General features: G+C 31.3%; 2 protein-coding genes and 1 long non-coding RNA gene across 6 annotated transcripts; 1 reads left to right on the plus strand and 2 right to left on the minus strand.

Annotated features, from left to right (window-relative positions):
* Positions 1 to 91,874: 91,874 nt before the first annotated feature.
* On the minus strand, positions 91,875 to 238,833 carry LOC148285007 (zwei Ig domain protein zig-8-like). Its single transcript, XM_088231344.1, has 5 exons — positions 238,700 to 238,833; positions 128,341 to 128,885; positions 110,083 to 110,299; positions 102,433 to 102,762; positions 91,875 to 93,329 (listed from the first exon to the last, which is right to left on the minus strand). Exons 1-5 carry the CDS (start codon positions 238,761 to 238,763, stop codon positions 93,214 to 93,216), a joined length of 1,272 nt encoding a protein of 423 aa, XP_088087470.1. The 5' UTR covers positions 238,764 to 238,833; the 3' UTR covers positions 91,875 to 93,213.
* On the plus strand, positions 230,133 to 233,362 carry LOC148285008 (uncharacterized). Of its 3 annotated transcripts, none has more exons than XM_088231303.1 (3): positions 230,228 to 230,589; positions 230,709 to 230,875; positions 232,520 to 233,362. In XM_088231303.1, the coding sequence occupies exon 3, from the start codon at positions 232,583 to 232,585 to the stop codon at positions 233,126 to 233,128; it is 546 nt and encodes a 181-aa protein (XP_088087429.1). In that variant the 5' UTR covers positions 230,228 to 230,589; positions 230,709 to 230,875; positions 232,520 to 232,582; the 3' UTR covers positions 233,129 to 233,362. The 3 variants fall into 2 exon arrangements, with proteins under 3 accessions (XP_088087437.1, XP_088087429.1, XP_088087448.1); XM_088231311.1 differs by lacking the exon at positions 232,520 to 233,362 and having other exon boundaries at positions 230,133 to 230,589; positions 230,709 to 231,123.
* On the minus strand, positions 233,518 to 238,134 carry LOC148285009 (uncharacterized). 2 transcript variants are annotated; one of them, XR_015823187.1, is made up of 4 exons: positions 237,812 to 238,134; positions 237,332 to 237,422; positions 236,653 to 236,685; positions 233,518 to 236,504 (listed from the first exon to the last, which is right to left on the minus strand). It is a non-coding gene; the product is annotated as an uncharacterized LOC148285009 (long non-coding RNA). The 2 variants fall into 2 exon arrangements; XR_015823185.1 differs by lacking the exon at positions 236,653 to 236,685 and having other exon boundaries at positions 237,812 to 238,129.
* Positions 238,834 to 288,358: the final 49,525 nt, after the last annotated feature.

A 288,358-nucleotide genomic window follows, 5' to 3' on the forward strand; every position in this document is an offset into this window, starting at 1 on the left:
TAAGATAGCAAGTTTAGTAAATAATACAAAGAAGTTAAAACATATCATAAAAAAAAATTAAATTAAACATTTACATACAGTAAGAAATAAATATCCGAGGAAAACGAAAAACTTAAAACTAAATTTCACCTCTCACGTACCTCCTCAAGGACTAATTTTTTTAATGAATATAGTCATTTTTTGGCGATCTATAGGACTCCGGTAGCCTGTTGTACTCACTACAAGCAAGGTACAGCAGAGACCTTAGACCATACCTTAATCGTACCATACCTTAACCGTAATCCAAGTACGTGAATATTTTGACTTTGTCACTTATTATACTGGTGGACGTCACGATTGAAGGTATAGCCAATATTAGTGAGGGAGTCTTTATTTACGCCCTACAGCGCTGTTTTAATACAATTATGAAGAATACGATATTAACTGAATTATTGTAAGTTTTTTTTTATTCTCTCCTCTTGTTCTCTTCTTTTGGAAAGCAACAGACACAACTTATGTCAAAACCCAATACAATAATTCCTGAAGGTACTAATGCAGTACCCTTTACCAAGTTAGATACGAAGATGTAAAGGAAGCACCCTTAAGAAATTATTTCACTTAAATGGCACATTATAAGTTATTTAATATGATAATTACAATATATTAATTGAATAAACAGAACGTTAGGTATACCGAATCAAAGCTTTTATTAACCTTATAACATTTCCTTATCCCCTTAAAAATAATACGATTTGACTCAATTTAAATATCCAACACAATGCAATAATCGGTACGATACACTACGAAAGTATCGCGAGCAGCTTTGGTAACTTTATTCTATTGATTTAATGAAGTAGGTATCGAAAATGCTCACTTTCGTCTACTTTAAGTTCCATTTTTAAAGCTTGTAATCAAATTGTCGATTTATTAATAGTCTGAGAACCATGAATTATTATTTGATTTATTTATTGATTCACAATATATGCATTATTTTTTTATTTTAAACATTTGGATGTCTCGTTCTAGGTGAGACATTTTTTTAAATTCTTTAATATGCCTTATTAAATATTATAAAATTATAACCTCAAATACACATTAAACCGGATAAAATCATATAAAACTAACACTATAAATAAATAGAGTTGTCTTCCTATTTGGCACGATCCTTTCATCAATTCATGCGCAAACCACCTCCATTTTCGATTTCTTTATTTTATTTTATTTGCTATTTTTTTTTTTTTTTAAGTTTGCTTATTTGCAATACATAGTGAATAAAATAATATTTTCATTTATTTTACTTACATATCTATTAACATCATTTTACATAATACAATTTTGAGATTCCGTTTTTTTATTAAATGGCAGCCTTATTTTATCCTTATTTCTAGTAATATATTTATGGAAATTTTTGTTAAGCACTATCTTATTAATAAAGTATTTGGGCATTTGATTGTTAAAAAATTTAAATATAAAAACAAGCATATTATATCTCAGTATCTTTTTTATTGTTATCCAATTAAGATCTTCTCTTATTTTTTCTGTTTTATTTTACCTACTTTTCTTTAGCACTATTCTTGTGGCTCTGTTTTAAAGTATTTACAATTTATATAGATTTCCGTCATTGGCTAAAAATAGTACTGTTGAGCCGTAATCTATATGTGGAATGATTATTGTTTTATATTTAGTAATTTTATAATGACAGTACTTACTTAATGTCCTTATGGACAGTGAAAGTAGGAGTTATATATACTTAATATACGTATATACTTACTTTAGTGAAGAATAAGACCAATATACTTTGACCAAAACTTGTGTCTGTGTTTAATTCCTTTTGCAGCATTATGGTGGAGCGTCTAGTAATTGTACTTTGTAAAATAGGAGGAAGTGAATACTTTTATATGCGTATATAAATAAAAAGTTTTCATAAATTTGTTCAACATACATAACAAAGGGGAGTTTGTTCCGACTTTAAAGGCTAAAGTTTAAAATAACCAAAATATTTTAAATAATTCCTTAAGAACAAGGTGTTACCAAATATTATTTTAAATTCGCAAAAAATATTTCAGGTCTCAAAAGGTTAAGGTATATGTCGAAAATAATTCCTGTGTTGTTATAGTAAAATTCAGTAATTATCTCAAATGATACTTAAAATATTATTGCTGAATTGATCGTTGTTATTCAGAAAGCAGCCAGCCATAGAAAAGTGGAACTGAGATAATAGCACATTTGTGAAAAAAGGCAATAATCAAATTTAATTAAAAGATAAAACGTTTTTACTTTTATAATTTTTAAAGTCTGGCTAACCACATAACCCAAAATGAGCATTTTGCAAAAAAAGAGCCAGATCTAATTTTAAATGATACCTCATTCAAACTTTGAATATGGTGACATTCTGTATTTAAATATATTTTTTACTATAGGTGTTTTTAGATGGCTGAATTTATAAACGTAAAATGTTTGTGTGTTTATCCATTTTATTTATTTAAGAGAACTGGATTGCTGGAGGAATTAATTTTCCCATCAGCATCTATGCTATAAGATTTTTCTAGTGATATGGGTGTTTTCTGCAAATTGAGAAATGCCGTTATTGTGATAAAAAAATATTTAACAGGTGATTTTTACAGTTTTTTGTACAAAAACAGTCAGGTTGTTTTTAACAAACAAAACACGGAATTAACCCTACTAAACCCGGTAACACCAATATCTCATTTTTTCAAAATTGCGGGTTGGCTGCTTTTTGCATAACTTCGTTCAATTTATCTGTGTGAAACGTTAAGATGTTGCATCGTTTCAAAAAAAAATAGTTGGGAAAATAGGAAAAATGCTTACACAAAAGTTCTTGTCTTTCATGTCAAAAAATAACAAGGCCTTTTGCATGATAAACTAAACAGATTCTTTTCACCCTTAAATCATAACGATGTTCCCGCTAACAAGCTACAGGGGCCAAACTGTCCATTGCCAAAAAAGAAAATAAGTTGTAAGAGTAACAGACTCTTGAACTTTGCCTCCGGGAATAACAAAATAACCGTAAATAATTTGTAGTTACGACTTTCATGTGAGGGGTTCTTACTTTTACGTTTATCTGATATAACCTACTTGGTACCCTGGTTTCGTGGTAACATTTTCTAGAAATTTCTTGAAGGCTTTTGAATCTTAGGTTCAATGGTGCAAGACTGCCTTTATTTTCGTAGTTTTATGATAAATATCTGTACCTCAGAGGCAGACGGGTGCAAATCCAAACGTCAAATGTTCAACAAGAGTCTAAAGAATCTTCTTTCTCTATGTGATTTCTAATTATTTATAGCATTTATTTGTTTTTTCAGTATATTAATACAATGTTTTTATTTTTTTATTACAAGACTTACATTTCTTCAAAATCAATAGACATCAATATGTTTCTTTTTTGGGTGATACCGTGTGTGTTGGATTCGTTCCAAAGTTTCGGCTACCATTGTAGGAGCCATCTTCAAGGTAAACTGAGTGTTTTGTAGAAAAAAGTTTGTGTTTAGATACAAGTAATTTGTACCGTGTCGCAGTCGGCAGTATGCACATTTCTATTCATTTTTGTAGTATGTAGTGCTGAGAACCATGTTGAGTTTGATTTAAGCCCGTCGTCTTTATTTATGTTATTTGGGTGTCTGTGTATTTCAATTGCCTCTTTTAGTATTCGTGCATTGTAGTAACTGGGTTTATGCAAAATTTTCGGTTTAAATGCGAAAAAATGTCCGGTGTCTATAAAATGTGCCTACTGCCGACTGCGACACGATAATAATTACTAGTAATTAAACACACACTTTTTTTAAAAAACACTCAGTTTCGGTCTTTTCTAGTTAAAATATGTAGGTGATCACGTTTTTTTATACATTTTATTAAATTGTCTGAGATCTAAGGTGTATTTTTTTTTGTTTGTGAGTAAGTTTTGATGTTTCAGAATTTTCATTTATTTGTGTATTGAGGATGTCCAAATAGTTTTTCATGGCTTCACTTGCTTTTTTTTTGAGTAAGGATGTTTGTCCATTTTTCCTCTTTCAGTTTTATTCTGTCATATTTTATTCGTACATATACTTTTCTAGTAGTGTCAGTCTCTTTTCCCTATTATTTCCAGAAATGTGATGTAATGATCTGTGACTGCAGATTTTATTACAGCTGTGTCTTCTCCTGTTGACGATTTAATTCGAATGTGGTCAAGGGAAGTTATAGTTTTTGGTGTGACTCTAATTGGAGCATCTATACCTATTTTTTACTACGCTCACCAGCTGTAATTTGCTACCATCTGGAATGTGTACAAGACATCAAATATTTAGGAATTTTTATTAACGCAATATATTGCTCACTTGTTTGTCCTCTTTTAGAATATGCATCTGTGATCTGGTCTCCCTTCTATGTAGGCCAGATAAACCATATCAAATCGGTGCAACATCGTTTGCTAAGAAAAGAAGCATGGAATATTGGCCTCGCGAGTGGAGACTACACTTCCGGAGAAATGGAGTCAATATTAAAAATCTCAAGTCTACAAAAACGTAGAAATAACATTGATTCCATATTTAAATTTAATTTACTAAATGGCTTAATTGATGTACCATCGTTACTGGAACAAGTGGCATTTAATGTTCCAATCCGCCAGTTGCTAAATAATAATGTGCTGTTCCTCGATCAACACAGCACAAACTATGGCTTGCATGCACGAATGTCCCGATTGTGTCGTATTGTTAACTCGAGACAAGATCTGGACTTTTTTGGTGTAAGTTTTCATAGATTTAAAAAATCACTAAGATAAACCGGATCATTAATTTTATTTAGTTGTATTTTATTTTATTATTGCCTGTGTTTATTATAAAAAAATGTATTAAAAATCGTTAGAATGGACTGCATAAGTCTGTCAAATAAATAAATAAACTAAGTGGTATCAGAAGAAGTATAAAAATTGAAAAACTGTTTTTAGGCTTTCAATTTACATTATTTCAACTGATTATGAACCGGTTTTGTGCCCTTGGGTGACGCGAGGCAAGTGGGATGCAAGGCTATTTCCTGCCTCTGGAAACATTCCGGCCAGGAAACCGGAAAGTGGGGGAGGTCGCAGGACGAGGCGTGCGACAGCGCTTTGTTATCAAACAATTGCGAGACAAAACGTACCGTGGATGTAATTTCCAGTACACATAAGTCCTTTTCAAGCTTATTCGTCATAATAATTATATCGTTATAAATAGACAAAGAGTCTTTTGATATTAAAAATGTTGAACTTTTTTCATTTATAGTGAAATAACCAAGTGACGCTAAAATTGTACAGACTTTCCATTTAAAAAAGATTGATATTTATGTTAACACTTTGAGTACTGGCCGAATACACAGAATTTTCCCTATGCCCGGCACATTTTTGTAAAATTTCATACTTTGTGAAGGGTTTCTCAAAAGTTTCATAATTATGAAAACACTGAATTAAATCAGTTGATACTTCTCATATTTATTTGAAACAATTTGTTCAGTCATTTTTTATGATAGTTTTTCCAACATTAGCCTTTAGGGATAGCCACATTGCAATATTCGCACATATGATGGGTCTCACTCTTTTTTTTGTGCTTTGTATCCCAGAGCCGTGTAAACACATAATTATAATAACCACGCCTTGTGTCCCGGTCCCGTGTTTTCCCGTTGTTTACCAGCAGCAAAAAAGTACAAATAAAAGCCACAAGAAGTCCATAAAATGCACTTTTTTAGACAGCTCGTAAACCACGTGAAAACATGTGACCTGGACACAACTCCTGGTTATAACATCACTACTCTCTCAGCTACTCTGTTTATACAGAATCTAATAAATGCACTTAGGGTATCAAAATCGGTTTTTTTCTGTCAACATCTAACTTTATAAGAGCTCACATGCATCATCTCCCATTACATACTTTTAATCTTCTATGTTCATACATATTTTCATGTACTCACGCCGATTATTTCCACCTTTTTTATATTCGAGTATTTGTTGGATTCGGTCATTCCATGTCTTTCTCGGTCTTCTTCGATTTCTAATACATCAACATTCACATCGTAAATCTTTTTCGCTGTCAATTCGCTCCATATACACCTCTCTCCCGCTTTCACTCCCACCAAATCTACTATATACTGTTGTGTCTTTCTACTTTCTTTTATAATATTTTTTTATGTATACATATGTCCTTGAAAATGCCATTGGGTGTTTTTATAAATAAAGAAATATGTCCTCACCAATGCAGAACTCTTTTCTAGATTCTATCCATAGTTTTTATCTCAGCCTCACATAATGCACGAATCTCAACATTTGGACATCATAGTTTTACAGCACATTAGCCTGAGAGACCGATTTTTGACAGCATTCTACATACTTTCATCCTAAAAAACATATGATTTAAATTCTTAAATAATGTACAGTTCTTGTCATTATCGCACCTGTTTGTCTAAAACACAAATTAAATAAAATCACAGAATAATATTTGTTCATTATAACTCTTAACATTTTCCGCAGAGCACTTATTATCTACGAAAAATACTTTAAGTTTTAGGAGAAAAAATTATCATTTCCATTTAAATAATGAAATAGAAATTCCATATCAACCCTCTAAATGCTTTTATTCTCTCTGTTTAAGTTTTACTTAAATGAAAAACACGTTTCCTAACTATTTCGTTTTAATTGAATTAAAATCACGTTGTAAGCATTTGTTTACTTTAGTTATTTGCGGTAGCTCATAGCCTCAAAAGTGTAACACGGCGCTGATAAATTGTTTTAGAAGTTTTTAGGTATCCTAACATCAGCCCCATAATGTTATGATAAGGACGAGATCCTTTGTCAATTTCACGTATAATCATTTATTCTTTCACGAGTTTTTCAGGTTCTGTGAGCATTCCATATTTTTTGAATAATGGTTATTTTTTTAAGGATTTATTTGTTTTAATTATAACATTTTTTCTCAGTATTTTGACAAAAAAGTCATGTTTTTTGAAGGAATCATATGAAATTATTTCATTCTACTAGGTGTGAAGGGAAACGTATATATTTTGCATTATGCGTTCTTCACAAAAATATTTTTAAAATTATAGTTTTTAGGTAGAAGGGTTATGCTATAACTATTTTTATAGGTAGGTTAACATCTCGGTATCTAAGTTTTCCTACGATCATAAGGTAAACTCTTGTCTGTTTATGTGTTAACCGTAGGAAAGGTAAAGTTGTGAGGAGTCTACCTATGTTATGTTTAAGGAAAATATTTGTTTAGTATAAGAAATGTCGATGTGTTCAAGCGGATGATGAAAAGGGAAATCAAATGGAGATAAGTCCGCCCATTAGTGCAATTTTTAGCGTCATCGCCCACCATTCTTGAGATATTAATTACCTGACTCCTTAAAACATTTAGTTTTGCTAAAGATGCGTTTATTTATTAATAAATATATTTTATATATTGCCAACCTATATCGATATGGCCAATCTACCATAATATTGCCAACTTATCACGATATTGCCAAGTTATCACGATATTGCCAATAAGATATTACGATATTTCCAACCTATCACGATATTACCATGTTGGTGGGCGTGTATTTTTTTAATTTGGTTTTTGTTGAGTTAAGCACATATAATAATTATTACGTTATATTATGTCATCGGTTGACGTGCATTACCGCCAATCTAATAAATCAAAGTGTCGCATTGTAACCTTTAGACAAGATCTGGACTTTTTTAGTGCAAGTTTTTATAGATTTAAAAAATCACTTAGATAGACCATATTTTGTCTCAAAGTAGTAATTATTATTTATTTTTTTGACCTGGCTTTGATTTTTATTAGTTGTATTTTATTTCAACTGTACCTGTATGTATTATAAGGAAATATGTTTGCTTTTGTTGAATGGAATGAATACGTCCGTAAATAAATCATAAATGAAACACATTATTTACTCCGATCCGTGGTACTGTTCTTTTTCAAAAAGCTCACCTACTATTGGCCCCAAGCGCATCGTGTGATTAGGGAACATCCAATTAATGTTTAAAATCCCCCATATGATAATTCTTTTTTCCCCCGATTGTAGATTGGCGGTAATGCACGTAGTAGCATTTGCTAGAAATATTTTTTTTTTTTAAATGCTATCACGATAATGCCAACCTTTTCCCTATAAACATAATTCTTGGGTTTTACTAAGTAATATAAAAAAACGGAAATATATTAAAAAATACTACTCACCAATCGAATCATATGTTTTTGTTGCGAAACTGCAACATTTAAAAATTTACATAAACTAAGTTTGGCATATATAGAAATACAAGTTTTCTCTTTTCGAGGGTCGAGTCGATCCCACAGATTTCCCCAGTGAATATTCCACACATAAGCATATTTCTCTTAAAAATAACCTTTTATATAAAAAATAATATCATGACGGAAGAATATTCTGATTTTGTCAATAACGTAAAAGGAACGTGGATTTTCTTTTCTGTAAAAAAGTATTATGTTCAATAAATATAATATGTTCATTCATGTATATTCTCATTGTGATCTCCGTCATCAGAAGATGGTGTAAATTGAAATTCGGAGAAACCGTGCCTTTTTCTACGTAGTTTTTCGCAAATTCCGTGATAAATATTTAATATTTTGTATAGAGACGAAGCTGTTGAAAATTTGGAAGTCTGGGCAATTTCAGTTCAGTTCAGTGCTAAAAATTGACGTTTATTATAGTAAATAACACAATATTATATTTGGAAAAGGTACAATTAAACAAAATTAAGTTTTATTTTATTTAATTATGTTAAATTAAATTACAAGCATTATAAGCACATATTAGACACTGTCTGTCCTCACTAGGTAGTTAATACCCATTCTGGAGAAAGAAGCATTCGCTCTTTTTTATATAATACAGCAAATTTGGTCTTAGTAGTATGAAAATATAACAAAAATTTAGAAACTCAAAAAAAACAACTGGAGAAGTGTATGAAACAGAAAATAACATATGGAAAAAAACTCAAAGAAGGTATAAACTGAGAGAAAAATAATTGAATCCAATGGAATATTTTATTAAATTTGACACAATAAGATTTTTGTAAATACGACACAGTGACAAAAAAATGTTAAATCAACTCTTGAATTGCTGCTCCAACTGCTGACTCTTCATAAAAGCCACTCTTTTATATGAATTTTAAATTGGTTTTCAGCTCAACATAATATATATTGTTGGAGCATATTGTATATACAAAGGCCTATAAAAATTTAATGCCTTTGGGCAAAATAAGTTTTCATCTGAGGAATGATTATTTTGAAATTAAGAGCTCATCTGCCATGAGAATATGGTATTTGTTTTTTATTTTAATAATCTAAAATTATGCTTTTCTACATAAATTGAGAGAAATTAAGCAAGTTACTCTGGAAGAGTAATCAAATAAATCAGTAAAATTTGCATCAAGACGCGAATCTTTTTAGAATATAATTTTTCTTTGAAATGCAAATATTCAACATCATAGAAATCTCTAAATACGTAGATAGTAGAGCAGACTATTTGGCGACTTCGACTTTAGAATTGTATTATTCAAAAAGCGAACGCGAGTTCCAAGTTTGAAAATCGGATGAAAAATTAATTCGTTTTCCATTCCATTTCCGATACTGTCAATTCTGATCATTTTAATTTATTTGCAAATCGGAGCTTTCATAAGCATTAAATTGTTAATATCATTAAATACTGTTCTTTTTTTTAATCAGATAGAGAATACACATTTGTTTCCTTAAAATAACGAGATTCTTGTCCGAGTGTTTTTCACTCGATGGTTGGGCTCAGATGAGATTAGTTCTCCTCGTATCACTTTTGTAATGGTTGGTGTGTTCATCTCACACTCAATTCTATTATTTGAAATAGAGATCAGTACTATACAAGTTCCTGGCGTCACTGCCACCTGTGAAGTCTTATTGTGACGGGTCCCCGTGAATCAGTTTTCGCCCTCCAAGCCAGGTTTTTAAAGAACCTGGCTACTGTGTGGAGTGCGAGAGTTCTCATTTTTCTAAATCTTCCCCTCTAAGCCCAGATAGGCGGCAAGTTTTTTAACATCATCAGGTTTAATTAGCTGTCTTCCCAAGATGCGGTTCTTTCAAAGCATCACATAAACAAAGAACGTGTATAGGTTTTTCAGAAGGATTCATTCTAGCAAAACGGTTGTTCATGTGAGGGTTTTTTTTATTTATTTTATTTATTTATCTATACATAAATTACATATTTAACAAAATGGTACAAAAAACACCCGGACAAATTTTGATTGTACTGGAAGTAGGCTTAGTATATGAACGTAGTTATGCAGAAAGCAGCCAGTCCACAATTTTGAAATAATGAGATATTCATGTTATTGGATGCAGCAAGGTTAATTCTAAGTTGTGTTTGCAAAAACAATTTGCAAAAAACACCCACAGCACTAGAAAAATCTTACGTTACTTTAAAAGTTATTAAAACTGGTAAATATTTAATTCGGTTCTTGTTTATAATATTTAAAAAAACAAATGTATTCATTGTTTATTATTTGTCAAAGTCTAAAAAATTCCAACTGTTGTGTAGATTTGATTGTTCACTATATTTACAAATGTGCTATTATCTCAGTTTCACTTTTTTATGGCTGATTGCTTTCTATATAACTACGTTTATATGAAGGGTTTATATAAATTTTCTCATTGCTTACTTTTAATGTATGTCAATCAAATCTTTTTCAATACTATTGATTGATTTGGTGTTTATTTTGTAGAACTCCATATTAAAACTTATAATTAGAAATGAAACACTGATTCGAGTCTACTGAACACTTTATTTTATTTTTTCAAATATAAACATTTAAAAATAAAAACTTCGTGACAAGACTTCGTGAGTAGACTCAAATCAGCGTTTGATGTCTAATTATAAGTTTATTTCAATACCGTTGGTTTATCATATTTCCAAACACACGGAATCAGGTAATGTTGTTTCGATCTGTTATATCGAAATGATTTTAGGAATTCTACTGTACGTGCAATCACCAAATTGTTTCTTATTGTACTGCTGGTTGAGTGCGCATGACTCACAATCATCTGAGTGCTCCTATTTTTGTGAATGTTGAGTAAATTTTTTTCAAGTGGATTGGTCTCAAATCTAGGACGTATAAGAATTTGAGAAGGTCTTCACTCGGATCGATACGGTTTTAAAAATAACCCTCACTTAATTTCGTCTGAGCTTTATTAGGTCGAATATAAACGTTTGCAAATACCCCTTTACCTGTTATTTACGTTCAGGAAATGCATAAATAACCTTTTGCACTGTCTTTAATACAATAATAGGTCAGGCGACAGAGAACGTTGGTTTCCGGCGAATCCCACAAATATAGGAATATAGGATAGGAAATGAACGAGATGTGCTGCGATTGGTCTTTCACTGCAGTGTTCTATAAACTATGGAGTTCTGGTAGGGATCTTCCCCTTCAGGGAGAGTTACCTTTCTTTTATTTCCTTCAATCTGTCAGTGCTTGAAATCTTCTTGGGTTTTACCTGATCAGTGAAATGCGCAGTTTTTATCAGCTCATGGTAAATTCAAAGAAAAAATATTGACTAAATGTTATTAATGTTTGTATCTAACTACTTACCGAATTCCCTTTGTCTACCGGTTTTGAGAAGTACCCGTCTCTTCGTCAGGACACCAATTTTTTTAATTTTTTTATATATATTTGGACCCCTGTATTTAGTAGCCTTACGTGTCATGTACAAGGCTAAGGTACTCGGAAAAAAATCGTTTTTGTTTGTCTTGGAAATGGGATGTTCGATCACTGATTTTGATTTATTACCTTTATGCGTCCAATCACCATTATTGCAGGACACCAATTAAACCAACGTGCAAAACCCACTATACACCTTCACAATAGTTGTTCCACAAAAATACAAAACCAACACGACATGCATTTTAATAAGAACAGACATGCACCTATTAGATTATAAAAATATTTTATGTTGTTTGAGAAATAGTTGAAAAAAAGGATAGGGGATAGAAGGAAGAGCTTAATACGTTAAGGGTGATCATTACAATGGAACATCGTATAACGGGCTATATTGAAAGGTTGTTTGATGATTGATCAAAGGAACATTATTTTTTAAAGCTCTCCTAGTGTAAAATATTTGTTTTTAATACTGTTGATTCCCTTTTGTGCTGCTGCGAATATCCTTTTTCTAAAATCCTGTTCACCACATATTGTGGTCTTGCTCTTTTTCCCCTCTCTATGATTATCAAATAGAGCTTTTTGCTACCATTTATGGCCATTTTATAGATCCTGTCATATATACAGATCTGGTGGCGTCCAAAGAAGAATTTTAAGGCTTTTAATTTCTTTTAAATAATTTCGTCGAATTGAACATGTCTAATCAATTTAATCTGAATTTATTAGTTTTTGGATAACTTTTTTAAAGCTTTAAGATGCTAAGGCTGCCAAATTACAGAAAACTCTGTCGGTAAGCTTTTGTGGGCATGACCAAGGAGACTTATTTCCTCAGATACGGTGTGTGGTATGTAGTCAGAAGCTGCTGGTAGGGATATGGTGGTGATAATTATTATTTTATTGAAAGTGTAACTGATTAAAGTCACGTGTAGCCGAGCTACTCGTATATCGCTTATAATTGGATGGGGATTCATTTGCCTGAACGATGCACGAAATGTAAGACAGGCCAACAAAGAGCGCTGCCGAAATTCTTTAAAACCACAAACCCTTGACAGACCGCTCTCATTTCCTCGTCGACAGCCTCCGGACAAATACGTGACATTTTAATCTCTTTAGCTCTTGATTATTAATTACTTTTGCTATTGTAAACTCGGTGAAAAACAAATCTTCATCGCGTATCATTATATAATCATTACCTACAAAACATTAAATCAGTGATACAGTTTAAAGAAGGTTTAAGTTCTGGGATTCGCATGGAAGGAACAAATTTACACATTCTTAAAAAATAAATAAACGCATTCTGCAAATAAATCATGTTTTCGTAATATCAGCATATGTTAATTTTTTTTTTTTTTTTTTCTTTTCTTTTCTTTTCTTTTCATGGTCATGTCATACCATATTTATATGACGTAAACTTTTTACCAATTAAAAAAATAATGGCCCACGTTCAGACGCTGAAGTCTTTATGGGCACTTTTTCCAATTTATATAAAAGCTCAATATTAAGATGTATTTTTCTCAAGTGTATTATTGTAATAATATTTATATGTAAATAATATATGTACGGAAAAATAAACAAACAAAAAAATTACAATAACTAATTAAATTATATCAAATAGGGATCAGATCCCAACAAAAGCGACATTATATATTTAAACGTTACACATATCAAATGTATAACTGACAATACCGAACATGTGTAAAAATAATGTCATCGTAAAAAAATCGATATCTTTATTCCGTGAACATTTCGTATTAATTTTATGTTTTACGTCCTACAAAAAGTCTGCACGATAAAAACTTTAATGTTCCTACACGAGAGTATAGAATACTAATATGATCTCATTATTATTTCATAATAATGTCTTAAGATAAAGGATTTCTCATATGCTACCGTTTACCGCATTTAGGCGTAAAAACTTTATGATACTTGATATTACTTTAAGGCCAAAAAAGTGTTTTAAATATAACGATGAAAATGATTTTTTTGCTTATTTTAAATGAAAACTTTGTACTAATGTTAAGAAACAAATACCGTTTTGATTATTCTTAAGGCCGCAAAATAGTCAAGCAAAGTTTATTCTGGGCGTAATAACTCCCACATGTAAAATGTTACTGCTAACAAGCTATTATTTCCATATGTAATACGTAACCACAATATCATATTTCAATATTGGCGAAAACGCTAAAAAATGGTTTACATGTAATCAACAAATTAAAACAGGGATGAAGAACATTTTAGTGAAGGTAATAGTCTAGGCCTATACAGTGCTATTGACCTAAATTTAAATTTACTGTCTTATATTTCACTGAAAGATTCTTCTCATCGTTTCTTTGAATCCCTTAAAATAAATATGTGTTTATGTTTTTCCTTTTTTAAAAAAAATGTTATTACTATTTTATTTTATTTTTACATCTGAGCATGTTTTTCATTCTTTATTTCCATTCTTAATTCTTAATAACTCTTACAAATTTTTTTCATTTTTAATATTATTTCCATTTGTAAATACTCACTTCAAACTACAAACCTTAAAATATATTTTTTTCACTTAAATTTAAATTTTTAAACAACTTTCATTTATGTTTTCTTTTTCCTTCTCTTTTTATACTTTCATAATTAACATTAGATTTAATTGCTTTTTAATATGGAAACTTCACTGGTCCATTAGAATTAAGTCCAATTGTGTAAAATATTAAACTTTGTAACTGTACTGTATGTTTCCTGAATAAAAGAAAATAAAAAAAATAAAAAATATCATTAGCTGGTTTAAATGGCAATTCAACACAATATGTAATATTCACCATTTTGCCTATGTTCGAACATCAATATTTCTTCAATTCTTCCATCTGTTGATTTGAGTAAAATTAAAGAGCTGAAACCTTAATTGCTGTCATTTGCCTAAAAACATTTGGACAATCTCAAAATATTGTGATTAACATTTAGGCAACATTTTAAGTCCTACAAACATTTCGACTGAAAAAACATTCCTCAATACTCAAGTTAATATAAAGAGCATTATGAAACCTGTAAAAAAAAAATTCATAAAAAAAACACAAACATTATTTATTATTAATGATTTCGTCATGAGTGATTTTTACATATACGAGTATTTGTATATAGTGAACCGACTAAATAATTGTATTCTACCGAAGGCAAATTGCCTTTTAAATCAAAGTCTGAGATAAGTAAAATTTGCGGACGGATGTCGCGTCACTTGAGGTATTTTTGATATATCTACCTACGAAAAATCTAACTCGCCGTGTCTTAAAAATCTAACTCGCTGCCTTTTCTTAAGAGGAAACGCGGTCTTATGTTTCTTCATACAAATGAAGTCCCATATTTTCTCGCTGGATTATGGCACTAGAGCATTGATTTTCTTAAACACTATAATATATACTTACCATTGGCGTGTCTCCATAGTTTCGCTTTTCTGACAATTTATTTCTTATGTTCATAACCTATTCATCAAAACTCTTACCTACCGCGTATCATCTTAATTTAACTTCAAAGTCGAATGATCTGTCCTATCATATATCACAAGTGCTTCGCCTACCTGCCTTTTGTAAGCCAATTAACAATTTAACAAATTTTAATGGTTTCTTTTTTCATGAATAATTTCAATGGTTTTTCTTCATTTATAACTTTTATATTTATTTATTTATTATATATATACGGCCTAAGCCAATAACAACAGTTATATGAAGAAACATAAATGCAAGAAACTGAACAAAAAGAACATAAAACTATTAAGCAAAGACAAACAAGGGCAAAACAATAATAGTATACAATATATTAAAAAAAACGAAAGATCAGAAACTTTGAGCCAAACCATGCCAATCCAACTTCATCCCATACTGTTTAGTCGCGAAGAGATCTACGAAAAGCCGGAAGATCTATCCCGAAAAATTCCAAGTCGTGTGATGAATTGACTAATCTACACATTCTGGACATTGGGGCATAAAAACCAAAGTTGCTCTTAGAAGATTTTATAAATAGCAGATTTTGACTTTTGGTGACACGGTTGGGAACATGAAAAGAAATTAATTGCAACAGAGATGGGACATCACTTAAAGCATTAAGTATTTTGAAAAACATCAGGTCCATCTCAGTTCTACGTCTCTCCAATGAAGACAGATTAAGAGATTGCTCTATTTCAAAATAAGAATAATTACCCCTTTGTAATCCGAGCAACCATGTCACTTTTCTTAAAAAACGGTGTTGGACAGATTTTATATATTTTCATTTCTCTTTTTCTTCTTATTTTCTACATGCGCTCTTAAATGAAGTATCTGAACATCACAGTTGCCTCCAGGAGACTCTATGACCAGTCAGCACTCTCGACTCCTCCAACGCCGGCGCCTCTTAGTTCCGCCGAATAAAGTCATTATCGATGGCTTTCCAGGATGGCGTGAGCCCGCAGGTTTATAGAAGAGGCAACTTGGGTACAGGTTCTTCTGGGGCATGCGCAGCACGCGTGTGTCCAATTCCGCCGCCGTACCCTCAAGACGATTGTTAAAGGAGGCTGCTGCGTTGGTTCTCGGTATTTAATGTTAGTTATAAAATGTAACCACCTTATACCTAATATTATCTTTAAGCACTTACACTAAAAATTCAGAAATTTAGTATTGAGTTTTGGTAAGGTGCCAAGATTTGCACCAGTATAATAAGAGTACTGGCATTGTTAAATAATCGGCATTCTATTTTGACCAATTAAAAACTAGAGTTCCAATCAACACGCATCATGTTAAAAGTTGCTCTAGTGGTCCCGAGCTCTTTGTGCATGCTTCCATCCTCAGTTATGTTAACTCCTAAGTATTTCAAGCTGTCAACTTTCTTGATCCATCCTTCGTTATATATAATAATTATAATTATGTGCTATTCCTTGTTTTTCAAGAGGTAAGGTGAGATTAAGTGATCAGTTTAGTTTTCAGGTGCTTGTCCAAAAAAAAAATATTGTGTTGATCTAACATAAAAACAAAAATCAATCAAACTTGGGCGTCAAGCACACTATGAGGTAGCCTTTTCCACCCTCTATTTCTTATTTATGAATTTCCACCGGAGAGTAGCTTTTTTTAATGGATTTTTTTTTTCCGTAGGAAGTTTTTTTTATTTCACATGCAGTTTTCTCCGAGACACGGAATAACAATGAATAATACTCAACATATTGTCGTTCAGGCAAAAGTCACTAACCCAAAAAACAACATTTTGAGATATCGCAATTTGAAAGTTTGGAGACCAAGAAAAAATCGGGTATTTGTTTTATGGAGATTACATGAATGCATCATTATTTATTTTTATCCTTTTTATAAGTTTCATTCTCAACTTTTTCATTCTGATATATTTTTCAATATCTGGAACATTTTCAATGAGGCAAGGTGGTTAAAATTTGAAAACCAAAGTCACTTTTGCTTGTTTATAATCTGGACAATGCAAGCTATAAGATTTAGCGAACATTAAGAATAATTATCGTGTGTTTAAAAAAATTGGCAATGTTTTTCAACTTCTTTTTTTAATATTTCAATATTTAATAATATGATGTCACGTGACAAAAAAAAATATTCATTGTATCTGCCAACAATGAGGAATTCCACTGTTTTCTAATATTTTTTTTTCTATTAGCATACTATTTAACTAAGCAAAAATATTTATTTTTTTTGTGCGTTATTTACAAAGATATGATTTTTTAAAGTTACATTTATCAAATTCCGCGCCAAATGACTGTAATGAGTGTGTCACTTTCCAGTAGTGACGTCATGAAACGGTTGGCGTTCTTACTTTCACTGACCTGACAAGAATCTATGGAATATTGCTTTGATTACTTCATTTAGTTGATCGTAATTTGCTCATTTCTATGTTATGGTTGTATTTACGAACGTTTCGATTTAGAAAAACCTAGAAAGTTGACATAATATCTGGTTGAAATGTCAAATTATACAAATTATACTCTTTTTTTTCTATGGTCAAAACTTTGCGGGGGCTTAAAGCGGAAACCGGAAATACTACACGTAGATATAAGGAGTGACGTCATTATTTACGATTTTAAAATGAATACTATTTTTAACAATTTTTATTTATTTTTGCGTGAATTTTTTATATATTTCATCCTACTCGAAATTTTTGAAATATTCACGTGTACACGAAAACATTTTTAAAATTTAATTCCGGCTTGGGCTGGAATTCCTCATTGGTAGAATTCCAAATTAAATTTGGTAATGTATGCAAAATAAAACAAATTTATTAGATAACAATTATTCTACTTTATTTTTTATAAAATATACAATTAAATATTTTATAAAAAATAAAGTAGAATTATAAAACATTGAACATGTTTTATTTTGGATACATTACCAAATAATTTTAAAAAAAATTATATTCGGATTTACACAACTTTTTTAACTCTGTTACCACTTTGATGATGACGTTTGCCACTTAAAGATCCTAGTTTTAAGCTTCTATTGGCATATTTAACACAAAACTGTCATTTTAAGGGTGAGGGATTTTTCGTTCTTTATATAAATATATATTTGAATACGCTTCTACAAAATAGTAAAACACATAGAAAAAAATAAATATAGTCTAAATGTTGTTAAATATTTGTATAAAACCACTTACTGACTTTTCTATGTCTACAGGTTTTAAAACGTACCCATATCTTCGTCAGGATACCAATTAAACCAACATGCAAACCAACATGCAAAACCCACTATACACCTTCACCATAATTGGTGCACAAAAATATGAAACCAACACGACATGCATTTTAATAAGCACATGCACTGATTAGGACAAACATGCACTTTATACTAAAAAAAAAAAATATTTTATAAGTGTGGAGGTCATAGTCTATTGATTGACAATACACGCGTGCAATAATTTTACCTTAAATAAAGAGCAACGACTGATAAAACTCAGTCATAATTGTATATTGTTGATGATCATTCAACTGGTTTGTGGTCCCGTAATAGTATTGTGGACTAACGGGCCAAGGATCCAAATCTCACACTTACACAACTCGATTTGAATTTTTCCACCTCAAGCTATTTACGTCTTTTAGAAAACGGTCTGAAAATCTAAATATTTTTGTAAATAATAAAGACTTCGTTTTTTCTCTTTTTTTTGGATTTTTTTTTAACACAATACAACATATGTCAGCCTCATAGTGTATTGGTAGGTGCATTTGCCTACCGCGCAAGAGTTCTCTGGTTCGATTCCTAACATGTTTGATATAAAACATCATTTAAAAGGGTGTTTTTACACTAGAATATTTTATCGTCCCTAGACTGGTACTGGAAGCGTAAGATTGATCACATTACCTTTATGTAGCAAAAATGATCAGGATACGCTGCGATTAGTGTACCAATGCAGTGTCCTGTGCACCATTAGTCACAGAAAGGGAATGATGATGATGATACAACATATTCAACGAGATTAACAGTATTGCACACAAAACGTCCGTTTGCATAAGAGCAACGTCCCTCAGTATATTCACTTCTTTATTAGCATAGAGACATGAAGATTAAAAGAATGCGGCCTATAACGAGACCACAGGGCGTGGTAACGTCAGTTAGCCTAAAGAGTCAGCCCAATAAAGTCAGTTCAACACCTCATTGCCGCTGTGCTCGCACCACTCAATAAAGTGCAGTATTTTATTCGCCTTCTAATAAAAATCACCTTGAAACACCAACCATGTGTCTTTTATCAATATCCAACTGGGGTAGGAGCCCCAACCCCCAACAACCTAAATCCCACATTATGATATGAAATTTTACAAACATACCGCCAGTTCGATAAATGCTGTCGAAATGTTGGACATGAAATGTTGAATAACGTTGTACCCACCGCAATGGTTTTTCTAAAAGGTCTTAACATCAATTCGCATATGGATTGCCAAGTACTTAGAAAGGGACATAATGATTTGTATACGCATTTAGATCCTTAAAGTTCGTATGCTTCTACCTTAATACGCACTGTGTCTTGTATATCCTGATGTTTTCCCTACGTATTGCGGATCTGGCGAATCTGCGAACGTAAATCTTTATTCAAATGTACGACGAACTTCTTCTGAGCAGGGTCGGAGCGGGCACATGGCCACCGATGACCAAAAGACTAAAATACTGGCGTGAAAAAATACTCAAATCAATTATTATTCATGTTTATCAAAAAAAAAATTGGTGGGTGTTCGTTGTATTGTTTTATAGAAATAAAAGATGGGTGATGTTTAAAATCTACAAATTTGTGGAAGTAGGCTGCGTGGTGTAATGATCAGTGCGTTTGCTTACTGCGCAAGAGGTTTCGGGGTTAAATCCCCGGAAAAATGTACATAAAAGAATAATTTAAAAAATCTTTTTTAATTTTTAAAAATCCCTGGACTGGCTCCTGAAGCGTAAGACTGATCATTTTACCTTCATGTAACAAAAAAAATATCAAGATATCGATTCATGTACCAACGCAGTGCCCTATGTATCAATAGGCGTGGAAAGGGATAATGATGATGTCTTAATTTAATAAATATATTAAAAATACTATCTACAATTAAAATTAAAATACTATCTACAATATTTTGAGTATGTCCAAATGTTTTAAAAAAATTACTCCCTTGTGAGTTTCATAAAATATTCACATTTTTAATAGAGATTCATAACATTTTTTATGAAATATAAAATTATAGGTATTTATTTCCTGTCCTGGGTTTAACTCCCGGCATGGTTGACATAAAATATTTATTTCAAAAGGTATTTTTACTTTAATTCATATTTCCTGGGCTGGGACCTGAAGCATAAGACTAATCATTGTACCTTCATGTAACAATAAATTGTCAAGATAAGCTGCGATTTATGTACTTTAACACCATTAGCTGTGGAAAGGGAATTAATAACCTTCCATTGGCTAGTATTGAAGTATTTTCAGGCATTGCAAGGTGGGTTAAATAATTTATCCAAAAAAATTTTACCTACATCAATCAAATTACTGTATTGAAAATAAACTTTATATCAAGGTTTTTAAATGTTATAAAATATCCTTCATAAAATTAGATGCAACTGTATAATTAATTAAAATATAATTAGAGAAGCAAACGAAATACTTGATTTGGAATTTTTTTTGGGCTCAAATTAACTTACAATAGTCATCTAGAAACGATAATGAACAAAGCATACAAAATGACTGGATTTATTATGCGGCCGTGTAAATGTTTTAAAAATTGAGAAACATGTATACATTACATACCTACGCCACCATCTTAAATATTGCACTGTTATCTGATAATCTGTTTATTTATTAAATCTTAACAGAATTGAGAGTGTTCAAAAAAAGTTCTTGAAACAAGTAGAACACAAATTTCATTTTCCAAATTACATAACTTCTCTAAAATTTCATTACCTTGATTCATAGACACACAGAAGATTCGATCAGATTCCGCTTAACAAAATTGTAAAAAATAAATCTGCCTCCCCAGAAATAATTAATCTACTTGCTAAACGTGTCCCCTCCAGACCAACTAGACTGTATGATATTTTCTATATTTCTAATATGAAAACTAATCATCGGAAACTTTCTACCATCTCTCTTATATGTAAAACATTAAAAATGAATTTCAATAGTCTAGATATATTAAACACATTTAATATAATATGTAAAAAGAGAACTAATGAGCTTGATTGAGAATAATAGAGAATATACGTTTTGTCGTTTTGTCGTTTTTTTCTCTTTATTTCTTGTCATCAAATCAAATGCGATTTTCCACTCCTACTTTTCTTCGTTCATCCTCCACCACGCCTAATTTGCCTTTTTTCTTTTACATTATCCCCTTGGTTTGTCCATATTTCTTTTATTTTAATTTATGGTGTATTTATTTTTTACATAGTTTAAACCATCGTCGCTTCATTAAGGTATAATTAATCGAATAAATGTAATCGGATTGCAGGCTCCTCTATTTGTGACATACATTTTTTAAAGTTTCTTGTTAGGCGCCGTGGCACAGTTAGTTAGACGGCCAACTGAGAAACTGGCGTTGCGGGCTTGATTCCCGCCAGTTGCAAGAAAAGAATTCAAAAAATATTTTTTTCTCAAGTGGTCAGGGTGTTATGGTGTATTTTTCATTACCTCTTTCCATATATCCTTTATCCCACCTGCTGACAAGCCTCAAAATAGAGGCTGAGCGATTTATTTAAAAAAACTTAACTTGTACATCTGTTTGTATTTTAAAAAATAAATAAATAAACACTGTTAATGCCTAGACTTCCATATTTTTTTTGTAATGTATTGTATTTTATGAGTAAATCTGTATTTAAAATAACAAAAATTACATTCACAATATTTTTTATTCAATATGGTTATTTTAAAAATATGCCCCTGACATCAGTATACTTTGTCCTGCTCTGCCTTATAAAGGCAGCTGAAAACGCGAACGAAACGTATTTGCGTGAAAATGTTCCTACATGCTCATACATAGCTCTAGGTAGACAGCGGAGAGAGCTTTTCGCCTCTAAACATGAGTACGGAATTCATTCGTAAAAATATAAAACGAAATGACGAAAATTACTGAATCTAGAAATTATGAATTCAAAGAAAACTTCGCCTCAGAGCTAGAAATAAAATCTTAAACAAACATCTTTTAATTGTACAATTAATAAATATCCCAGTACGTCTTGCAGCTACAGAGCGCATGGACGGTTGGGATTCTAGTTCCTCGTTTTCAATTAAGATCAATAAAATAAATTAAAAATCAATAAATTATAACAGATAGGAGCTAGATTACAGGACGTCTTGCAGCTACAGAGCGCATAGACAGTTAGAAATTTAGCCCCCATTTACACATTTTAAAAATTGACAAATAAATTTAGTGTATTAATGATACTAAAAAAAATAAAAATAATATGAATAATAAAAAGGAGTAAGATTACAACACGTCTTGCAGCTACTAAGCGCATAGACGATTGTAATTCTAATCCCCATTTATAAAATTTAGGTATTTTTAAGTTGGTATATGAAAGCTAGATAACCAATCATCGTGCAGCTACAAAGCGCCTGAACGAGTGGAATTCTAGCAAAGTTAGAATGATATCAATGAATTTACAAAAATAGAGCATAGTAGTGAGTTTGTCAAATGTTCAAGCCAAGAAGTAAGCAATAAAAAACTAAATAAATAAAGCACTGTATCAACTCCATGGTTAACAAAGGGAGATAGATGTCCGAAGAGAATCTTTTGTAGACAGTAGGTAGATACCGTCACCATGTGGTCCACTGGCTGCTGGAGAATTTCTGGAAACGCACGTGTGTAAACTGGGGGATTATGCGACGCAACATTCCTGTTCAATTCACTTTTTTACATGAATATTACACAAACGCGTGTATGAGCGGTTTGATTTATCATTTTTATGTTATTAGAAGGCAGATATTTGAAATATTATGTATTTATCTATAAATGTCAGTTCACTTTTAGTAGCACTGTTGTAATTTTTTAATTATGGGTGTAGTGTTCCAAACAGGAAAATTTAGGTACTTTCGCATCAAAAGCTGATGCATTCTTAAACGCTTTTAATGATTCACATAAAATTTTATGATTTAAAGGTTACAATTTTTTTTTTTAATTTTCCATTGTTCACTATTTGTCACATATTTTGTTAAGAATAAAGTATAAAACAATGGTATTAAATAAATAGTCTTCTATTTTCCACTGTTTCTCTAAAACATGACTATAATACTACACACTAACGACTTATAAACATCAACTCATTATTTTCTAACTTATAACAACTTATTTTTAAATTCATTATAAGATTATAAGCTACGGTTGGAGAGGAACTATATTTCACGCCCAGCCCGTACGGTGGTTGAGCGCAAAAGCGCGAAAATATTTCTCTTTATCATTTTTTTTTATCATCATATATTTTTATTTAAAAATATATACAATTTATCTTAGCATTAGTTTTAAATAATAATACAAATATTTTATTATTATTTTTGTCGTTAAGTAATATTCAAAATAGTTTTCTTAGTTTTTTTTTCCAACTCGTTCAAGTATTTATTCCAAATTATCGTTTTTCATCGATAATTCTATAACTGGTAATATTGGTTGTTCCATAGTTTATCTCTTTTAGACTTTCTTAATTTGTAAATGAACAATATTGTTTTAAATGCTCTGTATTACTTTAAATTATTATACTTACATGTTTGTACACATCTTAACTGTATTTGAAACTAATATGTAAAAGGCACTCAGTGCCGTTTATTTCAATAAAATAAAACACAATGCATTGAAATTGTGTTCACTCGTATTTGCATATTGGTGTAACATTATTTTATTTTTAAAAAAGTTTTGCCCCGTAAAATATAATACTTTAAAAGAATTTTTGCAAAGAGCGATATAATGAAGGTAATTTGTGAACAATTTCCCATGCAAAGCTTTCTTTCCCGAGAATTTTTTAAAAGGATAAAAACTTTGTTATAATACTGCAGCGATGCAGTTTTGAATTTTACTTGTGCAGAGAATAAACCCATTATACCTTCATTATGGAGTGTAATAAAACTTTAAAAGTTCCTTATTTTTTACTTATTTTAATTACTCATCCGGTCAACCTCGGCCGAAGAGTTACTAAACTCGATCAGCAAAAGAAGCTATCGAGATTTAAAAAGATTCCTACAATATAAGCAAAGATGATAGTTTGCGCTTAAAATTATCCTATATATACTATTCAGTAAAAAAAAATTACACACAAGTAATGATACAAGCTTTTATTTATTTATTTAAACACCTTATATGCAGTTTACATTAATATTTAAAGGGGCGGGTATATTGCCTTAAGGCAGTTTCTCCCTACCTACCCAAACCGTTCAATTTGAGAAAATCAGTGGTAATTAAATATTTTGTTGGTACATTATAATATGTTTAGTCTAAAACAAAATATTGATATATGTAAAATATTACTTTTTAAGAAATAAAAAAATACTTTTCAAGCGGGAAGGAAAGAAGGAGGAGAAAGGTAAAACTTAAATATTCTGGAAGTGACATTTCCTACGTGATTTAAATGTAAATAAGAAGGAGCGTCCCTGATATTAGTGAGGGGATAATTCCATAATCGAGCAGCTACTACTGTAAAAGAGGAGGCAAAAAAATTAAAGCGATGAATGGTTATTGAAAGTGTTTTCTCGTTACTAGAACGAAGAGATAGCCCATACTTTGACAGAAATTGTAGGAGTTCACTCAGATAAACAGGCAATTGGGATTATTAAAAATATTGTGAAGGAGTGATATAATGCGAATGTTCCTTTTATGTCTGATACCGAGCCAGTGTAGTTACGTGCGATATTCGATATTTGGTTTCATAATCTGCAAATAACGACGATTGTTGCGCGTTAAAAAACAAAATCTGTAAGTTAATTTTTATTTATCAAACTTTTATGTAATATTTTTCGGAGTGTTTTTTTTCACACTATTATATTCGGAAACAAACAAAAAAAAATACATTCTCATTAGTAAAATACCTGACTTAAAGGTGTTATCTAATTTCAATATGGTTAAAGAAATTTGTTCTCACGCTAAGGAAAAGTAAATCACTAAATTTACAAAGGATGTTTTGTAATTAATTAAAATGATAAACTACAGAATATAGTCTTAATTCTGACGAAACTACTCTTAACTATTATAATATCATTTCAAAGAAAATTTACGCAAAGGTAAGCGAAGTTTTGGTTTCTTACTATTAATCATTAACTTGATATTTAATGCGTTACTTTGGGGTTAATTAAAACTTTAAATCAAGTAATGAGAATGTTTCATGCTTGTGATTATTACCTTATAAATGATTTACATGTATGAAGGCAAAAACAAACATGAGATTTTTATTTAGGTAAAGTTTTCAGAATAATATTTTGATTTGAACTAATTAATTCTTTCTTGGGGTGCCTTGTCAGGTCCTCCCGACTTTGGCGATCTCTACAGCGAAAGCATCTTGGTCATGCGCTTCTCTTATATTCTGCAGCCAGGACAACTGTTGCTATTATTGGAAGGCGGTTTCCCGTTGCCTTTTCTGCTGAATTTTTCTGTTGGAGTTACATTCCCTTGCTGGTTGGTTCTATTTTGGAGACGCCAAAAACTCGCCTTTCATCCTCTCGTTATCTGCTGTGATCACAGAGTTGTGAGTGTCATTCCACTGCCCACGGTTTGCGGCGCAGATGCTTACGAGTTGGACTAATCTATAGTTCCATTGATGGGATGCAACTTTTGCAGCATTTTATAGAATCACACTCTCCTGCAAGATGTGACTCACTGCGACCCTTTTGACGAAATTTAAACTTAAAAATGAGCACTGTAATAATCTTAACTTATGTTTTTGTTCACTTCCAAGAATGGATGATTAATAAAAATTGAACGTAATTAAGAAAGGGTTGTTGCGTTGATTTGCGCTCACGTCGCACGCAGGAATAATAGTGGCACAATTATACAGAAGACAACGATCACACTCAACCAACTTGTCATTAAATTAATATAAACTGATAGCGCGTTAAACTATCAGTACACATAAGGGTTAGTTACTTAAAAAATGTGGTTTCAAATCGGATTATTGGTTTATATATTAATGTGCAACAACTATGGTGAAGGTTAATAGCGGGTTTCCTATGTTGGTTTAATTGGTGTTCTGACGAAGAGACGAGAAAGTCTCGAAACCGGTAGACATAGATAAGCCGGGAAGTTGTGATTAACAAGTTTATTACTACATTTAGTTTAATGTTTGACTACAAAGTAAATGCTTTAAATATTAATAATAATTTAATATTTATTCACAAAAACAATGGCATGACTTTGAGTTTACTGACTTGTGCCATTATATATTAAAATATTTTTTAAGAATAACAGTGGCCTAATAATCATTATGTCACTTTTATTTCTCAAATCAGAGAATGAAATAAAACATTAGCATACTTGCTTCAAGGCCGCATTAATAAATTTAAAATTATGTCGTGAATTAGGCAGATGACAAATATTATTTTAATTTGTATTTTCAAATCAAATTCGACGACATATTTACTTTTTCCATTCGTATCACTCGTGTACAGTGATAAACGGCAGAAAAAGTTTACGATGCGAATGTTGATGGTCCAGATGGATGAACAACACGACTTTATTTGTGAAATAGAACCAGAACATTGCACGAGTGTTTTTTACTCTCAGGTCAACTAATCCAGAATGAGAAAATCGAATAAAAAAGGCCGCATTACTGTGTTATGATTGGCGCGTTTACCTACCATTTTTGAGGTCTTGGGCTTGATTCTTAGTAGGGTAAACGATAAATATTGATTTTAAAGGTAGTTAAAACAACAATGTTTCATTGTTCCTCGACTGGGACCAAAAGCATAATACTGATCGTCGTAGCATCATGAAAAGATGATCTAAATGAGCTGCGTTGGTTTACAAATACATTGCTAAATGTTATTGAATATTTATATTTAACCACATACCGACTTTTCTATGTCTACTGGTTTCGAGACGTACCCGTCTCTTTGTCAGGACACCAATACAACCAACATGCACACCAACATGCAAAACCCACTATACACCTTCACCATAGCTATTGCACAAAAAATACATTGACTTATGCTGGATGCGGAAAAGGTATGATAATGATGGTGAGTGTTGATGGATGCGATACATAAGGAAAACCGAGAAAGACGTAGCTGAACCAAATGTGTCAAAAATCTTAATAATGGGCGTACCTGCATTATAAAATATTTTAATGTAGTTGAAAGGAGATCTTTATTTTAAAATATTGTATATTTTATCATCTCTGCTTACCCTAATTGGAAAACGGCGTGATTTTGTGTTTGTCGTTCATTGATTATAACCTCAAAATTTCACTACAGCACACCGCGCACCGCTAACCCGTCGAGGTTCCCTTTTCTAAAGGTCAACAAAAAATTCATTGTTCTAAGTATGTGCTTACAGTACGCATAGAAATGTCACAGAGGGAATTAACAAAAAGTGCCAAACAAAAGGAACGTGCGCTGGATATAAATGCCAATTACTTTCTGACACTTGACCCAATATATCATTGTGTCAAACCCCGAGCTTGGACAAAATTACAACTGCTCAAATATCAAATATAAAAAAATATATAAATAGTTTTTTTTCAAGCCTTACAAATAGATTCCACGTTAAACAATTTTCATTTAAAATCGAATTCAACTTTCAGCATTTGAATATTAGAGCCGATCGCGATTTTGTGAGTTACAAAGTTGTGACCAACAAACACCAGTATTCGAGAACGTTGGGTTAGGCACTTTAACTCCCTAAATAATCTGAACACCAAACAAAAAAAATGGACAGAAACGTTTTTAAGTATATTTGCTTATAATCGTTTATTCAAATTTAAAAACGTTTTTTTATATACCAGGTTAATGGGAATAAAATATTAAAATTATTGATTTCAATAACAGTTTATTCGATTAATTAAAGAGTATTACCCTAGTCAATTACAATAATTTCAAGGAATGTCATTATAAAAAATATGCTACTTAAATTATTGGTTTAAATAATCCGCGAAATACACATAATTAAAATTAAATTCAAATAAGTATAGGAATTGTGGTAGTTGCGGGTGTGGAGCTTCTACCCTCAGGGGTGAATCGTCAAAATAAGCGATTATGCACAACTTACCATTATATTTGACTTTCGAAAATAATGTTTTATAGTAAATATGTTTATGTAAAAATAATTAAAATCATGGTTATTTATTTTAAATCACCACCACAGTTTACATCTTCCTACAAAAAATATATATGAAATACGCCCACCGCCCAGCCCGTTCTCAGTAAACGATGAAACTAGCCGATTACCTCAGCTTATTTTTCTATAAAAAAAAGTGCACTTTTTTTTACATCTTACACCTAAGTCAGTTTTTTTTTATTAATAAAACAAGCTCGAAGGTTACAAATATCATTTTAAGATTCTCTATTTTGAAACCAATATTTCGAACATTATTTCCGAAGAACTAATTTTCACCAATAGGATATTATGTATCACATAGAACATGTGGCGTTCGCTGTGGCCATTTTTGTCATTCTTAATTTATTTCCGTGGTATATTGGTTACTGTTGTGGTACAAAAAAAATCGGTCAGTGCTCAGTGTTGAAAGTTACGGCTGAATGTCATTGTGGTATCCATCAAAATCCTGACAGACATAATGACGGACAACACATTTATGACACTAGGCAAAGACAAAAAACAATACTTCTGCTCCCAAAGAAAAAAACAAATTACGGACAAAGACATTATACTTTTTTGGCCCCTAAGCTAGACAACTTGTTAAGCAAGGACATATTAGTGGACAAAATGAAAAATAATATTTTCTAAGCTCGATTCCATAAATGGATTGCTTAAAATACTAGACAGGAAGCAAAGGAACATGTTTCATATATCAGAATATAATTTTAATTTTTTAAAATTCCATTCTCGTTTTATTGATGAAAGTATGTTTTAGAATCTTTTTTCATATTTCTTTGGAATTTTTACGCAACAATTGATGTGTAGGTATATACAGTTATGTACACAATAAATAATACACTGACACTCCGGGACGTGCCTGTGGGCCAGTGTAGTGGCTACATCCGTAAAAATTTATATTGGATTAAATAAATAAATAAAAAATATTTGTTAATAAACTTTTGTATTGTCATAAAGTAGTGTAGGATAAAGCTATGTTCATCGCGTGGTTAGTGATAATTGTTGTTTGAATTGATTTTAACAGAAACACAGAAAAAAATAAATCAATAATTATACTAGCGGACCTAACAGACATTGTCCTGCCAAAACATTGGCTTGCCTGCCATTAGCTGGTTCAGCAAACGTTTTTTCGATATTCCAATTTTCGATAAACTATATACTAAATGACATTTGACATTGAGTTTGACATTTCAAGATTTTTATTTCGTCATTGTGTGATTTGCTGTTGCCCAAAGCAAAACTAAAAAAAAAGTGCCAAACCTCGCTATCCTGCGCCGATTGGCTAAGGCCCGGTTGTATAAAAAAATTGTAGTAACAGTCCGAAATAGAAAAAAATATTTGTTTCATCTAAAGGTGGATTGTAAAACTCATATGTTGATATCCTAATATCATATGTTAATAACTTATATGTTAATATCCAAAAAGTGTTTTTTTTTTTTTTTTTTGTGATAATCAAGTGCCGAAATTTAACTATTTATTATAAAACAATTTCTGTATAATATTGCGCTACCTATCTATGTTCATTTAAAAATACAAATGATACGTTTTTTCTTTTTATCACGTAAAATTACTCCAATATCAAAAGCTATCACACAAAAGTTTATCTGACACCTTAATCAAAGTAAAATAATAATAATCAGAAAATTCAAGTGGAAAATAATGCGTATAATAATAACAAACAAAATTAACAAGCGGATAGATTCCTTGGTACCCACACTCTACACTACGCACACAGATGCGTTTCTACTATCATCTCCCAGGGAACAGCCAAATGTGAACCAAGTGTTTTTACAGATATTTACTAGGAAAAAGACAATAGATCCTGTTTACTGCATAAAGCTGTTTACTGCATAAAACAGGGACGAGTTTGAGTTTGAGTATCGTCTATTGTCTTGTTAACCTTAATAATAAGTTAAGGAATGCTATCATTGTTTGGTTTATATTTTACTTTTTGTGCTGTTACATGTTCACTTAATTGCCATACTAACTAGTTCTTTGCTCAATGTATTATTATTGCGTTTTTTTAAATTATTTTTTATTATTAACTTTTTAAAATCATTCTTATGTTGTTGAAATTCCATTTGTCGATGCGTTTTGAAGCTGCAAGACTTTTTGTGATGTTAACTATCGTATTATTTTGATCATATTATGTAAATGTTGTCAACTATCAAATATCTAAATTTAGTAAATGGGGTCTAGAATTTCAACCGTCCATGCGCTCAGTAGCTGCAAGACTTGTTGTTATCTAACTTCCAATTTTATAAACTTGCTTTTTATTTCGTTTTTAAAATATCACTTAAACTCTAAACTTCAATGTCAAATAAAAATTTTAAAAATTAAAATGTAAATAGGGGCTAGATTTCTTATTGTCCATGCGCTCTGTAGCTACAAGACGTTCTGTTATCTAGCTCATATATATCATAATTGTAATATATCATAATTGGAGAAGAGGAACTAGAATCCCAACCGTCCATGCGCTCTGTAGCTGCAAGACGTGTTGGGATATTTATTTATTGTACAGCGCCCTTGAGGTGATTTTCACAAAAATGGCGCTATTTAAATTATCCAAACATTATTATTATTATTATAAATATTTGTTTACAACCACACACCGACTTTTTTCGTATACCGTTTTCTTCAGGACACTAATTATTCACATAATACAACAGAGATGAAGAACATTTAAGAGAAGGTAATATAGAAATCCAGGCATCTACAGGGCTTATGACCTGTCAATGGCTGGTTTAAGTGGCCACTTTACACACTGTGTAACATTCACCATTCTGCCTATATTTGAACATCAACAGGTGAAAGAATTGAAGGAATATAGATGTTCAAATATAGGCAGAATGGTGAATGTTACACAGTGTGTAAAGTGGCCACTTAAACCAGCCATCGACAGGTCATAAGCCCTGTAGATGCCTGGATTTTTATATTACCTTCTCTTAAATGTTCTTCATCTCTGTTGTAATATGTTTATATAAACAGCTCTCCAGGGAGTTGAATCCAGTCCTTGTCTACAAAAATTTGGACAAACTCAAAATACTGTTCACTAATTATTATACTATAATACAAACCCCCTTTACACCTTTACCACAGTGGTTGAACGAAAATATAAAACCAACATGCAAATACAACACGTGGTATTAAAAGCTAAAACCAAAATACACTGATTGCTTTAAGAATATATATTTTTGCTTGTAGATGCACGTTAGTTTAACTAGTTTCCTTACAAAGAGACGTGTACGTCTCGAAACTGGTAAACGTATAAAAGACAAAAATTAGTTTGATACAAATATGTACGTACATTTATTGAAATGTGAGACCACCAAGTTAATGCATTTAATATCAAAAACATTTACAATGCGCGATTTTATTTAAAACATAATTATTATAACAATGTTTAAGTATGTTCAAATACTTGCAAACTGGCTAGATTTCCTCCAACAAATTTATTTCAAAAGAGAGAGAAAACATTCTTTAGAAGGGAATATGGAAGTCTAGGCAAACAAACATTGTTGAATTAACTACCTGGTAAAAGAAGAAGTATAAAAATTGCAAAATTGTTTTCAGGCGTTGCCTAGTAGGTGATTTGGTTCAGCCGGATGAATCTCTCCGACGTGATAAAGGTTTCAGCTCTTTTATTTTTATTAATTTTTTTTACATATTTATTACATCAATTTACAAGTAACTATTTATACAACAAATTAATTCAGTAGTAAAAATAAAAATACATATTTTTTATTTTTGCTGTTGGTTCATCTTAACTGCCTAACTAGAGATAGCTTCCCCGCTCTAAGGCAGTTAATTATGTTTTATATAATAATATTTAAAAGTAATTACAGTTTTATCATAATGCGTGCTTTTTCAGTTTTAAAAGTTAACAATGAATATCCAGAGAAAATATAAATAATACCAAAATCTCTATATCCTAAGTCCTAAGTCATTACTAGTAAAACAATCAACCTTTTACTTCACAGAAGTCAACATATGGAAGAGTTGAGAAATGTGGACAGAATGGTAAATGTTTCACAGTGTGTAATGTGGCCACTTAAACCAGCCAATGACAGGTCAAAAGCCCTGTAAATACCTAGACTTTCATATTCTTTTTTGAAGAATGTTTTTACAAAACAACGCTTTAGTTGGTTGGTGGATTCGCAAGAGCTTGTGACGTAGTTCATCTTAATTGAAATCATTTTTTTTTATACATTTTCGAGGATCTTTGCCGTCCAATTTAACGCTCTAATTTTTTCAGTTTGTAAGAAAACAATTTTATTTCCAATACCACTGAACTTCCTAATTATGCATTTTTTTGTGCAAGTATATTCAGGAAAATTACTGCATAATTGTACTTAACTAAAAAAATCGTCAATTTGGGATGTGTGCCATTATTATCATTCAGGTGTCAATTAGTGATCCAAAATTACATACACGTTTTAAGCATGTTTAATTCTGATTAGGCCTAATTTAGTGCAAACGTATAAAAGTTCATGTATTTCGAACACGGGTTTACTTTTATCCCGCGGTTTGGTTTAATATAATTAAGGTTTCACTGCGTTATTTGGGGTAGACCCAAGGTAAAGGTTTAACGGGGACTTAGTGGTTATTCTTTCACGCCTGAAATTGTGGCTGTTTCTGGTTATTTATTTTCAACCCAGCTATTACTAGACAAGGTATTTAACCAATTTTTAAAATAATAAATCTCTTCACTGCGTTTTAATTCTTAATAGTGTTTATTTATGCGTGTTAAAATAAAATATTTTGAAGTGCCTGTCTCAAGCACAACGTACAAAAAATAGTACAAGCACCAAGTTAAAGTTTTTACAAATGTAATAGCAAAACATGCAAGAAAAAATATAAAATATTAGACAAAAAATAAATGAAAAGCACCATAAGAAGGTAAGGAAGGCCAATCAAAGGTTGAAAAAATGTAGTGGGAGAGAGCAGGAGGTATTTTTATAATATAATGCACCAAATCGGAATTTAATTATGAGAAACAACACAGGCGTATTAAAAAGAACATTAATTGACTATACACAGATAAATATTTACTTTCAATTGGTAAGGGTAAGGGGTGCCATAAGAGATCGGACAACTCCGGTGACAACTGTTGTCCAGCAGAGGATTTACGGTTGGCTGGGCCATATACTGCGGATGCCTCCTGAGAGCCCAAACCACGCTTGCCTACTTCATCAGGTTCTCGACGTCCTGGACGTCCACTGCTGACTGTTCATCGGCAGTTTATGTCAGAACTTCGGGACGAGAACCTGACTTGAAAAGACGCAAAGGAGTTGGCAGCCGATAGAAATGCATGGGAGCCCTTTGTCGATACCATATGCTACAATTAGAGAGCGGACATGGAATTTCGGTGATAATGAGGGAGGAGATCCAGTCTGTCTACAAACATTGGAACATACTTAATACATTGCAGAAGTATTTTCTTATTCATATTTTAGACATGATACTGTTGGACTAAATTTGTTGCAACAAAGAGGAAAAATATTTTTGAGAAGAAATATGAGGGCTTACGAAAAGCTATTGTAATTCCTTTAAATTATTACGATACTTGAGAATTTCAAAAAAACATCTGGTTTTTAACAAAAAAAAATTTTAACAAGTCATTTTAGGGGCTTTTAAAATAACTTTGATATGAAACGTTGGAGGTTTTTATCCTTTGATAAAGCTCAAAAAGTGACATATTACTGCATATTTACCTTGTTTTTTCAAATGATGTCATTTAGAGGGTTTTATCACTAACAAAATATAAGATGCAGTTGGAAAGGCAGTAACGTGCCTATTAGTTAAAGGCCGTTAAATAGCATATTAAAATAAAATAAATTAATCAACTAAGATATAAATGAACACTTGGGGAAACGAAGGTCCTATTCCAAGAACACCGTTTAATCTTGCTAGTAAATTTATGGCATGATAATTTACAAAACAAGTGGTTGAGATTCGAGAAAGGTCAAACCCTTCCAATAAAGGTACTTTTTGCTGGAACATGAATCACAGTAAAGTACCGCCATTATTTTGAAAAATACTTAAGCAGTAGTACTTAGGGTAAGATTTTCCATGATTCAATAGTTGTAATTGCAGTCAATGGCGTATGATTGAACAGGCACGTTACAAGCGGCTTAAATATGCCATTTAAATTCGTGGGTAAAAGGATATTCTCACGTTTCTTAACTATTTTTTTTATAAATAGGCAAAATATCGCGATGATAACAATATTTATTTCCCTTCAACGTTAATTTTCTGCAATGCTTTTAAAAACACATATTTTAAATTCGCTGAAAAAGCTATGTTTGTTAGAAGCGCTCTCGGTGGGCAAGACGTTTGACGTCAAAGTAAAGTGACGTCAATTTTACTGCGAGCCGTTCAGTATAGGCTCGTTTTTTAACATTGATAGTTGTATCATTAGAATCGTAAAAATCCGATTTAAATATTTAATAGTTGTTTTCAGCGTTATTCCCGATTTGTGAAAATGCCCTACTGACTTTGCTGCTTTCTCTCCCGAACGAACTTTAATCGTATGAGGATGTGATTTAACACTTAAATTTTAAGATGTGAATGAATTAAATACTTGTACATAAAATCTCCGCATGCAAAAAAATGTGTTGCCTAATGTTATTACTTACTGCACAAATTGCTTACATGAGTTTATCTCTAACCTGTGTAATTGCAAACTTATAACATTTATAAAGGAGTATATATGATAATTATATCTGTTAATTTATTATTTTATTGATTTCGGTAATATTATTTCAGTTAGTATTTATATAAATCTCCATTAACAAGCCACAGAAAGAGGCTTAGTGGGATTTAAGTAACTGTACAAATAAACTTTTAAAAAATGTTAGAAGTGTTAAAATGTATATTAATGTAGATAAAATAAAAAATATTTTTAAAAAAATGAAATAATGCAACCGCATGTAACGAAAAAATGCTTTAATTACTTTATTTTAATTTATTGGGTAGGACACCCATGCTATAAAATATGCCCATAAACTAAAGGCAGTAATTCAAATTATGTGAAATATTACAAACGTACAAGATAAAAAGGAAAAAATATGTCTAAAATAGTCAAATAATTTAAATATCTGCTTCTTTTTTTTTACTTGACTTTTGACTTAAATTTTCGTTTTCTCGCATATTCTAGGTGTTTTAGATTATTTTAAATAGCTTGCTGACGCGTTGTCTGTGTAAAACTAAAGATTTTGTCTTGTCGGTCTAGATGTAATAGTGAAAAATCGTACATAATTTGCATGTCATTTTTGTAAAACATCACCAAACATAACCGCAAATGACACTACACCAATATAATTCTGTGTCCCTATAGTGGGAGCATATAATGTCCGCAAAGAGCCTCCAGGTATCTCTGTTAGCTGCCAGCTCCTATCTCCTATGCATCCTGCCAAGTCAGGCTTACGTTCCGTTACTTTGACATAAACTACCCGCAGCAGCGGACGTCCGGGACACTACTTATTAATAAAATGTAGGTCAATGAAATATATTCGTGTAAAACTACCCTTAAAAACAATCGTTTAACGTTAACTTTCTCAGAAATCAAATCCCGGACCTTAAACATGTAAGTCTGTTATATCTGTGATTAAATTCTATTAACATTGGAAACGAAAAACTGGAATTTGCGGCTGCAAGACGTGTTGGGATACTTATTGTGCATTTTACACTAATTATTTAGATCTGTATCTGCAAGAAGTTTTGAGCTACGTGTAGCGCCCTTGTAAAAATAATTTGCTATTTAAATTGTATTTTTTAATAATTATTACGTCTTGATTTTTTTCTAAAAATAGAATCCAAAGTAATTCATGACATAAAAATGTTTTATTTGTGATAGTTATTTTTTCATGTTTGTTTTTTACGTAGTGTCAAAAAAGTAAATGGTATTCTCATGTATTTATTTTTTTATTGTCAAATAATAAACATTAAATTATACATTTATCTAACTAGGGTTATTTACCTCGTCCTAAGCCAACCTAAAAAATATATATAAAAACAGTAATCAATACATAGAAAAATAAATAAAGGTATTAGTCATAGAGAAAAACATAGTAAAATACATAGACATAGTAAAATACAAAAACATAGTAAAACATAGTAAAAAAAAAAAATATAGTAAAAAAACATAGTAAAATACATAGACGTTTTAAAAAAACATAGTAAATAATGTCATAAAAACATAATAAAAATGTTTAAAAATAAGCTGTTATTTATTTTTTTAAATCCCAGTAAAATAAGGTGTAAAAAGAGAATACAAAGTAAGAATCATAGTAAAAGACATAGTAAAAACATATTTTAAAACCCAGTAAATACGTAGCAAAAAACAAAATTTATAGCAAGATACATCGTAAAAGGCATAGCAAAAAATTTACATTACAGCTTAACCAAACATAGATAAATTCTTTGGAATAAAAATAGCCACCATTAGAATAATTCACGAGCAAGTGACCCTTAAGGGAAATTATAAATACAGCGAGATCCGCACATTTTACGCTAGATAATGTCATAAAAACCAGTTAGTGTTCGCAACTAAACTCATTTCTGTTCGCCGGCCTACCTGGATGTAGTGAATGTGTAAGTGCTCCAAAAACGGCGCTTGGTATCCGCAAAATGTATTTACATATGTTTATTTAGAAAATGTGGTATACTTTTGAGCTTGGTTCGTAAGTGTAACATAACATGGTTGCTCGGATTGCAAAGAGGTAATTATTCCAATTTTGAAATAGAGCAATCTCTCAGCCTGTCTTCGTTGTAGAAACGTATATCTGAGATGGACCTTACGTGCATTTTCAAGCTAGTAATGCTATAAGTGATGTCCCATCTCTGTTACAATCAATTTATTTTCATGTTCCCTAACCATTTCACCAGAACGTCGCTTCAATTTGTTTTTGTTGAACAGACCAAAATATTAATTTGCTGAAAGAGCTTTGAAGTTTTTTTTACGTAATAGGTATAAATAATGAGAACAATTTGAGACAGAATTCGTTAGAAAACACCATTTACAATTTTAAAAACATTTTTTTCATTTGAATTTTATAAATAAAGTCCTTCTCGGAACAATTTCGTTAAAAATGGTCAGTTGGACAAAAACGAACTAAAGCGACGAGAAGTCAAAATTTGCTTTTTATCAAATCTTCTAAAAGTAACTTCTGTTTTTATACCCCAATGTCCAGAATATGTAAATAATTTCTCGTCACACAACTTGGAATCCTTTTTGTAGATCTTTTTCCATTAACATAGTGTGGAGTGAAGATATATTGGCATGGGTTAGCTTGAAGTTTCATTTGTTGATTGCATTTAAAAAAAATATCGTAAACCTTTATTTTACTGCCTTTGTTTGTAAAGGCTATATTTATTTATATTTACGCCCAATGGGCATTTTTAAAGACAATTTTATAAATAAAAAAGTATTGTAATGGAAAATAGAAAGACACGATGATATATAGTAGATTTGATGGGAGTGGAAGCGGGAGAGAGGTGTTTATAATTGAATTTGATTCAGTGATCGTTTGAAAGAAGACAACTCGTTATCAAAAAAATCAAGACTGGTGTGTTTATTTGCAGACTTAAAAATTCTGGACATAGGGGAATGAAAACCATAGTTCTATGAAAAACTATGTGTATCGGTATGAAAGAGTCTTTTTTTTTTAGGTTTCTAGTTGAGATATTTAATTTTATTGAGCTCAGTGGTCACGGGATAAGCCCAACCTTTATTGTTTTATGTTATTTTTGTTCAATTTCTTGTACTTATATTTATTCATATAACTGTTGTAATTGACTAAGGCATACGGCCTATATACAATAAGTATATACAATAAATAAATAAATAAGTTTTCCTGGGAGGACACAGTACATCAACTCTTATCTTTATTATTTTAGTATCAATAGCGTACTAAAACAAATTTATTTACAAAAATGTTTATTTATTAAAACTTCAAGTACGAAAATATTTGCTCTTTGGCGAGCTTACTGCTAAATCGATATTATCTTCCAGCCGACTAAAAAATGGACGAGTCAATAAAATATTGGTCCATAAAGAAATCGCTTATTTTATGACCTGCCGTTTGAGCGCAGTTTGTGTCCGGACACGAAGAAATAAACACATTTGTAATTTGTTTTTTTTAGCTTTGAACTTTTATTTGGCATTAAGTTATAAAATCTTAATTAATATTAAGTGTAAAATGTCTTAACCAGACATTAAATATGGATATGTCAGGCACTGTACGATATTTTTTTCAATCAAAGCTTGAATGCCAGCAAGAGAACATAATCCATTGAAGAAGTTTATGGAAAAGTGCTGACAGCATTTAGACATAAATTTTAATTTCAAAGGTTCAAATTGGGTAGCAGAAATTTTGAAGACACCTCAATCTGGACAGTCTTCAAAATTAATCATGACATATTAAAATCTCTAATCGAGTCTTATTCTCTTTTAACTATTGAGGATTTATTATCACCGAATGTCAAATACTCGTGGTTTGCCCAATATTTTGTATTTCACATTAAGATCACACAATATTGCTTCAACAAAACATACATAAACATTTTTCAAAATAATATTACGTATTTTAAAAACATGTAAAAGGAAATTAGTCGTCAAAAAAAATATATAAATCTCCTTTAAAAAATAATTACAATGTCGCTTAACAGATATTGCCACGACATATTGAATTTGTAGGCTTTCGCCCGTTTTCGAGGGTTGGAGCACTAACCTCAGTTGGAGGTGGACAGAAGACAAGAGTTTGACGAGTGTTTATTGCATGTTGCGTAAGTTACTACACTTTGTTATGAAGCCTCAGCGTAACAGCGATTATGATTTGAACTGATTGCACTTAGACTGCAGGCTAGGACTGATTTTCTGCACGACTGAGTTGGGCTGACTTAGCTGGGCTGACTCTTTGGGCTGACTTACTTGGGCGAACTCTTTATTATCACTCCCTGTTAGCTCTTTACAGGCTGTGTTCCTTTGTCCTTCGCGTCTTTATAGTAGAAACGAAGTCAATGTACAGAAGGACGTTTCTTTTGTGTAGACGGACGTTTTATATGCACTAAGGTCAGTCTTGAAGAATATTTCTATTTTATCCAATAAAAAAATATGATTTGCTTCATCGGTCGTTGCTCTTTATTTCTGGAGAAATCATTGCACGTGTGAGTGCCATCGATCAATGAACTATGAACCCCACATTTTTTCTAATTTTTAAGTCATCATCATCATTATTTTTCCGCGCCTAATGGTCCAAAAAGCGCTGCATCGGTACACCAATCACAGTGTATCTTGATCATTTTTGTTACATGAAGGTAAAAAAATCAGACTTACGTTTCAGGTACTAGTCCAGGGACTATGAAATCTTTTTGTGTAAAAATGCTTGTCTAAATAAAAACTTCATGTCAACCATGTCGGGAATCGAACTCGAGACCTCTTGCATAGTAGGCAAACGCGCTGGCCACTACATCCCAAGACCCACATTTAAAAAAAATATTTCAATAAAATAGCTAACGCGTTTTACAATTATCTCTATACTAACCCAAAATGTATATTAAAAAAATATTTTCATTATAATATCTATCTACTAAACTAGCATCGAAGGCGTAAGATCGATCAGCGTGTTTTTTGTGTCTTCAACCACCGTATCTTTGAAAACAGTAGACTTATGCTGTAATTAATTTGTTTCGTAAATTCATTCGTATTTGCGATTGCGTTAGAATGAGATAGATATATGACGAACAAATGAACTTACGAAACGAGATAGTGACAGAATAAACCTGCTGTGCCTCAATAAACAATCTTGAAATGTTTCTTACAGTGACCATGGAAAATACATTAACAGAAGTTTCTTATCTCAAAATACTTTCAAAAGTAAGCTTTATCTGCTCCGTTAAATAACAAAGCTGTTTCAGTCCCTTCGGAAGTGGCTTTTTTAACCTTTCTTACAAAAATATATGTGTAACTTTCACGTAAAATAACAAATATCAAAAGGATTCTTTGAATGAAAAAATCAATCTTGTGTATCTCGACCATCTGTTAGGGAAGAGTTAGGTGGTCAGTCCTACGCTTTCGCTACCAGTTCAGGAATAGTAAAATAGTGCATAAAAAGCTCCACCCACTTGCCCGGATCCGTTTAAAATGTCGTGTGGCCACTTTTCAGAACCGCATATTGCAAAAAAAAATATCTTTAATGTACAATTAACAATTCATCGGGTTGCCGTCCTGTGGCTAGTGTCTCGGACTCACGGACCAAAGGTCTGTAGTTCGAATCCCACTCTAACTCAACTTGATTCCATTTTCTAATAGTGAGTTATTTACAACTCGTTGAAAATGGCCCTCAAAATTAAATATTTGGGTAAATCATAAGAACGCAAATATTTATTCCTTTTAAAAAAATTGAAAAAACAGTTAATTATAATAATACAAATACGTTTATAGTTTTATTCCTATTTTATTTATAATTTTTTACCAGTGACCGGGTTTTGTCATGACCGGCATTGTCAGACTGGTGGAACACTAAACAAAAACCTACTTTATATACAAGTGCATCAATTTGTTTAGTCTCCCACCAGTCTGACGATGTTGGTCACGACGAAACCCGGTCATTGGTAAAAATTAATCAATAAAAGTGGAGTAAAACTATATACGTATTTTTATTATAATAATGAAAATGCAGTTCCACCAAGAAATGTTAGTAAAAAAACTCAATCTATTATAACTTACTATAATGTAAGTATTAATAGACTAGAAAGGGTCCAACATTTTTTTTAAAGCAAATCGACTACCAGTTAAACATCAACTTCTCTAGCCATGCTGAAAGTATGCAGTACCATGGAATAAACTCCCTTCAAAATTGAAGAATATTGTTAGGCCAGTTATTTTTATTCAAATGATTAAAAAAAAAATTGATTCTCCTAACCTGCTTGAAAGACCTTCGTTCTGTGTGCCATCTAGACCGATAAGACTAAGTCTTCTGTTTTAACCTAACCTAACCTAACCTAACCTAACCTAACCTAACCTAACCTAACCTAACCTAACCTAACCTAACCTAACCTAACCTAACCTAACCTAACCTAACCTAACCTAACCTAACCTAACCTAACCTAACCTAACCTAACCTAACCTAACCCAGTTGCAATCAAACCGTCGTCAAGGAAGGTCGCGCTCTGTGTGCTCCGTACGCTCAAATATTGAAAATCGCGATAAAACTAGTTTTTTCGAAGTTTTTGTGTTACTGTTACATATCATTTTCTTTGGATTTTTAGTGCGCTTTTGATGCTTGTTTTCATTTTTCTCCAAATTCATCAGTTTTATAAATATTTTTAAAAAAGTGGTTTTCTTTTACGTAAAAGTGCCGTTTAGCGAAACGCTGCCCTCTGGGTTCAGTTTTAATACATTCTGTTTACTATGTCTTGTGTGTTCTATTAAATTCTACAAAAAAGTCCGCCAGACATATAGTGTACCACCTACCGTTTTCGGAACAATCAGTTTTTTCCGTTTTACACGTGTTCCTGAAAATCTTCATCTCTTTTGTGATTTAGTGTTCATTCATATCAAATTACGTGAATTAAAGAGGCAAATACATGTACGTTTTTAGATTTTTGAAATTTTTAAGTTAAGTGACAGTTTTCAAAGAAAAACTGAAAACGACCCTTTTTCACGAACGCTCACCTTGTGGATATATATATATAGATATATATATTTTTAATTAACATCAAAAGACGCGGCTTCTAAAAACAATTAAATAAGACCTTTACACTATATTTTTATCTCTTACACGTGCCGAGTTATCTTGATTATTCCATTTTTCTTTTCTACGAGCGTACAAAAATATTTAATGTGTGTATGTGCTCGATGACAAAAAGGCTCAAGTGACTTTCGTGTAGACGTCTTGTTCTGTTCGTTCCTGTCCTGTTCTCCTATCGTGTACATTATCTATGAAAACTCTTCGTCTGCGGAAAACGCAAAGTGAAAAGTGAAAACTCGGAAAATTCATACGAATCATAGTTTGTCGGAAAAGCCCTGCAAAAGCCTGCACTTTGGCGTATTTTTTTTTTTTTTTTTTTTTTTTTTTTTTTTTTTTTTTTTTTTTTTTTCCTTTCTATAACATAACAATACTATTCTTTCATAATGTCCATCAAGCCAACACGCTCAAGTCTCGGGCCTAAGGTCCTTGCCAGCGGGTCGCGTTCAGTTCCTGGATCTAGGGACTCTTCTCCTATTGAGATGATATCCTCCGGAATAACCATTACAATGCCCGATAAGGTCCCACAAAGAATTTTATCTCCCACTGAGGAGTCTTTACGATTAATGGAAAAGGCTGTTGAAGCACTTAATAGTGCAGGAAACTTGAGGAAAGGTATCAAGCAAGAGGTGGTTGCCTCTCTAAAGGGCCTTGACAAAATCGTCAGGCAACTAGCTGCAGAGGAAAACAGTTCAACCGCTGCCAGTTTCTCCAGCCTTGAGAGGGCTGTCAAGGACCAAACGGCAATGATATCCGCCCTTCCAACCTTGCAGGCCCTGGAAAATTTTCTCAACAGCGCCAAAGTACCACCTTCTTCTGTTATGACGCCGCCGATGCCTAAGATGAGCTACGCTCTTATCGTCAAATCCAACGATCCTAATAAAAAAGGGGAGGAAATCGAGGGTATTGTGAAACGAAGCGTGAATGTTCGTACCACGGGCATAGGCGTTGCAGGGTTTAGGAAAATTAACAACCAGCAAGTTCTTATTAATTGCTCTTCTAAAAAGGACCAGGAAAAAATGATTCATGAAATAAAAAATAAAACATCGAACTTGCTAGTGGAAGAGGGAAAGAGGAAAAAACCACTTATAGTTTTTAAGGGCCTCATAAAAGACGTCACCCAGGAGGATATAAACGAGTCTATGAATACGCAAAATGGTGGCCTGAACGTTCCAAATGGGGACCTCACGATAAAATTCAAGAAAAGAAACAGGAATGCCCTTCTTTCAAATGTCGTCTGTGAAGTTAGTCCATCTACCTGGCGAGCTATTACTCAAGCCAAGAAAGTTAATATTGGTTACCAAAGAGTTGTGGTGGAGGACGAGAGTCCTTTAGTGCAGTGTTATAAATGTCTATCGTTTGGGCACGTACGAAAGTACTGCAACCGTGAGGAAATGTGCGCATATTGCACCCTTAACCACTCCACTAAGGACTGTCCTACCAAAGAGCAGGGTCATCCTATTTGTCACAATTGTACCGTTAAAAATACTGAAAATAACAGCCATTTCGCTACTAGCAAGCTGTGCCCATTACGATCCATCATGGATCAAAGGGCAAGAGAAAGGGTGGAATACCTCTGCTAAGGGCGGCCAGAATGTGATAAATAATAATGTAATTAAAATAGTTCAGTGGAATATGGGAAGATGTAAAGCGGCGCAGGAAGAAGCATTCTCTGAAGTCGATAAATTGCCTGACATATTTTTGATCCAAGAACCATACACAGGAAGTGATGGAAAGGTATCGATTCCTGGTTTTGTAGTTTTTCAAGCCTTAAACGAGCAAGAGAAAGTTTGTAAAGCGGCTATTGTGATTTGCAACAAAAAAATAAGTGGGTTGTTTCTTACAAAATACAGTACTACTAACGAGGTGTTCGTTGAAATAAATATCAATAGCGGAAATGTTACCACTACGAATGAGAACATCGTCATTGCGTCCGTATACGTAGAACCAACCACGGAAATAGAGAACATTACAGTTGTCTTGAAAAAACTAATAAACAAAAAAATGATCGTCGGAGGAGATTTCAATGCAAAAAATATATGGTGGGGCAGCAACAGAACTGACCGTCGGGGTGATGTGCTTGCTTCGTTTATGGCCGAAACAGATATGCATGTAAATAACATAGGTAACGATCCAACTTTTGAAACTTACAGATGTAATCGACATATATGTAGCACTATAGATATAACAATAACAACTTCAACAGCTTTGAATTTAGTCGAAAATTGGACAGTGATGAGGAATATGTATTACATGAGTGACCACAATCCAATATGTTTTAATATTATTACAAATCCTTTTCTTCCATGTCAAAATAAAACATCCATTTATTATACAAAAAAGGCAAACTGGGAAAAATTTGTAAAGACACTTAAGGAAGAATTTACCAAATCTAAAATAACTGTTGACATATTTGTAAATTTAAACGATAAACACGAACTCGAAAAAATAATAGACAAATTTCATGACTGTTTGACAAAATCATGCCAGAAACATATTCCGCTTAGAAAAGAATCCCAACATAGAAGTTGTCCATGGTGGAATTCAAACTTAAAGAATATAAAAATGGAATTAAGAAAAACAAAACATAAATTGGAAAACTCTAGTTTTAAAAACAGGCCAGCAATACTTATAAAATATCTTGATTTGAAGCAATCCTACAAAAAAGCCATAAGTAATGCAAAAACAGAATCATGGAGGCAATATTGTTCTATTCAAAACAAAGAAACAGCATGGACAGCAATCCATAGAGTATTAACAAAACAAAGAGTAAAACTGCCTACTGCCACTCTCAAAGACGGGAATGAACAATTGGAAACAGCAGAAAGAACCGCTCAGAGGCTAGTTGACAGATTCTTTCCTGATGATGTAGAAGAAGAAGATAATGATGAGCAATCAGAAATTAGAAGTTCAATAACAAACGAAATATTTTTAAATTATCAAGAAGATCCTCCATTTACAGATAGCGAAATACTAGAAATTTTTCAAAACTTGAATCCTAAGAAAGCCCCCGGACGTGATCACTTGACAGCAGATATTTGCCTTCATACTTATATGTCGAATCCTGATCTTATAAGAGAGATATACAATGCTTGTTTACGAATTAAACATTTTCCGACGCGGTGGAAAATTGCTTTTATAGTGGTTATCCCGAAACCAGGAAAAGACGACCATTCGGACGTAAGCTCATATCGCCCCATAGGACTTTTACCAGTTTTAGGCAAAATTATGGAAAGGCTTATGATAAATAGAATCAACTGGAATCTGCATAATACAAAACAACTCAGTGATCTCCAATACGGATTCACTCCACAAAAATCGACGGAAGATGCACTCAACGCATCAATAGAAACTTTGAAGAAAGCTTTAAGATGTAAAAAAGTAGCTGTAGCTATTTCACTGGACATCAAGGGTGCATTTGATAATGCGTGGTGGCCCTTTCTTCTTCTGCAGTTAAAAAATAAGAAATGTCCGGTGAATTTGTATATGCTTGTTAAAAGTTACTTGAAAAATAGAAAAATTCAACTCACCCATTATAATACTTACAATAGAGAAGAAAACTACAAAAGGATGTGTCCAGGGATCAGCGTGCGGCCCAAGTTTCTGGAATGTAATAATTGATGACATTCTACGAATAACGTTTGACGGCAATGTAGAAATCAGGGCATTTGCAGATGATATTTTCCTCATCATTGTTGCTGATAATGAAAATGAGTTGCAAACAAATGCGAATAAGGCATTAGAAAAAATAGTAGTATGGGAAAAGAAAACTAAATTGCACTTTTCACAAGAAAAAACCAACGCCATGTTTGTTACGCGAAAGAAAATTATACCTCCCATTATTCATATGAGAAATTGTGAAATTAAGTTTGTCGATTATTTTAAGATATTGGGAGTAACTATTGACAGAAACCTAAATTGGTCTAGGCATATAAATAACACTTGCAAAAAAATTGCAGCTTACACAAACAAATTAATCAGAGCAGCAAAACCAACTTGGGGCGCATCACCGGAAGTCATACAACAAATTTACCATGGAGCTATAGTTCCGTTGGCAACTTACGCATCTAGTATTTGGGTTGAAGCAGCGGAAAGAAAATGCAATGTTAAAAAACTAAATGCTGTACAAAGACAGATCGCAATCAGATGTTGCAAAGGTTACCGCTCGATATCTATGATTTCGGCACAAGTGCTTAGTATTTTCATGCCACTTGACATCAAGATTAAAGAACAGGCAGAATTATACAGTGTTAAACGCACGAAACAACTCAAATGCCTTCCGAATGACCGAAATTATCAAGGAGTAATTGACATTCATACACTTCCTCACCCAGCCACTCGAATAAATGCAAAATACATTTACTATGATGAAAAAATTCCAATACCAGGCCCAAATGAATTAACAATTTACACAGATGGAAGTCTATTGGATGGGAGGGTTGGCGCTGCTTTTGTTCCTTTTGAAGGAGAAAAAGAGCTACCGGCAAGGAAAATTAAGCTAGAAAATTACTGTTCTGTATTTCAAGCGGAACTTCTAGCTATAAATGAAGCAATTTTGTATGTGCTAAAGAAACCAAAAAATAGATGGGAAAATATAACAATATTGACTGACTGCAGATCAGGAGTAGACAGTTTAAGAGATAGAAAATCAACAAACCCTTTAATAGTGAGCATCAAACGCAAAGCAGAAGAACTAGATACAAGACAACAATCTCTTATAGTAGGATGGATAAGAGGACACAAAGGAATAAAAGGTAATGAAGCAGCGGATGGCAAAGCAAAAGAAGCAACAAAAAAGAAAACAGCTAGTGAATATGATAAATTTCCGATCAGCTTTGCTAAAAAGACAATAAGGCAGCGATCATTAGAAATGTGGAACGCGAGGTACATCAATTCAAGTAACGGAAAAATAACAAAATTATTTTTCAACTCTATATACGAAAGATTTAAATCTATTGGATTATTTAAACTAAATTTCGAACTAACACAAATTTTGACTGGACACGGGAGAATGAATCAGTACCTGCATAGATTTAAAATAAAAAATTCTGACACATGCCCATGTGATAATGTTTCGATCCAAGATGTTCCTCACCTGATAATTGAATGCCCGATCTTCAGTAAAGATAAACATGATTTGGAAACAATGCTGGGAGAAGATCTAAATATATCGAAATTAAATGAAGTCATTACGAATCCAGAAACTGCAGGAATATTTGTAGAATTTTTGAGAAAAATTGTAATAAAAATAAAATTCATAAATGAAAAGAGCGAAAGCCAATTTTGAAAAAGAAAAAAAAAAAAAAAAAAAAAAAAAAAAAAAAAATATTAATTTATAAAAATTTGAAAAAATGAACAAATAATAAACATGAAAATAAATAATAAAAGTGCCGAAGCCTTGTACATTACACGCAAGGCGGTAAACAATAAAACCAAAAAAAAAAAAAAAAAAAAAAAAAACCTAACCTAACCTAACCTAACCTGCTTGAAAGACCTTCGTTCTGTGTGCCATCTAGACCGATAAGACTAAGTCTTCTGTTTTAACCTAACCTAACCTAACCTAACCTAACCTAACCTAACCTAACCTAACCTAACCTAACCTAACCTAACCTAACCTAACCTAACCTAACCTAACCTAACCTAACCTAACCTAACCTAACCTAACCTAACCTAACCTAACCTAACCTAACCTAACCTAACCTAACCTAACCTAACCTGCTAAAAAAAAAAAAAAAAAAAAAAAAAAAAAAAAAAAAAAAAAAAAAAAAAAAAAAAAAAAAAAAAAAAAAAAAAAAAAATATTAATTAATAAAAATTTGAAAAAATGAACAAATAATAAACATGAAAATAAATAAAAAAAGTGCCGAAGCCTTGTACATTACACGCAAGGCGGTAAACAATAAAACCAGAAAAAAAAAAAAAAAAAAAAAAAAAAAAAACCTAACCTGCTTGAAAGACCTTCGTTCTGTGTGCCATCTAGACCGATAAGACTAAGTCTTCTGTTTTAACCTAACCTAACCTAACCTAACCTAACCTAACCTAACCTAACCTAACCTAACCTAACCTAACCTAACCTAACCTAACCTAACCTAACCTAACCTAACCTAACCTAACCTAACCTAACCTAACCTAACCTAACCTAACCTAACCTAACCTAACCTAACCTAACCTAACCTAACCTAACCTAACCTAACCTAACCTAACCTAACCTAACCTAACCTGCTTGAAAGACCTTCGTTCTGTGTGCCATCTAGACCGATAAGACTAAGTCTTCTGTTTTAACCTAACCTAACCTAACCTAACCTAACCTAACCTAACCTAACCTAACCTAACCTAACCTAACCTAACCTAACCTAACCTAACCTAACCTAACCTAACCTGCTTGAAAGACCTTCGTTCTGTGTGCCATCTAGACCGATAAGACTAAGTCTTCTGTTTTAACCTAACCTAACCTAACCTAACCTAACCTAACCTAACCTAACCTAACCTAACCTAACCTAACCTAACCTAACCTAACCTAACCTAACCTAACCTAACCTAACCTAACCTAACCTAACCTAACCTAACCTAACCTAACCTAACCTAACCTAACCTAACCTAACCTAACCTAACCTGCTTGAAAGACCTTCGTTCTGTGTGCCATCTAGACCGATAAGACTAAGTCTTCTGTTTTAACCTAACCTAACCTAACCTAACCTAACCTAACCTAACCTAACCTAACCTAACCTAACCTAACCTAACCTAACCTAACCTAACCTAACCTGCTTGAAAGACCTTCGTTCTGTGTGCCATCTAGACCGATAAGACTAAGTCTTCTGTTTTAACCTAACCTAACCTAACCTAACCTAACCTAACCTAACCTAACCTAACCTAACCTAACCTAACCTAACCTAACCTAACCTAACCTAACCTAACCTAACCTAACCTAACCTGCTTGAAAGACCTTCGTTCTGTGTGCCATCTAGACCGATAAGACTAAGTCTTCTGTTTTAACCTAACCTAACCTAACCTAACCTAACCTAACCTAACCTAACCTAACCTAACCTAACCTAACCTAACCTAACCTAACCTAACCTAACCTAACCTAACCTAACCTGCTTGAAAGACCTTCGTTCTGTGTGCCATCTAGACCGATAAGACTAAGTCTTCTGTTTTAACCTAACCTAACCTAACCTAACCTAACCTAACCTAACCTAACCTAACCTAACCTAACCTAACCTAACCTAACCTAACCTAACCTAACCTAACCTGCTTGAAAGACCTTCGTTCTGTGTGCCATCTAGACCGATAAGACTAAGTCTTCTGTTTTACACAGAAAACGCGTCAATAAAATATTTGAAACAATCCACAATTCCTAGAATATGCGACCAATATAACAATAGATTTAGATATTTTTTGTGACAATGGTAATAAATCGGAGAAATTTTGGGAGAAGCAGATACTTAAATTTATAATTATATACACATTTTTCATTTCGTTTCTTTTACATTTATTATATTTAACAAAATTTGAATTATAGTATTAAGTGTAAATTTTTTTTTGGGTGTGTGCATAAGTGTCCTTCGCTAATATATAAAGAAATTGACAATATTTATTTACATAATTTTTGTTTACCCAATAAAATAAATAAATAGAACGGTTCATTTTTTTTTCAAAAATTCTTTTTTTACAAAAGATTGGCGTTTTTTTTAAATTTTTTTTTTATTTTTTTATTTATTTATTTATACAAATAAATATTAAACTAAAAAAAAAATGCGCATGCTCAACTCTACGAGGCAACGGCGAGCCCTGTGGTATGTTACCATTTATTGCTTTTAATACCCCATCGCCGTTAGAGCAACCAAAATATGTATAGCCAATTTGCGACCCTCAATCTATTTTTTTCATTTCTGATGGCAATAAAGTATGTTTGTTAATAAGCTTATTAATACACTGGAAGAAACAAGTCCGTTCAGGAGAACCAGAACCATCACCACAAATCTAATAAGCCCAAAAGAAAATCATTGTTCATAAATCGTGTTCGGCATTTTGAGTCCTACTTTGGTTAATTTTACCGATGTCCTGTATTAACTTGGCCATGTAAAGTACCACCTCCCGTGTGAGTTCTTTACAAAGTATCGCCGATCCATCGTCACATAGATCTTCACCCAGATTTCTGTATCGTGGCTCCAGCTGTTGTCCCTGAAAGCTAGAAAAGGTGAAGGACATATTAAGGTATTTCATATCACATGGGCTGTTGATCTCGGTGATTTTGAAACGATGCAGGTTACTCATAAACCCACCCTTAACCCGTGAAAATTTGGATGAGCTCAAAACCAACATTCTGCATTCTCCTGAAATCAAAGACATAGTTTAAGGTAGTGAAAAACATTTTGGTAATTTGTCCAGAAGTTTCATAAAAAAACGGTCATTCCAGAGTTGAAAGGTCCAGTTTTTTATTGTCGTTTTGGCAAAACTGAACGAAAAATTGATAAAATCGAGAGCTGTCTTTTTAGGTGTAGCCTCCTGAGTCTTTTTGTTCCCTTTTTTGTTGCCAAAGATTCTGCAGTGTCCTTTTATCCAACCGATTGACACGCTCTGCTGTCAGTGCTTTCTATTGACAGAGCATCCTCACTCCGTTGTTTACTCGGCGGTTCACTCAAGTATTTTTTGTTTCTTTCGATATTCAATACCGGGCATCGTAAAGAACAAACTATTTATTTAAGTCTTAGATAAGTTACTGGAGAAATCATTTATTTTTTAATTTGTTGAAGTTGTTGGTTTTAAAATTTTGTTTTTAGAAAATCCAATATGAATGTGTTGAGACCAGCGAGCCTTGATAAAGTAATATCAATGACATTTTTAAAAAAAATAAGAAATAACTTTATAGTAGATCATTAAAATAAAATAAATACGCTTAATTTTAAATCACGGTACGGAGTTAGTGAAAGGGAGGTATTTTTTTCACATCCAATTTACTTAAAAGTAGAGCATATGATATAATTTTAACCTCCCTCGCCTCTTATTCCATACTTTCAAAAACACAAATCTAACATCATATAAATACTGAATTTATTACTTCCATATGTATCAAATTAAGGTTGTTACTTCAATTATAAGATAGGATTATACACCTTTTTTTAATCAATTCTTGATAAAAAAATACTTAGTACCTCGGGAATGGGTCGGTTATTAAATAAATAATGAACGGTTACATTAAGAGTGTTGTTATTTTTTTAATATTTAGGGTTTATAGTCTATGATCAATAACATACACACAAGCTAAATCGTTTCTCCTGAGATTATAAGAGAGACAACCAAGGTAGCAAGTCATCATTCAATGTTGAATACAATACAATAAGACCGACGTCCTTCAGTACATTCACGGCATAGAGATACGAACAAAGGAACGTGGCCTATAAGGAGACCACTAGGTGTGGTAAGACTCAGTCAGCCCGGAGAGTCAGCCCAAGCAAATCAACCCAGTCGTGCAGCAAATCAGTATGAGCATGCAGTCCAAGTGCAGCCAGTTCAACTAATTATCGGTATAACACTAGCGCTACATAATTTGCCATTTAATAAATACGCATTAAATAGCAACCTTGTGTCTTCTGTCGATGTCAAACTGGGGTAAGAGCTTCACAACTTTCAACCACAAAAATCATACAAATCAATGGTATAAAATATTTCTCAATATGTCAGTTTTAAATAATAAGGAAGATGGACTAAGATTTAGTCTTTACTTTATGCAAAAAAAAAGGTATTTTATCTGTCGAAATTTATAATTAACCAATTCGGAGAAGTTTTTTTTTTATCATATTATGTTTTTAATATGTTTTGTTTTTATAATTTATTTATCAGTAAATAACAACATGTGACGTTAGTGACTATTTGGTAAAAATGTATTCACAAAATTAAATGATATGAATTATTTCCACAATATGCTTTTTACTGCAGACCTATGAGACAATAAAAATATTAATTTCGCTTTCATGAATTAGTTTGAAAGTGTAACATCTGTAGTCTAAGGTCAAAAAAACATTGACGCCATGTGTGTACAGTTCTCAACATATTTCCATATAGAAAGCCCTTATTTTTTCTTTTACTACTCTGATACATACATATTAAAAGAAAATATTTGGCAAGCTTGTTTTCTAGACACATTTATAATTTAAAGCTTTTTTGTCCAAAGTAGCTCAAAAACAGAACAAAATATTTCAAAGTTAATGGTTTTGTTATGCTCATGAATATATATAATTATAATATAAGTCATGAAATTGCTCTATTATAAGTAATATTAAAAAATAATACCTAACCTTAGTACAATACTTTTTTACTAAATTTGTTTTTTATTTCATTTTTTTAAATTTCACTAAAACTCTAAACTTCATTGTCAATTAAAAAGTCAATTGATACACGCTACTTTTTATCCAGAAAAATACATCAATTGATCGTGAAAATTCTTATTGCTAAGCGACTAAACTAATTATTTATTTAATTTTTCCCTAGTACAACGTGAGCGAAGCCACAAATAAAAGCTAGTTAGTTTTTTAAAAAAATTACATCTCCAACAAAAATTAATCGTTCGGAAACATATTTTTTTATGCTTTTTTCATATGGAAGGCGAAATGTAAAAGATTATTCATTATTAAAAATATTTTTTCATGTCCATCTAAGTTTTTTTTCACAAAGAATGCATAATTTAAATACCTAAATTTAAATTTTTCGTGAAATTCGCGCAATGTTTGTTTTTTCCGTATATTTTTAAAACATAAATCATTTGATGAAATTACGGGCTCTCAAAGCGATAAAAAATAAATCCTGAGAACCGGAAGCAACTTGATAAACCGGATGTTAAAAATTGAAATATGTAAGTGTAAAATATGTATTTTTATACGTACTAAAGACAAATACTTACCCAATTTACGTTTGTTTTAAATACGCAGGAAATAAAAAGACATAAATTTGGAAGACTTTGTGTTTAAAGAATTCGTAATTCCTCCACTACTGAAGATAAATTTATATTTTTTATTAGACCAATATCATTTTCACGCTTTACATAACATAATAAAGGTTTTATTTAATTTTCTAACCTTTAAATACATTTATTACCCTTATGGTAAAATTATTTATTTTTTAAAATTTGCACCATAGAAGGCCAAGAGGTTTAATTGACCCTTTCAGCCTGGGTTTGTTATCAAAAATTCACGAGATTTACTCACGTACCTACCGATATTAAAAAGTGGCGTTTATATTTTCATATTACTGGACCAAGAAAAAAAACGCTGTCTTCATCGGAACATATCGAGCTCATACTAATGTCTACGCTCACTTAGAAGGTTTCAAAAATTCTTACCCATTAATACTAAATGCGCCCTTGTACAAGCATTACTAATAACCATTCTAGATTACGCTGATGTTTCCATGACTGATTTAAGCTGTGAGCAACTCGATAAACTTGAACGACTTCAGAATACATGCATAAGGTACATTTTTGGTCTTAGGAAATATGACCACATTTCTGATTATCGTAGGCAACTGAAATGGCTCAAAATTAGACAGCGGAGAGACTATCACTCCCTCTCACTTCTGTTTAATGTACTTCATAGTCCTAACGCTCCTAAATACCTGCGTGAAAAATTTCAATGCTTCTCAGTTTATGGTTTACTTTTTCGTTCTAATTCTCAAGGAACTCTTTTAATACCCATCCACCATTCCTCTTTCTTCTCTAACTCATATAGTGTCCATGCGCTCGACTGTGGAATCATCTCCCATCCACCATCAAAGATGTTACCACATTATCTCTGTTTAAATCACGTCTGAAGAAACATCTCCTTTCTCTTCTTAAATCTCTCCTCCTTTCTTTTTTCCTTTTTCCCATCGAGTAATAGTTTTGATTTAAGGTAATTTATAAACAAATACGTTTATTTCTATTTTTACAAATCTGAAGCTTTTTAATCTTTTTGTTTATTGAATATGTTCTGTAACTTAAATTATAAAAATAAGACTTTTATTTTATTGGTTGGTTGGAAGAAATTGCTGTTTGATAATAAACCCGCCAATGTACAAATAACATTATGTACAAAAAGTTAAATAAAAATAAATAAAATATCGAGACAGTATAAAGTAAAATCAACAGTTATATACGAAATGGTGATTATTTGTATGAAAATCAAAGTGTTTTCTTCGGTTACCTGTAAGTAAACATGTTTTAAACAAATACTTTGTAAACATCTTGTATTTTTCATTCAGAAGACTTAATTTTACTTTGAAGATAAAATTGAACTTCTCATTAGAGTACGGGCCCAGGACCTCGATTATGATGGGAAGATAAGGACATCATACCTTCACCATGATAAAAAACGCTATTTTTATTGGTACATATTGAGACGGTTAAAAGTAAAACAAATATTAATCTACGAAATTGTGTATATATGTCGGTAGTCAGATGGCAGAAGGGACCATCTGTATTTTTTTCTGTTTTTTAGTTTTCAAAAGTTTAATCAATATTTCAGTAAATACACATTTAAAAAAAAACACCATGATTGAGAATTGTAATTTATTATTGAAAACCAACACTAAAATATTTTAGTTTGGGCATTGACGTCTTGAAATTGAGTCGTATTTCAGATCACCTGAACTTTTTTGAAAATTACAGATGGTCCCTTCTGCCATCTGTGTCTTCGTCGGTAACCAGTAATTTATCATGTTTAAAAAATTTTTTGAAAGTAAAACTGTTTATTTTCTATTGTAATACGGTTCCTGGTATCCTAAATTGCGTGATTATTTTATTCTGCTCATGATGGAAGTCAGCATTACGCATGAAAGTTTGTTTTTTCGTTTAAACACTAATTTATGGCTAGTTTATCAATTTCGGAGCGATTTTTGTCGTCCTATTTATTGGTTTTTGGAGCAAGATTCTAATATCTTTCAAAAAAATAAACTAATTTGCATGAATAAACATTATATATTTTAAGTAAATACCTTTTCGTGAGCTTTGTCGTTTTCTTGTTAATTTAAGAACTAGTGTTAATTTAAAATTAACCTCAAATAAATTCTGAAGTACAAAATACAAAATTAAAAATGCAAAAAAAATCCAAGAGTTTTTTCAATACATTCAGAAAACGAAATATGTTTTATTTGTATTTGGTGTTCAATTCCAGTTCCCTTTGCACCGTCGGGTGCGGATATGGGTGTCATGAAGATAATTAAATGGTTTTATTCAACTGGCGCTAAAAAAAAAAAAAATTCCAAGGTAAATAATCTAGATTTTTCCACACTACAAATTTTCTCTTACTGATTTTCCGTCGTGCGTGTTTAAGCGCAGTATTCTCGAGAGAAAACCATTTCATTGCCTGTCTACTAAGGATTTCTCAATCTCGCCCCCACCCCTAGCCTAACTGAAATTTCAGTACTTGATCTATTTCTCTCCAAGGTTTTCTAAATAAACTAAAACCGAATAATCCATTAACAAAAAAATGATATTGATTGATTTGGTGTTTATTTTGTAGAACTCCATATTTAAACTTATAATTAGAAATCAAACACTGATTTGAGTCTACTGAACTCTTTATTTTTTTTTTTACAAATATAAACATATAAAAATAAAAACTTCGTGACAATTGTTTCGCCTTATTAGGGCATTTTCAAACGAATGTCAATTGAAAATGCCCTAATAAGGCGAAACAATTGTCACGAAGTTTTTATTTTTATATGTTTACATTTGTAAAAATAAAATAAAGTGTTCAGTAGACTCAAATCAGTGTTTGCTTTCTAATTATAAGTTTAAAAAAATGATATTTTATTCACTCTAAAACTGATTCCTTATGGTTCTATTTTATTTTATAATTTTGTGTAAAATCAGTTTCAATTATAAAAGTCAATACTAAAACAAACTGTATTTATTTATCATTTTTATTTATTTATTTATTTATTTGACACTTTATATACATATACAATAAATATACATATAATGGCGGGCATATTGCCTTAAGGCAATTTCTTCCTACCTACCCAAACCGTTAAGTTTGAGAAAATTATAAATACATGGACATATTGAATCTTACAATTTTATACAAAAATTAAAAGCAAAGATTAACAAAAATAAATATATACATTAAAATAACACTATACTATGAAGAGAGGAAAGGGGATGGGAAGGAAAGAAGAAGGATAAAGGAACAATTTAAATATTTAGATAGTGACATTTCAATCTTGACTTAATCTTTACATTTTTCGTATGTTTAAACATCTGTATTACTCAAATTATTTCATATTTTGATGTTTGTGAAGTTAAACAGTCAAAATCTTTATTGATTCATTGAAATATGGTCTACAGAGATATCTCACTGCTTTTAAAAAAAAAAAATATTTGCGTTCTTATGATTAACCCAAATATTTAATTTTGAGGGCCATTTTCAACGAGTAAATAACTCACTGTCAAAAAATGGAATCGAGTTGGGGTAGAGTGGGATTCGAACCACGGACCTTTGGTCTGTGTGTCCGAGACACTAGCCACGGGACCACAACCCGATATAATGTATATTTACCGTAAACTGCGCAAATACCTTGAGCAGCTTTACAAGCTTTATTCCCTCGATTGAACAGAACGAGGTGCTGAAAATGATCACTTTCGTCTACCTGATAATCCGTTTTGAAGGCTTTTTACAAAATAAAATCAAGTATTTCACGTAAAAACGAACAAATTATTATAAAACAGAAAATTTTCTTTCAAATGACGTATAATTTTTACCATTTTATTTTTCTTTTGGTGCTCATTTTAAAATTTGAAAAAAAATGGACACAGCTTTTGTTAAAACCTAATACTTCACCAAATGAAAGAAATATGGATGTTAAAACATATGCAGAATTGTAAATGTTTTTCAGTGTGTAAAGTTAATGACAGGACACGATCCATGTTATTTTAGAAAACAGATGTGAATGTTGATCGCTGAATAATAGATTGTTAGTTGTCGCGTCGCCGTCCTCACGAGATACCTCGTTTAGTCAACTATTGAAATCCCTGTCTATGTCACTACGCCGGAAAACAGTTACGTACTGCGCATGCTAACGCGCAATTATTAATCCAAGAAAATGCTCCCTGTAAATCAGCAAATAAATTGGCCCTAAATTCGCCAAAAAAAAAAAACTTTTAATATCTTATACCGTTTTCTGACCCATGTAACCGAGCTTAAGTTTCTAAAGTTCTGTAACATCTTGTACAATCGAATGGTCAAGTTTCCTCATGCTTGAGTATTTCGTCGTCCATCTTTCGAAACGGCGTATCTCGTCTTTTTTGTCAAAATCGAATTATTTTTAAATTTTATTTTATTTCATTTTATTTTATTTAATTATATTTATTTGTTTTTTTTTATTTTTTTTATTATTTTATTATTCTTTTATTTTTTTTCATTTCATTTCATTTTATTTCACTTCATTTCATTTTATTTCATTTTATTTTATTTTATTTTATTTTATTTTATTTCATTTCATTTTATTTTATTTTGTTTTAATTTATTTTATTTTACTAACGTAATACGGCTTAATTGCCTTATACAAAGCCAATAATGTAAGCTTATCAAATTTGGTTTATTACAATATTTGAATTTGCCCAAATGTTTGTAGGCAAAAGACTGGATTTCACTCCCTCATTACAACAGGGATGGATAATAACTTAAAGAAAGGAATATGGAAGTCTAGGCATTTATAGGGCCTATAACCTGTCACCGGCTGGTTTAAGTGGCCATTTTACACATTTTGCCTATGTTTGAACATCCATATTACTTCAATTCTTCCATTTGTTGATTTTAGTGAAGTTAAGGAGCTAAAACCTTTAGGCAAACGGTGAATGTTACACAGTGTGTAAAGTGGCTACTTAAACCAACCAACGACAGGTCATAATCCCTGTTAATGCCTAGACCTCCATATTCCCTTATTTTAGGTATTCTCCAACCCTGTTGTAACTTGTTCATATTTGGTTAAATTGAGTTATGAATATTGTAAAAATAGTTAAGTTATATTTATGGAATAAATGGACATCATACTATCTTAAAATGATAAAAACCCAGCAAAATACATTTATGTAAGATTATTTTTTCATTATTTTTAAAGAAAAAAAATTCCTAACGAATTCTTAAAAAGTTGTCTCAAAAATTAACAAATTTGAGATACGCCTTTTTGAAAGATGGACGACAATTTGTGAGTAGTTTGACCGCTAGGAAACGTAGAAATAACATTATTTTTATTAAAATTTGCCCTAGTTTTCTTAGTAATTTACCTACTTTCTTATCTAATTTCCTTGTCTCATGTAGCAGACAAGTTAAGAGTCACGTTGAGTGAATACAGACAGAAAGTTTGCTAGTTAGTGCGAGTAGGTTGTAGTTTACTGCTTACTCTAAACCCTTAGTGAGATACAGTATTCCAGCTACTTAGTAACAAAATATCGTCAGCGTGAAAAGTACACTAGTGGCCAAAAAAACAGATTTTATTTTTATTTTATTTTCCTATTAAAAAAATGTCGACAACAAACAAAACCATAATGTCGGCCTCGTGGTTTTAACGGTTGGCGTGATTGCCTACCATGCAAGAGGTCTCGGATTAAATTGCAAAAACATGCACTATCCTGGATTCAAACTAAAGACGTTATTTTTTTTAAACATTTTTCATTTCTTTTTTCAATGACTTTTAAAAAAAGTCATATTATCTTTTACGGAAAATTTTATTTTTTCTTTCTTATGTTACACAAAAATATTATCGCTGTCTATTATTTATTATAGGAGCAAAACTTCATTAACATTTTCTTGTATACCCACTAACAGGCTATGTCTTTGTGGAATTTTTTTGTTTACTATTTTTACTATTAATATGTATTTCATTGCTATGTAATTGTGCTTTATTTTTGAATACTTTGTTTTATCACTTATGTTTATTGTAAATAAAAAAAATAAATGAAAAAAAATCCCGGCATGGCTTTTCTAACTTTTTTAAAATTTTATTTATTTTAATTTTTTTCTTGCGTTTTACAAAAGGTATACATTAGTTACAAACACAAAAAAAAACTTTTACATTAATACAAAAATAAATATCCCTCAAAGGCATTGCCTGTGTGTGGGTAAGCATTTTATTTTTCATTGAAATAAAGGCTACTGGGAGAATACAATAGATATCAATAAGTTTAAAATTGAGTGCTGATATAAGAACAAAATTTTATATTATTTAATATGAGAAAATTATAGCAAAAGTTTATTCTATTAATTTAAAAAAGAAGGTATTTAAATTTGTTTTTTTATACATAATTTCAACAAAAATTTAATCGAAATACATATATTAAAATAATTAACAACTAACATACTGTCCATATGAAATGCATTAAACAGTTTTGGAGCTATAAAGTCTGGATTTACAATAAAAGATTTCAAGAAAACTATTCAATCTTTGACTCGATCTATTAAAATTTTTAGGAAATAAATGTTGGCACATAAAAATATATTTTAGACATTTTTGGCAATAGATTTCTCATATTGTTATTGACATGGAATATTTATTTAAAAGTGTGTTTTCACACTAGAATATTTCATAGTCCCTGGACTGGTATTTGAAGCGTAAGACTGATCACCTTGCCTTCATGTAACAAAAAATATCAAGATACTCTGCGATTCGTGTACTAATGCATCGCCCGATGTACCGTTAGAGATGGAAAAGGAATCATGATGACGATTTAAAAAAATATATTTGAGGAGTCATAGATCGATGACACTCACACGTGCAATGATTTCTCCTGAAACAAAGAACAACGACTGATGAAGCTAGTCAGCATTTTATTTTTGATAACATACAACATATTCAGCATGGTTGACATAAAATATTTATTTGAAGGGTTGTTTTTTTTTTGTTGTTTTTTTTAAGAATATTTAATGATCTCTGGACTGGTATCTGAAGCGTAAGACTGATCATCTTGCATCCATGTTAAAAATTCAAGATACGGTGCGATTGGTGAACCAATGCAGGTGCTTTATGAAAGGGAATGATGATGATAAAAAACAAAACACATTTTTAAATTTACACAATGGTTAAAATTCGTGGGTACAAATAAACATATAAAATATGAACAATGTTTTGAGTATGCCCAAATTTATTTATTTGTTTGGTTGGCAAACAATGAAAAATAATATATTATATACAGAAAAATTCGTTCTTTCGTTTAAAACTAATAAGGGCAATACTCATAAAATAATCATCGAAATAAAACAAGTAATGTAGCAATCAAAATTAAGTCGTTATTAAAATAAATATATTAATATAAAAACGCATCTTGTATAATATACTACTAAAACCTAAACAATCCAGTATCGAAAATGTCAATCTCTAGGTTTTCAATGCTGTTGTATTATCTGCACATTCTTGATATTGGATTGAAGAAAGACACATTATTCTTGATCGAATCTACGTAGAAGATTTTTTTGTTCCTGATGGTTTGACCATTAGGAACACTAATTTTTATATTATCGTGTTAAATGTTTGCAGACAGGCTGGATTTCCTCCCTAGAGAGTTATTTTTATTTATATTTTTGCCACAGAAAAGGAAAATATTTTTGAGAATAGAATATGGAAGTCAAGGCATTTACAAAGCTTATGACCTGTCATTGGCTGGTTTAAGTAGCCACTTTACACACTGTGTAACATTCACTATTCTGCTTATCTTTAAATATCTACAGTTCTTCAACTCTTTCATTCATAATGAATTGGTTTAGCACTTTATAAATTGTACAGCAATATTACAAGTCATTGGAAATTAAATAAAAGGCTGATTATTCTAATTATTTGTTTACGTCTAAATTCAAAAGGTCTTTTGTAAATTATCGACATCGGTTCCCATAATAATGTGCATTATTGGCATTTCTAGCAAATCCCTTTGATGTGGTTATTACTAACATCAATTTAAAAAAATGAATGAAATCTTTATATTTTTTTCTTTTTTTCATCCCCAATTTTGTGTGTGAAAAAAAACTAGAATTGTAGAAGAGAGTTTTTAACACAGTGGATTTCTTCTCTTATATAAAAATCCTGAAAAAAAAATACGTTGCAGAGTTTGTCTCATAATATTGTGTTTGAGATGTTTAACTACCACAAGTCCCAGATTTAATTCCTGGCAAGATTGATATGAAATATTAGTTTAAAAAGTTATTGGACACTGCAATATTTCAGTGTGCTTGTACGGGCACTTGAAGCATAAGACTAATCACCTTACCTGAATGTAACCTATTAAGAGTAGAGAGACCAATAAAACGACAAATGATTTGAACGTCTTTGCCAAAGAGACACTAATGTTGGATTAAAAATATGTAATATTATTCCAGAATCGTGTAAAATTTGGTAAGGCCTTAAGCTAAAGAGATTGATGGCCATTTTTCTCAGTAAAATTGGTCATAGCGAGCTGATAGATGACCAACACATGTTCCAGTTTTTTTTCTCTAAATAAATCCTTTTTTTATTATCTTTTTCATTATTTTTATTTCTTCTTTCCCATTACATTTTACACATTTTCTTATTACACAAGCAGTTTTCTTTTCGATTTAACAGTATATTTGAATAGTTGTATCACAAAACAAGGCATTTTAAAAAACATGTTATTATTGTGTGGTCCTCACAACGGACATGTTATTTAATTTCAAAATACGTTAGCACTAAATTTTACTTATAAAATTAATTTGTGAAAATTTGCCCTCAACTGTATCTTAAATCTCGCTAATGAACTGCTCAAGTTATGAAAGCGACTCTAGATTAGAGCGTCTTAGGTTACTTGATCGTCTGATGTAGGGAGGTGTTCATACATGGAATAGAGAACGTAATTTTAGATTTTTATTCAGTATCAATTATTTATTTTTATTTATAATTTAACAAATAATAACGGAAAAGGAAATTAATAAAACAATTAATACTGATACACAGCGATACGCATCCAAAGCTTTTTATTTTTATTATTTACACCCCGCTAAGCATCTGGTTACTGAAACATTTTTAGACAAAAAACTTGTAATATGTATTCCTCGGTACGGGAAGAAACTCAGTCAGAAATACATTTATTTATTTATTTAACACTTTATATACATAAACAAAATATATACATATAAGGGCGGGCATATTGCCTTAAGGCAATTTCTTCCTACCTACCCAAACCGTTCAGTTTAAGAAAATTATAAATACATGCACATATTGAATCTTACAATATTAGTGTTATTAATATTTAAAACATTGACTTAGTGGACACACATTTTACCAAACGTAATTTAATGTTTGTATATAATCATCTACCGACTCTTCTACGTTTACCGGTTTCAAAACGTACCCGCCTCTTCATCAGGGCACCAATTAAACTAACATGCATTGCAATCAGTGCATGTACGAGTTGCCTACGAAAAGCATGTGGTTTCGAATCAGCATTTTAGTTTTACATTTTTGTACAACAAATGGTGAAGGTGTATATTGGGTTTTGCATGTAAGTTAAATTGGTGTCCTGACAAAGAGATGAGTACATCTCGAAACTGGTTGACATAGAAAAATCGGTAAGTGGATACAAACAAATATTTAATGACAATAAGTAAAAATTTTAGGCTTGTAAATCAAATAAGAGAGAATACAGCTATTCGTCGACTTACGACCGCGATCGGTTCCGAAAAATAAGTCGTAAGTCGATCTGGTTGTAAGTCGAATCATGCAATAACTTTTTCACATACGTAATCACTTACGCCACGTGGAGATAATATCAAAAGACGGTAATGAAAAATCGTATCACTGTCATTTATCAGGTTTCTCTATGTTTCTACTTGTATAATTTTCGGTAGGTATGTAGTGTTTACCTGGGAAGCATGTTTTCAAGAGATGGAAGAGTAGAAAAAGATGTTGAAAGAAGAGTGAATGCGGGCAACAAAATGAACGGAGCACTAAGCACAGTAATTTCTAATAAAAATATGTCAATCGAAGCTAAACTGGCAGTGCACAACGGAGTTTTAGTCCCAACACTTATGTATGGAAGTGAAACATGGAACTGGCAGAGGAAGGATGAAAGCCGAGTGAACGCGGTTGAAATGCGATCTCTTAGACGAATGTGTGGGAAATCAATGTATGACAGGGTTACGAATGATGAAATCAGGAGAGAGTGTAAATCTGAGACAAGTATAATTGATAAGATTAAAAAAGGGTCTCTGAGATGGTTTGGTCACGTAGAACGAATGGACGATGAGAGAATGGTAAAACAAGTATATATGGCAAAAATGAACGGCAACGTTAGACGAGGACGACCAAGGAAGACGTGGCATGATCAGATAAACCAAAATCTTAAGTCTGGTCATGTCAAAAGCAGACAGAACCGAAGGGCATGTATGACAAGATGTATGAATGTGGAAGAGGCTAGGAGTGTATGACAGGATAGACGTGTGTGGCGGTCCATTCTCTCTGCCTACCCCTACGGGGAAATGGCGTGATGGTAGTAGTAGTAGTAGTAGTTGATTGTTTGTATTTAGCGCAGGCGGACTGTGGTCGTAAAGTCGAACAGTCGTAAGTCGCATAGGTTGTAAGTCGATAAATAGCTTTATGGAAGGAAGTTTCGAAAATCCACAACACCCAAACTGCTTTATTGAAAATCTTTTTAGTTTTTTTTTCGCTACTGGTGGAAACAAAACCCGAAACGGCAATTTCATAAAACCATCTGCCATATGGCACCTGTTAAACTTTCAATTCAACCATTTAATAAAGAGACAACAGATCACACGATGTATAAAGTGATTATATGAACCAAAATCAAGTCTTGTCCGTCTAATAAGCCAAGTGAAGCTTTGATTACCATATTCTAAATGGTTGCAATGGAGCGTATTATGCAATATCGGGTACTAAAAATATAATGTTTGTTGAGAAGTGGACGAGAGGTGAAGAAATATCTCGTCCAGTGGAGGAAAATTTAGAGTAGACCGTATGGTTGAAGGGACGCCGGCACAGCTTGTACGGAAATGGCGGGCTAGGTGGACGCTGGCACAGCTTGGTTGATAATCTTGTGTCTTCGAAGTACTTCACTCGTGTGATACAGGTTAACTGATGTTATAATGTGTATGACCGGCACCCACGCGCATGATTATTGTTACACGAAGCTGCGCTACGAAAATGGGAAGGACGGGTAGGTAAATATGAATTTAGAGCAAAATAGATAAGTTGGTTGAAACAATGATGAAAACTTTAACTAAACAATTAAAGTTTTTTTTATTTTATAGATATATTTTTTTTAATTCATTCGAGTGGAAATAAATCTGCCTCTTGATGTACTAGTTTAAGCGTTTGCCTACATGCCAGTAGTCCTTAGTTCGATTCCTGGCAGAGTTGAAATGGATATTTTTTTTAAATGAGATTGTCAGTGAAATATACAATTATAATAATTCCGGGAATGGATCTGAAGCATGCAATTTGCTTTCACGTATCAAATGATCAAGACTCTGCAATCAAAGTAATGATGCAGTATATTATACACCATCTGAAGCGGATAGAGAAATTGTGTTGATTGTGGGGGTTATCGTGCTTCAAAATGAATTTTTCGTTGGTATTTTAACGCTGATTTAAACAGTGTATATCATTTGATTTAAATTGTGAAAAATTTGGTAAAAATATTAGTGATAGGAAAAATACATTTGACTCTTTCTTTAGCAGGCTTAATCCAATACATTATGTTTATTGAAAAATTTGTTGTAAGGGTATGTATACTTGATAAACAAACATTCAATATATGATTGATTGATTGGGGGGAAATTGCTAAAAAGCGCTTTTTTATCGTCTTACAAAATATTCGAGGAAGTATTTTGTGGTACCGAACCATGATTGATTTGTGGATTCTTTATCGTATTTTATAAAACTCTATGTGGAAATCTTTTTGTTACATAATACCTTATATGAACTGGAAATGTAAGCTCATTCTGCAGTATATGACCAATCTGATATGTTTATTCATCACAAAAGTAAATAGTTACGAATACCAAACTCCATGAAACCAAATGAAACCCGTGTTGAGTTGAGATGCAACATTAAACTGAAGCTTACAAGTCATAAAAATAATAAAAAAACAAAGCACCCCAAAAACCATCTGAAAAATACGCAGCATTTCGTATGCACGCACCATATTAATATTACATATAAATCATTTATGCAAAGTCTCGCAGCAATCTTCTCCAATGGACTCTTCCCGTTGACAAAGTACGATTTCGAATATTTCTCCAGAATCTTCATTCTGGAGAAATACATATTTTGAGTTCTCTGAAACAAAGTCTTCATTCTGTTTTAGAGAACTCAAAATATGTACTCAAGATGTAGAACACTCTTGGGGGCACAAAATCAAAAAATATTTATGCAAAAGGCGTACATGTTTCAGATTACAGGAAAACCATCTTCGAGTATTCTGCTGAAATCTCTTGTAGTCGCATGACTCAAAATGCGTATTTTTTGTGTTAATTTATTTATTTGTTTACAAAAAAAAAACAGAAAACTCTTCATTAATACAGTTCAAGACTGTCAAACTTTGACTTATAACATTTTAAAATAAAACCGTGCAAACAACATCTTGGCACTTGGAAGCCCAGTTACAGATAATACTTATTATAATATATTGGTTACCCACGAAAAAATATTTTCAGCACAAACCGAAACTTATGAAAATAAATTAAGGGTTACTTAAAAACGCCCATTATTATAAAACCTTACGAGTTCATTATAATAAGTGTTAAAAATAATAAAATAAAAGGTGTAAATTTAACAAGAAAATTTGTTCATTTTTAGCGCTTTTTGTTTCGTTGTCATATTACACAAATAACTTGTACGTAACAGTTCTTCAATGTACGCTATAGTAACCTAAAGATATTAATTATAATGTTATTACACAAATTTAAATATGAAATATCTTAGAACTCACTAGAATTTGTAGTCTGGGGCCATAAGATGCGCCCGAGTACAGCTGAACGTTATCCGACAGATGTGGTTTCGGTCAATTTTTCGCCATAACCGAAACCAAGGCTGGATCTCAAATCATTGGCCGAAACTGGCTGAAACAAAAGCCTTAACCAAAATTCCCGTCAATCTTTATAATACAAACGTATTTTTTACTATTTTATCGTTGCCAGTCTAGCAAGTTTATTTTTGCAAATGTTTTTTTACATATTTTTTTAAAATTTATTACAGACAATAAAAGTACATTTTTTTATAACTTTCAATTTAGAAAATTAGTTATTATTTAAAAAAATATATAGTTGATTTTGTTTAAATCTGTGAAATAGAAATAAAACCCTAGACTTGTGTTTTTTTGACTCGATGGCAACTCTCTCTAAAAATAGTTATCAAGGAAATTGACTGAAGTTAAATTGGCCGCGGAATGCATTGGTTGGCGCATTCGCTTACTATGTTTTAATCACGGGTTTGATTCCTGGCAGGTCGATGCGAAACATGTGTTCAACACCGCAATATTTTACTTTCCATGAACTGGTACCTAAAGCGAACGACTTTTCATATTTCCTTAGTGTAACAGATGATATAACATTTTTTTTTTCATAAACAAATATCTCATAATAGATGGTTCAGTCGAGATGAAAAAATAATAGTTTTTACATGAATTATTTTCCGTACTATTTAACTAAAAAAAAAAATATTTTTTTTTGGGTAGGTGGTATTTTATTTATGTATTGTCATCAATGCGAAAGCTTCGGAGTTTTTTAAGGATGAATAAATAAATCGTAATCAAAATAAATGTATTGATTTATTTACGGCTACATTTTATTTATTTACTTAAAATATTCTTTATGCGTTTTGTACAAATAACATAAAAAATTAACGGCATAATTTATTTTTTTTAATTAAAAAAAGTGTGCATTAGTAAAAGTAAAAAATATAAATATTTACTTGTATGATAAACGGGTGTATTTTAACTTACGTTTTAAAGGAAACTTATGTTTTACTACCAATATCTGTTATTGCTAAAACTAAGGTTTGAAAAGAAAGTTTAAATTATTAAAAATAACAAAAAAATATAAGGTAGAAAGGAAAAAATTCTAAGAATTATTATCGCTCAGTTGCGATAAACCTTGTAACTTTCATCATTTTACCCATGTTTGAATATTTTTACTTTATTTGTCAATGGCAATTTACGCGATTCCTAGAAATCGATAAACATACTATTTTATTTCTGAAAGTTTATTGCTGTTACTAAGACTTTATTTCAATAAGCTATTTATACACCAGTTCATTGAGTTCATATTACAAAAACGAGTTTTGTTAAGAAGCCAATAGTGGTTAACTAACTCAAATTAAGCTTCGGGTACTTAGCGAATATTTTTTATTAGTGGTGCTGAGATACGCTCAAGATTTTAGGATTCTCACAAGAGAGTATTAATAGATTGGGTAAAATAATACAAATGACGCCAGTCTGTACTCTAGATATAATAAAAGATAATTGAAAATGTATGTTTTGAAATACTCCAAGAGACCTTTTAGCATTATGTTATATACAGCAAAACAACATTAATTTGTAAGTGATTAATATGTAGTTTGTAATTTAAATTAGTCAAAGGAAGATATATTTAATATTTATATATCAAATATTTCTATACGTTTGATATCACTGAACTCCTCCTACACGGAATAACCGATTTTAGTGCGGTTTTCAACGAAATGTAGATCTTTGCGCTGCGCGTGTTCGTATTAATTCGTTCAATCTAATCTGTTAAAAATCAGTAAAGAGCATAAATCTTTTTTTCATCGACCTTCCAGGGTTACGTTCGGAGAAAATGCATTTCCAAAATAAATGGAAGGATGTTGTATTTTTGCGTTTAAAACAAGTTTTTTTTTAATGTTTACAAACAACATTTGATTTTCATGAATCCCAATCAGATTCGTTCATTGCATACCTTATATTTTTTCCCATTAATTTATTTTACTTGGTTTTTATTAATACTAAAATAATATTGACTGACATTTAATATATTTTTGAAAATAACATTCACGAATAAAGTGCACCCCCGTTGGTGACAAAAGCGGAGTTTGACATTTGTAAAAAGAATTCTTTATTTGAAAATGAATTATTTTATGTTTTGGAATTCAACCATAAACAAACACTTAGGTACCTACCTAAATTAAACATTTGAATATTAATAATGTTTAGTTTTGGAATTCAATCATAAACAAGTATCTTACTACCTACTTATCAATTAAGTCTTTTTCCAAGCTAATAGCAGGCAAGCCAACTTTCGGGCAAGTCCACGTCTATCGGGTCCGCTAGTTTATTTATAAAATAAGATCAATAGGTACGTTCAAAATGTTTTTTTTTGTTTCCATTAATATATTAATTACTACAAATTGATTTCATTGTTGGAATTTTTTCCTTTCTACCTTATTTTTTTTGTTATTTTTAATAATTAAATTAGTAAGGAAGATTTTTACAGATTTTAACATTTATTTATTTTTTGTCACATTTAATGTTTTTATCTTTTGCATAATTTATGAACACTTAATAGGTCTTTTATGTTAAAAAAATGTTGTTTTTAATACTTATTTTGTATGACTGTATGTTTTCTGAATAAAATAAAATAAAAAATAACATAAAAATTTTTTATTTTTTTTATCCAAAAACATTTTTAAACAAATAAAATAATAAAAAAAACTATATTAACAACGCATTGAGTGTTGTTGCTAAGATCAGTTGTGTCCGTTTTATTCAAATTTGATAATAAGCACCAAACGTTCAAAAAATGGTAAAGTTTATAAATATATCGTTCGAAAGAATATTTTAGCTAATTAATTATTATAGATAACTTTTATAGCGCCATTTTGGTAATATTATACCTCAAGAGCGCTTTAAAAAGTGTTTCTATAGATAAATAAATCTGATTGAAGCTTTTAAATTTGTATGTAATTGAAACAATTTATTTTGTTATTACATGCTACGGATTTATTCAAATGATTTAGAAAACGAGTGAGTTTTAAGTTTTTTTCCAAAACATCACTTCACTCTCAAAGCCTCGCACCTCTGCTGGGAGAGAATTCTATGCCATAAGGCCTGCGCCCGCAAATGCGAGTTCACCAAATTTAGTGCGCTGTTTGCGTAGATGTATAATAACTTTTTCTTTCGCTGTAGATGTAACTGATCGAAGATAAAGACGCCTATCAGCTAGTTTATTTGAAATGCATAGTTTCCTCAGATATTCGGGAGCATATGACTGAACTTAGAGATTCCAATAAATAAGTCTCGATGCAGTATTTGATACAGACTGTAGATTTTTTGCTCAACATGACATTGTGTTTGCTTTTACGTGACATATATTATTTTATTTGTTTACAAGTCTTCAAAGTCGAATGTCAAAAAGAAAAATGTGAGCATTTTCGACAACTCGTTCTGTTCACTTTTAGTCGAGGGAATAAAGTTGCAAAGCTGCTCGCGATATTTGCGCAGTGTATGGTGAAGATGCTACGATTTATTGACTAATTTGCTATAAAATAATGAAGGAGAATACATTATTTATGAATTTCTTGGTTCTAACATAAGTTGTGTCCGATTTTTAGAAAAATAGGGAACACAACAAGAAAAAATGTTTACCTGGCAAAATTCATTATGAATATAATTCATTTATATTTCTGTCAATTATTTTAACGGAAAAATGTCAGCTTCATACGATTATTATTTGTTTCCTAATGCATGTTACTGATAAATAAAATATTATTAATATTTAAAGCATTTACTTTGAGGTCAAATATTTTCTTCTAATTCTCAAATCACTAAATCAATTTTAATCATGACTTAATAAAAAATGTAGGAACTAAAATCTTACATACAAATAATCATAAAAGATAAAAAGTAAATAATATGGAAATATTTCACACGAGGAAAGCTTTAAAAAATAATGTTTCATTGATCAATAATCAAACAATTTTTCAATAAAGCTCATTATACGATGCTCCATTGTAATGGTGACCCCAGGCCAATTAAACTCAAGCCCCTCCTTCCATCTCCTCCATCTTTTTTCAACTATTTCTCAAACAACATAAAATATTTTCATAATCTAATCAGTGCATGTGCTTAGTAAAATGCATGTCTTGTTGGTTTTATATTTTTGTTCAACAACTATGGTGAAGGTGTAAAGTGGGTTTTGAATGTTGGTTTAATTGGTGTCCTGACGAAGAGACCAGTTCGTCTCGAAACCGGTAGATACAGACAATTTGGTAAGTGGCTATATACAAATATTCAATAAAGTTTAGATGAATGAGAAATTACTGTATTTGGATTATTGCAATAGCGATATTGTTGTTTGTCATTTATTGATTTAGCTTCCTTTATGAAAAAATTGTTTTATTATATTAAATTCGTATAAAGTAAAAAGTGTTTTATTTTAAATAAATTTTGTAGTTTGTCATCAAGATTGTCCCTTGCCTACAAAGTTTTGAATACACTTGAATATTGTAAATTTCTAATTGGACTAAGAGTTCAATAAATTAATAGGTTCTTCAAAGCAGACTGGAGATGTAAAATCTTAAACACTTGTTTTTGAAATTTGAACCCGCAGCTTATTCCAAATTGTTTCTGAACAATGTTTTGTGTAAGCTTTAAATTTCATAAACTTAAATATGATTTGAATTTAGTAAAATTTACTGTCGGCAGATATGGTAAAACCATTTAAGAAGGGAAAAAAAAAGCATTTACTGGGCTTACGATCAATTGGCAGGTTATAAACACATAATACCGTGGCGTCCAGATGTTTTTTTTTTCAAATAACCATGGCATAATGACTGTAGTTTTTTTCACTACATTTTTTACAGTTTTATACATTTTGACAGTTAGATTTTTTTTGTTCAGTCATTTTTGTAAGATTTTCATATTATTTTACTTTTTAAAAGATTTTCATATTTAGATCATTTCTTCACATTTTTAAGACTATGCTGCATTATATAAAAATAAATAAATGCTGCCTACCTCAGACTAGGTATTTACTATACCGAAATAAATCCAACCTTCTAGTCCTTTTTAAAAATCTCCACTCACTCTTTGATGCGCCTGAACCACTGATCTCAATAAAAGGAAATATCCCATCTAGAAATCTCAGACAAAACTTACTCTTTCATACCGATAACCATAGAAGTAACTATGGTTTTCATTCCCCTATGCCCAGAATTCTTAAGCCAGTCTTGATTTTCAACATACCAGTCTTGATTTTTTTGATTACAAGTTGTCCTCTTTCAAGCGAACACTGAATCAAATATATAAAATATAAAAACGTCACGAAGTCAAGTCATGTTATGTCTTGTCTGGTTAGAGTAGTCATTGTGTACTTTTTGATGTTGACTATCTTACTAGGGTTATTTACCCCGTTCTAAGCTTATAAAAAAATGTCTATAACAGTAATCAATACATAGAAAAATAAATAAAGGTATTCGACATCGTTAAAAAAACAAAGTTAAATACAAAGTAAAAAATAGCATAGTAAAAAATATAGTAAAAAAAATATTAATAAACCCAGTATAATACATAGTAAGAAATATAGTCAAAGACGTATATATATATAGTTGGATAATTTATATAGCGCCATTTTTTGTGAAAATCACCTCAAGGGCGCTATACAATTAATAAATATCCCAGTATGTCTTGCAGCTACAGAGCGCATGGACGGTTGGGATTCTAGTTCCTCGTTTTGAATTAAGATCATTTAAAATTATAACAGATAGAAGCTAGATTACAGGACGTCTTGCAGCTACGGAGCGCATAGACAGTTAGAAATTAAGCCCCTATTTACACAATTTAAAAACTGACAAACAAATTTAGTGTATTAATGATATTTAAAAAAAATAATAATATGAATAAAAAGGAGAAAGATTACAACACGTCTTGCAGCTACTAAGCACATATTTTTAAACTCCGCAAATACGTAGTAAAAAACAAAATACCTAACAAAAAACATAGTTATATGTAGCAATAATATTTTTAAAAATATATATGTTTAGCAAAAAACATGGTAACAAGAAAAACAATAGTAAAATATCTGATAAATAAAAACATGTGTACTTATAATTAATATATAGTAAAAACAGAGTTTATAGTTAAAAGTAAAAAGAATCTTCAAAAATTCAATCCACAAAGAACTACAAATATATCATAATTTGTCTCCAATATATTTTTTTAAACTAGTCAAGTAAATTGCTGTAGTGTAATGTTTTTGTTGTTTGGTTTTATATTTGCGAATGTTAGCATGTTTGGTTACTGTTTTGTCATCGTCTTGTATGTTTCTTCCAAAAAATTTTTTTTTATTTTTTATTTTATTTTATTCACAAAACATACAGTCATACAAAATAAGTATTAAAAACAACATATTTATACCATAAAAGACCTATTAAGTGTTCATAAATTATGCAATAGATATAAACATTAAATGTGACAAAAAATAAATAAATGTTAAAATCTGTATAAATCTTCCTTACTAATTTACTTTTTGAAATCCGCTTTAGAATGGGGTACAAAAAATGATGACACCAGCATTAATCCTTTGTACCCCATTTATTTATAGGGTTGGTTTATTAGATTATGTCATCATTCACGCGTTCATGATAGGCATACTACGAACACCTATGAAAATATGCGAAATCGATTTAGAAAAATTAATTGTATTTTTAAAATCAATGTGGATATTGTGGAGAAATGTTTTCGTATATAACTTTTCAAATAAAATTCTTTAAAAAAACATCTGCACAACAGCGTGACATTTTTGGTCTTGACAATATAATAACGACAAGATTCGTAAAAAAGTAATTGTGTGTTTAAAATCAATTTTGATTGTCGAGAAATGTTTTCGTCCATAACTTTTATAATTAATTTCTTAAAAAACATGTCTTCACAAAAATGTGACATGTAAGCTTGACAATTGTATCGTCATGATTCGTGACAACGTTCTATTTGAGTTTAAACGTTAAACGACACAAACAAAGTTAAAAGTTTACGCAAATCGTGGCGTATTAGGGGCGTGGTTAATGCAATGAACAGTTTCTGCTGGAATTTGAAATTATAAATTCAAATGAAAAAAATGTGCTACTAATAAGCACAAAACTTTTTTTTGCTAGTCAGTATTTCATAGACCCTTACTAATTTTAAATTGGAAAAAAAAAAACAAAGTAGTAATTGCTCATTATATGAAGAAACAGAAATCAACAATACGTACTGCTTTCAAACGTGCATTGGAGACAATATTTTTGGAATAGATCAAAAATGTTTATGATGTAATTGAGACACATTTTATCTTTATATTTGTATCGACATATTGAAACTATGGTATAAATTCTACAATGTGTTTTGTTTTTATGAGAAAAAAATAAAACTTAAAATGGTGAGTTTCTCATTTCAATGTTGGTATTGAGTTCCTGGGTTATTGAGTCGTTTGCCAACGTTTCAGATTGGAATGCAGCATCCGCTTTTAGTTTCAAATCGTCAGAAATGAGTGCAAACAACACTCGGTACTATAACCCAGAAAAAGTTAAATTTAAAAATACTAGTTTTAAAATAAGACAATCAGTTATTGTTGTGAATTTGCCTTGCGTTTTGTTTTGCGCATTTTCTTTACATATTTGCACTTTAGCAGCTCATTCATGAACTTTAAACCAAAATAGGATTAAATACAAACACTGGTGATTCTAGAACATTCCCGTGTTGACTAACCACTCCGTAGCCCGCTCTAGAGCCCGCTGACAATAGCCCGTCTACTGGACAAATTCTATACGCGTACATACTTATCACCAGTTTCAACACGATTGTAATTGTACCGAGCAATGACAATGTTACCCCTTTCTACGGTAGTACATCACTGTTATATAGAGCCATGAGAATTCCACCCGTGACTACCCTACAACAAAATTAAAGCAAAATAACTTTTCAATAAACGTATCATTTGGTGTGTAATTATTTACATATTAAATTTGAAACCATTGAAAATTTCATTTGATATTCATAATTCAGTTGCTATTTTTCGAACTATGGTAATTATAAATCGTACACTATTTGTTGGAGTTTATTTATGTGTTTAAAAAAATAAAAATGAAAAATTTATTTTTTATTATTAATAAAACATATAATACAAAAAGTACATATTATACTCCCAGGAGTTATTAAAGAAACTCACTTGGGACCGTACAAAAGAAAAAACATTTTTGACAATACATAATATCATAAAAATTCATACATCCGAAATAGAAAGATAACATTATTGTATAAGAAACATAAAACATAAACATTGAGGGAAAAAATTGTTTATATTCCACCTAATATTTGGTAAAATATTTTTTTTGCATAATGAAATTTTGGTTTCGTATTGAATTCATAAAAAAAATATTTCTCGTTTTTTTTATCTAGTTCTGTTTGATGAAACATTTTTCATTTTCATGTTTTTCCAAAATATTTTCCTAAAAAAACTTAATACGGATATAAAAAAAATATTTTAATCAAATAAAAACTGCTTGTTCTTAAAATAACAACGATTTTAAAATTAACAAAACAATGAAGACAAGAAAATTAATTCCGACAGGAGAAATATCACTTCTACCGCGTCAAGCTTCTTATTTGTTATTTTTTTTCCATACACATATTGTGTACATAAAAATAAACTTACAAAAATACACTTTAGAAAAATACATCTGAAAATTAAGCTCTAACATGAATTGGAACAAATGCACACAAAGACTACAGCGTCTGAGCGTCGGCCATTCCTTTTTTAACTATCAAAAAGTTTATAGCACATTTATATGGTACGACATGACCATAAAAAAAGAAAATAAAAATAAAAGAAAAACCAAATTAACATATGCTTAAATTACGTAAATATAATTTATTTGCAGTATGCATTTATTTTTAATTTTAATAATTTTTTTTTTCGTTATCTTGCTGTGACATTACTAGGATGCAAATTAAGTGATAATTGTTCGAAATTTCAATAATGTTGAGTGTAACGTATAACACAATTTCATTAGCATTTCTGAAGCATGAAATTCATATTAGCTAACTAGTATAAATCACGTTTCAAAACACAATTTTAATCATGAATAATATGAGCGTTTAGATTTTCAATTTAGTTATACAATTTATTACGCCGTATTTTCAGGTGTGAATAAGTGTAAGGAAAAAATTCAATTGTTTCATAAATCTATAAAACGACCAACGTTGAATTCTGCATAATTAAATTTCACAAAAATGTCCGCGAACGTTCCCTAAGTGGAGTCATAAAAACATTAGAATGTGAAGAATGACAACCATCTCTCTCTTACTCTTTTTAATTTGCATCCATTTATAATGCGTATTTTTGTTGTGTGTTTTATTTTTGTAACTTAACCGGGACTTGCTTGACACATTATGTGGCATGAAGTGTTAAGCCGATGGAGATTATATTTTCACGGGGTATTAAAAATTAGGAATGGCATGAAAATTACGGTTAATCTTTCATCTCAAATATTTTTTCTGGAGAAAATTCTTACAAACTGTTGAATAAAATTGCCGAAAAAAATTGTGTGGTCTTGTTTGAATAAGATCCGTCAGAAGATAAGATAATATCCCTATAAGATAATATTAAGCGTTATTTAGGATTATGTGGCATGTGACTCAAATTATTAAGTGATACGCATTAAAGATATCTTACATATAATTTATTTTTCACCGAGTTTATAGTGGTAATTTAACTTCTAATCAAGTATTCGTGAGATTAAACGGCACTTTTCTTTTTGTTTTATTGGTAAAGCAAAATTAAAAAAAAAAATTAAGGATATTTATTATAAAGTCCATCTGTTCTTTGACTGTCCTTTCTACGACAGAAGCGAATTCCTTCAAAATATTTGTGAAGAATACAATACGTTCCCTCTTAAAGTAAAAATTTTACTCGTCCAGAATGATTCGGATACTTTGCACACTGAGTAGAAGACTGTAACTCAAAATAAGTGATTTTGCAGTGGAGAAAAAAATTAGTTTCACTATACATAAAGTAATACTTCTAAGAAAATGTGGTAGGTTTTTCAGTATTTTTTTAATAATGTATTTATATTAGGTACATCAAGATTAAATGAAAGAGTATTTATTTGTGATTAAATATAAAATGTTTGATGAAAAGGTTCAATATGGAAAATTGAGGTAATTGGTAAAACCTCTCAGGTGATAGAATTACGACTGTTTGAGTTAAATATGCACAACAAAATTCACGTTTTTACTATGCCAATTACTCAAAATTGATCAATTTTGGGTTACAACAGTATTCTACTCAGTATGCAACTTATTTACTTCTGACTTAATTTTGTTAGGTTAATAATAAAAAATATTTGAATTCGTTTAATTTTGTTTGCTGAATCTAAATAATAAGACTAATTAAATGTACCTCTTTACTTTAAGCCCACAATTTCATGTGATGTTTACGTTTTATTTAAAATGTAATCATACTTTATTGTCACATAATTCTTTAATACTGATTCTTAACATCTCACATTACATCATTTTTTCCAGGGAAGATTTTTTTTATGGTCGTTTCATTAAAATGTATATTCTTTAACTTTTTTACCCTCATTTTTGAAGAGCCAAAATCACTCGCAAACGAGTGGAGACGAATAAAAAAAATAGAGTCTTTCTCTTAATGTAAGTAACATTAATAACTGTCACATAATTATAAAACATAATGTTAAATAACAAATCATACCTTGTTATATTATTATAATGAAAATGTAATTTATATGATTTAAAATAAAAAAAAATAATACATTTACACTTAAATATCGGTCGTACTGTTGCGCAATATAATTTATTTTACGAAAACAGCTGACCATTATTATATACCTACGTATAGTAAGGAACACAATATGTATGTATAGAATCCGGATTCAAGGCACAACATCGTAACTTGAATTAATTTCTTAAATTTTATTTTCAAGTAAAGTTATAACCATATTAATTATATCAATATGATAAAATTTATGATTACCCATTGCGCAGGTTCTATTTACAAATGAATTAAGACTTGACTTTGTGTAACATTTAGAAATTTTAAATTAAGATGATATTTTTTGGGATGCATGACATGGAAAAGAGAGCGATCCGTCTTCATTTCATTTCTTCTTGTCATCAAGTTTTGATAGCGCCCTCTGCTGGCCAGTCTTGCATTTCGTGCAATGTTCCCGTACAGTCTCAAAACTAAAAATAAAATAATTACTAACCATTGATTAAAATAGAGAAAAAAAAATGCAAAAGATTAAAACTGTTTTCTAACAGTATTTTAAGTATGGATCTTCAAACTTTAATAGAGAAAGAGAAATTAACAAGAACTTATTAAACGTATTTCAAAGTATTAACATGTTGCAACAGAGAGGAAGAACATTTCAAAGAAGGAAATATAGAAGTCAAGACACCTACAGGGCTTTTGACCTGACATTGGGTAGAAGTAGCCACTTTACACACTGTGTAACATTTACCATTTTGCCTGTACTTGAACATCTATATTCCTTCAATTCTCCCATATCTTGATGCTTGTGAAGTTAAACCAGCCAATGGCAGGTCATAAATCTTGCATATTACTAGACCTCTATATTCCCTTCTCCAAAATTCTCTTGTTTCATCTAATTATAGGCAAAATTCAAATTTATGGCGAACTTTTAATAATTTCAATATAATAAATAAATCATTTAACATAGATTTATTTGCAAATAATCTTAATTACGTACGGCGTTTGCTTTCGAAATAATTCATAGTATTTTTTCTTTTCTTTTGAATTTACATTTAATCACTATTCATTTTATGTTCGAGAAACTTTTTTAACTTACTGTGATGCTGCTTGTGAAAACCTTTAATTGGCTTATTTGTTATTTGTTTTGTTATTATATAAGATAATTATAGCTGTTGGTTATCCAAATAAATAAAAATAAAAATGTTATTCATCTCTGTTGTAATATGTTCATATTTACCGCTCTCTAGAGAGTTGAATCCTGCCCTTGTCTACAAAAATTTGGACAAAGTCAAAACACTATTTATTTCAAAGTGGTTTATTTTATTGATTTATTCCACTGAGGTATAACGAAATAGAAATGATGCTTCATAGACTGATATTTTGAAACTGTGTTCCAAAAAATGAGTGTTATAGAGTCAAAACTGTCGTGCAAAACACGTAGTAGAGTAAAAACGACTGTCTACACCAGTTTCCTGTGAAATCACAGATGTGTGTCAATTTTTTTTACGCTGCTTCATATTTATTGACATCAAATTTATTTATTTATTTATTAACGGACATTGTCCATGTATACAATTTATAAGGTTTAAATATTACAATAAAATAATAGTTTAGAACATTTTTAAAAAAAGAAAGAAGCATTGACAAACATAAGGGACATCGAGACAAGATCTGGACTATTTATTTAGTACTCGTTTAAATCGTTGTAAACTTAAACCAAAAAAGTCCAGATCCTGTCTTGAGTTAACAATACGACAAAGACGGGTCATTGGAGAATTTAGACCATAGTTTGTTCTATGCTGATCGATGAACCGTACTTCATTGTTTCTCAATCTACGAGTCGAAATATTGAATTTTACTTGTCCCAGTAATGATGGAACATCGATTATACCATTTAGTATGCCGAACATATATATGGAGTAAATATTAGTTCTACGTTTTTGTAGACTAGAAATATTTAACATTGACTCTACATATTTCAGTATAAGAATAATTATCTCTCTCTAGTCTGAGCATCCATGCTATTTTTCGAAGCAAGCGATGTTGGACTGATTCAATGTGATTTATGCGATTGACATAGAATAGAAACCAGACCACGGAGGCATATTCTAGAAGAGGGCGAACAGTTGAGCAATAAAGAGTTTTGATTGTACGGACATGAGTAAAATCAGAGGATATTCTGTTAATGAAGCCAAGTAATTTTAGTGATTTATTTACTGTATTATCTATATGCTCGTTGTATGTCAGTTTATAGTCCAAAACAACTCCTCAATCTCTGGAGGACTTGACTACATAAATTTTGGAGTTTTCTAATAGGTACTCGAAGGAAATTGGTTGTTTTGTTCTATGAAATGACATTATTTTGCATTTTTTAAATAGTTAGTTCTAATTTATTGACTTTACACCATCGGTTAAAAGAGTTAATGTCTGATTGAAGAAGAAAGCAGTCTTGTAAAGTTTGAATTATTTTGAGAATTGTGAGAATGTTGTCGTCCGCGAAGAGCCAAAAACGAGAGTAAGAGAATGATTTAGCAACATAATTAATAAACAAATTGAAAAGCAGGGGTGCCAAATGAGCGCCCTGAGGTACACCCGATGTAACATCAATACTGGTTGATAAATAGTTATTTATCCGAACATTTTGTGTCCTACCAGTTAGATACGATTAAATAAATGAGAGTAATGGATCTCATATTCCCAATGCATGTAATTTATACATGAGAATTTTATGAGAGAAGCGTTCATTTTCTTTCCCGTTGTCTGTGGTTTCGTATCGTCTATTCCTGGGTCAATGTCTTAATCTATGGTCGCTCTGTCTGTTTCCGCCAATTTGGTATCCCGGTCATCCATGGATTTTGTTTTTTCATAAAGTTCATAATGCACCAGATAGGTGTTACCTGGACTCCAGAAATCAATAGAAACATAATAAGAGTTTTAATGGTAGGTAAAACTTCAATAAAAATCTACTTTGTCAAATGCCTTAGAAAAATCTGTATAAAGAACGTCAATCTGCTGACCATTTTCGAGTGCTTTGACAAAAACCTGGGTATAATCTACCAGGTTAGAGGTGGTTGATCTGGCAGATCTAAATCCATGCTGTTCATCGATCAGTATATCCTTAAACATGGGCGTGATTTTGCTAGCAATTTGTGTGAATATTTAAATTAACACAAGACGGGTACAGTTCTGTATCTAGTAGGTATATAGAGTACATATATATATTAATGATTTTTTCATACATTTTCGAGAAACTTAGCAATATAATTATATGCTCTAAGTTTTTTCGTGTGTAAAAAAATATTTTTCACATCCAATTTCCCGTAGCAAATGAACTTCATAAATATGCACTGGAGCATTATAAACCAGAACTCTTAAATATTCATACAAAATGTATCAATTTTACAAAAGAAGAGCCTACTTAGTTTATCGATGTAAATGTAAAGAAACCGTTATATTGGAATTCATTGACCTGATTCTCTACCATTGTTAAATGAGTCTGAAGCATTTTCTTATTTCGAAAATAAAATGGTTTTACAATACCCCGGATATTTATGTTTCTATTATAATTTTCAGAATTATTTCTCACGTATTAAAATTTATTATATAAATTAAAGACGAGTGATACTTTAATCCACAAATTTGGAATATCCAGTGACCGGTTTCATCGCTTTCGCGACATCTTCGAGACTGGTATCTTTATTAAAGAATTCAATGTATTTATACAAAACAGAGGTAAGGATAGATAATTCAAAGTTATATGTAAGTAAATTAAATAAAGTTATTTTTATCTTATTTTTCTTCGGGTTAACTAATGAGTTGATATAATTCTATTTTGATGAGTTTAAGTATTTTATTTTATTTTTAGTGTCCCATCCTTCGTGAGTGTGGCTATGTAAATAATGATTTCTGAAAAACAAAGGGTAAAAAATCATTAGTGAAATTATATTACAATGGAGAATGCACGTGTGTTATTTGTTCATAAAGTAATTCTAGGTCGGGTTTATTTTTTAATCTATTAATTTCGAGAACTTCTAATTTTGTCAAGTTTATGGCCTTTAGGTGCAATATGAATTATTTTTACATTATTTATTAATTCAAAGGAATATTTATTTTCTATTAAATGATTGTCAAAATTTGAATTAAAGTCGGATTTGGATTTGGATTAAAGTATCACTCGTCTTTTATTTATATAATAAATTACAATGAACTTACATCAAGAATTTTCACTAACAAACTTAAATGTTTCACGTATTAGAACTTTACCGCGTGAAATTTTTAGAGATATATTTTTAGATATTCGTCATTCCATGTTCTCTCTCTAATTAGAGCATGTGGTGTTCACAAAGAGCCTCCAAGCATCTATATCGGCTGCTAGCTCCGTAAATCTAATGAAAGGATATACATGGGTAGTAATTGTAGAGTTTAAGGAAATAATCTGATTGGGATTCACTTAAAACTAATGTCGATTGTTAATACCGAAAATAGGTTATTCATTAATACGCGTAGGTACCGTATGTCAATTAGCCCTGTTATTTTGCCACGCACACTTGCAATGTTGCCGGAACTGCTTTTTCAGAGCTAGGATTTAACAACCTTACGTTTTTCGTAGCATACCTATGCATGATCGTTGATTGCAGCCCTGCGGTGCTATTCTAAACCGCTCTACGGCCGTAGAAAACACTTTTATCTCGTGTGTTTGTATACAAAATACACGAAATGTGTTTTCTACGGTTGTGAGAGCGCTTGAAATATCACCCCTGGGCCTCGATTATGATGGAAAGATAAAGACGTCATACCTTCACCTTGACGGTTTAGTTGAAGATAATTTCTTTCGAGCGATTACGAAGATAAACTACCGACCCCCCACCTAATTAGAATTTGAAAAAAAAAAAAGTTTTAAGTAGGTACATCGATAAAAAACGAGGGGAAGCGTACGTCACGGTACACATATCTACGCACCAAAATAACATTGCTTCGGTATGACGTTATAGTTGAAGACAAAATTCTCCAGACTGATAACTAAGATACGCTACCGATCCCCTTTACCATCAAGTTTTCATGTAAGTACATTGGTTTGTATCGACGGGTCTAGAAACTCTCGATACGTTTATCTACGAATTAAAAGTGTCAAAAAAAATTCTAACTAATAATTTTTCCTCTAATTACGATTTACTTAAATTTTTTATCATTTCGAGATTGGCATTTTTTTTCTAAAAAACCTATGAAAAATATAAGATAGAAATAAGTCAATTTTAGAGTCGAATTAAATTCTGATATAACTGTCAGTTTCCGAAACGAGTGACTAGATGCAAAAAATAATATCGCTTGATTCTACCCAGTTAACATATTTGAGTAAAAGGCGTAAAAAATTGCCACTACAAAAAAAATATTCATTATTTTTTTTTTTCCGTCTGCTTTACTATCTGCCAGAGTATTCGTATCGTATCGTAATCGCTTGGTAAATAAAGACAGACGATCGTTAAGCATACTGTCTCGGTAAATGTCAAAAGATATACAAAAAACATGTCCAAGCGAGCATTTTTTGCTATTTTTAAAATATTTTACTCTATAGGGTGCGTCCATGAATCAATGTGTCAGTGTAAATACCCAATATAAAACGTATTTCGATACCATGAACAACTAAATGAACAAACTGTAAGATACTGAAAGGTGACTTTGTTCCGTTTCCATTTTGTTACTTCTTACCGAGTGGTGGGAGACTGGAAGGACGAATATAACGATTAGGAACAAGCGGGGGTGTAGAGCGCATTTCTTACTTTCGGAGACAGTGGAGAGTTCTATTATCATGGGAAACGTAAGTTGCCATTAGAGAAAAGATAATCGTTCTAATGGAATCGGCATTCACTTTGTAACACGTTTCAACAAAAGAGATAACAATTCATTTAAATGGATTGATGATGAATGTTACGAAATGAGTAAAGTTTTCACTAAAACATCCTTTTACATGTCATATACCGTGTAAACGTCGTTTTATTTTTTAAAAAATCAGTTTATGTTTTATTTAATTTTATTTTATTTTTATCTATTAAGGAAAAAAAACAGTTGTTATATAAGAATAGAAAATATAAAAAAATAGTACATACATCCAGTTAAAGTTTTTCACAAATATAATGAGAGAACATGTTACACAGTAAAGAGAAAAATAAAATATTTTATAAGACATGAGAAAAAAAAAAAAAAGAGCTCGTAAGAAGGTTAAGGGATGAGGAAATAGATGGAAGAGTGGAGGAAGAGGAAAGGGATTTTCATAATAAAGTTGACCAATTAAAAGTTTTGATATTATAATAAAATAAACATAATTAAAGGAACATTACACACTGACAAATGTTTCATTTTACAGTGTTTCAAAAAGTTTTTTTTGAAGTCACAAAATTTTGTATTAAAAATATTTCAATGGGGAAAAAGTAAATTAAATTTGGAGTAGCTACGATAAATAAACGAGTTTTGAACATATTTTTTTTTGGTAATAAATTATAAAAAAATGAACTTGTCGTGTTGACTTTACGGGACAATTGATTGAAATACGCTCCAAGAGATATGGACTATCGATAAAATTGTTTAAAATTTTGAAGAGGAAAGACAGATCAGAAATGCTTCTACGTTTAGTGAGGGAAGTTAAACTATGAAAGGAAGAAGAGTCTTCATACGAGTCAAAATATGTAAGAGATTTACGATCCAGAAGTTTAAGGAATCTATTCTGTATTTTATTTAGTTGTGATATATAAATTGTAAATCGAGGATTCCAAACAACAGATGCAAACTCAAGATGGCTGCAAACGTATGCATTATATAAGATTTTGAGGGATGCGGTTGTTTTGAATGGTTGAGTGGTGCGTATGTTGATAAACCATTCGTTTTAGTTTGTGGAAGGTAACACCAACAGTCGTGAGGTTGGCAGCGCCGAACACCGCTTCGGCCCACAACGCGTAATCTGATACAACGTCAGCTCAGACAAGTTATTAAACGTCGTAAATCGGAAGAATATTCACATTTCATCTTGGCATTTCGTGACGCCCGGCCACCCGCTCCCCGTTAGTGTTCACTATTGCAAATTCCTTCTATTAAAAAAATGGATGTAACTCGTGTGTAACTGTTTAATAAATAACTTCAATTGGATGCCTAATTTAAAAAATGCGTTAGTCCAATTTCATTGGTTTTTAGTTGGCAACGCCGTGTAGAACATTTTATGAACTATACATTTATCTAATGAATTTTTCAATAAAGAAAACCAATATCAAATTTTTTATTTGAAAAATGAATTTAAAAATATTTATTTCAATATCGAAAAATCCCCAACTCTTAAAAATCTCTTAGTTTTAAAGTTTTTTCCTAAAAAATACTTAAGTCCGGGAAATTTTCCCTAAACAATACCTGAGTCCAGGGAAAGCACTATGATGATCTGACAGTAGTCATTTTATATGTGTTATGATCGTTATCAATTAACCTTGTTTTTTTTGTTACGGTTGATTGTTAGTGCTAAAAAAAACATAAATAAATCTGTTGATAAGATATTACAGTAAGTATTGCCATTATTTAGATAAATTACCATAATTTTTAATGGCAATACACTATTTTTTAGAAGTGGTTATTTTGAAATTTGAAGTAAAGCTGAATATCTAACATAATAATTAAATTCAGGGTACTTAAAAATAATGTTTTATACAACCTTATGTTTATAACTTATTTTAAATAGTGTTTGCGAATTGTAAACGTAATATGTATTTCATTTCAGATTAATGAATGAAGCTGATTTAATCGAGTCAAACTTTGATTTATTTGGAAGCGAATGTAGTCCTAAAAACAGCACGAAAATATTACGAATAAATAAAAGGTGAAATGAACTAACTGGTGTATTTGTGACTCCTCTGACAATGATGGTGTTGAAGAAGTCAATAAACTGCGACCCACTACTTAAAATCTACAAGTCTTACACCCTCCAGCGTCTAAAAATATAGATATTTCTGAGTCACCTAAAATTGTGTTTACTCTTGATGTGCCTAAACTGGGGGAAAAAAACTGAAGCCAATGTGTTAGAGGAAAAACAAAAAAGTCCTTTTTTTTAAATATCACAAATTAAGAGATAGACCCAAATATCGTTGTAAATTGCTTACTTTAGAAGATCGCCGTCTACTGTTGGACATGGGGGTGCTTCATGACATACTTAGTGGACGCCTTGATAGTCTGGCTCTTTTGTCGGAGTTATCATTAAATGTCCCCGGCTACCGCACCCGTCACACGTCGAGCTCTCTATTTCACCTGCCAGCAGTTCGTACGAACTATGCCCAGAACTCTCCACTTATACGTTTTGTTAGTGAATATAATTTGAACTTTCCCCTTATTGATCCATTTGATTGTAAAAAAATAATATTTAAAATGCGCGTCTTAAAACATACTTTTTTGTCTTATACTTAGTTTCAATAATAAAGTCTTATTTTATCTTATCTTATTTTATTTTATTTTATTATATTTTATCTCTAATTCTTAATATTTTAAATATATTTGTATTTTCGACACTTGACACTTGTGCAATATTTACACACATGTCCACTCTCATTCCAATATAACACCCACTCACCCACCCTCTCACTCACTTACACTCACACAAACACACTAGTATGTATTGTACGTGTTTAATGTATTTCTGTGGATATCTGTCATTGGTTTTATTCTCTGTATATTTTATTTGTTGTATTTTTGTTACATATATTACTGTTGATATCCCCAATAAATATTAAAAAAATTAAAAAAATGCAAAGCTTATGTGTCAAAACGTCAAGCGGAGTACGTTTTAAATAAATTTGTGAATTTGAGCAGCAATACAGAATAAAATATTTATTTTAATTAATATATTTGTTCACTTTTCTTGATCAGCTGTGTGCTAATGGCACATTTGAGACTGTAAAAGTACAAGATTCTATTCCAGGACACTCAATGATGCCTATAGATCGAGTGGAAAAAAAACAAAAAACAATGTGTATACTCACCAGAGTATTATATTGAGCTTATAGAAAAAAGCAGGCTTACAAATCAACAAAACATTTTGAATTAATGTTTTTAATTTTATTTAGGCAGCCTCAAATTCAAATGTAACGTGATATTTAATGGTTAGTACAGTTTCGGAAAAACACCGCGCGGCAATCCAGGTAATAACTTACTTTCATTTGTTTTTTATCTTTTAGTAAGACTTCTCTACTCTACTCAGAACTCCTTCACCCCCACCTCTCCATTCTGACACTTCATCATTCTCTCTCGACCTCCACTCGGCATTTTTTCGCCAAAAAAACACCCCCGTCTCGAGAGTAGAAACGTAGTTGAAGTGAACGCCATGAGATGACTTTTAGCAATCATTTTAACAAATACAGAACGTTTTGAATGGTTATGTACCTGAGAGTGTTGTACCTGACCTTCGAAAAATAAGTAAGCAAAATTTATTATTGACTTTTCGTGCCCATAAGGCTTTTACTTTACAATTATTTTTATTTAAGCTGAAATTTAGAATTGAGGAGAGATAAGTTCACCTTGTAAAGTGGTGGTCGGCGCGTTCGCCTACCATGCTTAAGGTTAGATTCCTGGAAGAATTAGAGTGAAATATTTACACTACTATATTTTAACCATTGGTGTTGAAATTGTCAAACGTAGTATCTACTTACCTTCTAATAATCCATTCATGATTAAATTGATCTAGTTAATAACCTATAAATAAACCGTGTTACATCCATTATTGTAGGGTTTATTTTTTTGTGACCTATATGAAGACCGTCGAGGTTATAAAAATAAAACAACAATAATAATAATCTAATCCGATGTTAAAAAACAAATTAAATTACTATAATGTGGTATTTAATGTTCCAATCCACCGGTTGCGAAATAATAATGTGCTGTTCCTCGATCAACACAGCACAAACTATGGCTTGCATGCACCAATGTCCAGATTGTGTCGTATTGTAAACTCGAGACAAAATCTTGTCTTGAGGTAGTAATTTTTTTTTTTTTTTCTAGTATTCATTTTATTTTGTTGTATTCTACTTTATTAGTGTCTGTATCTTTTAAAGGAAATTGTATTTATCACCGTTAGAATGGACTGCATAAGTCCGTCAAATTAATAAATAAATAGGCTATTATGATACAAATAAATACAGTTCTTGATACCATTTGTGTTTGCAATATGGTCATAAAGATGAATAAAAATATCCGACCAAGTCTTTCAATATAATTTGCCAACACACAATGAAAGGGGCAGTAAAACAAGTAGAGATAAGTTCAATAATTAAAGTATAACAATCGTCTTGAGGTTGCGGCGGTGGACCTGGCTTGAACACGTGCTCCGGATGCCTCAGAAGAGCCTTAACCCAAATTGCCTCTTTACACCTGCGGGCTCCCACATCCTAGAATGCTCTCTTCTTTCCGCTTTTTTCCCGTTAAGTCTAAATACTTTTTACTAAGAAACTCTTTTTTTTGAAAACAGGTTTTTTATGAACACATAGTACGTATATATCACATTAAGTCATTAAAACTTATTGTTAGATGCTGTGGAGGTATGTTTTTTTTTTTCAAATGAAGTTTCTTGCTGTGAATAATATTTTATCGAGATTATTAAACGATCTCGGAAAAATGCAATTTGATGTTTGTTCTCCGAAGGAATTTGAAATTCGTGGAAAAATTAAGGAACCCCTTTGTTTTTAACCTAGCGTTGTGAGTGTGGAAACTTCAGAGTAATAATGCGTGAACCTAAAGAGAAGCCCTATCACTATGTTTCATAGAACGCAAGCGATGTTGGTTTGTTGATAAGCAACAAATTGGTGGCAATTTTGTTTTACTTGACAACATAAACTGTTCGATCAAATGCTTTTGTAGCTGTTCTTGGCTTTGTTTGCAAATAACTTGGATATTTACGTTATAATAAATAAAAATCGACTAGGGTAAATTGCAGTATGTTTGGTTGCAGCAGTAGGAGCGTCAAAGGTGTTAAAGGAGTCAGTTTTCACAGGAATTGATTTCGAATATTTTCCCATGATTGAAATTAATTTTTGGCATTTATGTTGCTTAAAAACTTTTTTTATATGAACATATTTACTTCAGATACTATTTTTTCTCCATTAAGGAGATAAATTTGTGAATTAATCTATGTTTTATAGTCTGGGCCGCACTAGGCACCCATATTAAAGTTTGAGTTTTTATCGAGTAGAGGTCGATTTAAATTTTACTTAAAAATAGCAATGTTAACCTTGAAATCGCATCTTAAATGACGTGTCCAAATTTCAGGCCGCTACGACTCGCCGTTTTGGAGATGTTACGAACAAACAAACAAACTCAACTCACGACTTTGGTTCCATGGTATTGGGATTTATGTCCCAATAAATGTAAAATAAAATGAATAAATAAAAATAAAAAAATCACACACATACATATTCAGTTTTATAAAATAAATATAGGCGAATTATAGAAAAATAAATTGGAATAACCCTGCAGTAATAAAAACAAAGGTACATATTTAAAAGTATTTACATAACAAATCAATATTCATTTGACAATTCTTGACCTGAGTACGGCTCATTGTGTTGCTGCGAACTGTAGCTAACTTAATACCCAATAGTCATAGAATGGTTTTCCTACGTTTGGGCTCCTCTATAGCGCCCAAACGTAGGAAAACCATTCTATGACTATTGCGCGCTATTAAGTTAGCTACAGTTCGCAGCAACACAATGAGCGTACTCAGGTCAAGAATTTTCAAATGAATATTGATTTGTTATTAAATACTTTTAACTGAACGTTTAGCATCGCAAATTACGCTATTAGGTATGATTATCAAAATAAATCGATTGATGAATACATTCTATCCACTTAAGTTTATTGACCTGCCTTTTGGTTTTGGTACAACTTTATGTCCGTCATTTAATTTTCAAGAAATTTATCACGGCATCAAATATATCTTATTTATAACACAAAATATTAATTTCAAATTTTATACCCAAAAACCGTAGCATGAGAGCTTATTTTCATGATGAAATATTGAATCTTTCCATCAAATAAATTACACTTGTTATAATAATTAAGAGTCTATAGTGGTTCTCTGTTGCTTTTAATTTGATCAAAAGATATTCATTTTGAAAGCTTAATCAATTTAATTCATAGTGAAAGCCTTAATCGCGAATTTCACAAAACAAAATGCCTGAATACAACCTAGTTTTACGATCACCGCTGTTAACTATGAATAATATAACAGTGTACTTATTCATATCTGTGCAAAAGTTTGTGTAACAAAATTGTGATTTTAAATTACTTTTAAATAATCAATAAACGTAGTCTTGCTTTTTTTCTATTCAAACGTAGGAATCGTATAAAACTTAGTTAATAATTTAAATAGAATATGCATTTTTTTGCAAAATAATATATTTTTACATTACAGGCTAGCCGGCCCAATAACATTGGTCAAAAATAGCACCTAGACTAGAGATTTCAAATACTGACTTATTTAAAATAACATAACTTACATTTAGCAGCATCACGAATATCAAGTTTCCCACCTCTTCTAATACAAACTCAATGCCTACTTTTTATAAATGACCACATTCATTTTTTTTCTATTTTGGTTTTTTTTTTCTTACACAAAATTCCCAGTACTAGACATAAGGCTCATATATATAAATAAAATTTTAAGACACTCTTCAAAAGCCGGACAGACATAATGACGGACGGTAAATTTACGACACTAGGCAAAGAAAAAAATCAATACTTCTGCTACCAAAGAAAAAAACAAATTACCGACAAAGACACTATAACAATGTTTTCAAAACTCTAGTCCATAAATGGATTACTAAAAGGACTAGACAGGAAGCTGAGGAATAAGTTTCATATATCACAATAGAATTTTATTTTCAAGTACTTTCTTATTTGTTTCATATAGGTATGTTTTTAAATCTTTTTCAATATTGCATTTTGACTCCTATAATATTTTGATGAGACTTGACAATTGATGTAAAAGTATGTACTATTATTAATAAAATAAATAATACACTGACACTCCCGAACGTTCCTGTGGGCCAGTGAAGTGGTTACAGCCATAAATTAAAATGAACTAAAATTAAATGTACCTAGTGCATAAACATTTTTTTAAAACTATGTATTTGTATTATATATTGGATTAAATAAATAAAATGAATTTACTACCAGGCATCTTTTGCTCTTCGAGTTTCGTTAAGGGCGGTTCATTCGTTTTTAGAAAATATATTTAGAATATCATTCCCCTGTACTTTAACTATAAATGAATAAAGCAATTGCTTATTATTATTCCGTTGTTTCAATTTAAAATTTCTCAATTTTGAATGAGTAATGACTATACAGCGCCGAAACGAGAGGACGATTTTGGCAAAGTAAGAGAAAGGTTAAAAAAAAAATTTTTTCAATTATTTATGTATACACGTTACAGGAGCTTAATATATAGCATACCATTTCATAGGTAGGTGCCTCCCTTACTTTTATTTTCGAACGGACTTTTGTCATGATCAGGCGTGACGCTACGGAAAATAAAGCCGCTGCCCCGTGTGTGATGAAAAAATGCCGTAAGTAATTACAGCAACTGTGAAATCAGTTTGGATATATCGTTTCATTCGTAAATATAAACCAATTTATTGAATTATTTATATTCTTAGGTGCATAAATAATTACACTGATAGCTTTCAGCTAATGTTGTATCCTATGGTGCCGAATAATCCAGAAATAAATATGAACCAAGGAAATATGTATGTATATCTCTTTCTCACGTGAAAGTTTGTGTGTATTCTGATGTGCTACCTCAATCTGCTAAAGGCAACGCAATATTTGATTAAATTGTGTTTTAAATATTACGTTGCCTTTGGCAAATTGAGCTAACAAATCATAATACACAAAAACTTTCGCGCGAGAAAAGGATATAGCTCATTTTAAAAAAAGTGTCTGTTTCTTGTACTTGAGTGTTCCGCACTCATAAATGCCTCATTACCTTAGTGTTGACTTACCTTTTTTGTTGAAATGATTTTTTTTACGATACATATTTTTTCATTACATTACATTACTTTTTTTACATTATTTTTTTCAAAATTTACTTAACCAGAACACTAATTTATTATGTTTGCAAACAAAATAAGGCGTGATTTGATTTTGGTTTCCCATAATCGATTTTCGTTTTCTCATTTCGTGAGACTTACCCAGAAACCAATGCCCGCTGACCGCTTAACTTATATCTTCTTATGACAGTGCAGAAGGTTATAGTGCATTTTCTGTACTAAAATTACAAAATAATCTAATTATTCATAACAGTGGTTAGGTACCTAGCGCGGATGTCAAATTGCTGACGGTAGGGGAAATTGAAGGTGACCCGAATTCCCCACATGGAAGTAAAGTGGAAAACTTTAGACATAACTTTTACAAAAACAGAAGCACCTTTAGGTACCATCAGTAATTCAGTGGTGTTCAGTTCAGTTATGAAGTAGTTCAGTAGATTTTAGTTTTAAAATGTTTCATTTCAAATCTGTTATATTCTGTTATTGTCGTTACTTTTGCGCTTCATAACAAAATTCTGTATTTTATTACACGGGTAATAAATACACATCATAGCATTAACGTCATTTTTCTTCAGTCATTTCTAATTGGGACAGGAGCTCCCTGCATCGACAAGCAAAAATCCTTCGATCTTTGTTATAAAAATAAAATATCGTTATTTTCTTTATAAAATTTATTATTTATAAACGAAAAACATTTACATTTACATAACCAAAAAAATATTTACAATATAACATTCCACTGAAATAAAAATGGTAATACAAAAAAATCGCTACGTTTTTTAACAGAGTAAATCAATTAACATTTTTTTACTTATTCTTAGGTAAAACGAATTAACGATATGTTTAGTGGATTTGAAAGTGTATGACAAAAAAATTACCAGTGTTTTACGGCATTTTTGATCAACAAAAAAAAGAAAAAGAAAATACTTATTTTACAGTGAAATATGTTTTTTTAATCTTATAATAATTGATCACTATTATATACAAAGTGGTCCAATAAGAATTCGTTTATAAATCGGATTCTATATATTTTTTGTCATTTCTGTTTTAAAATTATTCATGCATTATAATTGATTCATAAACTATTTAAATGAGCATTGATTCAAAAATCATTTTTTAAAAGAAGTACAAAATAAGCTATTCTCAGTTATTCTGTGTTAAAACATTTATTTTAACTAAGGTTAATTTTATTTTAAATTAACTATTGTAAGTATCGTTGTTTTTTTTAATTTTTTAAAAATATCATCGTTATCGTGATTTACCTATGTCCAGGCTGTCACCTGTTTTTTTTTTTTACCAATGGTGCAATTATGAATCTTCTCTATCCTCCTGAGAGTGCTTAATTTGTGATTTTTTTTGTGCCACTCATTTTGCTTCATATATGGTCACACTGATGATTGAACGTCAAAAAATATGAACACGTGAAATCAACATGATGATTTTAATTTAAAACATTATCGCGACTTTAAGCATTACCCAAAACACATAATTTGGTTGAATTAACAAAACTGTATTAGTTTTATTTCTGTTTTTAAAGCAATGTTAAACATCATTCGACGTTTAGTCATAAGAGAGGCCATTATATGAAGAAAAGTGTCGTCACATTAAAAAAATAAAAATCTTTAAATTAATCACTCTCGAGGGAGTAAAGAAGATTAGAATACCACCAAAGGTAACAAAAAAGTCTTTTCGGTAGTTTTTTTTAATTGGCAACCAGAAAATAAGAAATTGTATAATTTATAATATTATATATTTGAAAATGTATAGAAATATTTAGTTATAAATCATTTTGTTTTTTGGTGCTAGGAAAATAGCTGTTATTTGTTTATTTACTTTATTTATTCTCTCACATTTTTTTTAAAAATGAAAAACAATATTCCCTCACTGGAGGCCCGGGCCAAACGAAACATTTTTCATAATTTCGATACATGCCTCAAATACACGTTAAACAAATAAAATAATGTAAAACTTACAAACAAAAACACTCATAAATAAAAACAGTTTTAAACCTATTTGGCTTGATTGATTCACTCATCGATGAATCACACTCATTAAAACCTGATCTTTAAAAATATTATTAGAAACCACGATTTTTGTATACAAATTTATGTATTTACAAAGTGAGAAAATTTACCACAAATTAAAAGAAGAACATATACTTACGTACATACATAGGAATTTTATTTTATTTTCAACTTTAACGTTCTTTTGATTTTTATGGTTTCCAGCGACGACCGTAAATAGTTATTTTTCTCACTTGGTTGTTTTATCACTTTTGTGTTGATCCAAATATTTTTTTCTAGTTTTTGTTTTCTGCTTTACATTGCCAGATGCCCTCAACTAGGGGCATCTAGCACGTAGGAGAAAGCCACTGCTAACGCGGCAGCCAAAAGGATGAACAGCGATTTGGGTCCTTCGTTGCACGATCCCTGCTGAAGTTCGGCAAGGCTCTCTGAAAAAAAAACATTAGTTAAAATAAAATAATTTCACACCTTCATACGCCCATATCTTTACCCACGTAGTTATTTATTTAATATAAAAGGTCTTCCAAAAGGGATGATACAGTTTTAAATGGCTATAATGACAACACTGCGTATTATTGTTTGACATTCCTTATGACTTTTGTGTTCAGTATAGTCTGCCATTTGATCGTGGAAAGATACACGCTTCAACAACGTTTCGCAATTATTAAATTGTTTTATCAAAATCAGTGTTTATCCGTGAATACTGAAAGAATCTTAAGAATAATTCATGGACGATATTATTCAGTTAATCGACTCACTATTTGTTGTATTGTAGACAAATTTGAAAGTGAATTTTCTTTAAACGATACAAAAGTACCAGTACAACAAAGAAATGCACGTAGACAAGAGAATATTGATGCAGTAGCAGCAAATGTAAAAGATAATCTAAATTTATCAATTAAACGTCGTTTTCAAGAATTAAATCTTTCTCAAACAACAACATGGAGATTTTTAGATAAGATTTGGGTTTACACCCTGCTTACAATTTTAAGATTGTCTGGTTAGGGCCAGTTAGGGCCAGTTTTAGCACTACCAACGCCCTGGGCGGGATTTTTACGGCGCCCCCTATCTTTCACCCCTTCAAACCCATACGAAAAAAGGCAAGGTTTATAATGAAATAACCATTCATTAAAAAAATACTAATAAATTTTTACTTTTCTAGCCTTTATTTCAATGAACTCTTTTATACATACTTATGTTTATGTTTTCCACAATTTCAATTTCGATTGACAAAGATGCCAGGTTTGTGAATCTAGATTGAGATATTGTCGATCGTAGATACGTTTTATCGGATTTAGAATCCACTGTTAATTTCAATTGGAAATTACCACAGAGTTTGAGAAGGTCTTGTTTTTCCGGATTTTTTTTTATATTGAACCAGGATTTTAAGTACTCATTTAACTTTTCAAATCTTTCATGGAGTGAAATTAAGGTAGTGTCCACTGTAGAAAAATTCAACTTCAAATGACTTTTTGGAGTAGTTATAGTCTCATCGTGGGCCACTATAACGAGTTTGTCGCTAGATTTAGGAAATTTACGAGTAAATTGGACTCGCTCGATGAGCGAGTGGATAAAATGGGGCGCCTGCAGCGCCCCTTTATATCTGGCGCCCTGGGCGGTCGCCCAACGCCGCTTCTGTATAATGTAGTTCTTTTAAAAGAAAAGATTAGTTAGAGTGAGGGTCACATGTTAAAATATAAAACCGTGTTGTTGGGGCACAATTAAGGTTTTCGAAAACTTAAGGGAAAGTAAACTGGATGCAAATCGGGCGATAGTTGGTTATGTCATTTTTATCACCCTTTTTGAAGATGGGAATCAAAAACTTCTCACTAAACTTCCTTCTATTTTGAAAAAAGCCCGAGGATAGTGATAAGTTGATAAAATCTGTTAGTGGTTCAGCAAATACTGAGGCGCATGATTTTAGAAATATGCCAGTGGTGTCTGGACCAACAGATTTATAGGTATCTAGTGAAATCAGTTTTTTTAGTGAGGTCATTAACTGTGATGTGACAATTCAAGATATTGAGCAAGCTATCCAAATGTATTGAGGGAATATTCTCATCAGATACTTCTTCGTCGAATACGCTTTTGAAGTATTCAGCTAATAAATTGGCGGTTTTTTAAGATCCATCAGCAAATTTACTATTAAGGAACATTGTACGCAGGAGTCTGGATTCGCCATTATTAAGATACTGTGCAAAATTCGAGAAAAATGTTGGTTTTTTAATCACTGAGTTTTCAATTTCGTGAATATAAGAGTCATAGCATTTTCTTGATAGAGATGTACAGCGAGAGCGCACTTCCTTAAATTCATTATAATCGGAAAAGGAAATCTTGTATCTTTTATGACAAATGTTCATATTATAGACTGCTTCGATTGCTTCCCTACCCATGTAGGAAAATTAGATTTTTTACTAGAAGAGTTTAATGGAGTATTTTTTGTCAATAACCTCGTTTAGAGAAATAAAAAACCAATCTGTATTACTTATTGAGTCAGAAATTTCAGTGAAATTTGATTTGAAGAAATTCAACCTAGGTTCACTGGTTCGGATTGTTTTCTTCAAAACTCAGGAATGTTATGTCCTGAGGCGGATGATATATATCAGGTAATAGCAGATAATCAGTTGAGTTATATTAATATCATCACTCCCTTTCCGCACCTAATGGTGTGTAGGGCACTGCACTGGTACACAAATTGCAGTGTATCTTGATCATTTTTGTCACATGGTGGTAACACGATCAGTTTTACGCTTCAGGTACTATTAAATATTCTAGTGTGAAAACACTTTTTTTTTTTATATTTCATGTCAACCATAGCGGGAATCGAACCCGAGACCTCTTGCATGCTAGGCGAATGCTCTGACCACTACACTACGAGGCCGATTATATTTATTACGAGAGTAAAATTTATCCATAAAATAAAATAATACGGATAGGCTGCAATTGAAATTCAGTACCCTATGCACCACTATACGTAATAGGGAAATGACGAATATTACATTTATCGGATTTTTTCTGTGGAGGAAATCATCAAGACTACAATAATTGTTTACCCCTTATTTATAAAAAAAAACTCCACGGTTAATGATTTTGATAGTAACACCAGTAAATTTCTTGGTCTAATTTTATTATTTTGTTTATTGACCGACGAACCCTTTCGCCTAAGTAGACATCTTCAAGACTGATAAAACACGAACTTATTACTAAAATACTATATTTTTATGGTTTTATCTCCTAAAACTTAGTAGTTATGTTATTAAAAATCATTTATTATTTCATTAACATATTACAACAGAGATGAATAACGTTTAAGAGAAGGTTATATAGAAGTCTAGGCATCAACAAGGTTTATGACCTGTCATTGGCTGGTTTAAGTGGCCACTTACACACTGTGTAACATTCACCATTCTGCCCATGTTCAAACTTAAGTTAAAAAGTAAAGTAAAAAAATAGTACGAAAGTTAAAAATTGGAAATGTCAAAACGGAAATGTTTATGTTAAGCGACGTTAGCACGCGCTTCTCAGGGGTAACTTTCGGCGTGGCTAAATTAAACAGTGCTTATTTACAACGAATACCCGAGTTATTTCGAAACATCCCGAGTTGGAAAAATATTTCTAAATGATACCGAAGAATCATGAAGAGATAACGAGACGAATAACATTTAAGAGAAGGTTATATAGAAGTCTAGGCATCAACAAGGTTTATGACCTGTCATTGGCTGGTATAAGTGGCCACTTTACACACTGTGTGGCCACTTTACACAGTGTGTGGCCACTTAAACCAGCCAACGACAGATCATAAGCCCTGTAGACGCCTAGACTTATATTTTACCTTCTCTTAAATGTTCTTCATCTCTGTTGTAATATGTTAATGTTAGCAGCTCCACAGGGAGTTGAATCCAGTCCTTGTCAACAAAAATTTGGACAAACTCAAAATATTGTTATTCATTATTTCAGGTGTTTTGCGTTCTTAAAACGTATTGTGAACCGGGTCTTAGTCCCGTGTTAGTATTGTGGACTCACGGGACAAAGGTTCGAGATTTAAATTCCACACTACCCCAACTTGATTTTTATTTTTGCATTGCAAGTTATTTACGACTCTTAGGAAATGTTCGGAAAATTTCAATATTTTAGTGAGTAATAAGAACTTTCTATTTTTTTAAAAAGAAATAATAATGTCTATGTGGATAATTGAAGTGGTTTGAATGATACAGAATAATTAATCCGCTTTGTTTTTCATTTCATATTAAACAAGAGTGGAAGCTACACTCGTATACTCTGCAATTTTAAAGTGATTCTTATAATAAAGCTTAAAAGTCCGCATCACAATTGGTATTCATTAACCCTGCCTTTCCAATTAACGCATAACATTATTTACACAATAATGTGTTCTTTTAATATTTAACATTTTTTATTTTAGATTTTTTTTAAATCATTATATAATAATAAGGTATCGTTATTTCTAAATATGATTTTGCTGCATGAAATAAGGCTCATGAGTTTCAAACCTAAAACTCCTGCACCAAGTAAATAAAAGTAATATGAACAACCTCGAAATAATAGAAAATCACAAAAATTGTTATTCTCAAAACAATTAAATTTATTATCACACATTTAGCCACCCCTCGCCTTTATTGACAATGTTCCCTTGGCAGTATGATACTGAACTAAATAATTTGATTTTAAGAACTAAATTACAATTAACATTATTTTCCTATGGGATCATGTTCCCATATCTTCACTTTAGACGACTTTTCCTATAAGGTATATGTCCAAGACCTTAGATAAGTGGAATAACCACCCTACTACAGGTTCCATTACTGATTTATTTGTTTTTTTTATTGATGCTATAATGAAACCGTGAACAATATTATCGGTGTATCATTAATTTTTTATCACCCGTTAATGAGAGGAGTAATCTCCCAAAATTGTAATAGTGTTTTTGTAAAATAATGAAGTTGTGTAACAATAATAACAAAGTTTTATTTTTATAATAATTTTAACCTATTCTCTCTCTCTTTTCAATGCGTGCCTCATGCCTGAGGATGGTGATTACGCCTAACTCCAGGCATGGCTCGTCTGTGGACAGTCTCACTCCATCTGGAATGGTCTTGTGCTCTTCTATAGACATTCGTCGGTGATGATTCTGATAATTCAGTGACTAGGCCACTCCATCATGTCGGTTGACATCCATGTGACCTTGTTCCTTCGACACTTCCCAGGAGAATAGAATAAACCTATTCTAACCTAAGGGCATTACGGAGTTTACCCGGGCAAAACTAGGTTCAATCGTTTATATTTTCATCTTTACCCGTAACATATATATATTCTGAAATTCATCTTTTTTTATCAAATTGCGTACATTAGATTTTTTCATAATTTTATTATAGTGAGCATTATATAATTATTAATTTTGTTTTAAAACTAAATGAATAGCTGTTAAAGACAGAGAAGGTTCTGACCAACATAAAAATAAATAACTTCGTCACTTTGGTACAGGGAATTACTAAGTATAACTTGGTCGTTTGAATTTCAATTGCACTAAGCAAACGCCATTCAGATCGACATTTCTGAAAATTATGTTGACTGTAGTTCAATAGTGTGCCCCTAATAGTTTTCAACTTGACTGGAAATTCCACTACACTACACTTTAGGCGATGGGAAGTTTCCCAACTCTCAAATTAAAAAACTTTTAGAAAAATTTAACGAAAATAGACACTTCCATAATATGTATAGTACATACTCGTATATTGAATCAATTTTGTTTTTATAAAATTGTGAATTTTAATAGTAAAAAACTAAAAGCTCTGTAGACAATCTCCGAATTCAATCTTCGTTAACATTTCATAATTCATTGGTTTTCAAATAAATGTATGAATACAAAATTATATCAAAAACACTGGAACCTCGTTTTACACGGATTCGAAATAACACCAACCAAAAATTAAATAAAAAATACTTTGAATAATAATTTGACAATGCGCAATAGTAATCAAATTATATATTTCGTTATTGGAATACCCTACACGGCTTTTCCACTTACTTGGCATATAATTATTTATTTATTTATTTATTAACGGACATTGTCCATGTATACAATTTATAGGGTTTAAATATTACAATAAAAGAATAGTTTAAAACATTTCAAAAAAAAAAGAAAGAAGCATTGACAAACATAAGGGACATCGAGACAAGATCTGGACTATTTATTTAGTGCTCGTTTAAATCGTTGTAAACTTAAACCAAAAAAGTCCAGATCTTGTCTTGAGTTAACAATACGACAAAGGCGGGTCATTGGAGAATTTAGGCCATAGTTTGTTCTATGCTGATCGATGAACAGTACTTCATTGTTTCTCAATCTACGAGTCGGAATATTGAATTTTACTTGTCCCAGTAATGATAGAACATCGATTATACAATTTAGTATGCCGAACATATATATAGAGTCAATATTAGTTCTACGTTTTTGTAGACTAGAAATATTTAACATTGACTCTATTTCAGCATAAGAATAATTATCTCTCTCTAGTCCGAGCATCCACGCTATTTTTCGAAGCAAGCGATGTTGGACTGATTGAATGTGATTTATGCGATTGACATAGAATGGAGACCAGACCACTGAGGCATATTCTAGAAGAGGGCAAACAGTTGAGCAATAAAGAGTTTTGATTATACGGACATTAGTAAAATCAGAGGATATTCTGTTAATGAAGAGAAGTAATTTTAGTGATTTATTTACTGTATTATCTATATGCTCGTTTTATGTCAGTTTATAGTCCAAAACAACTCCCAAATCTCTGATGGACTTGACTACATCAATTTTGGAGTTTTCTAATAGGTACTCGAAGGAAATTGGTTGTTTTGTTCTATGAAATGACATTATTTTGCATTTTTTAATATTTAGTTCTAATTTATTGACTTTACACCATCGGTTAAAAGAGTTAATGTCTGATTGAAGAAGAAAACAGTCTTGTAAAGTTTGAATTATTTAGAGAATTTAGTTGTCGTCCGCGAAGAGCCAAAAACGAGAGTAAGAGAATGATTTAGCAACATCATTAATAAACAAATTGAAAAGAAGGGGTGCCAAATGAGCACCCTGAGGTACACCCGATGTAACATCAATACTGGTTGATAAATAGTTATTTATCCGAACATTTTGTGTCCTACCAGTTAGATACGATTTAATAAATGAGAGTAATGGATCTCTTATTCCCAAGGCATGTAATTTATACATGAGAATTTTATGATCTACTTTGTCAAATGCCTTAGAAAAATCTGTATAGAGAACGTCAATCTGCTGACCATTTTCGAGTGCTTTGACAATAACCTGGGTATAATCTACCAGGTTAAAAGTGGTTGATCTGGCAGATCTAAATCCATGCTGTTCATCGATCAGTATATTCTTAAACATGGGGGTGATTTTGCTAGCAATTATAGCTTCAAACATTTTATGGATACAAGATAATGTTGAAATAGGCCTATAATTGCTAACATCATAATTGCCAGGGTTTTCGAAAATACCTGCGTACGGAGAACTCTTTACATCTCCTTGGTGTGAAGTAGACTCGAGAGTGGCTCGATGATTTGGGGGCCACATGAACTGAAGTACTCTTTTATGATAGAGAAAATCCAAAATAAATTTCTGAGATATCTCTACACGAGAGAGTGCGGGTATTAACCTTGGTTCTACCTGACCAAGTTTCTCCAGGATATGCTTGGCTACGACAGTTTAGAGACTAGAAGGAATGTGTATTTGACTACACATTACTATCGAGTGTTGCGCAGTATGATCGACAATTCAGAAATTATGATGAACATTGGTTTGTATGTTCCTGATAAATAACTAAGATAGCCTCAGCATAGATTGTTTCATATTCCGATATACAGAATCAACCTGCCAATGATTACGTACGCCTGATGAAAAAGTTTTTGCTATGCTAAACAACATCGCTTCAAATGTTAATCTGTTCCATGTATCCAAAGGATTTTTCCGGAGCAGGATTCTAATACTATTTTGACAAGAAACTATTTATGTATTTTTTGTCTTTTTATAAAATGAACGTCTTGAATTTTAATTTGTAATGTATATGTTATTTTTAAATAAATTAGTTGAGTTGAATTTTTTAAAATCTATATTTAATATATTAAGCTCTGTCAGTATATAGTACATCACCATTCCACGTCCGCTCCCTAGTTGGAACATATTGTGTCCACAAAGATCCACCAGGCGTTTCTGTCGGCTGCCAGGTCCCGTGCATCCCTCCAAGTCAGGTTCACTTTTTGTAGTTCTGACATGAACTGCCAACAAACTGTCAGCAGTGGACGTCCAGGACGTCGAGAATGACTTGTAAAGTAGCCAAGTGTGATAAAGGCTTTTAGGATCTTCAGGACATGGGCAAGCTAACCGTATCGCCTCCATTTAATGACTGTTGTCATCGAAGTTTGTTGTATCCGTTCTCTTATTACTTCATTCCTTACAAGGTCTGGAATGAAAAACTTTGGAATGCTTCTGTTCTATGTAATCGGTACCGATAAGGGCAGGTATGAAGGTAATAAAAACGTAAATAAGATATTGCTAGAAATTGAATATTACAACCGGAATAATCTTCTTTCTAGAGAATAAAACTTGTCAAAAAAAGCTTTCAACTAAAATATTTCAGTAAACATTTTAAGTATTACTGAAGGCATAATTTTACGTAGAAATAAAGGAAAATGTGATAAAAATTTTCGTGATTTAAAATGCTTGTATTTCTTTTCAAAAACAAAAAAATAAGATTTGCTTCGGCCATTTTCATGTTCAATTTATAATCTTCAAATTATAAAAAAAAAATTGTTTTATACTTAATCTTGGTACAAGAACCCAGGTACCTAGATTTAGTCTAAATTTGAAATGGCGTAATCTGCCGGTCTATAAGTAATTATCTTTTAGTTACATAAAACTTTTAAGTATATTTTTTAATAAAAATACCTTTAAAAATTACTGTTTTTATATTTTTATTATTGCTGCGCGATTTAAATAAAAATTTGTTCATTGAGATTCATCAAATGGCAAAATCTTGTGATTTCCTCGTTTTTCGTGCGTTTTACCAGACTACAGCTTAAAGAGCTTCTATAGAGAGTTATTACTCTGAACCAATTTCTAATTTTGTCAAAATTGTGGATCTGTTGCTTTCTACATTACTACGTTAAATTATTGTCTATTTACTATTGTCATTTACTATGAACTTGCACAGGCAGGACAAGCCTTTGACCATGTCGAAAACGTCGGCTGAAGGAACTTATTTTTTTAAATGTTTTTATTTCGTTTATTGGGGAAAACAACAGCATTACAAATGTATACAACATTATGTAAAAACGTAAAATAAAGCCATGAAAGTGTTGAAAGTCAGAAAAAGAAAACACAAAAAACGCTAAAAATAATTACATGGTATAGGGTAGAGTTTGGTTTTGGTGAGTGAGGGTGCGTGTGTGTGGTGTATGGGTATGAGGGTAGGTTCGAATGTGTAGGTGCCTTCGTTCTGAATGACTCACCGTTTAGGACGTGCACCAGCACGGTGTAGGAGCGGTGCGGCGCGTCGGGCAGCGCGCACGTGTAGTTGCCCGCGTCGGCGGGCGCCAGGCGCGCCACGCGCAGCGCGCTGTCCGCGCCGGCCGCGCGCGCCTCCGTGCGCACGCCCACGCCGCCGCGCGCGCAGTCGCGGTGCAGCGCGCGCGCGCCGTGCAGCCACCACACGCTGGCCACGGGCCGCGCCGCCGCCGCCGCGCCGCGCACCTCGCAGCGCAGCGACAGCGTCGAGCCGGCCTCGTAGTACTGCTCGCGCAGCGGCGCGCCGGCCTCGTCGACGATGGCCACGTGCAACGCTGAATAAGACAAATTTGACTGGCGTAAGTAAGAAAATTACAGCCTTTTTTTGAATTCATAACATTGATTCACTCACACACCACAGAAGAGATGTCTACAACCAGATTTTATATATATTCACTCAAATTTAACAAAATCAAATGATATTTTGAGTTTGTCTAAATTTTTGTAGACAAGGACTGGATTCAAACTCAAAATACTGTTGATAAATCCACCTGGTCCATGAAGAAGTATAGAAATTGAAAAAATAACATTTTCAGGCGTTACCTAGTTTGTAGGTGAAATAATTCAATTAGATGAATCTCACCCGTATAAATAAAGGTTTCAGCTCTTTAACTTCACAAACATTAACAGATGAAAGAATTGAAGGAATAAAGATGTTCAAATATGGGCAGAATGGTGAATGTTACACAGTGTGTAAAGTGGCCACTTAAACCAGCCATTGACAGTTCATAAGCCCTGTAGATGCCTAGACTTCTATATTATCTTCTCTTAAATTTTCTCCATCTCTGTTGTAATATGTTTTTATAAAATCAAATGACGTATTAAAAATTTATAAAATGATATAATGTCCAATCAAATTTGTTGGCAACTGTATTTTTTTCACTCCAATCTTTACCGTATTGTAAGTAAAAATACTACAGCCTCTTTATAAATTCATAACATTGATTCACTCACACAACACAGAAGAGATGTCTACAACCAGATTCTATATGTATTCAAATTCTTCTTACATCTTGTTGTACTGTTAGATAGTTGTTTCATATATTGTGTTGTGTACGTAATTGGTGCTGTGTTAGGTTTATTTTTTGTTCGTAATATTATCTAGATTTATATTAACATAGCACTGTGTGCACAACATTAAATTTAAACAAATAAACAAATAAACAAATTCACTCAAATTCAACAAAATGAAATGACGTTTTAAAAAATATAAAAAATGAAATAATGTGCAATCAAATTTGTTGGAAACTGTATTTTTTTCACTCCAATATTTACCTAATAGTACATAGGAACCAATTGTACATGAATTGTACAATATACAAATCCTTTGTCACGTCTAGGGTAGATGAGTAATCTTCCACTTTAGATGGCTAGTCCAGGAATGTTATAGTTTATTTATTTCTTTATTTATGCATACAGACAAATTTTGCTTGTACTGGGAGTAGGCTCAGTATATGAAGGGTCGGCAGCCAGAAGTATTAGTATGCCTAATGTTGCAATTGGTACCTATATGGGCAAACGCCTGTTCTAAAAAACCGATATATTACGGCAAATGTGATAATCGAATATGTTTCTTATAAAGAAAAATAGTTTTGATGAAATGGAAAAACAGTTGTAGCCCAAAAGTGAAATATATTTATACAGTTTATGGTTATATGAAAATAATTGTTTTTAAAGATTCATTTATTTATTCATTTAACTTTATGTACATAATGTTATTTGTACATTGGCAATGGGCTTATTGTCAAATGGCAATATCTACCTACCAACCAGAAAAAATAGTGTTATTTTTATAATTCAAGGTCGGATTTAGATCGACGGTCTTAAAGATAGGATATATTTAAGCTAGTTTCTAACTCATTATACGTATATTGGTATCTGGATAAGCCCAACCTCCAGCCTATCTTTCTTAAAAATCTATGTTAAACTGATTCAATATTTTTTATGTGAACATCATAATATGGAGACAAGATATCAGAGAAGTAGTCTAGGCGTGGGCTGAGAATACTCGAGGAATACTCTACATCTTGTGATATTTAGAAAAATCAGTTAGTTCGAATTTGGTTTAAAAATAAGGGCTTCGGTTCAAAAGACATGTTATGATAGCAGATGTCTTACTTGTGTTAACAATCGGAATAGTTTTGCTAAGTTTAAATTGAATATTTGATTATTATATATATATGATGTTGATATTAATCTATAGTCAGGCACTTTAGGGACAAGAGTTAAGTAAACCATACTTCATTATCCTTCACTCGCTATGACGACAAACGGTTTATTGGCAATAATAATATTATTCGACGGCAGTAGATTTCCTAGAGATTATAGCACCCAGAATATATTACATGTCTGCTTACCTACCGCAATATTAACCTTGCTACTTGTAAATCAATTAATAATACAATAAATTATAATTGGGTGGAAACTGCCAGTGTTATTATAGCAAGGTGGTAAATGTCGCATTTTCATGAACATACCTTTGCGATCGTACGTTTTTTAAACACATATTTACGGAAACCAATTTTTCCGTAGCATTCGCTCACCGGACACTTTTTTTTTCATTGGATCCTTTCATACGGACAGCGATCATATATTTTTTTTTTTTAATATTTCACTTCTGAATGGACCGACCATAGTTGATGGTTTGAAGTAAATCTTATTTAATGTTAGTTAATATAAGTATTCAACCCGTTACCTACTTTTTATGTCTACCGGTTTCGAGGCGTACCCGACTCTTCGTCAGGACCACTACACCAACATGAAAATACTAAAATACACTTTCACTTTTACCACCTCCGTAGTATACGAAGTATTTACGAAAAAATACATAAATTACATGCAGAGCTTAAGTTTCATGTCAGAACATGAACATGTCAGAACATGAACTAAAATTAGGTTGCAGAATGCGAGGGGGTGAGGGTTTGGAAGGGGGGGGGGCTGAGAAGTTGAACGTTACATAATTGGTTAATTTTTAAATAAAAAAGTGGGATTTATTGAAAATATACTTGATTATTTATTAGGGGAATATTCTTTTTAACTGGGATAAACGATTCGTACTTGCCTATATTTGAACATCCGTATTATTTCAACTCCTCCATCTGTTGACTTTTGTGAAGTTAAGGATCTGATACATTTATTTATTTATATACAGCATTTCGGCCATTTACATATATGTGGTTTAAAGAGTGCGTAAAAATAAAAAAAAATAAAAAATAAATAAAAAAAATCTAAAATGATATATTAATATACTCGTACTATACATATTATTATTCTCTCACATACATATTTTAAAGTAATTATACAATAATTAATCAAATTTTAACTATTCTAACCCAGTCTCCTGAAATTAATTTGCTCTTTTTGATACAAATATGTTGGTCATTTTATTTTTTAAGTTAGGCAGAGATAAACTAAAATACGAAATATGATGCATATTCATTCCCGGTATTCTGTAATCTAAAAATAGGTGAGTTATATTGAGCTAGCGCTTGAGAATTTTGACCATAAAATATTCTAGATATTCTGCTAAACCTAGGTGGTACATAGAATGAAATCAACTTCAGTAGATCAGGGATATAAAACATTGGTTTAATTATTTTATATAAAAGTGTAAGATCAGTCGGTGTTCTTTTTTCTTGCAATTTAGTTAATTTTAGAGAGTCTAGAATTTAGTTTTAATTTAATTGATTACTAGAAAAACCCATCTTAAAATTAATACATCTTAGAAACTTATTCTGAATTCTCTCAATAGATTGAGGCGGGTAAGATTAGATTGTTATACATTCTGTAAACCAGCTAATATAAAGCATAAGCCAGGTCATATATCATATAAATGCCTAGACTTCTATATCCCCTTCTCCAAAAAGTTCTCCGTCTCTGTTATGATATGTTAATAAATTCGTTTGCAATTATTATTTTTCACTTCAATTTCCATGGGATTTTGTAAAATTCGTCTTAATAAAAAAGGATTTGTATTATATTTCCGAACGATCTTGCGTGACCGCCTTATAGACATTTCTTTTTTCCGATAAATAATAATTGTACGTAATACATAAACCATTATATATTTTAACATCGGAAAGAAAACTTTTTATATTTTTACATCGTTCTAGATTAAAGGCAATTTGCGTCAAACATTAGTTATCGAGACATTTCTTTTCGGTTTTCATTTTTTAGCTAATGATCGATTGGCTCTTTAAAAAGTAAAAAGCTTATTACCTAAATAAAAGATTTCCTGGGCTAATCTGATAGGGTGACGAACATTTTTTTAAATAGTTGTGCTAGAAAAAAGTTTAATAATTCGGGAAGAAAAATTCTCATTGTAAAGTGTTTAAGTTTTTTTTATATCTGAAGGATTAGTCTGGAACTAGATTTTCTTGATAACAGTAAACAGAGAGGACATTTTTGTTTATTTATTGATTTTGCGTTGGATTCGCATGATAGTACTCACATAAGTGCTATCTGTGACAATGCAAGCAAAATGTTAGGATTTGTTCTCCGAACAGCTAAAGTGTTCTTGAATACTCGTGTTCTGGGGCTTCTTTATAACTCATTAGTGCGAAGCAGACTTGAGTGTGGATCTCCGATCTGGGCACCCCAAGAGTTGAAGTAGTATATTATGCTGGATATAGTTTAGAAAAAGTTTCTGAGGTATATTTACAATAAAGTACAGATCAGGGGCGAATCGTCCAAATAAGCGATTATGCACAGCTTACCATTATATTTTACTTTCTTTCAGAATGTTTCATGGTGACTTTGTGTATTGGAAAATAAATAATTATAAAATAAAACAACTTTGTTTTTAAATACTAATTTTTCTTTTTTTTTTCTCACCGACCGGTTTCAAAGCAAAAAAAGCTTCTTCGTCAAGGCTTGCGTAACTAATGAATTGATTCCTTTTTTATTTTTATCTTGTTCAATAAATACTACACTTGGACCCAATAAATCAAGTCGTTTTTTCCTTACACGGGTGGTTATTTGATATTTTTGAAGTTAGACGGGAGAGGACTAAAAGAAATGTTGTTTATTTGGTTATTTATTGTTGTTTTCTTATTTAAAAATAATAATAATAAAAAAATAAATCGCCATTTTAAATAACTTAAAAAACTCCAACCGTAGTTCGAACCGAACTACACCGGGCGACCACGTGACCATACTATCCAGTCCTTTAACGTACGGGCTGGCGCGACAACCGTTCTCCGCTGGACCTTGGACAAGTGCGCACGTCTCTCCCGCAACCCAATAGTTCCCGCGCAAAGCGTAGAAGCTTCCAGCATTTTGTTCATACAAAAAAAAATGTGCCGATCATAGAATGTTTCCTCAGTAAACCTGCTTGGTGGGTAAGCAAAAATAACCTTCAATTAAATAATAATACTCGCCTTTTCATAATAAGTTCAGTGCATAATTCGCTACTCTTTTACAGATAAATAAATCAAAGCAACGCTCGTTTGAAATAGCGTCCTTTAAAACAAGCGGCTTGTTTTATCTTACTGCAAGGCCTGGGTATTTGTAAAGAAAATCGAATTGGAATTCGGACTCTGTTTTTATTGTTCACTATGGCAAAATTTCAATGTATTAGTGATCGATATTTACGTTCTTAGAAAATTAAAAGTTTCAACTGAACAACAGTGTTGATAAATGAAAACGGTTCAAATTATTTTACTTTCCTTAATTAAATTTAGTAGAATTCCAATATTTTTCAGCCTGGAATTGAATTTAATTATGTAGATTTACGCAAATCAAGAATTCAGAAATAACAAAATAATTAGTGAAATTTAATTAACAGTACCGCAATCTCTCTTTAGAAGTATTTGATTTATTGCAAATGTATTGATTTAGGGATAAAAAGTATGTTTATCTACCTAGCAAATCCAATATTTTTATCAATCTTCGAACTGTGTTACTTTTAATTTTTAATAAAGATTGAATGCAACTTTAACTTTTTCTTTATCCATCTACTGTACCACAAAGCACAACTGCCTTTTTTTAGATACATTTTATGACATTGGACCCCAGCGTTTTTTTATCATGTGTAAACCCGGACATAAAGATCTCTGTTAGTTCCAATATAAAAGACGAAGATGCTGAGCAGGTGGATATTATGTAGACCGTAGACCATTTAAGAGTTCATGAGGTGCCTGAGACATTCGATGAACAGGTACACAGATGTCTCCCCGATATTATGCGAAACAGACAACTGCACGTCGGACTGATTATGCTTAAATTATATCGAGATTTCGTAGTCCCGTTTTCCGCATCCCAAAACCGAAGCAATTTTTTTTTTTTTTAAAGAATGAAATAATCTGTGTCGATACTTTTCCGTTTTTCAAAATTATTTATCATATTTGTATATCGTACGTCAGGGGTGAACCGTGTATAGAAACGATTATGCGCAGCATAACCATTATATTTGAATAACCATAGCAATGTTTTACCGTAACTTTATTTACAGAAAAACAAATAAATAATTACAATTTAGTTTAAATCATTTCCACCGTTTGTATTTTTACCTAATATAAATATTAATATAAATATTAATATAAATATTAATATAAATAAAGCGTGCCTAGCGCCTGCGGTGAGTCAAGAAACTAGCCGATAATTCCAGCTCATTTTTTCATACAAATAAGTATACTATATTTTGAACGTCTTAACCCCAGTGCGGGTTTTTTCTTCTAGATTAAACTTGTAAATTACACAAATTACTTAAAGATTATGGATTTGGAAAACAGTATTTCAAACATTATTTTTAAGGGCTACTTTTCTTTGAGATGGTACTTTTGACATGAGACCATAATTACTTTCATGCGTCATATTGCAGGACATTTGGCGCTCGACGCGGCTTTTTTTAGCACTATTAATTTCTATAACAATTCGGCCAGTTGACATTTCAATTGAATACCTAATATCGATTGAATTTATAGTGCTATTGTTTATCTATCTTTTAATGAGTGATGTATTAAAGTAATGGATAATATATATATAAATATATTACGAAGTTACGTCGTTTGAGTTGATTTCATGGATGAGAGTTGTTGTATCACACAAAACCACTTTAAAAAAAAATAGTAGATATTACTTACATTATATTATGTACCTTCTATGTAGATACAAACATTTGATATTTTTTTATGGCTCACCTGTAAATTAAATTACCATTCGCCACTCCTGTACGTTCGAAGTCGGCAGATAAAACTGAGAGCTTTTATTGGTTTTTCGATGGTCTTAACTCTCATAAGGGACAATTTATCAAAAAAGCAAAACTTGTATCTGAAGCGTAAGACTAATCATCTAACTTTCATGTAACAAAAATGATCAAAATATGCTGCAATTGGTGTACCAATTCACTACCCTATGCACCACAATGTGTGGAAAGGAAATGATGTTGACGATGATGAAATTTTCGTTTATTGGTAAATTTATAAACAAAACAAATAAAAACATGTAAATAAATAAACGCTACCAGTCTCTGTATACCAGTATAGTGTATCAACACTGTTAATCAAGAATCTACAGTTTTCGTTTGTGCCTTGTATGTCAGTAATAAAGATATCTCTCCTACATGCACCATAATTACGTTATTCTTTAGTACTTACTGTTAACATGAAGATAAACGCTGATAACCCTCGGAGGATGTGTGCTGAGCTGACACTCGTACAGGCCTTCGTCAGACCTGTTGGCGTCCCTAAGTTGCAGTCTCCAATTCCCGGGATAACGGAACTGCACTGTATAACGTGAATCACCGGTATAAGTTTGTGCCCCAACTGTCAGTAATAGCGGCGTTTCCCCTACTTTACGTCTCACCCACGATACCTGAAAAAAAATAATCGTAGATGTGATTCTACAGGACAAAATATGAAGGTAAAATCAGTTAATGCTTTTTTCGGCGTATCGGAATCATTTATTTTTTGCTTAATGACATCGAAAACAAACGAAAATGAAATGAAAACGAAACACAAATTGCTATCGAGTTTTACTACTTTCATCACGCCATTTCCTTGCATGTATAGGTAGAAAGGGTGATCAGCCACAGATGTCTATCCTGACATATATTCGTACTTTTTTTTACATTCATACAAATGTACGAGTACATGCCCTTCAGTTGTGTCTACTTTTAGTATGACCAGACTTGAGATTTTGGTTTATTCGATCATGCCGCGATATTCTTAGTCATCCTTGTCTTACGCATTCGATTATTCTTTGAATATATATACATATTATACAATCCTTACACCATTCATTTGTTTTGCATCACCAAACCACCTCAGCGACTTTTTCTCAATCATTTATATGTATCTCAGATTTGCACTTTTTCATCATTCCAGCCAGATTTCATCATTCATAACCCTGTCGAACATTAATTTCCCACAAATTTACCAATGTTTTGAGCATTTCCAAATATTTGCACATCGGCTGGATTGAGGAGATGTGGATTTTTTAACAAAGATATAATAGTGAATGTTACACGGTGCGAAAGTGATCAATTAAACCATCTAATGACAGGTCATAAGCCTTGTAAATACCAAGACTTCCATGTTTGCTTTTTAAAAATTTATATCCCACAAATTTGTCTAAAACCTAACATTTTGACCACGTTTACTCTCCTTTTTGTTTCCTCTGCCAGTTTCACGTTCTACCTCCATAAATAATGATTTTAACTAAAACTGCGATTTCCAGCTTCGATTGTCATTTTTTTATTATTGAGTCAGTTCGTAAAATGATTTGTTTTCCATTACCTACTTAAATTCAGATATCCAAAGATTTTTATGAGTCCTACCTGTACTTCGTTGATATTCGCAAATAATACAGTATGGGATAAATAAGGATTGGCACGGCTTAGCTCGATGTTTATATTTAGATCGTGTTTTTTTATATACTGCATACCATTATTGTATTGTCCTTGTTTATCTTTGATTGATATATTTGTGTTCTATTTCTTAAGTTTCTTGTATATAATTTGTTTCTTCATGTAAGTGTTGTAATTGGCATAGGCCAAATAGTTTCTGGGATCAACCGCACAATAAATACAAGACTCGACATTTATGTGTCCGGACGATAGAAGAATATAAATAAGTGTTAGAAAGAAAACCTTGGACGAGCGTTTTTTACTCGATTGTTACTCTCAGGTAAATAGTGCTCTAAAAGAAAATCAAGTATAAATAAGCCACCTCTTAGTCTAGTGGTTGGCGCATTCGCATTTGATTCTTAGCTCGAAATATTGGTTTAAACCCTCCCTTCCCAGTGAGGTGTAGCTAGTACACATGCCATATAATAACTTTGATATTACAATAATTGATGACATCTATAAAGTATATTTAATATTACAATTGATGAAATGTTTAAAAAGGCATCTTTGATATAAAATTCTCAAAGAAAAAAACCCATTTATTTATAAAATTCTGGAAACTATAGATTTCAAAATAATTAAACTTTACACAGATGCAATTACAACTGCAGATTTAAATCATTATTCATTTGTTGGGAATTTTTTTTTATGATCTCACAGACGTCTTTCAATTAATTACACCGGTTTCACGGTTTAGTGGGTTTCATTATTTTTTCTTTTATATTATGGGTACTTGTATATATCTTCTTAAAAAAATAAAAAAATATTTAAGAACATTTAAATCTAAATTTAAAAAACACACGTGACCCACCTTATCTTGAACTCCATACAGTAAAAATTTGTGTATCCTTTAGAATATAATATGTAATTTTAAGGATTCTGTTTCCGATAGTAAAAATAAAATATAACACATATTTATATAAAAATATATATATTCTAAATATATACGTAGGTAAGTGTAAAAATAAACATAAAACGAACTCACTTTCTAAACACGAGTTTTTACCCTATAAGAAAACTTTAAATGTAATAAATAATACTTTTAGATTTTTGGTGTTCTTCCGTTATGTATTTACGCTTCGAATGAAATAATTTAATATGAAATAATAAATACTTTTTGGACACAAAAAATACATTTTATCAGAAATCCGAGATAAATCACCAATACAATCAAAAGTACAGTAGCCGGGATTAAATAAAGGACATCGAGCTTAAAAAACAGACTGCCGGCCAATCTGCTTTGTAGAACGTCGTCTTTTTCATACAGATTCCGGACGGCGACAGAAACGTCGTCTTTACAAAGTCGGCAGTCTCTTTCTTAAGCCAAGTGTGCTTTATTTACTGCCGAGTACTATTCTGATGCGTCATATTTTCGTGGCGTATTAAGTAAAAGAGTACCGAATATACTATTGTCTGACACACTCTTATCATCTCACTCTCGATACTTTAGACAGTAAATTCGAAAGCGAGAGATATAGTTTCAACAAAGTTGCCAAAACTTCTGCCGGACGCCAATAGTACTCCCGTAGCTCTACGAGCTTTGATAGGAGTGGTCTTCTAGCACGCGCTGCGAGCGTAAGCTATTGATTTTTTTATGCTTTTAGCAGTTAAATAATAGACTGGCTAAAATAATAGGCAAAATAATAGACTGGCTATTCGATCAGGAGTTTATATATTAAAAAAATTAAATATTTGTAAATATAGATATACATAAAATAGAATTTATAACTAAGGAATATTTTCATCGATGTTTGTGTGTGTATATGTATGTTCACATGTATGTATGTATGTATGTATGTGTATATATGTATGTATTGATATGTATGTGTGCATGTACGGGTATAAATATGTATGGATATGGATGAGGATGATATATAGATATAGACTTACATATAGATATAGATATGGATATGTTAATAAATAATGTTTTTAATAAAATGCTTTGTGCCCATTAAATATGTAAACACTTATGTTTAAAATTTTGGTACTCCGGTTCTGTTATTATTTATTTTTTATCTTAAAATTGCGTGATCATTCACTTATTTTTTTTGCTTTTTTTTACATCTTCTAAATATTTTTTATTTTTTTTTTGAAAGCATCAATTACATGTACTTTTTTTTCGCTCCCTATATCTAAGTTAGTAGTAATTATTATTATAAAACCATGTAGGACTATCATATGATAAATTGTAAAGGATCTTTACCGACAAGCCATATTCATTGGCTTGGTGAGTCCTGTAAAAAAAAAAAAAAATGTCAAAAATGTCTTAAAATAACTAAAATGTAATATTGTATGTACATAATAAATAAATAAAAAAAAAAAAATAAAAAAAGTTAGATATTAATTACATTACCGTCCGTGAAATTAAAATGATCCAGATATATTGTAATTCCTGTACCGATGACGCGTCCTGTACGCAAATGCGTGCCGATCGGCAAATCACGATACGGCTAAGCATTTAAGTGGGCGAAACACCATTTTAAGATTTTACATTCAACAAACCGTTGATTTAAATTTTTTGCAACAGAGAGAAAACAGTTTTGAGAAGGAAATATGGAAGGCAAGGCGTTTGCAGGGCTAATGACCTGTCGTTGGCTGGTTTGAGTGGCCTTTTTACACACTGTGTAATATTCACCATTTCGCTTATGTTTGAACATCTATATTTCTTCAATTCTTCCATCTGTTGACATAAGTGAAGTTAAAAAGCTGAAACTTTTATAGTTGTGAAAAGATTCACATTTTCACAATATTTAACATACTAATCAATGCCTGAAAACAATTTTCCAATTTTTAAAACTTTTTCTAGGACCAGTTGGTTTACTTAAAATATTTTGAATTCATCCAAATGTTACTACTACTACCATCACGCCATTTCCCCGTAGGGGTAGACAGAGAGAATGGACCGCCACACACGTCTATCCTGGCATACAATCCTAGCCTCTTCCACATTCATACATCTTGTCATACATGCCCTTCGGTTCTGTCCGCTTTTGACATGACAAGACAAGATTTTGGTTTATCTGATCATGCCACGTCTTCCTTGGTCGTCCTCGTCTTACGATGCCGTTCATTTTCGCCATATATACTTGTTTTACCATTATTTCGTCGTCCATTCGTTCTACGTGACCGAACCATCTCAGAGACCCTTTCTTAATCCAAAGACCAAATGTTTGTAGACAAAAGACTAGATTTCACCCCCTAGAGAGACATTTAAATTAACAAATTATAACAGGGATGAGGAACATTTTAAAGAAGCGAATATGTAAGTCTAGACATTTACAGGGCTTATGGCATGTCGTTCGCTGGCTTAAACAAAGGTGAAATAGTAAATGTTACACAGTGTGTAAAGTGGCCGCTTAAACCAGCCAACGACAGGTCATGAGCCCTGTAAATGCCTAGACTTCCAATTTCCCTTCTCAAACATGTTTTCCCTCTGCTGCAACAAATTTAGATCTGAATAACTCCCTAGGGAGGAAATCCAGCCGGTCTGCAAACATTTGAACAAACTGAAAATATTGTTGAACCGTTGATTTTGTACTTATGTAACGTTAATAAAAACGTCTTTGTTAGTATTGTACTACAAAAAATCATCCTATACACAAACTCTTAACTCTAAAATAATTTCGCTACTTCATCAAGCGCCGTCTGTTTTGAAGTAGGCTATTATTACCCATACTGCCGGGCAGAACCTAAACCGCCACAACTCACATTTTGTTGTTTTTGAGTTATTTATTGATTTATAATCAGCATTTAATACGTAGCTTTAAGTTTATCCAACTCTTTTTTCAATACGACAACTGGTGCAAAAACTTGATGTTATTGCATAGGTAAGATTGTAAATGAAATACCTACCTATGCAATAACATCAAGTTTTTGCACATAAATGATTAATATTTTCTATTATTATTTTGTATATTGTTTTGATTACTTGTATATTGATTTAATATGATAATATATATTTTTGATTTATATATCGAAGAGTCCCGACTTAACAAGGAATTTTCTAACAAGTCGGGGCATAAAAAACATATAATTATGTCTATGTAAAATTGTGCATCTTGTGCATTAAATAAAAAATAAATAAATAAAATAAACAAACTATATTTCAACAGAGAGGGAAAAATTTTTGAGAAGGGAATATGGAAGTCTAGGCATTTACAGGGCTTATGACCTGTCATTGGCTGGTTTAAGCAGCCGGATGAATCTCACCCACGTGATAAAGGTTTCAGCTCTTTTACTTCACAAAAGTCAACAGATGGAATAGTTGAGGAAATGTGGATGTTCAAACATAGGCAGAATGGTGAATGTTACACAGTGTGTAAAGTGGCCACTTAAACCAGCCAATGACAGGTCATAAGCCCTGTAAATGCCTAGACTTCCATATTCCCTTCTCAAAAATTTTTCCCTCTCTGTTGAAATAAATTAAAATATGAACAACTCCCTAGGGAGGAAATCCAGCCAGTCTGCAAGCATTTGGACATAATCAAACATTGTTAAACTATATTTCATTTCAAAAACATTTTTCATTTTTTGGTATGACATTTTACATTTATTTACTAATGTTAAGTACTGAATTTTTATTTTCTATACTGGCAACTCATATAAGACGGTAAATATCACGCTCCTTCCCAAATCCTTCCTATTTCAAATACTTGCGCTTCTACCGTCCTGTGAGCAAGTCACATGTGAAAAGTTGTCTCTCTGATAAATCTTTATCATATACTGCGTCAGCATATTTCGAACAAAGTGAAGTTAGTGTTGTATAAACAGCCTAAAAAATTATACAGCTTTTCTTCATCTACACAATACCGGTATCCGTGCTGCAGCAATAATGAAGTGCTCCATGTAAGAAACAATCAAAAGATCATTAAAAGTGAGTAACAATTTCCATCCAGTCCACTAAATTTTAATTCCCTCTGTTATCAGTGTACTTTGCCTGGAAGGCATTGAGCTGACCAAAGAATCAATATGAACCACTTTCATATTATTTTTATTTTTTTAAATTGCACTACAACAGGCCAGAAGGCCCAATTACAGCGGTGAATTACATCTCAGTACACCCAGGCTTTAGAAAAATTAGATTTTACTTTTTTGTGTTCTCACCGGGAATCGAACCCGGATCTCTTCGTGTGTGAGTCTAGCGTCTTGATCACTGCACGACGGAGGCCGCCAGTTACCAGTTGAAGTGGTTCATTTTTTTTTTTTTATTTCCAAGAAACAAACAGTCAACAATGATATGGTAACATTTTTAAAAATACAGTTTAAAGACAAACCAGCAAAGTTTCTAAATAAGATACATATTATTAAATTGTATTACAACAAAAGAGTGTGTTTATGTGTATTTGTATGAGAGTAAGTGTAGATGTGTGTTTATGTGTATTAGTGTAGAAGTAAGTGTGAGCATCATTTGATAGTAAGTGGGATCGTATCGCAGCCAGAAATAAGGAGTCTTAATAAATAAATAAGAATAAATAACTAACGAAAATTCAGTTTATGAAAATATTTGTAGTTTAATTATATTAAACATTTTTATAAAAAAAAAAAATAATTTGATAAATAAACTTTTCTTCAAAAAAATAAATAATGTGTGTTTGAATTCAAACTTATTAAACTTAAATCCGTATTGGCCTCGTTGTGTAGTGGTCAGCGCGTTTGCCTACCATGAAAGAGGTCTCGGGTTTGATTTCCGGGTTTGAAACTCGGGTTTGATGGTTGACACGAAAAATTTATTTCGAAAGGTGTTTTTACACTATAATATTTCATAGTCCCTGGACTGGTACCTGAAGCGTAAGACTGATCATTTTACCTTTATATAACAACTTTTTCATCAAAATACGCTGCGATAAGGTACGAATACACTATGCCTATGCACCGATTCGATGCGGAAAGGGAATGATGATGATGGAACATGATTTTTAGGTTTGGAAGTTTCTATATTGAAGCAGAACAGCAAAGGACTTGACCATATTGGAAATTTAGCAACTCTGGAAGAAAAAAAAAACATTTATAGACTTGAACGTTTTTGAAGATTACCTCCTGATGTTTTTATTTTGAAGTTAAAAATATTTTTAAAACATTACTTTTTCGTTTGGTATAATTATATTTTATGGCTTAAAAAAAAAATGCACTGATGTTTAAAGCTATACCTATTTTTATTTTTTTTAAATATGTTGGTATTATTTTTTGCATAATTATATTAGCGGGTTCATGGTATGAAACCGCTGAATCATGTTTTTTTTTTTCGTTTATTTTATATTTGTAGTCTTTATTTCTACACACCGTATATGTTATAATTAGTAACTGCTGGCCGTGTGCATTTATAAAAAAATAACAAAGAAGCTTTTAAAAATGAACAGTGATATTTGTGTACGTTATATCTTTGATATTGGCAAATTTGACTACATAACCGAGTACCCCACGCAACTACACTGGCTCAGTATCTGGCATAGAAGAAACATTCACATTCTATCACTTCTTCACAATATTTTTAATAATCCCACTTCGCCTGTTGAGCTCTGAGAGAGCTCTTCCAACCTCTTTCAAAACACGGACCATTTTTTCGTTCTAGTAACGAGAGAACCCTTGTAATACCCTGTCATTGCTCTGATTTTCTTGCCTCCTCTTTCAGAGTAGTAGCCGCTCGATTGTGGAATAATCCACCTACTAATGTTAGAGACGCTTCTTCATTTAAATTTGAATCAAGATTGAAATGTCACTATCGAAATATTTAAATTGTTCTGTTATCCTTCTTTTTTCCTTCCCCTTCCCTCTCCTTTCTTCATAGTATAATGTTACTTTTTATATTCGTAGTAAAGTGTTAATTTTATATATTTTTTTATTTATTTATTCATATTTTTTGCTTACAAACTATAATTAATAATAAAAATAATGTGACCTCACTGGGGTTTCCCGTGCCGACGACACTTCACAATATACTTTTTTTAAATTACATTTAAGAATACACAAAAAAGACGAACTTAAAAAAAACCAAGATAATTAACAAATATTCAGACAGTTTTAAAAACAATGTATTTATGTACATCTATATTATTTATATTACAAAACACACAATAAAAATAACAAAAACCTAACATAAGCTATACACTTGTGGAGCAGTTGATTCAATGTATTATATATTTTATATATTTTAATTTTGTTAATATTTGTTTTTAATTTTTGTATTAATTGATAAGATTTAACATGTCCATTTATTTATATTTTTTTTATACTGAACGGTTTGGGTAGGTAGGAAGAAATTGCCTTAAGGCAATATGCCCGCCCTTATATGTATTTATATTGTATATGTAAATAAAGTGTTAAATAAATAATATAAATATACCTATATTACAGTGGAAAACCACCTTGTAAACCAATATTACATATTGACCCTCCCAGGACCTCAAGCATTGTAGGTAAAGGAGCCTACCACTACACTACGATACGATGTTTTCACAGCTCGATTTCATTTTTCAGGATTTTTACCTGAACGTAGCCATTAAGTTGAAAACACTCACACATTGCTAATGTTTTTGTTTCACATACAGAACATTATTATTCATCTTTAAAACAGTTTAACGAAATGCAATTAATATACGTCTGTATCCATAAACTATACTAAGAACTGCAGTTATTTTCATTTTGTGCATTTTTATATTACAAATATTTTTTTTTTTTAATTATGACGTCTACCAACTTCTAAATCAGCCATTGATTTAAATGTCATTTAATTTAATTTAAATGTCATTTAATAGATTTATCAATAAAAATTATTATCGCTAACAAATAATAATTAGATTTTAATCGGAATACCCGATCATCAATTATAATTAGGATTGACAAAAGTAATAATTGACTTTAGATATTTATTGGAAAGTTTTAGTCGTAAAACTCCTAAGCGATGTTTTATTCAAATCATTCAAAAATAAGAACTTTAGGTAAGATAGCGTAGAAGAAAATTTAAGTAACTAAATTAAGTAATCGTTTACGTTTTATTATTTTAGAACTAACTCAAATTAAACGTTTTACTTTAAAATTTCAGCTTAAATTAAAAAATACATAATAATATTGAAATAACTAGGTATATTTTATTAAAAAATAGATGAATCTTAAATACATATGGAAACACAAACATAAGCCCTGTTATCATCAACAAGTTTACTTCTAAAAAAATATGAAAAATCCATAGTCTAAGTGTGTCAGCAAAAAAAATGCCTTAAAAAACACACTATATTGGATAATAGTATAATAAATGATCTTTTTTAATTTTAATTACTTATATTTCGTTATCTTTTAAATGTATATATATATATATATATGTATATTTACATGTCGTAATTTATATTTCTTTCAGTTTGTATTAGTATTCATGTACACTTGTGTTTAATTTTTTATTATTAGGTCATATATGTTTATATACTTTCTATACTTATTTTTTATTACTTATTATTAAGGTTTACGTATGTCATATAATTGACATTAATTTTTCCATTAGTATTATTATTGTTTTATTTTGTAATTTTTGTTCAAATTTCAATTATAATAACTATTGATTTTCATTTTTTAAGCATCATTCAAACAATAAACCTCTGTACATTGTAAAAACAGTGAAATAAATCAATAAAAAAAATTGTTATCGGTACTATATATATTTTTTTTAAATAGCCGGTTTTTACCTAAGTTTTAACACGGTTAATTAACAAATAATTTAAGATAGACACTAAACTTAAATTTGCATAAATCGTATGAACTCAATCAAAAAAGTTATTGTTAAATTTATTACATTTTAAATCTTTCTCTTGTATTTCAAATGTAAATTTTATTTCATTTGTATTTTTTTTTTCACAAAGCTTCAGTATGTAACAAAAGTTCCGCTTATAATCAAATAAGTTCTGCAACAAGGTTGCTACGAGTATCAACATCCGTTTTATTAAATTCTGGAAGTTTTTTCTTTCCAGGCACGGAGGCAGTGAAAATTACTTGGCAAACTTTATGGCTTGATTAATCAGGAAAACCGATCTTCGAGAAATTGCAGTTAGCACGTACCAATCTTCTGAACGTTGTCTTTGATACTGTCTTAACATTCTGTCAAAGGAAGAAACCTATTATGACTTCGTATTTTATTGCAAACACGTACCCTTTTTCTGGCTTATCGCGTTTTGTGTCCACTCGTGTGGATCATAAGCGATTTGGGATAAAAACTACAAGTTCATATCTTAATGCGGTATTTTAAAAGGGGCAATGCTTTTATTTTGCGATCAGGTCAACGTGGAAAACAAATGAACGCAGATAAAATTAATATTCCAAGTGTTTCTATCGTTTATATACAAGTTAGTGGGAGGAACATAAAATAAAGTATAAAGCGTGAGTTTTTTATCTAAATTTTAAGCTAATTTTTTTTGCTACTACATTCAATTTATCTTTATGGACCTATTTCGTGATAGCGAAAAATAATGATGTTAGTAATACAAAAATATGTTTTTTTTTCCGTAAGAATAACCAAATCAATTGCTTTGTATGCACAATGTACACATCTTTGAAACTTCTCTTTGATTATTTAAAGAAAGGATACCTGTTATCAGAATATCGGATATAAGAATAATGTAGTTTTTATTTTCAAAAATACGTATCTATTTCGCATTTTCTAATTTATCTTGTTTTACTTGTACTCGTAGTTTTTGAATACTACGTTTCGTTTTTAAAACATTTAAACCATGATTTTAATTAATACTCATATCTAAGAATCCGATGACAAACTGTTAATTTATAGTTTATCGGGTTAAAGAATGTTTAATATTGTACGATTTGTTTTGTAAAAAAATATCGTATTGATATCGTTTATTTTCTTAAGTAAAGACTATCTTCTCTCTCTCTCTCTCTCTCTCTTTATTCTAACAAATTTTTATTTTGTCTAAAAAAAAGACCTTTACATAAACTCTTTGATTCTAAATTTTATCATTTTTTATTCATTTATTTATACGAATCATTTTATTTCTTAATTACCTACCTCACTATGTAGCCCTGTTTTGATGCAAGATTTGCTCTTTTTTTCAGTTAAGTCAGTGTATATTTTACACACTATATTTTTAATGAAATTTTCCACTAATTGCTTCGATATGTCCATAATCCATATTTTTATTTCTATTTTTTTATTTGTTGATTCCCTAAGCTTCTGCGACAAGCTGTTGTAAAGACTCTTGGTCTTATAAACATGTTACTTAGCTGTTCTTATAAGTACAATGTACATAAATACGTATAAACTCTACTTAATCCGTAAAGGATATTCTACTTTTATATCAAAACACTGAATTTTACAACAAAATTTTACTGAATATTTTACAATCCGGTATTATCTCTACTAGACTAGAGACATTACTCAAATCACAAAAATGTATCCTGTAAAATCTCCTCTTGAATAATTCTTTTTTTGTTCTCTGCCTGCAATTTGTTTATCTTGCCAATAACTTTTCGACTACAGGAAGCGCACAACATTAGAATATCAAATAGCTTTTCTACTGTTTTCTTCTCAAATTCGTATTTACTAGATCGCGACAATTGAACTCATGTTCATTTCTGTATGTACATTGTAAGTTCAGACTAACGTTTTTCAATCACAGAAAATCTGTTACCAATAATTGAAAACCCACATAAAAAGAACGTACATTGACGTTTGTACTATTTTTTTCGATTACACGCATGATCAATATGAAAGCAATTTAGATTTCGAATTATGGAATAAAAAAAATGTTTGTCGAGAATTTTTAGGTAAACTAAATAACGTTTATTTATGTCAGCTTTCTTCTGTACGTTAAAAATCAATTGTAAGCCTGCGACCAAATACAAAATTTCTAGTTTGTAAGGAAAAACTCTTGAAAACGCAGAAATTGATTGTTATTTATGAAACTATAATGTTTACAATTCTTAACAAATGCCAACTTGATAATTCCCTTTAGTTTAATAAATCAATATATGTTAATTTTATCAGGGAAACAACACCTTTTTAAATAGTCGAGAGCTTGCGACTAAATACAAAGTTTCAATTTCATCATCACCATTATTCCCTTTCAGCACTTAATGGTGCATAAGGCACTGCATTGGTACACCATTCGCAGCGAATCTTGATAATTTACAATGTTTATAAGAAGAAGGTGAGCAAGTGGATAAGGGGTAGACCTTTTTATATCCTGAAATTATTTTCATGACTGAAAATTGTATTGCTTTTTATTGCCAAATATCTCCTTATTGTTTTGTGTTTATTTTATTTTTACTTTTTATGTTTATTCATTAACATTTGTTTTATTTTTATAGTACAAGTATTTACACGTATCTTTAATTTTCTAATTATAAATGGTATATTCTGTAATTTATTTTTGTTCTTCAAGTTTTAATTATTAACTTTATATTTTCAAATTTATATTTATGCTTTTATTTTTATTATTATCGGTATGCTTTCTAATTTATATTTTTGTTTAATTTCTTTATTACTAATGTTATATTTTATAATGTGTTTTTATGCTTCAATTTTTATTATTATTAATTATGTCACATTTCTTTATTATGACTGGCATATTTTCTAATTTATTTTTATGTGTATATTCAATTTTTATTGTTATAACCTGCATGTTTTCTAATGTATATTTATATTGATTTTTTCGAATTTTATCATTATTCTTTGAATTTATTAAGTATCATTTAATGAAATTAAAAAAAAAACACCTGTAAAAAAGACGGTCATTCCTAAACACAGGAATTTCCTAGCTAGTCGGGACCTGAAACAAAGAAACTCTGTACATTTTAAAACTGTGTAATACATAAATAAATAAATAACTTTTCGTTACTTGAAGGTAAGATTATTAGTCTTAGGCTTCAGGTACCAGTCCGGGGACTACGAAATATTCTAATGTATAAACTACTCTAGTGTAAGTTTCAAATTAATTCATGAAAATGCATTCCGATTTATAAAATTTTATTGAACGACAAGTTGACACTTCCTTTTAGATTGAGAGAACAGTATAAGATTTATCTTAATTTATTTTTAAGAAATAATATTCAACTACTTTGATATACTTAACTTTCGTCGTTCATTTAGAGTTTTAACTTTCTTAAACTCATACTAGTCTGACACTGATCATTGTTTTCAATTAATTGGATTAAAGTTTCAAACTGTCAATCATTAATATTTTATATTTTATAAAACACACAATAAATATTATTAGCCGGGGAATTTTCCGATATCGAATTGATATCGAAGCAAATTCTAAAAATTATGATATGTTAACTTTACAACTAGCTTTTGGAATGATGAGATGATTGACTTGATATAATCTTGATATAATCATGATATAATCACTGACTGATAAAGTTTAAACTTTTTTACATATTTTTCCGCGTTTTACTAGAAGTACCATCAAGGATATGCTGATTTTTCTGCGTATTTAAGCCTCGAAAGACGAATCAGACTCGTAATACCAATATCTTCCAAAATACAGCTTTAAATACATATTATTTGATGCTTCAGAAATTTGATTTGTTGCTCCCAATGTTTTTGTTTCAGAACATAAGTGAATAGAAATATATTTTTGTATTTATATATATATGTTTCAATTATTTTTTATCAAGTTTTTTTATTGTAGTCGTCATTAAAAAGGCATTTTTTTAATCACAAAATTTATGAAAAGAAAGTCGTACTGCAATTTTCAGCGAAAATATTACATAATCACAAATACGATACAAGAAAAATGCAACAAATCTTTTTATTTTGCAGTTTAAATCACAACTGCCAAACACCTAATTTTGATATTATTCAAGTATTTTTCATATATTTTTAGTTTCAAATTCTGAGTTTATATATTCCACAGTTTATTAATAAAAATGCATTAGTAGAAAACTACAAATGGCTTTTAAAACTTTATGTAAAACGCAAATATTTACTGTTACTATTATGTTAACTCAAAACATTTTTTTTAAATGAAGCTAGGGGCGAAGATGAAAAACAAACATTCGCAATAGTGAAAATTGATTTGCTAAATTGTGATAAGCCTCAAATGGTAACATTCGTAGAAAGTTTTTTAATATGTTACTACCCTTGCCTCTAGATCTGAAAAAATATGCTTAATCCATAGAATTAAAAATAGATTAATCATTACATAAGATTTTAATTTTTGATTACTGATTAACCGTCGCGTCAGCTAAAATTCTTGGATTTTTTTGTAATTTCTTAAAAAAGCAAATATTTCCGTATTTTATAAACTTATTTTACGTTAATCGTACTCCATAATTTAAAGTTTATATGTTACTGAAAACCATCAATATTTCAAAAGTTTAATACAAGTTATCTCAAAAATAATTTATGAAGAATACAAAACCTCCATTAGGTAAGAGTTGTAAACATTGAACCGAACAATGTTCAAATTTAATTAATGATCTGCCTCACACAATTTCTTCCAGAAAGAATTTAATAACAAAATTTTGCCTGTCGGGATAAAGACTTAACAAAACTCAAAATCTCTATCGTTTATTTTAACATCATAAATTATAAACAAAGATTTCACGAATACAAGATGAAGAGTTTGTAAATCATATTTCCCTGTATTTATTTTTATTTATTTATCTTTTATCCATATATATATGTATAAAAGGCAATGTTCGAATGGTTGTCCTCGATGGACTCAATAACTACCGGACCGATTTGCATGTGGCTTTCAGATAAATGTACATCTTTGCCGCGTAAAGGTTTATAGCTCATAAAATCTTCAATTTATTAAGTACAAAAAAGTTACGAATGTAAATGGTTTTTTTATCCATCCTCAGGGTTGCATTCGCTGAAAATGCGTTTACAAAAAATGGATGGATGTTTTTTTTTTGTGTATAGAAAAAACTTTGTTTTTGAATGTTTACAAACGACATTGGTTTTTTTGTGGATCCCTATCAGATTATTTCTTTGAATTCCTTATAATTTCTTCCCATTCATTTCTTTTTACTGGATTTTTGGTTTTACTAAAAAAATATCGACTTACATTCTACACATTTTTGAAAATCGTATTTCTGACTAAAGTGCATCCCTGAGAAGAGTTTGACATTTGCTAAAAGAATTCTTTGTTTGTAAAATAATTAATTACTTTTTGTTTTGGAATTCAAACATAAACAAATATTTAGGTACCTACTCAAATATAATAATTGAATATAAATTATTTTTAGATTTGGAATTAAATCATAAACAGGTACCTAGCAGGGACGAACCGTGTATAGAAGCGATTACGCGCAGCTTACCATTATAGTTGGCTAACCATTAAAATGTTTTATTGTAACTTTATTAACAGAAAAGCAAATATGTATGTAATTAATATTTATTTTAAATCATTTCCAACGTTTGTATTTTTATCCTAATATAAATATAAATTTTAATAAATCGGGCCCAGCGCCTGCGGTGAGCCGAAAAACTAACATATTATTTCAGATTATTTTTTCATACAAATAAGTACATATACTATATTTTGAATGTATTAAACTTGCAGATTACACAAACTATTTAAAGATTTGGAAAACAGTATTTCAAACATTGTTTCTTAAGGACTACTCGTCTTTTTCTTTGAGATGGTACTTTTGACATAAGACTATAATTTCTTTCATGCGTCATATTGCAGGACATATAGCGCTCCACGCGGCCGTTTTAGCACTATTAATTACTAGAACAATGCTGCCAGTTGACATTTCAAGTGAATACCCATAATCGACTTAATTCATAGTGCTATTTTTTAATGAGTTGTGTATTAAAGAAATGGATAATATATCTATATAATATCATACATCACGAAGTTACGTCGTTTGAGTTAATTTCATAGATAAGAGTTGTTGTATCACACAGAACCACAGAAAAATATCAATTTATAGTATATATTACTTACTTTTTATTATGTACCTCCTATGAAGGTACAAAAATATAATATTTGTTTACAGCTTACCTTTGAATAAAATCACCATTCGCCACTGCGGTGTATTGCTATTCGAAACGTTGGAAATGAGTGCGAACGACAAACGCCATAATAACCCAGAAAAAACATTCTGATTCTAATCGACTAAAAATCTTGTTGTTCTAGTCTTAAGGATCTATTTCTGCATAAAAAAATCCTGCCTTAAATAAGGTTTTTACGTAGTGTTTGAATTATGTAAAATTTGAGAAATTAATTAAAGTAGAAACCTTCAGCTTTTCTAACGGTATTATTTTGTTATTGCGCAATACTATGTTAACAATCCTGCCGGCCAGTCCGTCTACCACGTGACCAGTTCTTCTCCTGTTCGCTGCTAGAGTAGGGTTGCCATCCGTCCCGATATATCGGGACTGTCACCGTTATTGATCCCTCTGTCCCGACGTCCCGATGAAACCTATAATGTCCCGATTTGAACTAACACAGTGCAACACTGTTAATCAACAACAATCTTCCACGGAAGTACTGATTATGAATGTGAAAATAACGTGGCAAATGCTTACAGTAATTGATGTATGTAAAGAACTTTAACCCTTACTGGTCCAATGTCGAATCTTATTCGACATTGATTTTAACCGTATATCATACTATATAAATTTTAAAAAATATACTTAATATGTAACAAAAAAAAATATTTATGGGAAGATTACCTACGAAATGTAATAGATTTAAAAAGTAGTGTTCTTATATATAAAACAATAATATTTCCACACATAAATTACTGTTTTTCCATTCATTTTTTATGTAATGAAGGAGAAATTCAAAATATACAAATTCTTCAAAATAAGGCAATGAGGATTACACTCTAAAGAAATAAATATTCTAATGTAGAAAGAATTCACAAAAAATTGGCTTGCTCACAGCTAAGCAACAAATTAAATATAGTGTGGCAATTTTTATACATAAAATAATTAAGGGGATGAATAAAATAAAAACAATAATAAAATTTAACCAACAATGTCATACATATGAAACAAGGGGTAAAAAAAAGATAAGATTACCAATGAGGAAAAAAACAGAATCTCAAAACTCATTGTACAAGGGATTGAAGCTGTACAATGAGTTACCTGAAGAAATAAAGGAAATAGAAAAAAATTAAATATTTAAAATTAATTTTAAAAAATATGTTATTGAGGAATTCTGATAAAAAAGATTGAAATATTATTTAAAGTTGATGTTAGTTCTTAAGATGTTATGAACTAACTTAATAAAGCATAAATAAATAAATACTTTGGAAAATTATAGAAACTTTTTTTTTTATTTAAAAAAATAACTCGGTTTGCAGTAAAAACGAGATTTATTTTTGAAATGTACATAGTAATGGCCTTATTATCTATATTTCATAATATTTCACGGAAAAAATCGATGTCGAATGAGATTCGACATTGGACCGGTTAGGGTTTTAAAGAAGCTGAACTTGCCTCGATAGAGTGGAAGTCGATAGGTTCTGTGAAAGAAATAGGTTTTTTTCTCTTTCTTTTAATTGAGTATTTAATTTCCATTCGTGCTCATAAAACCCTAGTGGAAAAAGTAATATCATTCATGTTGGCCCAGTGAAAAGGACCGATAAAAATGTCGTCTGCTGCCAGGGATTGTAGAATCAATATTGCAGTATTACGTTTATATTAAGTCATAGAAAAAATATGGCCAGCGGTACTTCTTTCGCAAGAAGCACCACATAAAATGTTTCAAAACATCCATTATAAAATTGCATTTTTTGTTCTACATATTCCAATTCCAGAACGTCCAGACGAGACCCTAGTGAAAAATGGTAACCCTATGCACTGCCGGCGCAATAGCTAACACCACGTGATCTGTAGTATTATATTAGTCTTCACAGCGCTTCGAAACGCTCGTAATAGAATTTAGAAAAACAGTATATTGCAGGAAAATCTATAACATTGAATTTTTATCAATATAACTTATGTCGAAATATAAAGAATTTTATTTTTTCTTCTACCAAATTAACATTATTATAACTGTTTTATTTACTTTCAATTATTAAAATGTGTTTTGAAAATACTCACCGTTTTATCTCTGAGCAAACTGACTCTGCAGTCCATGAGAGCCGTATCACCCGCTTGCACGACAAGTGTTGAGTTATAGCCGACCTGCGCATCTTCAAACCTCGGTCCATATCTGCCTTCATGTTCATGCTTAGTACCTTGCCAGGACTTGTGTCCTGCATTGCTAATCACAACGCTGGGCTTCGTAACGACTCCGTCTGCGTTAGCAACGATCACTAAACTACCGTTCGACACATTTGCATTATTTAAATCACTATCTACGTTCGTGTTACTGCCGATAATTGTCAGGAAATTATTTTTAGTGGTTCGTAAGTCACTGATTGTTGTATTCACTGATAGTTCTGGGGCTGGCGTTTCCAGTTGAGGGACTTTGAATGATTTGTTTATATCAACGGTCTGGTTCCCGAGACGAAGGAAATGAGGGATCCTTGTCGTTTGGTAGTACAATGTTGTTTCTGAGATGTAATCAGTCTCTGTGGTGACATCTTGAGATGGATTCTGTGTCGTTGTTGTATTTTCAGGTGGCGCCGTTTGGTTTAGAAAATCTGAAACAATAGAAAATTATATATGACTTAATCGTGTTTGAAATTTTTTTTTTGGTCAACATAATTTTGTTTTTTTTTTATGGAAAAGCAAGATGCGCTATAATATGTTTATATCTTTAACAATTTTTCTAACTGTGTATTTTGTTTTTATTTCGTATTTTTCTTAGTTTTTTAAATATGTTTTCTACTACGTTTTTTACTACATTTTTAGTATGTTTTTTACCATGTGTTTTACTATGTTTTTTACCATATATTTACTTTTAAATCATAATTTTGACGAATCAAAAGACATAAATTTTTACATATAGGACATAACGGTCCAAAGTTTGATAGATTTGAAACTTTAGAAATAAATAGGATAAAAAATAATCGCGATAGAATTTTAATAAATCAGCTGATAGAATTCAGAAACTAACCCTTAATAGTATCTTTTGTTGGACCCTGTACATTGTAATAAAACAATTTATGTTTTTCATAGAATAGAATCCTCCCTTATAGTTCACCGCCAACACATGTTTCAGTAATTTGTCCCACTCCGTTCCATTAAAATATGGCGTATTGTATATCTTTCAACTTATTTCTTAATGTAACTACACTTAAGATTGTATTTAGTTTTATATAAATTATCTTTACACTGTATAATAATCACCAATCTATAGATGCCCATTAGAGGGTGAAAGCTCTAATTGGTCAAACAAATAAGTGAAAGCGTTAAAAGTATTTTTTTACAATAACTTATATGTAAATATCAGTTATTACATCCTTACATATATAAACTGTATATTTATGTAATAACGATGATTTATTTCGTCCATTTGATTAGTTATGCATTTTTAATTTAATAATTTACAGATTTTCGTTGTTATTTTTACATAAGTAAAGAACTACTTATACTTTAAAAGATAAAACATCTCCATCTTAGAACAGGCTGAGCCATGTTAGATGGAGATTATCCTAACCAGAGAACGCTCCGTATTTTTTTTTTATTAACGAGTTTTATATATATTCCCTGGTATTAAATATGTTTACTTACATTTGCAATAAATTTATAAAATAAAAGAAAACACAATGTCGCATAGCTGAGATTTTATTTTAATTGACATGAGTGCTATAGTAATTGGACATGCTATAGTTATTGGATTCTCTGAATCTAAATTCAAAAATATTTAAATGTCGAACGACTTTTTTGTGTGTTTTTTCTTAAAATGGACGCGTTATATTTATTAATTTTTGAGCATTAGATTGAGAATGTCCAATGACAGTAGCATGTCTTATTAATAAAGCACCCTCCCTTTACCGTTAACAATTTTCTTTACTTTTGCTGCTCATTTCAAATTCGGAAGAGCAGTAGACAAAATTTATCTTAACAAGTAATTATTAAACATGTTGATTGAAAATTTATTTGTGTAGCGTTAAAATGTTTTATTGAAATCGGTTTATACGTGTAAATAAAAAAACTGTTTTATCTTTACAAACAAAAATGTTCGTTCTTTTCATTTATTTATTTATTTGACAATTATAATCTGCATTATTTTACGGGTTGTTTAACGTAATGCTGACTATTAAAGCAAAGTAAAATTTAATGAATAGAAAACAGATAGCTGCTTAGCTGCCAATATGCACAGAAAAAATTGGTCCATATTATCCGCAGAAAGCGAATTATCCCTTTGATGTAAATTAATGCATGATATCTTGCTCTAGTATAATTTTGGGAATAAACAAACTAATTTTTATCATATTACAACAGAGATGAAGAACATTTACAAGAGAGATGAAGAACAGGCATCTATTTCATTTCATTTCGTTTTTTTTTTCATTTCATTTCGTTTTTTTGCACCACAACAGGCCAGGAGGCCTAATTACAATGGTGAACTATATTACAGAACAACCAGGCTTGAGAAAAATCACATTTTAATTTTTGTGTTCTCACCGGGAATCGAACCCGGAACCTTCCGTGCGTGAGTCAAGCGTCTTGACCACTACACCACGGAGGCCGCCAGGTCTACAGGTCTTATGACCTGTCAATGGCTGGTTTACGTGGCCACTTTACACGCTGTGTAATATTTACTATTCTGCCCATATTTAAACATCTATATTCCTTCAATTCTTTCGTATGTTGATATTTAGAAGGTCATAAGCCCTGTAGATGCCTAGACTTCAATATTACCTTCTCTTAAATGTTCTACATCTCTGTTGTAATATGTTAATATAAACACCTCCCCAGGGAGTTGAATCCAGTCCTTGTCGACAAAAATTTGGACAAACTCGAAATATTTTTGATTTTGATCAGTTTATTTGGATTATGTATGTGTATTTTAGTTAATAGAAATGTTTTCAAAGAAAAATAAGACGAAAATTTCAATTATTTTGTAATCCAGCATTCCTGCTAGAAATAATGTTTTTTTTATAGGGAAATACTTGAGTTCTTATTCTTTACTCAAATATTTAAATTTTCAGACCGTTTCTTAAATTTTATCAATAACTTGTTTTGTGCTGGGAAAATTGAAATCGAGCTGTGGTTGACTTTGATTTGAACCTTTAGCCCGTGAGTCCACAATACTACCACGGGACTACAACCCACAACGATGCATACAAGAATGGATAATTATTATTTTCTTCAATATATAAGTATCGCTAAAATCGCTTTTGAACCTTCTATGTTTCAAAGATGTGGTTTGATTTTGAAGGGTCTCAAATCATGGAACATTATTCTGTGTTTGTTTACACGTCTTAAAACTTTGAGAAACTAATTAAATATCGCAGATTACCACCGCTAACCAGATTTATCAATCATCGCTTGATCGATTTCCATTCAGCACGCTTCAAAGAGGGGGTCTTTGAATGTCGCTTTTTTCTGTCGCAAAATCCTATTAGGAACATTTTGTGCAATATTTCAACTGGTAGGTATTCCGCATTTTCTCTCGAGACGAAGTAATTTCCAATGTTAAAGTGCTCGATCGTTTAGCTTAATGGCCCGAATAAATTATTCCTTGAGTAGTCGTCTACTGGCCGCCATCGCTGCACTGGGAATTTTCCTGCAAATTTCTCAGTCAAACATTACGACTGAGAAAATTATCATCATTTTAAAAATGCACATTTCTGAATATGTACCGTAACTAATGCGCCACGTTCCGTATACATTTAAGCGCATGTTTCATGATGCTTCATTTATATTCAACCAAATTCAAGCAAGAACGGGTAAGATTTCACGATGAAATTAAAAATTAAATTATATATGTGGTTACGCGTGAATGTTAACTGCCATTTATATGATTTGGTTGCTGGCTTTTCCTTGAGAAATAGGAACCTGAGCATCCTGGCATTTCCTACCGCATTGCAACAATTCACAAATTCCATATTCAAATAAAACTGACAGCTGTATTTTTTTCTTCAAACAAATGAAGTCTTCTGTGATCCGCATGAAAAATTAACAACAAATAATATTCGTACTGCTATCTTATATAAAGTTACCGCTTAAATGTCAGCATTATTATCATCACCGCATCCAATATCCAAAAAGACTAATGCACAAAGCAGAAAAAGAAAGAACCTTACATCCGCATCATTCCCGCATGTATTATCTGGTGGAGCGACGGGGAACATTTCAAAACAGGTGAGTCGATTTCCATCATATATTAAGTGGCAGTAAACGTTCTTAATAACTTGTGTGTTGGCTAACCTTGTTGGACCATCTTGGATCAGTTCACGCGCTCTCTAAGCTATTGAGGAATTAACTTTTGCGCCTCTCTCGCGTCACCAATATGATTTTTGTCAATCCTCATTATTGAAACTTTTTGATCTATTGTGAAGCAACCAAAAAATACCGCAAGTTACTTTTGGTCCGCCTCGTTTTATAGTGGTTGCGACATTTTCCTATCATGCGAAAGGTTTTGGGTCAAACATGGTTGGTTGATATAATATATATCTACATATGTTCAACAAGGTGCTTTTACACTAAAATATTTTATCTCCCTTGGCTTGCACGTGAAACGTTAGTTCATATAATTAATAAATTATCAAGATACTCTGCGATTGGTTACCAATAATGTAATCTATGCACCATTAGGTGTTGAAATGGAATGAAGATGATGACGACAGGTTAGTTTTTTATATCGAATTAAAGACCCGAGCCAATTCATAAAACAATGTAAAAATACATTTTATAATACAAGTGATAAAAATAACGAAAATTCTGCAAGTATGCATTCTAGTTTCAAATTAAACCCTGTAAAAGAAGATAAAATAATACAAGTAATAAATGAACTTTAAAAAACAACATCAACTAGAGTAGATGGAATATCTGCACTTTTATTAAAAAGCATCATAAAAAAGAAATTTCGTCTCCACTGAAAATTCTGATAAATAAAATTTTAAATTCTGGTATATTTCCTGAAAACTGCACAATAGCTAAAGTCATTCCAAGCTATTCCGATTAAAAACAAATGTTAGCAACTACAGACAAATTTCACTTCTCTATGTCTTTTCCAAAATTATTGAAAAAATATTCACATCGTCCCTACCGTGAAAAAATGAACTACAAAGGAACGTCGTCAATAAAGAGACCACAGGACGCAACGTCAGTCAGTCTGCCCAACAAGTTCAGTTCACTTCAGTCCCGCTCGACAAAGTCACTCAATTCCAGCATGTAGTTCAAGTGCAATTACTTTTACTCCTAATCGCCATAACACTCGTGCGACATATTTCATTATTCATTTGCCGATAAATAAACATCAAACATTGTAATAAATAAACATCAAACAGCAACCTCGTGTCCTCTCTGTCAATCTCTAACTGGGGTAGGAGCTCCAATTTTCAACTACATATTTCCTACATATTCAAACGGTGCCTTACTAGGCGATACGTAAAAAAACTGTTCTTATCTGTTTTTTATTAAATCACTTATTAATATTTTTATATTTTTAAAGGAATAACCCGCTAAGCCTCTATTTAGAGGCTTGTCAGCAGGTGATATAGAGAGAATATGACAGGAGGTAATGAAAAATACACCACAACACCCAGACTAATTGAGAAACAAATCTTTCTTAGATTTTTTCTTTCAACTGGCGGGAATCGAACCCGTGTCGCCAGTTTCACAGTTGTCCATCTTACTAACTGCGCCACGGCGCCTATTAATAATTTCAAAGAAATTTTAATCAAAAGAAATTCAAATAATTTATATGTATCATCCGAACAGCGTTCATCACTCTGCGCGAGTCTTGATATGCTTCAATTTAGTTTCATAAAGTTGAAATTTGTGTCTCAATAAATGTTAATAAATCAATCATTTGTGAAAAATAAATAAATACGAGTACCTGTGTATTATTTCACATTTTTAATTATTAGCATAAAAAAGTTATGAAATTTAACAAGACCTTTACTCGGTGGTGTTTTTTTATTTAATTTGAGAGGAAAAAAGCCTGGTTCAAAAGCAAAAAGCATATTTAATATCAATTCCATTTTGAAATTAATTTTGCAAGCTTTCGCAGGCTAAATTTTTATGCTGACGTTTTTTACTGTTTTTGTCACGTTTTCAACAGGTTGAGAGAAGTTGTGAATTATCCTACAATTCATTTATTTATAAAATGAATCAAATAAAATTATGTTTTGAGTAAAACATGCATTAGATTGTAAATGCTTTGCTATTTTTTACTAGTTTTTAATTAATTAAAAAAAGGAACGCTGATTAACAAAATTTCATTTTGTTTAATTGCGTTTTAAAATAAAATCTCAATAAATAAGACCACAATATTTTCTTTCTAAATTGTAATAATTATATTAATAAAAAATAGAACGAGAAACCTGGACAAGTGTAAATTTAAATATTGTATTGGGCTATTTTAATCATATGACTAAATAAAAAATAGAAGGGTGTTTTCAACTCAATGACTACTCTCAAGTAAAAATCTTTTTTAAAAAAACCAATAGAAATATTTCTGCCTCGTAGTGTAGTGGTTGGCGTATTTGCCTGTCATGCTTAAGGTTCCAAATTAAACCCCTGGAAAGATGAACATGAAATATTTATTTTTAAAAATGGTTTTACAATCAAATATTTTATTTATTTATTTATGTATACACATTAAATTAAAACATTCATTTTAAAACAGTCAAAAATGTTTTGGTTTTTAAAACCACAAAATGAAATATGAAGATGAAAAAAAATCATCAAAATTGTCGAAAAAAATGGTTACATAATTAAAATAAAAGTGCAAATTGATATGATTTTCAGACTTGCATCAGAAGCATAAAACTGATCACTTGATCTTCTTGTAGCGCATAATCGAGATACATTGCATGTTGTTTAACAATGTAGTGTCCTATGTACCTATGTATGTGTGAGACAAGGATAAGCGTATGATGACTATTGTCATAACTAATGCCTCCTATTTTTTTCATAAATGAAATTAGTTCATTTAAAAATTTTCATTTGGCACTATTTGACAAACCTTGTTTTACAATCTACTTCAATATTAAATTTCTGCATCAACAGGTGGCAGCTCTGCAGTTGCTTGCAAAATGGCTTATATCAATGTTCGTATAAGACAGCATTCTGTGGTTGAACTCTCGAATGTAGAAAGTAAAACGCCCATTCGCATTCATGAAAGACTAAAAAATGTGTACGGTGATGCAACAGTGGATGTCAGCACAGCACGATAGGTTCGTCGCGAAACGAAGCTGAAGGACAAACACCGGCAGGCCGTTGACTGCAGTAATTTCATGCAATATTCGGCGAGTCGATTACATAAACCGTGGCGATCGCCGGATAGCTACATAATTGTGTCACATTCTCTCAGTAGGCAGTGTGATCACAATTTGTCGACAACTTGAGTATTATTTTTACCACAATGGAATACATGCTCTTGTTAAGAGATGGACCAAAACTGTAGAAATGAGTAGTGATTAATCGTTAATAGTGTGGTTTTCAACCCAAGTAATTGCATTTTAATTTCTTGACAATTAAAAGGAACATACCAATAGGTAACATTAGTTCTTGACTGACCCTCGTATATCTATAAGTATTTATATTTATAAACACGATCTTATAATAACATCGCCCACCTCTTACCCAAAACTATTTTTAAAAGCCTACGTCTTTCTTCATTTTTGCCAATTAAGTATTATTATTTTTTAATCAAATTACTTATAAATTTCATATTTCTTTGCATTTAAACCGCGAAAACAACAAGCATAAAGAAACTTTTAATGCTTTCATTTTACCTCTCACCGCAGTACTATTAATTTGTAATAAATCAAATACGCATGATCAGTAGTACAATCACTTTCTTTTTGTTCTGTATGACGATAAAGGAATATAGTGTTAATTCCAAATTATTAGCACCGCGGCCATAGGTCCCAGATCGCGCTTCGAAAAGAAGGAAGAACGTGCGTAATACTAACAAATAACGTAGTAAAAACAATAGTAACTAACGAGTTAAACGTATAAGTGGAGAGTTCTGGGCATAGTTCATGTTGGCTGCTGACACAATAAATAAAGAGCTCGAAAGTGACGGGTGCGGTAGCTGAAGGCATTAAATCGGGTTGTGGTCCCGTGGCTAGTGTTGCGGACACACGGATAAGAGGTCTGGGGTTTGAACCCCACTCTACTCTAACTTGGTTTCCATTTTTTAATAGTGAGTATCAACAACTCGCTGAAAATGGCCACCAAAATTGATATATAAGGGTAAATTAAAAGAACACTAATATTTATTTTTTAATAAAAAAAAAAGTTAAAAATGATAACTGTGACACAAGAGCCTGCTACCAAGGCACCCATTTAGTATGTCATGAAGAATGTCCCATGCTTAACAGCAAACGGTGATCTTTTAGACTAAAAAAGCGGTCTTTTTGCAAGAAGACATGTTATTTAGATTAATATATCTGCATCTCCAGTCAAAATGTCGTAGGAGTTTCCGGTGATTTTTCTCCAATTTAATATTAATATTAAACTTATTACATCAAATGCTAAAAATAGCTGTTTTCGTAAAAAAAATGTACTGTTCAGGAATTCAAATTAAGTCATTATTTTCACTTAAAAATACATGTTTTGGTCTAAATTTTTTGCAAAAGAAAGAGAAAACATTTTTCGAGAAGAGAATATGGAAGTCTAGGACTAATAACCTATCATTGGCTGGTTTTAGTAGCCACATTACACACTGTGTAACATTTACTATTATGAATATGCTTAAACATCCACATTTCCTCAACTGTTCCATCTGTTGACTTTTGTGAAGTAAAAAAACTGAAACCTTTATTATGTGGGTAAGATTCATTCAGCTGAACCAATCCTTCTACTAGGTATCGCCTAAAAACAATTTTCCAATTTTCATACTTCTTATGATCCAAAAAATGCTTTATGTTTATTGTTTAGTGTGTACACGGCACAAAAGCCTTTTATAAACAGAAACAGAAATACATTTCACATAACAATGTTCTATTACAAAATTTGAAATAATATAATAACAATATTTATATCTATGGAATAATAACTTTGGGATTTTAATACTTAACATACTTGGGTAAAAAAATAATTTAAACAATTAATAATACTAAATATAGAGATAACGCGGTTTATTTGAAATGTATATGTAATACTTTTGGTTTTGCGTTTTTAATTAGTTGAAATCTGTTTGTTAGTGCACCGTGTGCTTTTCAAATAAGGGTTTTTACGAGTTTAACAACTTTCCCCCGAAATGTGGTTCAAAGTCTCGTCATTCATTACCTCCATCCGTCTTTTCCTTCACCAACTACATTTAACGATGAGTTAAGAAGGAAATTGCTGATTAACGTCCAAAGTATTTACTCTGAGAACGGAAGGGCGCTTTATAATGTCAATTTCTAAAATCCCTTTGCCAACAACTGGTGCAGATCCTCTTTCTCGAATTACTTTCATTCCATCTTTTTGGGTATTTCTTTTCATCGGAAATTCATTAAAATTTCTTGTTCCTAAACTGCGTTCGGTGAATTAACCTTTTATTATGAACTTCGATAAAATTCGTAAATAAATTATATATCGTTGAATTTTTTGTGCCCAGTGAGCTTAACTCTTAAAAGACTGTGGTAAATAATCCCTTTGCGCGCGGTGATGTAACATCGTGTTACCACTAGTAAAATACGGAATATTCTGAAGTTCAGACATTTGAAAAAAATGAAAAACATGGAAACATACTGTTTAATAATTCATTTTCCATAACTTATGCGAATAAACATATAATTTAGCCCCGTTGTAGCGAATGAATTAAAAATCAAAAAAACGCCGCTCATGTTACGCGCGTGCGCCCCCTATCATTGTCATTAACCAACTGAAGGCTAAATCTGTTTTAGACGACACCCGCCGCAGAACAGCGTCTCTGTCTTTCTTGTTATGACTTATATCTTCGTGCTCTCTCTTGTATAAGGTATATGTATAGATGTGTCGCTAAATTAGCGGACATTCATTCTTCGCGTAGCAAGGACAAATATTTTTTGAATAAACATTTGGCATCGTTTTACAAATTTTACTTTCCAAGTCGGGTGTGAAAATGTTCATTTGAAGATTACAAAAAATACGAATTCGTCAGTCAAAAAAATAAGAGAGATATATCAAGTCTTATGTCCTATGTCGACTTGTGTGACATCACAGCCACACAAGAGTTAAAAAGAATCAACATGATTTATTAGAAATTAAAACAATGAGAAAGAAATTGGATATCAAAAACTTTTTTTTACGCACGCGCACGATAAAAATACGAGCATTAAATACATTGTACTACAAGCAGCACTTACAAGTAGCCGAAATGTAAAACTAAAAATAAAACGTAAAACTATTAATTTCTTTTTACATTTATTTGACAGAAATATTCAGTCAACAATGATTAAATCTAATAGAGAATATTCTAGGAATTTACAGGGCTTATGACCTGTCACTGTGGCTACTCACTTAAGACATAAGTGCCATGGAGTTTTGAAATAGATTTGATAGGTTTTGTGACTCAGTGTTTGTATTTTAACCTATAAACTACATTAATTTGTATTTTCACAGTTGAACTTTTATTTTTTTGAATACGGATAAATTCGTAATTTTAACAAGAGATGATACTTTTGAGATATTTTTTATTCATTGAAACATAATCGCTGAATATTAAATTTAATTTAATGTCACAAAAACAAGAAATTTCAATAAACGAATTTCGTTTGTGGTTAGCTATAAAATATTTCAATTTTGCTACCAGTCGTACTTCAAGCCAATTTAACTCGGGAAAATTAGGGAGAGTTAGTGTTCGTCCTTAGGGGCACATTAACCTGGCAATACAAGAATTCGAAATTTTACCTTTACAGGAATACTACTATCTTTTTTTAAATACTTTTAAAAACATCAACTCCCGAGAGAGCTAATTTCAAACAGTCATAGCTTTGTAAAAATATAATTATTATTCCGTCGAGAGCTTTTAAAATGGCAACCATCCGAAACATTATTTATTACAATTTGTGTTATTTATTTCCGTCATTGTGATTGAGCTTTACTTTATGTATTCAATTTTTAGAAACATGAATTTGTATTTTTGATAGCAAACATTGGAAAATATACATGAAATCACAAAATACTAATTTAAAACAGCAGATTTTTTTAACTATGAATATAATATACATAATGCGACAAAATAATTGTGTTCTGATAGTAGCACTCGTTTTTTAACTTTTTTATATATATCATATTCTTCTAATAGATTTTATTTTAATTTAAAATAAAAATTAATCTATACCCACACATAGGCCATGCCTTTGTAGGATTTTTCGTTTGGATTAATGAAATAGTTTTTTTTGTATTTGTAACTTATAAACCTTTTGTAAAATGCCAAAAAAAAATAACCAATAAAAAAAAACGTGTTGAAAAATCAAGTTCATCAATTGGTTAATGGAATCGAATTTTAATTACAAAAATACTGCATTTAGTTTTTACAATATGTGATACTTTACGCTAAGAATTAACGGCCGGAAATTTCACTTTCAGAGAATTACTTTATTTATTTCACATAAAACATTATACTTTTTCTTTTTTTATATAAACTCACTGGGCATAACCCGTGTCGAGGCATTCATTTAAATTATATTTATTTTATGTTCTAGTACATGATAAATATAATATAATATAATAAGTAACAATTTATTGATATAGACATAAAACAAATAGCAGACGTACCACAATAATTTCAAGTTCTAATATACTACTGTTCCCATAATAATATTAATTACCTCTCGGACATACGAAGGTTTTAACAAAATTTAAATACATGAGATTTAAAACTTATTCGAAATATTTAAAGTAAATGTAAGCATAAATATATGTTTTTATTGAATTTATGTATTTTAATATATTTTCCTAATATTTTTTTTTTTTATAAAAACTAATTTGCATAGTGTACATCATTTTTATAATTATATACATTAAATAGTACACAAACTCATTTAATTATTATTTTGATCAATATACTCATATTCGAACCCGTTTTTTCCCATAATAATATTAGTGATTGACAACCATTGCAAAATGTTTTTTCTTTTTTAATTCATATTCTATTGTAAAGGATGATATTTTTGACATCTTTTGTAAAGGTTGTCTGAGTCTTTTGTCTAGTTTTGTCTGGTAGACTAATGTATAATTTCAGTCCCTGGTTTCAAATTTCTTTGGTATTTTTATTATTTTATTACTTTAACATTTAAACCAAAATTTGCATTAACATTTAAAATTTCTTCGTTGCGACCTATAGTTTTATATGTTTAAAAGAAAAAATCGTATGCATATTCTATTTTTCATACAGAAAAGTTAATTTTACTTGCTAGATAAAATTAAAAATAAATTCCTACTTCCCACTGTAATCAGAGCCCTGAAAGGGTTAATATAAGATCAGTTCTAATATAAATGAACTATTTGGTTAAAATAGTAAATGTGAATACATTTATAATAATCTGCATAATACATCAAAGCGTATATATTAAAAAAAAAATATTTTAGAAATGCTGTAATGCAATATTCACTTTTTCAATTTATTTATTATTATATTTTAAGGCAATTAATGGTGTTCGATATTTCCTTTTCCTTGTTCGGAAACTGGAATAGCTTTGAGCGTTTTACTAATTGGAAAACATGTAATGGGAGGCATCTTCTCTCTGATAATAAAAACATCGTTTTAATTAATTAGATCGTATTTTATTAAAATTTCCTTCAATTTAACTCATATTGATAATATTGGCATCGGAAAATTAATTTGGCAGGTTTCATAATGATGTTTTTTAATAATTCTACTATTATGTATTTTTTTTTAATCTATTTTATGATTTTTTATGAAACGCCATGTATAAAATAAAAATTTCTTATAAAAAAGTATAGTTAAACAGGGAATCTTAAATATTTATTCTATTTACAAAAGCAAAAACTCTAATCACACCGCAGATAACACATCAACCAATTTAACTTGTAAGTAAAAATAATAGTTTTATGATTTTCCACATCAAATCATGTAACTACTTATTTAGATTGGCTAAAATTGCTAAAATAAATTGAATACGCCGACTGGTTTCTGAACATTACTATTTTCTTTTCACAAGGCTTAAACATTGAATATAATTTATTAATGCGTTTGACGTATTTTAAGTATATATTTGTTCTTTAATGTAACTTAATATTTTCTTTGAGTAAAACAAGTTTTGTATTTAACGTGGACATTCACCAAATTCGTGATTCAAACATTTGTTTTTGTAAAGATTTAGTGTTAGTTTATAAGCCTTGACAAAAGAAGAATCATGCTCAAAATTCGATTGGCAAATAATCTAACACCAGATCGTATCCTATTAAAACGTTACGTGATAATGATGATAATGTTTCTGACTATTAAAAAAAACCAAGCTTCTACATAATTTTTTAATTTGAATTAATTAACAAAATCATTACTAATTTTATGTTTAAAATTAAATCAGCCATTTGAAAAACCCCACGAATCTGGTTTTTGGTGGAGATGACTTTTTTTTAAAGTCGGTTTTAATTGAAAGCACATTCTTTCGTTAAAAAAAGTCAATGACTTATATTGTTACTTCACTGCGCATTCATGAGGTTTGACAATTAACACTTGCTATTGACTCTCTCTGTTTTTGCTTTTTTTGGAAAAAAGAAATATTAGTGTTCTTATAATTTACCCAGATATTTAAATTTTGGTGGCCATTTTGAACGAGTTGTAAAAAACTCACTATTATAAAATGGAAATCAAATTGGAAATGAGTCGGGTTCGAACCATCGGGCTTCTGATCCGTGAGTCCGCAAAACTAGCCACGGGACAACAACCCGATTCGATTTATTTCAGTTTTTGATGAGTTTTAACATCTGATCTGTTAAAATAAATTATTAATATAAAACCAGCAACATATTAAAATGTCTGTAAAAGCTGATGACAATATAAAAGCATCTAAAAGACGTTAACTTGGCTTACAACGAAAGATGTTATTTTTTTTAAAAGAAATTGTCTGCAGTTACCAAACTATGCTAGAAGGATCCAACAGAAAGTTTTTGCTATTGATTACATGCAAGATCTTCATTTGTCCGAAATTCTAGAGCAAAAAACGATTTACTTGCGGCAACTGATAGTTATTGTATGCTCTGCATTCACATTCTAAAATACAATACTACTACATTTAATGTTTATCGCAAAGAAATTGGAAAGGTAGACCTTCATCTTTTATTTTAGATCATGTTACAAACCAGACATTATTTAAAAATGTAAAAAAAAGGCATTTTTTATGTTGCATGGGCAGCAAAAAACATATATTATACTTCTATGATTTAATAATGCTCTATGCAACCATTTTTAATATTCTAACCACTAAGCGAGAAGAAAAGTATGACAATGAGTTATTTTTGAGAATTCAAATTAAATACTAAGTTGAAAATTATGATTTTTATTACCTTGCTCAAATAGTATTCATTAGACAAACAACATAGGTTGAAAGTTTTTAATTAAAAAAACATTTTTTTTTTTTTTAAATAAAGATTCATGATAATAAAAAAAAATTTTAGCTACTTTTTAAGTCAATTTAGGTGTAAACATTTCTTTCAAAATTTTATTTAAAAAAATCAGTTTTATGCGATTTTTGAAATGTTTGGACTCGCTGACTTATGGTATTTCTCAAATGACCGATTCAATTATCTTGAGTACAGATTCTATTCAGTACTAACGACCCGTTTTGAATAACAATTTCTTTATTTGCAAGTTTTATATTTCCCGGCGTCTGTTTTCTAGAAGCATAAATCCATTTTCCATTCAGTGAGTAGGCTTCCTAAAATTACCATCAGCGCAAAAACCCGTTTGCTCGAAATAAACTTTTACTTAGTTTGCAGACACAGAATAAATAACCGCATTTAAAAGTTGAACAAAAACTTTTAAAAGAATCGAGACGTTTCCGTGTGAAATAATTCTTAATTCTGGTAGACTGAAACAGAGATGTCCAACATTTTCAAACCAAAGGCCTACTAAAGCTATAAAAATGCGAATTTATTAATGTTATGCGTATTTTACCTGGAGTTGCGAGCACTCAGGTGACGGGATATTAAACTGCCTTCATTTTTAGGCAATGCAACATAGTGTACATTGACTGTGGAATCATCTCCTATCCACCATCAAAGATGTTACTGCAGTGTTTTTGAATCACCTTTCTCTTCCTTAATCTTTCCTCCTTTCCTCTTTCCTCTTTCCTCTTTCCTCTTTCCTCTTTCCTCTTTCCTCTTTCCTCTTTCCTCTTTCCTCTTTCCTCTTTCCTCTTTCCTCTTTCCTCTTTCCTCTTTCCTCTTTCCTCTTTCCTCTTTCCTCTTTCCTCTTTCCTCTTTCCTCTTTCCTCTTTCCTCTTTCCTCTTTCCTCTTTCCTCTTTCCTCTTTCCTCTTTCCTCTTTCCTCTTTCCTCTTTCCTCTTTCCTCTTTCCTCTTTCCTCTTTCCTCTTTCCTCTTTCCTCTTTCCTCTTTCCTCTTTCCTCTTTCCTCTTTCCTCTTTCCTCTTTCCTCTTTCCTCTTTCCTCTTTCCTCTTTCCTCTTTCCTCTTTCCTCTTTCCTTTTTTTCCTTTTTTCCATTGAGTAATAGTATTTATTTTAGGTAATTTATATACAATTCCAGTTATTACATAGTATACATCTCTAGTCCGCAAAAATGGACATATTTCATGATCCTTTACCAACTTTTGCGAATTCAAACTTTGTACAAAATTAAAAATACCTGGAATAATTTTCTCAAACTGACCGGTCAAACTGATAAAACATCTTTTTAAATAAATATTTCATGTCAACCATGTCGGAAATCGAACCCGAGAACTAGTGCATGGTAGGCAAGCGCGCTGACCACTGCACCAACAGCTACAGCATTTCTATCCTCTAACTCTTTTTTTTATTTTTTTTTTATTGAATAATTTTTTTTTTTACAAAATACATTTTTGAAATACAAAATAGGTAAATATACAGAACATCTTATATAGTATAACGTTTCTACCTCTCTAATAAAGTTGATACTTGTGTTTAGAGAGTTTCACTTTTTTTTTTTTTTTTAAACAAAGTAAATTAAAACAAAGTAAATCAAAATTAAAATTAAAAATAAACAAAGTAAATTAAAAATAAAAAATAAACATTCTTTGGTATGGAGTCTAGGAAGGGGTGAGTCTTAAATGTTTTTTAATTTTAGTTTTAAAAGTTTGATAATTTTTTATAGATTTTAAGTTTTCCGGAAGTTTATTAAAGTTTTTTTTACCTATGTACGTATAACGGTTTAACGCTGCTGTTGTTTTACATCTGTGCAAAATTAAATTATTAGAAAATCTAGAGTTACTTGAATTTTGCACTTCAATTGTTTTTTCTTTAAAAGTTTTTTTTCTTTTTTTACTTATATATTTTGTATTATAAGATTAAAGGTGGATATTTTTAATTGGCTTTACTATTGTTAATAGATTTCAACTTATTTTTATATAATAGCTGTAAAAATTCCGAATAAAATAAAATTCCTACCAGTATTCCACCAGTTGTCTAATTATTTTAATTAGTTTTTTTAAGCTTTTTTATAAAATCGCATCATTTTTTAATAATTCACAGATAGTGGACCCAAGATTTTGAATTGCGTAAGTGAAAACTTCTAAATTTTTCAATATACAGTTAAATAGTTTTTAAGGAATTCCACAAACTACCCTATAGAAACCGCCCCTGGAAAACTAAGGTACCCGTATTTGGTGCGGGTGTCAGGAGAGGAGGTGAGAAGGATTAGAAAAGTTTTGAAATATCGCGGCAGTTTTATCAAAAGGCCTCTTTTTTCGGGGCATTTGTCGATGGGATAGTATTGGAGTTTTCAAGTGACAAATTCTTCGCCTATCAATCGTTTCCTGGTTTAACTTCATATCATAGCACTAACTTCCTACTCTAAAACATATGTTGTCAATATCATCATCGTCCTACCCGGACCCGATAGAGAAAAGGGCGCAATATCTCGATCATCAGTTACATGAAGGGAAAGTGATCAATCTTTTTTTATTTAACTAATATTTTGTGCCGTCCTTTCCCATCAAAAGAAAGAAGTGTTTTAATTTATTTCAACAGAGAGAAAAATCGTTTTTGAGAAGGGAATGTGGAAGTCTAGGCATTATTAGGGCTTGTGACTTGTCATTAGCTGGTTTAAGTGGCCACTTTACACATTGTGTAACATTCACCATTCTGCCCATGTTTGAAAATCCACATTTCCTCAACTCTTTCATCTGTTGAATTTTATGAAGTAAAAGAGTTGAAACCTTTATCACGTGGGTCAAATTCATCCCGCTGAACCAAATCACCTACTAGGCAACGCCTGAAAACAATTTTCCAATTTTTATACTTCTTCGTTTACCAGGTAGTAATTCAACAATCTTTGAGTATGTCCAAATGCTTGCAGACTGGCTGGATTTTCTCCCTAAGGAGTTGTTCATATTTAAATTTATTTCAACAGAGAGGGAAAACGTTTTTGAGATGGGAATATGGAAGTCTAGGCATTTACAGGGCTTATGACCTGTCATTGGCTGGTTCAGCCGGATGAATCTAACCCACGTGATAAAGGTTTCAGCTGTTTTACTACACAAAAGTCAACCGATGGAAGAGTTGAGGAAATAGATGGAAGGAAATGGAGGAAAAGGATGTGGATGTTCAAACATGGGCAGAATGGAGAATGTAAGACAGTGTGCCACTTAAACCAGCCAATGACAGGTCATAAGCCCTGGAAATGCCTAGACTTCCATATTCCCTTCTCAAAAACGTTTACTCTCTCTGTTGAAATAAATTTAAATATGATCAACTGAGTGAGAAAATCCAGCCAGTCTGCAAGCATTTGGAAATACTTAAACATTGTAGAAAGAAGTGTCGCTAACCCTTGATGTTAAAATTGAAAAACGTTGTACTAATAATTCTTTTAATTCCTGACTTTAAAAAAATAAGTAGGCAGTTACCTTTAACTGAGCGGTGCTACATGCATAATTGTGGGATTTATCTTTGAGTGACTTATATGAAGGGCGTCGAAGTTGAGAAAATTTTATTATAATGATAATCATAATATTTTTTTTGTAAAACCAATATAAAAAAATCTGTTTTAACGAAACTTAGCTCTTAAATCAATCAAGAGATCAGCTAGAATTGATAAGGAAGAGGTAGCAGAACTTTTTAAAAAGCAAGGGTGTCTGTCCGTAAATGATATTCTATGGCTCAAATTTGTTACTAGATATCGATTTGATAGTAACTATCAGAAAAAGTATATATATGTACATAATACAAGGCTTGCACACTGTGAAGGCTTGTCAGTACCGAAGTTTGTAAACAAGTATGGCCAAAAAACACTTCATAAAACAATACCTAAAATTTTCAATTAGATTCCAAAGCAGATCTTAAAAGAAAATGTTAACGAAACTTTTAAGAAAAAAATAATTAAATGGCTAATACGTAACAAGGGGCAGAATGGTGAATGTTACACAGTGTGTAAAGTGGCCACTTAAACCAACCATTGACAGGTCATAAGCCCTGTAGATGCCTAGACTTCTGTATTACCTTCTCTTAAATGTTCTTTATCTGTGTTGTAATATGTTAATAAAATTGAAATATTTGGGTAAATTATAAGAACGCTAATATTTCCTTTTTTTAATAATATATGAACCGAGGCGTTTTTATTGATATTTTTTATTTAAATCGTTGACTATGGAGTTTTGTATGAAAAATATCATGAAATATTATAACCTATTTATAATTTAAATAGGTACCAGCGAATCTAATAAATGTCATTCCGTTGTAATTTTACCGTGCCGTTTTTTTTTTTTTTTATTAAAAAAAGAAATATTTGCGTTCTTATTATTTACCCAAATATTTAATTTTGAGGGCCATTTTCAACGAGTTGTAAATAACTCACTATTAGAAAATGGAATCAAGTTGGAGTAGAGTGGGATTCGATTAAGTTTAGATTAAGATGGTGCGAAATAGGCTATTATCACGCAGCTGAGCTGGTTTGTTTATATGGGAATTCTTGTAATAATAAACAGAGACTTTACATAAAGTTTTCATATTATTTTTTGCTACCATACATGTTTACAATACGGTCATGAGAATGAATAACAATATCCGACAAAGTATTTCTATATAATTAGCAAAACCCACGGTGAAATAGTAAGATAAAAGTAGAAGAGTTAAATTCGAATAAAATCGCGATACATGAATTTAAAATTTTAAAAGAGTACCTACCTCGTTTATTGAAAAAAAAACATTGCTTTTACGTATGAGTGAAACCGATGGGAAGACCCGCGGTCTTAAAAATATGTTCGGTGTGTGAAGGAAGTACCTTCGCTGTTTACTTTTGTGAAGTAGAAAGCTTAAACCTTAACACTTTGAGTGCCGGCCGAATACACATAGAATTTACCCTGTGCCTGGCGCATTTTTGTGAAATTTCATGCTTTGTGAAGGGTTTCTTAAAAGTGACATAATTATGAAAATACTACGTTAAATCAATAGAAATTTCTCAGATTGATTTTAAATAATTAAAAAAGCAATTTTTATATGATATTTTTGCCAACATTGGCCTTTATGGAGATCTACATTGCGCATTGCAATGTTTGCACATACTCAGGGCCTCACTCATTTTTTTGTGCTTTGTATCCCGAAGCCGTGTAAACACGTGATTATAACATCCATGCGATGTGTCCCAGTCCCGTGTTTTCACATGGTTTACCAGCAGCGAAAAAATTCCTAATAAAAGTCACTAGATGTCAATAAAATGCACTTTTTTAGACAGCTGGTAAACCACGTGAAAACACGGGATCGGGACACAACGCATGGTTATATAATCACGTGTTTATACGACTCCGGGATACAAAGTGTTTTAATTGTTGTGAAAGAGATTTATCCGGCTGAATTATTTGCCTACTAGGTAATCAAATTTAATCATAATGACTTCTTAGGTAGTGAAATCAAATTTTTTCTACAATCATATGGGTATTCTCAAAACACATTTTAACGACAATTCAATATTGCACTGAGGATATTCAAAAGTCCACCATCCTCTCACAGCTATTACACATATGTATAGTTATTGAAAGAGATCTTACTTTTTGTGTTTTGTGAATTTTAAAAAAAATATTTAAGAAATGAGCTAGAAAGTCAACAGGTTCTTAAAACCCGTGACAAAATATCATCATTATCATAAGCTTGACAGCCCTGGGTAGGCTTTGATTGAATCCAGGAGTTTCTTCCACTCTTGTTGATCTGCTGCCCTTTCTCTTTAGTTCCTCACTTCCAACATTGTCATATCTGCACTGATGCGGTCAATCCTTTGCATTTTGGGTTTTCCGGGTTTTCGTTTTCCTTGTGGCACAGAGAGAGTAAGGCGTTTTATGGAGTAATCATCATCCATTTTAATTGTATGTGACAATTTTTTTCCTTACTTGATTAAAATAGCATTTCAAATTCATGATGAGCTACATCTTTTATTGTGACTTTCTAGATTCACCAAAAATATTAAACTTCTCACTGTTAGGCTGGCCCATTCTGCAATCGTTAGATTTTTTGTTAAGTGGAGTGATCATCAGTTTTTATCAAAAAATAGATAGATAAAATCACTGAGATAAAATGATCAGTGTTACAAATTACAACAGGGATGGAGAACACCTTAAATAAGGGAATATGGAAGTCTAGGCATTTACAGGCCTTTGACCTGTCGTTGGTTGGTTTAAGTGGCTATTTTACAGACTGTGTAACATTCACCATTTAGTCTATGTGTGAACATCCATATTTCTTCAATTCTTCCATTTGTTGATTTTAGTGAAGTTAAAGAGCTGAAACCTTTATTGTTGTGAGGAGATTCATCGGACTGAATTATTTCACATACTTGGCAACGCCTGAAAACAATTTTTCAATTTTTAAACTTCTTTTTGGACCAGCTTGTTTCATTACATCATTTGAGTTTGTCCAAATATTCGTAGACAAAGGACTGGATTTCACCCCATCGGGAGTCATTAAGATTTACAAATTACAACAGGGATGGAGAACACCTTAAATATTCCCTTATTACCTACCTTATTACCTACCCTTGTTACCTATTTAACCTTTTAAACTTCTACACCTTAAATATTCCCTTATCCAGTCTTTTGTCTACGAACATTTGGACAAACTCAAATATTGATCAGTGTTACTCTACAAAATGTAATCATTTGCGCTGTAATTAACTAAGCTACTATATATGTCATTTGCAGATCAATGATGCAACTTTGCAATAAGAGACAAAGCTGTGAATATGGCTTCTTTGACCAACGAAGGGTCGTATTTGCATTTTATTTTTGAAAATTCGTTATTTAGCAATTATGAATTATTTTCCAATTTCTCTTGCCTAAGAGGTGATTAATTAGATTTTTCTTTAGGAAAGTAATCATATAAATAAATCCACTTTACTTTTTTTATGCAAATAATGCCTAATAAATTTATAATTTTGTACCGGTGAATTATATTTCATTATAACTTTCAACCCGTTGATCCTGTTTCGAATGTATTCATAGAGAAAAAAGGAAACTTGACTAAAATGTTACACAGAACGTATGTTCATACAGTATGCTCAGATAATATTTTTACGCTGTGAGGGTTGTGATGGGGTTGTGTTTGTATGTATTAGAAAGGTTGGAAGCAATAAATTATACATTAATGTTTCAACCAATACTCTGCAATAAATCAACGATATTAACACATGTTTAAATGATAGCGAAAATATGCACTCGTAAATTCTACCAGATAAAGAATGATTATTTAAACAAAATACATAATATACAATGCGCATTTAACTTTTTCTTCATCAGCATCATAAGTCCCTTTCCACACCTAATGGTGCATAGGGCACTGCATCGGTACACCAATCGCAGCGTATCTTAATCATTTTTGTTACATGAAGGTAAGATGATCAGTTTTACGCTTCAGGTACAAGTCCGAGTACTATGAAATGAATATACTAATTTAAAAACACTTTTTTTTAATCAATATTTCATATCAACCATAGCGGGAATCGAATCCAAGACCTCTTGTATGGCAGGCAAATACCCTGACTATTACACCACAACTTTTCATATTTAATTTATTGGAGAAGACGAAAAACTTGACATGACGTAATTCGTAAATTTGAAGTTTAAAAAAAAAAAAAAGTTTTTGTTAAGAGAACTCCTACAGCAGTTGGAGATGATAGAAGACATGACGTTGATGTTCGATGTGTATTTATACATGGTGAATATAATACAGGACAGCAAGAACTGAATCGAACTGTATTATGTGACTAGTTGAATACTGGACATTGAACTAATCTGCACCATGTTACCACGGCATGTGGTCCTTTTATAGATCGTGTTCTTTTGTTATTGACGTCTCCATAGCGAGGTTGAAATGCATCAAGCATTCCAAAACTTTGCCTTGGATTTTTCATCTGATTTTGTTATTAAGAATCAACGTCCTATGTATAATAAGTTAGTCTTTGACGGTTCAATGTATTGTGTTTATCTGAAAATGCTTAGTTGCTTTCTTCGGCCGACATGTTGATTTCTGGTTAAATTATATGATGAATGAGTGTGTCATCGACCTATGTACGTTGTACCTACATATTACTTGGAAATACCCGATAATCGACAGGCGTTAGTAAGAGGATGAATTCGAGTAAAAAAGACGACAGGGCTTCCTTTCTTTTTTCAACCCTACGGTTTATTTTCTGTATTTTTTAAATATGATTTATTTATCAAATGAATATGTACTTAACTTTTTATGATTTATTCTCTGCTGCATTGACATGTTTTTATACTTTTAAAGTACTTTTAATTACTTATATTGTATATGTATATGAAATCAATATATTGCTGCTCTTACTATGTGTCATTAGTTTTGAAGATGTTTTTTAAATTGACATAAATTTATTTTCTTATTTAAAGATTCTTCTCATCGTTTATTTGAATCCCTTAAAATATGTTTGTGTATATTTATGTTTTTCCTTTTTAAAAAAATGTTTTTATTATGTTTTATTTTTACATCAAAGCACGTTTTTCATTCTTTATTTTAATTCTTAACTTTTAATAACTTTTACAAATTTCCTTAATTTTTTTACTTTAATTTTAATTTTTAAACAACTTTTATTTATGTATATTTTCCTTCTCTTTTTTGTACTTTAATTAACAGCCTTACATATAATTATTATATTATATGAAAACTCCACTGGTTCATTAGAGTTAAGTCTAACTATGTAAAATGTAAAACTGTGTAACTGTACTGTATGTTTCCTAAATAAAAGAAAATAAAATAAAAAATAATATATTAATTCCATTTACAATAGATTTATTGTGTTTATTTAAAAGTTATCGTTGAAATGACGACATTTTGTCGATAAAGTGTGCGATCAGAATCATAGGCTATAAATAATGTAGATCTCAATGCCAAAACGAAATGGGAATCTTAAAGAAAAATGAAGAGTTCTTTTACGACCATCTTCACACTAGATTTTTTTTATGTATGTCTATTTTCTACAAAGTGTGGGGTTTCCGTCCTTCGAAGATAACCTAAAACAAGATCCGGTGTTGTCAGCATAATTCAAACTATTATTCAAGAAACCAATAACGATTTCGCATCTTTACTGCGTTATCGTAAATTCTTTGTCATTGCGTGTTTTATTTTCATTGTAAAATAAGGTTTTCACGCTTTATTCTTTTACAGCCCTTACGGATAGATATTTTGGCGAACAATTTCGATTTGATTATTGTATTATTATTTTTATATCCAATACTGTTTTCGGCGTATCGTTTTATTTGTGTCAAAATATCTTTAATTTAATAATACATTCAAATTCTTGCATGCGATGATAGGCTTATCATAAAAAAAAATATTTTGAATTAATATTCAGTATAATACCTGATAAGAAAACTTGGGTAGCCTCAAAACCAGTCAGTCTTATTAATTTTAAAATAGTGATTCAAAACAAAGTTGTTTTGTTTTTATCTTACTAGATCCTCAACAAAAAGACAACCTAAATAAATACTAACTAAAACCAATTTTGGACAAAGGGGGTTTCGAGTATTTTTTTATTAAACTCTCTTACCTACTTCCATTATCTATTAAAACAACTAGTAACAAGAAAATGTTCAAAAGGCTTTAAAAAAATGGATAGTTGAGCTACGTAGAAAAAAAATGGATTGTCTCATTCGCTTGAACCAATATTGAATCAACTGCTCCACAAATGTATAGCTTATCTCTAGTTTTTGTTCTTTCATTGTGCGTTTGTAATATAAATAATATGGATGTACATAAATTAATCATAAACATAAATATTTTTTGTTTAAAACTGTCTGAACATTTTGTTAATTATCTCTGTTTATTAAGTTAACATCGTTTAATTTCAAAATCAAAATTGAAATATTTGGATATTTGTTAAAAAAAAACCTTTTCAACCTACATAATTGACTTTTTCAAATAAAAATTCAATACCTGAAGACAGTAAATTTTTTCGATCACGATAAAATAACAAAAGTCTATTTTATGATTAAAATAACTTGGCAAACTTTCGTACTCAATTCTAATAGTTTATTTTAATCGGGTCTCAGTTATTTCAGAAAATAAGTGTTTGTCGATGAGACTTACTGAAATAATGCCAATCTTTTAGTTGATTACTTGGTATTTGAAGTTTTTTTTTTTTGCAAGTGAGTATCTTTGACATCGAGTCGTAAAAGTGTCTGTGATTTTCCAAATGTAATAAGTATTTGTTATATTTTGTCTATTATAGAGTATAAAAGTCGGGGATAGTGTATTTTTTTAGTATTGCTTCAACTGATCTATTTTCTATTCATTAGTACGAATAGAATAAAATATTATATTAAATTCATTGATACTAAACAACTCCATAAAATAGCATATATTTATTCATACATATTACCTTCCCTACCGAAATCAAGGAAATTAAATATGTAAATCAATTGAAAAAAAAGCATAAATGAACAGTATAAAAAAACAAACAAACAACTAAAAACTTTTTTTTTATTTTGTAAGCTTAAATAAATTTAATATTACAAAATAAGTCAACATCTTAATTTCAAAATTAAAAACAACAACAGCGCAACACCATTACTCTAACACAGGAATGTTTTTCATTTATGACATGAATAAAGGTAATAAAAAGTGCAGTCAAGAATACAACATATTTAAGAAAGAATTAAAAAAACACATTCACCATTCTTTTTATGTAACATTCATTGATAACACTGTAAATTTTTAAGTATTTTCAAATACGCATTTAATATGTATTTTTATTTCTTATTTTTTCGCGATAGTATGCTTACTTGATTATAAATTTTAAAAACATTTTTCTTTACCGCAACACTTTATTTTCTTTGTTTGCTTTACAGAATTTATTTCATTTATTTATACCTTTGTTTTTTTTGTTTTTATGCATACTTTTTTTCTTGTTTACCTTTAAAATTATAATTTTTTTACTTTGCATAACTTTTTTTATAATTTTTTTCTTATTTTTCTAACGTTCTTATTTTTCTAAGTAATTCACATTTTTTATGTGTATTTTGTGTTTTGTATTTTAAGTTTATTAGCATGTATTTTTTTTTCTTTTTTTTAAATTGCCCTTTGGGCGTTAATAAACAAAATAAAAAAATAATCATTTTTTTAATATATTGTAATACGTCACGCCCTTTTATTTCTTATTTTATTTTTATAAGGAAAAATAAAAGATGTATAAAAAAACGATTTAAAAACTAGTACATACTCGTACATCCAGTTTTTCACAAATAATATAGTGATGAAATATAATGAAGATAAAAACAAAAAAAAATTACTTAAAAAAAAAAGAAAAACACTATTTGAAGGTTGGGGATGAGGAAACAATGTTGAGGAGTGGAGGAGGGGTATTTTTATAATATATTTAACGAACTAGAAATTTATTAACAATAATAACAAACATTTTAAAAGGCATATAAATTAAAGAAAATGTTTTTATTTTAGTTTTTCAAAAAGTGTATTTTTGATGTCACAAAATTTACTATTAATGATATTTAAATGTGAACAAATTCAGTTAAACTTAAAACAGCCGTGATAGATAAATAAGTTTTAAACAATAATTATTTTTTCTTGTACGTTATCAGAAACGTTAATTTAAATATACCTATGTTAAATCTATTTTTTTTAATCAAAATGCGATTAAATCTTTTTTACATTTTATAAACAGATTAAATTAGGATCTGTTTTGTATACAGCAAGCGCATGATAAATTATAATAGTAAAACGTACATCGTAATATTTTTTCCTTCGCAAAATACGCAAAAATGTCAACCTTTTTTTTAGAAGGAAACTTACTTAACTACCGTACTTCTTTATTTTTAGACGTGCTTTGTTTCAAGTAAATTAAAGATATACATTTTTGACGTGATGGGTTTCATCAATTAGAAAACGGTAGCTGTAACATAATAATAAGACTATTACCCTAAATAAATCGGTATAATTAGTGTAATTACCGTAAATTGTCGGTTTATCGTAGCTGCCTATTTCTACATAAGTGTAACAGCACTATTTATTATGATAGTAATAAAAATAATACATTACATCAACATCTCAGATCGTCCTCGAGATTATTATCTTTATTATTATAATTATTTAAATAGCAAAAAATAAAGAAAATATGGGTCAGTAATAAATTACTACGAACAAGGCTACGCTGTTTGTTTATTTCTTATTTATAATTATTGTAATTTATTTTGTTTTTTGTCGCAAGATAGCTGAATATTTGTTAATGCCGAATTATCATTTTTTCAACAATATTTTAAATATATCTAAATCAGGCTGGATTTCACATTTTTTGGAGATATTAAGATAATTAATTTATTGTAACAGTAAGGGAAAGTATTTTTGAGAAAGGAATAAAGAAGTCTAGTCATTTACATGGCTTATAAAGTGTCATTGGGTGGTTTAAATTGCCTCATTACCTACTGGGTAATATTTTTGAGAGGGGTATATAGAATTTTAATCATTTACAAGGCCTTTAAAGTGTCATTGGGTGGTTTAAATTGCCACATTACCCACTGGGTAATATTTTTAAGAGAGAAATATAGAAGTCTAGTCATTTACATGCCTTATAAAGTGTCATTGTGTGGTTTAAATTGCCACATTACCCACTGGGTAATATTTTTGAGAGGGGTATATAGAATTATAATCATTTACAAGGCCTTTAAAGTGTCATTGGGTGGTTTAAATTGCCACATTACCCACTGGGTAATATTTTTGAGAGAGAAATATAAAAGTCGAGTCATTTACATGCCTTATAAAGTGTCATTGTGTGGTTTTAATTGCCACATTACACACTGAATAATATTTTTGACAGAGGAATATGGAGGTCTAGTCATTTACATGTCTTATAAAATGTCACTGAGTTGTTTAAATTGCCACATTACCCACTGGGTAATATTTTTGAGAGAGGAATATAAAATTCTAGTATTTTTTTTTATATGGGAGTTGCTTAATTATTTACCTTGCTTATAATATACAAGATTTATATTTTAAAAGCGGTTTTTTTTGCAATTAAATATCTTAAAAATTATCGAAATTATTGGGATTAAGAGGGATATATTAATGTAGGCTAATCAGGAACTTCTCAGCATTTGCTCACGTGGAGAGGAAACCACTTAAAACTCTTCAAGAGAAGCCGGTCTGTTGGCAGTAGTCAACAGGCCTTCCGTTCCCCTAGAGGAGTGTTCGGCATTTTATTCCCTACTTTGGTTTATTTTCTTATTGCCTGTCTAGTCATTTACATGGCTTAAAAATCGCCATTGGGTGGTTTAAATTGCCACATTTCATACTGGGTAATATTTTTCAGAAAAAAATAAGAAGGTCTGGTCATTTACATGGCTTATAAAGTGTCATTCTTCACTATTCTGCCATTGTTTTAACATCCACATTTCCTTAATAGAATCCACGGTCTGACTTTTCTGCGTACAAATGTATTTCCGTGTTTTCTCCCTAGATTAAGGCACTAAAGCAGTGTTTTTTAACACAATTATGATATTTACCATTAGCGTGACTCTTTGTTTTGCTTTTTTTATCCATTGTTTCTTAAGCTAAGACCATCCAAAAACCAATAAAAGCGCCCAGTGTTACTGCCGTCGTACGTACGGTATGCAAATACGATTTAATTAATAAGAAAAAATTAAAAAGTACCTAAAAAAACAAAATAGATTCAGTTTTAGGGTGCGGAAAACATGACAGCGAATTTGGATTTTCAGTCCGACGCGACGTGCACTTGTCTTTTTCGCACAGTATTGGGTAGGCATCTGCTGGAGAGTGACAGAAAAGGGACAGACTGTTTGAACACCTATTCGTCAAAATTGTCTGGCATTGCGTACCCTCTTAACTCTTCCAGTTGACTGTAGTGAAGTAAAAGAGCTGAAACCTTTTTTGTGTGGGTGAGATTCATCGGGCTAAATTATTTCAAGAACCATGATTTTTTTAATACGAATTTTTATTTAAAAAAATAAATAATTACGTTCTTCTGATTTACCAAAGTATATAATTTTAAGGACCATTTTCAACGAGTTGTAAAAAATTCACTATTAGAAAATGGGAATCAAGTTGGGGTAGAGTTGGGTTCGAACCACAGATCTTTGATCCGTGAGTTCGAGAAACTAGCCACAAAACTACAAACCAACCTTAATAGCTATAAATATGCCCATGGCGAAGATCTACATTTTGCCAAAAACCGTGCGTAAATCGGTCCAGTTTTTATTCAGTCCATCGAGGACGCACTAACGAACAATTGCCTTTTATATAAATAGAAAATAAAAAAAAAGATAATTTTTATGTGTGTGCGACGCTTGTGTTTATGTGTGTGTATTGAATGCGTGTGTGAATGGTGAATGTCGCACATTATGAAAAGTAGTAACTTAAACAAGCCAATGGCGGAACTCAAAAACACTTTAAATTTTTTACTTCTTTTAAGAGTAGTTTTTTTAATCAAGAATATATTAAGGTGTTAACATAAGTTTCCTCCGTTCTTTATAAATTGAAATATTAGCAGCAAAAGTGAAACAAAATTGAAAGGTGTCATCCAAAAAAAATCTGCTCTTTCAGGTGTTGTGTCTGCTTTTTAGTTACATTTCTTTATTATTATCATTACAAATCTCCAAAATGGAACGTCAAATAGACGAAAATGAGCATTTTAGACACCTTCTTTTGTTCGTAAAGATCCCATGAATTATTGCCTAATTTGCTGTATTTTTTTTGTGATATCTTCTGGTTCTCTTCATTTGAAAAAAAACGGACAAAACTAACGTTAAAACCCAATACATATTATTTTTTTATAATATTTTTATAATTTCAATATTTTTATTTAAATACAAACAAATGTATCCTCTTTCAATATTTGATGTTTGTATGGTGATTATGTTTAAGAAAAAATAAATACGGTCAATTTTTGTAACTCGATTATTTGGTTATAGGAGTATGCGAGTAACGTACGATATAAAGGGTTGAAATGAGAAAATATTGTTTTTTAGGCTTGAGTCGTCACATCCGCTTTCCACCCGGTGAGCCCTTTCTTCGTCACTACCAATAAGAAGGGTTTAAACCCAAACCTTTTATGTTTTCAAAGCAGGTCCCGTCAAGTGGCGAAATCTCTTAAGGAAAGAGCACGAGGAAGGACCATCTGAGACGAAAAAGGGTAACAATGGATGCAAAAGGAAAACCTCATATCTACAATCTGTTGTCATTCTTCCCTTCTGCTCTGAGCCTCCTTCCCAGGTTTGGAGAAAAATCACTTTCTTTGTCGAAAACATGTTGTGGATTAAATATATTTATCTCCGAACCACCATTTATAAATCTTTCACGGGCCTTACAAAACGCCAACAAAAGGCAAGTAATAGCATGTACAAAAAGTGACACTTTAAATGAATGAGATGACTAACGGGACCATAACTTAGCTTGGGCATTTTTATGAAAATTACTATTCTTAAAAGTTTAACACCATCAATAATAATCCTTTTTGGTGCTTTTTATATCATCGTGTCCTCACTGAGCCTTTTTAATACGTAATATTATATTCCTCCAGCCAAAACTATTTTTCGATCTACGGACGTCAGTTTTATAATTATAAATATTATACAATCACAAATATTATTTTAATTGAATGTTTTTTTTAAGATTCTTCTTACAATATTATTAACATTCCTAAGTTTCTCATTATTTTTCTTCCGCCTCTCATTAGCCCTCCTAGTCTCCAGGTCTTAAGTTTGTTTTTTACGCCGGCTGCCACCTGATGCTAAAAAAATGTGCAAACATTGCTCCGTACGAACTTTAACAAAATGGCCGGTAGAGAGGTGGTGACGATTTTATTTCTTCCAGTTTTCCAACAACCTAATGAACTAACAAACCCTATCACCGTTAAAAATTAGATTGAGAGTGACCCATTTCTTAGCTAGCATTTTTACCTCATTTTGACCATATTTTTTTATTTTATTTACCGATATCTCCATAGCTACTTAAATGATTATATAGTTTGGGTGCTAGTAAATCGTATTGTGTTGTAATTTGCTACCTTACCTATCCCAGTGGTGCATAAGATACTGAATCAGCAAACTGATTTTAGAAATTTAAATTTTTATTACTTTTATTACATAAAAAAAAGTCTTACGTTTCAGGTGCCAATCTAAAATATTTTTTTTTATTACAAAATAGAACCACCCTTTTTTATTTTTATTTAAGTAGACACATACGTGAACAGAAAATATGAAAGGAAAAATTATGAAACCCACTAAACCGCGAAACCGGCTTGTCAGAGGGATTTTTTTTTCTCCTTTACAAAGAAAAAAGTTGAAGAAATTATACAAATTTAAAAAGTAATACTAACATTATTAAGAACTACAGGTAAATATATACGTATTTTTCACACAAAATATACATACAAAAATTTAAATAGAATGTTAACATAAAGTAATAGTCAATAGGTGTAATAACAATAATTAAAGGGTGTTTTCACTCTTGAATATTTCATAGTCCCTAGACTGGTACCTGAAGCGTAAGACTGATTACCATTCCTTCATGTTACAAATTGATCGAGATATGCTGCGATTGGTGTACCAATCTAGTACCCTATGCACCATTAGGTGCGGAAAGGGAATGATGATGATGATGATGAATAATCAATAGAAAGTCCTTGTTTATTAGCTATTGAGTTATTTTTTTAAAAACAATCATCGAACCAAGGACCTCAATCATGGTAGGAGAGCGTGCATAACATTGAACTACGAAGCGGGCTTATCTACACTCGATTACCCTTTTCAGTATTTTTATATGAGAGTATCCATCGAGTTAAAAACACATGTCCAGGATTTTGTTTTAAGTTTACAATGGGAAAGTTCGGTGGTTTTTCGATTTATTTATTAATAGGCTTTCAAACTTACCAAAAAAAAAATTTTTTTTTGTTTTATCAGCTCTTTGATTTTTTAAAGTTTTGTATTTTTGGAATTACTCCGCATGTGACGTCAGAAGTTCACTTCAGTAAGTTCCGCTGATTGGCGAATCGACTTCCCGTAAATCGGAAATCTATCACAACACTCTGTCATTGGTTGATTCGTAAAGAAGTAGTGACGTCGTTCAAAGTAGTTCGTTTTAATTTAAATCATACTTTTTTCCATTTATTTTTAAGAAACTTCGCCGTACTTCTAATGCTTGACGAGCGTTAGATAACATTTTTGATATTCATTTTCCTATTACACTAAACTTTCTCATTAGAACCGCATTTTGAGTCGCCCATTTTAAAGATTGTCCGGGCGGATGAGGAACATTGTACTTAAGATTGTTAACCTTAACTTATATAATATACGAGTATATACATATACATACATATAGGCTCACATACACCCGCTCACATTGCATTGTTTGACTCAAACGCGATGTAAAGCTTAATACCTTCAGAACCAAGCTTTTAATTAATCAAATTAAAATAGCCTCCTCCTAAGTACACACTGTTTTTCCCGGCTTCTTAAATTTTTCATTACTTTTAGGCGTAATTTAGCTGTTATTTCTTAAACAATCACTGAGATAAGAATTTTAATTAAAACCTCTATTTTTCTCTTCTTTTCTTCAGCACGCTTTTGACAACTTAATATTTCGTTAAAATATCGTCTCAATTTTATATCATTAAAAATTACAAATCAAATTATTACACTGGATTTTATACTCTCATCAAAACGTTTTTTTTAATATGAATCAAAACTTTATCAGATTTAAAAAAAACATAAAACAGTGATTTCTTTCAAATAATTATTTCTGAAGGTTCTAAAATAATCAATGAGATAAGAATTTTAATTAAAACCTCTTTTTTTCTCTTGTTTTCTTTAGTACGGTTTGACAACTTTAAATATCGTCTCAATTTTATATCCTTAAAAACTACAAATCAAGTTATTACGCTGGATTTTATAGTTCTATTTCAAATTAATTTTATATAAATTATTATATATTATATTAGTATTTTACCCTTTTCATACTTTTGACTACTTTCGGTTTCGAGACCTACTCGTCTTTTCATCAGGACACTCACTACACCAACATGCAAAAACTAAAATACAATTTCACCTTTGCCATTGATTTAGTACACATAGTTTTTACGAAAAAATATATAAATTACATGCAGAGTTAAAGGGGATGTAAACACCGTCATGTCCGAACATTTACTTAAATTAGGTTAGTAATATTAAGCGATATGTCGCAGAATGTGCAGGAGGTTAGTAAGGGGAGGGGCTAAGTGTTTGTTTTTAAAATGAACAAATTGTGTAACGTTTTAGCACTGAGCTCCTCCCCTTCCCACACATTCTTTGACATTTCGCTAAATATTACTAATTTAGTTTTAGTGCATGTTCGGATATGGTGGTGTTTGCATCCCCTTTAACTCTGCATGTTATTTATGTATTTTTCGTGAATTATATGCGTACTACAGTGACGATAAAGGTGCTAGTGTATTTTAGTATTTGCATGCTGGTGTTGGTAAACGAGTCCGCCTCGAAACCAGTAGTCGCAAAAAGACGGTAAGTAGTTAAATACTAATATTTACTAACATTAACTAAAATATTTGACCGTATAGTTTATGCTTTAATGATTAATATATATTATATTTTACACATCAACTTCTTCTTTTTTACATTCGCTTCTAAGTGGAGCATGTGGACATCATCAGGCGTCTTAAAAGGACCCCATCGCTATCCTGTACTCTTGACTCCTCTCTCATCAATTGCGCGTCCCTTAGTCCCGCCGAAAGACCATTATAGGCGGCCTTCTAGGATGGCGAGAGACCACAGGTCTGAAGAAGAGGCAAGTTGGATTAAGGTTCTCTGAAGTATCTACCAAAAAATCCACCACCACATCCTCAAAACGCTCGTTTAAGGAAGCTACGGCGCCCGTTTTCCCACTTAAATATTATTTAGAAATTGCAACACCGTATATGAAAAATTTTCCTCAAGCCCATACTCTCAAAACTCAAATGTTTCGAATTTTGAGTTTTAGTAAGATGCCTGGATTCGCATCCATGTATGAGTACCTATTGGCATTATACGAGAGTTAAATAATCAGCATTTCATTTTTACCGAGTGTAGACTAGAGTTCCAGAGAGCAGGTATCGTGTTAAAAGTTGCTCCAGTAATTCCTAGGCGAGTTGCAAGATTTTTGTGCATGACACCATCTTCATTTATGTTAACTCCAATAAAATGTTTTTTTAATTTTTTTTTATTTAAATTTTTCATTGATCAACCCTTACGGGTTACATACATTTAACAAAATATTTTTACTTTTAAAATTCACATTCTACTGTTCATAATAATATTTTTAACATCTTTTGTAAAGGTTGTCTGAGTCTTTTGTTTGGTTTTGTCTAGTAGTTTATTCTCTAATTTCAGTCCATGGTTTATTAGTCTCGAGTGTCCTTTTTCGTTTTAGAAGGTTGTATATGATATGTTTCTGATATTCTCGTATTGTGTTCATGTTTACTAAAGTTTTTTTCAAGTTTTAATTCTTCATCTAAAATTACATCAGTGGCTTATTTATGAATAAATTTTAAGGATTCTAGTTTACAGATTTCAATTACATTCAATTATTTAGTTTGTTTAAAAAGTTATTTATTTGCTGTTAGATAGGTTTAAATCTGTTATTGTTTTAGAGAGTTTTCATTTTTATATTTTTGTTGAGTTGATTGAGTTAGTTAATTTTATTTTATTTTATGCAGAAAAAATTATCTTAAAAACATTGCAAAGTTTTCGCATAATATTTTTTAAATTTTATACCTATTCGAGGACAAAAAATTTTTTTTGGAATAAGACTCGGTAATTATTTTAACGTTTTTCATAAGATTTCTATGGATTAGTTGTAAACGAAACAGTTATTTTATTACTCTATTTTACGGGGATCTTTTTCTGTCTGGATTTTTAAGGTGTCGGGTCTCTTGGGCATAAAGGAAGGTATTTCGGCTTTGACATTTCGAATTGGATTTCTTTATTGAAGGAAGCATACCTAAAATTTTCAGAGAATGGTGGTCAAATATCTCGGCATTCGATAACCTTCCAACTTTTCTTTCTTAATTTAAATTTAATGGCCCCCTCGATAGATCTGCGTTAAACAATCGAATGCTTCGTTAATTTGCATATTTTGATAAAAAGTTAATCTTAAGAGCTTACAAATTATTGAAGTAGACGTTGTTTAAAATTCGTGGAAATACTCAAGGGAGGAAAAATTCTGTGTTCGAAAAGCATCAAATACTTTTTTTTAGAAAGGCGAATGAACCCTTTTAATAATCTGGATTTTCTACATTGTTTTTGAAGATGATTGCAAAGAACAAAAAGATAAAATTATTTAAATTATTTATTGTTTATTACCTTGCGTTTTTTTAAAAACAAATTTCTTTATTATGTCAAATAAATACTTTTTTGTTATTATTATTTTTAATTTTTTAACATTTATCTCATGATACTATTTTATAATACTTTAATGCCTTTGTTATAACAGGATTGAACTCAATGTTGTGATACAATGAGGAAGTTTAGTGCTACGAGAAATACAATATAAAAATGTTTTCCAATTCTCGGTAAAAGCGATATAAGCTTTAAACTGTATAACGAAGTTTCTTGAAAATGTAGTAAAAATATAATATAAATGATTTTATTAAAAACGTACAACTTTAAACGACGTCACTAGTTCCTGCGAATCAACGAACGATAGATTGTTGTGAAAGACTTCCGGTTTACGTGAATTCACCAATCAGCAAAACTCACTGAAGAGAACTTGTGACGGCACACGCAAAGTAATATCAAAATCACGAATTTTTTTTTAACCTTAACAAACATTTTTTTAAATGTTTATCTCTGAATGTTCTCATTTAAATTAAAGACATTTTATTTGTTGTTTCATTTTCAATTCTTATACTTAAAACTGAAAATGTATTTCATGCATTAAAATTAACATGTAGTATCACAAAAAAATGTTTGTAGAAAAACCGTAATATTTTCTATTTTTTTATTTGGGAATTCAACCAAGGTACAAACAATTTGTAAGTTAGCATTGGTACTACTACTACTACTACAACCATCACGCCATTTCCCCGTAGGGGTAGGCATAGATAGTGGACCGCCACACACATCTAGCTTGGCATTCATTCCTAGCTTCTTCCACATTTATATATCTTGTCATACATGCCCTTCGGTTCCGTCTGCTTTTGACAGGACCAGAATTAAGATTTTGGTTTATCTGATCATGCCACGTCTTCCTTGGTCGTCCTCGTCTCACGTTACCGTTTATTTTCGCCAAATATACTTGTTTTACCATTCTTTTCTTCGTCCATTCGTTTTACGTGACCAAACCATCTCAGAGACTCTTTCTTAATCTTATCAATTATACTCGACTCAGATTTACTCTCTTGCCTGATTTCATCATTCATAACCCTGTCATTCATTGATTACACACACATTTGTCTAAGAGATCGCATTTCAACCGCGTTTACTCGGCTTTTATCTTTCCTTTGCCAGTTCCATGTTTCTATTCCATACATAAGCGTTCGGACTAAAACTCCGTTGTGCACTGTCAGTATAGCTTTCTTCAAATATAATATCCCCAATTATATAAATCTCCACCATCCTTCATAAGTTATGTCAAATAAGTGTGAAGCTTAATTTAATAAATTTGAATTATTATAAAAAACAATAATTTAAAATGATATTGATAGTTCACACGATGTAATCTATTAAAACTTAAGTGATATCAAGTTCATGCGAAAACATTACTTTCGTTCCATTAATACTATTATAATTAAACGTTAGTATACATAATAAAATAAAATGGTAAGCTGTGCATAATCGCTTATATGCACAGTTTGCCATTGGGTAGAAGCTTCGGGTTGAATTCCTGTGATGGCCAACATGAAACAATTGTTTGATGGGTTGTATCACGCTGTAATATTTTATCATTACTAAACTAGCACCTGAAGCGTCAGATCGATCGTCTTACTTTATAGTAAATAGTTGCGATAAGCTGCATTTATTTGATCTTACAGCATTTTATGTTACATCAGGTGCTGATAAGTCTTTGAAGATGATAGTTTAAAAAAAAAGTACGTTCAAAATCAACAGTTTGTCACTGATTTATTATTTATTATTTCAAATGTGGTAAAAATGCATGAATGGACAAATTTTTCTTTTTTGGCGATGTGTCGTTCTATCTTCTCTGCCTACTCTTTTGTAGACACATTATTATGGCAATATACTTTATAAGTTGTAAGAGCCTTATTGTTAATAGAAGATATTATTAAATATTGATATTTTTTAATAAACAAAAATGTAGGTATGCAAACAAAAACAATGGGAAAAAATAACATCAACTGATTATTTGAATATTCCAGTTTAAATAATTTAATTTATTTCCAGTCATTAAAGTATTTTTTTATTTTGATAGTAAACACTAAGAATCTGTAAAACAGATCCTTAAATGTCTAGACGGACCATATTTCACGCATTGGGCTCGTGGCGAGCACGTGTAACGAGAGCCAGTCTCATTAAACAGGGTATAGGTAAGAGTACCCAAAAAAATACCACTTTTGAATACTTTTAGTATTGTTTTCTTATTAACAATATATTAGATTTATTTCTGAAAAAAGTGTATTTTCATTAGATTATAATTGTTGGGAGGTTTTTTTTATTACCAATTTTTTTTTTTTGTTAAGTGCGCAATCTTTGTTTGCTTAACTCTAATTTAATACAAATTTAATGTAAATGTATCTGCTTTGACTTTCAAATTAGCACGGGAAAAAATATGTCAATTTATGAAAGTGGCAAAGTAAGGGGGGTGAAATTTTATTTTGTTTTTTGTCAGTAATTTATGCAAACATAAAATAATAACACTTATAAAATAACAAAAAGGAAAGGAAAAATATAAACCTCTTTTAAAATTTATCTCTTCGATATCATTTTTTCTGAGAATTTTTATGAAATATATAATTGAATCCCGAATATTCTCATGTTTTTTATTACCGTTAATAAATTCGTAAGGGATCTGAACAATCCCTAAAATAATGTACCGGCGTGGAGCTTTTTGTAACCGTATTTTAGACTTATTTATTTTGCATAAGATTTTTTGAAATGCGGAGTAATCTTCTACTTAGATATAATAATTTATACAGATTTTTTTTAATTTTTCTCTTTTTCCCATCTGCTTAAATTTACTTTTTACTTTTCCTCGGGAGAAACTGACGTTTCAAAGAACATTATTTTCCGAATGTAGACTTTATTATTTTGACTGTGTTATCTAAATAACTTAAGTACTTCTCTACTCCCGAATCCGAAGATTTTGTAATTTAACATACATCGCGTATATTTCGTTGATCGAGTTACAGAAGTTTTGAAACACAAAGTGAGGTTAGACATAATGATTAGTTTTAATGAGACATTCCACATTTTATACATACTTTAGCGAGCTTTGAGCCCTTAAAGTCAAAGTGTTCCTAAATAGCGAAAACTTTTTGAATTTCATTAAGTCGAGGAAACTTATTTGAAATCAGGAATATTCGTGGACTTTCTGTCAGCGAAATGATGATCAACATTTTAAATGCCCCACTCAAAGCAACATTAGGTGACTTATTTAAAATAATTTATTTGACATTATGATTTTTTTTTTCGTTAAATCATTGATTATCAATCACGAAATTAGTGTTTTAATCGCAAATTAAATATTTTTTGTAAGAATTATGTCCATTTTTCATTATCCTTCAAAACCAATATTATACACATATATATATACTGTGCTTTTATTAATTAATTTATTTAAATAAACAGCTTATCAACAATGTATCAAAGCATTACATTTACAAAGCCTTATTTCTTTTGTGTTCATCGTCCTTTCACCTTCAAATGAAAAACATATAAGTACAATATTTGATACATAAAGAGATCTGTCAAAACTTTTCTAGCCTTTGTTACCTTCTTCAACTATTCAGTGAAGATTATTGTTATGAAATAATAAAGCGATTTACTTTTAGACGGTTTATTATTGTATCCCGTGGTCCATTAGATCCGGGATATTGGGATCAAAGCTTTTACTAAATACGAAGTTAATTTGTTCATGATGGCACTGTATCCTTGTGGTTGAAACGATTAAAACCAGTCTTAAAAGGGATGGAAAACTTAACAAGTAGGAGAGCACGGGTAGAAGTGAGCCACGGGGAGGAGTGAACCATTTACCATATTGCTGTGAAGAACGATTCGAAACATATTCAAACTTGATCAACGTGTCGCATACTCGTGCTTGTCCTGCACATTCAGTTTCTGCCTGCATCTCGTCACGAGTTCACGTGCTGACAAGGTCACTCGCGCTTTTTGACGCTAATGTAAAATTTACGTCCTCTTTATGAAGCATTTGACGATGTTGGTTTAATTAATGTCTATTACATATACGGCCTAAGCCAATTATAACAATTAATATAAAGAAACATATGTTTGAAAAACTGAATGTATGCAGCAAAGACAAACAAGAGCAATAAAATAAAGGTATACAGTATATTTTACTAAAGAACATAATCATCATACAAGACTTCGAGATAACCAATGCCAATCCATTTTCTTCCCTTAATGGCGAAGAGATTTACAAAAAGCGGGAAGACCTATCCCAAAGTATTCCAAAGTTGTAATTAGAATTCTTTAATACTAAAAACACGAACGGCTTCCGCTCAGAGATATTTCTCTTTTGTGGCTCTAAGAGTGTTCAATGTCCTGGATGAATATATAATCCTCATTCTTCTCTAACTTATTTTTTATTTTATTTTTGCACCACAACAGGCCAGGAGGCCCAATTACAGCGGCGAATTACATCACAGAACACCCAGGCTTGAGAAAAATCACATTTTTAATTTTTTGTGTTCTCACCGGGAATCGAACCCGGAACCTTCCGTCTGTGAGTCGAGCGTCTTGACCACTACACCACGGAGGCCGCCGTTATATAGTGTCCATGCGGCTCGACTGTGGAATCATCTCCCATCCACCATCAAAGATGTTACTATATTATCTCTGTTTAAATCACGTCTGAAGAAACATCTCCTTTCTCTTCCTTAATCTCTCCTCCTTTCCTTTTTTCTCTTTCCTCTTTTGTCCTTTTTCCCATTGAGTAATAGTTTTGATTCAAGGTAATTTATAAACAAATACGTTTATTCCTATTTTTATATATCTTTAGCTTTTTAATCGTTTTTTTTCTATTGAATATGTTCTGTAACTTGAATTATAAAAATAAAACTTGTATTGTATTGGTTGATTGGAAGAAATTGCCATTTGGCAATAAGCCCACCAATGTAAAAATAACATTATGTATAAATAAATAAATAAAAATAAAGCTCTCCAAAACGAAATACATTTTTAGGAGAAGTGTACAAGTTTGGATTTCGTCTAAGGGTAAATACCATTGCAGGAGCCTGCTGCGAGACATAGCATAGAATTATATACTATTGAGCGTGTTGTCCAGATGTTTTTTAAAGTTTATGTTAGTGCAATAATTTTGATTTTTAGTAGTCTTAAATAATATGCATGCTTTTACTTTCCGTTATTTTGTAATCCAACTCAACACTAGGCTTTTGGCCTCATAGAGTTAGAGATACGTTATTATTTTTTGGTTTTTAATATATTTGTATAAATAAATATGAGAAAACTTAATATAACCATTGGTAAAATCAACAGTATTTTTTAATTATCCAAACGTTTGTCGACAAGGACTGGATTTCAACCAACAGACATGGAAAGTATTTTTAAGAAGGGAATATAGTAGTCTAGATATTTTCATATTTCTTTTTTCTGATATATAAAATTTAACATAAATCAACGGATAAAAAAATCGAAGACAGTCAAATCTTTAAACATATGCAAACAAAGCAGTGAATGGTGAATATTCAATTTTATACAGCCTGTTAAGTGGCCACATAAGCCATGAGAGCCTATAAGCCATGAGAGGCTATAAGCCATGAGAGGCTGGAGAGGTTATAAGCCCTGTAAATCTCTAGACTTCATTGCCTTCTAGAAAATGTTCTACATCTCTATTGTAATACGTTGAACCATAGGTTATTTGCACTGCACTTCTTCATAAATTCGATACGCCATTCTTTAAAGTCAAACCGTACTAGAGCGGTACTAGATGACACGACGCGCGTCGAGGCAATACGAAATATTATTGTCACTATTTTGGGGAAAAACAAACAGTACTATAGCTGCGCTGCACTGAGCGGCACTTTATACAAAATGTTGTCGAGCAGCTTCGCTGTAGTGCTGCGACGCCATAAGGCGGTTTGAATATAATGTAGCTTATTTTTATTCAACAATTTTTTGAGGTTATCTAAATTTTTGGAGACAAGGACTAGATTCAACCCCCTAGGGAGCTCTTAATATTAATATATTACAACAGACATGAATACTATTTTACAGAAGGGAATATGGAAGTCTGAGCATCCACACGACTTATGACCCTTCATTGGCTGGTTTACGTGGCCACTTTACACGCTGTGTATCATTCACCATTATGCCTATATTTGAACAGCTACATTCCTTCGGTTCTTCTATCTGTTGACGTTTGTGATGTTAAAAAGCTGAAACCTTTATTGTTGCGGTTGAGATTCAATTCATTGAATTATTACACCTACATACTAGGCAACGCCTGAAAGTATTTTTCAATTGTTATACTTTTTCTTAGACCAGGTGGACTCGTCAATAATGTTTTCAGTTTAAAGGCAACTATTAATATAAACATGTTACAACGGATATTAAGAACATATTACTGACGGAAATATATAAGTCTAGGCATCCACAAGGCTTATGACCTGTCATTGGCTGGTTTAATGGCTGGCAGAATGGTGAATGTTACACAGTGTGTCAAGTGGCCACGTAAACCAGACAATGACAGGTCATAAGCTCCGTGGATGCCTAGACCTATATATTCCATTCTGTTAAATGTTCTTCATGTCAGTTGTAATATGTTTATTATTTTTATTTGTTTTGATTATTTTTTATTGAAATTATTAAGGGTAAAAAAGAAGCTGATTTGCAAAGCTTGTTTTTTTACATTTCAATAAATGCACATTTCTAATTTGTCGATGTCTTTTGCATGTTTCCAGGAGCCTTTGATGATTTATTTTTAATAAATTTATTTGTTTACTTACATACATAAGTTTATTGTACATTATTTGAGACATGAGTCCCAACTCCATGGGACTAAAAGTCCTGTGTTGAGATGGGACGAGCAATTAGTTGACACAGACAGATGAGTATATCACCACAAATATAGGATCAGAAACATGAAAAATAATTTTTGAAAAACATTTATATGACACATCAATATAGTTAACAGTAACTGCAAACATTCAGAAAATCATCAAGGAGTTTCCTACTCAAATCCCTCCCACTACGGAAAATCCAGTCAGGCTATGTATAGCGTGTGAGCTCGCCAATATACGACAGTAAAAATTTTATTGTCTTTGAATTTCCTAAGTTTCTCTGAGTGTCGCTACTGACATCATTTACAAAAACATAATTATTTGTGCTTTTTTCAGGTACGCAACATTTTTTTAAATACACCTACCTAACCGATAAAATACTATTAGTAATTAAACCAAGGTGTGCTTTAAAGTTCCGTATGGCCAAATAATATTATTTATTGTTAGAATATTATTGACATGTAGTTCAAGCATTGCTGCATTCACGTTGCTTTACTTCTGAGAGCTCAACTGCTATGTTTTTCTATGGTTATGTTAATGTCATCTGTCATGTATTGGCGAGCTCACAGGCTATACTTACGCCATCCAGTCCTTAACTCCATTCTCAAAAATAGTTTTTGTCCTTGAGAGCTTTATATGCTTTTCAAATCATTGAACACTCTCGGTGCAATAATTAAGAGAATTTAAAAACTTCATCCTACTCTGTTTTATTAAAATATTATGTATTTATTTATTAGTGTACACGGCACAAATGCCTTTTATACACATAAACATAAATACATTCAACATAACAGTGTTCTATTACAAAATTATGAAATAATATAATCACAATATATCTATACATATAACACAGTTGTTTTATACATTTTTCTATAGAATAACTTTGCGATTTTAATAAATAAAAATAAAGATAACGCGGTATATTCGAAATAGTCAAAATCATAAATCATTAATTTGTAAGTATTGTTGCAATGTATATTGAATGCCCTAGGTATAATACTTGCATCATTTTCGACTTATTTTTTAAATGTACCTACACTAGGATTACCGAAAACGATTAGGGCTGGTCTGAAGGTCATAAAAAAGTCAAAAAAATATTCTTTTAAATTAAATATTACAACCAGAATTATCTTCTTTATTCGAAAAAAGAGAATTTGATTCTTTAAAAAACGGTTTTACCTGAAGTGTTTAAATAATTTAATTTTTTAAAGTATAACTGAAGGCACAATTTTAAACAAAAATAAAAAAAATGTCACAAAAATGTATGTGATCTAAAATGGTTGAATTTCTTTTCAAAAATACAAAAAAATAAAATTTAACCGCCACCACTTTCAAGTTTAATTTATTACCTTCAAATTGATAAAAGAAATTTTAGTTCAATACTTATTTTTTATTGAGATTCCAGATACCTAAGTTTAGTCTACATTTGAAATGGCGTAATCTGGCTGTCTAAAAGTAATTATATTTTAGTTACATAATACTTTTAATTATATTTTTTAATAAAAAGTTTTGTTTTTATCTAATTTATTTGTTTTCATTTTTTATTATTGCGCGATTCAAAAAAAACTTTTTTTTTTAAATGGCAAAATCGTATGATTTCCTAATTTTGCGTTCGTTTTACCAGACTACAGCCTTACAGTGCATTATATTTATCAGTCTGAAGATGCCCATCAAAGGGTTAAAGCGCTAACTGGTCAAATTCATTAGTGGAAGTGTACCGAGTATTTCAAATTGGTAACTTAAATTTAAATTTAAGTTAACAATATTTTGAGTTTGTCCAAATTTTTGAAGACAAGGACTGGATTCAACTCCCTGGGAAGCTGTTTATATTAATATATTACAACAGAGATAAAGAACATTTAAGAGAAGGTAATATGGAAGTCTAGGCATCTACAGGGCTTATGACCTGTCAATGGCTGGTTTAAGTGGCCACTTTACACACTGTGTAACATTCACCATTCTGCCTACATTTGAACATCCATATTCCTTCAATTCTTTCATCTGTTGATGTTTGTGAAGTTAAAGAGCTGAAACCTTTATTTATGCGGGTGAGATTCATCTAATTGAATTATTTCACCTACATACTAGGCAACGCCTGAAAATATTATTTTTTCAATTTTTATACTTCTTCGTGGACCAGGTAATTTATCAACAATATTTTGAGTTTGTCCAAATTTTTGAAGACAAGGACTGGATTCAACTCCCTGGGGAGCTGTTTATATTAATATATTACAACGATGTAATATATTAACAACAACATACGATGTTCAAATATAGTCAGAATGGTGAATGTTACACAGTGTGTAAAGTGGCCACTTAAACCAGCCATTGACAGGTCATAAGCCCTGTAGATGCCTAGACTTCCATATTACCTTCTCTTAAATGTTCTTCATCTCTGTTGTAATATATTAAATTTAAGTTATTTTTTCATCAATCAATTTGCTAACAACACCATATAATATTTTGTTATAAAGCAATAAGTTTTCTGTCCAGTTTTCTATTCCGTATAAAACAAGCTTGAGGGGCCATACAGAATGGAAAAGTTTAATTTACAGAACGTAAATTCGGCTTTGTTTGCGAGCTTTGAAAGCATTTGAAGCGTTCGGTATTCTTACTCCAAATATGCTTATTTCCCTCGTTACTGCTAATGATGCGGCTCTAGAAAACCAGGATCATGTAATAACCCGGTAATTTGCAGATTCCTACAGAAAATTAACCGCCCGAGAGCCTCCCACTAAAAATTCGGGAAACCTAGCCCACCAAAGATGAATCTTTAATAGCGTAGTCGTTCTACACACAATAGCTGTGATTAAATCTGCTTAATTCAATGTTTATTGCACATGGAACACATTCAAAGAGTTCTTACATTTTATTCGACTAAAAGTTCCGAACGTTTTGTTTAAACACTTTATTTGATTAAAAAGCTTTGTTAAGAAAGTTCGTGATTCGTTTCATCTAGGCCGTGTTATCTAAACTTTGTCCTTGAGAGATCTACACACAACAAGGGTATTTAATCTAATAAAACAATGTTATTTTTTACAGTAAAACATTGTTTACACAAAATTTCATATTTCCTATTCCCTGCAGATTAAATTTTATTGCCGTGGCCTCCGTGGTGTAATGATAACGATATTTGATTAACGCACGGAAAGTTCCGGGATCAATTCCCGGCGATACTTCGAAAATGAAATGGTTCTTTTGTCAAGCCGTTCTGGACTGTAATCAAAGAGGGAAATTCGAAGAGGGTTTAAAATACTTGCATACAAAATAAATAAATCTATAGAACAGGTAGACGTACGTATAATGTCATACGGTGGAAAACCATGGGCTGATTTCGTAAGTTGATGTAAATTTTATTTGAATTACCTTAAGCTTTTAATTTAATGTTTTTTTTGAAATATTTTTAAAAAGCCTTAAAATTATAAAAATATAAATATATATTTAAAACACTTACTTTGTGGTTATTTATTATTAATAATATTCTAAAATTAAGAATAAAATGAATCAACTTCGTCTTTAAACATTTTTTTTTATATACCCATTTTACCTGCCGGTTTCAAAGTTCAACAAGCTCTCCTTCATTAAGGCGTACTATACTTATGAATTAAATTAAATTAAAATTTTATTTTTTCAATAATAAATGTTGTCATTTTTGTTTATATCTTACAATGACAAAATGTAATAAATATTTGAAAACCACCGTAAAAATCAAAATAATCGACATCCGCGCACGGAAATATGCAAGAATGTAAGTAAAAGAAGCAAAGTCGGTATGCAAGGACAGTATGGTCTGGTATTCCAGCCTCTCTGCCTACCCCTACATTAAAACGGCGTGATGTATTTTATTATTTTTAATAAAATTAGTACAAGCACTAACATTGTGGGTATTCATTTTGTAAATAAAATAAAAATAAAAACACTTAAGGAGCCTAAATATTATTGTTTTCTGAATTCGCAAACCATCTGATACAATCATGATTTTAATCATAATACTATGTTCGACGTTCTACGTGTTGAAAATAAAACATTAACATTTAGCAACTAAGAAATTAAAAAAGGAATAAGTAACGACAAGAAAAAAAAAAATCAAATAAACACTATTTCCTATGATCTAATTCTGTCTAATATTACAAGAGCAAATTATTGAATTTCAACCCCCTTTTATCCCTCACTTCGTACCACAAACACAAAATACAACGATGCACAAATACTTGTCATTTTACCGTCATATGTATTAGATTAAGTATTTAGTAGACATTTTTTCTTCTTCTTAGTCGTTTGCTTTTGGCAGAGCGATCTTGAACACGTTGGCTGGAGGGAAACACGTCGTTACGATCCACCTTCATCTGCCTATATCTTCAACACTTCTAGAGGCCTCGTAAAGAGGGGCGCCAGTCGCTTCTGTCACCAAGTCTGCCCATCTGGTAGGACTTTTTTCGCGAAATCTAGTTTCCTCTACTCGTCTTTGTACCACTAATTTTTCCATATTATTTATCCGTCTCGTAACGTGGCCAAAGTACCTGAGATCACGGATTTGTACAGTGGAAGAAAGATGCTGTTCAATACCCAGTGCTCACTGGTAATATAATAAGACATTGGACACTGGTAATATTAAACAGAATATATAAATATAAAACTAAATTAATCTTTGATAAGGAATCTTGTATAGCTTTGACACCGGTCGGTAATTAATTATCAATTAAGTGGTTTGAAACAGTGTTATTTTTATTTTACATTTTTTGTTTTTATTATTATTGCACCTGATTTTTTTAAAGGATTACAAAACCTTTCTAATTTCCTGAGAAAAGGTCACCTTTAAGATGAATCTTAGCATCTGTCGCCCATGTGTGTTTTTAATTTATTTCAGAATCCCAAATTCCGAATTGATACAAAAATTGGTGAAGCGGTGAAATGTTGGGTAACATGTTTCGACGAAAATCCCTATAAAGCTCTCCTGAAATTCGCCAACTCTTAACCTTTTCTCCAAAATTGAACATGAATTCTGAACCAATATGGTCTTCAATGAAATTTAAAAACCGTTTCGACTGAATAGACGATTTCTTTGTGCGTGTTTTCGGAGACCATTTGATATGAGGCAATTCGGAGAAAGCATGTATTTAGAAAAATTTCCTTCTGGGATAAGCAGTTTGAGTTTTCTCACTTAACACAAAACATTTCCAAATTTGATCAATATTATTTGCATACGTCATTTTTTAAATGTTTATTTCGTTTTTACGTATACTGGTGGATAAAAAATAAGTTTGCGAGTGAAATAGAACCAGAATCATTAGCCCCGATTACAGAGAAAAGTTAACAGAGTTATTATTAATTGTCTGCAGTGTCGTAACTATGGTCATGAGCACCCCTGACAAGATTTAAAATAAAAGACTAAAACTCATTTTCTAGGCAAAGAAAGAGAAAATAAGGCTGAGGGTCTAAAAGTGCACCCCCTGAAGGCTACGTCCCTGGCAGCCGCTCGCCTGGTTAGCCCCTAGCTATGATGCTGATTGTCTTCAAAGAAAAATCGAGTTTTCTTTACGGCAATGTATATATTTATTGATGTTATAACTTATACCTACATATAAGTTATTAATTCAAAATACATGGTTTGTTCTTGCCATTAAAATTTGTGTAGAACGATTTCACGAATCCTGGCGTCACAACAACCAAGGCCAAACACGTCACGTTTTTCTCGCAACGTATTTTTATTGAATTTCTTTTTTACATTTATCTATCAAAACATTTCTCCACATTGGTATTGAAAATACAATTAATTATTCGAAATCCATTTCATATATTTTCATTGGTATTCGTAGTATGTGATATTCCCCTATTGCCTTCACACTTGAGAATCATCGACAGTCCTAATCAGTTCAGATCTCAACTAAAATCTCACTCCTTTCATTTTTCATACCCTCAATTTTAAAATCAGAAAACAAAATAAGTAATGTTAACTTGCTGGTCTCGTGGCGCGTACTAGTCAGCGCGTTTGCTTACCATGCAAAAGATCACAGATTCGATTCCCGACATAGTTGAAATATTTATTTCAAAAGGTGTTTTTACACTAGAATATATCATAGTCCCTAGACTGGTACCTGAAGCGGAAGACTGATTATCTTACCTTCATAAAAAAAATTATGATCAAGAAACACTACGATTGGTGTACCAATGCAGTGCTCTATGCAACATTAGGTGCGGAAAGGTAATAATGATGAATATTAACTAAGCTATAATGTAAGTTGATTTTTCACAAAAACAGCGCTTTGTAAATAAGCCAAATATTATTAATAATATTATTATATTATTAAGGGATTAACTCCAGTCGTTGTTTAGATAAATTTGGACAAATTCAAAATGTTATCGGTTACGAATAATTGATAAAAATGATAAATATTTTATCAAATCAGAAATGCTTTTTTCTCCCCAAAGACGTATTTTATTCCTATTTTTGGTATTATATTTAAATTCTATTCATTTTTTATGATATGTTCGAATAACGAGAAACGCAAAGGGATCATCTAAAAAACATTTTCATATGAACAAAGCACCAATAAAATTTTAGTGGTATGGATATTATACCGTCCATGGCAAAAATAATGATTTCATTTTCAGTACTTATTTTAACTGCATAAAATATCAATTACAATTTGTTAAGCAAAGTTAGGCTCGCTCAGAATGGAATAAAATGTCTTACCAATAATAACTCAATCCATACACTTCACACAATTTTGAAAAAGTAGATATTGTGTGTTCAGTATGGTCAATTCTATGTTCTCCTAAAAATAGCCAGACCGCTTTTATACAAAAAACGTACTAACTTAATTAATTACCTTCTGAAAATGGTATCGACCACAAAAACACCATAACTCAATTTGCAAAAAACATCCACATCATTCCCTTTTCGCACCTAATGGTGCAAAGAGCACTGCATTGGTACACCAATTGCAGCACATCTTGATCATTTTTGTAACATGAAGGTAAGATGATCAGTATTTCACTTAAGGTACCAGTCTAGAGACCAGTTTGAAATCACCCTTTTAAATAAATATTTCATATCAACCATGTCGAGAATCGAACCCTAGACCTCTTGCATGGTAGTCGCATTACACCACGAAGCTGACATCCAAGAAAACACCCACAGCACTAGGAAAATCTTACGGTAATTTAAAAATCATTAAAACTGATAAAATGCATAGTAAGATTTTTGTTTGTAATATAATAAAAAACTAGTGTTTTCATTGTGTATCATTTGCTAAGGTCAAAAACATTCGAACAATTATGTAAATTTGATTATTCTGTCTTTTCACAAAAGTGCAATTTTCTCAGTTTCACTTTTCTATAGCTGGCTGCTTTTTGCATAACTATGTTTAATTTTTCTGCAAATAGTTTTTTTTAAAAACCAAACAACTTTATATCGCTTTTTTAGAGAATTTCATCATCATTTCTTTTCCGCACCTAATGGTGCATAGGGCACTGAATTGGTACACCAATTGCAGCGTATCTTGATCATTTTTGTTATATAAAGGTATGATGATTAGTCTTACGCTGCAGGTACCAGTCCAGGGATTATGAAATATTCTAGAGTAAAAACACCGATTTTAATAAATATTTCAAATCAACCATGTTGATAATCAAACCCAAGACCTCTTGCTTGGTAGGCAAACGTGTTGACCGTTACACCACGAGGCCGACACTGAATTAAATATTACAAAATACACTACCTCATTAACCAAAAATTCCTCAAAGACATGGTTCGTGTGTGAGTACACATTTTAATCGGGTTTTGGTCTCGTGGCTTATGTTTTAACTCAAAGATAAAAGGTCTGTGGTTCGAATCAACTCAATTCCCAGTTACTAAAAAGAGGTTATTTTTAGCTCGTTGAAAAAATCTCTCAAAATATAATATAAGTGCAAATCATGAAACCACAAATATTTATTTTTTATAATAAAAAGAAAATTGAAATTGAAATTATAAAAACATTGTTTTTCGGTAATAAAAGTTTTAAAAAGTATTAAAATATATACCATTCATAAAAAAATCACATACTTAAATCCGCTTTTATGTGGCTTGTTTCCATTATTGGGAAATATCACAAACTTCTTTTACCGATAAAAACATTTACCTGGATATTAATGCCACTTACCAATTGACCTACTTTAATCTTAAGAACTTGAATCATACATCTCATGTGTGTAAGCAATTTACTATCTAAACATTCAAATAACTAATGACAATGTGCTGATACGCGCGGATATACAAAATAGCTGACGGTCAGGTTTAATTCAGAGTCAATTGCAAATAGTATATGACCTCAAAACCCCACTTGGAAGTAAAATGAGTAAGTAACCGCCTTGAGTTACAGTCAGTTTAGTCAGACTCAGCCGGACATTCATGCAGTCCATTACAACATGTAGTTCAGTGTTCAGTACTCTTAAACACAATTAATGAATCAAAATCGTTTTTTTCTGCCAACCTTCAACTGGGTAGGAGCTTCCACGTTTTCCAAGAACTTAATTTCTAGAAATGATGAAAGTTGCTCTTTGAGCATTATTTGTTTGGCATTCGGGAACACAAAAAAGTCGTTTCACTGTTATAACGATTAAAAATATTTAATATAGCGTTAATACTAATGTCGCATTTAAAAATACTAGTAAAGTGGTATTTTGTAAAAACTTAAATGACAACCCTCGTATAATATATTTTTCTCTTATTTTTCTGAAAAACTAAAAGCTGCATAATTGATGGTGAAACAAACTAATAAAATTTGTAAACTGAGTTTTTCTAGGTTATTGTGTCTTTGTGGTTCGCACCTTTTTCTGAAGTTTACAGCGTCACTGAATTGACGTACCATCTGAAAATTCGATGAAGAGTGCAAACAACCCTCGGCACAATAACCCACATAAGCCAAATGTCCATTAAACGGCATTTAAAATCTACATAAACAAATGAAGTTTTATTTTGATATCGTTCATTTATTATTCTTGTTAATTTTTCATCGTAAAGATTAAAGTTATAAAAGTGTTACCAATAATTTTACCAAGGTTGTATTTTTAACCCCTTGGGTTCCAATCCAAGCAGTCTGTGCTTCTAAGTAAAACCATTTTATTCTACATTAAAGCCTTATCTCCCTTCGAAAGATAAAACTTAAATTGAAAGTTACAGTGTTATTTTCAGAGTAGTAATCGTTAAGCCGTAAAAGGACTTTTAAGCGAAAGTATTAAATTAAAACATTTCATGTTAGGTAAGATTTTTTACTTCATGTTTACGAACAAATTAATCATACTAGAGTGCAAATCTGAGACAGGTATGATCGATGAGATTAAGAAAAGGTTACTAAGGTGGTTTAGTCGTGTAAAGCGAATGGATGACGCAAGGATGGCATGACAGATAAACATGTACCTATATTAGAGTGGGCCGATGACATACGAATTTTTTATTTTTGAAGATAGTAAAGTAAAAGAGGTCTAAAAAGATGCTTTTTGGATCACATTGAACGTAAAAGTTATTAAAAAAAACATTCCATACTACTTTTGGCCCTCAACCGAGGTTTGAAGTTTATAACTGTCTAAACGTTTTGATATTTTTTTATTAATATCCCTACAGAGATGAGGTAGATTTTTTTCAAATTCAGGATTATGGATATTCGAGCGTTTACAGGGCTTATGACCTGTCATTGGCTGGGTTAAAGTGGCCACTTTACGTACTACAACATTCCCCATTTTGATAATTATCTATATTGATCAAATTATTCTTTTTAGTAAAGATATAACCTCACCACATTACAACACGTTTTAAAACTACTGAAAAGCAAAAAGTTTGCACTCCGCGGAACGGATTCCGTTGAGCGCCTGTCTAGTATTGACAAAAACAATGGCTCACTAAAACAATACTACTCATTTATTACAAAACAAAGTGCAACTTTCGCTCTTAGATTCTTATTTAATAAGGTTTATTGCACATTATAAAATTTAATGCCACTGATGTTTTTACTTGAATACGGAATGACAGCCGCTTTAGCGCAAAAAATTTACATTTTCGTAAACTTCAAGCTGTGGTTAAGGGCCAAAAGTAGTATCAAATTATTTTTTTTTATTTTTTGCATTCCGAGTAATCAAAAAGGCAACTTTTTAGACTTTTTTTATTTCAAAATTCAGAAAAAAAAATATCGGCCCATCCTAATGTATATGGCAAGAATGAACGGTAACGTAAAACGAGAACGACCAAAGAAGATTTGGCATGATCAGATAAACCAAAATCTTGAGTCTGGCAATGTCAAAAGCAGACAAAAAAGAGGGTTTTTATGAATGTGGAAAAAGCTAGGAATGTACTCGTACGTCAGGATAAACTAGTGGCGATTCATCTTCTCTGCCTACTCCTACGGGGAAATGGCTTGATGGTAGTAGTATAAGTCAAGAATCAAAGTCAGAAACTCAAGCGTGGTAGTCAAACGAACGACGAAATAAATCTAGACTTTTTTATTCGCCTGAAGTATTTTTAATGTCTGTTGCAATTTATGTCAATCTTGATGACTCCTTAGGGAGTAGAATCCAATCCTTAAAACTTAAGTCTAAAAACATTTTAACATGCCGAAAATATTGTTGAAATAAATTACGTTCGCCATACATTCTACCACAATGTTAACAATACTGACAACATCCAAATTAAATTACCAACCAATATGAATTTACATTATCTTCTTAATCTCCTGGGTTATCTAATAAATATTCATTATGATAAAATTGGAAGCAGACAATGTGATTCGGAGACCCACCTGAAATATCATGTGTACCTTCCAACCTACCTGTGTGCCAAGAGCTGCGTAAACTTGCTACTCACTGCCAGACATTTAATCGGGAAATTGCCGCAGAATAAATCTAAACCAGGGGTGGTATTATGAATCTTTTATAACCCCTAGAGAGTAATTAATTTGTGGATTTTGATTTTTTGCATGCGTTTACACTTTGTTTCATATCTGGCCACACCGATGATTAAATGTCAAATGAATATGAACACGTGAAATCAGACATGATGATTTTTAGTTAGATCATTATTGCGACCTTAAGTATTTCCCAAAATACTTAATAAGGTTGAAGTGACCAAACCGTGTTAGTTAATAATAGTTTTTTTTACATCATTTGACGTTTAATGATCAATGTGTCCATCATGTGAAGCAAAGTGTCGTCGGATTCTTAAAATACAAAACCACTCTCTAGGGGGTGGAGAAGATTTGGAATACCACCTCAGAGGTCTTATACTGGACGCATTTGGATTTTTATTCGTTTGCGACTTCCGTAAATTGACGAGTGACAGTATTTTTGAACCACCCATCGACTAATGTCGATCAAAATATCTAGAACCAGTAGACTTTATCTCGAGTGCCCCAAAGCACTCGACATTGACACCATAATGCGACGTCGTATCTTCAGCTGTCTAACTCTCTTCTGGCAAAACTTTTTCCGTTCATCTTTGAATGGCGAGTATTTTCTTTTTTTTAACGTATTCCGTTATGTCCCAAATTTCATTTTCGCATTTTACGATAAGTAACGTCTTCACTTTAAGAAAAACTCGCAATTTAAATAGTTTTTTTGAAAAAATATATGTATTTAAAGGTTTTATTATATAAAAAAAGTTAAAAAATCCATATTTTCATATAATTCGTATTTATGATTTATTTATTTTAACCTTTTATGTACATACACACTTTATATACATATAAGGGTGGGCATATTGCAGGGGCGAACCGTGTATAGAAGCGATTATGCGCAGCTTGCAATTATATTTGACTACCCATAAAAATGTTTTATTGTAACTTTTTTTTCAGAAAAACAAATTAATAATTAACATTTATTTTATATCATTTTCACCGTTTGTATTTTTATCCTAATATAAATATAAATTTTAATAAAGCGCGCCCAGCGCCTGCGGTGAACCATGAAACTAGCCGATTATTCCAGCTTATTTTTTCATACAAATAAGTATACTATATTTTGAATGTATTAACCCCAGTGCGGGTTTTTTCTCTAACATTAAACTTGCAGATTACACAAATTATTTGATGATTCTTGATTTGGAAAACAGTATTTCAAACATTGTTTCATAAGGACTATTTTTCTTTGAGATGGTACTTTTGACGTAAAACCATAATTACTTTCATGCGTCATATTGCAGGACATATAGGACCACGCGGCCGTTTTTAGCACTATTAATTACTAGAACAATTTGGCCAGTTGACATTTCAATCGAATACCTAATATCAGCTGAATTCATAGTGGTATTTTTTATTTATTTTTTAATGAATTACATATTAAAGTAATGGATAACATATCACAAAGTTACATCGTTTGAGTTGATTTCATGGATGAGAGTTGTTGTATCACACATATCCACAGAAAAAGATCAATTTACAGTACATATATAGTACTTATATTATATTATGTACCACCTATGTAGGTACAAATATACGATTTTTTTTATAGCTTACCTGTTAATAAAAGCACCATTCGCCACTGGCATATTTCCTAAAGGCAATTTCTTCCTACCTACCCAAATCGTTCAGTTTGAGAAAATTACAAGTACATGGACATATTGAATCTTACGATTTTATACAAAATTAAAAACAAAAATTATCAAAATAAAAAATACAAAAAATTAACACTATCCTATGAATAGAGAGGGGGTGGGAAGGAAAGAAGAAGGATAAAGAAACAACTTAAATATTTATATCGTGACATTTCAATTTTGACCTAAATGTAAATAAAGAACATCTCTAACATTAGTGGGTAGATTATTTCCCAATCGAGCAGCTACTACTGTAAAAAAAGAGGCAAGACAATTAAAGCGATGAAAGGGTATTAGAGGGGTTCTCCCGTTACTAGAACGAAGAGATAGTCCGTGTTGTGATAGAGGTTGGAAGAGTTCTCTCAGATAAAAAAGCGAAGTAATATTATTTTTAATATTGTTAAGAAGTGATAGAATGTAAATGTTTCTTCTATGCCTGATACTGAGCCAGTGTATTTGCGTGAGATATTCGGATATGTGGTCAAATTTGCGAAGATCAAAGATATAACCTTTACAAGCATTCTGCAAGCGTTCCAACTTATAAAGTAATTCAGAGTTAGCATCGGGATAACATACATTTACAAAGTCAAGGAGTGGAAGAAATAAGCTCTGGACTAATGTTTGCTTAACATAATTTGCAAGTAATTCTGTAATCTTTTAAGTGAGTGCAAACTGCTATAAAATTTACTACCGACTTTGTTAACCTGATCGTGTCACCCTAAATGCTTATGAATGATAATACCTAAGTTTTTTACTGAAGTCATGAATGGAATTTCTGTACCATCTATTTTGAAAAGAGGAAGTGTGGAAAAGTTCACTTTTGAATACATTTGTTTACTGCCAACAAGTTTAATTTGGGTTTTTGTTGGATTAATAAGAAGTCCATGTTTTTTTATCCATGAAGAGATATTCTCGAGTGCAAGTGACATTATTTTTGGTGTTTCAACAATGTCAGTGGGTTTAAAATGAATATACAATTGCATATCATCGGTATATAAATGGTACAAACAGGGCATTGTAATCCAATGAAATAGATATGAATTTTTTTCAAACAATAGAAAAGCTCACGGTTTTTAGAGAAAATATATGTACTGGGAGTTCACTTTTTGCCATTTTAAAGTAAAAATTGCAGAATTTATCACAACAAGTTTTTTTATACATAAACATCTAAGTCCATTTTCGTTGTAAAAATGCTTTTTAATCAAATTAAAAATTTGAAGTCCACTTTGTTTTATTGAAAAAAAGATCAGTAGTCCCAAATACACTGTTTTTTTTTTCAGTAATATTTGAGTATGTCTAAATGTTTGTAGTCAGGCTGAATTTCTTCCCCGGGGAGTTATTTAGATCTCAATTTGATGCAAAAGAGAGGGAAAACATTTTTAGAAAAGAATATGGAGTCTAGACATTTACAAGGCTTATGGCCAGTCATTGGAGTTAAAAAGCTGAAATCAATAAGAGCTGAAACTTCACAAAAGTCAACAGATGGAAGAGTTGAGGAAATGTGGATGTTTGGTGAATGGTAAATGTTACGCAATGTGTAAAGTGGCCATTTAAACAACCCAATGATTTATAAGCCATCTAAATGCCTAGACTTCCATATTCCCTTCTTAAAAATGTTTTTTCTCTCTATTGCAACAAATTCATACTTTTATTATTGAGAAAATCATTATTATACATAAAAAGTTCTTAATAGATTGAATTTATCCCGTTTGATTCAATGGTTTGGGTGTTTTGGAAATTGCACAATCACAAAGTTTTGTTTCTCGAACATTCTGCGCAATGTGAGATCCGTAGTTTATCCTTCAAGTTACAGTTATATATATTCGCTAATATATAAATCCGAGAAAAATGCAACAAGTTTACTTGTTCTGCGTGTCAAATGACAACTGACAGACCAAAACGTTCGATTTTGTCGATAAATATTAGCAAAAACTGGTACTTAAAGAAGACTTGAAACAACATTTTGATTTTGTTAAAAATTGAAGACCGATTTTATAAATAGCGATGCCTCCCAAACGGGAACATAAGTATGAATTGGGTTTCAAAATTTACAACAAAATGTTACAATGTAACGCCTCCAATAATCATAAGAACGGAATCTGACATAAATGCATTAGAAATAGAATAAATGAATTCCTGCCGTCTAAATGGATAAAATAAAATATTTCAGGCATTAGCCATCTTTCTGACCATTTAGTTCACTTAAATTATTTATGTAACGAATACGTATCCATGGAAATTAAGGATTGGTTTATTAAAATTGCCGATTTTAAAAAAAGCAATTTTGTACTGGATTACTTTTTATGAAATCAAAATAAAATAGATTATAGAAAAGGAATGACCATCATTAAAATCATCAGTTGTTGAATCAAAAACCATGACTTTAAAGTTTTCAAATTATTATAATTTTTTTTTTATCCTTTTTTAAAAATATTATTATTGTTTTTAAATTCTTTAAAATTTTTAAAGTTAACTTGATTTTTTATCATAATTTCCTTTTTTTTTATTCGTATCAGAAGCGCGCTGATTAACTTTTCATTATTATTAGTTAGGCACGAACTATATTGTTTACTTTTATTTATAAATTTTAATGAATTAACAAAAAAATATATCGGTGTACTCATGGATTGCTGCACTTATTTCTATTCACTTCTCAGATTGAGTTTTACCAGAAGCATGATTTAAATTTTTTGTATCGTCTGTCGATGTAAAAATAAGTGTTTTGTCGATATACTGATAAAATCCTGTAAAATAAACGAGTCTATCAAATATTTGTTATATGTATGCTTTTAAAATTCATTAAATGAACATTCAATATTTTTTATAATAGATATACTCGTAGATGTTTGTCGTATCAAAATCAAACAATACTTAAGAATGTAAAACATTTTCATTTTTTATAAATATATTCAATTTACAAAATACCCAAAGGAGCTAGTTTGGCTAGAAGCAATAGAGCGCAGAATAAAGTTGAAGTTTAATAATTACAATAGATCTAAAGATAAAAATATAAATGCGAATATTTTAGTGTCACCGCCATTTTATTCGCCCTTGTAATTTAATTATCTGATCTTTGTCTACAAACATTTGGAAAAAAATATTCTTGAAAATTTATTACCGTATAAACATAATATGAATAAAATAATGTCAATTCAATTCCAATTTTATTTATTTATATATATGTGGCCTCCGTGGTGTAGTGGTTAAGACGCATGACTCACACATAGTTCGGGGTTCAATTCCCGGTGAGAACAAAAAAAAATCTAATGTGATCGATCTCAAGCCTGGGTGTTCTGTTCTGTTCTGTAGTTCGCCCTGTAATTGGACCTTCTGGCCTGTTTTGGTGCAAAAATAAATACAAAATATAAAATTTTAATTTAACGCCAGGTTGTGGTCCCGTGGTAGCATTGTGGACTCACGGGCCAAAGGTCCAAGGTTAAAATCCCAATCAACCCCAACTCGATTTCCATTTTTCCGGCACAAGTAATTTACAACTTTTAGGAAATGGTCTGAAAATTCAAATATTTGAGTATATATTAAGAACTCAAATATTTCTTTTCTTCTTTAAAAAAATAAAAAAATTCAGACATCTACATATATATATATTCTTAAAAATTAATTATATTTGATTTACTATATATAAAAATAACAGCTAGTTATATGAGTATATCATATTTTGAGGACATTAAAAAAAACAAGATAATCTTGTAACGAAAAACTCCCTTAGAGACGTCAAAAATATCAATTTTCAAAAGCAATATTGTTCAACATAGAGGTATCCCTTTTAACAGGCAAAACCATTGGTAGGTTTGCTCTGTATATTGGAATGTGGAAGAGTCTATTTTGACGCTGTCTAAAGTAATTATCAGGAACATAAAAGCCAATGCTCCACATAATTTCAGGGTTGTCGACAGTACCGCGCAACAATCGGAAGAAATGCCTAGTTAGCTACACATCCCTTATTGTCTTTAAACTATTATAACCATACATACAATGGAGAAACTCAGTAAGATGAAGCCATGAAAAATATCCGTTCTCTTAGTCTACTTCGCACCTTCAAGTTTTGAAGAATTCTCAGTACTCGTGTTCTACCGAAAACCTGGCAGTACGCGGGACAAATCCTAACATCTTTAATGGATTACAACAAACCGTTTCGATCTTCTCATGAAATGTCATGAAACTCACAAAAGTAATGCCCAAATCCTTAACCTTTGAAGGCCGCATATATTATGATTCTGGTCATTCATTCTGTAGCAGAAAAAAGGGTTTTATAGGCCGTGGTGAAAGACATTACTGAGCATTTTCAAATATTGAACAATCATTTATTTTAACGTATTACAACAGGGTGAAGAACATTTAAGAGAAGGTAATTTAGAAGTCTAAGCATCGAAGGGGCTTATGATCTGTCAATGGCTGGTTTAAGTGGCCCCTTTACACACTGTGTAATATTAACAATTACTTCTATTTTAACTTCTCTTTAATTTTCTTCATCGCTGTCGTAATATGTTAATATAAACAACTCCCCAGGGAGTTGAATCCAGTCCTTGTCTACAAAAATTTTGACAAGCTCAAAATATTGTTGATAATTCCACCTGGTCTATGAAGAAGTATAGAAATTGAAAAAGTTAAATTTTCAGGCGTTGCCTAATATGTAGGTGAAATAATTTAATTAGATGAATCTCATCCGCATAAATAAAGGTTTCAGCTCTGTAACTTCACAAACATTAATACATGAAAGAAATGAAGGAATATAGATGTTTGAATATGCCATTTGGCAATAAGCCCGCCAATGTACAAATAACACTATGTACAAAAAGTTAAATACAAAAATAAAAAAAATATAGGCAGAATGGTGAATGTTACACAGTGTGTAAAGTGGCCACTCATACCAGCCATTGACAAGTCATAAGCCCTGTAGATGCCTAGACTTCTGTATTATCTTCTCTTAAATGTTCTTCATCTCTGTTGTAATTTGTTAATAATAATTCATTCTTAACACTTCATTTTTTTTAGGAGTATAATCTAGTCCTTGTCTACAAAAATTTGGACAAACTCAAAATATTGTTAGTAATTTATTTCGTCTTTTCCATTCAAATACGTATTTTATCTGCCTGGAGAGTATAAAAATCATCCAAAGTTGTTACCCTCAAAATAATATAAAAATATAATAAAAAACGCGAATTGACCATAACACTTTTAAAATCATTAATAAAAACGGAGAACAGCAATGAGCCCTACTACTATTAATCATTATCGTCAGCATTGGTATACAAACCGCAGAGTATCTTGATCATTTTTGTAACATGGAGGTAAGAAGATATGAACGATGAATGAACTATGAATGATGCTGAATAACATCGTTCTGAATATTGATCTGTTCCATGTTTCCGAAGGGGTTTCCTAAATAGGATTCTCTTACTACTTTGACATGAGTCTCCTTATGCATTTTTTTCTTTTCATAATATGGTTATTGTTATTTTTAAATAAATTAATTCAATTGAAATATTGTACTGTGAAAACACCTTTTAAATCAATATTTCATCTAAAACGTGTCGGGAATTGAACCCGAAACCTCTTGCATGGTAGGTAAATGCGCTGACCACTTTACCAAGAGACCTACTACTAATACCTTATTTAATTCAATAATCATTTTTTGAGATTAGGCCCCTTCATTACATGTTTGAGTTTGGTAAATTTTTTGTAGACAAGAACTGGACTCAATCCCCTAGGGAGCTGTTAATATTAACATATTACAATAGAGCTGGAGAACATTTAAGAGAAAGCAATTAAGAAGTCAATAGGTCATAAGCCCTGTAGACGTCTACAGGTCATTAGCCCTGTAGACGCCTAGACTTCTATATTCCCTTCTCTATGTTCTTCATCTCTGTTGTAATGTGTACTTTTAATGTATTTAGCTATCCATCTTTTAAGTACAATTCCCAAGTAAGTTACAAAAAATACATACGGCATAAAGGGATTGAAATTTACGTACTGTGTTTTCATTGTTTGGGTTATATTTAATTTGGTAATAAGCATTAACGATTACAACTATATAATATAAAGTTTATTACATACTGTGTCAAAATGAAGGATACGGTACTGTGTGTAAAACAAAACCGGTACACTGGAGTCTTTTAGAATATATGCTTACTCTTAGGGTCTTACTCATAAACTTGGCATAAAGTTACGCCTCGGTATAATGCAGGGGCGAATGGTGTACAGAAGCGATTATACGCACCTTACCATTATATTTTACTATCAATAATAATGTTTTACGGTGACTTTATTTACAGAAAAACAAACAAATAATTATTATTTCTTATAAAACATTGCCACCATTCCTATGTTTCTCCAAATATGAATACCAATATAAAAAAAACGCGCCCAGCGCCAGCAATGAACCAAGGAACTAGCCGATTACTCCAGTTTATTTATTCATACAAATAAGTGAACTATATTTTGAACATATTAAACCCAGTAGCTGAATTTTTCTCCTTAAGTTAACTTGTAGATTACACAAATTCTTGAAAGATTCTCGATTTGGAAAACAGTATATCAATCATTATTTCTTAAGGTCTATTTTTCTTTGAGATGATACTTTTGACATTTGACTCGCAACACGCGTGGCGCTCGACGCAGCCGTTTTTGGCATTATTCATTTTTAGAACAAATTGGCCAGTTTACATTTCCATCGTTATGAGGATACCTAATACTGACTGAATAATCAACTTTTATGCAAGTTATGTGTTAAATTAATAGATAATAAGCTACACAATATAATATATCCCGAAGTTGGGTGGCTTGAGTTGATTTCATAGATGAGATTTGTTGTTTCACACAGAACCACAGAAAAAAAGCAATTTATAGTTTATAAAACTTACATTTTATTATGTATCTACTATGTAGGTACAAATATTTATTTTTTTTTATATCGCTTACCTGTAAATAAAATCACCGTTCGCTACTGGTATAGTGGTATAATATCAGATGGGAATACCATCCTTATAATAGTGGTAGAATAAGGATAATATTCTCATCACAATTATACCACTATACTAACGCGTAATTTTATGTCAAGATTATCAGTAAGGCCCTGTAAGAAGGAAATTGAGTGAAAATTTATATTTACCTCGTGGTATACTGTTTCTACTAGCTCTTCCATGCCTGAGGTTTCGGGTTGTCAAAATAAGCGGGTTGTTGTCACGTGGCTAGAGTCACAGACTCGTGGATTAGAGGTCCGATGTCCTGACCCCACTATCACAACCTGATTCCGGTTTTAATTACCAATAGTGAGACATTAAAAATGGGAAAGTCATGAAAACATGAATGCTTTTTTTTAAAAGAAAAAAAACAAATTAAAATGTGATTTTTACACTTCGGTATTATGTGTTAAATAATCAACAAAAAAATTAGTACTAATACACTGCTCTATGCATCACTGGGTTTGGATATACAGCATGGCCCACGCTCGGACGCTGTAGTCTTTGTGGGCATTTTTTCCAATTCATGTCACAGCTTAATTTTAGGATGTATTTTTTTAAGTGTATTTTTGTAATTATATTTAAAAAAAAAAAAACGGTACACAGTAAAAATCCTAACTATTCAAATTAATCAGTGCCAGATTTTATTGCTTTGAATTAATCCAGTGAATTGAGCAAGTCCAGCAAAGTCAATTACACAATAAAATATAAATTATAAACTTCATTTTTTTTTGTTATAACCTGAAAACGATCTGCATATTTGGCAATCTGGATGACTGGAGTTCAGATAAACGGAGTTATACTGTATTATTATATAATTTGATAATCATAATTATTACTTATTAATTATGTCGGCCTCCGTGGTGTAGTGGTCAAGACGATCGACTTACGAACGGAAGGTTCCGGGTTCGATTCCCGGTGAGAATACAAAAAATCAACGTGATTATTCTCCAGCCTGGGTGTTCTGTGCTGTAATTCACCACTGTAGTTGGGCCTCCTGGCCTGTTGTGGTGTCGAAAAAAAAATTAATAAGTTTATTCCACTTTTATTCATATTTTTTTTGGTTACCGGGTTTCGTCGTGACTCGTGACCGACATCGTCAGACTTGTATTCGGTCACGACAAAACCTGGTCACTGGTAAAAATTATAAATAAAAGTGGAATAATATTATTATTATAATTAAAATGCAGTTCCACCAAGAAATGTCAGGAGAAAAACTCAATTCAAAATTATTACCTTGATTTTTAATTAATGGATTCGTTTCAGAAACTTAAAAATTATGAAGTTAAGTTAGTCATTCGTATTTTTTTTTTGATTCAATACAAAATTATTAACAATTGAGTTTAGTGAAATTAAAGAGCTGAAACTTTTATTGCTGTGAAGTTTGGACAAAGTTAAGTATTGTAAACCAGCTGGCACAAGAAAAAGTTTAAAATTTGGAAAATTTGTATTCAGGCGTTGCCCAGTATGTGAAATCATTCGCTAAGAAAAATCTCTTCACGAAAATAAAAGTTTCAGCTCTTTAGCGTCACTAAAATCAAGCAATGGAATAATTGAAAAATATGGATGTTGAAACATGCGCAAAACGGTGAATGTTACTCAGTGTGTAAAGTGATAGCCCTGTCATAAGCCCTGTTAATGCCTTTACTTCCATATTTCATTTCGTTTTCGTTTCATTTCATTTTTTTGCACCACAACAGGCCAGGAGGCCCAATTACAGTGGTGAATTATATTACAGAACAACCAGGCTTGAGGAAAATCACATTTCAATTTTTATGTTCTCACCGGGAATCGAACCCGGAACTTTCCGTGCGTGAGTCAGGCGTCTTGACCACTACACCACGAAGGCCGCCTTCCCTTCTTTAAGGTATTCTCCATCCCTCCTGTATTTTTTAAATGATAAATAGATATTTGAAGTTAAAGTGTGGTGTGGGTTTCGTAAGTTCGCCGAACACCCCAATACTTTTTAGTTCGGAAGAATTTCAAAATAAAATAATAACTTTTGGGACAAAATAGAAGATTTTTTCCAGTTATCAAAACAAATTATTTGCTTCGCTTGTTAAGTTTAACAACTTAGAAAGATTAAAAAATATGTCTTCTTTGACTTTTGCTTAAATAAGACTTTTACGCGTTTTTCTTGTATACCCGAAAGTTTGAGAAAGAAGCCACTTTGTTATATCATTTCCCAACTGTCCAAGGAAATGGAAGTTTGTGGAAATTGACCCAAATATCGTGTTATAATAATACTTAGGATATTTTCTTTTTTGCCAGTTTCCGTCAGTTTTTGTTTCTAAATATTAGATAACGCCAACGCATAAGTCACAAGGGAACATTTTATTATGTGCTTAATACAGATTCTCGTCGATTTGATTTTTACACTATTTTTTAATGTTTTTTTTTTGTTGTTTTATTACGTTTTATACATTTTAGTTATAAACCTAAGTATTTGGATCTTAGCTCTTAGCACAACACCAAAGAACCCGGTGAGATGTAAACTCATCATCATCATAATGGTGCATAGGGCCCTGCATTGGTACACCAATCGCAGCGTATCTTGATCATTTTTTTGTAACATGAAGGTAAGGTGATTAGTCTTAAGCTTCAAGTACCAGTCTAAAATCTGACGTATAAGGGACGTGGCCAATGCAATGAATCGTTTTTGCGGGAATTTAAAAATATTTTTGATGTGACTAATAAGTTTAGAAAAATGTTTTTTTTTTTACAAGACTGCATTTCATCATCATTTTCATCATTAGCTTTCCTCGCCTAATTGTGCAATGAACACTGCATTAGTATACAAAAAGCAGCGTATCTTGATCATTTTATTTACATGAAGGTACAAGTAAAATGATCAGTCCTAACATACATTTCAGGTGCCAGTCCAAGGACTATGAAATATTGTAGTTTAAAAATGCCCTTTTAAATACTATTTCATATCAACCATGTCGGGAATCGAACCCGAGACCTCTTGCATGGTAGACAAATGCGCTGAATATTGAAATTGAACATGTTAAATACTTAGGACTAACAATAAACAGACAATTGACATGGACAATTCATATCAATAATTTAATTAGCAAAGTGGCGACATTATCGACTCTTTTTTTAAAAATCAAAAACTTTGTTCCAAAAACGGAAAAAATTCTAATGTATGAAGCCTATGTAAAAATTAAAATATATTATACGCAACTACTATGGGGAGCAGAATATCAAAATGACATAAACAGACTACAAAGACAACAAAATAAAATATTAAAGTTAGTATATGACCTTCCTTATCTAACTGCAACTAGAGAACTTTTTAAACAAACTAAGCAATTAAATATAACTGAACTCTTTCAACTAGAATCATTAGAATTTATCCATAAATTAGCCACTAATGTAATTGTAGACGAAGAACTGAAACTTGTAAAAAATTGTAGTCAACATGGACATAATACGAGAATATCAGACAAATACCATATACAATAAACTACCAGACAAAACTAAACAAAAGACTCAGACAAACTTTTCAAGAGATGTAAAACATATTATTTTGAACAACAGAGTATGAATAAAAAGTGTCATATTATTTTTTGTAAAATGAATGTTATAATCCGTAAGGGTTTATAAATAAATTTTCAAAAAAAAAAAAATACACTACGAGATGAAGCTAGTTATGGATAGTAAAATGGAATGTTAGTATTTCTGAGTTGACTTGAGTAGCAAAGGTGATATATATAAGACTCTGAAGCAAATTGACAATTCTGCGGTATCAGGTAGCCTCAGAAATACCGTAAGGAGGAATAAACACATGAGACTAGACAGTAAAATGAGAATATACAAAACGTGTGTTGGATCAATAGCCACCTACGTAATAGAGGCAAGGGCAGACACTTCGAAGACAAAATCTCGGATGAAAAGTTCTGAGATACAAATTCTCCGATCCATAACCGGAAACAGGCTTCGTGATCGCAAAAGAAATACTGGAATTCGGAGCACGTGCAGTATGGAAGGTATTGTACTATGGAGAAGAGAACGAGTGCAAATGTGACTCGAAGGGCGGAAGTCACACTTATCGCATTTCAAGGGAATTCTGAAGAAAGAATACTCCCAGGCAGACCCCCAAAGAGGTGGCGCAATAACTGACAGTCGGTGTTCCAAGATAAAACAGCGGCACAAACAGATGCATTGGATCTATAGAAAAAATGAAGAAGTAGAAGAAAATTTAAATCTTGGAACACTAGTTGTTATATAACTAGCAAAACGGGGTTTGTACCTCAGACCCCCGAGTCTACGAACTTTCACAGAATAACAACCAAGGTAAATTTCAGATACATGCATTGGTTCATACTTTTTAATGAAAAATAAATAATATTTTCTTTTTTCCGAATAAGATTTACGTTACAATTCTTTTTTTATGTTACAAAAAACAATTGGCTGCGGTAAATGCGGTGTGCGGTCTATCTTGACATATGGCTGCAAGACGTGATACGTTAGTGAAAGAGTGAAACGTAGTCTATAAGCCTTTGATATGTGGTCCTACAAAAGTAAATTGGACGGAGAAACTACATTGAAAATGGCAAAGTGCTAGACAAAGTTGATAAAGATTGAAACTTGCTGTACACTAATGCCCGTATGCAGAGACAATACTTAAGGTGAGGAAAGTACATTTTAATCTCAAATGCGAAGAATGACCCGAAGGTGAAGTTAAGTTTTGCCTCTGCATACGGGTATAACTCTAGCAAAAAGACATGACAAATAGATCAGCAACTGTTATATCGTATTCTATTATATTAAATTATATTATTTTTTATAAGACTGCTTTTATTTAATTATGAAGCATGAATTATGGAAATGTATTAATAAAGCAATTACGCATTTATTTTAATTCAGAGATTATTTCAAAGTAATCAAAAAAGTTTTAAGAAGGTACATTTTTTGACTAAGAGAAAAACGACAATTTTTTTTAATTGTATTTATAAAGTATTGAGAATGAGACTTGTTTTTGGAATAATTAATTCTTGAACCTTTTTATGAAGCCATTATTCAAAAACCATGGTAAATTAGTATTTTTAAAAAGACGATAATAATTATACTAATTAAATTAAGATAATAATTAAAAGGCGGTGAGCGCTATTCCACTGCGCTCCATCGCAAAATGCGCTTCTTAGTAAGTCTTATCAAAAAAAAAAAATTCTCGTCTGCTCGAAGTATTTTATTTTGAACTTTTTTATTTTAAAGGTCGCTAGATCATAAGTGTTTTTTTTTATAAATGCATGATGCAAAAAAACGGGGTTTTTACAATTTTTGTTACAAAGCAGAAAAACTCAATTTAAATCCTATTTCTGCGACAAACAGACTACGGGTATTACTGCTTTGATTTTAGAATCGAAATACCGTACACTTAAGTTAGATTTATTAACGTTTGACTTTATTTTTTAAAGCTTGAACGCAAATATTATTTTTTTATGAAGTTCAAATAAAGACTTCTTCTAAAAAGGTTGACAAAACTTGGCTTACGCTTCATCCAACAACAGCTCCTATGCCATTACTATTTTTAATCTACTTTTCAATTGATTTAGTCGTACAAAGATACATATTACAAAATAATAATAACGTATCTCTAACTGTACGAGGCCAAGTGCCCTGCGTTGAGTTGGGATACAACGTGACGGAAAGTGAAAGCATGCATATTATTTAAGAGTAATGAAAATAAAAGTTATTCCATTACGTTAATTTTAATAAATATCTGGGCAACACGCTTAATGGTTTAAAAATCTATGCAATGTCTCGCAGCAGTCTCCTGCAATGGTATCTTCCCTTAGACAAAATCCAAACCTGTACGCTTCTCCTAAAAATGTCTTTCTTTTTGGAGAACTTTTTATATTCACCGAGGACATTGAACACACTTGGGGCTAAAAAAGAGAAATTTCTCTGAGCGAAACCTGTCTGTGTTTTTTGGATTAAAGAATTCAAATTTCAAGAAAACCTTGTACGAGCATTCTGCTGGTATCTCTTCTTGTAACCACATGACCAGAAATGTCTCAATGGCTCTTTTGGAAAAATGTCTAATGTCAAGTACCTTCATAAATTGAAAAATATCAATCAATTATAATGCCTTTCCTTCCACATTCCACTTTTAAAGTCCTTTTTTTCAATTTGCATATTTTTTATCTGTGTGTGTGTATACGCTTTAATTAATTTATTTTTACTCATTTGTTCTTTAACACTCATATTTTACGGAATATGGGTAATCCAAGCTAAATGAACTCCCACAAATTATACCTGCACTATGCAAACCGACTACCACTATTTACAAATGCTTAAAAAATTAAGAAACTGGGTGAATAAACAATATTTTCGAAGCATTCTTATGACTGAACACGTAGTATTTGCGAAATTTGATTAAAGATATGAACAAGGTGGATGTTCGCGTTTAATGTGGGTGGCTCATCTTTAATTCAATACCTTCCCTACAGAATGTCAATCGCTGTCGTTGTAGAAATCGTTCAACATCATCGTCAAATATGTCCTACTTACCTCAGGCAGGGTGTACTAACACCTCGATGGAACCTTATTACGAAGTGTGAAACAGGTAAAAAAAAAAAAGAATTCGACCATGGTAAATTGACCTTTGATCAATGATTCACACAGTATATCTAATAAATTCTTGTAATTCATTAAAAAATACTTAACTATCTAGAAACGGTGAACGATATATAGTATAGTGAGAGTTGAATATTTTTTTACTTTAGTGAGACTTATATGAACGGCATTTGTGTGGTAAAATGTTACTATAGTAATAAAAATATTTTTGACAATTCTTGTGTTAAGAAATATTGTGATACCCTCCATGTGAGGTGTATTTGGCCGGTTCTATGTACATAATAATAGAAAGAAGCTAATTATTTTTTTTTTATTGTTAATTTTCAATAAGTAATAATAAGTCTCGTTATGTTTTTGCTGATTTCAGTAAAATACAGAATTCATACAAAAAAATTGGTTATTCGCAATCCATCTTGTGAGTTCTAGGCGATAAAGTATCTCGTTATTTGTAAATGATTCCGTTTAATTTTCAAAACAGGGAAATCGTTGTCTTTTCTTATTATAGATAATATTTTGATATTTTATATTATGTGATAGTATCATTACACGTCTTTCGCAAACTGTAAAAATATAATGAATATACATTTAAAACCTATTTTTTACTTCTGTAAGCCTTACAAATAACGTTTATTGTTAATATATTGTAATAGGGTTTCTATTACATCAAACCATATGATATACACATTATTTCTTATTTTTCTTTTTGTACCATATCAGGTCTCCTTGACGTTGGCGATCATTCTAGAGTAGGCATTCCGATTCTGTGCCAACTGGAACAGCGCCTCAACCCCGCGCACTCCCATCCAGTCGCGGATGTTTCTCAGCCAGGACATCTGTCGTCTCTCAACTCCACGATATTCCTCGATCTTTCTCATCATGATTAGCTGTAGAATCTTATATTTGCTTTCACGCATGATATGGCCCAGATATGCGAGTTTTCCCTGTTTTATTGAGGACAGTAGTTCTTTTTCGACACTGGCTCGTGTAAGCACCTCCACGTTGGTCACTTAATCTGTCCATGGAATTTTCAGCATTCTCCGGTGAAGCCACATTTTAAAAGCCTATAATCGGTTCATGGAGTTCACCTTGAGAGTCCAAGTTTCAACCCCGTAGAGCAGTATTGACCACACATAGCACTTGAGTATCCTCCGTCTCAGTTTTAAATTAAGACTATCACTGCAGAAGAATGATTTCATGCCATGAATGCTGACCGTGTTTTTTATTCTGCTTCTAATTTTCCTATCTGAATCCAGATAAAAAAATATTTGACTGCCAAGGTATTTAAAGTTTGTCACTTTCTCGATTGTTTGACCATTTCTTCGCTATACAGCATTATTGTGAGGGTTTCGGCTAAACTCCATCATTTTTGTTTTAGCCACATTACCATCCTACCTACCTACTACTACCATCCTACTACGGAATTCCTGAAGGACACATGCGTTATCAGCCAGGATAACGGTATCATTGGAATATCTGATGTTATCAATAATATCGCCGTTAATTTTTATTCCCTTCCTGACATCAGAGAGAGCATTCTTAAATATCTATTCTTGATATCACAAACACCATTTTAAACATAAAATTGCGTTGTTCCAAGATTGTTCAATGATCTCCCACAAACCATCATTAACATGAAAAATCTTCAAATGAAAAAAAAAGAACTGAAGAAATATCTTCTAGATACTTTATAGTGCCTGTTTATAAATAAATCTGTAAAATATAAAAAAAAATAATGTAATATAAACCTGTTTTAAAAAAAAAAAAATGTGTCCCACCGAAGAATCTTTAGACTTAGTGGGTAACAAATTCTTATAGGTATTTTTCAATTATAAAACAAACGCTGCTCTACAGCACTGAAACTGAAACATTTTGAATTCCTCAGCTCATTTAAATTTAAAATCAATGTATTATACTTGTAAAATACTTTGTGTTATATGATTTATAAATTAAATAAATAAATAAATCTTGACCGAGTATAAGTTAAAAAGTAAGGGCGATAATATGCAGCCTTGTCTCACTCACGCTTAATTGCAATATTATTACATAATGTATAGACCAAACATACCCAGCATTATCATCAGTTGTAATGTTTATGCATCAATTGAGTGCCCTTTGTACTATTAGGTGTGGAAAGGGAATGATGATGATAATGTTATGTTTGTATTGAATGTTGTATTAATTTACGTATTTCAAGAGATGTTACTGTCTCTGCAATTTGTTACTGTACTACTTCTATATTAACATTATTCGGAATTGTTTTTTTCATTATAGTGATAGTTACTATGAGCATTGATTTTTATTGAAAATTGTATAAGCGCACTGATTTTAAATTACGTACGTACTAGATTAAGTTTAAATAAATCTAGTTAATACTAGTTAAAGTTTACAAAAATAATAATAATGTGTTATAATAATCCGGGTGGTGATCAGATGGATAATATCACGTATAAGAAACATAAAAACGCAAACCGAGATTTATTTTTAAAATATCACGTAATTTGTTAAATGTTGTCCAAAATGCGAATGTCCGGATTGGTATTTATTAAATTAATAGAGATATTTTTCATTTTTTTCAAGGCGTCGCGCCGTGGCGCAGTTAGTTAGACGGCCAACTGTGAACTGGCTTTGCGGGTACGATTCCCGCTAGTTGCAAGAGAAAACAATCTAAGAATGATTTTTTCTCAATTGGTCTGGGTGTTGTGGTGTATTTTTCAGTACTTTCAGAACTTCTCCGCATTTGCTTTGAGAATACGAAACCATAGAAAACTCATTCAGGAGAAGTCGGACTATTGACAGAAATCAACCGACCTTGCATCCCACTTTGACAGTGCTCGGTATTTAGTTTCCTGTTTTTGTTTTATCTCAATAAATACCTATATACTTACTTCTAACCATACTATTTTTATCATGCATGATATTACCTCACAAGATAAGTCCTTATGACCTATTAATGTTAAGATATATTCCAGGTCCTCACACAGACTTTTTTTTAAAAATGTTTAATTTTTTGTTTCCCTCCCTTTTAGTTCTTTTAACTTTAAATCCTTTCTGGTTTTCTCAATATTTTTTTTTTATGTGTTTAATTTTATATATGAAATTTGCTATTGTTTATCATGTTTTTTCAGATTTTTTATGTTTGCAATGATTATAAAGCTGATTGAGTATCACTACCTATCCCATCGAGCTAGATATTTCAAATATTTATTTTAATTATTTATTGATTCACAAGGAACTATCCGGGTTAAATTGTGCATCAGATTTTTAAGTTATTTTTTAAATTTATATGTGGTCATTATATAAATATTGTGAGTTAAGTTATTGTACATTTTTAGTCCATTATTCATAAATCGGAATTGGTCTGTTCTTTTTCCAGCTTTTGTTCACCGTTAGTGTTGTAACCTTCTCGTGTTATGATTGTATATATCAGTTACTGTTGTAAGAAAAATGTCATCATCTTTTATGTGTTCTGGTGTTGTACTATGGATTAGTTTAAGTCTTTCTAATTTTCTCATGCCGTCTATGTCTAGGTGTTTTTTTTTTTGTTTTTGTTTTGTTGCCTTTTTAGTCTTTGTATTGTTGTTTTGGTTCTAGTTTTCCTAAAACGTATACGTTTGTAGAGTTTGCCTTATATCCATGGTATATTAAGATGTTTTATTATATATTTATTATTATGCTCATAATATTAAAACATTTGAATACAATAACGCAAATCGTACATCAAGTAGTGTGTTTTACTTTTCACTTTAATTTCGTTCCGTAATAAGGTCCCAGAACTTCGACAAAAGGTATTTGGAACTCTCCCTCGAGCGCAGTGTTACCAAGAATTCCAACTATCCAACTTTAATGCTACTTAATACACCTTGGAAAACTATCTTCCATTATACTAACTATGGTGCTTAATATATGTATGAGCTCCAAACATTGATCAACATTTTCGATAAAAGCAAAACCCTCTTACATTCAGATCATGAAACTAGTTTATATTTATTGATAATATTCATAGTATTAACTTTACCATTAATATTTTGAGTATATCTTAATGTTTGAAGACACGCTGGATTTCTTCCATAGCGAGTTATATAGATCTTAATTTATTGCAACGGAGAGGAAAAACATTTGTAAGAAGAGAATATGAACGTCTAGGCATCTATTAGGCTGATGACTAGTTTAATGTATCACTTTACACACTGTGTAATATTCACCGTTTTATTATCGTTTTGACATCCACATTTCCTCAACTCGTTAACGTTAAAAACGAAAACATTTCTCAAAAGGGAATATGGAAGTCTAAGCATTTACAGAGCTTAGAACTATTGCTTTCACTTCACGAAATTACAATTAACTTTGTTCGATAAGAATTATAAGGATGGATGTTTAAGTACTTGTTTAATATGATTCCAATTTGTTGTATTATTTCATGATCAATAAAATCTGGCACTCATCAATCCAAATAATTGAAGTTTTACTGCATTTTTTACATTTTTTTTATATGGGAGTTGAATTATTTTTTTATTGGGATCAGGAATGATTTGCTCATGTAGAGCTGAAACTACTTAAAACTCTTCAGAAGAAGCCGGTCTGATGTCAGCAGTCAACAGGCCTTCCGTTCCACTAGAGGAGTGTTAGGCATTTTGTTCCCTTCTTTGTTTTATTTGACCAATGTCCTGCACTAGTTTGTCCATGTATGACACCCCTCTACTTTTACTGTATTAAGAGAGGTTTACATAGATGATCTGGGCATGTAAAACGAATGAATGGTAAACTGATGATACATAGACATGGCAATAATGAATGGCAACGTAGGACAAATTATTTCGTTTATTATATTTTCTTTTATTTATTTTGTTTATTTTACTTATTTCATTTTTTTTTTTTTTTTTTATTATTTTATTTTATTTTATTTATTTCATTTTTTTAAATTTTTTATTTTTATTTTATTTATATTATTTATAGATATTAATCCATAAAATGTTTTATTTCCAAATGATTTATTGTTTATTTGAAAATGCTAAGTTTGTACATTTTCTTAACGCAGTGTTTCAATTAAAGGTAAAAGTTTAAAGTTAATCGGTTGAATTAAAACAATTATTATTAAAATTACGCTTACAATTTTAATTATTTTGAGACCCTCAGGCATTCATAAGTTTAATTGTTTTCAATTAACACATGCTTCCAACACGTCACGAAGGAAAAGGTTAAAATTATAATACGAAAGAGCATATTGTTCCCTCTAAGGGTATCAAACTTTTTACTTGTATACCCAGCAGCACCTTAAACAGAGATCGTAAACAAACATCACACGTCCGAAAATAAAGATAAAAACTGGTTTAATTGGAAGAACAACTACTAAATGCTGGTTTATACTGCGAATAATCTAATAAATATTTCAAAAGGAAATGATGAGAAGGAAATACAGAAGTCGAGGAATTGACAAGGCTGATATCTGTCATTTTATATCCAGGTCGATAAGTTCTGTGTTTGAAATCAAACCAGAGTACTAAGCACAAGAACCACAGAGTGTTCGTTCCTATGTCGTGGAAACGAGAGCAAAATACAATTTTATGGAGTACAAACGAACTTAAATGAAAAATAAGGAACACAAATGAACGTGCGAAGCAAAGGTTTGCCATGCTAAAAAACCAGTAGCCAATTGGGGTATTTGAAACAAATTAAGTTTTTCTCTTCATAAAACCCATTGTTTACATTAAAAGCAACCTTGTGGGTCCTCCTATTGAATTTTTGGGCACTTCTATTAGAGTTTCAAATTCAGTTTCAAACCATAGTGTAATTCTTGAAATAAATTTGTCTTATACTTCCCACGCTTACTTTCCACAAAGTTGCAAGCTTAGCCATAGCCAGCTGGGGGTTGTTTTTTGAAACTTCAAAGATCTAATAAATCCGTTTTCTTAGGCATCATGTGCTTTGCAGCTGGCTGTTGGGCACGCCGATGGGAGTTGCAATATTTTATGCGAATTATTTTAAGTTTATCTGAGAGAGCTCTTCCAACCCTTGTCACAACTTGTCCGCTCTAATTTTTTGTCTTCTCTTTCCCAGTAAAAACTGCTCGATTGTAGAATAATCTTACCACTAATGTTGGTGACGTCCCTTCTTTATTTGCATTCAAACCACGTATGAAATATCAATTCCTGAAAATATGAGTTTTTCCTTTCAACTCCATCTTTTCTTCACTCTTTACCATCTCCTCTCTTCATAGTATAGTGTAAATATTTAATCAATTTTTATTTCTTAAAAAAATAAAAATCTTCATCAATGTTATGTTTTACATTGAAAAAATGGATCGCCAGTGTTCCATGAATCCTGAATATGTGTTCCACAAAAAAATTGAGTACTTCTATACAAAAACAGCTCATTTGTTAAAATTTCTCAAAACAAGTAAAAACGATTTCTGGGTTCGGATCTCATTTTCCGGGACAGGCAAAGTAGGCTTGAATGCAAGTTATTATAAACATCTAATTGATTTAATCAGTGACAAAAAAAAAGATTAAATTATATCCTGGGTGATATTCCAAACGCTTCGTGGCCGTAGAAAACACTTTTGTCTCGCGTATTTTGTACGTAAATACGTTTTGTATAAAAATAAATTAAATTTGTATAAAAGTGTTTTTTACAGGACGGGTTTATTAAAAGAGTACGTCAATGTGTCAAAATTAGCTATAATTGTTTTACTTCCGTATTCTACAATTTATTTATGCGAAGTGGGATTTTCTAATTATGCTGTAACATAGCAAAAGTAATACACAACAGATATGTAAGAATTGAACTCACCAAGTGCCTGATATCAAAAAGATTTGCGATTCAAGAACTCAAACCATCCGAGTCATCGAGAGTTTTATTCACTCGTATTTTTAATTGAATGAGAAAGTTCAGTGGTTTTTTTTATTTTTTTATTTAAAAATAGACTATTAAAATAAGTCAAAAATTATTCTTATATGAAATATATCGTGTTATTAGCGCTACAATTTTTTAAAGTTTCGTTTTTCTGGAATAACTCCGCGTCTGACGTCAGAGGTTTATTTCAGTTTATTCTCATCCGGTTTTTCCAATTGGTCCAGAAACGGCAAGCTGATCGGAAATCTTCCATTGCTGTCATATCATAGGTTGATTCATATGAACCAGTGACGTCATTCAAAGCAGTGTGTTTTTATTGAATTTTTAAAAAATATTTTCTTCCTACATTTTCAAAAAACTTTGCCGTACAATTTATTGCTCTAATTTTTACACCAATTAAGAAATCATTTTTTGTATCATATATTATAATTACTAAATAAATAATAAATGTTTTAATAAGGTTTTTTGTTTTTATTTTTACTACGATGAATTCATCATTCTCTTTCCGCACCTAATTGTGCATAAGGCACTGCATTGGTATATCAATCGTAGTGTATCTTAATCATTTTGTGTATGAATATATATAAACATATATTTTTTTTTATAAAGGTAAGATGATTGGTCTTACGCTTCAGGTATCAGTCTGGGTACAATTATGAATTACTCAACCTAAAAAAGTTTTCTGTTAAATTTTTTAAAGTTTCAAAGCATTTTTATTATACCATAGGACTGATCATCTTAGCGTCGTGTTTCAGTTTATTAAAAAATGGTGCATTTTGGTACCAATTAAATGCCCTTCGCTCAATCAAATGCGGATCGCGAAGGGATGATAAAAAATGTAATCTCATGATAGCGCTGAAGTGATCCCCCGTAAACAAACTAATTTTATCATCATTCCCTTCCCGCACCTAATGGTGCATAGATCACTGCATAAGAACATCAACCCTATCGTATTTTGACCGTTTTTTTGTTAAATGAAGGTAAGATGACCAGTCTTACGCTTCAGGTGCAATTCCAGAGACCATAAAATATACTTGTGAAAAACATATTTTAAATAAATATTTCATGTCAACCATGTCGGGAATTGAATCCGAGACCATGGGACTGTTAAAACACATTCATTCGCGAACTGACAATGTTGTTTTTGGATAATTTAAAGTTAAAATCACGTGACATATTTCGTTGACGTCTGGTTGAAAAAGGTTCATCAAATCTGGACGAGGCCATCTTTTGTTTTATGAAACTATGCGGTATTTCGGATAAATTCTCCTCAGTATTAACGAGCATATCTCCAACAATGACCAGGGTTGGTATGAAAGCATTCAAATTAAAACCGTAACAATACTTCTGCTTCACAAAAAGGAGGTGTTCGGAATAATGGGGGTCCCATTGGCACCAACTAATTCAAACGAACGCTTCCGGCTTGTGAATAATTACGCGCAAGTACCCTCCATTTTGTAAAACCTTCACACACTAAATTTTCCTCTCCGAAGCAGACGACAAAAATTATTCAGCTATCATGAAATTAATAATTGAAGAGCGAACTTTGTGATTTTTCATGTTAAAGAGTAAAACTGTGTATTCATTGTGTTTAAAATCACTAAATCAAACATTAATCAAAGTGAAATTATGTTTTATTTATTTGGGATATCAACAGTAATACAATAAACATATTAAGTAAGTTTGTCAGAATCCTTGTTGTCAAGGACTAAATTTCACACTCCAGAGAGTTATCGAGATTAACATATTGGCCCATTTCTCAAGTATCGTGCCAATCCGCCGGCCCAGTAAAACGAAAATGGGTTGATACTTTTTATTTCGTTTAATTTCTTTATCGGCCTCGTGGTGAAGTGGTCAGCGCATTTGCCTACCATGCAAGATGTCTCTCGTTCGATTTCAACATGGTTGACATGAAACATTTATTTTTTAAAAAAGGTGTTTTTACTCTGAATATTTCATAGTCAGGGAATAATAATAATAATAATAATGACGAGTTTCTTCTACCCGCGGGTGAAAATTTTGCAAAAGGATATTAAATGGAGATTAGTTGAATTTAGTTATGTAGAAAGCAGCCAGTTCACAATTTCAGAAAAATTAGATATTGATGTTATTGGGTGCAGTAAGGTCAATTCTATGTTCTGCTTAAAACAGCCAGACCGCTTTCATACAAAAAACCATATTAATCATCTTCGGAAAAAGGTGTCGATCACAAAAACCGCATTTCTAAATTTGCAGAAAACACCCACAGCACTAGAAAAATCTTATGGTACTTTAAAAATTATAAAAACTGGTCAAATACAATAAAAGATTCTTAATTGTTATATTTAAAAAAACTAATGTATTAATTGTTTATCGTTTGTTAAAGTCAAAAACATTCCACTTGTTGTGTAGATTTTATAATTCACACTTTCTCACAAAATGGCTATTATCTCAGTTTCACTTTTCTATGGCTGGCTGTTTTCTGTATAACTACGTTCAGTTGGGCTTATGGTGGTCTTGTTAAAGAGTTTACCTGCCAATCAATAAATATATATTTTTTTTTTTTTTAATGATTACGATGAAAATCGATCCGACCTGCCCCATGCTTTCTATCGATTCAGATGGATTTTTACTGTTTTGTTGAAACGGCCTTTATCATTGTTGTAATGTGTTAATCCTGTCCAGTTTAGATAAATTCTACAAAGATTTAGGTAAATTCAAAATACTGATAATTCAATTTTGTTTATTTTTTGCCTTCACACAGGAATAGTCGTATTTCAAAATGGTTTGAAACACGACTGTTCCTTTGTGAGGAGGCATCCGCAGTCACGACTCGGCCAACCGTATCGCCTTCGCTCGGTGATAGTCGGCACTATCGCATCGCTGCGTTACTTATTCGACGTCACTGAGCTGAGAGTTGCTATTGAAATATATTTGATTATGAACATGTTCTCATATTGTAAATTCATTTATTTAATTTCTAGCGGACCCGACAGACGTTATCCTGCCCGAACGTTGGCTTGCCGTCTATTATATGGTTGAACAAACGTTTTTTTCGTAAATAAGGACACGTGTTATTTATTTTGGACTTTTTAAAGCTATTTAAATACTCGTATTAATTTATTTTTTAAAATTTTATTTTAAAGAAAACAACAGCTATTACAACAGAAAAAGAAATATTTACAAATAAACCAAAATTATACGCCAATTATAGTTTTCCATACATTACTAAATACAATTATAAAAAAAGAAGAAGAAAAGTTTCACACGTAAAAAATATATAATATTATACAATAATAATGAAATAATAAAAAAAAAAAAGAAAAAGTTTTTTGTTTACTCGGACTTAAATATATTTTCGCCGGCGGATCCGTACGGAGCTATCAGGCCTCCTTTCTTTCTTCTTTCAAACAAGAGAAAATAATTACAATATTAAAGTGTACAAAAAAAACAAAATATTAGATAGGTACAGTTAGATTAAATTATAATTATTATTTTCAATAAGGGTACTAGCACGTTCTTAAAATTTGTTTAAAGTGAGAAAATATATATCTATTTCAGCAAAAAACATGTTATAATTATCAAAAATTCTGGGCAAAGATGCATTCTTAATATTATTTGAACTTTAAATATCAACATAAAATAATTGTTGCAGTTGAGTTGTACGTTGAGGAATACGAATTTTAATTTTCTTAAGCAGTTGAGGGCATTCTAAGTTCTTATTGCATATTTTGGAATATTATTTGGCATATTTTTAGAAGGAAAACGGTATCATTGATGATTCTTCTAGATTGTAAATTAAGGATTCTAGATAAAGGGTAAGTTTTTTGTTTAATCTCCTGATGTGATTAGCTGAAAGTCTTCGTCGCCCCCAAATCATAATTCACTGCTCTAGTGCCATACATCAGGGAGAAAATATGGGAATACGTGTTAATGAAGAAAATTCAGACCGCGTTTTACCCAGAGTATTTTAAAACTATGGGACTCAACTCATGCTCAATGCAAATTCAGTCATTATTTAACCGCCAGTCGGATTTTGACGTGACCTTGACATTTAATTCGAAACCAAAATAATAGAAAAAGGACTGTGTCGTGAAAATTAATTATAGCATTTGGTACATTCAAATAATATAGTTACATAAATAAAACATGTTTTATTTTTTAAACGTTTTGTAAACGTTTTAACTGTAACTTTCCAAAAACAAAAGCTTTAAAAAGAAGGTAATATAGAAGTCTAGGCATCTACAGGGCTTATGACCTGTCATTAGCTGGTTTAAGTAGCCACTTTAAACACTGTGTAACATTCACCATTCTGCCTATATTTGAACCTCTTTATCCCTTCAATTCTTTCATCGATTGATGTTTGTGAAATTAAAGAGCTGAAACCTTTATTTATGCGGGTGAGATTCGTGTAATAAAATTATTTCACCCTGATATTACCTTCTCTTAAATGTTCTTCATCTCTGCTGTAATATGGTAATATTAACAGCTCCTCGGGGAGTTGAATCCAGCCCTTGTCCACAAAAATTTAGACAAACTTAAAATATCGTTGATATTGAAGATATTATTATTTTCAAACCTAATTCACGTAAATTAAATAATTTTGCGAAAAATCGCGTGTAAATTAGTGCAGTAGTTATTAAGTCCATATATGTCAAACATTTATACATTCATTTATATATATATATATATATATATATAGAAGATCACCAATTGACTAAATCTTTTGAAACTTTCCGATAGAAGAATTCTAACATACCTAGTATAACTTTATAAAGTGATCAATTCATTCATTGACTGTCTAGATTTGCTGGAGGTGCTTTGTTTTTATGTTCCTGCGGTGCTATTCTGAACCACTCTCGCGGCCGTAGAAAACACCTTTATCTCGCGTATTTCGTAAATAATTATGCGTGATAAAGATTTTTCTATGGGTGCAAGAGCGTTTGGAATATCACCCGTGGTCGACATACCCGCCAAGTCTAGGACCAACTACCACATGTACTCGCCTATCCCTAGGCTCCATAGATATGGTAATGAGGATAAGGCTGATATATTTGATTCTGGACTTAATAGTTATAAAACGAATCTGATTTCTTTTTTTCTCTCGCACTTGATTCTTAAAGTTTTCTTTATGTTTTAAAATGTTTTTTTTTTGCTTTTTCATATTTATGAATATATTTTGTTTTTATTTTTCATATGTATTTACTTGTTACTATTGTTATAGCTATAAGTTATTCATATATATAGACATGTAATTTAACTCTATATTTAAACTTTTAATATAAGAAATCAAACACTGATTTGAGTCTACTGAAAACTTCATTTTATTTTTACAAATATAAAAACAAAAATTTCGTGACAATTGTTTCGCCTTGTTGGGGCATTTTCGAACGAATGTGAAAATTAGATGGATTGAATAGCCTTATATAGTTATATAATTCAAGGTTCTTAAGTAAAAATTAAAATTCACGAATGAACGCAAGTACATTAATTATAATTATGGGAAAAACCAATAGTTAAGAGCAAGGCTAAGTTATTGATAGATAAGAGGGAATTGAGGTATTTATATTTGAATTTCAGAAAAAATTATAACACAGTAAGTATTTATAGACAAACATGTGTGTATTGCAATATAATTAATGAAGCTTAGTAGTATTATATCCTTAGATAATAGTTGTGGAAAATATAACACAGTAAGTATTTATTGACAAACATGTGTGTATTGCAATATAATTCATGAAGCTTAATAGTATTATATCCTTAGATAATAGTTGTGGAAAATATAACAAAAATATTAAAATAGTTTGGTGTTCTTTATAATTTGAATGCTTGATTGAAGTTATAAAGAAATTTATATAAACACAAATGTATTTTCATACAATATTTATATTTAAACGAATTCTTTAAATATGTATGCATTTGTAAAATGAATCATCTATTAATAACGCATTTTGCAAGCGTGTACATAAAGGGACATGGTGTTTAATAACAGTTTATTGAAATATGTATAGTGGTGAAGATATTACACATTATTTATTTTTTTTGTATATTAATATATACCTACTCCCCCTTGGGAGAAATCCAGATTTGTGTATGTACAAAATACACGTACCAAAAATAATGTGTAATAAGATCTGGTCAAAATATAAGTATAAATAAATTGCAGAGTCATCTGCAGGCGATTACTAGTACTTAATTTAACTCGGAAGAGTCTTAAATACATAAAAATAAAGTAATATGCTAATTAAAAAATATTTAACTTCAATATCAATACATAGATGGCGCTCCAACACGCTTGTGAATGGTTTCTCATTTAATAACATATATACAAAAATCAAAAAAATGTTACCTGTGTCGATATTCGCTAATAAGCGGAATGGTGAATGTTGTAGTACGTAAAGTGGCCACTTAACCCAGCCAATGACAGGTCATAAGCCCTGTAAACGCTCGAATATCCACAATCCTGAATTTGAAAAAATTCTATCTCATCTCTGTAGGGATATTTATAAAAAATAGTGAAGATATTAGATTGATTTGTTCATTTGTTATTTTAAAATTAGAGTTGTTTAGATATTTATTAATTCCCAAATCAGTGTTTATTCATTTCTAAATCAGTGTTTGATTTCTCATATTATAAGTTGAAAAATAAATAAATATTTATAGATGATATGAAAATATTCAAAGAGATCAAAAACATTCACAATAATTGTCAAATTTTGACCCATACCTTTTTAAAATTGCATATCTGGTTCAAACAAAATAAACTAAGGCTCAATATGAACAAGAGTCAAATTCTTTTATTATTTATTTCTTTCTTAAGTAAGCTTATATTACATAGTATATAAACTAATATTTACACTTACTTTAATTACACGGCTATTTAGGTATATCATATTACAGTAAGCAAAACAATTATTTTTAAAGTCACTCAAATGCTTTTCACTGTCCATACATTCAGCTATCTCTTCATACATATCAAACCTTTATACAAAACGCAATTGTGAGATTTTGTTTTTTATTTTAACGGGAGCCTTATTCTATCTAGTAATATACTTATGAAAAGTTTGTTTTAACACTTTATTATAAATGAAGTATTAAGGCGTTCGATTGTTCAAAAAGTTCAACATAAAAACATGCATTTTACGTATCAGACTCTTTTTAATTGGTATTCAATTGAGTTCCTTTCGCATTTTTTCAATTTTATTATATCTGTCTTTCTTTAACACTATTCTTGTGGCTCTATTTTAAAGTACTTTCTAACTTATTTAAATTTCCGTTATTGGCTAAAAATAATGCAGTAAAGTAGTAATCTATATGTGGAATAATTATGGTTTTGGTTCTGCAATAATTCTATCTAAAGAATTCATCAATCTACCGAAAAAAGTTTTTTTTTAAATATGCTCAAAGTTTGCATTAAAAGTTAATTTCAAATTTAATACTTCATCCTTAATTTAGCTTAATCATTTATCACAATATTTGAGTTTGTCAAAATGTTTGTAGACAAAAGACTGGATTTCCCCCTCGGGAATCACTTAGAATAACAAATTGCAAAAGGGGTGGAGAAAACCTTAAAGAAGAAGTTCAAAAATTGGAAAATTGTTTTCAGGTGTTGCCTGGTATGTGAAATAATTCAGTCAGATGAATCTTTTTACAACAATAAAGGTTTCAGCTCTTTTACTTTACTTAAACCAACAAATGGTAGAATTAAAAAAATGTTCATGTTTAAACATAGGCAAAATGGTGAATGTTACACGGAGTGTGACCAGCATATGACATGTCATAAGCCCTTTAAATGCCTATACTTCCATATTCCCTTCTTTAAGGTATTCTCCATCCCTGTTGTAATTTGTTAACAATAATTCATTCATAACATTTAATATTTTTTTCCGTCGAGTGGCTGATAAAATTGTATATATTAATAAATAAAAATCCTTTATGTAATCTGAGTATGTGTGTCTAGTTGTCTGTCAATGTTCCTTTATAAAACAAATTAACTATTACCAAATAATATCAATCTCGCTTTTTATATAAATAAAAATATTGGTAAATTATTGCTTAATAATAAAAAAATATATTTTATTAAATAATTCAGGTGTTTACCAATTAAAATGCTATTCTTGTCCTTCAGTTTACGTTGTAAGAGCATCAAGAAATTTCGATATTCGTGGTAAAGGACATATGAGGTGTCTTCACAATAATAGTTTCGCTGAATTCGCAAATCACCTAATCAATTTAAATCATGACTTTAATAAAAATACTGGAGTTAAAATTTTACATACAAAAAAAACGTGTTAAACGTAAATAATATGGAAATATTTCACATTAGGAAAGCATTACAAAATAAACTTCCTTTGATCAATAATCAAATAAACTTCCAATATAGTCCTTTATACGATGTCCTACTGTAATGGTCACCGTATAAAACTTATTTAACTCATCCCCTCCCTCCATCCTCTTTACTTTTATCATTAATTCTTAAACAAGAGAATATTTTCATAATTTAATCCGTGCATATTTGTCCTAAATAAAATGTAAATAAAATGGAAATATTTCACATAAGGAAAGCTTTAAAAAATAATGTTCCTTTGATCAATAATCAAACAAACTTCCAATATACTCCTTTATACGATGTTGCACTGTAATGATCACCCTATTAAACCCATTAAGCTTACCTCCTCCCTCCATCTCCTCTACTTTTTTCATAAATTCTCAAACAAAATAATATTTTCCTAATTTAATCAGTGCATGTTTGTCCTTATCAGTTTATGTGCTTATTAATATGCATGTCGTGTTGGTTTTATATATGTGTTCAACAACTATGGTGAAGGTGTATAGTGGGTTTTACATGTTGGTTTAATTGGTGTCCAGACGAAGAGACGGGTACGTCTCGAAACCGGTAGACATAGAAAAGTCGGTAAGTGGTTACATACAAATATTTAATAACATTTAGTAAAATGTTTGACCACAAAGCTAATGCTTTAAATATTAATAATACAAATTAATTAGTAGACAGTCTTAAAAAAAAGTATATCTGAAATCCGTCAATACATACTCAGGCGGAAAATGTGTACAATGTACTTTAATAATTGAGTAGTGTAGTATCAAAGACGGACATCTGTCATCTAGATGATTTTTAACTACATTCACTTTTAACCCTGATAGATTATTTTTGTTTTCTATCCCAATACTTTAATTATATACATCAAAACACCTATTTTGAGTTAAAAATATCAACATTTCATTACTAGTTGCTGAAATTTAACTGTAAAAAATCATTTGTCCGCTTTTGATTTAAAAACTTATAGATGTCCGCCTTTGACACAAACTCAGTCACAGATGTCCGTTTTTGATCCAACCATTCTAATTCATTGTCAGGTGCGGATTTGGTATTGTGGTAATGTTTTTTTTTATAATTAAAAAAAGTTTACTCAGAAAACCTTTAATTTTAATAAAAAAATTAAAACTTCAACTATTACAAGTCTTTTAATTATTACAAAACAACGGTTACTATATTGTCATCATCTCTTCCGCCCTCTAAATCAAAACATTCACAAGAGTCACCTTCATCGACACAATTTAAAGTGTTGTATTCTTACGTATTTCATTACCACTCCAGAGAGTTTAATGTCCTCCACTCTTTGCCAAAAAATTTAATAAGAAGTTACATCTTGCAGTTTTTCATTTGACACAGGAACACCAATGAGAATTTCTCTAAAATTTATTTCTGATGGTTTCCTATTTTTCTTGCATATATTTTCTTCAGTTTATCGGAATTACATTCTCATTCTCCACGAATAAAAATGTTTCCTTTTTCAGTTTTTCTAGTAAATATTATTGATTACAATATTATTTCTAGTAAAATAAACTGTTTTTTACAATCATATAAAAAAAATTTGGAGCAAATCGTATTACAACGAATAACTGACGGCAACACAATATCCGCCATGACAGTTTACTAATCACGTTACCCAAATACCGGCTTCTGATTAGTTGGTTGTACAGGTGTCTGATTTTGGAACTAAACTAGTATGTAGAAGTCCGATTTTGAAATAAACACCGATTTTTTATAGCGTTTTTCCATACTTTCTATCCGTTTTTGTAACGCATAGATAGTACAATTCAAAAGTATGAGTCAAAATCTATCAGAATCAGTTGTTATCTAAATTTCCACCAGAATGGTAGATGTCCGTCTTTGACACTACACTACTCAATTATGTATGTATATCTCTGTCAATGTGGTGGGTGGACAAAATTTACGTTAAAATTTTACTATTCGTAAAACATGTCGTAACAAACGGGTCGTTCCCTCGTTGATACTGTCCTCTCTTGTCGGTAAAATCCTTATTTGTATTCTTTATATGGATCCTGGTCCTTTAAACTCTGGCCTTTGCATTTGGTTACAACTGGACTGAGTTTTGTCCGAATCAAATTAAATTTATAATTCCAAAATGTAAATGTATGTTTGCAAATGGCCACCTGGTGGTTTCTTTTTTAAATTGATTAAAAAAAACAACGCAAAATGGGCTTGGAAGCTCTATGTAATTAGGGAACGGGTAAAAGATGAACATGTATTAAAAAATATTTTCTTACCCTCTCTGTGAGCCAAAATTAGTAATATTTGGCTGATTTATATAGCGCCATTTTTGAAAAAATCACGACATGCGCGCTTTACAATTGTATATCTAAACTTGCATTCTAACTCAACTCAAGTGATATATTATATTTCCAGATTTAAAATTGAGGGTTTGATAGTCTAAAGAAGTGGGATTTTAGTTGGGATCTGAACTGACTAGGACTGTCGATTATTCGTAAGTTTGAAGGCAATTGGTTCCAGGCAGAAAGGCCGGCGGCGGCAAAAGCACGATCTCCAAATCTAGTGTTTGGGGTGAGCCGGATAACGACAAGTTTTCCTCTTCCTGAATCAAATTCTGATCTAAGAGTAGATTTTCTTCGACATGTATTTTCCCTAATACAAAGGTCCGATAGGTATTTTGGAGCCATTTTATGCAGAGATTTGAATACTGTCCAGCACAGCTTGTATTTTACTCTCTCTGGGTTTTTTAACCAGTGCAAATCTCGAAGATGTTGTGAGATCTGAGAATATTTTTTTACTCCCGTAAAAAGCCTTGCTGTTTCATTGAAAACAGATAGAAAATTAAGTAAGGGTTATCACTATAGCCCTGACAGGGCACTGCAGATTGAACAAACATCTTGTTAGAATGAACCTTTCTTAAACTTCTAGATGTAGGTTCTGCAATGCAGATAAGGAAACACCTATACAAATTATATGTGAATGTGATGCTTAACATCATTAAAGGAGCCTCATCTTCAAGGATCACTGGTCAAACCTGAGGATATTAAAGAGCTCGCCCCCTACCTAATATCCCATTTTTTTTGGATCTGGGTTTATAGTTTTAGCAAAATAAAAACTCTCGCCTTCCATGCAGTAGCCAGGCTCTTTATATACCTTGTCCTAGAGGGCAAGAACTTTTCACAAGGACCCGTCCCAATAGATCTTCACTGGTCGCAGTGACGTCGGGAGGGTGCATAGCACTGACACCCACCTCTAAGAATAAAAATACTCTCTCCGTAACAAATTAGAGATAAATATTTTATTAGACAATTCGTGTAAAAAATATTCCTTTGTCTGTTCTTAAAAGAAGTATTTTTTTTCCTGTAAAGGTAAATTTCAGTAAATACACTCGACGTGTTTTTTTATTTTTTATTTATACCTTTTATCTATATTTTTTGTTACAAACTTTGCCCAGCTAACAAGTGTAGGTACACACCCCGTTCCAAGCTAGGCAATTACATTTTGATACATAAATTTATTATTTTATTTATATTTTTTTAGATCCTAATTTTAATAGGTACTTTTAACTTTCGGAATTTTTTTTTTCTGTATTTATGAATTGGAATTTTCGATTTACTTTGTTTTTTTTATATCTTGTTTTGATAACATTTATGAGCACACACTATTTATTTATGTGTTTAATTTTTTCTCTTATATTTAAAATATATTCAAGTAAATTGCTTTTCTCTAATTGTAATTTTATTATTTTACTCTTTTATCTTACATTTAACAAAAAATATTTCTTTAAACTATTTTTATCTTCTCATTATTTTATTTTATGTTTATTATTTTATACGTTTACAGTATTATGTCTGTGCTCTTTTTATTTGATTAATAATTAAAACTAATGTCTGAGCACCCGATGACAAACTATTATTGAAACTAAAGTTAATATTTAAAGCACTAACTTTGTGGTTATTCATTATAATAAAATAAATAAAACAACTTTGTTTTTAACCACTAATTTTTATTTTCCACCGACCGGTTTCGAAGCAAACAAGCTTCTTCGTCAAGGTTTACGTAACTAATGAATTGATTCCTTTTTTTATTTTTTTCATGTTCACTAAATACTACACGTGGACCCAATCTATCAAGTCGTTTTTTCTACTTTAAAACCGGTCGGTGGAAAATAAAAATTAGTGGTTAAAAACAAAGTTGTTTTATTTATTTTAATATTATTGAATATTATTGAATAGTTTATTGGGACAAAATAAATTTTAAGGTATATAATAAATATTGTAATAATGTGTATATTTTATTAAATAAAGACTCTATGAAAAAATAAAAATAAAATGTTTGCCGCCGACACGTGACGATCGTCGAATTTCAACCATATCTGGTGGCTACGTAACGGCGACAAATGACAGTCTACATTTATAGCTGGCATTATTTGACGATCGCCTAAGATTAAGCGTATCCGGTAGCAACTCGCAATATTTTGTTTTTTATTTATTTGATAATTAACATTTGTCGCAGCCTGGCGATGTAAGCACCTATGGTATTTAAATTTATTTCAACAGAGAAGGAAAACATTCTTGAGAAGAGAATATTGAAGTCTAGGCATTTACAGGGCTTATGACCTGTCATTGGCTGGTTTAATTGACTACTTTACACACTGTGTAACATTCACCATTCTTCCCATGTTTGAACATCCACATTTCCTCAACTCTTCCATCTGTTGACTTTTGTAAAGTAAAAGAGCTGAAACCTTTATCACGTAGGTGAGATTCATCCGGGTGAACCAAATCACCTACTGGGCAACGCCTGAAAACAATTTTCCATTTTTTATACTTCTTCTTTTACCAGGTAGTAATTCAACAATGTTTGAGTATGTCCAAATGCTTGCAGACTGGCTGGATTTCCTCCCTAGGGAGTTGTTCATATTTAAATTTATTTCAACAGAGCGGGAAAACATTCTTGAGAAGGGAACGTAAACCAGCCAATGACAGGTCATAAGCCTTGTAAATGCCTAGACTTCCAAATTTAAATATGAACAACTCCCTAGGGAGAAAATCCAGCCAGTCTGCAAGTATTTGGACATACTCAAACATTGTTACCTTATGGTGTATTGAATATTTTAAACATGTAATTTAATATGTACGTGATCTTATTTCAGATGAAAAATCTAATTTTTTCATCTCCGTATTGTCATATTTTTAGCATCTGTAATTGACAGCTGTCATCCAGAGGTATTCGTGAATACACAACAGCAACAAAATATCTGTTTGCAAAGAAAACTCTGTGAACATTTTTCAAAAAACTTTAATTTAATCAACTTGTACGTACTTTGTACATACATATTTGAACGTTAGTGGACTTTTGCCAAATTACAATTTCTTCCAACCAATTTTCCGGCAACCAGTAAAACAAAGGGTGTTGTCAAACATAATTATTTTCGTTTTGAAACGTGCGCGAGAAAAAAAAGGGAAAAAATCATTCAAGTCGATCAAAACATACGGCAGTTGAGAATATTTATTCATGCTTTTTAAATGTTTACTGTTTAAAAAAAAACACGTTCCTTGTTCATGAAACGAAAATTTACTAGTAAATTATTGTTCATGTTAAAAAATACATGTAATATTGTTTTTCTTCTGTGATTTCTGTATTAGCTTCTCTTTGTGTCATGTGGATCCTTAATTGTTAACATCATTGTTAGTCACATATTATTTATTATGATAGATAGATTGATGTGAAACTGGTGATTACACATACATACATATATATCAGTTACGATAAAAAAAGTGTATTTTTATTTATTTATTTATTGATTTACACGCCCAATGGGCTTTTACATATTTTAGAAATTACATTTAAGTGCAGCAGTAAAACATGAGTATGTAAATTTGGTTAAAATTAAAGATAACATAAGAAAAGCTAAAAGATACAATAATAAGTAAAAATCAGGAAATGTACCAACATAGGTATATGGTACATAGAAAAATATTTTAAAAATTTACAAATGAAAACATACACGCATACATATACATACATATAAGTTTATACATTATTAAAGAGATACATGAGAAAAAGAAATAGTAAATAAAGAAAAATAATAAGAAATTTTACATAAATTAATTTATAACCTTTTGAATACTTAACCTATATTTATATAAAGACAGACAAAATATATCAACTTCACCATACTCGTTACCTAGCCGGTGTAGTCTAGGTATTGGTGAATTGTAATAATAATAAACTTTTAAAAATATATAACGTAATTTTATGACAACATTCATAATATCGCCGTACAAAAATAAATATCTGGTTTTAAACATGAATACCAATTTGCATTAATGATGAAAGGTATCAATTTCAGTGTGCATAATTAACAAGCAAGTCAATGAAATTCGATTATGTATTATTTTATCAGCAAAACCATGCAGTTCGACTTAAAATTGAATACTCAATTTGTGCTGTCATTAATCAAACCGGTCAAATTAAAATGAATCACTTTTTTTTATAATTTGATTACTCAGTAGTCCACTTTGTTGTACTCTATAAACTTACGGTCCATAACAAAAAATCTGAGATATTTGTATTGAATCGAAATAAGATAAGAAAACATTTTCAGTGGCATTCGAACTAAAATCAATTAAGTTAGATAGACGTAATCGTTAAACTTTGAAACTTTTCAATCTCTCAACATTTCCGCTTAATTAATCGCCGAAGTAAGTCTTGTTGAAATATTCCAATCGACAAAGCCTTCCTTGAGAGCCTCTTTTAAGCTGTAATATCACCCAAAGAAAATTTCTTCTTCTGCAAAGCTTTCCTGTGACGGCGACGCTGTCGCGCTACGCCAACGCCTACAATTTAATTAAAACGCCTCAGTATTTAATAATCTTGGCATAAAAACAGCTTTATGTTTACAATTAGTTATTTAACTCTTCTCGCCGTGTAATTAAGGAAGTTTTGATTATTTCTATTGAAGAACAAAATTTATATATCCTCGTACCTTGAATAAGCGAGGCTTTTCTTGATAAGACCACAAGAAAAACCTTCATTACTTGAAAACCGTAATAAGTTTTGTACTTAGAACCAAGTACTTCCATATTATTTTTCGAAACAACCTTATTTTAAATATGCGAAAAATTGATTTCATAACATAATACAAGAAATAAAGCGAAGCGGAGAAAGAGGCAATTTTCAATGCAATAGATTTTTTTAAAAATGAACCCGATTTAATGGAACAATTTACTGAAATATGCTCTAAGAAGTATAAGTTTATATAGCCTTTAATTTTATTACAAATGATCACTGATGCCTTCGAGTGCAGCTCCCTATGCATCTTTGTGATTGGATTAGGGACTTATGATGATAAAATTGGAAAAATATATTGTTTTTATGACATTTTTCTTTTACTCGGGTTTTTCATGACATTCTTTGCACTTGGCTTAAAATAGCTAATTATATTTCCTAACTAAACAAGCTTGACAGTTTTATCTCACAGAATTTTTATTTTTCACTGAATCTGGCTCTTTTTAGCCTAAAAACATTTCAGTGGTAAAAATAAATCACCAAGGACGAGTAAGATCGTTTTTCACTGAAAATAAAACGCGGCGTGAATGAAATTTTGATTTCACATATCATTACCCTTCCATAAATAGTTAGATGCAATATACTCGTACCTTCACTCAGATTTCGTAATCCACACAAACAAACCATCACGCTGCTTCCCCGTAGGGCTAGGTAGATATCGAATGCCATATAACTGAGTCTTTTTATATAGACCTCGCTTCTTCTATTTTCATTAATCTTCTTATGTATGCTGGCTGGTTATTCCGACTGATTAAAAAAAATAAAAAAGTATTAGGCTGAGTACATTTAAGTTCTTTAGGTAACAGACCCAGAGTATTATATCCGCTGACGATATAAACAAGATGTATAGGTCACAAGTCATGTAAATGTCCGAACTTCCATATTTTTTTTCTAAAAAAGATCATTTCTGTAAAATTCAGTACCTACCTGTCTACAAAAATTTGTACGTTCTCAAAATATTAATACAATTAAAAATATTTCAATTGGATTTATTACCTTGAGTTTTGTTTCAGCTTTCTAAAATATTTCAAACTTACTTTCTCTAGAGAGCGTAGGTACAATTTACTCTCAAAAGTTTGGGTTATCAGACGTAACATAATTTGATAAATTAGCAAAGTTTTGAGATATATATGACCACGCAATAATTTTCAACTCAATCGTTAAAACATAATTGATTATCACTGTGTGTAAATGACTAATCAATTATTGATAACATTGGACTACAATGATTTTGATACATGAACTTTTCTCTTGATTCTTATGTAATTTATGCTATCAAAATTTGTGTACAAGCATTTGTATTTTTGTAATTCTATGTTTTTTTCCCAAAACTGCATACATGGCCTCTCATATTTTTTTTAAAATATTTATTTTTTGTACTCGCTTCCACTAATATTTCTTTAACATGCATTTTTATTTACCAAATAGTGAACTATTCTGAATGAATCTGATTTTAGGCAATCATAAGATGACTTGAGATTTCTCGACAATGATTAATTGTAGGGTTTTAAGCTTAGAGTATATACATCTGGTTCGAAGCGTGCTTGGAAATGACGAGCATTTTATTTTAAAATGACAACTTTTTCAGCTATTTATAAAAAGAATATCCATATTATGACTCGTACAACACTTGAACTAACCGAATTCGTGAACCACTCAAACTACGTACAACATATTATTTAACGTTACAATGCCTCGCACCTGTGCGAGTAGTCTTGATAATTTTTGTTAGGTGCGTTGTTAAGTGGCTTTTAAGACTCAAAACCGAAATATAAGCCCACAAGTTTTTTTTAAAGTTATGGATTGTACTTCAGGTGCAAATATGAAGATCGGAATGAGGTTAAGGCCCCACATATCTGCTATTTACCGTTTGCTGAGAGATTTCACCAAGATATTAGCCATATTAAATCACGCTTCAAGGAAAAATAAAACGAAAGCGTGCTTTTGAACTACTGCTGGGGATCTTTAAAGAGATGAACGGCGAAATTAATAAAATACAGACGAAATTGAATGAAAATATGTTTTGCAAATAAGTTATGGAATGATGTATTTGCATTTATCCCTAAAAAATTAATTTTTTGAAATTTAAGTGCTAAAATATTTTAGAAAACGAACTTGGAATAAATGGGAAAAATTCTGTAAGAATTACTTTCTTTGGTTCATGAAACATTCAAAACGTTTAATTTTGTGAATCTGTATAATCATACTTTCGATGTAATATAATATTATTTTTATTTCAAGTTGATTGGGTGGGTAAGGTTACACATAACCACTGTAACCAGCCATAATATACTATGAGTGCAGACTGTTTTTTTCTGTATATAGGCGGATGAAGAATATAGTTCAGTGTGTTGAAAAGAACCAGAATCCTGGACGAACATTTTCGCCTCGATAGCAGTTTTCTACCGAAGTGTTTTATTGTCTCTGGACTGGCATCTGAAGCGTAAGACTGATCACTTCACCTTCCTGTAACGCGGCATTTCACGTACTAAAACAATCTCTAAATTAATAATTTTGGGTTTAAAGATTTTTTTTTTATATGTGTTTAAATTCAACAAGGATCATCATCATACGTCTGCCCATTTAATTTGCAATGCAGTGCCCTATACACCACAGAGTGTGGGTGAGGGGTCGATTATTATGATGACGATCTACACATTAAGTATAAGTACTAGATACATAAGTAAAAATGTGTAGAAATATTTGGAAAAAAATAATTTTACATGTAATTCGATAATAAAACATGTAATTTGAGAGTATAAATTTTATCTATTTAATTCGATAGGAACACTTAAATACATCTAAATATCAAAGAAGTTTCTCATGCAGTACGTTTTTGCTCCAGTATACGGTTTTATACGGGTTTCTCCTACGTGCATCTGAGTAAATAGTAAGAAGTAAATATTCCTTTTTGTTTCTAATATTTAACAAAATATATAATAACCCTGCAAGTGTTCTAATAATGAGATTCAATTTTTTTTTTTATGAATTATACCATATGCTTTAACTTTATTTTGAAATTTTAATCAATAGGTTTATTAAGTCTTGTAGGGGATATTATCTCATTATCTGGACGCAATGAATACTATAGTGACTTTCTTAACTTCATGAAAATTTATATTGGGCACAAATTTTAAATCGTTATTTTTTTTCCTAATGAACTAAAAACTATTAAAAATAATATATCAATAAATAAATTTAAAGTTAATCTAAAGAAGTTTTTTGAACTCGTGTAAACACAACATTAAATTTTAATTAGTATGAATGTATTATTATTTTTTCTTTATATGTCCTATGTTTTTATTTATTGTTTTCATGTATTCGTGTTTAAAATTACATAAACTCTTAAAAATAAACAACTAAAACAGTGTAAGTCACTCTCCAAGTACAAGAGTTAGTCTTTTTTTGGAGAGTTACAGTGGGAACATTTACTAGATGTGTAATGTTTAGAATTTCACAAAAACATGTACTTTTTATGAAATTTATTAATATATATATATATATATTTTTAATATTATTTATTTGTTCAAACAAATACATATGAATTACAAAAAAAAAAAGCATCCTAAACTCAATGAGGCCAAGAGCCCTTTGTTGAGTTGGGATACAACATAATGAAGGCGGCATTTGGTTTTCACTGAAATATCTGAATTCTAGACAGCCTTCATACTGTTAAATGTGGCGCCTGCTACTCCTAACCGCACTCCCAGTTATTTTTGATAGCTGCCATTTGCTGTAACATACACTCCCAGGTATTTGAAACTCTCGACCTTTTCAATGATTTGGTTACACAGTCAGGGGGTCCTGAGCATCAAAGCACGAAGTATTACACATAAATTTAATATAAAATCACCCAAATGGTAAATATCTATAAATATTTCAAAAATCATGCTCTATTGCCATTACCTAGAAAGAAAATACGGAAGCACGTTTGTATGAAGAAAAGTAAACTGGGTTTCCGCTTAAGCTTAAAAAGAGGTCCATTTGCAAACCAAGAAAATGTAAATAATTGCGAAATGTAAATAGTTTTAAGTTAAATGGTATTTGTTTGAGCGATAAGTATAAGCCAAATAATTTTACTTAAGAAACTACAATTTAATTAAAACTTGTAGTACGATTTAATAAGATTGGTAAAGTTTTGTTGTTACATTGTGTTAAAATCTTGTTGTTTTATCTCTCTACACTGTTGATAAATTTCTTGTTGTACTTTTGTACGTTTAATATAGCAACAATGCGTAAGACATTAATCTATCTATTTCGTTTGTGAATGGGCCTCGCTTATTACAAAATGATCCCTTTACTTTAGAAATAATACTTGGGCCCTCCAGAACTAAAATATGAACCTCTTGAAAGTGATCAATTTTACGGGAATTCGCATTTCTTTTAAAATTAAATTTTTCACGAGTCAGCATAGGATACAATAGTTGACATATCTCTCTTATTTATTTAAATTATGAAGTTTTGTTTTTTATGATCTTCAAATGGACATTTTTTTTCACTTAATGTTTCATCCGCCAAATTTAAAACCAAACTTTTCGTCTTGCTTTTTAATTTTTTGATATGTTATAATGCTCATATTTTGGTTAAATTTTGTAAATTTTTCTGAAAACACGTGTCAACTTTTACATAATTAACAGAATTTTTAGATTATTTTGCTTTAAAAGCAGATTTGAATTAAATACTTTAGCAAAATAACATAATGTTTAAATTGTGCATGTCAACTTTGAAAAAAAATCTTTGAACATTTTTTATTTTATTTACTCACTACAACAGAACACGTACTTAATAAAATCTAGCGTATCTTAAACTTCATGATACCGAAAACCTTGTGTGGTGTTAAGATACAAGATGATTGAAAGAGGAATCATACATATTTAAAAATACGAAAGTAAAAAATATTATTAACATATTACAACAGAGATGAAGAACATTTAAGAGAAGGTAATATAGAAGTCTCAGCATCTACACGGCTTATGACCTGTCAATGTCTGGTTTAAGTGGCCACTTTACACACTGTGTAACCTATCACCATTCTGCCCATATTTGAACATCTATATTCCTTCAATTCTTTCATCTGTTGATGTTTGTAAAGTTAAATAGCTGAAACCTTTATTAATGCAGGTGAGATTCATCTAATTGAATTATTTGAATTATATGAATGTTACACAGTGTATAAAGTGGCCACTTAAACCACTATTGACAGGTCATAAGCCCTCTAGATGCCTAGACTTCTATATTACCTTCTCTTAAATGTTTTTCATCTTTGTTGTAATGTGTTAATAGAAACAGCTCCCCAGGGATTTGAATCCAATCCTTGTCTACAAAAATTTGGACAAACTTCAAATATTGTTGATAAATCCACCTGGTCCATGAAGAAGTATAGAAATTGAAGTTCAAAAAATAAATTTTTCAGGCGTTGCCTAGTATGTAGGTGAAATAATTCAATTAGATGAATCTCACCCGCATAAATAAAGGTTTTAGCTCTTTAACTTCACAAACATCAACAGATAAAATAACCTAAGGAATAAAAATGTTCGAATATGAGCAGAATGGTAAACGTTACACAGTGTGTAAAGTGGCCACTCATACCAGCCATTGACAGGTCATAAGCTCTGTAGATGCCTAGACTTCTATACTACCTTCTTTTTAAAGCTTTTTTTTGGAAAGTTACAGTTAAAACGTTTAAAAAATAAAACATGTATTATTTATGTAAGTATATTATTTGAATGTACCAAATGCTATATTTTATTTCTAACTTTATATAATTTATCAATGTACCATATTTGTAAAAACCCTCGGGGCCTTTATGTGAATTAAATTAATTAATTGATTAATTACTCAAAAAATTTAAAAATTGTTTCACTTTATACAATTTTACGGAAATCGCGCTCGGCAAAATCAATGAAAATTGATCTTATTTAGGTAAATGACACAACAAGCAAACATTTTTTTTCATTTTTTTGACTTTACGATATTCTTCATTTTTATATATTTGTTAATATTTTTTAAAAAAGTTTCTATTTTTGTAAGACTTTTAATTATTGTGCATACCGCTAAGACATTTTTTAGTGTTTTCTCCTATATACAGGTTAATTATCTGTATTCACGTATTACAAATAGAAATATTTCTTTTGTTTTTCTTACCGTACATATTTGTAAAACATTTTTGCACTTTACTATATGCCATTAATGATTTTCACAATATACCTTGTCCTATTTTACCTATTACTTTACTTTAATCTCAGATCTGTAGAAAATCGATAATACTATTTTTTATTAATGAAAATTTTCATCGCTAATTTACATAAAGGAATTCAAACTTCTTTTTATACTTTGCAATCTAATAAATTTATTATGACTTTAGGGGAATTCTAAAATGCCGTGAATACAGATACTTCGAGCGAAGCCAGTGGACGGTACAATTTAAAAACCATTATTCATTCAATTGGAAATTGTGAATAGGATTACAAATTACGATATCTGGCCATCTATTTTATTCTATCTAAATTACGTATAGATTTCAAAATATGCTAATCCTCATTAATGGAAGCGTTTAATTAAGGACTGTATTGAATTAGCATGTAGGAGTTTGAATCAAAAGTTTTACTCTGATTTTGGTCGGAAACCCGCAAAATATTAAAAGAGCTTTTGTTCATAGAATTGTAAACCAGATTTTATGGCGGGGTTGAATTAATTTTAGGAAATCAATTATGTGTTTTCCTGACAAGTAGAAGGGGAATTATGGGCAATTACATGGCCCTTTATTTTCCATTGGAAAACGATAATTATCATTAATTTTGATAGATACTACAACAGAGAACCCTTTTGAAAGGACAATTTTGAAGACTATGCATTTATAAGGCTTAATTATCGGTATTTGATGGTTTAAATTGTCACATAACATACTGCGGATTTACAAAGCCCAAGTACAAATGTCTTTACACTTAAGTTAGATTTCAACTTTATGATTTTCTGGTTAGAATTTTTTTTTCACCCCAAACTACAGTGTTTAATTGCACTACAGAACATCAAGATTTAAAAATAGTATTTTTTTCTTACTGGGAATCGATTTTGGAGCTTTTCGTGCGTAAGTCGGGCGTCTTAGTCATCCACGAAGGTCGCTTTTATTGCAACAGAGATGAAAAACAAATTCTGAAGGTGAAAATTTCACTACATTCCCACAATTAACAATTATAGTTTCAGCTCTTTCTTCAAAAAATCAACTAATAGAATATTTAACGAATGCGGATTTTCAAATTAATAACGAATTTTTAATGTTAAACAGTGTATTAATTTTTTAATTAAAACCACCATTAAGTGATCGGAAACTCTGAAAATGAGTAGACTTCCATATTTCCTTTAGAAAAATGTTCTTCATTTAATTTGTAATTTATGTAAATTGCACGAACAAATTTGAAGCCCTCGTATGTCGTATGTACGCTTTTGTTAAGTAAATATAAGGTGATTTGTGAATTTTTCTATGTCCAAGCAGATGAAGGATACTGTTTCATTTTTGTTTTACAGTCCCAAGGCATCGAAATGCCTTGGGACTGTAAAACAAGGCTTGCTTTTTCCCGATACGTGATCGAAAAAATTGGGAAACGTCTGATTTGGCGATATACGTTATAATATGTTTAAAGTGTCAATCTATCAATAAAATGAAAGGACTTACGGTTTTCTCCCTTTGGCACTAGTTCCAGGATAGCAATCGAGCGATTTTACGAACGGCAATTGCATGAATTGGATGGTTATAGATCGATGTTAAAATATGGATTTTCGTGTTGTTAATTGCAAAGTGTTACAAGGTGTACTGTTGCTTTCTTGACTCGCCGCCAGGAAAGGATGTGACGTCAGGCACTGTGGCAATCAAGACATAGGCCACGGGATGTTTTGCATAGGATGGTTTGACACTTGAATCGAAATATGCATGAATCCGAAACAAGTACTGTTTTAATAAATGTTTTAAAATATTTGTATATAACCACTTACCGACCTTTCTATGTCTTTCGGTTTCAAGACGTACCCGTCTCTTCGTCAGGACACCCATTAAACCAACATGCAAAACCCACTTTACACCTTCGCCATAGTTGTTGCACAAAAATACTCGTATAAAACCAACGCAACATGCATTTTAATAAGCACATGCACTGATAAGGACAAACATGCACTGATTAAATTATGAAAATATTATTTTGTTTGAGAATTTATGAAAAAAGTAGAGGAGATGGAGGGAGGAGGTAAGCTTAATGGGTTTAATAGGGTGATCATTACAGTGCAACATCGTATAAAGGACTATATTGGAAGTTTGTTTGATTATTGATCAAAGGAACATTATTTTTTAAAGCTTTCCTTATGTAAAATATTTCCATTTTATTTACTTTTAACCCTTTATTATTTGTATGTAAGATGTTAACTCCTGACGAAGAGACGGGTACGTCTCAAAACCGGTAGACATAGAAAAGTCAGTAAGTGGTTAAATACAAATATTTAAAAACATTTATTAAAATGTTTCACCACAAAGTTAAAGCTTTAAATATTAATAATAAGTACCGTTCTGTTTATGAAATAGAACCAGAACCCTGAATAAATATTGGTGTTTGCGACTTAATGGTAAATTTCAGTAAAAATACTTTCTTATGTACACAAATCTGCTTCGCAGTGTAGTGGTTAGTGCATCGCCTACCATGTTCAAGTTATTCGGTTCCATTTCTGGCAAATTGGACGTAAAATGTGCTATATTGAAAACTGCAAAATACCTTGAAAATGTTGCTCTTTGTAAACTGTTATAGAATGGCCGATGGAAGGATCATGAACCTGTTTCTCCCAATCGACTAACAAGCTATGGAACTAACATCTTGTATTACCATAAAAAGGGGAAAATACAGGTTGATTAAATACTCAAGTGAACTGACGGTGGTAGGGACATTGAAAGCAGTAAATGTAAACTCCTAATACCGCGAATCTTGTATTTACTTAATTATTATATAGACAGCCTTAACCAATTACAACAGTTATATGAAAAAACATATATACCATAAACTGAACATAAAAGTATTATATATAATTATTTTCAACTATGAAATTAAGGGTAATTTTCTTCTCCGGAAAAACGAGCTTAGAGATTTAGGTGTGATTATGGATGAAAAACTCTTATTTGATTCCCACATTCAGGCGTCCATAAATAAGGCTAACAGAAATCTGAGCTTTATTATACGCACCACTTAACCATTTAAAATAACCGCATCCTTCAAAATCTTTTATAATGCATACGTTAGCAGCCATCTTGAGTTTGCATCTGTTGTTTGGAATCCTCGATATACAATTTTTATATCACAACTATATAAAATTTAGAATAGATTCCTTGAACTTCTGGATCTTAAATCTCTTACATATTTTGACTCGTATGAAGACTCTTCTTCCTTTCATAGTTTAACTTCCCTTACTAAACGTAGAATCATTTCGGATCTGTCTTTCCTCTTCAAAATTTTAAACAATTTTATCGATAGTCCATATCTTTTAAAGCGTATTTCAATCAATTGTCCCGTAAAGTCAACACGCCAAGTTCATTTTTTTTATAATTTATTGTCCAAAAAAAATTATGTTCAAAACTCGTTTATTTATCATAGCTACTCCAAATTTAATTAACTTTGTCCCCATTTAGATATTTTTAATACAAAATTCTGTGACATCAAAAAAAAACTTTTTGAAACACTGTAAAATGAAACATGTGTCCGTGTGTAATAAGTTTATGTTTCTTTAATTATGTTTATCAAAATTTCGAATTGGTCAACTATATTATGAAAATCCCTCTCCTCTACTCCTCCATCTATTTCCTCATCCCTTAATCTTCTTACGAGCTCTTTTTTTTCTCATGTCTTATATAATTTATTATTTTTCTTAACATATTACAACAGAGATGAAGAACATTTGAGTGAAGGTAATATAGAAGTCCCGGCATCTACAGAGCTTATGACCTGTCAATGGCTGGTTTAAGCAGCCACTTTACACACTGTGTAACATTTACCATTCTGCCCATATTTGAACATCTATATTCCTTCAATTCTTTCATCTGTTGATGTTTGTGAAGTTAAAGAGCTGAAACCTTTATTTATGCAGGTGAGATTCATCTAATTGAATTATTTGAATTATATGAATCTTACACAGTGTATAAAGTGACCACTTAAACCACTATTGACAGGTCTTAAGCCCACACATAACTTATATGTTTATATAAACAGCTCCCCAGGGAGTTGAATCCAGTCCTTGTCTACAAAAATTTGGACAAACTCAATATATTATTTTTCTGTTTGCTGTATAACATGTTCTCTCCTTGTATTTGTGAAAAACTTTAACTGGATGTTTGTACTATTTTTTTATATTTTGTATTCTTATATAACAACTGTTGTTTTTCCTTAATAAATAAAAATAAAAATAAAATAATACGTATGTGGCAAAAGCAAACAAGGGCAATAAAATAATAGTATTCAGTATATCGTCAACAACACGATCAACATATAAAACTTCGAGCTAACCCATGCTAATGCCGTCTTCATCCCACAATGTGTTAATGGTGAAGAGATCTACGAAAAGCCGGAAGATGTATCTCAAAGAATTTCAAGTTATGTAACAAATTAACTAATCTACATATCGTACCTTTAGGATGAAAACGACTCAACTCAAAACATTTACTTCTTGGGAAATTGCAAAAGAAGAATGTAAATTGTGACACCTTCGTATTCTTTCGTCGATTATTTTGTATTTTTCAAAATAAGCACCAAATTTTGGATTCAAAATTATACCGAAGGCTTTTAACTGTGAATCTATGAAAAAAAAATTTAATATAAATAAATTATTTTAAGTTTAAACTTAAGACATTTATTGATGGTTCATTATTGGATTGAATAAAAAAAAAAGGCCCTTTGATAGGTGCGAAGGTTTTCACGGTCACTGTTATCAATATGTTTCTTTTTTGGGTGATACCGCGTTTGTTGGATTTTTCCGACGTTTCGGTTACCATTCCAGGTGGCATCTTTACGGTAAATTGATTGTTTTGTGGAAAAAAAGTATGTGTTTAAATTTTTACCGTGTCGCAGTTGGCAGTGGGGACATTTCTATTTGTTTTTGTAGTATGTAGTTCTAGGAACCATGTTAAGTTTCTTTTAAGCCCTTCGTCTTTGTTTATGTTATTAGGATGTCTGTGTATTACAATTGCATATTTTATTATTCGTGCGCTGTAATTACTGAGTTTGTGAAAAATAATTTTTTTTACTCAAACACATACTAGAAGATGGCTCCTGCAATAAATAATATAATTACATATTTTTTATTAAATCTGATCAGGTCACCAAACACGTGTTTTTGTTTATTCACGAAATGACATAAACGTAAATAAGTCACTAAGATTATCAATAATCTATATAATATAATGACATTAGCTTAAATAAGTCACTAAGATTATGGATAAGTTGGAACAAAACAATCACAATGCGAAATTGATCGTTTTAATAATTTAAAAAATAAAGTAAATATGCCATTTGCATAGGAATAAAATCGACTCAACCGGCTTTCAATCACTACGTATTTGTCTGCGTTGCGTCCTTCATACATCAATGTAAACACAGCACTCATTGCGTCGCTTCCTTAAGCTTGGGTTTCCTAGGAAAACGGTGCCGATATCTTAACGGCCGTACGAACGGTGATGCGGTGAACGGCCGCCGAAACGGTGACTACAGAGTGGTTTCCTAGGAAAACGTTGTCATATCTGGCGGCCACGGCAGCTTATCTGTCAAAAATATGCCCTAGAATGCGATCTGTCATATTTGTCGTTATTTATGAATAGTTTGTCACAGTTTTATTTAATTTTAAACATTTTCGAAGGCATGCGACCTTCTCGTGCACGAAAATTGTATTAAAAAAAGAGTCAACTCTTTTTAAGATTTTTAAGACAGTGAATTCAAGGAGAAATACTGTTTTTCGAAGGAAAATATGAGGCGCATAATTACTCTAGTAAAACTCGATTTGGAAGGACACAAACGAGATGAGAAAATACCAGTAGAACTCCAGGGCCTATTTGCTATTCGGTACTGGGGTAGTAATGAGGTATGTAATGAATAATAATTTTGGCAATATGAAAGTATCGTTTCTGTCAATTCATTTGACAATTTTAAATACGTAAATGTTTAATGCCTATAGATATTAACTTTAAATAAATCTTCCAGATTCAAGACGACTCTGCTGATATACACGAATTTAGTCACCAAACTATTTCAACATCAACATCAATTGGCATGAAAAACACCGGACTATATTATAATGAAGCCAGTGTCCAGAACAAATCTAGTTATATCCGGCTTATTTTGTATGAGAGGATTTCTTAAAGTTATAGGTGCAATAGATTTTTTATACAATATTAAATACAATTTTTTACATTTTTCAATTACATATATTTACATTAACGTTTCCCATTACGTAAAAGAAATAAACAATTCTTGTGTACATAATGGGGAGTGACGTCTTATAATAGATTATTTTAGAATAACATAAATAAATTACAAAAAAGATATTAACGATGTTTTCAATCAGTGTTACATAAAGAAGAATTATAGATGTAATTTTTTACTTCTTTCTAAAATATATTGTATTCCTGACTACTTTTTATTATCTTTGTTCATTTCATTAAAGAAAAATATTCCTCTGTAAGTATAATGATGTTGTGCAGTAGTTGTTTTTAATTAATTTAATCCATCACAATAGATCTTCACAGGTTGCAGTGACGTCAGGAGTTTGTATACAAGGCCTACTACACAATATCTTTGATATCCGATAATAATGCTATTAACAAAAAAGGCATTTGAATTGTTTCAAACAGATAAAATATTACTCCCTAGTTTACCTCACCCTTTAGATAATAGTAGAACTTTATTTTTCAAATTTGATCCTGTACTTACATTTAATTAAGTGTGTTTGCAATAATTGGATCAATTCAAAATAATCCTCATTTAAATGATTTCAGTATAATATTAGACGCTCAATTTCAACATTCGAAATTCATTAATGATCTTGAAAAAAAAACCTTGATCAAATTTGGGCACATGATATCATACAAAGTCCTATATCCAAGCAACATTCTAAAACAAAATGTATCCCTAGAGTTAAAAGTTTTTAATGAGAAAACAATTGGTGGGTTTAAAGTGCGTAGCGCCTAAAAATCCAGAACTGTTTGTAGAACCCGAGAGTACTCTAGATTTTAAAAGTATATTTTGTAGATGGTGGAAGATTGTAAATGGGTAAAGTGTATTTGAATTTCAGAGATTCAACAATCTTCACAAGGAACCCATTAGAGAAGATAGTGTAGATCATAAAAATTTTCTAAGAAACATGTCCCTTTGGTTAAAAACTTGGAGACTCTCAATACCTGAGAGTTAGTCTCTAGGTGTACAAAAATTTAAATCCCCCATTACTACATTGGATGCGTTTTCAATGTTGATCCTATATATATTTTCCATGCATAAAGTAGAATATTTACTCTTGAGTAAATTTCAAAACGATAACTTAGAAGCGAGGTTCGGCTGTTATCGTCAAACGAGTGGAGCTTATTATTGTATTATTTATTTGCAAGTCTTAGAGAGTGAGAGAAAGCTTTGATTTAAATGTGCTGTAATATTGCTGGAGTGGAGTGAGGTTTTGGTAGGTATGTGAATATGAGAGTTAGTGTATATGAGTGTGAGGGTGGGTTTGTGGAAAGGGTGAGTGTGTGTTTGATACAAGTGGATAGAAACATCTTAAATTTATAATGTAAAAACAAATATATGATTTATAGTTTATATAATATATGTTTAGTCTCTCTGATTTGATGTTATATGTTAAACTTTTAAATAGTATTCCTTGAGTATGTTGGATTTATAGATAAATATTTGCAATTTGTAAAATATCATAATTACTTATAATCACATCTATATAATAACTAATTTTAGTTTATTTAATCCTGTAATTATTATTATTAATATCATACTAAATGGGATATGATAAGGTTTGCTGACGATATTGCTATGGTTGCTGAAAGTGAAGAAGAACTGCAAGAGCCCTTACAACTATGGAAAGCATTCTTCAAAATAACTACAGTATGAAGATAAATAAAGACAAAACAAAGCTACTGACTGTAGGCCGAATGCAACACCAGATGAGAGTAGTGATGTCGGGAATACCACTAAAGAACACCAAGGAGTTTCTCTACCTCGGGAGCAAAATAACGTGGGACGGTTGGTCTAAGAGCGAGGTCGACAGCCGTATACATCAAGCTAGACTTGCATTTAATAAAAGGTCCAAAATAAAAGAATCAAATAATATAGACCTAAAACTAAGAATACTCCTAATCAAGACCTATTTATGGAGTATCTTGATGTATGGCTGCGAGACATGGTGCGTATCCGAAAGAGATAAACAGAGACTAGAGGCTTTTGAGATGTGGTCCTATAGAAGACTACTAGGAATTTCCTGGAGAGACCACATTACAAATGAGGAGGTTCTCCAAAGAATCGAAGGTGGAAGGCACCTGCTCAGGACCTTGTCCGAAAGGCGAGCGAGATGGATCGGTCATGTAATACGTCAAGAAGGCCTGCATGTGCAATGGAGGGGATGACCGAGGGAACAAATTCTAGGGGATGCCCACGCCAAGAGTACCTGGAGGACCTATTAGAGGACGTGCGCTGCTCATCATATGTTGACTTTAAATGAGCCGCACAAGACAGGGAGGAATGGAGGAGAAGAATGAAAGGAATTGCTGCCAGCCAATCCCAGGATTGAGACCAGAGAAGAAGAAGATCATACTCAAATAATTTTAAAAAATACATTACATAATAATTTATAAAATAAAAGGTGTACGTTTTTGATTAAATAAAAATAATATATGCAATAACTACATTTTTATTTGTAACTGATCTTGGTGCGTTCTATTTCTTCACAAGGCCAATTTCTAGTGTTTTGGTGAACAAATCATGATATCCTGTAAACAGAAATAAGAGAAAGAAATATTTTTTTCTTTTATTTAGGAAACATTGAGTACTATTACATAGTTTTATAGTATGCAAAATTTTATGTAAATTATGTTTTTAATACCTCTTTTGAATATACACATTATTGTTATTCCATTTTGTATTATAATTTTTTATGTATTCTTCTCCTTTTTGTAAATCATGAGAAATGGAGTTTATACTCACATAATATATTCTCTATTGCATAATATTTATGTAAATTTAAGATCATAATGAAAAATTCTCAAACGATAACGATACTAAAACGATTTCTTGTTTAGCATTAGGTCTTATACCCATATATATGTAACTCATATAATATTTGTACTTTTATACAAATATGAACTAAACTTTTCTTTTTTAAATATCTCTTTGTAAAACAAAAGAACCAGAATTCACTTTACTTTATGTTTTCTTTAATATTCATTTATGAACTTGTAAATATTATAGTAATAATTTATACTGGAACATCAGAACTTAATATTGCTTACTATATATAAACTCTACAGATTTCTTCTGAAAAATTACAATCATTATACACTTACTTCTTACAGACACCATAATATATACTTATAACTTTCATATGTAATAATATACATAACTAATTATTCTTTTCTCACTTAAAATTCTTATCAACTTTTTATTTTTTTGTCACATTATGTTTATATCTTTTTAATTTATGAAAACTTAATTGGTCTTTTTATGTTAAAAAATTGTTGTTTTTAATACTTATTTTTTATTTTTTTTAAAAAAGAAATATTTGCGTTCTTATGATTTACCCAAATATTTAATAAAATAAAATAAATAAATAAACTACAAACTGTAAGTTCGAAACCAAAATGTCTTCAGCGTTTAACTAATAATTTATGTACCTCACAACACAGTATTGTATAACTTTTAATTCTTTAGGAATATCATCTGCTCCATATCATACAAGTATATGTCCAACCTCTTTGAATCATAATTAAATTCATTTTATTAGTCTGTCAAAATATAATATAGTATTTTACATAGTAACAACAAATATAAAGAATACATTTGTCATTACAAAGCAGACATTGTTATTAATTCATTATTACTCTATTATAGCTATGTAAGTACTCACCTAGAATTTGCATTCATAACTTACAAACCACAAAACATTGCTTATATTGACAGGCTGGAGAAAGTACAACATATTTTTTAAAACATTTGAATTTCTGATGCTTTCTTACATTTCGTGAGATTACTTAGCATTAGGTCTTATACGCATATATTATATGTAACTCATATAATATTTGTACTTTTATACAAATATGAACCAAACTTTTCTTCTTTAAATATCTCTTTGGAAAACAAAAGAACCAGAATTCACTTTACTTTACGTTTTCTTTAATATACATATATAAACTTGTAATAATTGTAGTAACAATTTATACTGGAACATCAGAACTTAATATTGCTTACTATATATAAACTGTACAGATTTCTTCTGAAAAATTACAATTATTATACACTTACTTCTTACAGACACCATAATATATACTTATAACTTCCATATGTAATAATATACATAACTACAAACTGTAAGTTCGAAACCAAAATGTCTTCAGCGTTTAACTAATAATTTATGTACCCCACAACACAGTATTGTATAACTTTTAACTCTTTAGGAATATCATCTGCTCCCTATCATACAAGTATATATCCAACCTCTTTGAATCATAATTAAATTCATTTTATTAGTCTGTCAAAATATAATATAGTATTTTACATAGTAACAACAAACATAAATAATACATTTGTCATTACAAAGCGGACATTGTAATCAATTCATTATTACTCTATTATAGCTATGTAAGTACTCACCTAGAATTTACATCCATAATTTGGAATCCACAATACATTACTTATATTGACAGGCTGGAGAAAGTACAAAATATTTTTTTAATATATTTGAATTTCTGATGCTCTTTTACATTTCACTTGAAAGACTTTTATTCTTTCTTTTTTCACTGCTGGTTTTATATTTTTAAACTTATTTGAATTACTTTTAGAATAGCATTTAAAAATAATATATTGCTTTTTTTACCATAATATGTTATTATTTTTTTAAGATGTTTTTTTAAATTAACTTAAATTTATTGAAGAAAAGTTTAGTTCATATTTGTATAAAGAACTAATATTTTATGAGTTATATGTATATATATGAGTATAAGACCTAATGCTAAACACGAAATCATTTTAGTATAGCATACTTGAGGATTTTTCATTATAATCCTAAATTTACATAAATATTATGTAATAGAAAATATATTATGTGAGTATAAACTACATTTCTCATGATCTAAAAAACGGAGAAGAATACGTATAAAATTATAATACAAAATGGAATTACAATAATGTGTACATTCATAAGAGGTATTTAAAACATAATTTGCATCCAGGTAAAAATAGTTTGCTCATATTTATTAGTACATTTTTGTTTTTATGATCAGTATTATTCTGGGAAGTGTTCATTTCAGGGGAGTGTCTGCCTTCCTGGAGGTGGATCTGGTGAGTCCGAAGTAAGTACTGCTGTGGGTATGGTGTCATTGGATTTTTCCATCACAATAGTGAAGGTAGATTTCAGAAAGTCTTGTCTCCCGTCTGTTCTACATTGTATGGCGTTCTGGAATGGTCTTCTGTGGCAGTCAGTAAATATAAATACGTGGCTCGTGTTGAGAAGTTCTTTGTGGATAAAAGTTTTCTTTGGACTGTGGTGGATGCCTGGTGTTTGTCTGATGTCTGCGAGTCTGAGTCGTAGGTCGTTGACGAATGTCCCCTTGTCCTTGCATGTTGAGGCAGTGAAGAAATCGCTCGGGAGCCTAGTTATTTCTGCTGGCAAACATTTGAGTTCGACTCGCACAGCAAATCTAGTAGTACTATCGGGAGAGTATCTACCCTCTCACTACTCGTATCTTGATCTGCACTTGGGTGAAAATAATTTTGTAGTATGTACTTATTCTGAAAATAAAATTCACAATGAATATACAGGAAAGTTATTGCAACCTACCTTATGTATCTAAATAAGAACTTATTACTGGTGTTTATGGAGTTGCTATAAAACTAGTTTGAAATTGTCTCAAATATAAATGGGAGCTCATTTACATACCATATTATTTAATTGAATTCGGTGATAAGAATCCTGGAACAAATGTATTAATAAGTCCCAAGTATGTCTACATTTAATCGTTTTTCTGTGCCATAAGTTTACTCATTAAAACAATGTTTTGAGTATGTCCAATGTTTGCAGACAGGCTGGATTTCCTCCCTAGGGAGTTATCTAGTTCTAAATTTGTTGCAACAGAGAGGGAAAACATTTTCGAGAAGGGAATATGGAAGTCTAGGCACTTACAGGGCTTATGCTCTGTCATAGGCTGGTTTAAGTAGGCATTTTACACATTGTAACATTCTCCATTCTGCCTATGTTTTAACATCACATTTCCTCAACTCTTCCATCTGTTTTCTTTTGTGAAGTCAAAAAGCTGAAACTTTTATCATTTGGGTGAGATTTATTCGCCTGAACCAATTCACCTACGACGCAAATTCAGTATTCCCTTCTCAAAAATGTTTTCCCTCTCAGTTGTAACAAAAATTGTTTATATTGGTGACTACTCTTTGGTGTTTGTAGCTTTTTAGAATAAATAAATGTAATAATTAATGCAGAAAAAATATTATAGTAATGTTCATACAAGAATTACATTGGTATACTTATTTGTATCCATCGACAAATTTGTTGTATTCATTTCATGTTCAAAGGGCATATTTTATTTAAAATTCATCAAACTTACTCTGTTAAGATTATGTTCCAGGCATTTTTCTTGGCTCTTTAATATTCATGGAGAACTCCTTATTTTAAATCACACCCATGTGACTTTTAATCTGAAATGTTGTGTGTTATTTCATAAAATGTCAACTTCAAAATAGGTTAGGATTTGGTAAGGTAACCTAATAAAAAGTTTGATAATGCCCTTACAAGACAAAATGCGTCACATTTTACACCCTTGTAAATAAAAAAAATAAAAGGATAATTGAATCCAATAAGAGCATTTTACTTAGGATACCTTACGAAATTTTAATATAGAATTCAACCAATTATCTGCAGACACAATAAATAGGTTAGGATTCCTTGGAATAAACAATGTTATAATAAATGTTTTGAATTAGAAAAATAACATTATGATAGATGCTTAGCTTTTTTCTTGTAGCTTATAAACATTTGCTCTGTTATTTTTATATGATTCTATTGTTATTTACATTTTAGTACATACCTGATATTTCAAGCGTTGTCCCGATATTTCTTCACGAACTTTGTTTCAACTCGACTTTTTAATAGTCTTTGCCCTTCCATTACATAAATCGTCATGATTTTTACAAAATTAATCAATATTTCGTCATTTTCAACATTCCGCACCACGTTTGCACTCATTTTGACAGCTAAACGGTCACCGCATCGCGACAAAAACCGTTCGAAAGCAGTTCGCACCGCTGTGACGGCCGTCCTGCAAATGGCGGCACCGTTGCCTCGACGTTACGTTCACGGTCAACGCTCTCTAGGAAACCAGCGCCATTGATTTACATAGTCAACGTTTTAATGACGTCATCCGCCGTCCCGTGACGGCCGCTTTGTGACGGTACCGCTGTCTTAGGAAACCATAGCTTTACTGACACGGAATCTAAATTCGCTGAGAAACAAAGAGACCGATGTAACTGTTTTGTCCTATTCCCACTCAGATGTTGCGTTTTTTTCAATAGAATAGAAAGATAGATAACTCTTTTTTTTAAAGGTTCGATTTTATGGACATCGGGGCGTAAAAACAAAAGTTGCTCTTAGAAAGTTTGATAAATAGCAGATGTTTAACTTCTAGTGACACGGTCGAAAAAAAACAGAAAGAAATCAACCGTTTATTAGTGCTAAAAATTTTGCTTTCGCAATATGCGGATCTAAAGAGGCCACAATACCTCTTTCTATGCGTTTATTTATAGACCGGAAACTGAAACGTTAGACTGATCATCATACTTTACATGTAACAAAAATGATCTAGATACTCTACAATTCGTGTATCAACGCAATGCCCCATGTTCCACTGGAAATGATGAAGACGAAGATGATAAATCTTACCCTTCAAAACTAAAATTGAATGTAAAATATCACTTACCGTGTGTTAACTGACACACTGTGAAGCGGGTGAGGAGATAGGTGAGAATCAGGTGGACCTTCATGGCTGAGTGAAGGAAACCGTCACGTAATACGGAAGTGTGACGTCACTAGAGAGAGGCAACACGCCTTTTGGATCATCTTCCCTTAATGGCGCTTTTTCTGAAAAAAAAAGAAATCGGTAAATATTAGTATGTTACTTCTTCCCAAATTTTCGCATTTTTCTTATTTTGAGTCTCTTCGTCAGGATTCATACTACATAACATGTAAATAATAAAAAAACCGTTTCTTTTACCATCACAACAGAAAGTGTACATAGCATATTTTGATTAGGTTTTTCAGTTGTATGTTTTTTTTAATTACGTATTTTTATTTTTCTTAATAATGCTTTTCATAATTAAATACAAAAAAATCTTTCTTAGGACAGGCTGAGCTATGTAAAATCGAGTGCTTAGACATAATAGCGAGCGTTATGCAGCGCGGCGCGGGCGCGGTGAGTTCAAACATATGGTAACAAGAGAAGTGTCCATAGTGACCACTAATAAACAAATAATAGTATTAAGAAAACTTAACTTGCACAAACCACCATTGGAAACCACTATCAGTTCTGAAAGTTATACTTATTTAATGTTTTTTAAGGATTTGCGCCGTGCCTGAACATCACATAATATGGAATACCAACAACAAAAGGATGTCAAAACACTATAAATGGAGAACATGAAAGAGATCGTTCTGTTTTCCACGCCCACGACCTCCGATCTCATATGTGACATACCATTGTGAATTCTGTGAAAAATAATTATCTTGTTAATTATCCTAATTGCGTATCACTTAATAAGTAAAACATATTATTTAAAACTGTGAATATTTTGTTAATTATCTCTGATTATTAAGTAAGTCTTCTTTGTTTATTCTCGAATGTAAAACATTTCAAAAAAGAATCCTCGTGTTAAGTGTCCTCGGCACGGGTAACCCCAGTGAGGTCAAATTATTTTTAATATTAATTATGAATGAATAACTAGATTTAAAAGAGAAAAAAAAATCTAATTTCATTGCAACAGAGAGGGGAATATTTTTGAGAAGAGAATATGGGAGTATAGGCACTTACAATGCTAATGACCTGTCATTGGCTAGTTTAAGTGACCACTTTACACACTGTGTAACATTCACCATTCTACCTACGTTTAAACATTTTCTTTCCCTCAACTTTTTCATCGGTTGACTTTTGCGACGTACAAGAGCAACCTTTATCATATGAACATATAACAACAGACATGATGAACATTTTAGAGAAGGTAATACAGAAGTCTAGACATCTACAAGGCTTATGACCTGTCAATAGCTGGTTTAAGTCTGCAAGCATTTGGACATACTCAAAACATTGTTGGAAAAAATAGCAAGAAGCTTAAAAAGCATCTGAATGGTTGAGCTTAAGGAGAAAAGCGAAGTTAGACAATTTCAATCAATAGGTAATTAAACATTGTTTTTCTATCACTCTCTCGCAAATGCCTCCCTGTACTATGCAAAAAATTCAACTGCACATACTTATTTAACCTTGGCTGGCTGTTTTTTGCACTCCAAAACCGAACCGATTTGGTTATTTTTTTTATGAAAAAATATTCAAACAAAATTTTCTGTGTTGTTCTTTTTCCGTTTTTTTAAATTATTCATCATATTTGCATACCGTACGTCCGAAGGCGGCAGATAAAACTGGGCCTTTTTCATTTTTGGGTTGGTGATCTTAGCTCCCATAAGAAACAATTTATAAAAAAAAAAAACAAAACTACAGAAACACGGTGGTGGTAAATATCTATAGTCTGCATAAAAATCATTGGTATGGTGACATAATTCAGGGAGAAAATGCTGGAATATTTTTGTATAAAGAAGAGTGAGATCACGTTTTCTTTTAAGATTCAAAATAAGCTTGTGATATAAAAAACTGTTTTATTGTTTGAATCAGCATTCGTTTCTGCATTCACGTCTGGAAAACCCAATCATATACGACTACTCACTGAATGATGAAATATTATCAGCTGTGTCTAGTATACGAGATTATGGTATTATACTTGACACTTAACTTTCTTTTATAATTCATATTGAATATGTTATCAATAAATCCTTAAAACTTGGATTTATTAACAGAAGCACAACTGACTTCAAAAATATCAATACCCTTAAAACTCTCTTCGGTTCCCTAGTTTGCCCGCACCTAGACTATTCTTCTGTTATCTGGTATATTATGATTTTCACATAAAGAATGTTGAATTAGTTTCACATCGATTTTTGAAAAAGATAGGCTAGAGGTTGGGCCTTATCCAGAGACCAATATACGTATAATGAGTTAGCAACTAGCTTAAATTTATCTTCTCTTTAAGACAGTGGAAAAAAATCAGACCTTCTAGTCCTTTTTAAAATTCTCAACTCACTTTTTGATGTGCCCGAACTACTGATCTCAATAAAATTAAATATTCCAAATAGAAACCTCAGACAACACTAACTCTTTCATACCGATAACCATAGAACTAACTATGGTTTTCATTTCTCTATGCCCAGAATTCTTCTGAAGAAAGTCTGCCAACAAACACTAAACATACCAGTTTTGATTTCTTTGATAACACAAGTTGTCTTCTTTCAAACGATCACTGAATCAAATTATAAACACCTCTCTCCCGCTTCCACTCCCACCAAGTCTACAATATACCAGTGTGTCTTTCTGTTTTCCTTTTTAATAATTTTCTTTGTATTATGTCCTTAAAAATGCACATTGGGCGTATATATTAATCAATAAAATTTTAAAAATTAAAATATTACCCTTTATTTCAAAATAATTCATTAAATTCACTAATTAATTCATTAAAATCACAATGACTTTTGAAAAAAATTCATGAAAACAAATCCTGTGTCGTCTTTACGATGGTAAAAAAGTGAACGTTATTCATCAATAAATTATACGTTTATAAATAATCGATGAAGGTCGTTAAACGACATATATTTTGTGTCTGAATTACGAGCAGAATCATGAATCATTCTGACCTTAATCACACTGTACTGTCTCACTCCAGCTTAGTATATTAGCACGAGATGATTTTTATTTGTGGTCGTATTTTATGCTAGCAGATTTATTTCCTAATAAACTATAGTGCTTAGTAGAAAATTTTCGCATAAAAAGAAATACAAGATAGAATCAGAAAAAAGAATCATATTCTTGTAATAACTTACAGTGGAATTCATTGATACATATTAATAAAATATTTTTTGTCAATAATTTTTTGTCAATAATCGATGAATTCTAGTTTTATTTCATTTGTGTGTTCTAAATTTATTGTTAAACTATATTGTTTGTAAATAAGCATTTTTACAGACAGTGAAAATAAAATAATCTCTTTCATAAAGTAAACTGTGTCACCATGAGAAAGCGTCCAATAATATGAAATTACAACTGCTTTGACTAGATCTGATATATTATGTGAAACTTTTGAAAATTGTATAGATGTGCAAGCTACATTTTTTTTTTATCTTACAATGTTATAGTAAATAAGCGTTTTAACTCACGTGGAAAATAAAATAATATTTCCCAAAAAGTGAACAGATGCCGCCAGTGAGAAAGCATTAGACAATGTGCAATGACGACTGCTTTGACTAGATCTGATATATATTGCATCTTTTTCGACTTTTCTCTTTCTTTTTCAAATGTACCCATACTTAAGATAATGTTTTATTATATTTAAATAATGCATGATATTTGCTAGTCTCAAGGTGCTCCTTACAGTGTGAAAGCGCTAATTGGTCAAATAAACAAGTGGAAGTACCTATACCAAGTATTTCAAATTTATAACTTGTATTCAAAATTATTATATACGAGAATGTAGGTAATTAAAACGTTTTACATGAATTTCAAATAAAATTTTAATCAATATTCACATAATCACTTTGTAAAACGCCATTGGGTGGTATTATATTACGAAAATTGAGCTTTATAAGACATTCATATTAATAGTTATAATAATTGCTACCGTATTAGTGTGAACAAAGCCTACAAATCTAAAATAAATATAAAATATTTGAATTTTCAAACTTTAAACCAAAAATTTTTTAAGGCATATTTAAAAATGCGAGTGTAAACTTTTTTCCAATTCTGTTTCTGATTATATTTTTATATTAAGACACCCAAGGGAAACGAATTTGGTGGTAGAATTTTAATGAACCTTTTTTGTATTAAAAGAAATAACTGCTTTTTGTAGCGACGCCTACGCGACGCGTAACGAAGGGAAAACTAATTATGTATATTTGATTTTTCTGAACAATTACTTGTACACCCACTTTATTGAACAGCCATTTTAAAGGATTATAATTCAGTATGACAAAAAAAATTTTCTCCGTACGTCACTCTTATCAAAACATTTTTTGTTATCAAATCAAAATGATATGTCATACGCCACTACAAGGACGCACTGAAGTCATAAAAGATGAACCACTCTAAATAAGTTCTTACCTTTAAACCTAGTATAAAGTTACGCCTAAGCATAGTGGTAAAATAAGGACAGGAATACCACCCTTGTTACAATGGTAGAATAAGGATGGTATTTTTATTCTTATTTTATCATTATGCCGAGGGGTTACTTTACACCAAGTTTATAAGTAAGGCCTTTTATGTTTTAGATAATTGAATCAAGTATCTGCAAAAACAACAACAGCAGTAATCAGATGAATAACTGAAAATATTTCTGTGAAGTCTTTTAGACTTATATTTTTTTTTTAAATACAAGTTTTGTTTTGCCCGGACACAGGAAAATGACTTAATATAAATATATAAAAGTGAAGCGTGGAATCAGAGAAACAATAATAAAAGTAGGATTATTGCTGTTGGAATCGACATTGTATGTAACAATACATGTACGATCATCATAATTCCATTTCCGCACCTATTTTTTTTTTTTTTTTTTTTTTCAATTCAAATCATTATTTAAATATAACATATACATTACAAACATATATTCAATACGAACATGTTATAAAAACAAAAAAAAATACATGAAAGAGACTCATGTCAAAGTAGTGGGAGAATCCTGCTCCGGAAAACCCCTTCGGATACATGGAACAGATCAATATCCAGAGCAATGTTGTTCAGCATAGCGGTAGCCCTTCCAACAGGCATAACCATAAGCAGGTTGGTGCTGTATATCGGAATATGAAACACTCTTTGCTGACGCTGCTTTAGGTAATTATCAGGAACATACACACCAATGCTCATCAAAATCTCAAAATTGTCAATCACACCACGCAACAACCGATAAAAATATGTAGTCAAATACATATTCCTTCTAGTCTCTAAACTGTTGTAGCCAAGCATACCCTGGAGAAACTCGATCGGTTAGAGCCAAGGATAATACCCGCACTCTCTCATGTAGAGATATCTCAGAAACTTCTTTTCGATTTTCTATATCATAAGAGAGTACTTCAGTTCAGTGGCCCCCAAATCATCGAGCCACTCTCGAGTCTACTTCGCACCAAGTAGTTGTAAAGAGTTCTCAGTATGCGGGTATTTTTAAAAACCCTGGCAGTACGCAGAACAAATCCCAACATTTTCAATGCATTACCACTGAGTGTCTCTATGTTACATGAAGGTAAGATGATTAGTCTTAAGCTTCAGGTTCCGTCCAGGGACTATAAAATATTCTGGTGTAAAAAAAAAAACACCTTTTTAAATAAATATTTCATATTGACCATGTGGAAGACCACAGAAAAGATGGGTTGATGACATCGCCTCTATGGCCGGTAAAACATGGATGATAGGAAGTAATGGAGACGTTTGAAAGAGGCCTTTATCCAGCAGTGAAGAGAATAAGGCTGAAGAAGAAGAAGAAGGTGCCGGAAATCAAACGAGAGACCTCTTGCATGGTAGGCAAACGAGCTGACCATCACACCACAAGGCCGACTATAACATATCTACGATAAGTACCCAAATATCGAGATCTGTGAATTATCTTATACTAGACAAGTTTATCTACAAAATTAAGAAAGTGGTGCGGCCTTAGTTTGGACGTAAAGAAGAAATGGACAGCAAAAGAATGGCAACAAATATTTAGGCCTAAAACGAGTTTCAATAAAGGCAGAAAACGAGGAACCCTGAAAAAGATATTGGATGACTAAATTTAAGAAAATCTTACAAAGATGGACATATCGAAAATATACGAATACGAAAAGATGTACAAACGTAGAAAATGCTAGATTTGTATTTAATGGCTAAATAGGGAGGCGTTCTTTTCTCTGCTTCCCTCTACGGGGGATCGACTTTGAGTTTTGTTTGTTTTACATTTCAATTAAAATTAAAGTGCAAATGGAGGCTTAACAATAGAGAAGTGGTACTTATTTTATTTTCAAAGTTGGATGTTTCAAACACACGTTACATGATTACAAATAAACCTAAAGTCATCCCTAAAATTATGAATTAACGTTTCCTTTGTTTGGATGAAAATTTACGTATGTTTTATGATATTATATTTCGTTTTAGGTGATAAGATACGAAACGTTTTCACAGAATTCGAGAATTTGTTATTTGTGAAATCCGTTTGTCAAATTCCTGTTTGAAATATGACAAATATTTCCAAAAACGTTTATCCAATTCGGAACATTTCTCATTTATCTCGTCATCATGTTTATTCGTTTATATATTATATGATTTTATTTCAATACGCAATTTAACAAAGATACATTTATATATCACTGCTTAAATTAACAAATCGAAAACCCCGAAATTTCGTTTTATTGCAAAAATTTTAATCGGTCATATTTTGTTTAAAAAAAAAAACTCCCGAGGATTTTGAATTATAAATTACCCAAAACATACAACAGCCTTTTCGACATTTTGCGTTTTGGTGGCTAACTTCAGAGCTTAAGGCCCGGTTTTATAAACACCTAATCAAACTTCCGTAAGTGTAACGAACCGTTGGTCGTTCGTTACGATAACCGACGGTTTTGTGTTCTATAAACCATTTTTGTTAACGGGCGGTCGCCGGTAAGCATTTTCATAGATATTAATTTTTTTTTGTCAATTGTCTATGGAAAAACTTTTTATCTAAGCTCTTTCTGCCAAATGCGAACGGTGCGCATTCGCATTGAATGAAAAAATACATCAAATGCAAATACTCGACAATTTTAAACGAAGTTTTTACACAAAAAAGAACTATGAATTGAGAGTACTATGAATTAAAATTAAAATTATTAAAAGCGAGCGGGTACGATGGATAGTTTTTACTATAATCTGTTATATTAGTATACATTTATATCAATAAACCATGTTTAATTTTTTTTTTAATTAACTGCTGAATATATTTATCCATCAGACTTAAGTTGATTTTATACCACTACGCAGAGTAAAAAACATATAAAACTGGTAATTCAACTAAATCCCAAAAAAAAGACTATCTGTATGTTAATTGGGCGGAGATTTGATCAAATAACAATGTAATAAAACAACTGTCATGTCAAATACGGCAGCGGAGCTGAAGGTAACGGATCGTAATGCATTTAATGCCAAATTTAACGGCCAAAATCGGCCAGTAACCATTTAACCATAGATTTAACGGCTCGTAACGCTACGAACGCTTATAAAACGCAATAATCGGCCGGTATACCAAATATTAGTTAAAAATGGTATCAAGTTAATGAAAAGATGTTAACAAAACCGGCCCTAAGGGTGATAAAGCACTTAACTCCACAATAAGATAGATACATCTTTTAAAAAACTCATCTTATGATAAAAAAAAAACATAAATATGAAAAGTAAGTTTATAAAAAAAAAGGAAAAAAAAATGATAAAAACTGAAAACAGTCCAATTTCGACTTGTTGCCCTTTTGAATTTAAGCAGCGATATATTTGTTCATACAATTCCACATGCATATATCTTCAATTTCAGAACTACACACAACAGATAGAATAACATAAAAAAAAAAAAATATTTGTAATTCATAATAATTAAAAAATTAACTTAGTTTTCCACCACTTATTTTTTATTTTTTCAATAAACTAGATTTTTCAATATTTCCTTTAGTCCACTCTTGCCTAGTTTAAAAGATCGTATCCATCTCACTTCACATTTCCCGTCATTAAAAGAACATGAAAAAACAATTAACTTATTAGCTCCATAATATGTATCAATAATGTAATGTTTAGTAAAACTGTAAAAATAAAATAAGATAGAATTCATTTTTTAAGTATTCCTTTATAAAAAAGCTTGTGTAGTTTTGAAACCGGTCGGTAAAAAAAAAACTTGTGGTTAAAATCAAGATACGCTGCGATTTGTTTACCAATGCAGTGCCCTATGCACAATTTGGTACGGAAAGGGAATGATGATGATTATTGATAGAAAAACGTTTGAGATTTAAGCGTTTTTTTTTCATAAATAAATTTGTAAATGTTTATTAACACACCTCTGAATGCTTACAGAGGGATCGTCCTAACCGACTCCTTAAAAAACGAATCATTTTATTTCAATCTTAATTTGTTGCAACAGAAAGGGGAAAACATTTTTAAGGGGAGAATATGGGAGTTTAGGTATTTACGGGGCTTATGACCTGTCATTGGCTGATTTAAGTCGCCACTTTACCCACCGTGTAAAATTCATTATTCTGCCCATGTTTGAACATTAACATTTTCTCAACTCTTCCGACTGTTGATTTTCGTAGTGGTTTAGTTTGTTGATGTAGTAAAGAAGCTGAAATCTTTTCATGGAGGTATTCTAAGCAGCACTTGCACCAACAAAGGCTAAATTAAAAAATATTAATAGTCATTAATAACGAAAATATTCATGGTTAACGAAATGAGTGCTTAGTTGTGTCATCACAACCTTTACATGGGTACCTAGATACTTAAATATTGACGGTAACACGGCAAGTGATGACTTAACAAGCCTCGGAGCTGAGAGAGCCCTAATAGGCCCTAAGACCTACTGTGAGTTTCCAAATGTAAATCTATTTAAAAACCTAGATTTTGTAACTCGGGGGCAGAGTATAATTCCGTGGCATAAAGAATCCGGTCATGACCATGCGAATGAACTACTAAAGGGGTGAATGTTTGCTTTTGACCCAATAAAACTTAGCCAAAACTAAATTAGGGCAACCACGAGAGTCCTTACAGGTCACTGTAGACTAAATAAACACTCTGCTCTAATTAACCTTTTTGAAACTTAAAAGTGAAGTTTCACAATGCTGATAATAAAACACCTACATCATTATTTAAGAATGTGATGCTTTGTATCACAAAAGAAGACGCATTTTCAGTCCACCACTTGACAAACCATTATTTTAAGAACGTCGGTTCGGAGAAGTAAATTCAGCAACAGTTTTGAGATTATCTGTTCTTCACTCAGTAGCCGGCTTGACTTGGAGGACAAGAATCAACTGATGTGGATTTGTCGCTATAAATTTACTCAGGTTGCAAAGACGTCAGGGCTCCGATTACAATGGAAAATAAGAAGAATTATCTTTAATAGTCTTTAAAGTATAATTGAGTTTCCTGTGGAAAATGTGAATATTTGTACATGTTTTCGAAGTATGGAAGTATGTTAGGAGAAAAAAATTATACAAATACTTGTACACATTTTCTTACAGAAATGTTGATACCTCTGTTATCCTCATGTTATTAATAAGGCCCAGTAGTTTATTTAACACTGTTTTGTCTTTTTTTTTGTATCCAAACCCTTTGCTTATGACGACGAAAACGCATCAATTATGAAACTAAACTTTTTTGAAGCAACTGCCTTTCATATATTATATATTAATATATTAATTTTACTTTTTTAGTTTTTTTTACAATAAACATAAGAGGTAAAACAGAGTTTTTAAAAATAAGGGATAATTACAAAGCAATGAAATACATAACAACAGTAAAAATAGTAAACAAAAAATGTCACAAAGGCATGGCCTGTTCGTCGGTATACAAGAAATGTTGATGATTTTTTTCTCCTGTAATAAATAGACAGGTATTATATTTTTGTTTTATATAAGAAAGAGAGAAAAAAACATTCTGTTAAAGATTATAAGGTACTTTTTTATTTTTTAGTAATTAAAAAAGGAAAAAAAATATTTTTAAAAAAACATTAAAATATTCCTCATTATTAAAGGGCAACAAAATACACCATAGAAAAAAAGAGTTAATATATTTAGTTTGAATCCAGGATAGTGCGTGTTTTTTAAAAAAAGGAAAATTTTGGGATCAACAAAATATTACAGTAAAAAAAAAAATTGTGCCTATAAAATATGCATGTCTCTGTGCTAGCCTCGTTTTACAATGTGGTATTTCTAACACACGATTCCTTCTTTGAATTGATCTATTTGAATTACTTGTAAATATATTTTGGTTCTTAAATCTATAGGTATTTTAAACGTTGAAAGCAATACATTTGTATTATATCAAAAAATTTAGCTTCTTGTATATTTTGAACTTAAATCTGATGTACGTATTTTAATTCGAAAATAAATATTAATATGTAAGTGCTTATAAGCTGGGGATAAAAGCGTTTAACCATGTAAGATTTTCGCCTCAAATCGCGAGATATATTTCACATTGAAATATTTTGACGTACGTTTTTTGTGTACAAACATACATTATTCATCTTCGCATTTAAAAAATGACATTTTTAAGGCGAAATACTTATAGTGTGATGTACAAATATTTACGTTTTGTAATATATTTAATATATTGTCATGGATGTGACATTTTTTCAAATATAATATTATTGCAATATACTAGATGGCGCAAAAGTTGTCACCCAATGTTCGTTGGCTGTATTTTTTTTTTTAACTAAAAAAATTCGTTCAGCTTTTGAATTGTGTTTATTTGATGTCTTTATTTTTGTCCATTTAGTCGAGAAAATTATATCAGCTAAGTTGCCGCCGCCAGAATTGATGACCATGCGGGCCCAATTTATGACATTTTCCATCACTCCTACTTCCATATCTTCCGGTGATAGGTTCTCGCATTCTTGACGTATGTTCTTATTGAGAGCTTCGAAAGTCTGAAATTTGTTGACATAGACTCATAATTTCAAGAAACTGGAACGGTTAGATCGGGCGTTCTTGTCGGCCAGTGCAAATCACTAAAACGAGATACCCGGAAATGCAGCCCTCAGAATATTGGTTTTGGCTGGTGCAGTATGCGCCGTTGCTTCATCTTGTTAAGATCACATGTTTTCCAATCCCAATTCATTCAATTAAGGAAGAAGAAAGTTGTTGAGCATGGCTCTGTAGCGCTCGCCGTCCACAGTAGTCGTTTGACCCGCGGCATTTAAAAAAAAATAGGCCCGATGACGCCCCCGGCGTAAACACCACATCATGCAGTAACTTGAGCGGGTTTAATAGTTTTTTGTAAGTTATACGCAAGTTTTCAGTGCTCTAGATGTGATAACTCTGCTTATTTACATATCCACAGGAATAGAAATGGGCCTCGTCGCTCATGAAGATTTTCGATAAAAAGTTGTCTTCTTCGTAGTCGAGATTTAGGATGGCTTGAGCGTAGGCTACACGCGTTTGGCGGTCAACGGTTAGCAACTGATGCATTGTTTGCACTTCGCAAGGGAACATCGTCACGTTTTTTACCTATTTTTTTGTAAAGACCGCCGATTGATGCTCAATTGCGTGACACATCGTCCGATCGATACTTCAGGTTCCTTTGCAACATTTTCAGACACAGCCGCGATATTCTTAGCAAAATGGTTACTCCGAGGCCGACCAGACCTGGTTGTATCTTGCGTTGTCTCATACTCTTCTAGGCGAGTGGCTGACTGCCGTAGTGTTTGCCCAGTTAGTGTAGGACGACCAAAAAATCTGCGCCTAAATTCTTGCTACGCCAACACAACCGACGAATTATTCCGCAAAAAAATCGAAACATTTTTTCTGCGTTTTTGAAGAGTATAGCACTTCATGTGTTGTTGACGTGTATTTTATATCTGTTTACTTCCCAAATATCAAAGCAAAACTGAAATTTGCCGCCATTTGCAAAAAATAAGGCATCTTCCGATAGAGTGATGACTTTTGCGCCACCTTGTTAATATAGTACTTAATTAAAGAAATATTAAAAATTAATTTCAATGCATGTAATAACAGTTACTCGTCAACCCAGGTAGTATAGATATACATTAAATCGTCGTTTGTAAAATTGAAATTTAAAAACATCTTAATTATAAAAACAGTGCCTTAAATACATGTCATTATTATTACATGAAACTTAAATTAATACACAAATTAGTTTGTTCCCGTAGCTTTATAAAATCATCAATGATAACTCCAGCTAAAGAGGCCGAAGAGGTCCTAATGTTACATACATGTTAAAACATGTATGTAACATTAGGACCTCTTCAGTGTGGCGATGTCAGTCACGATAAAACCCGGTCACCTGTGAAAGTTATGAGTGAAAGTGGAAAACACTAAATACAATATTTTTATTATTCAGGCAGTTCCACCAAGAAATGTCAGCAGAAAAGCTCAATATTCTTCTACTTCACGTGTCATGTCCGGTCCCCCGACGTTGACGATCACTTGGGAGAAAGCTTCCCTATACTGAGCAGTGCGAAACAGCTCCTCCACAGTTCTAATCCTAGTCCATGCTCGGATGTTTCGAAGCCAGGAAAGCTGTTTTCTTTCGACATCTCAATGAGTGACAAAAATTTATTATACGCTTCATAAAACGTCAATTTTATACACACATCAATATAAGTACGAGTACTTACAATAATTCTTCATGAATTTTCAAATGTGAATTTATATTTCAATTAAAATTTAATTAATCTTTGTAATAAAAGTTGCCCAAAGAGAATTCGCAGCATTCATTTAATGTGATTAGCATAAATCCTTATGGAATAAAATAAAATAAATTTTAATTAAGATCCTGTATCACGTTTGAACACTTAATAAATATTCATTAAATAATTTCAATCTTAATTATTACCGGATTGAAAAACTTCTAAATCGTTTCACATTAAATTTTCATCCGTTTTACCATAAGTCAATCATCATCATCATCGTCATTCTTTTTACATTAATAAAGGGTCTCTGATATGGTTTGGTCATGTAGAACGAATGGACAACGAAAGAATGGTAAAACAAGTATATATGGCGAAAATAAACGGTATCGTGAGACGAGAACGACCAAGAAAGACGTGGCATGATCGGACAAACCAAAATCTTAAGTCTGGTTATGTCAAAAGCAGACAGAACCGAAGGGCACGTATGACAAGATGATTGCAATTGGAAGAAGCTAGGAATATATGCCAAGAAAAACGTGTGGCGGTCTATTCTCTCAGCCTACCCCTACGGGGAAATAGCATGATGGTAGTAGTATTATTTATAATGAGTTAGAAACTAATATTTATTTTCTTCAAGACCATCGAAATAAATCTGAGCTCATAGTTTTATTTAAAATACTCAAAACACTCTTTGATGCACCTGAACTACTGAGCTCAATAAATTTAAATATTCGAACTAGAAACCTCAGACAAAACTTACTGTTTCATTCCGATAACCATGGGGTTTTCATTTCCCTATGCCAAGAATTCTTAGGTCTGCCAACAAACATACTAGTCTTGATTTCTTTGATAACAAGTTGTCTTCTTTCAAACGATCACTGAATCAAATTCAATTATAAACACCTCTCTCCCGCTTCCACTCCCACAAAGTCTACTATAAACCGTTGAGTCTTTCTACTTTTTTCTAATAATTTTATATGTATAAATGTGTCCATTAAATGCCCAATGGGCGTATATATAAATAAATAAAATAAAATAAAATAAAAATTATATAAAACTTTAAGTACAAAGAATAAGTACTTTGGAGGACTTATTGCTAAAAGCAATATCTTCCAGTCAACCAAAAAACAGACTGGTCAAAAGAAAAGTTCGTCAAAATTTTGTGCTGACAAACCATAAATATATATAAAAAAATACACATACAAAATAAAAATAACATTATTAATTAAAACTAACAGCAGTATTTTGATTGGGAGATAAGGCTTGCACATATCAATTTTCTGAAAAAAATCATCATCGTTCCCTTTCTGCAACTAATGGCGCATAGGGCACTGCATTGGCACACCAATTGCAGCGTATCTTGATCATTTTAGTTACATGAAGGCGAGATGATCAGTCTTACGCTTCAAGTACCAATCCAGGGACCATGAAATATTCTAGTGTAAAAACACCCATTTCAATCAATATTTCTCATCAATCATGCCGGGAATCGAACCCGATACCTCTTGCATGGTAGGCAAACGCGTTGACCATTACGCTACAAAGCTGACGATGAAAAAAAAACATAATTGTATACATATTATATGATGAGGAATGTGGAATCACATAACGAGTTTAGAAGGAGAGAGAAAGAGGAACCAAGGAAAGAAAAAAGGATTCACATATGTACTACTATATTAGCCAGTCCACAAATTTGGAAAAATTTAGATATTGGTGTTATCGGGTGTAGTCAGGTCAATTCTATGTTCCGCTAAAAACGGCCAGACCGCTTTCCTACAAAAAACTGTAATAATCACCTTCTAAAAATAGGTCGATCACAAAAACGGCATTTCTTAATTTGCAGAAAACACCCACAGTACTAAAAAAATCTTACGGCACTATAAAAATCATAAAAACTGGTCAAATACATAATCAAATTATTGTTTGTAATATAAAAAAAAACTAACGTATCCATTGCTTATCATTTGTCAAAGTCAAAAACATTCCAACTGTTGTGTAGATTTGATTATTCACGCTTTTCATAAAAGTGCTATTATCTCTGTTTCACTTTTGTTTGGCTGGCTGCTTTCTGCATAACTACGTTCAAGTGTAATATTCACCATAAATACACAGTTCTAGATTCTACACAGCTAATTACTCACTTTGGATCGCTTGTTGTTATTTAAACTGATCAGAAAGATTTTAAACGTTAGCAATACTTGTAGTTTATTTCGCGTGCTACACTTTTATTGAACTTCTACCTGCTGCGCTAAATGTGGAGACGTTTTTAACTTCATTAAGCTCTCTTGAGGTACGTTATGTATTATATTTTTTTTTTATTTTTTTATTTTATTTTATTTAAATTTTATTGATAAACCCCTACGGGTTACATACATTTAACAAAATGTTTTCACTTTTAAAATTCACATTCTACTGTTAATAATTTTATTAATAAGTTTATTGTATAATTTCAGTCCATGGTTTATAAGTCTCGATTGTCCTTTTCTCGTTTTAAAAGATTGTATATGATGTTTTTCTGATATTCTCGTATTGTGTTCATGTTTACTACAGTTTTTTTCAAATTTTAATTCTTCGTCTACAATTACATCAGTGGCTAATTTATTAATAAATTTTAAAGAGTTCAGTTACGTTAAATTGTTAAGTTTGTTCAAAAAGTTCTTTAGTTGCTGTTGGATAAGGAAGGTCATTTACTAACTTTAATATTTTATTTGGCTCTCTTTGTAGTCTGTTTATGTCATTTTGATATCCTGTTCCCCATAGTAGTTGCATATAACATATTTTAGTTTTTACATATGCTTCATACATTAAAATTTTTTCCTTTATTGGAACAAAGTTTTTGATTTTAAAAAATAGACTCGATAAAGTCGCCACTTTGCTAATTAAATTGTTGATATGAATTGTCCATGTCAATTGTCTGTCTATTGTTAGTCCTAAGTATTTAACATGTTCAATTTCAGTTAGTCGTTCATTGTTTATCTGCATCTACTTTGTGATATTTTTTTCTAGATTCAAAATGGATAATATTGCATTTTTTAAAATTAAGTGTAAGTAAGTTTGTGTTCGTCCATTTAGTCAATACAGTAAAGTATTCGTTTATGTCATTGTTTGGTAATACGTCTGTTTGATTATTATAGAAAAGTCCAATGTCCTCGGCATACATAATAATTTTCCCTTTAAAATTATACAGTGATAAGTCATTAATATATAAAATATATAAAAGTGGACCCAAAATAGATCCTTGTGGGACTCCAAAATTTACTATTTGTATTTTACTTTTTTTTTTCATTTACAAAGGTATACTGCTTCCTCTTTGTTGGCGCTATGAAGGTGATCCATAATTATAATTTACATTTAAATCACCATAGGTATTAACTTAACTTTGCGTTAATTTATGCCGCACACGGTAAATCTATTTACCATACTTCGTATTTGGCATTTGTAATTCTCTGTAACACCTAATTTATAATATTCTGCTCTTTGTACGAGTAACTCCCGAGAGCGAAAGTAACTTTTGATTAGTCTGGCTGCTACTAATAGGCTGAGTATTGTTAAAATATTAGTTACCTGGATAATTTATTCGGGTATACTGATTAAGTTCGCTACATTTATTATGCCAACCTCATAAAACATATAATTTACTTTGCGATGCGGAATTTGATTTCGCGAACTACTAACCAATATTGATAAGTATAAAAATAGATATCCATGTATTTATTATTCCCTTTCTGCACTTAATGGTGCATAGGACACTGCATTGGTACACCAACCCCAAGTTTATGATAGGTCCTACGCTTCAGATACCAGACCTGGGACATGTCAATCATGTCAGGAATTGAACCTGAAATCTCTTGCATGGTAGACAAACGGCTGATAAAGCATTGCTATTTAATGGGAAAAAATACCGTTCAAGCGAAGCAATGCTTGACAAATTTTATTTGAACTCTGCTTCATCGAGACAAATTAAGGCATATTAAATGCGGCCGTATAGACACTGATGATGCTGAACGCTCTGGTTGCCCGAATTTGGCTGTTCCGGAAAACAAAAATAAAGTCGACAAATTAGTTTAAATCTATCATAAATTTAGAAAGAGTCAACAATTTAATTTCTCTCATCAGCGATGGTGGTGGGTGTGAAGGTGAAATACGGTGACGTAAAAGTATTGTCAAAAGTGCCATGAGTCGGCTGGTGCAGATTTGGAAGAATTGCAGTTCAACCATTAACACCAAAAAAAGACTGATGAAGGCTTTGGTTTTCTCAGTGTTCATGTACGGTGTGAAGTGTTGGACATTGAGGGAATCTGAAAGAAAAAAACTCGAGGCTTTTGAAATGTAGTGTTGGCAGCGAATGCTGCGGATTCCGTGGACGGCTAGACGTACAAGTGCATCTATACTTCAGGAACTGCATATGGGAGAAAACTAGCATCCATGTGCGAGAAAAGAATCTTGCAGTTTTTTTTGTATATTTCGAGGGGAAACTCTAATAGATTGAAGAAAACTATTCTCTTGGAAAGTGACGAAGGGACAAGGTCGCGTGGACGTCAACCGACAAAATGGAGCGGCAGTCACTGAATTATCAGAATCATCACTGACGAATGCCTATAGAAGAGCACAAGACTATTCCAGATGGAGGAAGACTGTCTACAGACGAGCCATGCTTGGAGTCAGGCGTGATCACCAAACTCAGACATGAGGTACGGATTGAAGAGAGAAAGATCATAAATTTAAGTTGCGTAAGAAAGCTGACACATTTAAGATATCAGAAGGCAGCGTCTGCACTATTTTGAATCATTATTTGTCCATGAAAAAGCTGTATCTGAAGTGGGTACCGTGTTTTTTTAAAGTTGATCAAAAACAACAACGCTTTTACAATTCCGAGCGCTGTTTATAGCTGTTTCAGAGCTATAAACAGCGCTCTGAATTAAACTGTTTTATTAGGTATGTGACAATACATCAAATATGAATCCATTACTACACTACAATTAGCAGTCAACTCAGTGAACAGCAACCGGCGAAAGCCACCCAAAGAGACCAAAATCGCAAATGTTTTAATGTCTGATAAGATTTTTGCCCCCAAATTTTGGAATGCGCACGGTATTTTATTCATCGATTACTTTAAGATAGAAAGAACTATCCATAGCAAATATTAAACGGCATTATTGTGAGTTTGATGGAATGTATTGCGTAAAAACGACACCAAATGATAAAGAAAAAAGTGCGTTTTTACCAAGACATGAAAATTTAATGTGATTTTTCTAACGCCTAGGTTTTCTATGCTGTAATTCACTACTGTAATTGGGCCTCTGGTTATGGTGCAAAAAAAAGGATAATGTACTTTGTCACAAGACGATGGTAACAATTGCCAAACTGCATGAGTTCTCCAGATTATTCTCCGTATTCTCCAGATTTGGCCATCTTAACAGGATGCTCCAGATAAAGATTTGGCTCCAATGAAGAAGCAATTGACGAAACAGAAGCCCATTTTGAAACCAAAGGCATCGAAATGTTAGAGGAGCGATCGAATGAATTCGTCAGTTTTGAAGAAGACGAACAATGTCGAATTTTGCCTAAAGTTTCCTACAAACTTTTTGGCTGACATAAAAGTATGTGTATGATTATTGTTGAATTTTTATATTGTTTCGAATGTTTACTGTATAAGATTTCTATTCGTCCGAACTCAAGACAGCGAAATTGGGACTTAGTCCACGTAAACGAAATAAATCAATCATTCTTTTATAATTTAATTAAATGTGATAATCATTTTAATGCTACGTTTTCCATCACTGTCAACATTTTTCTTTTTTTTTATCTACATGAATGAACATAAAATATATGTCTCATGTGTTTTATTTTTCTTTTGCTATACTAATTGTTACGAAGAGTACATAATGTTCAACCTAGAACTCGAAATTCGTACGCCCGCAAGCTGATAACGAATAACGGTTACCGGCCTCCAATGATTACCCTTCACAGGACTGTTTGCCTGGTAATTTTGTCGACAAATATTTATGAGATTAAACCCCGAGGCATACAATTGAAAAATGAGTTAACAAAATCGAACCGTCATTTTGCTCATTACTCGTTTCGTGTTTACCTCTCTTGTTTTTCTTCCCTTGTTTTCGTGAAATTTTCCGCAATGGTAATTAATAAAAATGTTTCCGTAGATCAGAAAAACTGTTTCTTTTTTTTGTTTTGCTTAATAAGGCACGACAAATTGTGTGCTGTTTTAGTGTTTTTACTTAATTTAAAATGATGGAAAGGGATGTATCTGGATTTGGATATTCTTAAACTCTTTTTATTTTTTACAAAAGAAGATTTCAATATTTTCAAAACACCGAAAAAACGGCATTTCTGTATTTCAAATAACTAACATGAATTACATGAATTACCCACACATATATTTTTTTTTTCATTTTCTTGATAGCAAATGAGAGAAAAATATTAATTACATAATGACGGATAGCAAATATTTATTTGTCTGATTATTTTTGTTTATTTCGGATACAAACCGGTTAAATTAATATAAATAAAATCTAAAAAAAATATATACATAGTAAGGCCTGCCATCAAATAATATGTATACACTAAATTATACTACAATAAAGTGACGGCGGTTTAAACTTTATAAATAATAAATATAATTTATATTTTTTAAAAAAGAGATAGTGAAAAGGAAACAAAGAAAATTGATAAGGAGTGGTGGAGGATGATTGAAGGAAAGTAGGAGTGGAAAATTGCATTTGATTTAATGATTAAGAGCAAGGAAAGAGACAAAACGTATATTTTCTGTTATTCTGAATCAAGCCTATTGGTTCTCTTTTGTACCTACTTGTATGGAGTGTCAAATATATCTAGACTATTAAAATTCTTGTTAAATGCTTCACATATTCGAGGTATGGTAGAATGTTTCCGATGATTAGTTTTTATATTACGAATAAAGAAAATATCAGACAGTCTAATTAGTCTGGAGGGGACACGGTAAGCAATAATATTTTTAATTTATGATATTTAACTAATATCATGCCCAGCCGCAGAACAGGTAGGGAGTAAAATATAGTTCCTCTCTCTAACTTTAGTTTAAAATTCAAACGTATGTTATATTGATGTTTTTTGTTGATATTGCTTGATAAAACTCCATGGTGATTTTTTTATAAAATTATAACAAAGGTGAAGAACATTTAAGAGAAGGTAATATAGAAGTCCAGGCATCTACAGGGCTTATGACCTGCCAATGGCTGGATTAAGTGGCCACTTTACATACTATATAAATCCACCTGGTCCATGAAGAAGTACAGAAATTTAAAAAATAACATTTTCAGGCGTTGCCTAGTATGTAGGTGAAATGATTCAATTATATGAATCTCACCCGCATAAATAAAGGTTTAAGCTCTTTAACTTCACAAACATCAACAGATGAAATAACTTAAGGAATATAGATGTTTAAATATGGGCAGGATGGTGAATCTCTGTTGTAATATTTTAATATAAACAGCTCCTCAGGGAGTTGAATCCAGTCCTTATCTACAAAAATTTGGACAAACTCAAAATATTGTTCTTGGTTTAGTTTTCTTATTATTATTTTGACCAACAAGCCCTTTCACCTAAGTAGGCATCTTCAAAACTGGTTACCAGCGCTCGTTGGTCAAAATAATAAAAAAGCAAAACCAAACCAAGAAGTTTTATTGATAACTTTATTTATAATTTTATTAAAATCATCAAATGTATGTGTTTAATTGTTCAAAACATTGAGTTTATATCTGTAAGTTGCTAACGTATGGATATGCTATAAACAAAGAGTTAAATAAAAGATGATATTCAGTTTAACCATTGTTAAACATATTTTTTTATATTGCACGCTTTGTTCTAATCAAAATTTATTTCAGCCCAACAAACTCTCGTGATTTTGAAACTGCGTTTCTGTTAAAACAGTTTTAAAATGTATTTGTGACATTCAAGTGTCAAAATTAAACTATCTATTAAATAACAATTCCCATATAATATAATGCTACTGATTTATGTTTATTTAAAAATACAAACGACACTTTTTTCCTGTATCACGTAAAATTACTTTTATATCAAAAGTAGTGAGCTGGAAAAACATGCATCTCATAATAACAAACAAAATTCACAAGAAGCGAATAGATCCCTTGGAAACTACTACTTCCATACATGTGCATCTACTATCTCCCAGAAGGCAAGCAACTGTGAACCAATTGTTTTTCCAGTTATGTACTAGGAAAAGGACAATGGACCCTGTATACCTAAAACACCGATCCTTCGATTATCGGTCACCGCTTTCGTCATCTTGTAAACCATAAGGGATGCTATCTTTGTTTTGTTTTTTATCGTTTACTTTTTGTGCTGTTGCGTGTTCGCTAAACTTGTCGAACCGACTATGTCTTTGCTCGATGTTTTATAATCGTTTTTATTTTTTTGTAAACTTTTTGAAATTATTTTTATGTTGATGGAAGTCCACTCGGCTTTCATATTTTATCTAAATGAAACTTCAACTGTAAACAAGGTCTAGATTTTTAACCAACCATGCGCTCTGTAGCTGCAGGATATGTAATCTAGATTCAATTTTAAACGATTATTTATAAATTTAAAACGCTTCTCACTCATTTTTTTGTTCAATGTAAATTAAGGCTTGATTTCTAAACGTCCGTGCGCTATGTAGCTTTAAGACCTATTGTAATCTAGCTCTTGTATAATTATTTAAAGTAATCTTAATGGAAATGGGGAACTAGAATCCCAACCGCCTATGCGCTCTGTAGCTGCAAGGCGTGTAGGGATGCTTATTGAACAGTGCCTTTGATTGATTGATTTTGTGCTTATTTTGTAGAACTACATATTTAAATTTATATTACAGGAAATCAAACCCTGATTTGAGTGTACTGAACACTTTCTTTGTTTTTATATTTGTAAAAATAAAATAAAGTGCCCTTGAGGTGGTTTTCACAAAATTGCGCTATATAAATTATTCTGAATAAATAAACAAATATTTCTTAACATCAACGGTACGTGGTTTGAGTTATAACTTTTTTGTGTACAGTAAACTTTTTTTATACGCTACGTTCAAAATAAATTTGAAATACATTATTTAAATATAAAATTATATATGGAAAAAATATGCCAAAATTAAATTATTACATATTTACGACTTTATTTTAAATGTTAAGAAAGGAGGTGCAATTATGTAGTTTACAAGTTAAATTAAAATTACTACACAAACATATCGGAACATTTGCAACTACCCCTGGGACGTGTTTACAACCGGAAGACACGGAAGCCATACCTTTAATATAATGGCACAATTGAAGACAAGTTTGCCCCGGCGATTAACAAGATACGCTATTGACCTGTATATTCGAGTTTTGAGGTAAATGCATCGATAGCTGTCGAGGGTACCCGTATCCCTCGATACACATATCTGCACACTGAGTCTATTTGAAATACGAAACAAAAAAAGTCATTTTAGTTTGACATTGAGCGCGGAGTAAAGGTTGACAGTTAAAACAGCACCATCTAGCGAATGAAATTTGAAAATGCGATTTTGTTACGGCGCAAGCGTCAGATTATCTTATGTTTGATACAAAATAATGTACATACACGGCATACCACAATGGCAACACTAGCGAAGAAATACTGCCAGAATAAAAAATAAACATGAGCATTTTATTATATTATCGTTGATCATATATTCCCAAAAACACATTAATAGCCGATAAAACCGGCTTCTTAATACCTCGGTAGATAAATAACAGAAAATTAAAGCATCCCTCTTATGAAGACTTTTCTTCCTTTCATAGTTTAACTTCCCTTACTAAACGTAGAAGCATTTCTGATATGTCTGTCTTCTTCAAAATTTAAAACAATTTTATCGATAGTCCATATCTCATGGAGCATATTTCAATCAATTGTCCCGTAAATTTAACACAAGTTTAATTTTTTATAATTTATTGCCCAAAAAAATTATGTTCAAAACTCGTTTATTTATCGTAGCTGCTCCAAATTTAATTTACTTTGTCCCCATTTAGATTTTTTTAATACAAAATTTTGTGACTTCAAAAAAAAACTTTTTGAAACATTGTAAAATAAAATATTTCTCAGTGTGTAATAAGTTAATGTTCCTTTAATTATATTTATTTTATTATAATATCAAAATTTTGAATTGGTCAACTATATTAAGAAAATCCCTCTCTTCCACTCCTCCACTCTATTTCCTCATCTTTTTCAGAGCTCTTTTTTTTCTCACGTCTTATATAATATATTATTTTTCTCTTTACTGTGTAACATGTTCTCTCATTATATTTGTGAAAAAAATTAACTGGATGTATGTACTATTTTTTATATTTTGTATACTTATATAACAACTGTTGTTTTTCCTTAATAAATAAAAAAATAAAGTAAATAAAATAAATAATAAAATACCGTCTCGATTCAAATCGATGAAGGTGGCATTTGAAATCGCCTTTCCGGTGGTATTGCGCGCGTAGCCTGAATGCTCAATTATCGCAAGGTGATATGATTCTACTAATATTATCATTTCACGCTTGTCATTATTCATTATTATCGTTCCCTCGTGATTGATGACAATGTCGACTATCTATCTCATTCCAATCGTCATGTCGCCACACCTTAATGTACCTCCTCATTAATGTCCTTTTTCAAGCACGCCTTTAACGAGGATTCGAACCAACTCTAAACGACCGGCCTATTAACGGGAAAAAAGGAAATGTCTTTATGTGTCTGACGAGATAAAGGGTAGGACCCGCCCCTCGGCCGTTACACAATTTAATTAACTTGACGAACAAAATATCGGGTTTGGGTCGGTTCTTTTTGACACTCTGCTGTGCGCCATTAGCATTTTTTTCATTACTCTGTCACCTTTATTAAAAAGGGCAGCGTTGGATTAAAAACACCCACAATGGTTTTTGGTTATTTTATCGCACGCTTTTTATATACATCCCGAGAGAATTACCATCCGTAATGTTGCGCATTAAAGTCATTTATGCATTTTGCGTCTCATTCAGTGGTTATTTTCTTCCAAGCTGTGTTTTTTTATTCACCTTATGGTTTACCAGGGTTTACGCGTTTGGCCATCATTCTGCGATTGTCGGTTTGATTACGGTCAATTTAGTTTCACAACATTTTACAATATATTTTTTTTTTGTTTTTTGGACTAAATTAAGTGTAAGTTCGCTATTCGATCTTGATTGCATGTAACAATTGATCAAATAACACAATTTTGTGTGTTTTAATAAGTGCTGATAAGATATAAAAGAAAAATATATATTTACTGTAGTTCTACGTGTAAATTTAATTTTCGATCGAAATAGCATGTAACATCGATTGGAAAACGCAATCATGAGAATTTTAATAATTGCAAAAGAAAATAAATCACTGACTGCAGTTCTTAGGGTAAGTTTGATTTATGATCTAAATTACACGTTTAAATTAATCGAATGATATAACGCGTATTTCAATAAGTGTAAATATAAAAAAAAGGTTATGAAAAATCGCTGTGAAAAAAAACCAATTATTTTAAATTACAAAGAATGATTATAAACTAAGGTGGTACACTTTTTTTAAATAAGTGGACTCATTATTTTCATACTAGCTGAATCCTATATTTGGCTAATATTGCATTGCCCTCAACGGCTTAAAATAAGGAGATTGAAAATCACGTGAGATAAATTTGTGATAAACATGAAATTACCTTAGTTTTAGTTGTATTAAAAAGAAATATACGTATTACCTTAGTTCACATTTGTGTGTAAATTGTTAGCATAGCTTCGACAGTGGCCTTGAGTGATATTATTTGGGCCCTATAAAATTGTGAAAAAGGCACGTAAAAATATATCTAACATTTTTTTTACAAATTGGATCAAATTTACGAATAAAATGACATCGTATTCAGCTGAATCAATTTAATATGTTTTTTACAGTCGCATTCGAATGAGACGGGTCGCGGCCCCGGACTCCAGATCAGGAGGTCCGAGGTTCGAATTCCGCCCAACCGTGATTTTTTTCCCATTTTACAATACGGTTATTAACGACGAATAGAAAATGGCCTTAAAATTTAAATATTTGGCCAAACCGTAAGAAAGGAAATATTTAAAAAACGGTTTTTTTTCCAAGCGTTTTTTCAGTTTTTTCATCACACACGACTGCATTTTTCTGCGCAGCGTCACGTCCGATAACTAGAAAAGTCCGTTAAAATGTCCGTTAAAAGATAAGATAAACACCCACAAATTGAAAAGCGTTTGTTTTAAATTTTACGTCTTTAAGTCACATAATAACATTGAAATAATGCTATAAGTGATGTCCCATCTCTCTTTTCATGTTCCCAACCGTGTCACCAGAAGTCAAAATTTGCCATTAATCAAATCTTCTAAGAGCAACTTTTGTTTTTATGTCCCAATATCCAGAATATGTAGACTTGTACTTTGTCACAGAACTTGGGATTCTTTGGGAAAGGTCTTCCAGTTTTTCGTAGATTTCTTTGCCATTAACACAGTTAGGATGAAAATGGATTGGAATGGGTAAGCTTGAAGTCTTATATGTTGATCGTTTATGAATATATTGTTTACTATTATTTTATTGCCCTTGTTTGTCTTTTAATTTTAATGTTATTTTTATTCAGTTTCTTGTACATAAATAAATAAATGTATATGTTAACGCAAAAATACTTTATTATTCTACCTAATCGCATTGAGTGAGTTCGATAAAATCACAATATTTGAAATGTTATTTTTCATAAGTCTGAGTACGGCCGTTCACTGTATAAAATAAATTGTACTGACCTATTGTGGCGAAAAAGAGATAGATTTTACGCCTGGCGACAACATTTGCGAGAATAAATTAGAACAGTATTGAGTTTAAAACCCATCAAAAGATAGGAAACTATTCTTCTGGAACTTAAACTTATTAACCCCCAACCATTTCCGAAAGGAATAAAAATGGCGACAGTTAGGAATAAAAATCCTGGTTTTTACTTGAATAAACAGTCTTTTAAAGTATATGGTGACTGTGTTTAGGATAACCTCAGTTTCGACCAAATTTGTTTTTATTTTAAATGTGTTTTTTTATAATAAACATTGGTTTTGTAAACATTCCGGCAAAAGGCTCTGACCCAATATGCAAGTCCTTAAGCTAGAATATACACTATATTCATTCATATAAAATTTACGTAATTTATTCAAAATACCTAAATTTATTACAACGCAGAGGAAAAAAATTTTGAGAATCAAATATGAAGTCTAGGCATAAACAGGGCTTATAATCTCTAATTGGCTGGTTTTTTAAGTGGCCACTTTATATACTGTAAATTGGACAATTGTTTTCAGGCATTACCTAGAAGGTGAATTGGTTCAGTCGGATAAATCTCACTCACGTGATAAAAGATTTAGCTCTTTTACTTCACAATACTTAACAGATGGTAGAGTTTAAAAAATATGAATGTTTAAACATAGACAGAATAGTAAATGTTACACGGTATGTAAAGTAGCCACTTAAATCAACCAATGATAAGTCATAAGCCCTGTGAATGTCTAGACTTCCATATTCCCTTCTCAAAATGTTTTCTCTCTCTGTTGCAACAAATTTAGGTCAAAATAACTACATAGAGAGAAAATCCAGCCTGTTTACAAATATTTGGATATACTCAAAACATTATAGATTAAAAATAATTCAATTTTGATTAAAATTGTGGCTTAAATACCTGAACCCAGTCTATAAACTAAGATACAAAAAAATAATTCTATTTTAACTATTGCTATCGCTAATCGAATTTATTGATCTGTTAATCAAATTGCATATTCTACCAAATAGATGTGTTACTTTTATTATTTGATTGAGTTATTTTATATTTATTTTAATTAATTACCGAATTTAATAATAAAATTACTATTAACTATTAATTACATATAACTATGTTTTATTAAATAACTTATCTGCATGGTATTTCATGGCATATATAAAAAAATTTTATGTATATTTTTTATTATTTTTTTGTATATCATAATTATTATTCCCTTTCCGCACCTTATGGTGCATAAAACACTGCATTGGTACACCAATCGCAGTGTACCTTGATCATTTTTGTTACATAAAGGTAAGATGATCAGTCTCACGCTTCAGGTACCAGTCCAGGAACTATGAAATATTTATAGTGTAATAAACCCTTTTTAATTAATATTTCGTATTTTCAATTTCAGGAATCGAACCCGAGACCTCTTGCAGGGTAAGCAAACGCGCTGATCATTACACCACGAGGCCGACTATTTTGTATATTGTTTGGATTATTTTGTATATTGTTTTGTATGTTTTGATATATATATATAGAAGAGTCTCGGAGTCCCGACTTAACACGGAATTTTTTAGCAAGTCGGCACATAAAAACATATAATTTTTCTTTAGTAAAATTGTAAATAAAAAAAAAAATCATTCAGAAAATATCAAACAAAATACAAAAATAAATTTATCAGATTTCAAATAAGATTTATCAGGCTAGATCTGCTGCATCATTTTATGCTTAGCCATGGTTTAGTTTTATAATGTTCAGAGATTCTTTGTTATAGCTCCCTACTAACTAATAATTTACAGGCAGGGCCTTTTTTGCCACACAATGTATGATGCTTAAACAATTCAAATTAATACTATGAATAATAAAAACGAAAACATTTATATAAATTACAAAAGAAAACAATTATGAAAATACGACAAATAATTCAAATAAAAACAAATCAAATATAATGAACTCCAAGAAAAAATTTACGCAATATTAAATATTAACATAAGAATTTTGTGACGTTACTCATTTTTTGTTTCAATATGATTTAAAGAATTTCAATAGATACACTACTATTACCTTAGAGTATATATACTCTAAGACTATTAAAGAAGCATTTAAAATACCAAATTATTTTTCCATGTTTTACCACGATTCCATTTAGATACACTTCAACCATTTTTTATGCAAAGATTTTTTACGACGCACGATTTTAATCGAAACAAAAAATCTTGTCAAATAATTCATTTCAAAATTCATATTAACTCTTGAAAGTAGTTATTCTAAGATATCGTTTTTCTAAATTGTCTTTAAAAAAACATTTATTTTCAGCTCCTGTTTAAAAATCTCAATTTAAAATTTCCCGGAAGTTTTTTTCCAACCCGCTATCGTAAATTTATGAAGTGGTAATCATTTCTCATAGGGGCTCTTAGGGAGAAAAGTTGGTTTAATATTTGTTTGAATGCTGAAAAATCGTAAATATTTCAACTTTTCAGATTCAAATTTCATGTTTCAAGCGCGTTTGAAAACGAAATTTGTGAAATTGTTTTTCATAGTATTTTAAACAATAATTTAAATGATTAATAATTAAATTTAGTTTACTCAAGTTTGATTTGCTATTTAAGAATCACATTAAGTTTCACAAAAGGCTAAAATTGTTTTGAGTGCACAATATTTTACGTATGTTCGAACTATAAATGATAATTCTTTCGTTAGAAGACGAATAATTCTGTTTAGAAGACGAATACTGAATTGGATTTATGTTTTCAAAGCCCTGTAAACGCCTAGACTTCTATATTCCCATCTTTAAATGTTCTTCATCTCTTTTGTAATATATTAATATTAATTACTTGCAAAGGGGTTGAATCCTGTTCTTGTCTACAAAAATTCGGATAGACTCAAAATATTTATGATATAAATTATTGTTATTTAAACCAACTGGTCTAAATACTTTGTTTTTTTTTTAGGTTTTCAGACGTTACCTAATAGTAAAATAAATTAGCAGAATTTCACCAACGCAAAAAAAAGAAATTCAACTTTTTAGCATACAAAAACTAACCAATGGAAGAATTTTTGGAAAATTAACTTTCAAACATAGAAAAAAAATTATACGTGATCACCTACACCAATCAATGATAGATCAGAAGCCCTGTAAATGAAAAACATATGAATGTATTACTTTATCAGAGGCCGACATAAACCAAAGCTAGAAATATTTTTATAAAACCAGAATATTATTACATATTTCGTGTTTAAATTTTACTGTTCAGGTACCTCATCCGTGGGAGTATGGGACTGCCTGGCCGGGAACCGACAAAGTTGAACAACCGCCATGCGCTAAGTAGCCATAGATAAACTGACGCGCAGCCAAGCCTGATCTCTTCCGTTCTTTACTGGTTCTTCTTCTCTGGTCTCAATCCTGGGATTGGCTGGCAGCAATTACTTTCATTCTTCTCCTCCATTCCTTCTTGTCTTGTGCGGCTCTTTTAAAGTCAACATATGATGAGCAGCGCACATCCTCTAATAGGTCCTCCAGGTACTCTCGGCGTGGGCGTCCCCTAGAATTTGTCCCCTTGGTCATCCCCTCCAATATGACATGCTGGAGGCCTTCTTGACGTATTACATGGCCGATCCATCTCACTTGCTTTTCGGACAAGGTTCTGAGCAGGTGCCTTTCACCTTCGATTCTTTGGAGAACCTCCGCATTTGTAATGGGGTCTCTCCAGGAAATTCCTAGTAGTCATCTATATCTATAGGACCACATCTCAAAAGCATCTAGTCTCCGTTTATCTCTTTCGGATAGGCACCATGTCTCGCAGCCATACATCAAGATACTCCATACATAGGTCTTGATTAGGAGTATTCTTAGTTTTAGGTCTATATTATGTGATTCCATTATTTTTGACCTTTTATTGAATACAAGTCTAGCTTGATGTATACGGCTGTCGACCTCGCTCGTAGACCGACCGTCCCACGTTATTTTGCTTCCGAGGTAGACAAACTCCTTGGTGTTCTTTAGTGGTATTTCTGACATCACTACTCTTTACTGGTTACGTGAGTTAAAAATTGATCATTGATCATTATAAATAAATTCCATAACTAAAATTGTCTACATGCATATTTAAATCTTATTTTTGGTATAAAGAGTGAAAATCGTATTTTGCAAACTACATAGATTCAATAAGTAAATCTGGTATGTTAGTGATATCTACTGGTAATTTCATAAAACACGCAACCCTTTTTCCCGCGTATAAATTAACTGAAACGGATAGTAGGTTCTGCATTTAATTTATTCTCACAAAAATACTATCACTACAAGAGATTGACGCAAGCTAAATACACCACATGACAAATCTTTTTGAATTATTAATACGTTTCAATTGATTATAATATATGGTAAAAACGGCATGTCTTCTGATATACTTATATGATATGAATATCAGCAATAGATAAAAAAAGGTCTGGAATTGTTAAGGAGTTTGAAGCACAAAAATACCTACAAATAAATAAGATTATGGGCACCAAAAAGCTATCAGAAAGTTTCTTCATACACAAGGGTGTGATTTCTTTCCGCTGATCAGTAAATCTATTTCAAAGGATTCAATATATTTCCTTTTATCTATTTGAGCCGTTTTGTAAGATAAACGGCGAATGTGAATTCTCACAGAGAAAGATTTGGTTTCTACGTAGCTATTATATTACTCGTACAATACTAACTGCGCCAAAGGGTGCTTGTTTTTAAATAATATAACTCTCACCAAAGTTCTCTTGAAAGAGTCCAAAAAAAATTCTTAAGGTATATAAATTTTAAATTTAGAATCAGTCATGAATTTCAAAATTACGATTTTTTACCATAAACAGTAAATTTTTTAAACTTAACGATAGTAGAAAAAATATGGACCTTTTAAATTTATTCAAAATTGTAAATTCAATATTAAATTGCCCTGTACTGTTATCTCTCATCAACTTCAGAGTGCCTGGAAGAATGTCTAGACAGGTGCCACCGTTTTGTAGCAACAATTCACGGACAGTGTATACTTGTAATGCCGTATTAGACTTCATGAACTCGGCTATAGTTATTCCCACGTATCAAATATATTTAGTGTACGGTATTGTTCCCATAGAACAAACCTTTTGAACTTTTTCAAAGATGGTAAATGGTAATTATATTTATTTATTTATTTATATATTTCATAATACATACAATTTTTTTTTCACTTTTCCCAGCTGTATGAAATAGAATTAACGATTTTCTTGTCATATTACTTAAAAATATTTTATTATTTAATTTGTTTTTTACATTTATTCTTAAATTCTTTAAACTTTCTACTGAATATCTTGTACAATTTTTATGTAAAAATTTTTTTACAAATCTTGTATAATTTTCAGTTTTCATTTTTTTGTAAATTTTGGGTGAAAGGACATTTATGTGTTTTTAATATTGAGCCAATTATGTGAGTATTATAAATTTGTATAAAATAAATAAGAAAAATTGCATGGAAGATGGGATTGGAAAGAGGAGACTATTCATATTCTGATATGGAGAGGTTTTTAAGCATATCAAGTCTTGAAAAACGCAGATGCATTGCAGATATAATCTGCATGTATAAAATTATGAACTGTCTCATTGATGCCCCTGAAATTTTGCAAAAGATTCTTTTTAACGTTCCCACCCGTAGACTAAGAAATAATGAAATGCTTTTCCTCGCTCACTACAGGACCAATTATGGTGCACAGTCGCCTTTGCCCAGAATGATCAGGCGGGTGAACGATCATCAAGATCTTGATTATTATGGTGTAAGGATGTCTTTCTTTACAAATCAGCTAAAGAATCTGTATAGTTAGCCTATGCTTTTTACTTAATCTAAAAAATCTATCATCTGTCTTTGCTGCTTATTTCTGTTCCTTATATTTTTTTATTCCTTTGTAAAAATTTCTTTTAATTGTAATGTTTATAATGGACTTTGTCCGTAAATAAATAAATAAATAAATAAATAAATAAATAAAATGCAGATTTGTCGTTTATGTTAAAAAAATAAAATAATATATCACCTTGAATAGCAAACATTTTTTTAACGTTTCTGGTGATATTTTTTTTAGAAATCTCATTTATTGATACAATTAAAAGGAACTAAAATAGTTTTATGAGTATGTAATATGTCTAAAATATCGATAAAGAAAGTCGGAAAAGACTTTTGTTTAATAAAAAATTCAAACCGGCTTTTCTTTGCATAGCAATAATGCATTAATATGGTTTTATCAGTAGACTGACGATTGATTTTCTATGCATTTGATGTGTTTGAGAAAAATATTAAGTATAACTTCGGAAACGGACGCAGCACACAACGAGCGTTTTGAGGGTGCGGCAGTGGAACGGATGCCTCAGGAGAATCTTAACTCGAGTCACCTCTTCTTCTCACCTGCGGGCTTAGTCATCCTGGAAAGCCGTCGATGACAATCTTTCGGCTTTATTCGGTAGAATTAAGTGACGTGGGGTTGACGTAGAAGGAGGCGAGAGTGCTGGCTAGCGATAGGGTCTCCGCCTCTGGTGATATCTACATGCTCCACTTAAGAGCGGACGTGGAAAAGAAAAATAAGATGTTGCAACGCAGTGCCCTATGCATTACTGGATACCGATAAAGAAATTATGGTAATGTCAATAATTTATGTTTATTATATACATATTTATTGAACCTACATGTTGTCTTCTTCCGTCCTTACTAAGATTGCAGTAGCATTTTTGAGGCTATTTTGTAAAATACAGATTCGGAATCACGAAGAAAATATCTTTATTGTAGTATCAATATTCCTTCGGAAACCACAAAATTCATTTAAAAAATCTGCATAATGCTATGTTTTCAGTTTATAATTGTCTTTAATTAAATTATTTATAAGTTTAATTTAACTACAATATTTTGAATTTGTCCAAATTTTTGTAGACAAGGACTGGTTTCAACTCTCCGGGGAGCTGTTAATATTAACATATTACAAAAGAGATGAAGAACATTTTAGAAAAGGTAATACACTTAAAAGTTTGATCATCTACAGGGCTCAAGGATAAACTCAACATTTTGTTAATAAATCCACCTGGTCGATGAAGAAGTATAGAAATTGAAAAAATAACATTTTTAGGCGTTAGCTAGTATGTAGGTGAAATAATTCAATTAGATAAATCTCACCCGCATAAATAAAGGTTTCAGCTCTTTAACTTCACAAACATCAACAGATGAAAGAGTTGAAGGAATATAGATGTTCAAATATGGGCAAAATGGTTCATGTTACACAGTGTGTTAAGTGGCCACTTAAACAATTTTACAAATCTATAAATATATTTTTTTTGTTATTCACGTAGACGCCAATATTATATTAATATGCCAAAATTTAAAACTTAACATTTTGAAATAGTTGTGTTTATCACGGAATAAATTTATACAGCAATTATCTATACAAAATCTAAACTAAAGGTAAAAATATTTGTTTTTCAACCTTAATTAAATGTTGCTTTTTAACTTTTAAATTACATTTAAGTTTTCTAAAATTAACGAAATATACTTTTTGTTTTCTTTCTTTTTTTCAATGTTTTTTCTACAGTACTTAAAGTTCTTTTGTTAAGTAGCTTGAAAACCTTATTTTATAATTTACTTCACCATGTTATATTATGTATGTGGGTGAATGTGTGTGTGCGTGTGAGTGAGTGTGCGTGTGCGTGTATATTTGTGTGTAATTATACATGCGTGCGCACGCATGCTCATTTGCATATGTATATGCACTTATTTATTAAAAAAATGATGTATATACCTTAATTTTTTTAAAATAAATGTGTATTTTGTACTTAAATTATTAATATTGTAATCCCACAGCAAGCATTAGAGGTTGTTTCTTTTTTGGTGTGGTATTCCGTTTCGTTTTTTGTTTTTGTACTCTTGCTTTATTATGTAAATATTTTTGTTAACATGTTGTAACTTTATTATATTAAATAAAAAATATATAAATAAAAATTATATTAAATAAAAATAAAAAGAAACAGCCAATGACAGGTTATAAACCTTCTATATGTTATATACTTCTCTAAAATGTTCTTTAAATATTTTGTAATATGTTAATTTTATTAATCTTTTCATTATTAATCTTAATGTGAGACTTTATTGATCTATTAGTATTTTCGTTTCTCTTGATATATGACATAAAGTAATGACATGCGTAGTTTTGAAACTACAGGAAAAACCACTTTATTTTCTTTAACCGCGATTTTCTCATAAACAAGTCTAATAGAGATAGTGTTTTTCTGGGTTATTATGCCGTGTTTGTGGGCTTTGTATTGCCGACGTTTCGGAGCACATTGCAGTGTCCATCTTCAGGGCTGAATGTATGAGTGTAGTTTTTAGTGTGTTTAATTGTGAGGAATTTGTACCGTGTCGCAGTCGGGCAATGTATGTGGTTAAGTGTGTGGAGTTTGTACCGTGGGCTTTGGAAGCACCGGGTACCATGAGGTTCGTAGTCGTAACCCATCATCCCTGTTTATGTTATTAGGATGCTTGTATATTTCTATGGCTTCCTTTATTAAACGGGCTTGATGATTTTTGGGCTTTCCAAGGACATTTGGCTCAAATGAGAAATTATGCCCTGTTTCTATGTAGTGTTCTGCAAGAGCTGATTTATCCGGGTAACCCAACTTGCATGCACTCTTGTGCTCTTTTATTCTTGTCATTATGTTTCTGGCAGTCTGCCCTATGTAGACTGTTTCACAGCTTTTGCAATTTAATTTATATACTCCGTCTGTTTCAAGTGGGTCCCGATCTTTTACTGATTTTAGTAAGTTTCTTACTTTTAAGGTCGTACCGAACACTGTCCTTATGTCCCGTTTCTTAAGCGTTTTTGCAATTCTATCCGTGACATTTTTGACATACGGAAGGAACGCTATTCTTTTATCCGTATTAGCATCATCCATCTTGGAAATATTCTTTGGATTTGTTACCGACATTATTCTTCTTTTTATATCCTTCTTTTCATAGCCATTACTTTCTAATACTTTTCTGTATCTGTATTCTGAAGGCCGTGAAAACCTACGAACCTTGATTACGAACCTCTATGGGGAGGAGATCTACTTTTCTACACGACGCCTGGAGAATCTCCGGAAGAAGAAAGTGAACTTGCTAACTAGTTTAGCATTTTTGCTGAGGTGTAGAGACCAGTGCATCATACCTACACACATCAAAATACATCGAAATATTCGCACACTCAAGTCCGAGAGAGTATTCCATAGAGCAGAAGCAGCGCTACTCAGGGAAAGGATAAGCAATACCCGTTTCGAGTTAAACAAAATCTCGAAAACCCTGTATGATCTGCATCTTCTCCTCGGTGCTACCTTGTCACCCCAACACTTCATGAAGATTGAAGACATAACCCATACCCAAGCTGAAAGAAGTAAACTAGCAGTAGAGAAGAAACAGAAAAAGAAATTCCAAGAAATGGAAAAGAGAAAGAAAGAAAAGACAATTCAACTGGATCCACAGAAAGTGGTGATGAATCTATCTAGCCAAACTCTGAGCAAAGATGCAATATCGGTACTCAGTAAAGGACTCAACTTTGCAGTTACGCCTAAGACCATCCCGGTTGAGGACATAATATGTGGAGTTGAGGCGGCACTAAGTAAGAAGATCCCTATTGCAGTTGCGGAAGAAATCCGACAAGATACTTTCCTGATATTAAGAAAAACTAAATTACCACTATCTAACATATCCAAACAGGAACGCATAGCCTTAAAAGAACTAAGGGACAATAAAGATATTTTAATTCTACCAGCCGACAAAGGAAACGCAACCGTGGTATTGGATCAAAAAACATATTCTGACAAGATGCGTGAGCTATTAAAAAGCAAGACATATGAAAAACTAAAGAAAAATCCCACCAATAAGATTGATAAAGGAATAAGGGAGTTAGTGAGGAAATCTAATATTCCTAAAGACTTACATTGGAAGATATTTACACAAGCTCCGAAAACTCCAGCACTATACGGACTACCAAAAATACACAAAGAAGGCACTCCTTTGAGGCCAATAGTAAGCACTATAGGTGCTCCTACATACAAACTCTCACAATACTTGGCAAGTCTCCTTCAAAAACACACGGGAAAAACCACTTCATTTGTCAGAGATTCTTCACATTTCGTGGATACAATAAAGGAGCTAAAAGTTGAGAAGGATGATATATTAGTCAGTTTTGACGTAGTGTCACTTTTCACGAATGTGCCCCTGAATGACGCAATGGTACTTATAAGAGAGATTTTTAGTGAAGACATGTGCGCTTTATTTGAGTACTGCTTAACAAATGGATACTTTTCTTTTGAAAATGAAATTTTTAAACAGTTAGAAGGAGTGGCTATGGGCAATCCTTTATCGCCGGTTCTAGCAAACTTTTTCATGGAGACATTTGAAGAAACGGCCTTGGACACAGCTCCATATGCACCCAAAGTATGGCTTCGATACGTAGATGACGTATTTGTCATTTGGAATCATGGTGCAGAAAGATTAACAGTGTTTTTAGACCATCTAAATAATCTCCACCCGGCAATACAGTTTACTATGGAAGTAGAGGAGGACAAAAGCCTATCTTTTCTAGACGTCAAATTAAGCAGAAAGGAAGATGGCAGACTGGGACATACGGTGTATAGAAAACCCACGCATACAAACCGGTATCTTCATGCTACCTCACATCACCACCCATCTCAAAAATTAGGCATCATAAACACGCTGGCCAGAAGGGCAACACGTATTTGTGAAGAAAGTAACCTAGAAGAGGAATTGAATATACTGACAAAAGTATTAGAAAGTAATGGCTATGAAAAGAAGGATATAAAAAGAAGAATAATGTCGGTAACAAATCCAAAGAATATTTCCAAGATGGATGATGCTAATACGGATAAAAGAATAGCGTTCCTTCCGTATGTCAAAAATGTCACGGATAGAATTGCAAAAACGCTTAAGAAACGGGACATAAGGACAGTGTTCGGTACGACCTCAAAAGTAAGAAACTTACTAAAATCAGTAAAAGATCGGGACCCACTTGAAACAGACGGAGTATATAAATTAAATTGCAAAAGCTGTGAAACAGTCTACATAGGGCAGACTGCCAGAAACATAATGACAAGAATAAAAGAGCACAAGAGTGCATGCAAGTTGGGCTACCCGGATAAATCAGCTCTTGCAGAACACTACATAGAAACAGGGCATAATTTCTCATTTGAGCCAAATGTCCTTGGAAAGCCCAAAAATCATCAAGCCCGTTTAATAAAGGAAGCCATAGAAATATACAAGCATCCTAATAACATAAACAGGGATGATGGGTTACGACTACGAACCTCATGGTACCCGGTGCTTCCAAAGCCCACGGTACAAACTCCACACACTTAACCACATACATTGCCCGACTGCGACACGGTACAAATTCCTCACAATTAAACACACTAAAAACTACACTCATACATTCAGCCCTGAAGATGGACACTGCAATGTGCTCCGAAACGTCGGCAATACAAAGCCCACAAACACGGCATAATAACCCAGAAAAACACTATCTGTATTCTGAAGGCCGTGAAAACCTACGAACCTTAAGTCTAATAGATCCCGCACTCTTCATACGTAGGGCAATCTCGTTATACTTTGAAACGCTTGAATTTTAATTTTGTTCCTGTCATGTAAAAGCCCTCCGGGTGCATATAATAGTAAAAAAAAATATTTAGTGACAAATACAGAACATTCTGTATTTCCGTATAACTATCAAACTCTTATAGGAATGAAAAACTCTAAAGTTGTTTTCGGGGTTTGCTTTCTGGGAAAAATCAATCTGTTAACCCTTATATGATTAACCTTTGAAAACCGCTACTGTGGATGAAACTGTATTATAGAGTATTTTTGATTGATGTTCAAACTGTTCCCAACTCTTTTAAATTACCAAATTTTGATAGGTCTCTGGTTAAAGGATCCTTCTATGATGCTGTCAAAATCATGTGCCTCAATTACCACTAGCTAACTTCAAATACAAATTTATATTCAAACTCGTTTTCATTTAATGATTTTACCGAAATTTAAATACCAATCGATATTTTATTATTTTTATTTTTTAAAAAGACTTTATTATAATATACTTTATTTATAACGTATGTTGAATAGTTTAAGGGTGATGGTGCATAGGGGACTACATTGAAACACCGAATGCAGCGTGTCTCGATCATATGTTACTCAACGGTACAGTTTTGCTCTTCTGATGTCAATCCAGGGACAATAAAATCGCCCAAACCTCTTTATAAACTGTTTATAAAGACATTGTTCAGTTTTAAATATTAACTATCAATATCTGTTATTTGCTGATGACTTAAAACTTTTCTTAAAGGTGATAACTTTGGACGATTTCCGTCTTTTCCAAGCGGATATATCTAATATATGTGAATGGGGAAGGCGAAACAAACTTAGGTTTAATGTTTTCAAGTGTTCAGTCACGACTTTCACTAGGGCCCAAAAAACTTTATTTTTTCTCTACAAAATGAATGACCAGAATCTGTAACGAACATCAATGTTAAGGATCTGGGCGTTGGATTTGTGAGCACCCTGACATTTCATAAACACATGGGGACAATCAGTGGTAATGCATTGAAGATGTTAGGATTCGTTCTGCGTACTGCCAGGGTTTTTGAAAATACCCGCGTACTGAGAATTTTTTACAACTCCTTGATGCTAAGTAGACTCGAGAGTGGCTAGATGATTTGTAGGCCACATGAACTGAAATACTCTCCTATGATGGAGAAAATCCAAAAAAGTTTTTTGCGGGTATTATCCTTGGCTCTACCCGACCGAGTTTCTCCAGGGTATGCTTGGATACAACAGTCTAGAGACTAGAAAAAATGTGTATTTGACTATGCATTTTTATCGATTGTTGCGCGATATGGTCGATAATCCTGAGATTATGATGAGCATTGGTTTGTATGTTCCTTATAATTAATTACCTAAGACAGCGTCTGCATAGATTGTTTCATATTCCGATATACAGGACCAACCTACCGATTGATTCAATCATAAACAAGTTCCTAGAATCTACCTACCAATTTTTTTACGTTTATCCGCGCAGTTTAAACACACTTTCGGGACACAATCAAACTCAAGTCTTAATTCTGTTGGCGGTTAAAGAATGACTAAATGCGTGTTGGGCATGACTAAGCGTTTAGGCAAGAGTTAAGTGTTATAAATTTTAAAAAACTGAGGATGCGTCTACGTGTATTAATGAGTCAATCGATTTATTAAAGAAAACCGAACCTGTTTGTATGGTTACATAAAAGCATTACTAAGCAAAAAAAAAATAAAGTCTCCCTGGGTTATGGCGCTAAAGTAGTGTTTTTTACACACTCTAGGTATTTACTATTGGCGTGATCCTATCAATTTGTTTTTTTAATATAATTTGTTTATTATGGGAACTAGAACCATCCGAAAACCCGTAAAAATGGCCAGATTTATCCGCTGTCTTCGGACGCACGGTAAACAAATATGATACCTCTTTTTGAAAAACGAAAGACTAACCGCTGTATTTTTTTTATTCTGATACTATGTTTAAAAAAATTGGTTCAGTTTTGAGGTGCGGAAAATGGAACAACGAAATGTCCATTTTGTCAATTTTAGTTAAGCATAAAAGGTCCAACGTGCAGTTGTCTTTTTTACACAGTATCGAGGAGGCATCTGCAAGATACTGACCGAAAAACAAGGTTGAAATTTTATCAAAATTTTCTGTCCCCTCGTATCGTTACAATTTTTGTTATCTTAAACATAAAAATAATAAATGTACATATCTTATTTGAATTAAATACAATAATTGATACCAAACTCTGATCATGATCAATGCTTTGCCATTGCTAGATTTGAGCAAGTATATGCTCAAATCTAGCAATGGAAAAGCATTGCCGGGTTCAGCTCGTTAACGTCTAAATAAGGTTTTACCTTTACATTGTTATATGATCAATTTAAAAACGTGCATTGATTGATTGAAACAATGAACTCTCTTTTTTAATCACCTTAACATAAATCAGCCGACAAGATAAAAATAGAGCGAATTGGCCTCTTGCGGCACTTTTATTTTGTGGGCGTTTAGCACCCCACTGGCTCTAGTAAATTACGCTAGGCTCAGTGTGGACATTCATTACGGGGTGAAACACGCCCCGACACTTGGCCAAGTTTGGTGAGGGTTGAGATGAATAACCTTAGGTATGAAATTTCCGCCGACCTTAGAATATCAGAACACGTTAAAGTGTATAGTGCTAACCGACTAAAGAAACAATTTCCTTCTTGTAACGGCATTTTCATTAAAATGAAGATAACCGCTGACGTCTATTAAATAAACATGTTATTCCTTCACTAAATATATCATATATTTAGCAAATGTTGAGTTGATCTCAACAATTGGAAAAAATAGAAGAAAAAATATTAGAAGCCTAGTCAGCAAACAAACAGCGTTGTTTTTGGGCATGAACTTTGAGTTTCTGGGTCTGTTGGATCTTGTATGGGTGTAGGTTTAAGTCCCGACGCAATATTTGCCAAGTAAAAGTCTGCGAAAGACCGAATTTTTGTGCACGGCAAGGAATCGACTGCCTCGGGTTCTGCTGTACACTTTCACGAACGTCGGTAATGTTCTCGGCCGATTTTGCGTTCCTTGAACGTATGAGTGTTGATTGATTGATTACCAAACCGGTTGTCTTAAATTTGGCCACCAAACATTGAAGAGTTGACTGTGAAGAGCCACCATGTCTACCGTAAATGCGCAATGCGTGAAACTTTGCACTAACGAACACTCATTTTGATGGTAAAATTTTATCATTTGAATGTGCTGTTTAATTGTGTCACTTGCCATGGTGATTTGGCATAAGTACTTGAATAATAAATTTTTAAAAATGACAGATGTCATCAAAACAAAATGGCCGCCACGGACCGTCAAAATCTAACCGCGCCAATTAAAAAACCCTTTAGCTGCAGTTTTCTTTAGTCATGCTATACTATGGTAACAAACTGACAGCGGTTAGCGTTATTTTTTATTTATTTGTCATTTTTCTTAAAAATCATGCATAAGTAGATAGGTGCAAAAGCTTTCAGGGTCACTATTTTTTTATATATTTTTTTTATTTGATTATTTTTTTAGTGAATCCTTATCCACTTTGTCCGGAATTAAACCCGAGAACTCTAGCATGGTACGTGAACGTGCTTTATACATGAGAGTAGCCATTGAGTCGAAAACACTGGTCCGGGGTTTTTGGTATATTCCAAACACAGAACTGTACTCTCCATCCGGACACTGGAAAATAAATGCTTATAATCCAACACAAATGCTTCTCGAGAGTGTAGGTGTATGCCTTGTTCTTATTGCTACCACAGGTGTAAAACATACAAGTTTCAAGTCTTGTATAAAGTAAACACTTCTCCAGATATATTGTAGACATTGTGTGGACTAAAGTGTTTGGGAAGATAAGGGATGGTTCATCTCTCTAAATCTTTCAGGAAACTTCTGAAACTGTTTTCCGAGAGTTCCTATATTATATTATTAAAAAAATATACATGATAGCTTTGTTGGTTGAAAATTCTACAGGTAAACAGTGAAAGATGATACATTTTCCCTGTTCATTTTTTTTAAGATAAACACAATATACTAATCTTATTTTATTTGATATTTGCAAACCGTTCTTTTTATTGTGTTTGGTATTGATAAAACATGCGTTGAAATGAATGTTACTTGTATTTACTAAAAAAATAAACATTTTTGCTTTTAACATACTATGGATACTACTGGCAAAACCAAACGCCAGGCAGACTACAACAACTAATTCAACCCACCACCGGCCGCTACCGATCGGAAGTCAGCGAAGTCAGACTTTCTCCGATCAGCCCTGGTAGTTAACGTCTCGCACAACTTTGTAATAGAAATCAAATCGTTTTATAAAATCACTCTTTATTCCGTGTGGTTAAATTTATTCAGTCTTGTCCATATTTCGTAAATATTTATTCAAACATATGTCATAGCTAAGTAAGTTTCTCAAATTTGTAATGAACTCAATTAAATGTGTTATTGAATCTTTTCTTTGAAATAACACGTAACCTGTACAACAAAACTCCCGGTAAGTTAAATATTATTAAATTAATACGCATCACGGTTACATTTAATCAATATTACATGAAAAACATTCACTACAATACTAAAGAATTTTTTAAAATCTTGTTATTGCAATAATGGCAATAATTTTATAAAGCGTCGCAGTTTAAGCGCATTTTTTAACCGTATCATCATAATATGTATAATTAAAGCAAGTTACAATCTTCCAGATAAGTCCTATTGACAAAAAATGTATATTCAACAACACAACATATTTAAGAAAGAAGCTAAATGTTATATTTATAATTATTTTTTGTCTAGCACTGATTGAAAACACCTTTTTTTATTATTTACATGTTATTCAAAAAATATTAATAATTGAAAATAAAAAAAACAAATTACTGTAAAACGTCACTTCTTATAATGTTACACAAGAACTGTTTTTACTTTTACGTAATGGGAAACGTCAATTTAAAAATATGAATTAAATTTCTATTTAAAAATGTATTTAGTAGTAATATATAAACATACGTATACTTTTATATATATTTTTTATCTGAATAAATTAAAACCATGTTGTCTTAACATAACTTAACGTCAAATCTATGCCTTTTTTAAAAATTAATTATGTTTGAGAAATTTACATGATTTTTGTTAATTTAAAAATAAATAACAAAAATAATAAAAATAAATATTTTTTTAAAAAACCAAATGAATAAAAATAAACATCCTAATAACTTAAGATTTTCTTTTTTTGTAAAATGGAAATTTTCTTTGATAACTTTAAGATATTATGTCTCTTGCTAAAAGAGCCGTAATCTCCCTCATCATATTTAATTTTTGTTTTTTTTGTTTTTTCATAAAAACAACAGCAATACAAAAAAATATACACAACATTATAAAAAAAATGATTTTATACATATCGCTTAGTAAATAGATAACATTTTTTTTTTTTTATTAATTCATGAATTACACACACTGTTTTTCAGCCTTTGAGTCGCGACCTTGCTTGCAAAAGTAGAAACTAAAGTAAAAATACAGTAATTTTCGGGAGAAGGTAAACTATATGAAATTTAACAGCTCACAGTGACGTTACGTCACTTTCACGTCACACGTCATGCCCGCCTATTGCGTTTCTAACAAAAGTGGCGTAGAAGTATGGCGCGGTAACTATTGACAGAATGCATTCAGTCATTAAAACAAGTTCCGAGATAATCGCATTAAAAGGTTTTTTTTCTTTCATCGCATTATTTCTCCCACATTTAAAAAAATCTTTTTAAAGCTTTGAAAGCGCAATCTTTATTCTAGGCAAAACATTAAATTTTAAATCAACTTCTTGCACCTATATTTTTAAATATTTGAAATAAATAAAGACTGTCAGTATTTGAAATAAATAAAGATCTTCAGTCAGAATAGCGTCGATTTGTTGGTTTAATTAAACTCAACCTCTGAACGTATTTCGGAACACGAATGTTTCTTCGTTAAGACGAGCAAATAAACTTATGATTTGTAACTTGTGTATTTGTAACCCATTGTAAAATGCAAAGAAAAAAACATAATAAATTAAAATATAAAAAAATATGCATCATCTATGAAGTAGGTACTAGAAAATATAATAATAATAATCAAAGTTTATTAACAAAAATAACAATTACTTTACCTACTACATACACACTTAGGTAATAGATTTCTCTGGATCATGTCTAGTCTGCCTAACTAGGTACAATCTGTTTTAAGGCATACATTTTTGTGCGAAAAATAATCAATAAAATTACTACCTATTTGTTAATTTACTATACAGTTTAATAATATTAGTTTATTATTTAGGAATGTATTTTGAGTAAATTTTCCGATTTTTCTCGACCTTAACCCAGCAACCAATTTTTTACAAATTTATTAAATTGAATTTTAAATATGTGTATAATTGCAGTTAGATTTAAAATAAAATAATTTTTAAAATAAATTTAACTAAAAACGGTTTTGTTTAACAGAAAAAATGACGAAGTTTAGTGCTACGTTTTTATACACGCGATAAAAATAAGAAGATTGAAATGTAGGGCGAAGTTTCTCGAAAGTGCATGAAATAAATTAACCACTTTAAAGCGAGACAAGTCTACGTGAACACGTGTTAACAAAAATTAATTAATTATTTTTTTGTTTCATTTTATTTCATTCGGGATTATTACAGCTATTAAATAACAATTAACAATATAGGAGTCAATTGAAAATCTATGGTTAATCTGAAGAAAAAATCAAATATAAGCCGGGTTATGGTCCCGTACAAGTATTGTGGACTCACAGACCAAAGTTCCGAGGTTCAAATCCCACTCTATTATAAGTCGATTTCCATTTTTCCAGCACAAGTAATTTACGAGTATTAGGGAATGGTCTGAAAATTTAAATATTTTAGTAAATAATAAGAACTATTCACCTTTTACAAAAAAAAAAAAAAAAAACATAATATGTAAGGAGAGAGTTTACATAATTGTATGAGTGCAACGTTTATGTTCACGTGTGTGTATAAGAAAGGGGGAGTGTGCTAAGTGTGCACCCTAAGGTGCGTGGATGTGGGTGCATAAATATAAGATAAGATTTCCGGTTTCCGGGGTAGCTATGTTTTTCGACAATTAACGTGTTTTGACGTTTACCAAGAACAAATAATTTGTTTTTTTAATTGTACGGGGTTTTACTTTTCAGAAAACCCACTAACTTGAACTCGTAACGTCACCGGGCGGTGAAATTTCGATGTTTCGATGAGAATTTTCAAAATTACAAAGCTTTAAAAATCATGGCAATAGTAATCGGATATATCGAATTTATTTTTTGGGGGGCTTAGTTTGATTGTCAATTAATAAATAAAACCTTATTTTTAGAACTACTTAATTTTTTCATTACAAAAAAACCTATCTTGTCACAAAATATGTAAATATGAACCATGTAATGTAATAAAATAAAATAAAAGTCATTCTGTTTACACGAACTGGGGTAAATTTGCAATGCAAATAAATCTGAACATTTTACGAGTGAATTTTTTTGACATCGTAACTTTACGATTTTTTCCAAAGTGTTGAGAATCGTCCGTTTGCCGATGTTTTTATTTATTTATTCATGTTAACGAGTGTAGCCTTTTTCTCTGATGTACGCGTGTGCTCAATGGCGAGGTTTTAGCGTGATTACATAATTTTATACGCACAAACAAACCCACACTCGCGAAATAAAAGATTGAGCAGGAAAAGTAGGTAAAAATACCCAGGGTCCATTAATCACAGGGCGAAATGGAGATGTTGTGTTCTGGCAGAATGTGTTAAAACTGTGTTGGTCAGAATCGGGTCAGGGGAGGCGAGATTGGATGTGGTTAGATGGCGCTTGGCCATTGAAAGATTAAGAGAAGAACACTTAGGCAGTTTGATCACGTCTAGCACGTACTTAGAAAGAATTAAAGGTAGAAGAACGCTTAAAAAGCTAAATAAACAAAGATAATGTGATAGAGATTAAATCAAAAACATCCATAAATATTAAAACAGCAAGCGAATTTAAAATACTTCTCGCTATTTTCTACCTCCTGAATAAGTAGATCATAAAAGAGACCAAAATTTCGCAAACGCTTTAATTTTTTTAATAATAAAGAGCTCAAACTTTTATTGAAGTAGGTGAGTTTCATCTGAAATAAGATGTTCAATGCTACAGAAAATTGAATATATAAAATGTTTTCTTGCGCGCGGTAACAATTAAGTATTAAATTATACGGCGAAGTTTCTTGAAAATGTATGAATTTATTTGAACGTCACTAGTTATTCTTAATCAACCAATGAGAGTTGAAATATATTTCCAGTTGACGGGTAACCAATTTGCCAATCAGCAGAATTCACCGAAGAGAGCTTGTTACGTCACGCGCGGACTGCGGAGTAATTTCAAAAATACAAAACTTTCAAAAAATCAAAGCGCTGATATATATGGATATTTTTTATTTTTTTTCATTTTGGCTTAGTTCGATAGTTTATTTATATATTTTTTTTCAATTTTGAGGTATTAGGTTCTATCCGTAGCGTAATGTGTATTCAAATGCAATTCGACTTGAAATTCTGATTACAACGACCGACGGTTCTATGTGCACTGGAATCTTCCAACCATTCGTGTTTACAATATGGTCAGTATTGTCAGAAAATAATATTTGTATCGTGAAAACAAATACAGTATCTTGTTGAGCAGAAAATTTTCTTTCAAATGACATATTACCTTTACAATTATGTTTTTACTTTGTCTGCTCATTTTTAATTCTAGAAAAAAACTAACATAACTTATGTTAACACATAATACAACTGATTGGGTGTGATATGCGTTTCATGGAAGTGTTGCAAACTATGGATCATACGCCTGAGAATTGATTCCGACTCTATCGTTACTTGACTCGTCTATTCCGATGTATTCAATAGTAAAAAAATAATCGATTTCGCTGTGTTCGGGCGGATTAATAACAGAGTTATGTTTGTAAAATAGAACCAGAATCCTGGACGAATGCTTTCGAGTCGATAGTTGCTTTTAGGTTAAACTCCTGAATACGGAAATCGAGTAAAGATATTATCCTAATTTTTAGTGGTGAGTGTCAGTACTATACAAGTTCCTGATGTCATTGCGACCTATGAAGATCTATTGTGATGGGTTCAGCCCAGGTCTACAAAGAGCCTGGTTACTGTATGGAAGGCGAGAGTTTACATTTTGCTGAATCTCCCCCCCAAACCTAGATCCGTAAAGAATCAGGATATTAGGTAGGGGGTGAGCTCTTTAACATCCTTAGGTTTAACCAGTAGTCCCCCAAGGATAAGGCTGCTTTTGTGATGTAAAGCATGACATTCACATATGTGTATAGGTGTTTCCTCGTCTGCACTGCAGAACCTACATTTAGAAGTTTCGTAAAAGTTCATTCCGTTAAAGGGTTTGTTTAATCTGCAGTGCCCTGTAAGGGCTCTAGTGATAACCGTCAGCCACCGTACGGGCTGGGCGTGAAATATAGTTCCTCTCCAACCGTAGCTGATAATCTTATAATAAATTTGAAAATAAGTTATTATATGTTAGAAAACAATGAGTTAATGTTTATAAGTCATTAGTGTGTAGAAGTGTGGTCATGTTTTAGACAAACAGTGGAAAAAAGAAGACTATTTATGTAATAGCATTGTTTTGTACTTCATTCTTAACAAAATACATATGTGACAAATAGTGAACAATGGAAACTTTCAAAAAATAGTGCGCCTGTAACCTTTAAATCATAAAATTTTATGTGAATCATGAAAACCGTTTAAGAATGCATCACCCATAAACCCATAATTAATTAATTACAACAGTGCTACTAAAAGTGAAATTTATTGATAAGTACAAAATATTTCAAATATCTGCCTTCTAATAACATACAAAATGATAAATCAAACCGCTCATACACGCGTTTGTGTAATATTCATTTAAAAAGTGAATTGAACAGGAATGTTGCGTCTCATAAAATGAAATAATACGGACCAAAATGGACACCAAGTCGTTGGAACAATAGGCATAACCCCCCAGTCTACACACGTGAGTTTCTAGAAATTCTCCAGTAGCACGTGGACCACATGGTGACGGTATTTACCTACTGTCTGCAAAAGATTCTCTTCGGACATCTATCTCCCTTTGTTAACCATGGAGTTGATACAGTGCTTTATTTATTTAGTTTTTTATTGCTTACTTCTTGGCATGAACACTTGACAAACTTACTACTATGCTCTATTTTTTGTAAATTTATTGATATCATTCTAACTTTGCTGGAATTCCACTCGTCCATGCGCTTTGTAGTTGCACGATGATTGGTTATCTAGCTTTCGTATATCAACTTTAAAATACCTAAATTTTGTAAATGGGGTCTAGAATTTCAATCTTCTATGCGCTTAGTAGCTGCAAGACGTGTTGTAATCTTACTTCTTTTCACTATTTACATTATTTTTAATTTTTTTTAGTATCATTAATACACTAATTTTATTTGTCAATTTTTAAAAATGTGTAAATGGGGGCTAAATTTCTAACTGTCTATGCGCTCTGTAGCTTCAAGACGTACTGGGATATTTATTAATTGTACAGCGCCCTTGAGGTGATTTTCACAAAAATGGCGCTATATAAATTATCCAACTATATAAATATATATATATATATAACCCTCGCTTGATTTTAGCTGAACTTAATTAAGTCAACAGAAAAACTTTGTGAGTACCCTTTTATCAGTTCCTTCGCATGGTGGTGACCGGGTACTTTTTGTGAGAGAAAAGAGTAGAGATAAGTTCACTAGATAGTGAAATGGTTGGAGTTTTCACCTACCATGCTTGAGGTGCTGGGTTTGAATGCTATGAATTTTGCCATGAAATATTAATTAAATTGGTGGTTATACCTGCGAAGTTTTTGAACCGGCAACTAAAGCCAAAGGATTATCACCTTACACACTTGTAACAGATTATCTATGTACGTGGAGTGTCCTATGCATCATCAGCTGCGAACTGGTTATGACGATGATGAAGAAAAATACTATGAAATTAAACATTTTGTCTGTCTACACCCAATGATCCATAGGGAACTGGATTGGTACACTAAATGCAGCGTATATCGAACATCTGTTACATGAAGGGTGATTGATCAGCTTAACGCTTTAAGTTTTAGTCCCGAAACATAAAATATAGCACTGTAGTATGTGTACCATCTTTTTATTAAATATTGAAGGTTAACCTTCCCAAAAATCGAACCCAGGGCCTTAATCATGGTAGGCTATCTTCGTATTTTTTTTAGATCATCGTATCATCGACACTTTTTGTAGATATGACTCACAGTTTTTATGCTTAATAAACAAATGACATGCGGTGTTTTTACTTATAATTAATTACAGTTTCTTTTCGTTTGCATGAAATCGTTAAATTTGAAGTTTTTATTGACATTTTAAGGGTAATCTTCTCAACTGAATCCCTCCTTTTTCCTATTTTATCCTATTTTTTTCTTATCTTTTTCATCTCTTACGCTTTGAGAACGAAATCATAATTATCTATTTGAACTCTTTAGAATGATATTATTTAAATATTATTACATTCTCCTACATATTTTTATTTTTTAATCTGTTCATAAGTATGTCTACAAAAAGTATTAGATAGTATTTTATAAATTCACTGCTGTTTTTCCAAATAAAATAAAAAAATACTTAAAAGTGTCATATCTCAAAATTTGACAGTTACAAAAAACTGCCTTTTTGCTTATAATGACAGTATAATACCCATCCTAGGCGTTTTTAATCGTATGTACAATATGTGCATATTACATAGAGCCATTTATGGGTAAATGGTATTTTAATATTTTTACTATCAAAACTTGCTGCAAAACATTAAATTTGATAAAAACAATTAAAATTAAACGGAGACATGGAAGATAAACAACAATAACTTAATAATTTATTTACCTTCATTTATTTTTTTAAATCTTGATGCTAACACTTGTTCATATTAACTGTTAAACTACGGTTTTAGTTCACTTTAAACTAACACAATATTATTCCACAGTTAATTTTATTCTTAACTCTATAATACTTTATGTTTTATTGCAGTTTTAACTTGTTATATAAGCCGATTAAACAATTAACTTGAAAGGATTCCAGATTAATCCACTTATTAACTTTTTTCCAAGAAACGTGATATTAAAAGTTAGAAACACCATCGAAACACTTGGCACAGAGTTGTTTGGTTAATATTGAATTAAAAGTTGTATACACAGGATAACTTTCAGCGCTTTGTATAATATATAAGTAGAATGTTCTCTAGACCGTCCGTAGATGTCGACGCTACGGTGGATCCGACGCGACTGAAGTCTGAATTCAGAGTCCTTACTGAAAACTCAGTGGGTAGTCAAACGCCGCGAACTAAAAGCCCAGCATAGCACGCCCCCTTGCTCAGCGAAATAATTCTGAATGAATGTTTAAATACATTAGACTGTCTACCCAGTTTCACATTGTATTAAAATA

This window comes from Micrasema longulum, unplaced genomic scaffold, assembly GCF_059751315.1.
Source record: "Micrasema longulum isolate JH-2025_06_02 unplaced genomic scaffold, ASM5975131v1 h1tg000069l, whole genome shotgun sequence".
Taxonomy (NCBI): domain Eukaryota; kingdom Metazoa; phylum Arthropoda; class Insecta; order Trichoptera; family Brachycentridae; genus Micrasema; species Micrasema longulum.

Coding starts and splice junctions, on each gene's coding strand:
- LOC148285007 (XM_088231344.1), bottom strand. CDS start 238,763: ATGAAGGTCCACCTGATTCTCACCTATCTCCTCACCCGCTTCACAGTG. Junction 128,886..238,699: donor AGTGTGTCAGTTAACACACG/GTAAGTGATATT, acceptor CTATTGTTTCAG/ATTTTCTAAACCAAACGGCG. Junction 93,330..102,432: donor GCTGGTGCACGTCCTAAACG/GTGAGTCATTCA, acceptor TTTTTTTTTCAG/AGAGCCTTGCCGAACTTCAG.
- LOC148285008 (XM_088231303.1), top strand. CDS start 232,583: ATGGAAAGCATTCTTCAAAATAACTACAGTATGAAGATAAATAAAGAC.